General features: G+C 49.1%; 8 protein-coding genes and 1 pseudogene across 25 annotated transcripts in view; 3 read left to right on the top strand and 6 right to left on the bottom strand.

The window, feature by feature from the left end:
- Window positions 1-3824: 3824 nt before the first annotated feature.
- INHBC (inhibin subunit beta C) lies at window positions 3825-19315 on the bottom strand. Its single transcript, XM_075552798.1, has 2 exons — window positions 19003-19315; window positions 3825-4567 (listed from the first exon to the last, which is right to left on the bottom strand). The coding sequence occupies exons 1-2, from the start codon at window positions 19313-19315 to the stop codon at window positions 3825-3827; spliced, it is 1056 nt and encodes a 351-aa protein (XP_075408913.1).
- A 4821-nt stretch (window positions 19316-24136) lies between these two features.
- Window positions 24137-181100, top strand: R3HDM2 (R3H domain containing 2). Of its 18 annotated transcripts, none has more exons than XM_075551427.1 (27): window positions 24137-24367; window positions 55342-55440; window positions 63639-63706; window positions 135323-135519; window positions 139285-139308; window positions 141128-141169; window positions 144165-144251; window positions 144752-144878; window positions 145721-145799; window positions 146622-146681; window positions 147362-147502; window positions 147898-148006; window positions 150681-150776; window positions 153728-153759; window positions 153858-153914; window positions 158426-158658; window positions 161469-161626; window positions 168647-168889; window positions 169367-169493; window positions 169718-169878; window positions 170302-170456; window positions 171571-171671; window positions 177214-177383; window positions 177764-177911; window positions 178832-178929; window positions 179194-179278; window positions 180124-181100. In XM_075551427.1, the coding sequence occupies exons 4-27, from the start codon at window positions 135355-135357 to the stop codon at window positions 180462-180464; spliced, it is 3039 nt and encodes a 1012-aa protein (XP_075407542.1). In that variant the 5' UTR covers window positions 24137-24367; window positions 55342-55440; window positions 63639-63706; window positions 135323-135354; the 3' UTR covers window positions 180465-181100. The 18 variants fall into 18 exon arrangements, with proteins under 18 accessions (XP_075407542.1, XP_075407529.1, XP_075407543.1 ...); XM_075551414.1 differs by having other exon boundaries at window positions 63644-63706; XM_075551428.1 differs by lacking the exon at window positions 55342-55440 and adding an exon at window positions 113865-113931.
- Window positions 88693-88832, bottom strand: LOC142452230 (small Cajal body-specific RNA 4; annotated as a pseudogene).
- Window positions 117864-118240, bottom strand: LOC142450863 (large ribosomal subunit protein eL43-like). The gene has a single exon (XM_075552799.1). The coding sequence runs from the start codon at window positions 118217-118219 to the stop codon at window positions 117941-117943; it is 279 nt and encodes a 92-aa protein (XP_075408914.1). The 5' UTR covers window positions 118220-118240; the 3' UTR covers window positions 117864-117940.
- A 1844-nt stretch (window positions 181101-182944) lies between the features above and the next one.
- On the top strand, window positions 182945-189204 carry STAC3 (SH3 and cysteine rich domain 3). The gene is given in 11 exon segments (XM_075551433.1): window positions 182945-183484; window positions 183921-184191; window positions 184442-184539; window positions 184725-184797; window positions 185631-185728; window positions 187761-187827; window positions 187971-188020; window positions 188224-188309; window positions 188460-188511; window positions 188603-188740; window positions 188909-189204. Coding segments are annotated over 11 exon segments (1095 nt in total). The 5' UTR covers window positions 182945-183421; the 3' UTR covers window positions 189008-189204.
- A 5503-nt stretch (window positions 189205-194707) lies between these two features.
- COXFA4L2 (cytochrome c oxidase hypoxia associated subunit FA4L2) lies at window positions 194708-196780 on the top strand. Its single transcript, XM_075551435.1, has 4 exons — window positions 194708-194841; window positions 195199-195287; window positions 195917-195977; window positions 196078-196780. The coding sequence occupies exons 1-4, from the start codon at window positions 194785-194787 to the stop codon at window positions 196132-196134; spliced, it is 264 nt and encodes an 87-aa protein (XP_075407550.1). The 5' UTR covers window positions 194708-194784; the 3' UTR covers window positions 196135-196780.
- Window positions 196781-196950: 170 nt separating this feature from the next.
- Window positions 196951-201475, bottom strand: SHMT2 (serine hydroxymethyltransferase 2). Its single transcript, XM_075551434.1, has 12 exons — window positions 201354-201475; window positions 200260-200457; window positions 199752-199831; window positions 199373-199573; window positions 199017-199098; window positions 198785-198907; window positions 198532-198671; window positions 198181-198346; window positions 197941-198040; window positions 197696-197851; window positions 197507-197614; window positions 196951-197386 (listed from the first exon to the last, which is right to left on the bottom strand). The coding sequence occupies exons 1-12, from the start codon at window positions 201384-201386 to the stop codon at window positions 197259-197261; spliced, it is 1515 nt and encodes a 504-aa protein (XP_075407549.1). The 5' UTR covers window positions 201387-201475; the 3' UTR covers window positions 196951-197258.
- Window positions 201476-203305: 1830 nt separating this feature from the next.
- NXPH4 (neurexophilin 4) lies at window positions 203306-204853 on the bottom strand. The gene has a single exon (XM_075552800.1). It carries the CDS (start codon window positions 204842-204844, stop codon window positions 204002-204004), a length of 843 nt encoding a protein of 280 aa, XP_075408915.1. The 5' UTR covers window positions 204845-204853; the 3' UTR covers window positions 203306-204001.
- An 11771-nt stretch (window positions 204854-216624) lies between these two features.
- LRP1 (LDL receptor related protein 1) overlaps window positions 216625-280608 on the bottom strand; it is a 72651-nt gene continuing 8667 nt past the window's right edge. Inside the window, exons 2-89 of the mRNA XM_075551436.1 lie at window positions 280449-280571; window positions 277565-277702; window positions 275165-275284; window positions 274047-274175; window positions 273679-273942; window positions 264288-264450; window positions 263949-264171; window positions 262740-262929; window positions 262169-262312; window positions 260553-260789; window positions 259250-259430; window positions 258383-258605; window positions 257986-258187; window positions 257658-257783; window positions 254330-254470; window positions 254119-254244; window positions 253298-253414; window positions 252842-252922; window positions 251237-251404; window positions 247960-248142; window positions 247370-247570; window positions 246036-246281; window positions 245736-245933; window positions 244575-244779; window positions 244258-244422; window positions 243566-243810; window positions 243282-243413; window positions 242787-243014; window positions 242194-242368; window positions 242012-242106; window positions 241747-241896; window positions 241520-241660; window positions 241282-241416; window positions 239676-239807; window positions 239316-239450; window positions 239040-239169; window positions 238697-238823; window positions 238254-238405; window positions 238042-238166; window positions 237422-237799; window positions 236028-236217; window positions 234055-234259; window positions 233597-233789; window positions 232617-232742; window positions 232355-232483; window positions 232066-232185; window positions 231833-231946; window positions 231537-231686; window positions 231311-231433; window positions 230965-231081; window positions 230701-230829; window positions 230344-230466; window positions 230078-230218; window positions 229800-229990; window positions 229100-229283; window positions 228926-229011; window positions 228690-228809; window positions 228165-228352; window positions 227876-228081; window positions 227480-227668; window positions 226945-227093; window positions 226476-226569; window positions 226268-226384; window positions 226000-226119; window positions 225622-225744; window positions 225368-225493; window positions 224958-225074; window positions 224276-224382; window positions 224038-224170; window positions 223319-223438; window positions 223087-223209; window positions 222723-222863; window positions 222476-222610; window positions 222273-222392; window positions 221527-221795; window positions 220420-220598; window positions 220017-220123; window positions 219815-219931; window positions 219238-219414; window positions 218966-219106; window positions 218694-218867; window positions 218372-218533; window positions 217830-218004; window positions 217640-217741; window positions 217468-217532; window positions 217288-217378; window positions 217047-217191; window positions 216625-216915 (exon numbers count right to left, since the gene is read on the bottom strand). Of these exons, the coding sequence (XP_075407551.1) occupies window positions 216775-216915; window positions 217047-217191; window positions 217288-217378; window positions 217468-217532; window positions 217640-217741; window positions 217830-218004; window positions 218372-218533; window positions 218694-218867; window positions 218966-219106; window positions 219238-219414; window positions 219815-219931; window positions 220017-220123; window positions 220420-220598; window positions 221527-221795; window positions 222273-222392; window positions 222476-222610; window positions 222723-222863; window positions 223087-223209; window positions 223319-223438; window positions 224038-224170; window positions 224276-224382; window positions 224958-225074; window positions 225368-225493; window positions 225622-225744; window positions 226000-226119; window positions 226268-226384; window positions 226476-226569; window positions 226945-227093; window positions 227480-227668; window positions 227876-228081; window positions 228165-228352; window positions 228690-228809; window positions 228926-229011; window positions 229100-229283; window positions 229800-229990; window positions 230078-230218; window positions 230344-230466; window positions 230701-230829; window positions 230965-231081; window positions 231311-231433; window positions 231537-231686; window positions 231833-231946; window positions 232066-232185; window positions 232355-232483; window positions 232617-232742; window positions 233597-233789; window positions 234055-234259; window positions 236028-236217; window positions 237422-237799; window positions 238042-238166; window positions 238254-238405; window positions 238697-238823; window positions 239040-239169; window positions 239316-239450; window positions 239676-239807; window positions 241282-241416; window positions 241520-241660; window positions 241747-241896; window positions 242012-242106; window positions 242194-242368; window positions 242787-243014; window positions 243282-243413; window positions 243566-243810; window positions 244258-244422; window positions 244575-244779; window positions 245736-245933; window positions 246036-246281; window positions 247370-247570; window positions 247960-248142; window positions 251237-251404; window positions 252842-252922; window positions 253298-253414; window positions 254119-254244; window positions 254330-254470; window positions 257658-257783; window positions 257986-258187; window positions 258383-258605; window positions 259250-259430; window positions 260553-260789; window positions 262169-262312; window positions 262740-262929; window positions 263949-264171; window positions 264288-264450; window positions 273679-273942; window positions 274047-274175; window positions 275165-275284; window positions 277565-277702; window positions 280449-280571 (13568 nt within the window). The 3' untranslated portion in view covers window positions 216625-216774. The remainder of the gene's footprint in view (window positions 216916-217046; window positions 217192-217287; window positions 217379-217467; window positions 217533-217639; window positions 217742-217829; window positions 218005-218371; window positions 218534-218693; window positions 218868-218965; window positions 219107-219237; window positions 219415-219814; window positions 219932-220016; window positions 220124-220419; window positions 220599-221526; window positions 221796-222272; window positions 222393-222475; window positions 222611-222722; window positions 222864-223086; window positions 223210-223318; window positions 223439-224037; window positions 224171-224275; window positions 224383-224957; window positions 225075-225367; window positions 225494-225621; window positions 225745-225999; window positions 226120-226267; window positions 226385-226475; window positions 226570-226944; window positions 227094-227479; window positions 227669-227875; window positions 228082-228164; window positions 228353-228689; window positions 228810-228925; window positions 229012-229099; window positions 229284-229799; window positions 229991-230077; window positions 230219-230343; window positions 230467-230700; window positions 230830-230964; window positions 231082-231310; window positions 231434-231536; window positions 231687-231832; window positions 231947-232065; window positions 232186-232354; window positions 232484-232616; window positions 232743-233596; window positions 233790-234054; window positions 234260-236027; window positions 236218-237421; window positions 237800-238041; window positions 238167-238253; window positions 238406-238696; window positions 238824-239039; window positions 239170-239315; window positions 239451-239675; window positions 239808-241281; window positions 241417-241519; window positions 241661-241746; window positions 241897-242011; window positions 242107-242193; window positions 242369-242786; window positions 243015-243281; window positions 243414-243565; window positions 243811-244257; window positions 244423-244574; window positions 244780-245735; window positions 245934-246035; window positions 246282-247369; window positions 247571-247959; window positions 248143-251236; window positions 251405-252841; window positions 252923-253297; window positions 253415-254118; window positions 254245-254329; window positions 254471-257657; window positions 257784-257985; window positions 258188-258382; window positions 258606-259249; window positions 259431-260552; window positions 260790-262168; window positions 262313-262739; window positions 262930-263948; window positions 264172-264287; window positions 264451-273678; window positions 273943-274046; window positions 274176-275164; window positions 275285-277564; window positions 277703-280448; window positions 280572-280608) is intronic.

A 280608-nucleotide genomic window follows, 5' to 3' on the forward strand; every position in this document is an offset into this window, starting at 1 on the left:
GGCTATGGGTCCCCGGGGTGGATTCCTCTGGGGCCTCAGGACCAGACGATGAACCCTGCGAACCTTGTTTCTAGCAAGGAGGGTCAGACATAGGTGGGGGCTGGGCGAGTGGCACAGGGCACCCAAGTCACCCCCTGACCCTGCCTATGCTGGCTGCCCAGAGTCCACCTGGACTGGAGCACAGCGTGGAGGAAGGCCAGTGCCTGGGGTGGGGGAGGGGTGGAGTCCCTGGGATGTCTGGGGAAACCCAGAAGAGGTGGGGATGGCAGTAGGGCAGAGTCCACCAAGGCTGGCAGAAGGCCGTGAGACTTGTCTACATTTGGGGCATTCTAGAGGTAGTGCAGTTTCAGCCCTCTGTTAATACATATGTATATTATGGTGGTGGTGGTGGTGGTGGTGTCGTGTGTGACTGCCATTGAGTGGAGGCCTGTGGGTGGCTATCCATCTTCCTGAGAGCAGAAAGCCTCCAGGAAACTGCTCACGGACTGGACTGTGAGGTGCGCACCCCGGTCATTGCGCAGGGAACGCCCCGCAGCCCGGGTGGAGCTGGGGTTGGGCAGAAGGCTGTGCAGGACCCAGCAAGGAGCATGCAACCTGGCTTCAGTCCTGGCCACACTTCCTGACTGACTGAAAATGGGAGGCCCGAGGCCCCCACCTCGACTTCCTTGGGCTTGGCCTGGGGCTGGCATTTCTCCTTATACCCCTGGTGCTAGTTTTTGTTTTTTGGTCTTTTTATGAGAAACTGGAGGAAGAAGACTGCAGGGAGAGTCAATGTGCTATGGAAACGCGCTCCACTCCATTTGACCTGCCCGCTTCCCACCCCCACCATACCTTAGTCAACGGAGAGATTGCTAGCTGCTTCCAAGAGAGCTCCGTCTAAGGGGGTTCAGTACCGCCAGTGTCCACCATGTGGCAGTGCTGCGCCACTGGACAGCGACGGGCCCAGGCTGCCTAGGAGCCTCCCAGGAAAGGACGGGGAAGGGGCTGCTGGGCAAGGGGAGAGCCCAGAGCAGCAACCCATCCGCTCCCTTTGGGGACCTGCCTCCTCACCAGAAGAGGAGAGGAGCGTTTCTCCGGCTCCTCCCTCACCCACACTCACTGTCCCGAGGATCCACATCACTGCCACCTTTGCTTTTGGACCTCCTCCTGCTGACACGTGGCAGTGGAGCCTGGTGATGGTGCCAGGCTCTTCCTAGAAACTCCGGACATGACATGGGGAAGGTGGAGAAGGAACCATGAGACCATGCGCGCGCGCACACACACACACACACACACACACACACACACACATCCCTTGTCTCCCTGGGTCCTGAAGCAGATTCAAACACCTCTGTCCAGTGCTCTCCCCAGCTCCCAGCATCCTCTCTGCTGTTCCAGGCTGGCTGGAAGTGGAGGCTTGTAGGTTTGAGTGGCGGGGCCTGCCTTGCTTGTCAGTGTTCAGACAGAAGCAAAGGAAGCCGCAAGAAGCGACTGTAGGGACCGCTGACCCCACTTTCCCCCAACCCTCCCTCTGTCAGGTGCCCCCAATTTCCAGTTCTTCCCACCCTCTTGCTGCTGTGCCTGGCCTGGCCTTACCTCCCCACTGACACTTACGTCAGAACTCAGCTATAAATATGCTCTTCGCATCTTAGTCACTTTTCCCAAGAAGTGCTCCCGAGGTTATAAATACTCTAGCCATCTGCCTCGCGGCCTGCCCTACCACCAACCTGGTTGGGGACTGGGGGTAGTGACAAGTTTGGGGGTGGGTAAGGAAGTAGGAGAAGCTGAAGTGGCTGTCCTGCTCAGATGGGAAAAGCCTGAAGGGATGGAGAGTGAAGGGCCTGCGGGCTGTGGAGGAGGAGGTTTGGAAGAAGACAGGCCCATTCCCTTCCAACATGGCAGAGGGCAGAACTCACAAAGAATGCGACTAATACTGAGCTCCCGTTTATTTGATAAGTTGCCTATTCTGTTCACAATTCTGGTTTTGTGTCTTCTTTTTTATTTAAAAAAGTCTTGCATGACAACGTTCGTCATGGGGGCGGCTGATTTTTCTTGGTCTGGCTGGAAACATGTGGCCTGCGAGGTAAGGGCCTCATGTCACCTCTCCCTCATCATGGTCTTTGCCCTAGAGACGCAAGTGGGCATGGGAGGAAGGAGGTATGATTTGGGGGACCCGGGAGGCACTAGAAGGAAGGAGAGCAGGATGACGCCCGCAGATTGCATGCCACCCACAGCTCAGCCATGTGGCCCTCTGGCCCACGGAGGTCCCTTTCGGACTTTCTCCTTTGGGCTCCTCTTCTGGGGACCTTTTATCCTGGCTCAGAGAGGGTTTTGAGATAAGCAAACACAGACCGCACGTTCTCCAAAGGGCACATGGGCTTTGCGCAAACTCGGCCTTGGCTGCAGACAATATCGACCCCAGGGTTCAGGGCTGTCCAAGCCAGGGAGGAGACACTGGAGGAAGGAGGGCAAAGGTGAAAGAGAGCCGAGTCTCAGAGCACATGCCCCCTGACCTCATCTCAGGCCTTTCTCTTCTCCTCCCTTCCCCGTGCAAGTGCCCCTTGGTTAATTCCACTTTCCAGGCAGGAGTCTTGGCTGGAGGGTCAGATCGAAGCTCTGCCTCTGCCTCCCGCCAGGCACCGGCCCACGCGTTGTGGCCCTACTTGTGGAGGGGCCAGAGGTTTGTCTTATCACTTGGAGCAAGTGCTTAGGGAGGAGAGGAACAGCTAAAAACACCGTGTCTTATCAGCCACGAGAGAGTGGAGAGGGTCTAGGAACGAGGAGAGGCGGAGGCAGCGAGGAGGAGGAAGAAGCATGAAGTGTGAGGTGGGGAGATGCAATAGCTCAGCCTAGAGGCGAGCAAGTGGTCAGGGCAGGCGGGTGCTGTGTCACCTGGGTGTCAGGCAGGGTCCTGGCAGGAGACAGGGGACATGCTCAGCTGTTGATGTTTGCTTCATTAAGAGGACTTAGTGAAGGAACTATTTCCAGAGGGGTGATGAGAACCAACCAAGGATGTCGAAACACCCAGGGACAAGCAAGAGCGGAAAGCCGTTGTGACCCCTACCTCTGAAGGGGTGATAGCAGAACTTCTGCAGAGCTGGAGCCGTGGGAGAGGCAAGCCAGACAAGAGCCTCAGGACCACAGCCGCGGGCACCCAGAACTGTGATGCCTAGGCAGAGGGGGAAGGGAAGCAGGAACACCCTTACTTCTATCTCCCCTTACTCAAACACCAGGAAGCCAGAAGGCAAGGGAGCTCAGGTGATAGGTCTGGAGAGCCAGCTTTCAAGGGCATGAAACAGAGCAGAGGCGGGCCAAGAATGGTTGGAGGTATGCAGAGGGAGCATCCGTAGACCACCTGAAAAGAGGGGAGGGCTCAAGACACCTTGAGCAAGGAGAGGCTGGGTAAGCCGCACTTTGAAAAACAGTAATCTCATCTTCGGTGAGCCCCAGGAAGGGCCTCTCTGGAGATCCAGAAAACCCAGCTGGATCAAATTCATCCTTGAGCAGGGCAGAGTGGGCTATGGGGTTGGTTGATTGGGGAGGTCTCAGGCCATCTTTGTAGGAACCAGACAGCACTATTCAAGACTGGAAGTGCATCAGCATCCTTGGGGTGGGGGGGACACGTGGGCTTGATGGGTGGACTGTGCCCAGGAGAGAAGCTAGTGTACATGGAGATGCTATTCTTCTTAGATGAAGGTCGCCTTACATCGAAGGTGGGATCGTTTCCATGGGTTTCTCAGGAAGAGAGCATCTACCTTCTGGGGTCCCTCCTTCGTCTCCAGGAAAGGGATCTCTGTGAGGGCAGGTTTGTCCACCCTGTCCCGCCTGGGCGGTGCCAGCATAGACTAACTGCACCCACAGGCCTCTACCACCATGTCAGGTATGTCCGTCTTGACGATGTTACTGCCCCTGTCATAGTAGAGCAGAGACAGGGGGCGTCGGGCAGTGGGCACGCAGCACGAGCCCCCTCCAGCAGTGCCTGCGGCTGTGTTGGCCTTGAGCAGATTGAGCACTGCCGTGTGAAAGGAGGCAGCAATGCCAGGCATGCCTGCCACGTGCAGCGGGCACTGCCCGGTGCAGAAGTTCATCGCATAGCCCTCGGGCTGGATGATCCAGTCGTGCCAGCCAATCTCACGGAAATCCACAAAGAATTCTTGTCGACAACACATCCTGGACCCACCCTGGCAGTCGAGGCCCCGCCGCCGAACCCGGTGCTTGCCCCCAACTCTCACTCGGGCTGCCACGAAAGGCCTGTGGGCAGTTCCATCCAGAACAACCGATCCCTGAGCTGTCTGACCTTCAGGCACCAGTTCCAGGGTCAGGTGTCTCTGGCTGCAGGCAGCCTGGGCTTCAGGCCCCAAGAGAAGCTGGTACCAGCCAGTGGCATCCACCTCCAGCAGGTGTCGGGAAGCCAAAGTGAGGTTGGTGTTATGTAGACCTGGCACAAGGACTGTCACCTTCAAAGTTCCTGTGGCATTGGGAAGGAGCTGGACAAAGAATGTGAGGCTGGCCTGCTGGACCTCCATGACACCAGAAGTTCTATCAGAGAAGTGGAAATCAAGACGGGTCTGGTTCCTGTCGGAGAGGCCTGCGGACAGAAGAAGCCACAGTGATTCGGTGTGCCAGTTCCACCAGTCACTCTCTGTCCTCAGCACGTAGGGACTCTCTGTAGCACTTGACCTTTTTTTTTTTTTTTAATCTTTTCTCTTTGGACTTCCATGATACAACTTTCTTATGATTAATCTTTTTTTTTCCTTTTAACTCTACACTGAAGGCACCGCCTACTCACATGCATGGCCAGTCAACACAATCTTTTTTTGCTGATGATTCCAAAAGCTGCATGTCTAGACCAGAGTATTTTTGTATTTTTCACAGCTGGACACAACATATAGATTTGGGAGTTGCTAAGCTTCAGGTTTACGTTTCTGACTGCTTAATTTTGCCAGATGAATGTCCTGCAAGCACATTAAAATAAATTATTTTCCTTCCTTCCTAATATACCTGTCTTGCTATCTGAACTGGTGGCTTCCTTACCATACACACACCTCCTCCTTAGTATAGTGTTTGAATCTCCATGCCTTTCTTTCCATCCCCAAGACTACTGATTTCATTACCTCATCACTCTTCACCTGCCTATTGAAATTGCCGAATTGGAATCTTCTTCACATCACTGAGCTTGTTCTCGTTAACATCACCAACACTAACGTGGCCAAATCCCGTGGTTCCATCTCTTTAGCTCCATCTTACATGACCCTTCGGCCGTGTTTGACACAGTGAACCCTGTCTCCTTCTTGAGAGAGTTCCTTCTCTTGACTTTTGGGATACTGGCTTCCCATTGGTCTTGGCTGACAGCTCCTCTTCCACTGACTGACCTCTGAATGTGGAAGTCAAACCTTTTCTCTAGCGATGCTCTCCCTCAGAGGAATCTCATCAACTCCATGACTTCCAGTTCTGTCGGTATGCGGGTGACTCCCAAATAGATCTCTTTGACTCTAGCCTCTCCCCAAGCCCCAGATTTGTATATTCAGCTGCCTATTTGATATCCCATTTGGAAATCCATGACACCTTGTCAGCATCCCCAGGTGCCCAAATATCGGCTGCACCTCCTGAGTCTGCTGGCTCTTTAATTCAGCTCCTCTTAGTTAAGTGAGCCGATCTTTCAGTCTCCAAATTCCAGAATCCTGAAGAGGATTCTGATTGGCCGAACTATTTATTCTTTTCTTGCTAGGTCACTAAACACTCAACCGTTAGAACCCCTTAAGTTACTCTGGTTATAACATAACCAGCCGGAGCTGTGGTGGACGGTGACCCTTACCACACCTGAGCCTTTGTCATCTTGCAAGCCAACCATCGTGGTGTAAAGAAACCTGGACTTGACTACAGAGTGAAGAGGTCCTGATGAGAGGAAAAGACTCTGGAGAGTGGGTGACCTCTGCCTGATGTTCGCTCCCTATCCGAGCTCCCAACTGAAAGCAGTTGCAGTTAGCTGTACCATAGGGAGCCGAAGAGCTTTCCAGATGCCCAATCAAATTACAAGATGACGAGAAAGAACACAGGTGATATTTAAAGTGCCTCTGCTTTAGAGTGGTTTGTTATTGATCAACACAACTGCAAACCCACCTCCATCAGTTAAGTCCAACACACATGACCTGCATCCAAATGAAACTCATTGCTGTGGAGTCAAGGCTGACTTCTAGCGACCTGGACTACAACTGTTCACGGGAAAACAAAGCCCAACCTTTCTCCCTCGGCACAGCTGGTGGTTTCAAATGCTAACCGTGCAGATGACAGCCCAACCCGTGACCGTGACCACTCCCACTCCGCCAACAGGGCTCTGCGGGAACAGTACAGGACTGACTAAAACGGTTCCACTGGGCTTCCAAAGCTGTCAGTCGTGATGTCCACCACTTGTCTGTCAGTTTGCCACACTGGGGTGGCTGTGTGTTGCTGTGTTGCTGGAAGCTATGTCACTGGTGTTTCAAATGCCAGCAGGGTCACACACAGTGAACAGTTTCCACTTCGGGGAAAGAAGCCGCGGGCAACTTTATGGGAAACTTCAATTAACTGTCAAATACTGAAAGCCTAAACAAAGGAAACAGCACATTATCAGAGGACGGACCTTTCCGGTTGGAGTGCACTGCAAATCCGCCTGAAAAAGAGCTGATTTCTTAGCGGGGAGGCCACCATGGTGACCTGAGTTGGGTCAACCTATGGGGGTGGAGCCTTCCAGATCTTCGCTTGCTGACGGGGCACAACCCAAGGTCAAGAGAAACAGCTGCAAAATCTAATGATTGCCACTTGGCACGTGCGAAGTATGACTAGGAAAATTGGGAGTGGTCAAAAATGAAATGGAACACAAGAAAATTGAAACCTTAATCATCGGGAGTGAAATGGACTGGTGTTGGCCATTTGAATCAGAAAACCACATGATTTACTGTGCCTACTAGGTTGAGAAGAACAATCGAAAGGAATGGCATTCGTGATCTGAAAGGATCTTGCTATGCACATCATGAAATATAATGCTATCTTTGATCAAACTGTATCTGTCTGCCTTCAAGTAAATTCAATCAATACAACTAGAATTCAACTTTGTGCACCAGCCACAAATGCTAGTGATGAAGAAATTGAAGAATTCTGCCAACTGCTTCCACTGGAATGGATGGATCAAGCGTGCAGTCATTGGTCATTCTTGGCGATTGGATTGCAAAAGTTGGAAACAAAGAAGAAAGAACAATAGTTAGGAAAAAATGAACCCGGCGATCGAAATGAATCTGGTGGTGGATCACATGATAGAATTTTGCAAAACTAACGACCTGTTCATAGCAAATACTTTTTTTCAACAACACAAAAGGTGACTACACACATGGAGTTCCCCAGATGAAATACACAGAAATAGAATTAGCTGTCTCTGTGGGAAGATACAAAGAAGAAGCTCAATATCAGCAGTTAAAACCAGACCAACTGCCCACTGCAGAACAGACCATCCGTTGCTCCTCAATAAGTTCAGGATAAAGCTGAAGAAATGAAAACCAGTTCACAAGAGTCAAAATAGGTCCTTGAGCCTGTCCCACCTGAAGGTCAAGAACAGATCTGATGCAGTGAACACTAAGGACAGAAGACCCGATGAGCTGTGGGAGGACACCGAGAACATGAATCATGAAGGAAGCAAAAGGTCAGGAAAAAGACAGGAAAGCTATATATGAACTGTGAAAAGAATTGTATGAGCCCCAATAAATTGTTAAAATTAAAAAAAAAAAAAGAAAAAGACAGGAAAGCAAGAAAAGATCAGCGTGGATATCAGAAGAGACTCTTAAACGTGCTCTTACAGAGCAGCTACAGCGAACGGAAGAAAGGATGAATCCAAGGAGCTGAAGAGAAAATTTCAAAGGGCAGCTTAAGAAGACAAAGCCGACAATTTTAACGAAATGTGCAAGGACCTAGAATTAGAAAAACAAAAGGGAAGGACACGTTGGGCATGTATGAAATGGAAAGACCTCAAGAGAAGAGGCAAGTCTCACGTTGCAATTATGAAAGACTCTCGGCAAAATATTGACGATGCAGGAAGCATCAAGAGAAGATGGAAAGAACACAGAGTCGCTGCACCAGAAAGAACCAGTCGACAGTCCACTGCTTCAGGAGGGAGCATATGAGCAAGAGCCAAGGTTGCTGAAGGAAGAAGTTCAAGTGGCACTGAAAGCATTAGCCAAAACAAGGCTCTAAGAATTGACTTCAGTCCATTAGCAAGCCTGCTGCTGGAAGACACTCAGCTTCACTAGCTTCATGGGAAACCCTCTGTGTCATGAGTTGGCTCTTGGTTCTGCTGCTGCTCCTGCCCCACTCTTGCCACTCTGCTCCTTCTCTGGTGTCACAGGTTCATGGCCCTGGATTACAGAAGTCCAGTGTACAGAGATCTTGAGATATAAAGGACATACTCCAGATTACTAGCTCTTCTTTCCTGGTTGAAATGAAATCTCCACCTTCTTCTTTCTTCTGAGATGGCTTTTTTTTTTTTGAGATGGCTTATTTTATACCCATCCGGGAGGAAAAACTTATCAATCCCCATATTAGAGATCCAACTTAAAAAAATCATTTTATTGAGGGCTTATCACAATCCATCCATACATCCATTGTGTCAAGCACATTTGTACATTTGTTGCCATCGTCATTCTCAAAACATTTGCTTTCTACTTGAACCTGTGGTATCAGCCCCTCACTTTCCCCCTCCCTCCCCTCCCTCATGAACCCTTGATAATTTATAAATTATTATTATTTTTCCACGACTTACACTGCTTGATGTCTCCCTTCACCCACTTTTCTGTTGTCTGTTCCCCTGGGTGGGGTTATATGGAGATCATTGTGATTAGTTCCCCCTTTGTCCCCCATCTTCCCCTTACCCTCCTGGTATCGCTACTCTCATTACTGGTCCTGAGGGGTTTATCTGTCCTGCATTCCCTGTGTTTCCAGCTCTTATCTGTACCCATGTACGTGCTCTGGTTTAGCTGGATTTGTAAGGTAGAATTGGGGTTAAAATAGTGGTGGTGGGGAGGAAGCATTAAAGAACTAGAGGAAAATTATATGTTTCATCAGTGCTATAGTGCACACTGACTGGTTCGTCTCCTCCCCGCGACCCTTCTGTAAGGGGATGTCCAGTTGCCTACAGATGGGCTTTGGGTCTTCGCTCCACACTCCCCCTCATTCACAATGATATGATTTTTTGTTCTTTGATGCCTGATCCCTGATCCCTTTGACACCTCGTGATCACACAGGCTGGTGTGCTTCTTCCATGTGGTCTTTGTGGCTTCTCAGCTAGATGGTCGCTTGTTTATCTTCAAGTCTTTAAGATCCCAGATGCTCTATCTTTTATTATTTTTTTGATGCTGTATCTTTTGATAGCTGGGCACCATGAGCTTTCTTCACCACATTTGCTTATACACCCATTTGTCTTCAGCGATCGTGTTGGGGAGGTGATCATCATGGATGCCAGTTTAACAGAACAAAGTGTTCTTGCATTGAGAGAGTGCTTGAGTGGAGGTCCAATGTCCATCTGCTACCTTAATACTAAACCTATAAATGTATGCACATAGATTTATTTCCCCACTGTCATATATAAATATATTTACATATGTACATGCCTGTATTTAGACCTCTATAAATGCCCTTTACCTCCTAGTTTCTTCCTCTATTTCCTTTTACGTTCCTCTCATTCCACTATCATGTTCAGCCTTCATTTGAGTTTCAGTAATTCGTCTAGGTTACATTGCCCTTGATCAAGCCCTACAAGCCTCCTACACCCTCCTTGCCATTGATTTTTGATCACTTGTCGTTCTCTTGTCCCTTGGTTTGTTAACACCCACTTCCTTTCCCCTTCCTCTGCCTCTCCCATGTCCCCCCCAACTGTTGGTCCTGTTGTTTTCTCCTCCAGCTTGTTTATCCCACCTATCTTATCTAGATATACCTGTAGAGATAATAATATGCACACAAAAAAACCAAGACAGAGCAAAACAAACCAACAAAAGAAAACAACAACAACAAAACAAAGTCAAAAAAAAGAAAAGTCTGTAAATAGTTCAAGGTCTGTTTTTTGACCTTTAGCAGTGTTTTCCAGTTGAGTCTGATGGGGTGCCACACCCTGGCCCCAAAGGCATTTTTGCTATTCCCTGGGGACGTCATTGCTCTGTTCCCCTTGCTGTTCTGTTGCACACCCTTAGAATTTCGCCTCAGTGTGGTGGGATCAGACCAGGCGCAATTCCTGCACTATGTCTCCAGTGTTGTTCCCCGTAGCACTATGGGTCAATGAAGGATGTCGTGTCTCCTGGTGGCTGGTCCTATGGTCCTCTCTGCTTTGGCTGCTCTGAGAGGGAAAATCATCCTCAATGCTTGATGGGCCAGGATGTGTTCCACTCTCTCTTTCTCCCCCTTCATTTGCGCCCATATGCTCTGATTAGATATGTCCCTCTCCCTGAGCTGTAGCTTCAGTGCTGTCCTCTGGAGAGTTCCAACTTTTTAGAATAATAATTAACTATTAACAATCACTCACCACTGAATCATATAATCCTCAGAATTTTCCCTCACCTTGTCTTACACAGACCCATCAGAAAAGAGGAAATATCTCCAATCTGCATGGTCCTACTCAGTTGTGTGGTGGGTGTTACAAAGACAATGGCTAGAAAAGGTATATAAATTAATTCACAACACTACATTCTTTATATATGGTGGGTTTCAAAAAGTTCATGAAATTGTGTATTATGTAAAAACGTATATGGCTTTCAATTATTTTTACACCCAAATAAACGTGTACTAACTTAGAACATGTCTGAATAGGATTTAGTTTGAAGCATTTAGAAGGATAAGAAATTAATTTGAAAACAGCCTTATCAGAACAACATGAATTCTGCTAAAATGATGCAAACACCAAATTTATGGTGACGCATACATCGGAGAATGGTGAAATCATTGCTGTTTTATAAAACATTTATGGGGACAGTGACCCCAAGCAATCCGCCATTTACCAATAGATCATTCTTTTTCAGAGGGGAGAATATGATGCTGACAATGAAGCCATCAGTAGCAAGCCATTCCATGCCAACTGGCAATGAAAAAATTAATCTTGTTCATGTCCTCATTGAAGAAGACTGATGATAACAGAAGAAGTGGCCAACACCATAAATATCTCAATGGGTTCAGCATACATAATTATGACTGAAAAATTAAAGTTAGGCAAACTTTCAGCTTGATGGTCCCCAAACTATGATCGACTGCAGACAAGAGGAAAGGTTTCCAAGGAAATGCTAAACACGTGGGATCAAGGTCCTGGAACATTTCCCGGAAAAATTTTAACAGAAGGTAAACACAGCTTTATTGGTACAATCTTGAAGACAGAGCACAAAGCAATGGCTGGCATGAAGTAGAAGGGGCCCGGTCAAAGCAAAGCCGTCGGGCAAGGCATTTTGCTCTGACCTTCTGGAGGGCTGAAGAATGTTTCGAAAACCCCAACCCACTGCCATTGAGTCAATTATGACTCATAGTGATGCTATAAGGCAGAGTAGAATTGCCCCTATGGGTTTTTAAGGCATTAAATCTTTGTAGGAACAAACAGCTTCATCTTTCTCTAGAGCAGCGTTCTCAACCTCTTGGTCACGACCCCTTTGGGGGTTGAATGACCCTTTCACAGGGGTCGCTTAAGATCATCAGAAAACACCAATTTCCGATGGCTCTTAGGAACAGAGACTCTGCTCCTCTATCCGTCTCCAGGCGGGTCCACCCATGTGCAGATACACCAACTTATGAGTACCCAGTGGGAAGACTGTGATCCATGCCACACCATGCTTCAAGACAAAATTTCATTTATTTGTCATTAGAAATAATTATTTCACGATATATAATTACATATTGTTTTGTGATTAATCACTATGCTTTAATCATGTTCAACTTGTAACAATGAAAATACTTCCTGCATATCAGATATTTACGTGAGGATGCATAATAGTAACAAAATTACAGTTATGAAGTAGCCACGAAAATAACTTTATGGTTGGGGGTCACCACCACCTGAGGAACTGTGTGAAAGGCTGGCGGCATTCGGAAGGTTGAGAGCCCTGCTCTAGCGGAACAATTAGTGGCTCGGTGTGTAGCTCACTCTGCCACCAGGGCTCCTCTAAAGAATGATAGTAGGATTGGTTTACTGGGTTAAAAAAACTTAGAATCATAATCGCATAGGACAACTCAGTCAGTTGGTACAAGATAGTTCATACGGATAAAATTCTACATCCTAGATTGGTGAATAGTAGCTGGGGACGTAAAGCTTGTAAGTGGCCATTGAAGATACAACTATTGCTGTCTATCTGTCCGGAGCAAGAAAGAATGAGGGGAACCAAAGGCTCAAAGCAGAAAGTAGTCCACAGGACCATGTGGACAGAAAATTTAGATGGTGTCTGGCTTGGAGTTTTGGTAGCTTGGTGGTTTATGAGTTGCCCTGTTAACCCCAGGGTCAATAGTTCAAATCCACCGGCCGCTCTGGGATGGAGGAAGATACGGCCTTCTGTGCCTGTAAAGATATCAGAAACCCAGAGGGCGAGTTTATTCTGCTCTAAAGAATCACCATGAATTGGAATCAACTTATGTCAGTGATGTTGGTTTAGTTCCCAACCACTGGCTGTTCTGACCAGGGACATCATAGAAGGTCCTAGGGAGAATGAGAAAAAAAGAAAAGAAACGTGTAGAGCAAAATTCCAGTTTCTAAAAGAGGTCAGACTTACTGGACTCGTGGGACTGTCACCCTAAGATACCTTTTGAACTTGGAAATGCAGACACGCCTAAAGGCCACCTTTCATTCGAATAATAAATGGCTTAATCAATAGACAGTATCTCCATGAAGAGTGTATTCCCTTAAACCATCAAGTGTATGGAACAGTCAGTGTCTATCCAAACGCAAAGGCAAAGAAGGATAGGGAAGTGAGATAAATGGAAACAGAACAAACAGAATGGAACTCATTTGGATGTTGACACATTGTGAAATTTGTACTAGTGACATGGAACAATTTATGCCAAAAAAAAAAGTTTAATGGAAACTCCTAATGTGCTGTGTTAAGTTTCACCTAACACACACACACACACACACACACACACACACACACACACAGAGTACCATGTAAAGGGAAGAAAATAAATAAGTAAATAAGTCAGTTGCTGTCCTTATGTCATTAAGAAAGTGCATTGACTTTGGGACAGGATAAAGGGCAGTGAGAAAATTGCTTCTGGAAGCTTGAGACAGGGAACTGTGTTATATATTGGTCATTGTTGGCCATTGCCTGGGGTAACCTGGAAGATAGAAAAGATATCTCATGAAATGGTGAATTTAGTTGAGGATATTTCCAGGCAGAGAGCTGGAGGTGCTAATTGGTTTATTTTAGCTGCCTATGATAAAACATTTTAGGAGAGAGATGAACTAAAAAAGGAACGGTTCAATTTTCAAGCAGAATTTAGAAAAAAATGTTTCTATCCTTGGACTTGCTAGATGGAAATAGAAACCTTTTTCATCGCCTGCCTTTCCACCTGGCAAAAGGTTTACAAAGAAAGAAAATGGCCTTAGGGCAAACATCACATCCAAAGCCCTGCCCATAAAATAACTTCAGAGGGAAGAAGGAAACAAACACAGGGTCAGCTTCTCTAAGTTCCAAAATGTAAAGTGATACTTCTAGGCCCTCTCAACTGGATAAGGGGTTTTAAAGGCTCTAAGTGTTATACCCCCATACTGTAATTTATGGCTGGAAGTAGAACTGTATCTGTCTTGAGAGGACGGGGTGCCTTTTGTCTAATAACCACAAGGCCAGCGGTTCCAAACTGTCCACTGCTTCTCGGCTGGCAGAAAAGGCTTTCTACTCCTGTGAAGCGTTCCGGTCTCAGGCACTCACAAGGCAGTTCTACCCTGAATTAGAGTTTGATAATTTTATGAAGTCCGTAATAGACGGTCCATAGAGAATTGGTAATAGTGAAAGTATTAGAGGGCAGGGGCAGTTCAGAATGAAAAGGAATCTCTAGACTCCCAATTTCTTTGGGCTGGAAGCAGGCTGAGAAAACGACTCAGCCGAAAGCAGAGGCCGTTTTTTTTGAGATTGAAGGACATCTCAGACGACAGAGCCAGGAGTGAGAGGGTGGGCCCAGAAGCCAAGGAAGCAGCGGGAGAATCCATCAGTGAGCAGAACCAGGCTTTCACCAAGAGAATTTTCAAATTTTAGATTTGGGCCAGACTGAGACAGATATTTAGCTGGATACCAGAATTTCTGTGTCTCCCACTTCTCCGCCCACCCCACCCCCTAATTTGAACAGAGTGTCTATAATGGTTATCTGGTCTCTTTCTCAACATTGTATGCTAAATGTGTGGGAGGAAGATAAATGGTATTTTTAGGTCACAGGCAGTGGTGCGCTAGTAAATGTTTAACACCTGGTCGCGGGAAAGGAGAGAAGAAGGGGAAAAGAGTTCTGATGTGCAGTGTCTGCCAATTTGTGTAGTGTAAATATTGCCCCCATTTCAAGCTACCAATATGATGTCACCACATGAGGAGCTTGGAAGAGATTTGCATGATTGGTTCTCAGCAGCTGGCATGAGCACCACTGAGTGCCCCTGCCTCTGAAGAAATGTACCCTCAAACACATGAACACATGCACCTAATTCAGAGAAGGTGCCAAGTCTGATCCTGATGTCACAATGAGCTATTTGGGAGGCTTGCCAGCACGCGACAATTGTATTTCAAATGTGGGAGAGATTATTACTGTTGGTGTTATGTTGTCCTTAGAGGCTTTCATGTCGGTCCCTACGGAGAGTGAGTGAGTGGCCCTGTGCACAACAATTGGAAACACTGCGGGCCCTGCACCGTCCTCACAGTGTTGCTCTGTTATATTACTATGTTTGAGCCCATTGTTACAGCTACTGTATCAGCTCACCTAGCTATGGGTCTTCTTCCTTTTTTAAATTTTTTGCGGACCTCTGCTCTACCCAAGTATGATATGCTTTGCAAGAGTTGGATCATTCCTGATAACATGTGCAAAGAATTGAGATGAAGTTTCTCCATCTTCTCTTCTAAGGAGCATTCTCCAAGACAGAGATTATTAAAAAACCAAACCCACGGCTATCGAGTCAGTTCTGGATCTTTCTGGGAACAGACAGCCTCATCTTTCTTCCAAGGAGCTGCCCGTGGGTTTGAAACATCAACCTTGCAGTTAGCAATCCAGTGCTTACCTGACAGCTTCCCTGGTGCTCCCTTATTTATTAAAAGGAGCCCAGATGGCGCTGTCGGGTAAGCCTTGACTGACAACTGCAAGGTTGGTCTTTTAGACCCACCAGTAGTTCCATGAGACAGAGATGAGGCTGTCTGCCCCCAGAAAAATTTACAGCCTCGGAAACCCTATATGGGATCGTATGAGTCGGCATCAAATGGTTTGGGTTATTAATTGGTTAGTAATGCTTAATTATTAAAGAGCAGTCGGTCCTAGACAGTGACATTAATAGCTTCCAAAGAACAGTATCTTCTGATCTTCACAGCTTTGTGTAGTTCTCTCCCACCTTGGGCTTCAGCTTGGGCACGTGACTTTCTTTGTCAGTGGACTATGAGCTGGTAAATGCAAGCAGAAAGAAGCTTGTTCATTTATACCTCGAGACTTATGTTCTTGGAAGCCACACCCCACTTTAAAGAAGCATGGGTTAACTACGGAAGGACAGGCCAAATGGAGAGAGGCCCTGGAGCATGAACACCCCCCTCTGAGATGTTCCAGTTCCAGCTGCAGTCTCAGGGGAAGGCACAGCCGCAGGAATTCACTTAGTGGCCCACCTGGACCAGTCCAGTTACACCAAGCCAAACCACCAAGCAATGGTTAAACAATCAATCCTTGATGTTTCATGTCACTGCTCTTTGGGGATGGTTTGTTACTGAGCAACAGATAATGAAAGACAAAAACTGTGGGCAGTCACAGCCTCTCAGGAGGCTGGACAGACATATTGATTGACACTTTTAGGATGCTTCTTCCAGACAGAAACCTAATATAGTTGAACTGACCCTGGCAAAACGAGAGGCATGGGGTCCTTAATTCATAACTTCCAGAGTTCCCAGCACCCCTGGCCCTGCGGCTTCCACGCTTCCTTATTCTAGCTTCCTCAGAGCCTTGGGCTCTCTCTCTCTTCATATCTCCAGCAAGAATAATTCTCAGATCTTTCGTTCACACTGTGGTGTAGTTAATAGCTTAAATTGGAACGGAAAACTTCCAGCTAAAATATTTAAATGTAAAAGGTGGAATCCAGGCATCAGTCATTCTCACCTCCAAACTTCCTTTTAAACTTCATCTCAGATCAGTCCCCCTCTGGCCTGAATGTGGTATTTATTCATTAGCAAATATGTGGGAAATATATACAAGACTTTCAAGTCAGGAGAATGGTGTTTGTATCCTGCCACTTGCCAGCTGGATGAGCCTGACCATGTAAACTCTCTTCGCTGAGCCTCAGTTTCTACACTCATAAGAACATAAGTCTTCCAAGAACATAAGTCTCGAGGTGTAAATGAACAATAGTCAAATGTCGCTTCTGGGGAGGTTGTGCTAAATGAGATGAGGCAGGTACACACACACACACACACACACACACACACAAGCAGCAACCATCATTATCATCACAAAGTGCCAGGATGGGGCTAAGAACCAGGGATAGCTGAGAAGCAACAAAGCCCGAAGCAACACACCAGCCTGTGTGATCATGAGGTGCCGAAGGGATCAGTTATCAGGCATCAAAGAACAAAAATCTTATCATTGTGTGCTCATCTCTATGACACAATCACTGAAGACAAATGTGGTGCATAAGCAAATGTGGCAAAGAAAGCTGATGGTGGCCGGCTATCAAAAGATATAGCGTCTGGGGTCTTAAAGGCTTGAAGGTAAACATACGACCATCTAGCTCAGAAGCAACAAACCCCACATGGAAGAAGCACACCAGCCTCTGCGAGGTGTCGAAGGGATCAGGTATCAGGCATCATCAGAACAAAAAAATCTTACCATAGTGCATGAGGGGGGTAGTGCGGAGTGGAGACCCAAAGCCCACTTATAGGCCACTGGACATCCCCTTACAGAAGGGTTTCGGGGAGGAGATGAACCAGTCATGGTGCGATGTAGCAACGATGAAAAATACAACTTTCCTCTAGTTCCTAAATGCTTCCTCCCACCCACTATCATGATCCCAATTCTACCTTGCAAGTCTGGCTAGACAAGAGGATGTATACTGGTACAGATGGGAACTGGAAACAGGGAATCCAGGGCGGATGATCCCTTCAGGACCAGTGGTGTGAGTGGTGATACTGGGAACATAGAGAGAGGGTGGGCTGGAAAGGGGAAACCGATCACAAGGATCTACATGTGACCTCCTCCCTGGGGGAAAGACAACAGAAAAGTGGGTGAAGGGAGACGGTGGATAGGTCAAGATATGACAAAATAATAATTTATAAATTATCAAAAGTTCATGAGGGAGGGGGAAAATGAGGAGCTGATGCCAAGGGTTTAAGTGGAGAGCAAATGTTTTGAGAATGATGAGGGCAATGACTGTACAGATGTGCTTTACACAATTGATGTATGTATGGATTGTGATAAGAGTTGTATGAAAAAAAAAAGAGTTGTATGAGCCCCTAATAAAAACTATTAAAACAAAAAAAGAACCAGGCTAGAAAGGTCAAAGAAACTGAGAGTTTCAGTGTTCAAGCGAATCATGGTTCATCTGTCCATTGTATCTTCTCCATCTCAAGCTGTTTTTCAACTCCACATGCAGTCTGCTCCTTCACACCTGGGCTAGTTAGGTTTTAGGTTAACTTGGCTGGCCCAGGATTCTCAGTAGTGTGGCAGTCGAGGCCTCCCCCAGAATATAATTGTTGATGTGTGCCTGCGGCTGGCTGTGATGCTACAGGGCAGAGCCAACTGCTCTACTGGGCTTCCGACGCTGTAATCTTTATCTCCTTCCAAGAGGCTGGTGGGTTCCAGTCGCTGATCTTTTGGTTAGCAGCCAGACATGCACCTATTGTGACTCCAGGGCTCCTAAACATGCACATGTTAGCTGTTCCTGCCACACGGTAGCCTCTGCTAACACAGGAGGAAGAGAAGGCCATTTCTGACCTCAGGGGGTTGACATTCTGTCAGAAGGCAGATTTCCCAAAACTCGGCAACAGACAATTCTGCACCTGCAGGTGGTTTCGGGTGGGGGCCATTAGTAGAGGGAGCACCCACCTCAGCTCACGATGGCCTTTCCGGATGGGAGTGCTAGCTGTTGAGGGAGAGGGAGTAGGTGCTGACCAGGGAAAGGGCCCGGGAATGGGAAAGCTCTCCCAGGCCACGAAAGAACTTGCAAAAAACTTAGAGCCCCCAAAGGCCGGGGTTTGTTCTGTTTCTAAACTCCTGTCTTTGAATTCTTCATTTTTCTCTTTAGTTGCTCACTAAACTCGCCAATTGCTCATACTTCCGTCAAAGTAACACCCCCCTCACCCCATCTACTTTCTACCCACCTATCCGAGTCTGACCCTCTCTAATATGGTGACCTGAGGTATCAAAGCCAGAGGGGAGGGGGTAGGGTAGAGAGGAACTGAAAGATCAATGTTTGACCTTTCCATCTTTTATCCAGATTAGGCATCTGTGGAGTGGGGTGACCTCAGATCGGGGAAGGACTGGACCTTGAGGCTAGAGAATGGGCAGTTTCTTCAGCTGTCAGCCCCTGGGTGCAGGGCCCAGGAAGTGGATGGGCCCCACCAACCTCAGGAAGCTTATGGAGTCTGCAGAGAGAGAGGAGCCAGAGAAGAGGCGGCAGGCCTTCTCAAAAGAATGAAACCATTACCAACATACCAGTTGCTCATTCGCCTGAACTGCCAGCCAGAACCTGTGAAGTGGGTGCCCGGGATTAGGAGGGGAGAGGCTGTGGAAAGTTGGGAGCTGGATTGGTGAGGAAATTTTCCTTTCCTTCAGAGCTGAGGTCAGGTTTGGGGGACGATCTATAGACCTGGAACCCACCTGTCTCAGCAAAGCTGATGATCTCATATTCCTGGGCCCCGTTAGCCTCGGGGAGCACCCCCTGTGGGCGCCTCTGGAGGCTCTGCAGTGCCGTCCTCAGAGCAGCCTTGGACACGTGCCGGCTTAGTGTTGGTCGCTGGTTGAGGTGCAGCTTGTCCAAGATGCTCCTCTTAGCAAAGTCCAGCAGCAGCTCCCGTTGGCTCTCCAGGCCCAAGGTAGGGCCCCCACATGCTGGACACTGACTGCCAGCTCTGGGAGTGGTCACTGTGGTCAGAGCCAGGAACAAGAAGGCCAGGAGCAATGAGGAGGTCATTGCTGGGGGAAGCCCTTCTCGAGCAATAGCCCCAGGAAAGAGCTGTGAGCCTGGGGTTCAGGGGCTCAGCAGCTGTAGGGCCTAAGCTGCCAGGGACTCTGGAAGGGGTATCTGTCCAGCTGGCATGACTGTATTGCAGGGGATAGGGCAGCCAAACATCTGATTTGGGAAATGAAGCCAGTCCCAGGTAGAAGCTGGCAGCAGCTGCCAATGCAAAATCGGGGAAAGTACAGAGTGGGGGATGAAAGAGGAGGTTGTTTTGTTTGGGGAAAGAAATGTCCCTTGGCCAATTCAGACAGTTGCTACCCATGTGAGCTGTCAGGCCCGAGGACAAAGGTTATAGCTGCAATTCTTCCTCAGATTATCTGTAGCTCAGGAAGCTGGGGTGGGGGAGGGGGAGGCTTTGAGATTGAGTATTAAAAGATGATCTTTCTAGAGCAGCCTGTGAGTCGTGACCCCTTTGGGGGGTTGAACAATCCTTTCACAGGGGTTGCCTGATTCATTGCAGTAGCAAAATTACAGTTATGAAGTAACAACAAAAATAATTTTGTGGTTGGGGTCACCACAACATGAGGACCTATTCAAAGGTCATGGTATGATCTAGAGTATCATAAACAAATACAATCCTGGTGCACACCTGTCCTGATTATAAGTCATGCCGTACCCCCTTGTTCTGTTGGAAAGATTAGCTCTTGGTCTATGTACCTGGTCCTCACAAGCACAGTGAAGTGTTCTGGAGTTTCCATCCTTCTCCATGCTTTCCATTATATGAGCCACACAGTCGGATCTTGGTGTCATCAATAAAACACAGGTAGACATCTTTCTGATATTCTCCGGTTTCAGCCAAGATCTATCTGACCTCAGCAAAAATATCTCTCATCTCACCTCCTCTTCTGAATCTGGGTTGAACTTCTGAAAGTTTTCTGTGGATATACTGTTGTAACCATTTTAAAAATTATCATTAGGAAAATTTTGATTATGTGTGATATGAATGATATTGTTTGATAATTTTCCTATTCTGTTGGCTCGCCCTTCTTTGGAATGGGCACAAATATCCTCTCTACTAGTCAGCTGGTAGTGGCTGCCTTCCAAATTTCCTGGCATAGATGAGTGGCGCTTTATTAAAACATCTCGATAGGCTGTGTCATCCATTCTTAGAGCCTTGTTTTTCACCAGTGCTTTCCGTGCAGTTTGGACTTCTTCAGCAGCATTGGTTTTCCGACATTTGTTTCATCTTCTAAAATGATTGAATGTTGACCAGCTGGTGTTGGTGACTGAATCCCTACTATCTTCTTTTGATGATTCCTAAATCAGACATCATTTTGTCCAACGAGTCCTTTGATATTACAACTCAAGGCTTGAAGTTTTTCTTCAGTTCTACTAGCTTGAGAAATGCCAAGAAAGTGAACTATATAAAGAAGAATGTGGCGTCAGGATTGGAGGAAGGCATATTAGCAACCCGTTATATGCAGATGATACAATCTTGCTTTGATGACAGCAAAGAGGACTTGAACCTCTTAATGATGACTACAAAGACTACAGCCTTCAGTGCGGATTACATCTGGACACAAAGAAAACAAAGACCTTCACCGTTGACCCAATAAACAACATCACGATAAAGAGAGAAACTATTGAGATGATCAAGAGTTTCAATTTGCTTGAATCCACAGTCAATGCCCATGGAAGCATCAGTCAGGAATCAAATGACATAGTGCACCCGGAAAGTCTGCGACAAAAGCTCTCTCTAAAGCAGTGTTTCTCAACCTGTGGGTCGCTGACCCCTTTGGCGGTGTCAAATGACCCTTTCACAGGGGTCGCCCTACTCATAACAGTAGCAAAATTACAGTTATGAAGTAGCAACAAAAATAATTTTATGATTGGGGGTCACCAGAACATGAGGAACTGTATGAAAGGGTCCTGCCATTAGGAAGGTTGAGAAACCACTTCTTCTAAAGGGTTAAAAAGCAAAATTGTCACCTTGTAGACTAAGGTGCACATGACCCAAACCATGGTATTTTCAATCGCCTTATATGCATATGAAAGCTGGGCAATGATAAGACTGAAAAATAATTGATGTCTTTGAATTATGGTGTTGGCAAAGAATATGAAAGTATAGCTAAAAGAAGAAACACATCGGTGTTGGAAGAAGGACAGCCGAGTGCTCCTCAGAAGCTTGGATGGTGAGACTTCCTCTCACTCACGTACTACTGTGAACATGTCAGGTGGGACCAGTCCCTGGAGAAGGACATCATGCTTGGTGAAGGAAAGAAAGAGCAAAAAAGAAGAAGACCCTGCTTAGGGAAGGAAAAAAGAACCTAGATTCAAATATAGTTTCTAGACGCACAATCGTTAAGTGGGGAAAAGGCGAACCATCTGAAGGCAGGAGACCATGAGCAAGAGACTGTGACATGGAGAACAGGGGAAATTGTTGGTTGGTTGCGGCAGGCAGGACTGCAGAAGCAGGACAAGGACTGTGATTGGGAGAGCACCCTATTGCAGATTAGAAAAGTTTACAATATTGCTTCAGGGCCCTCTCGCCAAGGCAGGCAGGATATGACTCAGGACTATGTGACCCTAGTACCCCCATTTCCATAAGGGGAGGCTGCCACAGGGGAGGCTGCTCCTCCCTGGGCTGGCTAGGGGAGTAGTGGTAATCCACTTTCAAACACTCTGCTTGAGGCAAAGCTTTTTACTTTGCTGGTGAATAGTCAGCAATAATCCAATGGAGGCTGGACCTTTTTGGAGACTCAAAAGAGATTTAGGGCCCCATTCATAGGCTTCAGCAAACTTCTGGGAGGTGGATTGACACGTGGTTGCAATAATGGGCTCAAACTAAACAATAATTCTGAGATGGCTCAGGGCCTGGCAGGGTTTCGCTGTTGCACACATGGTCCACACACAGCACCTACCGACAGCAGCAGCTTCATTGCAGTGCACTTGTTTCCCCTTATTTATTAGAAGGAATTGCTTCATTTTGTGTTTCCATAGCACATAGAACACTTGTTGTTGTGCGGTGTCACTGAAGCCAGTTCTGACTCCTATTGACCAGAAGGAAAACACTGCCCGGTCCCGCACCATTCTTACCATCGTCCCTGTCTGAGCCCACTGTTGCAGCCACTGTGTCCATCCGTTTTATCCAGGGCTTCCTCTTTTTCTCTGCCCCTTCACTTTGTGAAGTATGATGTCCTTCTCTAGGGACTGGTCTCCTCCTGATAACATGCCCCAAGTACATGCGATGAAGTCTTGCCATCCTTGCTTCTAAGGAGCATTCTGATTGCTCTTCTTCCAAGACAGATCTATGTGTTCTTTTGGCAGTCTATGGTACTTTTGCTATTCTTCGCCAACATCATGGTTGCTTTTTCTTTGGTTTTCCTTACTCAATGGCCAACTTTTACATGCATATGAGCCAATTAAAAATACCATGGCTTGGGTCAGGTGTACCTTAGTCCTCAGAAAAACATCCTTGCTTTTCAACACTTTAAAGAGGTCTTGTACAACATACTTGCCTAATGCAATGCATTGTTTGATCTCTGGACTGCTGCCTCCATGAGAATTGATTGTGGATCCAAGTAAGATGCAATCCTCAACAACTTCAATTATATGAAGAAGAATGCAGTAGATATCAGGATTGGAGGAAGACTTACTAACCCTTGATAGGCAGAGGGTTGAATGCTTAGTATGGCATTAATATTGTACTATAATTATTTGTGTTTTTTTTCTGACAGCAATTCCTGTCACCTAATAAATATTAAATGGTTGAATTCTATTAATGCAAGAGTACATTGTTTCTTTGAACAGATGGTCCAAATACACATAATCAATAGCTAAACTGATTCTGCATAAAATGGACAGAATGAGGAAGATTAGAAATTTAAGTTAATGATTAAAAATCTGTATCTTATTGAGTGCACGGTGGCGTGAATATGATTTTAGTAGGCTGGACAGAGTTCCTTCCAGGTCAGTTTTTGTCATTTGTAGCGTGAACATTTACCTGCAGCAGTTTCTTTATCCATTTATACAACAAATATTTATTGAGTATATGCTGTTTTGGTGCTGGTTACTGTGCTAAGTGAAAGGTTGCTTTGAAGGTGCTCCAAAAATTGAAATTATAGTTCTTAATACTAGTATTATGCTTAAAGCTGGTTGTATCTGACAGTCTTGATGAACTATGCAGGGCCAAGGGTTCAAACCCACCAGCCACCACACAGGAGAAAGTCGAGGCCACAAGCTCCGGTAAAGATTTACAGCTTGGGAAACCTACAGAAGGTCACTATTGGGTTGGTATTGACTTGATGGTAGTGGGTAATGATGCCAAAAGGAATCCTCTGGGAGCAGTGGTTAAAGTGCGCGCCCAGCAGCTGCTCCGTGGGTGAAAGATGCGGCAGTTGGCTTCCACAAAGTTTTACAGCTTTGGGAGTCCTATGGGACAGTTCTCAGTCTTTTATAGGGTGCATGTGGGTTGACTTGATGGCAGTGGCTTGGTTCAGTTCTAGGGGATCCCAGTGGGTCTGGATAGGTGGCTGGCCATCCGGTTTCCAAGGTAACGGGAAGGTGGACCGGGAGGGAGGGATGGAGGGAGCGTGCACACGTGAAGGCCGGGTGGGTGGGTGGGTGGAGGAGGATGTGTGCGCGGGGGTGTGAGAGGGGCGAGTAGATGGGGGCGGTGTTTACCGAGCCGAGCAGGGCACGCCGGAAGCAGGGGCAGCAGCGCGCACGACGCGGTGACGACTACGCCGGACGTGGTGACGTAGCGCGCAGGCCGCAGCAGGGGGCGGACTCGGGGCCTTTCTTCCCCTTCTGATTTCCCCTCCCCCCTTTTCTCCCTTTCCGGGTTTGCGTCCCCCCTTTTTCTCCCCCTCTCCCCCGGGCCCCTCTCCCCCTCCCCACCCCGGTCCCCCTGCATCCCCGCCCTGGCCCGGGGGGACCCCCGCCGAGGAGAGCCCGCCCCCGGCAGCGCGCCGCCGCCGGCCGTCGGGGCCCAGCCGCAGGCGAGCGGCCGAGGGCCCAGGCGGCGGGCGGAGACGGCGCTCGCCCCGCTCGGGCCCGCGTGAGGTGAGCCACCTCGCGGCCGTGGGGAGGGGGCGTGGCGGCCCTGCAGGCGGGTGGGCGGGCTGCGGCCCCTGGGCCGGGGTCGCCGGGCCGGTGCTGCCCGCGAGGTGGGTCGGGACCCGAATGGGCTGGGCAGGACAGCGCCGAGGCCGAAGACACCCCGGTGGGCGCGGGGGGCGCAGGCGAGGACCTGGGCCGGGGGACCGCGGCCTGTGGCCACCTGTGGCCTGTGCGGCGGCACCCCAAACTGTTGCGCCCTTGTAGTGCCGGGAGGGGACTTGCTCCGTGCGTCTCTGCGGGCGCAGTGTCCCCCCTCGCAGCCCTGGCCCCTCGGGAAGGAGAGGTGCTGGGGTGTTCCAGAACCCGCCGGCGTCTGAGCTTATGACGGACTCGCCGATTGGAGTGGGCACGCACAGGGAGAGGCTTTTGGACTTGAAAAGTTGGGCCTCCGTTAGGTCGTAACTCACTCCCCAGCCCTTGAAAACGCTTTGATTTTGACTCCCCGTCGCGCCAGCCACATTTCTCTAACATTTTCAGCCATTATAAACGCCCCGGGATCTTTCTTCCCTCCAAGTAAATTTGTTCTTGGATAATAACGAAAAGTGACCGTCCCAGAGAATGTCCCTGGTGTTAAAGCCAGGCAGGGAAAGTGTGGGAGAATTTAAATTCCAGTTCCATTTGGATGTGTGTATCCTGATCCTTGTGTGATACGGATTGAGGAGCGAGTTGATTGGGTCCGCTTTAGGAAGGTCACATAATTTGTCGGGTTATCAAAGAGCCAAACTGAAACTTGGAATCAGGTGTTTGTGGACCCTCTAACTCACGCATTTTATATTTCTTTTTCTTCCTTCAATATTTCCTTTTTAAAAATTTTAATCCTTTGGTGACTTGTGAGAGTAAGATAACAACAAAAAAGGCTTAAGTAATGGTAGAAATGATAGGTTAGATTGATTCCGTTCACTTTTGAGTTGCAGATTTGCCTCTTCATGTTCTCCAGTAGGTTGAGAGGACAGAACTTTCTTGAAATGAAAGTCCGATGAGCTCTGACAGCATACGTCAAATTGCCAAGTTGCATTTCCAGCTCTTTTGGATGGATCTACATGGTCCAAAACCCAGGGCCATGTATTCCATTCTGAAGGTGTCCAGGACCTTAAATCTGCAGTGACTGGTGGGTTTGAACCACCGACCTTGCAGTTGGCAGTCCAGCACTCCACCGACAGTGCCACATGAGCACCTGATTTATATTGTAGAGCTTAGCGGTTTTTAAAAAGTGCCCATATCATAATTGTGTGCCTGATGATTTTTAATAGAAAGGTTTCAGAAGATGATGGCTTTTGTTCTCACAGAATAAAAACCAAAAATTTTCACAAGTGTCTGTGAAGGTCCTTGATCTGCAGCGTCCAGGTATAGCACCCATTCTCCGGGCTGTTCCCTGAGGGCCTGTGTGCTTGTTCCCTCTTCCTGGATAACTTTGTCCTCTTAAAGCTGCATGTCCTGTCTCCTCACCTCCTGCAGGTCTTTACTCCCATGTCAAACTAACGGACATTTCCCTGACTCACTAAACTGCAGCACTACCTCCCCATGTCACTTAATCTATTCCCTGTCCCACTTCTCTGCCTGATTTCCCCCTATCAACCTAACCTACTATCTGTTTTAGTCTTTTGTCCCATTAAAAAGTAAGCTTCTAGGGGGTAGAGGTTTTTGCTTTGTTAATTGATGTGTCCTCTACCCTTCGCACAACACTGGACAGTCAAGTCAGTCAGTGCGTCAGCAAATGTATTGACTGAATGTCTAAGAAGGCATCCTGGTGGTGCAGTGGGTTTTCATGGTGGGCTGCTACCTGCAAGGTCAGCAGTTTGAAACCACCAGCTTCTCTATAGGAGAAAGATGAGGCTTTTTAACCCCTTCAAGATGTATAGTCTTGGAAACTCCGGAGGGGCAGTTCTACTCTATCCTATAGGGTTGCTATGAGTTGGAATCGACTCAATGTTGAGGAATGAGATAGGTAAAACATATTTACTCGTGGACTCTATTAGTCATGTTTCTATTCGAAGAATGTGTTGTGTCCCCTTGGTGGTATAGCGTGTATGAAATCCTAGTGCTCTTTGGAAGTCTTTGAGATGTTTTTTTCTTGTCAGTTCTTGCTACTTGTCTTTTTGACAACGGTCTTGGGCTTTGATGTCATTAAATGAAAGCTTCTGAAGGCAGAGAGGAGGATGGCGTGTGAGCTGCAGTGCTGGTGTTCTAGAGGAAGATTATCTCAGATATCATGTGGCTAGAAGTTTCCCCACTCCTTCAGCCTGTTCCCTTGAGGTCTGGTCACATCTTTGGTCCCAGAGTGCTCATTTTACTCAGAATTTTTCAGTAGGCTGAAGATGTTGATAATTATAGTCTTGGCCCTCTGAGTTAGCTTCTCCTTTCTTCCCAACCGCATTTATGAAGAGACAGTTGAGTTAAAAACCGATAAGAATATTTCTCTAGCAATGATGGAGTGTCCAGTTCTGGTGAATATTTGATTTTTTTTTTAGAAGATCCACTTTTGGGGACATTTTTGAGCATTTAAAAAAACCAGTCATTTTATTGTGGGCTCTTACAGCTTCTATAACAATCCATACATCACTTGTATCAAGCACATTTGTACATATGTTGCCATCATCATTTTCAAAATCATATTTTCCCTCCTGCACCTCCCATCCTGGTGAACCCTTGATAAATTATACATTATTATTTTCATATCTTACACCATCCGCTGTCTCTTCACTCACATTTCTGTTGTTCGTCCACCTCAGGAGGGGGTGGTGGGTATGCGTCAGTCACTGCAATCGGTTCCCCCTTTCCCTCCCTTCCCCCTACCCTTATGGAATCCCTATTCCCATTATTGTTCCTGAGGGGTCATTTTTTGATTCTATCCATAATTACTCAAGGGTAAAAGGAGAGTCCTTGAATTTGGTGGGTTATCTCATATTTCTTTTTTTCTATTCTCTTTTCATGATTGGTGTCTTTGTTACCTCCCGTGACCTCTGGCTCTAGTGGCCTGGGTGAGACTTCTCTTTGGGGCAGTCCTTGACACTCTTTTCCAGCTTAGAAAGGCCAAGGGGGCGAGGTAGTGCTTTCTACATTGTAGGAATGCTGGTGGCAGTGTGAAGACTTTGGCGTAAGTCTTTGCCAGGACATTGAAAGCAGCCAGGCCTGTGAGGGAATGATTTGTGGAGGGGGTGGGAGAATTTATAAATCTGGTATGTATTGGGCTGGATCTGGTTCTGATATTAATGTAAAGAAATAACTGTACCAGACATATATTAGTAGTTCTAGTTTTATGAAAAATTTTGAATAAAATTTAGGCAGATCAGTAAAAAAGCTTTACCCCAACTTCTGTTGCCCCCTTTTAAGGCCTTTCAGAAAGCTTTTAAGTTTTTCTCAGGCTCCAGAGAGACTTAAACATTATTTAACCTCTCTGCCATCCCACCTCTGAGAGCTAAACACTTAAGAACTGACTTAAGATTTCAGTGGCGCTGTCTGTTTCTGATTGACTGGCAGCACTCCTATGCCAGGTCACTTTATAAACTCACAAAGAAAGGTTTCAGGAGAAAGTAGATTTTAGGGAGGACATAAAGAAAGTGTTAGGTTTTGATTATATATCCTCAGTAAATGCAGAGAAGAATTTTATGAAACTGTGTGTGTGTGTATAAGATTTTTTTTCTGTGCTTCTGTGTGTAAGGTTGGATCGGGGACTCTTGAAGTGCCCTTCTGTGGAATGTGCTGCCAACTTACAGGTCGGAAGAAGAGCTGATGCCTGACTTGAAGGAAGTGCGTAAATACAGTCGGTGGGTCTAATTTTAGAGACCTTCTTCCTACACAGTAGCCTCAGCATTCTCCTTACACTGTGTACCTCCTTCTCATGCTTTGAGAAAATGGTCCACTTAACCTCCTTTTAGTGACTATAACCTGTTCCAACTATGGTTGCTAACTTAGCAGGGTAACACCTGTTGAGACATTTTTCATTTCTTCTATTCCTGCCTCCAGGACTTGAGTTTGTTTGGAAAACACCCAGATAGGGAAGATTTCTTATACTTTGACCTGGTTCAACTCCTCTTTGAGTTCCATTAGATTTCTTTCAAGCCAGTTTCCATCAAGTTGACTCATGGCCACCCTGTGCATGTCAGATGAAACCGTGCTGCAGAGGTGGGTTTTCAGAGGTGCCTGGGTAGATAGATGGGCATCTCAACCTTTCATTTCGTAGCTGGGTGTCTTCTTCTCCACTTGCACTACCCAGGGACCCCAGCTTTCCTAGCTCAACAGTCTGTTATCTCTTGCATCTTTGTTGTTAGCAATGATGTCAAAAAACCTTGGTTACAATAATCTATAGTGATTTCATCATTTTTATTTGGGATGTATGAAAGGAAATATTCTGGGCTGCATCCTAAACCCACGTGTTCTCTTTGCTTTTCTGCAAGATCATTTGTGGGTTGTGCAGTCCTGTTTGCACCTATACTGGGAAAGTTGTTTCCACTTTGCAGTTTTGACTGGGGTACCTTCTAGGGAAATGCCTCCAACAATCATGTCTCCCAATAGACAAAACAATTTTGGTCTTTGTTTTTTAAATCGTTTTATTAGGGGCTCATACAACTCTTATCACAATCCATAATACATCAATTGTGTAAAGCACATTTGTACGTTCATTGCCCACATCATTCTCAAAGCATTTCCTCTCCACCTAAGCCCCTGGCATCAGCTACTCATTTTCCCCTCCCTCATGAGCCCTTGATAATTTATAAGTTATTATTTTGTCATATCTTGACCTATGCAACGTCTCCCTCAGCCACTTTGCTGTTGTCCATCCCCCAGGGAGGTCAAATGTAGGTCTTTGTAGGCGGTTCCCCCTTTCCAATCCACCCTCTCTGTGTTCCCAGTATCACCACTCACACCACTAGTCCTGTATGGATCATCCGCCCTGGATTCCTTGCGTTTCTAATTCCTATCTGTACCAGTGTACATCCTCTGGTCTAGCCAGACTTGCAAGGTATAATTGGGATCATGATAGTGGGATAGGAGGAAGCACTTAGGAAATAGAGGAAAGTTGTATGTTTCATTGTTGCTACATCGCACCCTGACTGTAAGACCCTTCTGTAAGGGGATATCCAGTGGCCTACAAATGGGCTTTTGGGTCTCTACTCCGCACTCCCTACCCCCATTCACTATGATTCGATTTCTGTTCTTTGATGCCTGATAACCGATCCCTTTGGCACCTCGTGATTGCACAGGCTGGTGTGCTTCTTCCATGTGGGCTTTGTTGCTTCTGAGCTAGATGGCTGCTTGTTTACCTTCAGGCTTTTAAAACCCCAGACACTATATCTTTTGATAGCCAGGCACCATCAGCTTTCTTCACCACATTTACTTATTCACCCACTTTGTCTTCAGCGGTTGTATCCGGAAGGTGAGCATCATAGAATGCCAATTTAATGGAAGAAAGTATTCTTGCATTGAGAGGGTACTTGAGTGGAGGCCCAATGTCCTTCTGCTACCTTAATACTAAATGTATAAATATATGCACATAGATCTGTTTCCCCATCATATGTAAATATATTTGCTTATATACATGCCTTTATTTAGACCTCTATAAATGCCCTTTACCGCCTAGCTCTTTCCTCTATTTCCTTTTACTTTTCTCTTGTCCCACTGTCATGCTCAGCCTTCATTTGGGTTTCAGTAATTCCTCCTGGTTACAGTACCTGTTATCACGCCGCACCAGGCCTCCTATACTCTCCTCACCAATGATTTGGATCACTTGTTGTTCCCTTGTCCTTTCTGGGTTTGTTAACACCACTACCTTTACCCCCACTTACCCCTCGCCCATGTCCCCCTGGAACTGAATTTTGTTTTTTTGTTGAATTATGGTAGTTTTAAAGGACTCATTTAATTCCATTCCTCCTTAGTTTGTTAACAAAAAATGCATCAAACACCTATTCATTCCCTTTAGTTCCTTTCGTCTTGTCACATGGTGACTTTGCTAAATTGTCTAAGATTCTTAAATTTTTCTTGAGAAACAAATGCCTTTCTGGGTATTTTCTGGTTGCGGGGTGGGTGGAGGAGGGGGAATGAAGCTGATGTCAAATGTTCTGTAAGATCTCTTCCCTAACTTAGATCAAGTGTCTTGATTCTTTGTTTCTCTATGTCCTCCTTGTTATTAGGTGTTGTTAAGTTGCTTCCAACTCACAGCAACCCTCTAACAAAGCACTACTGGATCTTGTGCCGGCCTCACATTGTTATAGTTGGGCTCCTTGTTGCATTTCTCTGTAGGTGGTAGAAAGTAGAACAAAACAAACCATTTGCCACTGAATTCATTCTGATTTGCACTGACCTCTTGTGTCAGAGTAGGACTGTGTTAGGTGGAGTTTTCAGGAGCCATGAAAGGGATCCCTGAGTGGTACAAAGGATTTGTACTTGACTACTGAGTTGAAAGGTGATGGTTTGACACCCCACCTAGCCCAGGAAGAAGGGAAGGGCCTGGCAATCTATTGCTATGAAGATTAAAACCAAGAAACACAGTTGGAATCTACCTGGTTTTTTTTGTGGGGTGTGTGTGTGTGTGTGTGTGTGTGTGTGTGTATGTGTAATCTTGCCATCATTGCTTCTGAGGTGTCTCTGAGTGTATTTGAATCTCTTATATCTGATGCTGTGGATGGAGGCAGCTCCCCAAAGCCATCAAAATCAATGTGGAGAACTGGAGACATTGTTGCCTCAATCTAAATCTAATTTTTGTGTTTATCTAATTTGAATTGTCTGCAGCATTTTAACTTTTGACCCTTCCTGAAATGCTTCAGTGACTCGTAATTTCTTGGTTTCCCACTGGTTGTCCTGACGCTTTCTCTTTGGCCCATTCTGTTTTTATTTTCTTGAAGGTTTTCATTCTATTTTCTTTCTACCGTGTATACTCAAATATAAGCCAACCTGAGTATAAGCCAAGGTATCTAATTATTACCTGGGAAACCAGAAAAACTAATTGACTCAAGTATAAGCCTAGGGTGGAAAATGCAGAAACTATTGGTGGGTTTCAATAATCAAAACAAATGAAAATAAAATTACTAAAAATTGAGACGTCAGTGGGGTAATGTATTTGAATAATTATTTTAAATAAAAAACATAAATAAAAGGACAAGTCATTTAACATTAGTAAACCAGCACAGTAAGTAGAAAATAGGTTCAACAAAAACAATAAGGTATCAACATTGATACTTTAAGAGTACTATTCCCTGAGCTCAATCAGCAACCAAGCTAAAATGTAAAGAGTTAAAATCCTTCAAAACTGGATTCCTCATCATCATCCGCATCACACTGCAGAGCTTCAGCTGGTGTGAGATCATCATAGACGCTGTCCTCACTGAGATCGCCGTCATCACCATCACTGCTGCCATTTTCATACAAAGCGCAGTCTTCACTGCCATCCATAGCATTACTAATACTACATTTCTGGAAGGCACGTCGCACCATGTCTTCTGGAATGTCTTCCCATGCATCTCGAACCCATTTTGCTATTAACTCTATGTCAGGCTTCATGAGATTTCCTCCTTTTGTTAGTCGGGCTTGACCAGATGACATCCATTCATGCCACATCCTTCGCACGCTGTCTTTAAAAGGCTTATTCAGAGATACACGTCATAGGACGGCTCTGATTGGTTAGATGTGAGTAAGCAAACATTCAAAGCCTGGTCTGTTACCTGGGGTGGGAGGGGCGGTGAGATGTTACACTTCACTGGGGTACCACTGACCCATGTATAAGCTGAACCCCAGTTTTTCAGCACATTGTTTTCTGCTGAAAAACTTGGCTTATACACGAGTATATATGGTAAGTCACTGGATCTTAAACTTAGTGGCCTAAGTTACTCCTGAGCACTTGTTAAAGAATGAGACTCATAACACCTTCATGGTGTGGCCTCTGCCAACTGCTCTGACCCACTAAGTATCACACTCTCAACTGTTCTTACATTGCTATGCTAATCTTAGTGTCCCCCCTCCCCACCCCAGGGCCTTTGCACTTCTAGTGTCTTTTCCTTGGAGCTCTGGACTCCTTTCATCACTCAGGTCTCAGTGCATATGATTCCTCTCTGTGAAAACAGTGAGGAGGTCACATGTGACCTTCGTTGGCCCTACACTAGAAAAAGAGAATCTGTCTCCACACCAGCCCCAGGTTGATTACCACAGGGCAGAAGTCAGACCTACCTCCCTGCCTCCAACTCTCTTGACCCTCTCCCGACACCAGCTGCTCCTCCTATAGCACTGCACTTTTTTGCTGCACTTGATAATTCAGTGCAATGACCACACAGAAACCCACAGATAGTACAATTATGTGGGTTTATTAGGGAAGTTAACAGGTTACTACAAGCCAGCATCAGAAAGCATTAAGGATACAGCAATAGCTCTCCTCAGCCAGCAGCCAAGTCTCTTTCTCTGGTCTAGCCTCCCACCCACATGGCCCCTTAGCCTCTGCCCCTGTGGGTCAGGAAGCCCACTTGTGGCTCTGCTTCACAGTCGCATAGTCTCCGGGTTGCGCTGTAGCATGGTTTCTTTGCCTCAGGCTCTGGTCTAGCCTGGGTCGCTTTAGACAGGAATCTCAAACTCCCTCTGTTGGTGCTCTTTTTCCTTGATGGGCCCCGGAGTTTTCTCTGTTCCTGCTTCTGGTTTCTGGTTCATATAGTCGGGAATAGCAAAACTGACCAATCCCCTCTATTAGTGTTTCACTACCTCCAAACTCCAAAGCATCTAGTAAATTGTGACTCATAGTGACTCTATAGGACAAAGTAGAACTGCCCCATAGAGTTTCCAAGGCTGGAATCTTTATGAAAGCAAGACTGTTCCATTTTTCTTCCATGTAGTGGCTGGTGGGCTTGAACCACTGACCTTTCAATTAGAAGCCAAACATTATGTGCCTCCAGGGCTCCTTTCCTTGACTTTCATCAGTCTGAAATTTTTGTGTCGGGGTAGGCTTCAGCTATAGACGGGATGACCTATTCTCTTAGCATCCCTTTTGGGCCACCTTACCGCCTTGGGAATACACTGTTGTTTCTCCAGAAACAGCTCTTCATCACAGAATAACAAGGAAAACTCACTGATCAGATGTTATTTTGATTCTCTGTTCCTAACCATACTTCCCTCCCTTTTTTCCATTCTGAGTGTCTGCTCACATGGAAGTTAAATTTGCTAAGATCGTGATATCGCCAGTGCCAAAAGAGCTCCCTAAAGCATGTGATTTTTGTCTCGTTCTTCTATCAGCTGTAAGGGAAAAAGGAAATAAAGAAGTTAAAGGGTTTGAAATATAGGGGTATGTTTTAAACTGACTGCCAGTTTTTTTGCCCCCTGACAAATGCTAGATCAGTCCATACATAACAATCAAGAGAGATCACACTACTTGATTCTTGATTTGGTCCATAGTTACACTGAAGCTTTGAATTGAGCTGAAACCTTGAATTAAGTTTTTGTCCCTGCTGGCCTGGCTATCCGTGTGCTTACCTTTTCTACTCTTGTGGTATCTTTAACCTCATCTTTCTTCTTTCGTTCTTTCTATCGTTGTATTAGGGGCTCATACAACTCATCACAATCCATACATACATCAATTGTGTAAAGCACATTTGTACATTCATTGTCCTCATCATTCTCACAACATTTGCTCTCCACTTAAGCCCCTAGCTTCAGGTTTTCATCTTTCCCCTCCCTCCCCACTCCCACCTCCCTCATGAGCCCTTGATAATTTATAAATTATTATTTTATCATATCTTGACCTATCCAACGTCTTCCTGCACCCACTTTTCTGTTGTCTAACCCCTAGGGAGGAGGTCACATGTAGATCCTTGTAATCAGTTCCCCCTTTCCAACCCACCCTCTCTCTACATTCCCAGTATCGCCACTCACACCACTGGTCCTGAAGGGATCGTCCGCCCTGGTTTCTGGTTTCTGGTTCCTATCTGTACCAGTGTACATCCTCTTGTCTAGCCAGACTTGCAAGGTATAATTGGGATCATGATAGTGGGTTGGGGTCGGGGAGGAAGCATTTAGGAACTAGAGGAAAGTTGTGTTTTTCATCGTTGCTACATAGCACCCTGTCTGGCTCGTCTTCTCCCAGAGACCCCTCTGCAAGGGAATATCCAGTGGCCTACAAATGGGCTTTTGGGTCTCCACTCTGCACTCCCCTCCTCATTCACTATGGTAAGATATTTTTGTTCTGATGATGCCTGGTACCTGATTCCTTCAACACCTTGTGATCATAGGCTGGTGTGCTTCTTCCATGTGGGCTTTGTTGCTTCTGAGCTAGATGGCTGCTTGTTTACCTTCAAGCCTTTAAGACCCCAGATGCTATATCTTTTGATGGCCAGGCACCATCAGCTTTCTTCGCCACATTTGCTTATGCACCCATTTGTATTCAGCGATTGTATCATGGAGGTGAGCACACAATGATATGATTTTTTGTTAACCTCATCTTATTGTCTTTAATTTCCCTTCTGAGTTTTTTCATTTAAACTTTACTCTTTGTATTTTACTTTCTATCTGATTCTTAGCAGCATTTTTAACTATGAGGAAATGGAAAAACGAGTTTTTTCCCCATGTGCTAACACAAGAAACCTTTTTCTTAACAGTTAATTTGATGGATCAAAAACCAGCAGATGTGACCAATGAGATAGGACGGCTAAAATAATACAAACCTGTTTGGTTTCTGGAGGGGCTTTGTGAGGGAGTAAAATTAAAGCCCAATGCTTAAAACTCTAAAATTTTTAACTCCATTTGAATTACTTGCTCTCATTAACCCAGCTGAATCGGTATCTTCACTGTAAAATGGAGTTGGCTGTTTTCCGTTAGCATAGAGGAAAACTAATTTTTGGAGATTATAAAGTGTACCTTAGGATTAAGTACAACTATCTATTTAAAGTGTGAACCCTTGAGACTGAAGCTGTACTTAATGGCGTCTTGGACTAGCTTCAATATTTTACTCTCCCATATTTAGTAGATGATACAGAAGAAGGAAAAACATTATAAAGCTATTAGTGAGCATACTTTCCATGTAACTGGGATGTGCTTACACTTGTTTTGTAGGCCCAGTCTGCAAGCCTAACCTACTTTATGTCATAAAACCAAACCCATTGCCATCAAGTCTATTCTGACTCAGGGTCCTGCCCTAAACTTGCTGCCGTCACGTTGATTCTGACTCAGGGACCCTCTATAATTGGGTTCCTGAAACTAAATGTGTATGGTTTGAACCGTCAAGGCTCTGGTTAGTAGCTCAGTGCCACCAGGGCTAGGCTTTACGAAGCACGGTCAAATAACTTGTCTTTAAACAAATTCTTAAGTACTTTTAAAGAAGGAGCCCTGGTGATGTAATGGTTACATGCTGGCTGCTAACAGCAAGGTCAACACTTGGAAAGGAGAAAGTTAAGTAGCTCTCCCAGGGAGAAAGATAAGACTTTCTACTCCCATAAAGAGTTACAGTCGTGGACACCCACAGAGGCAGGTCTGCCCTGTCCTCTCGGGTCTCTATGAGTCAGAATCGCCTCAGTGGCAGGTGAGGTGGGTTGGCTTTATGATCTAATATCTCAATATAAAGGTTGACAGTTTTGGATCAAGCAGTAGTCTGTTCCTGACAAGTTACTGGATGCTGATTTTTTTTTTTTGAAAAGGAGAAACTAGGTTTGACTACTTCACCATTGGACTTGTACATCAGAGTATGTTATCTCTGCTGTGTATGCTCATAGAAAACCTATTTTTATTGGTCCTTAGATAGTGTGGTAGTCCTGGTGGTTACACATTGGGCTGCTAACCGCAAGGTCCATAGTTCACAACCACCAGCCACTCCTGGAGAGAAGATGGGACTTCTACTCCTGTAAACAGTCTCAGTCTTTACCAAAAAAAAAGTGTCAGTTTTGGAAACTTACAGGGAAAAGTTTCAGTTTTGGAAACTTCTATGCTGCCCTGTAGAGTTGCTAGGAGTTGCCATGGACTCCGCGGCATGCAGTGTGGTGTGAGTTTGAGTTTAGATAGTTTGAATTTTAACTATTTTGTTTGAATGTGAATGAACAGGTGACCTTCTGCAGATGTAGAACCCTCAGATTCAACTAACTGAATGAAAACTATTTCAGGGGGGAAAAGGCAACCATATGGTCAAAGCAATCTCTCAAAGGCTAAGTGTTAGTTGTATAACATTGACATTGTAGGAAGGAAAGTCAAAAAGAATTGCTACAAAATCATAGAAACCTTTCTTTTTTATAAAAATAATTTTAACAATTTATTAGGGGCTCATACAATTCTTATCACAGTCCATACATATACATACATCAATTGTATAAAGCACATCTGTACAGTCTTTGCCCTAATCATTTTTTTCTCCTCTTTTCTTTTTTTTACATTTTATTAGGGACTCATACAACTCTTATCACCATCCATACATATACATACATCAATTGTATAAAGCACATCCATACATTCCCTGCCCCAATCATTCTCAAGGCATTTGCTCTCTACTTAAGCCCCTTGTATCAGGTCCTCTTTTTTTTTCCCCTCCCTCCCCTTTCCCCCCTCCCTCATGTGCCCTTGGTAATTTATACATCATTATTTTGTCATATCTTGCCCTATCCGGAGTCTCCCTTCCCCCCTTCTCTGCTGTCCCTCTCCCAGGGAAGAGGTCACATGTGGATCCTTGTAATCAGTTCCCCCTTTCCAACCCACTTACCCTCCACTCTCCCAGCATCGTCCCTCACACCCTTGGTCCTGAAGGTATCATCCACCCTGGATTCCCTGTACCTCCAGCCCTCATATGTACCAGTGTACAGCCTCTGTCCTATCCAGGCCTGCAAGGTAGAATTTGGATCATGGTAGTTGGGGGGAGGAAGCATCCAGGATCTGGGGGAAAGCTGTGTTCTTCATCGGTACTACCTCGCCCCCTAATTAACCCATCTCCTCTCCTAAACGCCTCTATGAGGGGATCTCCATTGGCCGACACTTGGGCCTTGGGTCTCCACTCTGCACTTCCCCCTTCATTTAATATGGTATATATATACATATACACATATATACACATACATACACACACTTATATTGTTGTTGTTTTTTTTTTTGCATGATGCCTTATACCTGGTCCCTTGCCACATCGTGATCGCACTGGCCGGTGTGCTTCTTCCATGTGGGTTTATTTGCTTCTGAGCTAGATGGCCGCTTGTTCACCTTCAAGCCTTTAAGACCCCAGACACTATCTCTTTTGATAGCCGGGCACCATCAGTTTTCTTCACCACATTTGCTTATGCACCCATTTGTCTTCAGCGATCCTATCATGGAGGTGTGCAGTCAATGAAATGATTTTTTGTTCTTTGATGCCTGGTAACTGATCCCTTTGGGACCACTCGATCACACAGGCTGGTGTGTTCTTCCATGTGGACTTTGTTGCTTCTGAGCTAGATGGCCGCTTGTTTATCTTCAAGCCTTTAAGACCCCAGTCACTATCTCTTTTGATAGCTGGTCACCATCAGCATTCTTCACCACATTTACTTGTTCACCCACTTTGGCTCCAGCCGTTGTGTCGGGAGAGTGAGCATCATAGAGTTCCAATTTAATAAAAGAAGGTATTCATGCATTGAGGGAGTGTTTGAGTAGAGGCCCAAGGTCCTTCCGCCACCTTAATACTTGACCTATAAATATAGACACATAGATCTATTTCCCCATCCTCCTATATATATTTGCATGTACATGTCTTTGTCTAGACCTCCATGAATGCCCTTTGACTCCTAGCTCTTTCCTCCATCTCCCTTGACTTTCCTCCTGCCCTACTACCATGCTTCATCGCCACCTGGGCTAGAGTATACCTCTTCTCTAAGCAACCTTACCCTTGATCATTTCCCACCAGGCCTGCCACTCCCCCTTCTCTGCCATCTGGGGTCCCGTTTTTCCCTTGTCCCTGGGTTTGTTAACACCACTTCATAGAAACCTTTCTTAAACAAAAATACTAAAATGTGAAGCTATTGCGTCATGACTTTTCCTCCATCTTCATCTGTGTAATTTTGATGGTGGTTTTTCCATCTTTCAATCCCCTCCTCAAAAAATTCTGTTCAATTTACCTCATTTCAAAGTGGCACTTTGAGCATTTACAAGGAATTCAAATTGTGTTATTTTTCAATGTTCTTTGAATTTGGAGAATAAAAAGTCTGTAGGGCCCAGATCAAGGCTGTAGTTGTTCCCAATGAAAGTCTCTTAGGACAGCCCTGTTAATTGAGCTTATGGAGTCAACAGGTGCATTGTTTTAATGGAACAAATTGCTGGGTGAAACTTTGCTGACCATTTTCTTACAAACGCAGTTTTTCGTTTTCTTAAAATGTGTTCCTGGTAAGTCCCCATGATCTATCCTGTGTCTTTTGAGAGGGCATCTTGATGAAGAAAAAGAAAGTTCCTGCTTTTCCAGATACCCATAAGAACAATCAAAGGAATCTGTAGAACTGAAGATCAAGCCCTTAAGAAGTTTGCCCAAAAAGATGCTTCAAAAGGCCAGAAGGAAGCTTAGTGTGAGAATGCTAAGCACTATCACAAGGAATATAGGCAAATGTACAGGAAAGAAATTCAAACAGCAATTCAAGAAAAGCTGGCAACTTCTGTGAACCTGGAGAACCCAAGTTGGTGTTTGTTATCAGGATCAGAGGTAATCAATAGTGTGCGCCCACAGGTTTGAAAAGTGTTGCAGCTTCGTCGTCTTTTCCAGATCCTCAATGGTACCTTTGCTAAGCTTAATAAGGCTTTCCGTTAACATGCTGAGGATTGTGGAACTATTCATTGCACGGGGGATACCCAAACCTGAAGTCAGTGAATGAACTGATTGCTGTACAAGCCTTGCGATGGCACAATCACTGAGAAGCATATTGCCCTAACAGCGTGTTGCATGATCTCTTGGTAAATATGGCGTCTGCATGGAAGAACTGATTCATGACATCTATATATACTGCTGGAACATGCTTCAAAGAAGCAAACACTTCCTGCGGTCCTTCAAATTATCATCTCTATGAGGTGGGATGAAGAAAAAGATCGCTCTTCATAGAAGGTGGAGATGTGGGCAACAGGGAAGACCAGATCAACAGGCTTATTAGAAGGATGAATTAAGTATCTGCCATGATTATTTTTGGAATCTGTTTAGTTAAGAAAACAGTAACCGCTTTCAAATTGGAGAAAAAAGAAAAGATTATCCCCTGGGAATCTCAAAAACCAACCGTTATCAACTTCAGAGCTGACCTCTCTACATATCCCCTAGGAAGCCACTGTTAGGATTGGACCTTGATCTCTGGATCCTATTGATAAATTCAAGACTTCATCCCCAGTTATAATCTGCTCCATAAATAATAGTCTTCATTAGCTTACATCTGGCTTAAAAAGCTGGTAGAAAGATCAACTCTTGGAGCTAGCTGTAAGCACAAGACCTTTGGTACCCATTGAGCTGAAAGCTTGCTGAGACCAGATTTGCTAAAATGGAAAACGTTGACCCATTTGAAATCCCAGTGGTAGTTCTATGGTCTTCTTTCACCCGTCTCTGGATTTCAGCTACCGTTTCTCCAATCACTGAAGTTGATAGTCTTGTCTCATTTAAAAAAATTTTTTGTTTTGTGTATTTATATTTTGAAGGGGAACTCTTGTTTTTTAACTAACCATTTATATTGCCATATGATTCACATTTCTTTTTAGTTGTCATTTGGGAAGTTTTATTTTAATTAAATTTCTGACTCACTCACTGCCATTGAGTCAATTCTGACTCCTGGTGAGCCTGTAAATCTTTCCAGGAGTGGAAAGTCTCCTCTCTCTCCTGTGAGCTGTCTATGAAGCAGCAGCACCCTTGTTACCCATCAGTACCCCCAGAGCTCTTTCTCCTCGGAAGAAAGGAGTTTGTGAATGAGGTTCAAGTTACCCACTTAAGCTATTTCAGCCTTGAGCCTTGAGAAACTGCTTTCTTAAACCATCTTTAAGTCAGACAATAGTTTAGCCTTGGGCATTGAGCTCTTTTGTGGAGTTATCCAAAGGAGTTGTTTTCCAGAAACAGCAGCTCTGGAGGTCAGGCTACAAGCTCTGTTTTAGGGTAAATCAGTAATTATTTCCTTTGCTTCTTAACACAATTTGGTATGGAATCTTGCAGGACCACAAGTTGTTTTTCTAGTGATAAGGTGGAATAAAATAATATATATGAAGGAATTCCCATCATGGTAAGGTCTTTGACTCTTTATAATTAGAAACGTTAAGTAAGGAGCCCTGGTGGTGTAGTGGTTAGGAGTTGGGCTGCTAACCTCCAGGTCAGTTGTTTGAAATCACCAGTTGCTCCATCTGCGACCCAGTACATAACTCACCGTATCATCAGGGTTTTTTAGAGTGTATAATCTCACTTTGCCCTATAATTGGTGATAGCAAGTCTGATCATTTGATTGATATCTATTAGATTTCCTCATTATAATGGTACCTTTAGAAAGTCTGTGAGATGATACTCTTAGGATTATGTGATTTGTCTGTGTTGCAACCTTTTATCCAATTGGTTTTAGCATTCATTGATGATCATTGCTTCAATTACATTGACTTTCATAGTCTCTTAAGTCTACATTTGCTAGGTAGCATTCTTCTATAGAGGAAAGCTTTTCTCCCCTTCTTAATTTTTTATTTTAAGGATCTCTATACATTCAATATTTTTAAAAACTTCAGTATACTGCAGCTCATTATAAAGTTGTCCCCAGTTGGTCAGTGAGAGCCCCTCCAGGGCAGCTGTTGTGCCCTTTTGTCCTATCCTCCTCGGTTTTTGAGCACCCCCTTACAGTCTGGTACAATCAGGCATTCTAGGTTCACTATGTATTTTCTTTTTTGGGGAGTGGTTCCTTTAAAGAGGAATTGCTTCTTGCTAGTTCCCTTATCATCTTTATGGGATCAGTTATTTCCTACAAAAACAAAACAGAACAAGTTTAAGATTTCCCTGTATCTTCCCAGATTTGTTTTCATACTAAAGTGTCTAAATTGGATTATTTAACGAATGAAAGGCTTCATAGGCAGGTGAGATGACTTTCCCGAGGAGACAGGGATTGTGCAGCTCCGCATTGTACATTTGTTTTTAATATGGGCGTGACAAGTGTAAGTCTTGCTCTCATGCAGTGCAGGCTTTCTCTCCTGAGTGTACAAGCAGACCTAGGAGACATTGCCTGTTTGGTTCCAGACCACTGTCATAAAGTGACTAGCACGAAAAGCGAAGTCATATGGATGTTTTTGTTTCCCATTGCATATTCGAAATTAGATTTACAGGTTTACCCTATTCCAGAGTCTTAAGTATACAATAGCATTATGAAAAGTTTTGAGATATTATTGAGAATGACCAACATGTGACATAGAGACACGAAGTAAGCACATGCAATTGGAAAAAAAATAGACTTGCTGAGTGTGGAGTTGTAGCAGATCTTAAATTTGTAAAAAAAAAAAAGCACAGCTATCTGTAAACTACAGTAAAAAAATATATATACGATAGTCACTCTCTTGTTCTCCATATTCTGTTTCTGCTGTCTGAATTTAAAGATCGGAAAATGTTTCATCCTGTTTTCATCTGTTTATGTATTTTCCTTATTAGCCTGTAAGTACAATCTAGGAAACTGACATGAAGTTAGAGTGTTTATCCAAGATCGATTAGCTTCAGAATTGAGATCTGGTCTTCCGGAATCAGTAATGGCTCCACAGCTTGAGACTGGATTGCTCTAGGATTCTGCATGAGAAGAGACATATACGTCTCTTCCCCCCAAAACATTGTACACTGAAGAGGAAACGCATTTACGCTATCAGTATATTCCTTTAACTTGGAAACATAAATTCTAAGGTGATGATATGCTACTAACATGTGTTGTTGAAATATTGAAAATATTATTTTCCAGGTGGAAAATGTAGAATTTTTTTGGAGGGGAGAAGTTGGTTATTTCCAGAAGTCTTAGATAGTGTTTTAATTAACATCATTACTAACCCATCAGTTGATTATATGGATTATATACTTAATCTTTTATTTTATCTGGATGACTGCTCTAATATTACTGAAGAAATTAGCTGCCTGGCAACATGAAAGTACAGAGATTAAAATGAATTTCATGCCTTCTAACTATTTCTATTACTTGGCTAAATATAGAACCATGTAGAGCTCCTGCAGAATTGAAATCTTTGGGGATCTTAATAGTCGAGACAGACAATATTCAGCTTTTCAGAATAACGAAGAAGAAAAGTAGCTTCAAATTAATTTTTGCACTGTCACCCAAATGACAGAGAGTCCAGTGAAAAGTCAGAACTGTTCTCAGAATTTTATTTGACTGTCATGGAAGCATTGTTAGAAACTGGGCTCAGGGTGGTGCAAGGGTAATCCCCCCCCCCCCATGAGTTGTTAGAGTCTGTCCACTGCCCTTTTCTTTCTAGTGTCTCCTCAAATTACACTTGATAAATACAGTTCTTATACTGTACCTAGATGGATATGGCAATACATCTGAACTAGAGATCAGGTGAGCTGGGTGTCTGTGCATGAATTTTATGACTCTGGAATTATTTTGATGTGTGTCAACTCAGACACATGATATATCAGCATATGATTTTTTTGAAAAGTTGTGTGTTATTTCGAAGACAGAGTTAGTTATTCGTGTACATTTAGCTATACATGGTATGTGAAGATCTGTTGATGTAGTTGGGTAGGATCTGAGTGCAAGAAATAGGGAAGTACCCAGAACAAAAAAATCCTATCAGTGTGAATGAAGGGAGTGCTGAGTGGAGACCCAGAGCTCATCTGTAGACAATTGGACATCCCCTCACAAAAGGGTCACAAGACAGAGATGAGCCAGATAGGGTGCAGTATAGCACTGATGAAGCATACAACTTTCCTCTAGTTCTTTAATGTTTTCTCCCCCCCCCACTATCATGACCCCAGTTCTACCTTGCAAATCCAGCTAGACCATAGCATGTACACAGACACAGAGAAGAGCTGGAAACACAAGGAATGCAAGACAGATAAACCCCTTAAGACCAATAATGACAGTAGAGATACCAGGAAGGTAAAGGGAAGGTGGGAGGAGAAAGGGGGAACCGATCACAATGATCTACATATAACCCCCTCCCAGGGGGACAGACAACAGAAAAGTGGGTAAAGGGAGACACCGGTCAGTGTAAGACATGAACAAATAATAATAATTTATAAATTACCAAGGGTTCATGAGGGTGGGAGGGAGGGAAAAGTGAGCTGATACTATGGGCTCCAGTAGAAAGAAAATGTTTTGAAAATAATGGCAACAAATGTACAAATGTGCTTGACACAATGGATATATGTATGGACTGTGATAAGAGTTGTACAAGCCCCCAATAAAATGATTTAAAAAAAAGAAAAGAAGAATAAAGCAAATGGTTAAGTTAAATATAAGCTAGAGTTTGATTTTATATGTAAAATGAATATAACAAGCTTACTACCTGATTTGGAACAAACATTTAATGTGCTTGCTCCACATGGAAAGGTTGGGGGTTCAAGTCTATCTAGATCAGTGGTTCTCAACCTTCCTAATGCCATGACCCTTTAATACAGATTCTCATGATGTGGTGACGCCCCCCCCCCAACATAAAATTATTTACATTGCTACTTCATAACTAATTTTGCTACTGTTATTAATCCGGCAATCCCTGTGAAAGGGTTATTTGACCCTGAAAGGGGTTGCAACCCATAGGTTGAGAACTGCTGCTCCAAGCGTTAATGGAATACTCATTGAAATGTTTCAACAAACTGATGAAGCACTGGTAGCAATCACTCTTCTATGCCAAGAAATTTGGAAGACAGCAACTTGGCCAATTGACTGGAAGAGATCCACATTTGTACCCGCTCCAAAGAAAGGTGACACAACAGGATGCTCAAATCTTGGAACAATATCATTTTTAGCACACACAAGTAAAAGTTTGCTGAAGATCACCCAACAACAGTTCCAGCAGTATATTGACAGGGAGCTGCTAGAAATTCAGGCTAGATTCAGAAGAGGACATAGAATAAGGGATATCATTGCTGATGTCAGCTGGATTTTATCCGAAAACAGAATACCAGAAAGATGTTTACTTATATTTTATTGACTCTGCAAAGGTGTTGGACTGTGCACACCCTAACAACTGTGTAGATCATAGATACTTTGGATACCTTGAGATGAATGGCATTCCAGAACACTTCATTGTGCGCGTGTGGAACTTGTATATGGATCAAGAGGCAGTTGTGCAAACACAATAAGGGAATACTGCATGGTTTAAAATCAGTGAAGAACAGGGTACATCCGGGTTGTATCCTTTCACCATACTTAGCCTGTATGCTGAGTGAAATCATCAGAAAAGCTGGATTATATGAAGACTAATGTGCTGTTAGGATTGAAGGAAGGCTTATTACAACCTTGGATATGCAGATGACACAACTTTGTTTTCTGAAAGTGAGAAAGACTTGAAAGATACTATTTTGAGGACTAAATTGCTCCTGAGCCAAGCCATGATACTTTCAATCATATGTATATGAAAATTGAACATTGGATAAAAAAAACTAAAGAAGAATCAATGCATTTGAGTTGTAGTGCCGGTGAAGAATATTAAAAATACCATGGCCTAACAAGAGAACAAACAAATTGTGTCTTGGAAGAAGTACAGCCAGAGTGCTGACTTCATCTCATGTACTCTGGACATGTTTTCAGGAGAAACCAGTTTCTGAAAAAGGATATTATGCTTGTAAAGTGGAGGGGCTGTAAAAAAAAGAACACCCTCGGGGAGATGGATTGACAAAGTGGCTGCAACAGCGGCCTCAGACCAATTGTGAGGCTGGTGTAGGACCAGGCAGTGTTTTCTTGTGTTCTGTTGCCCATGGGGCTGCTGTGAGTTGGAGCCATGTCAATGACACTTATCAGCAACAACTCATCTAGTTTCAGTAACCTTTTCTTTCTAGGAATTAGTGTATTTTATCTGTCACCTGATTTGCTAGCTTATGATTGTTTCTATAGATGTTTCTGCACTATTTTTATTTCTATCGGTTTGATTTGTAATGTCTTCTCCCGCATTTCTAATTCTAGTAATTAGGCTGGTATCTTCCTCGTTCAAGCCAGTTGAAGATGGTCAGTTTTTTAAAAATGTTTTTCAAGAATGTTTTTGGTTTTATGAATTTTTCTTTATTGTTTTCTGTTCTTTATTAATTTCCATTCTTGTGTGTGCTTTGGGTTTAGTTCTTTATCAGTATGAATATGATGACGGGTAAAATTGCCACTTGTAGATCTATTTTCCTTCCCAAGACAGGCATGTAAAGCTATGCACTTCCCTCTTAGCACTGCTGGAGTTGTTTCCTGTAGATTCAGTTTGATGTGTCTTCATTTCAGTCATCTAAAATTATTTTTTTATTTTCCATTTGATTTTTTTCCTTTGGCCGACTAGTTGTTTAAAAGTGTGTTGCTTAACTTCCACTTATTTGCAAGTTTCTTAAATTTTTCCTTGTTAGTGAATTTAATTTCATTCCATTTAGACTAGAACATGTGCTGTAATTTGTCCATTCGGTTGAATTTATTTAGTTTTTTTTTATGGCCCTGCTTATATTTGTCATGGAAAATGTCTTACTCTAAGGTATATTTCCTGTAGACAGCACATAATCGGATCATGTCTTTTAATCCATTCTGATATTCTTTTTTATTTGGGTACATAAATTTACAGTTAATGTTATTTATAAGCTTGAATTGATGGCAGCCATTTTACTTTTTGTTTTTTGTGTGTCTCATGTCATTGTTTCTCTAGTCCTCCTTGACTGCTTTATTTTTTATGGAGTGAACATGTTGTAATGTAGGATTTTAATTTCATTAATAAGGAGGATTGAAGGCTTGCAGGCAAACAAGCAGCCATCTAGCTCAGAAGCAACAAAGCCCACATGGAAGAACACACCAGCCTGTGTGACCACGAGGTGTAGAAGGGACCAGGTATCAGGCATCAAAGAACAAAAAATCATATTAGTGGGTGCCCACGTTCCTGATATGGTCACTGAAGACAAATGTATGCATAAGTTAAGGTGACCAGATTTTAACATTGGTAAAGCGGGACACCATTGACCGGGGGTGGTGTGGTGGGGTGGGACTGTGTGGGGTGGGGGTTCTTGATGAAAAATTTGGTCTGTATGGAGCAACAAAAATGTTCATAGAATGCAAAAATAGTATTGTAATATTTTAAAATTTCAACATAAGTACAATTTACAAATATAATACATTAAAATTATGTATAGTATTTTATTCTTTGGCATATTTCTCATTTGAGTGAATTTTTTTAGTAGATTGCTGTTGTTGTTTAAAAGGTCATGAAATTTTTCACAAGAATTTGTTAAATTATATTTCACACATAAAATGGCTTTCAAAGTCTCAACACTTAATTGTGATTTTTCTGATCTCCACACTTTATTTACTGTAGAAAAAACGTGAAGTTGCAGCATTAGTTCCTGGTAAGGACAGTGCATATTCCACAATTTTTAGTGCATTATTGTATGGAACATAGTTCGATTCAAAATGATGAAATATTTCTAACCATTTGTTCTCTATTTGTGATTTTTTTCTTTATCAATATGTATTTTTAATAATGGTACCTCATTAAAAAGATCATTTTTGGAAATATTACTATATGGTAAATTTTGAGTAATACGATAGAATGATTTTTGCACATCATTCCAATTAAGTTCATGTTTTAATGTAACCCTATGAAAATGTTCAATATCACTGTAATGTACTGTCCACTCTTCTAAATAATTTTTTTTTCTTTTTTTACATTTTATTAGGGACTCATACAACTCTTATCACAATCCATACATATACATACATCAATTGTACAAAGCACATCCACATATTCCCTGCCCCAATCATTCTCAAAGCATTTGCTTTCCACTTAAGCCCCTTATCTTCTAAATAATTTATGCAGTTACTATAGAACTTTTTAACGTGGTTCATGATATCTGCACGATTTTTTTGCACCTTGTTCTCCTAGCTGGCTTATACTATACGGATAGTTAATGGAAGAAAATTATTTTCTAACCGCTCTTGATGCTGAAATTTTAAATTATTCATTTGCTACTTTGATTACAGAAATTTTGTCACCTTCAATAAGTTTTATAGTATTTTGAAAAAGAGCTGCTTGATCGTGTATAAACTCTAACCAAATTTTTGAAGATTCTTTTTCAAAAACTCTTCTAAAATTCTAGGACATTTATCCTGTGATAGAAAGTAGGATTTCAAAGGATTGTATATTTTCAAAATTCTTCTGACAGCTGGCAAAAGAGCTAACCAGCGCATTTTACTGTATCCAAGTATTCTCTGATATTCGACTCATGCAGTTTCACAAAATTCTTTAAGCATTTCAACGTGCGCAGTGTATACATAGAAATAAGAATATATTTTAATAACAATATTTTCCACATCTACGGGCAACAAATCAGCAGCTGTTTGAATGGTGTTATGTATTATGTGCGCTACACAACCAACACCAATAATGTTTTGATTAAGGTTTTCGTTTACCTTATTAAAATATTATTTGTACCTATTCTCGCTTTTCCTCCAAAATTTGCATTCGTGTTGTGTGCACAATATGCAATCATTTTGTTTTAAATTTTCCCCCCAAAATATTAATAATGGAACTGAAAATTATTTCAGAAGTTTGCCAGGCACAGAAACGACAATCAATATTCTAATTTTTATTCTAGTTTGTGAATAAAAAAAATCTAATAATGGTTGGAAATAACTTTATATCCTTATGATTAGATGCATGAGGATATATGGATATAAAATTAATTTTTTCTAGATTTTTGTTTAAATCTGAAAGTGCATATGGGGAAAGCACATTACAGACAATTGCCTCGGATTTTGTTCTTGCGCAGGCAAATTTTCGGTTGAATAACTTTTTGACAACTTGTGATGTACAGTCCATAAATCTGAAGGGATGATTCTTATTAATAGCATGAAATGACATAAGTCCTTCTGCTAATGCTAATTTCTTCATCTCCATAAGTTGTTTTCTGAAAAAATTCCTGTGGTGGGTATACAACCTAATTTACCTAAATGAGCTTCAGATTTTATACTCGCTTAATTGCAGTAGTGTTTGGAAACATCACTCCTTTATAGCTGTCTCCCTTTCACTCCTTTTTGTGGTGTTACCCATATTATAGCTGTTAATATTAAAAACTGTATAAAACACTGCTTTCATTATTTACTTAGTAGTTAATTAAATATTCATTACATCGGTTGTTATTTCCTTAGCTATAACTTCATTTCCATCCTCCTCCTTTATTCTGTTATTGGCAAATATATTACACATACATTACTTTTCTAGTTGCTATAAGCCCAACAACATATTCTGTCCGTACTATTTTATGTACTTTTAAAGTCAGTTACGAGAAAGTAGAAAATAAACATTTATAATCTCCTATCTTCGCTTGATCACCAATGATCTTTGTGTTAATGTATGAATTTGAATTACTACCAAGGGTCACTTACTTTCATCTTGGAGGACTTCCTTTAGTATTTTCTTTACAAATTTTTTAAAATTGTGAATTGGGTGAAGGTTTACAGCTAGCAATTCATACACGTTCTGTTTCCTGTAGTATCTGTGGCAAGGCGCATCGTCCAGCAGTAAGGGCACTCAGTCTGTTACCTGTGAACCCTGATTCCTGCCTTCTCTTTTGAATAATAGCACTGCCGGCTCTAGGACTCTTGGGTGCAGGCTTTTTCCTTTGAGCACATTCAATATGCCATCTTACTGTCTTCTTGCTGGAGCCCTGGTGGCACAGTGGTTTAAGTGCTCAATGGCTAGCCAAAAGTCTGTGATTTGAACCTGCCAGCAGCTGTGAGGAAGAAAATGTTGTCTGCTTCCAGAGATTTATAGCAGTTCTCTGTTCGGTGGCTTTTCTGAGTCGGAATGGACTGAATGGCAGTGGATTTCTACTAAGAACTTAGTTGTGAAACTTACTGGTGATTCCTGTGTAAGAAATGATCTTTTTCACTTGCTTCCTTCATGTTTTTTCTGTCCACGATCTTCAAGTAGCCCTGGTGGGATGGTGGTTACTGATTGGGTTTAGCTCCTCAAGGTCTGCTGCTCTAAACCACCAGCTGCTCCTCAGGAGAAAGATGGGGCTTTATACTCCGGTAAACAGTTACAGCCTCAGAAACCCACTGGGGCAGTTCTGGTAGTGATGGGTTTTTTGTTTTGTTTTGTTTTTCTGCCCCTTTTGGATTTTTGTTCACGATGGTGTCCATTCTTGGGTCACTTTGTGTTTATCCTACTTGAAGGTTGGTGAGCTTCCTAGATGTTTAGGTTTTGATTTTTCAATAAATTTGAAAAATTCTCAGGTATTTCCTTGAATATCTTTGCTTTCTCTTTTCTGATTTTCCGTTATATGTATGTAGGTATATTTAACAATATCCTATCTTTTTAAAACAATCAATTTTGTACATTCTTTTTTCTCTCTTAATTTGCATAATATCTGGATTTATTTTCAAGCTCCCTAGTTCTTCTGTTAGCTTAAATCTACAGTTGAACTCATCTATTTAATTTAGCTTTTATACTTTACAGCTTCACAATTGCATTTAAAGTAATTTGATACTCTCTTGATGTAACATTGTTGGTATACTTTCTTTGACTTTAATCATGTTTTTTTTAGTTTGTGAACATTGAGGGGTTGCCCCCAAAAAACCAACTGGATTTTCCCCCCAAAGCTCTATATTAAAATAATTTTTAAAGAACAAAACAACCTTATCACCTTCAAAGTACTGTCCATTACACTTAATACATTTGTCAAATCTGTGATTCCATTCTTTGAAATATTTTTCAAACTCCTCTGGATGGTTGACAGTGTTTCTGTTTTTTCTTCACCTTTTTAAAGTCATCAAATTGCTGTCCTTTCATGGCCCTCTTCATTCATGGAAACAAAAAAGAAGTTGTAGGGAGCTAGGTCAGGTGAGTTAGGTTTGTGGGGCAAGAGAGGCATGCTGTTTTTTTGTCAAAAACCAGCACACTGAGAGGGCTGTGTGAGCAGACCCCTTTCTGCCACAAATCAGACCTTTTTTGTCATACACTGTTATGCAATTTTTTCTAGAACCCCTAAGTAGAAAGCTTCATTAACAGTGCATGTAACCTGGTGGAACGAACTCCAAATGCAGATGAGTAGCTATTTTCGTCTGTTTTGGAAGTTGACAAGAGTCCAGAATGAGGCTTGCCCTCAATCGACATTTCACCTTTTTTGAAGCGAGAAAATCACTCATACATTTTGAGTTTTTCCCATAGCTACCCTTGAAAGCTGTGTTCAACATTACAGCAGTTTCTGCAGCATTTCTCCTGAGCAGGAAACAAAATTTTACCGCCTCACGCTGTTCTCTTACTACACTTGATCTTAGCCAAAAGGCCGACAAGCGATACACGCTGTTCTCGTAAATTGGCCATCACTGAAACAAGGTTCCAGCTAAACTGCTTTAAAAAAAAATTCAGTGACCAGAGAGAACCTTGGTCTCTCTCACAGCCAGTTTTTGATGTTTATGTTACTCCCCCCATCCCTTTTCTTTTCCCCAATGTAATGGCTCTTACTTTTTGTCTCTTTATAAACCTCATAATTTTTTGTTGAATAATTCTTATCTGCTGCCCAGTTAGACCCCAACTCAAGGTGACACCATATACCAGGGGTCCTCAAACTTTTTAAACGGGGCCAGTTCACTGTCCCTCAGACCCGTTAGAGGGCCGAACTATAGTTTAAAAAAAATCTATGAACAAATTCCTATGCACACTGCACATAACTTATTTTGAAGTAAAAAACCAAACGGGGCTAAAACACCGGAGGGCCGGATAGATGTCCTCAGCAGGCCGCTTGTGGCCGCGGGCCGTTGTTTGAGGACGCCTGCCATATGCAGTAGAATGAACCAGAATGCTGCTTGGACCTGTGTCATCCTCATGATGGACTGGAGATCGGACCATTGCTACTCATAGGAATTTTAGTGATTAATTTCTGGAAGTAAATGCCATACCTTTATTCCTGGTTGGTCTAGTCTAGGTGCTTCTCTGAATTCTGGTTAGCATTGTAACACTAAGTAAGTTTCTGCTGACAGATGGGTGTGGCTATTTTAGGTAATGTTTGTAGCAACTTTCAATACTGGTTTCTCCCACTGGGACGTGATGTTGTTATATTGCTTATTATTCATATAACGACTGGCTGTATTACTTTAGGAATGTTTGATCTCCCACAGCCAAGTAAGCTTCTGATCTTTTCCGCAGAGTGGCACAATTTTGGTTATGCCAGTGATGTAGTATGGCTTGCTTCCTGATCACATCAGTTGTTTTACTGCACTAATTGCTGAATACAGATTGGCTCTATATTTTTAATGCCCTGGGGCACAGATCCTGTATAAACTAAATTGTAACTCCTTTGATGGAATATGTGTTGAGGTCAATGATTGATACTTTTTGTGACTTCAAAACAAACTCACTGCCCTGGAGTCATTCTGACTCATAGCAACCATATAGGATAGGGTAGAACTGCCTCTGTGGGGTTCTGAGACTGTAACTTTTTATGGGCGTAGAAAGCCTCAGCTTTCTCCAGAGGTGGTGCTACCCTTGTAAACTGGGTTCAACATCACAACAGTTTCTGCAGGATTTTTCCAGAGCAGGAAACAGAATTTCACAGCCACATACTGTTCACTTACTTAATCCATGATTACCACAAACGAGATTTGAGCAAAACCGCTGACCTTGTAGATAGCAGTCCAGTGCATGGGGAACCACTACGCCACCAGGACTCCCTATACTTCCATTCTCCTACAAGCCTAAAAAAAAAAGCCCTCCCATAGAAGAAAGGAGCTCCCAGAAAACCCAAATGCTGCTAGCATGAGCCCTCCTAAGGTCAGGGCACACTTCACCTGTCTTATTTGCTGGGAGCTACTGTATATATTGTGTATAAGCCAAGTTTCTCAGCACATTTTAAATGCAGTTTTTGTGGTACAATTGGGTGCCTCGCCTGATATTAGGGTTGGCTTATACTCGAGTATATATGGTACTTTCTTCCATAGGGGGAAAAAGTTTACAGGAAAATGGAATTAAAGATTAGTGAAGCCCCCTCAGATAGTTTTATTTAGTCAAATGAATCTTCTTCCTATTGCTGTTTACTATAATCTCTACTATTTTTGAGAGATCCTTGTGGTTTAAATGCTGTGCTAGAAATAAGGCCAGTTTCTTTGGGAAGAGTTAATCTTTTCTGGCCTGCTTCTTCCAAAGGCAGAATCCCTAAACCTCTGGGGGCTCTGGAGTTGATGGGGACAAAGGCAAATTTCTCTTGGAGTGACTGTCCTGCTCTGGATAGTAGTAAGTAGCCGGAGGTCCTTGTGGTTTCCTTCTCTTGGTGTGGAAGGACTCACACCAGTCTACCAGGTCCCAGGTAAAACCTCCATGACAGAAGCGAGGTTGTGCCTCTGGCCTGGCCTTGCCCAGGACCTGGCCTCATCACAGGCCAGGAAGGGTAAGGATGAAGAATGCTGCGGGCCCGCTCTCTGGGAGCTGGGTGTAGGGGCCTTGTGTTCTTGCTTGCTGTCACCCAGGAGCGGAGTTGGCCTCACTGAGCTGTGGGGGTTAGAGGGTGTGTGGAAAGGAGCAGTTTTGGTTAACTACCACCAATTCTTGCCTTTCTTACCCAGTTTCCATAGACTTCTTGAATAGATTTCTGTCATTTGTTGTTTGCTGTTAGGACTGTTTTCATAGTTTGAAAACTGTTTCGTCGTTGGGCAGTGTGTCATGGTGTGTTATGGGCCAGCACCACTGCTTTTGTATCATTGAATTTTGCTTCAGTTACAATACCTGATTTAGGCAGCTCTGAACCTAGAGTTCACAATTCAGGAGTGACATTTTTTTACTGCTAGAGAACAGAGATGAACTTAAAGGGATTTCTTTTTTTTTTAAAAGGGATTTCTTTTGTGAAGTGAGGATATGTATGTCAATTATTTGAATTGATATTACATAGTATATTTACTTCCTTTAAAATGCCAAGGACACAAAAGGTATAGAGTGAAGTTTTCTTCCTTCTTCTATACCCAGAACTGTTCAGTTCTGCTCTCTACAACTACAGTGACCACTGTTTGTTCATTGTATACATTCATAAGCATTCAAATATACATTTAAAAGTATATATAAGGGATGTTTAATATATATATATATATATATATATATAAGTATATATAAACAGATGGAAGCAGACTTCTTACCAGAAACGATCCTACAGAATCAGTCACTTTGCAATTGTGTAAGAGGCAGCCAAGGAAAAGAAAATATTGTTTCTTTTGTTTTTGAAATTGGTAGATTGTAATACTCCATAAAAGCTTAGCCAACATACAAATTTAAATAATATTTAAAGTGAAAAAAAGTATATATAAACATACAACAAATAATGGACATATATTTTCCCCATCTTACAAAACTAACTTTCTATTTTGCTCTTTTCACTTAAAATGTAACTTAAAAAAATTATTTTATTGGGGGCTCGTACAACTCATCACAATCTGTACATCCATCCATTGTGTCAAGCACATTTGTACATTTGTTTCCCCTGATCATTCTCAAAACACTTGTTTTCTACTTGAGCCCTTGGTATCTGCTCCTCATTTTTTCCTCTTCCCCCCCCCTTCCCCCATGAACCCTTTGATAATTTATAAATTATTATTATTTTGTCCCATCTCACACCAACCGATGTCTCCCTTCACCCACTTGTCCACTGTCCTTCCCCCATGGAGGAGGTTATATGTAGATCCTTGTAATCTGCTCCCCCTTTCTCCCTCATCTTCCCTCCACCCTCTCTGTATCGCCACTCTCACCACTGGTCCTGAAGGGTTCATCTAGCCTGGATTCCCTGTGTTTCCAATTCCTATCTGTACCAGTGTACATCCTCCGGTCCAGCCAGATTTGTAAGGTAGAATTGGGATCATGATAGTGGGGGGGGAGGAAGCATTCAAGAACTAGAGGAAAATTGATGTTTCATCATTGCTACACTGCACCCTGACTGGCTTATCTCCTCCCCGTAGAAAATATAACTTTTAAGTACATCTAGAATTTACTTATTTTTGTTTTTTGCCTGCAGAGTATTATGGGATGTAGAAAGACCTTTTATTATTCTATTAATAATAGTCTTTTTTACTTAACAAATAGTGTTACATGAATAACTTTGTCCATGTCATTTTACATCTTTGAGATAATATCTATTATGATAAAAATTTTAAAGATTGTATATCTTTATAATTTTCACATGTTGGAAAATGGACTTCCAAATGTATATTTGAATTATATTCCTACCACCAATTAATTGATCCAAGTTTTAAGAGAGGGGATTTGGGTGCAGATAAAACTAATTTGAAATATCTTCACCCACATGTGCTTAGAATAGAGCCCCCAGTATTGGCTTGCATTATAGCCATGTGTATTCAACACATCATTAATTAAGTGCTTGTTAAAGGGTGCATTGTTCCACTGTAAAAAAAAAGAAGAAGAAGAAGAAGATTATATTAACTTTACCTCCATGCTCATAGACCATTTCTGGAGGAGCAGAGCCTTGTTTGCCCCAAGTGTATTTGTGTGTGGAGGGCAGGGTGGTGGTGTTTAGATGAACAAGTCTTAAACTTTTTGTGATCTCTTACCTCCTTACTCTTTAAAAAAATGATTATGAAAAAACATTATGGATCCCCAAAGAGCTTTTATTTATGTGGGTTATATTTATATTGGTTACTGTATTAGAAACTAAGGAAAAAATGGTCTGTCATTAAAATACTAATTAAATTTTACATATTAAGATGCATAGATCACTTAAAATAGAATTAAGTACAGATTTTAAAATAAAGATTTAGTGAAAAGAAGGAGCAGCATTATTTACATTTTTAGGAATATCCTTAATATCTGACTTAATAAGACAGCAGGACTCTCAAATTTGTTTCTGCATTCAGTCTGCTGTGATATGTCATTTTGGCTGAAGTATATGAAGAAAATCCAGCTTCAAAGATACGTAGTTGGAAAAAAGTGGAGTATTTTGCTATCCTTTTCAGGTACGTGTAGACATTATTTTATATTATATCCAAACTCAACAAGTGGTAGTTTCTTCAAGGTTAGTTAAATTGTGGAATCTGAAATAGTTACAATGTGGAGTCATGAAATCAGATTAGTCAGCTTTTGTATTCAGTGACATTAAAATCCATTGGGATATCTTACACTTGAATGGATCTTTTACCCATACGTGATTTTAAAATATCATGAATCGGTCAATTGGAAACTATTGGTTCACTGAGTTACACAGATTTTCTAAATGTTTGACACATTTTATTACATAACATTTTAAAACTCACATTTGTTAATATTACTGATTTCATCAGGAAAATCTTTAAGTACTTAGAAGCTGTCAAGCACACAGTTGTAAAAATTCAGATTTTTGCATAAAAACTGTAATTTTATCACTGGCAACAAAAACTGCCATTAGTTTTTTGAAGTAACAGGTTCACTTTGTTTACTTTAGTGAAAAACATTGCCAGCTACCCACATCTGAAAAAACCATAGTTTGCCTGTCAGTTGTTTCCCCAAGTAATCACGGTGTTCCTTGACAGTGCGTGGATGTGCACACGGGCACAGCTCAGGTATACAAGTGCTTTTTCAGATGATGATCACTGTGGTATGCAACGTAAGCTATTTTGTACTTCCAGTTTTGTCCCAGAGAATATTAAAAAGATGCATTCACAAGTGGAAATTTAATACAAGCCTTAATTTTTACTGCTTCATCAAGGCTACTTTAACGGTTAGTGGTGAAGGGAGCAGTATCACTGGAGCTACTGGATGCTCGTGCCCTAACTGGAGGCACCAGCAGTTTCACCCCGTGTTGATTGCAACATAATAGAAGGGAAATAACATGGAAATGTCAGTGCGTTTTAGGGGAGAGTTTACATAGCATAGGAGGGCTCTCATTTAGCAATTTTTAGACAAATTGTTGTGTGACATTAGAAGCAACTTTCATGGTGTGTCAGCATTCTTTTAATTTCTACTCTGCTCATTCCATTTCCATTGATTTAGCTTCCCTGCACCTTGTTGCTTTTGGGTAGACCTTGACCCTTTGTCTCATGTATTTGATTGTTTAAAGGAGCACATTACTTATGGGTGATAGTACTCATTTTATTAACCAATCGTATTTAGTTGAAAGGTATACTCTGCTTTTGTCTTCAGTTCCCAGTTAAAAGGTATCTTAGTTTGGGTGATAGTCTCAAGGATTCATCTAGTCTCCTTTTTTTAAAAAATACTTTTATTGGGGGCTCTTACATCTCTTATCACAGTCCATATATTCCTCCAACGTGTCAAGTACATGTGCACATATGCCGCTGCCATAATTTTCTTTCTTTTTTTTTTTTAAATTTGAATTTTGTTCTGCATTTTTCTCTCATTCTAAGTGAGATCTTCTGTTTTGGCCCTGATCAGAATGGTTGGTAGTGGTAGCCAGGCACCATCTAAATCCTCTGGTTTCAGGTGGGAAGAGGCTGTGGTTCAAGCAGGCTGTTAGTCCTGTGGACTAGTTTATTCTTTGAATCTTTGGTTTCTTTCATCCCTTTTTGCACCAGACAACTAGAGATCAATAATTATATCCTAGATAGCCACTCACAGCTTTTAAGACTGCGGTTGCTATTCATCAAATTAGGATGTAGAACATTAGTTCTGTGAACTGTCTTATTATGCCAGTTAAGTGAGTATCCCTTAAGATTATGATTCTAGATCTTTTAACCCCATAAACCATCCTGCAAGGTATTTGGATGTTCTAGGCAGTCTCTGTAACTGAGCTGTATTAGGAATATATGTGCAGCACACACAAAACTGTGTGTGTGTATATACACACATACACACATCTGTTTAATAGCATGCTTATAAATGCATGTGTGTGGGCTCACATGTGCCTTCAGATACACATATATGCACACACCTTGGTTGTTAATACTGTTGCTACAGAATTATATATATTATAGCACTTAGCAAAAATGTTCTTTATTCTCATGTACTTCTTATTGCCTCTATTTGCTTTAATCAAATTGTGCACACTTCAACTATATTGAGTACTGCCCTTCTCATCACCCAAAATCAGAACGATTCCGCCTTCCTTCCTTCCTTCCTTCCTTCCTTCCTTCCTTCCTTCCTTCCTTCCTTCCTTCCTTCCTTCCTTCCGTCCCTCATAATCATCAAAGCATAGTGCTTTCTGTGTGCGTGCTTATCCTTGACTCCTTATAAAAGTGAGGCTATCTGATATTTGCCTTTTGTGAATGATCTGTGTCACTCAGAATAGTGTCCTCCAAATTCAGCAAATAACCTCATAGTGTTTTGAAAATAATTTGACCCCTTAGACCACCTAAAACCACACTTTGAGAACTGCTGTTCCAGATAGAAGATGTATTATATACCCAGGGTTGCAAAGGTGAGAAAAAGTATGTATCTTTGCAATAACTATAAGAAAGTAGTTATGACAAGAACTCAGGGTACTTGGTGAGAGAAGAAAGGTAGTTGGGCTAGATGATAAAGGGCCTTTAGGACCATGATGGACAGTGCAGTGTGGATGATGTAGCGTTTGTTATGTGGACACCTTTGAAGGATTTAAAGGAGAACTGTGTAGGTAAAACAGGAGGCGGGGTGAGTGATGTCACATTTGTACAATAAAACTTGTAAAAGCCAGAACCTGTGTAAGGAATAAACCTTTTTTAGAAAAAAAAACCCGAAATATTTTCCATTAAAATATGCTATAAAAATGGTAAAACTGCATGCACTTGTCAAAAGTGGAAAACTTAAGATACCTAGAGTTCTGGCTCTCAAAGGCTCCACTATAATTTTCCAAAGTAACCCTTTGTCACAGTGTGCCTGGTGGTAAGTAAGGAGGTCAGTGGAAAATGAAGAGGCCTAAACTAAGGCACTGGCCTTGTTCATGGAGTCGTGGACGTCCTAGCCATACCGACCAGTGCAGGGGTTGTTGCATGTCCTACTGAGAGCTGCCTTGAATATGGTAGACTTAGTCGATTAGCTGGCTGCATGGGGCACAAACTAGCTGCTTCCATCCTCACATCAGTCAGTTATAACTTGTCCCTTCAACTAGTCCTATGTAGGAAGTTTCCTCTGGAAGTAAGGCTAATCAAACATCAGAAATGGCCTAGTATCTCTTTTGCATAGATAACGTTCAAAGGTAACTAATTTACTACCATAACTTAGTTTTATCTTGGTTTTGAGTTTCATATTAATAAAATCATATTTTTGTGTGTCATTTTTTTCTTTGTTTAACTTGTGAGAGGCTTGAACCTAGTGGCATGTAACAGTGGCTTATTCTTTCTGATACATGTATAATAATCCATTTTCTGACCATAAAGCATAAACCATTAATCTATGCAACTAGATTATGACTAACATTGTTGCACAAAGAAAGACACAAAAGAGTGGTGGCTCAGTGGTTACACACTTGACTGCTAATCAAAAGAACCCGCTGCCTCCTGTGAGAAAGCTGTGGTGGTCAACTTCCCTAAACATACACAGCCTTAAGCAGTCTCTTCTGACTTTGCAACTTTTTCCAAACTACCCTGATGTTACTATTGTAGAAAAGATAAGTTCTTTCTTTTAAAATGAAAGACAGGTCCTTTCTTCCCAGGTGATTCCCTTCTCTACCCCACCGCGTTTTCTTTAGTTGGTAATAGCTAAGAGTTACCACTCTGGGCTTTGGGTCCAGTGCCCAGCTCTTTCACAACTTTGTAATCATCCAGCCTTAACTAATTTTGGCTTTGAATGAGGACTTATTTTACCAAGCACTCAGAGAAGCCAGGGAAGAAGACACCACAGCAGGGGCAGGTGTTTGGATGGCAGTTGTCTTGAGTGGACAGTGTTTTTGTATGTGAAAGGAATGAGAATTTAGGGCAAGGCACAGGTGTCAATGACCTGTCAGCTCATCAGGATGATGAATCAGCAGACATCTGAGGTGAGATGACAGTGTCGGCACAATGAGTCCCTTGCCCTGAATGTATTGGGTCTTTCATTAAGGTGGCTGTCACAGCCCTTCTTTCAGAGAACAGTCAGTCATTGTTCAAGATTCGGCTGACTTTAAAAATTATTTGTTTTGAAGAGGTAAGGTCGCTTTCCGTGTCAGTGTACCATTGGAAGTGGCATGTGGCTGTTTGTCAGATTACAGCCATTTTGCTATGTCCAAGTGTTAGACTAATTAGGATGTTTAAAACTTGTCTCTAGGTGACTAGAGATTATTCTGTCTGTTTCTCCATGGAAGTTTAATTAATTGCCTAGGTCCATTTGTACCCCAGAGAAGTGGATTTTGTTAACTGTAATTTCTGATTCATTGTTGACCAAACCAGTGATAATTTGGTGGGAATAGGAGCTCAGAGTTGGCATTTTATTGCAAAAGTTGGATGCTGCCTATCGAATACAGCTGATTAGAAGACTAGACAAAGTGTCTGTTTTTCTGGTGACAGAGTCATTACTAAAGTTTTATATAATGCCCCACAAGTCCCATTGCTGTCCTGATTCTTCCCGCTGTGGTGAGGTTAAGGCATTTAGAGTGCTTCACAGTACTGCTGTCAGCAGTGATTGTCTTGGGTCAAGTTAGCCAAGTCATCTTGGGGTGCACTCCTCAATATAATGACAGTAGTCAGACTTTCGGCAACTGCTGCCAGACAAGTGTAGATATGGGACCCACAGACTCAGAGGACAGTGCTGCCAGATAGGATGGTCATTTTGCTTTTAAAGGTATGTTAGTTTCAGAGAAGGGAACAGAGGTGTCTGAGAATTCAGGACAGATTGTAAGAATGAAGTTGAGAGCATGGGGTTTGACAGCTTGGCCAGTTTTTCTGGCCATACACACAAACTTAAAAAAATGCAAACTGTTTAGTGTGTCATTGAAGTACTTACCTTTTTGAATAAATCAGACAGAATATTATTTCAGTGCTCATGTGTTGTGGAAACAGATATAAACAAAGCATACAAAATCACTGCCCTCAGAGCTTGTGAGTATGCTGCAAAAGTTCTTGGAAAAATTCCATTGTCTTGTAATTCCATTTTTTTCATGAACTTTTTGAAGTTCCTTCTTTCCTTGAAAGAGGGATTATTTTTGAGTAAACAAATAAGACAAGTTATATAGTTTTTTTTTCTTTCAGTTATGTAGGTTTTATGAAATACTGTGAAGAACATAGATGTAGTGATGAGATAAGGAGTAAGGGGGAAGGGCTACTTTAGATCCGCTGTCAGGGAAGACCTTTCTGCTGAGTTGGGACTTAGGAACTGTCGAGGAAGGCAAAACTAGCACTTCCTTGAGGGGAGAGGAGTGATATAGGCAGAAAAGGACAAGTGGAGAGAATGGCCTCTGGAGAGGGTTTGTTTTTGTATGTTCAAGAGTAATCAGAGGTCAGCTCATATAGGATGCTGTAGGCCTTGGTTGGGATGGTGGGCAGGCGTTGGTGAAGACAACTTGTTGAGAAGGCAGTTAAGTAATCTGACTTTCATTTTTTTAAATTTAATTTTATTGGGGATTCATACAATTCTTATCACAATCCATACATACATTGTGTCAAGAACATATTTACATTTGTTGCCATCATCCTCAAAACATTTGCCTTCCACTTGAGCCCTTAATATCTGCTGCTTATTCTCTTAATTCATAAATTATTATTATTTTGTCATATATTACACTGTCTGACGTCTGCCCCCCGCCTTCTTCTCTGCTGTCCCTCCCTCAGGCAGGAGGCTATACGTAGATTCTTGTAATCAGTTTCCCCTTTCTACCCGACATTCTCTCCACCCTCCAGACATTGCCACTCTCACCACTGGTCCTGAAGGGGTCATCTGTCCTGGATTCCCTGTGTTTCCAGTTGCTCTTTCTACCTATGTACATCCTCTGGTCTAGCCCGATTTGTAAGGTAGAATTGAGATCATGATAGTAGGGGGGAGGAAACACTTAAGAACTAGAGGAAAGTTATATGTTTCATCGTTGCTTCCCTGCACCCTGACTGGTGGTTCATCTCCTGACTTTCATTTTTAAAAGATCCCTCAGGCTTCTCATGGGAGAGACAGGATTGCAGTGTCAAAACTGGAAGAAGAAATTTTATTTTAAAAACTATAAGCTGATTGGAGGCTATTGGATATGAATGACAGAAGGGAATAAGCCTTCTAAAAAAGTATTCTGTGTTTAATTATGGTAAAATTAGAAATAGGGTAATGTCTTAGTTATTTAGTGCTGTTATAACAGCTAAACCACAAGTGGTTGGCTTTAACAAACAAATGTATTCTTTTGCCGTTTAGGAGGTTGGAAGTGTGAATTTAGAGTGCCAGCTTTCAGGGAAGGGTATCACTCTGTTGGCTCTGGGACAAGCTGCTTTTCTCCTGTCAGTATCTCTGGGCCCATCATTCCATGCATCTCAGTCTCCCTACAGGTCTAAGAATTTCTCAGCACAGGGATCCAGGGTCCAAAAGACATACTCCCCTCCAGGTTCTTCTTTCTTGGTCACGAAGACCTTGCTTTTCTTGCTAAATCTCTTCTATATCCCAGAAAAGGAGCCCTGGTGCTACTGTAGGTTAGGCATCAGACTGCTGACTGCTAGGTTAGTGGTTCAAACTACACAGCGTCTTCTTGGGAGAAAGATGAGGCTGTTTATTCCCATAAATATTTCTAGTCTGGGAAACCCTACCATAGTGTCATGATGAGTTAGAATCCACTTGATAGCAGTGGATTTGGTTTTTATATTTCAAAAGAGATAGGCTCAAAATGCAACCTAATCCTGGAGATTGTATCCTGACTCATTGATGTAACTGCCACAGTTCCTGCCTCATTAACAAAATTTGGATTTATAATACATAGGATAATTACATCAGATCACAAAATGGAGAGTAGTTAATGTAATATTAAGAACTAGCCTAGACAAGGTGACATTAGTTTTTTGGGGGGCAGAATTAAGTCTGCAAAAGCAAGAAAATCATTACCACATTGAATACTACTGTGTGCTTTAAGTTATTTTGCCCATAATTCTCTGATTCAGAGGTGACAGCACCTCTTGATGTGGTTTGACTCTCATTGTGCCCAGTTTCAAATCAGACACATCAAGGTGTTGGCTTGAGGGCGAATGGGAGAGGACAACTAGAAATGTTGTTGCACAGATAAGAGCAAGGCATTTCTTAGGGAAACATTTGCCACAAAGGACAAAGGAGGAGCAAGGAAGATCAGTGTCATGTGTCTGGAGCTCCTAGCCATGTCTTTTTCAGCCCTTTCAGTCGTAAGCAAACTAACACACATTATTACACATCCTTAATGCCAACTCCCTCAGGTGCAGAGCTATAAAAACCTAGTTGAGCTTTTTCACAGAACATTTTGTAAAATGTTGTGAAGAAAGACTTTAGCAATGTGATATATATGAAAGAGAATTGACTTAGGGATACTCCTAACCAGCATAGAACACAGTGGGATTTAGTTGTGTGTGTATGTTTTACATAAATGACAGAATGTTAGACGTTCTGTTTTATATCTATGTTAACTTTTTATTACAATTTGGGTGAAAGTGTATAGATTGGTTTTTCTATTCTGTAAGTCATGGCATTTTGTTCGTAACATTAATTGCCAAGGGCTTAGCTATTTTGAGGGCTTCCACTGACACAGACTGGCTTGGACACATTGAGAGTTCCAGTCGAGGCATTCAGCACTCAAGGCCCCTGAGGCAGACTCAGGAGCCACCCACCCTCAGGATCCTATAAGAGTCTAAAATGAAAATGAGTAAATATTGCAGTTGAGGTGAGGTGATAATAAATTATACTTGCAGTATTTGCTTGCACTCAAAGGAGAAAATTCTGTCTCTGGCCTCTTGCTACTTCTGTGTGTCACCAACTAAGAGATTCTAGATCTGTTATTTCAGCTTCCAGACTTAGCTTCTGGAAAAGGATAATGGAGAATTTCAGCTGAAGAATTGCAAGGAGCTTGCTTGGATGATGAATGTATTAGTGAGGATGATGTGGCCTGTGTAAGGAGGAGGGAGATCATCAGAGGGACAAGAGCTCAAACAGTAGTTCTTCTAACAGTGTTGAGGGGAAGCGGACCCAGGGGATTCAGGACAGGTGCGGGGTTATTGGGAAAGCAGACATAAAGAAATGCTGCTGTAGATTTTGAATTGCGCCTCTTTATTTTTCTTTGAGAGTCTCACAAAAAGACTTAAATTGCTTTTAACTTTTGTTTCTTTTGTGTGTGTTTCTTTTTGAGGTTAGACTTGTTTCTTATATGTGATGCCATTCCAGCACTGGACTCATGGAGGCTGAACACTTATTCAGGTAATAATAGGTAACATTTGTGGAACATCAATGTGCCAAGAACCCTGTCAAATCAGCTGCTAACCAAAGGCTTGGCAGTTTATACCTACTAGCCACTCCGTGGAGAAAGCTGTGGTAGTCTGCCTTTTTAAAGATTGCAGCTTAGGGGAAGCCCTACCTATATGGCAGTTCTACTCTGTGTTACAGGGTTGCTATGGATCAGAATAGACCTGATAGCAGAGGGCTTGGGCATAGGAGTTTCTGTGTGCCAAGCAACACGATGTACCCGTACTCTCATTCAGTGCTCACAAAACCTCCACGGGGTTGGAAGTATTATTGGCCCTATGTAATACATGAAGAATTTGAAATTCAGAACACATCAGGATTGAATTACACCGAATTGAAGAATTTTAAAAGACTGCTGTGATAGTTGAAGTGAGAGATGGCAGTAGATTGGGTGGCTGTCATTGTTAGTGTAGTATAAATATCATGCATGTCAACTGGTTTTGATTGACCAAATTTCATCGGAAATTCAGTAGTTTTTCTTGTTACAGAATTCATCATACTTTGTCTTTGAAATTATAGGCATACCTATTGATAAAGAAAAATCAAGTGTAGGATTTTTTTTACCTTAAAGCTTTTTATAAGTTTTTAAGTAGGATAAATTTAATTTCATAAATGTCTGTAATTGTAAGGTAAATATTACTGAGAAATTTGCTTTTAAAAAGTGATTTAATATAGGTCAGGGGTAAATTTTTTTTCTTTCAAGGACTATTTGAATATTTATTACATCATTTGGCCACCATACTGATCAAATATTTAATTAACCTCACACCTAATATGGATGGCTAGGAGCCCTGGTGACATAGTAGTTGCAAATTGGACTGCTAATTGTTAGATTAGCAATCCAAAAACCATCCGCGCTCCTAGCAAGAACGATGGGGCGGGGCTATCTTCTGAGAGTTTGTACTCTCAGAAACTCACAGGGGCAATTCTACGTGGCCCTGTCACAGTGGCATTTCTATGCAGTCATTATAAGGCAGCACAGACTCAATGGCAGTGATGTGGTTTGGTTTTTTGGGGGGGATTTAATGTGATGGCTGGAATGGCTTCTCTGTGGTGAGGCATGCGATGTTAGCTGGTGTTGGTGATTTCACGAACCCTACATAACCCTCACGACTCGTCCCTGATACAGGTCATCGGAGAGGCTCCTGTGAGTTCCTCTCATTTGAGATACTCTTATTCACACAAGTGTTTTCAACTTGAAGGAAACCTATTGAGAGTTTCTTTCTTTCTTTTTTAAAAATTTCTTTTAAACTTGTCTGAGCCCTCTTTTTGCTCCTGTGCATCTAAATCCTTATTGACGGTCACATTAACTGCAGTACTTGCCAAAGCTAGAGGCAAGTATTTTTTTTAATATATCATTTTATTCTTATCACAATCCATACATAAATAAATTGTGTCAAGCACATTTGTACATTTGTTGCCAACATCGTTCACAAAACATTTGCCTTCTACTTGAACCCTTAATATCAGCTCCTCATTTCCCCCCTCCCTCCTCATTCCCCCCCCTCATGAACCCTTCATAATTAATAAATTATTATTTTCTCATATGTTATACTGTCCGACATCTCCCCTCACCCACTTCTCTGTTGTCAATCCCCCAGTAAACTGCACATAGTAAAAATGTGCATTTGATAAGTTTTGGCATACAGACACTCACAAACCAATAACCACCATCAAAAGAATAAACATATACATACATCATTGGCATGAGTTTCCATATTCTCATTTCTAATCCTTTCCCCTGACCTCTGTGGTCTCCAAGCAACCGTCCATATGCTCTCTGTCACTACAGAATAGTCTACATTGTTTCAAATTTTGTATCAGTGGAAATGCATGCACATGTTACTGCATGTTTCAAGAGCTCTGTTTAAAAATTTTAGTAGTAATTTATTATATATATGCCACAGTGTGGCCATTAGAAGGTGGACATTTGCGTTATGTCCAGTTTTCAGTAATTATAACTGTAGTTATGCTATGAATATTTATGTAAATGGTGTGTGGACTTATACTTTTATTTCTCGTGGCAAAATACGTTGAGGTGAAATGACCGGAACAAACAGTAAGTGTATTTTCAACTTTATAAGAAATTGACTGATTGCACAACTCTTTTTAATATGTTTAAGCTATTGAATTGTATGATATGTGTATTATATCTCAATAAAACTTTAAAAAACTTTTTAATTGACAAAAACTATTTTTATAAATGATGGTACCATTTTATATTCCAACCAGCATTGTATAAAATGTTTTTTTTTTTTTTTAGGTTTGCTGTTTTCTATTCTTTTTTTTATGTGTTTTCTATTCTTATAAGCACTTAATATTGTCCAATTTTTAGTTTTAGCCATTCATGTAGGTGTGTAAACATTTTATTGAAATTTTTATTTGTGTATTCATAAGAGTTACTGATCTCTAGCTTTCTTATAATGTTTTTGGTATCAGGGTAATACTGGCTTGATAGATAAATACTAATTTATTCTATAAGAATAAGTTAAGGAGGGGGGAGCGGGGAGGGAGGGGAAAAAAAGGGGACCTGATGCAAAGGGCTTAAGTGGAGAGCAAAATGCTTTGAAAATTATTAGGGCAAAGAATATACAGATGTGCTTTATACAATTGATGTATGTATATGTATGGATTGTGATAAGAGTTGTATGAGCCCCTAATAAAATGTTAAAAAATATTACACACAAAGCCACATACAAAAAAAAAAAAAGAATAAGTTAAGGAATGTTCCTTCTACCTCTGTTTTTTGGGAAGAATTTTTAAGAATTGGTATTAATTTTTCTTTGAATGTTAGATATGCTTCAGCAATGAAGCCACCTGGACCTGGGCTTTATTTTAGGATTGTTGGCTGATTATCTTTTAAAGATACTGAACTAATGAACAAAAATATTATTTGACCGTATAGTTATAATTTCAGTGGTCTTCGTTCTTCTGGCTAGGTTCAGATCATTGGTGTAATTTTCCTTCTATCTGGAGGACTAGTACAGGGCTACTTAAAAAATAAGCAAGTATTTATTTAACCACTTTGGGGGCATATAATTCATGTACAATACAATTCAGTGGTTTAAATGTATTAAAAAGAATCGTGCAAGTACAGGTCAGCTGTTGTTGTTTTAACTTTTGTACATCTAAAAATTAGTCTTTTTTCACCTTGGATTTTACAGTTTTGTTTATTTTCTGTTTATAATATTTTATTGTGCTATGGTGAAAGTTTATACAGCAAATTTTGTTTCCATTTAATAATCCATACAAAACAGTCCAGTGACATTGGTTATACTTTTCACAACATTCCCATGTGTCAGCATTCACCTTTTTCTGTTCTAATTAATCTTATTTCCAGCAATTTCATTTCCTATATGCCCTTCTGCCCCTATTTCCTATATGTCCCTCGTCCCCATTTACCACATTTCTCATCTTTGCTTTAGAGTAAATATTAACCTTTTGATCTCATATAGGTGATTTTTAAAAAGAGCCTAGTATTCACAGGTAATATTCTTTATTTTCGAGCCAATTGGTTTTTTAACTGAAGATGACCTCCAGGAACTGTTGGGCTCAAAATTTGAAGAGTATCTCAGGAAGGTCTCTAGTCTCAATCAGTTCAGCAAGTCTAGACTTTTTAAAAACGTGCGTTCTGGTCTTAGTTTTTCCCCCCTTTCTTTAGGATCCATCCACTGTGGCCCTGATCAGGAGTTAGTAGTGGTAGGTAGGCACCATCTAGTTCTAGTCTCAGGGTAGATGAGGCCATGGGTCATGGAGACTTTTAAGTCCTGCATACTAGTATCTTCTGAGGTTGTGGTTTCCTTTGTGTTATGCTCAAGATGAATAGAGATCAGTAGTCTCATCTTAGTTGGCTGTTCACCAGTTTTTAAGACTGTTCACTATCTTGGACTTAGAGCGTAGACTTTATGAACACTATCATGGCATTTGACCAAGTTGTCCCTTTACTTTGGTTTTTGAAAGACATTTTTTTGGTGACTAATTTTTGGTTTTTCAGTATTTTAAAGATGGTCTTCTGGCTTAAGTTGTTTCTAATGAAAATTCTCTTGTCATTTTTATCTTTGTTCTTGTGTAAACAAGGTGTCTTTCCCCCCTGGCTGCTTTTAAGCGTTCTTTATCACTGGGTTCAGCAGTTTGGTAGTGATGTGCTTTGTTATAGTTTTATACATGTTTCTTTTCCTGAGTTTCCTGGATCTGTATGTTTATCATTTTAATCCAGTTTGAAATTTTGAAGGTATTTTTAAAAATTTAAATCTTCTTTTCATTTCCTTTTCTCAGAAACACCATGGACATTGTATTCCTGTTGCCCACATGTTGATTCTGATTCACAGCACCCCTCTATGTCAGAGTAGAAGTGCTCCATAATGTTTCCCGGGTTTTAATTTTTACAGAAGCAGACTGCCACTGTCTTTCTACCAGGAGCACATGGTGTGTTCCCGCCGATGGCCTTTCGGTTAGCAGGCACGCCCTTAGCCGCTGAGCCATCAGAGCACCTTACCATGGATAGTAGGCCATTTGAGTTTATCCTACACCTTCTCTCCGTCCTCAGATCCACTGAGCTCATCTTTTTCAACAGCACTCTATTGATAATCCTATATTAAGATTTTTTAAAAATCTCTTCCATTTCAGAGATTTAAAAACTGTTTCCATTTCTCTGTCTACAACCTGTATATCATTTCTGAATCACTTAGCTTTTGATTTTGAAGTAAGTCTAGATTCACAGGAAGTTGCATACCCATTTCCTTGCTCCTCATTATCCAATCTCTATCTCCTGGCAAACTTGTTTTCCATCTCTGTAATTCTGCCTGGAATCATATGTATGCAAACTTTGTTAATTGCTTTTTTTACATTTAGCATAGTTTCTCTGAGGTTCACCCAAGTTATTGCATTCTCTAGAATGTTTTTAAACTCTTTGCCCCCTAAATGATTATTAAATATATTGGTTCTAGTTTGTGACGATGTGGCTTGGAAACAGTCTCTCAGTATTAAGCTTGCACAGTAGTAGGACTCCTCTGTCAGGAATCAGCCCACTGTTTCTTACATTTTGGATTGATTTTTCCTTGTTTTTGCCAGGAAGGTAAGTATGATCTCTGTCGCCCATGTAGCCAGAGTGAAATTCCTTTCTCTGCATGCCATATCATTTTCCAACCCATAATATTCTTATTAGGAATACCCATGGTTATTAACTGCTACTAGCTAATTAATGCCTTTTCTAAGTTATTTAAAATGGAAAATTACACCTCAAAAGATACCTCTGATGCTGTTCAGTGCCTATTGAAGCCTAGCTATTTTCAGAAGTTTGCAAATCAATCAGATATAGGCTTAGAGCTAGAAGTAGGTCAGCCATCCTAGTGCAATATGGTGGTGTGAACAGATTTTAGTGACAGCTTGTGTATTCTATCTTGTTCAGAATTCTCTTTGGATATAAGTTTAAATTCTGTGTGTTTTCATAAGCTTTCTCCGTTATTATCCTCTTAATTCGTCAGAAGAATGATTATCTTCATAAAATCACAACTTCTCCATTTGAAAGGTTGTTGTTAGATACTGTTGAGTCCGTCGGGCTCATAGTAATGCTGTGCGCAATTGAAGGAGCCTGCCTGATCCTGCATCGTTCTCACAAGTGTTCTTACTTGTAAGCCCATTGTCGCAGCCACGGTGTCAGTCCATCTCATCAGGGCCTTCCTCTTTCACTGCCCCTCTACTTCACCAAACACAGTGTCCTTTTTCAGGGACTGATTTCGCCTGACAATATGCCCAGAGGTCTGATATGAAGTCTCTCCATCCTTCCCTATACAGAGCTTTCTGCTTGTACGTCATCCAAGACAGGTTTAGCTGTCCTTTTTCTTTTTCTCCCCTCCCTCCCAGCTCTCTCCTCCCTCATGAACCCTTGATAATTTATAAATTATTATTATTTTGTAACATCTTACCCTGTCCAAAATCTCCCTTAACCCACTTTTCTGTTGTCCATCGCCAAAGGAGGAGGTTATATGTAGATCCTTGTAATCAGTCCCCCCTTTCTACTCCACCTTCACTGTACCCTCCAGGTATCGCCACTCTCACCACTGGTCCTGAAGGGGGGGGTCATCTGTCTTGGATTCCCTGTGTTTCCAGTTCCTATCCGTACCAAAGTACATCCTCAGGTCTAGCCAGATTTGTGAGGTAGAATTGAGATCATGATAGTGGGGGGAGGAAGCATTTAAGAACTAGAGAAAAGTTATTTGTTTCATCATTGCTACTCTGCACCCTGACTGACTCGTCTCCTCCCCACGACCCTTCTGTAAGGGGGTGTCCAGTTGCCTACAGATGGGCTTTGGATCTCTACTCTGCACTCACCCTCATTTACAATGATATGATTTTTGTTCTTTGATGCCTGATAACCTGATCCCTTTGACACCTCGTGGTCACACAGGCTGGTGTGCTTCTTCCATGTAGGCTTTGTTGCTTCTTAGCTAGATGGCTACTTGTTTACCTGCAAGCTTTGAAGACCCCAGACACTATATCTTTTGATAGCCGGGCACCATCAGCTTTCTTCACCACGTTTGCTTATGCACACATTTGTCCTTAGCTATCGTGTTGGGAAGGTGTACATCATGGAATGCCAATTTAATAGAACAGTGTTCTTCCATTGAGTAAGTACCTGAGTGGAGGTCTAATGTCCATATGCTGCCTTAATACTAAATATATAAATATATGCACATCCCCACCATCCTATATAAATTTATTTACATATGTACATGCCTGTATTTAGACCTCTAAAAATACCCTTTGCCTCCTAGTTCTTTCCTCTATTTCCTTTTACTTTCCTCTTGTCCCACTATCATGCTCAACCTTCATTTGTGGGTGATGTTAATGATAATTGTTCTATGACTTTCACATTCTGTTTGGTCACCTTGATTTGAAATTGATACAGATATGAGTCTCTTCCAGTCAGTTGGCCAAGTAGCTGTCTTCTAATTTTCTTCTCATAGACTAATGAGTATCTCCAGTGCTTCATCAACTTGTTGAAACATTTCAGTTGGTGTCCCATTAATTCCTGGAGCCTGGTTTGCAGAATAATGTTTTCAGTGTAACTTGAACTTCTTTCTTCCATTGGTTATAGCTCATGTGGTACCTCTTGTAATGATTGAATGCCCCCTAATTATTTTTGGTCTAAAGATTCTTTGTATTCTTTCTATCATCATTTGATGCTTCCTGCATCATTCAATATTTTTCCCTAGAATCTTTTAATATTGAAAGTTAAGGCTTGCATTTTTTGAGTTCTTTCAATTTAAGGTATACTGAGTGTTCTACCTTTTTGGTTTTCTGATTCTAGATCGTTGAACATTTCATTATAATATTTTACTCTGTCTTCTCCAGCTGCCATTTGATATTTTTCTCTTCAGCTCTTTCAGTTCAGAGTCTCCTCTGACATCCACTTTGATCTTCTCTTGTTTTTCTGTCTTTTAAATGACCTTCTGCTTTCATCATGTGTGAGGTTCTTGGTGTCCTCCCACAGCTGATCATTAGTGTCATTAGTGTTTGTTAGTCATTAGTGTTCATTGCATCAAATCTGGTCTTGAGATGGTCTCTAAAGTCAGGTAACATAGACTCAAGAGCGTATCTTGACTCTTAAGGATTTGCTTTCATTTTCTTCAGTTTCAACCTGAAATTACATAGGGGAAATTGATGGTCCGTTCTGTAGCCAGCCCCTGGCCTGATTTTAACTTCTGATACTGAGCTTCTTCATTGTTTCTTCCCACAGATGGAGTCAGTTTGATTTCTGTTCCATCTAGAGAAGTTCATGTGAAAGAAGGTATTTGCAGTGGAGAAGTCCTTGGTCTTTGAAAATTCAACCATGTGATCCCCATTCTGTTTCTGTTACTAATACGTGATTCTCATACTCTTCCTTCCTCTTTATTTCCAGCTTCTGTATTCCAGTCACCAATAATTATCAGCTCATCTGATCGCATGTTTGATCAATTTCAGGAAGACATTGGTTTAATTTCGTCATCACTAGCTTTAATGGTTGGTGTGTAAGTTTGAGTAACGGTTGTAGTTACTAGATTTCCATTTATGCAGATAGATTTTATTCTATCACAGACACCATTGTATTTCGAGATAGATTTTAGAGTGTCCTTTTTTTTTCTTTCTAATGTCTTTTTTGAGGATGATGTAATGCCACTATTCTCGAATCTGTCATTCCCACCATAGAAACCATATGGTTTTCTGATTCAAAATGACCAATACCAGTCCATTTCACTTAACACCTAGAATATTGATCTTTATGTGTTCCATTTCATTTTCACAATTTACAATTTTCCTATATTCATATTTTGTGCAGTCCATGTTCAGATTACTAATTGATGTTTGCAACTGTTTTTTCTCGTCTTGAATTGTGCCCCATTAGAAAATGAAAGCCCCCCCAAACTACTCCCATATAAATGTTAGACTCGATTTTGAGAAAGTACCTCTTTTGCAGTCCTATTTCAAGTGCTTCCCAACCTGAAGGGCTAATCTTCTATCATTGTCTCTGACAGTGTTTCCATGCTACCCTTTAGGTTTTCAATGGCTGATTCCTTTGAAGTGAACACCCTGTTCCTTTTTCATAGTCTGTGCTTAGTCTGGAAGCTCTGCTGGTTTAAGTTCACTTTGCGTGACTGGTATTTGAAATATCAGTGACATAGTTTACAGGATCACAGCAGCACCCCAAGCTGCCAGGGTGTGACAAATTGACTGAAAAGTGGTGACATTTAAAAGGAAGAGTTGATCAAGTAAAGCTGTCTCTACAGTGTAAGTCCATCTAGCTTGAAAATTCTCTTTTGACCTCTTATTAGTGTTGGAGCTTATATCAGAGTTGATGATGACTTTTTTAGTACACATACACACAGAGAGATAGATAGGTATTCTGTGGTTGTTAGCTGTTACTTGCTTTTGAGTTGGCAACCAAATCATGGTGGTTACTGCTATGGAATCATTTCCCCAGGCTTTTCTTCCATAGAGCCACCGGGGGTGTTAGAACTGCTGACCTTTACCTTTCCAGTCACTTGAGCCACAATAAGCTCCTTTATATATAAAGTAAGATTTGTTCAAGAATTTTCTCTGAAGTTCAAAGCCACAATTAACTACATTCAGAGAACTATGTCATTGACACAGAATCACATACCTGACACACATTTGAAGGAAACAAAGACATTTTGGTAATTAGATGACTTTGACTTCTTGGGATCTTCTGACAGAACCACTTTTGGAATAGAGCTGTCTCTGTGCCATTCTCATCCGAAAGTTGTATTTCTATTTTCAATCTATCATTTTGCTGATAAGGAAAGGACATCACTTGGCATATTATTCATTTGTTTTTCAGTAGTGCCTGTCACGAAGCCTAGATGAGAGTGATTACTCAGTAAGTATCTGGTGCGTCAGAACATTTGGATATGTATGGCCTTTGTAGCCATGGTCTTGTAACTCCCACCAAATGATTGGTTGGGATTATGGAAATAATGTACTGCGGCCAACCAGCGGTATTGAGTAGCTTGCTAATAATGCAGAGAGGGTGCATGGTACCCTTGTGAAGGTGAGCTTTTATAAGAAGGTATATGAAATCTTGATGTGTTGGTTAGTTTTGCCATCCATTAGACATAAAAGAGAAGCAATTCCATACAGAAGGAGACCTCGCAACCACTACTAAAGAAGAGCTAAGAGTAGAGCCCGTCCTTTGTGCCTGCCATTCCCATGAGGAAAATCTTGTAGACCCAAGAGACAGCAATGGAGAAGAGTGCACTCAGGTGAACCAGTGCACCACTGGGGAAGGCGAGAGGCGGCGAGACGCAGTGGCGTCAAAGGCAGCAGAGTGAGGAGGCTGTCAGGAGCATATGGTGCAGTGGGCTTCACTGAGTCACGGTGTCATGTAACTCTCTTCATAGATCTCATGTGGGATTTTCCTTTTTCTTTCCATTTGTAGTCCTTTGTGTAGCTTGTCCCCCTTGTTTGCATTTCCACCAGAGAGTGAGCAAAGAAGGCAAAAGAAATGAACCTGAAATTATTCTGTTGTTTAGGTATTGGTTTAGAAATAGGTCTGATTAAAAAAAATGAAATGAGATTGAGACAATTGGCTAAAATTTTAGATTTTAGAGTTAATGATTTTTATTTATCCATTTTTGTTTCTCCCTGTCATTACCATCAGTGGATTGGCTTTTTCTCTAGCTTCTAATTTTCTTCAAAGCCCTGACCGGCTTTCTCCCTTTAATTTATAACTAGTGATATGCTCTGTTAATTAATTCTATATATCCCTTCTGATAACATCATCTTTTCCTTTATCATTTAAATGTTGGTGTGTCTCGAGGCCTCTGTTCACACTCTAGCTTTTTCATTCTTGATCTGTCACTGTGTTCACCATAGCTTCATCTCTCAGAGTTGGATGATGTAGATATCTACAAATATAACTGCCTGTTGGACACTTTGATTTTGTGAGCCCATTGGTATAGTCTCACCATGAATAAAATAGAGCTCTATTTTTTTCTTATCAAAATGCTTTTGCCAGGGCAAGATATGACAAAATAACGAGGTATAAATTACCAAGGGCACATGAGGGGGGGGGGGGAAGAGGACCTGATGCAAGGGGCTTAAATGGAGAGCAAATGCCTTGAGAATGATTGGGGCAGGGAATGTATGGATGTGCTTTATACAATTGATGTATGTATATGTATGGATGGTGATAAGAGTTGTATGAGTCCCTAATAAAATGTAAAAAAAGAAAAGAGGAGAAAAAAATGATTGGGGCAAAGACTGTACAGATGTGCTTTATACAATTGATGTATGTATATGTATGAATTGTGATAAGAATTGTATGAGCCCCTAATAAATTGTTAAAATTAAAAAAAATGCTTTTGCCTTTTTTTTTTAAGATCACTTTATTGGGGGCTCTTACAGCTCTTAAAACAATCCATGCAGCATTTGTATCAAGCATATTTGTACATATCTTGCCATCATTTTCTAAACATTTACATCCTATCCTCTTTGTACCCTCCCTTCCCCCTCCCTCCTTATGACCCCTTGACAAATTATAAATTATTATTTTCATATCTTACGCTGACCGCTGTCTTCCTTCCTCTGTGGTTTCTGCACCCTACCTTCCCCACCTTCCCCCGACCCCTACCCTCCTGGTAGCACTACTCCCATTTCTGTTTCTGAGAGGATTATCTGACCGGGATTCGTGTGTCCTGAACTCTTATCTGTACCTGTGTACTTGCTCCAGCTTAGCCTTCAGTGAAAGACAGGACTGGGGTTATGATAGTGGGAGGTGAGGAAGCCTCAAGGAACCAGTGGAATTGTGTGTGGTTCATTGTTGCTATACTGTGCCCTGGTTGACTCATTCCTTCCTTGTGACCCTTCTGTGAGGGGTTATCCCATTGTCTACAGATGGATTTTGGGTCTCTGCTCTGACCCCCCCACCCTGTTTTCAACAATATGTTTGTTTGTTTGTTTGTTTTGGATCTTCTGAAGCCTGTTACCTGATCCTATTGACACCTCATGATCACACAGGCTGGTGTGCTGCTTCTTTTTTTTAAATCATTTTATTGGGAGCTCTTACAACTCTCGTTACAAACCATACATCAATGGTATCTGACATATTTGTACATGTATTTCATAGTTCTTTTCTAGACATTTACTTTGCATTGAGCCCTTGGGATCAGCTCCTTTTTTTCCATCCTCCCCCCACCCCCCAGCCCTCATGGTCCCCTGATAGATTGTGGATTAATTATCTTCAAATCTCACTCTGACCACCGTCTCCTTTCCCTTCTGGTTTCGGTTGTTCTTCCACCTGGCTAGGGGTGGGTGGTTATGTGTCATTCATTGCGATTGATGCCCCCGCCTTCCCCAGCTCTATTCCCCTACCCCTACCCTTTTGGTATCGATATTCCCATTCCTGTTCCTGGGTTCCATGTGCTGTGAGTTTTATCTCTTGCCTATACCTATGTACATGCTCCTGCCTAGTCTAGATTGGAAGGTTGCACTGAGGACGTGATAGTGGGGGGTGAGGAGGCCTCCAGGGAACAGAGGTATATTGCATGACCCATTAGTACTCTACTGCACCCTGATTGACTGACTCCTTCCCTGCCACACTTCTGTGGGGGGATGCTCCACTGTCCATAGATAGGCTTTGGGTCTCTGCTCCAAACCCCTTCCATTCTCAGCAATGTATTTTTGTTTCTTTACTGTTTGTTGTGAATCTTCTGATGCCCGTTGTCCAGTCTCGATGACACCTTCACAATCACAGCGGCTGGTGCATTTCTCCCATGTGGGCTTGTTGGCTTTACTGTTGGATGTGTGCTTCTTGCTTCACGGGTAGATGGCCCAAACGGTTTCCTTCTTTAGTATTTCCAACTCAGTGTATAATTATCTACCACATTGTTTCTGAAACTTTTGGGTATCAGAGCTCTTTACACATTTAAAAATTATTGAGGCCTATAAAGAGCTTTTAAAAATGTGGATACTTATTAATATACTAGAAATTAAACCCTTTGAAGACCAAATCATTTTTTTTGCTTTCTACTGAAACAATATATTTTTAGTAATAGAAGATATTTTGAATGGAATGGAAATTATTTTTGAGGCAATATGAATTTTCATAGATTTTATGGGACACAGATCTTGATTGGTTTCTGATGTTGGGGTTGGTAGATAGATTCATGAGGTTATATAGGTTTCCATACTGGTAGCACACAGTAAAGGTGGGATAGAAGATTCCCACTAACCCAAGAGGCAGAAAATATGTTTGCTATATGAGGATGCTTATAAAAGTTTGTGAAAAATGGAATTAAAGTATAATAGATAACTCCCACAAAATTTTAAAATTACCTTCATATGCATCATGGGTCGCAAAAGGGTTAAAACTGAAAAATGTAAAGTTTCATTCCTTTAAAGAAGGAACCCTGGTGGCTCAGTGGGTAAGTGCTTGGCTGCTAACCAAATGGTCAGTGATTTAAACCCACTAATTGCTACTTGAGAGGAAGATGTGACAGTCTGTATCCATAAAGACTACAGCCATCTGTGGCGAGGAGGTATTGCTGAAACCCAGGTGGGAAAGGAGCATGATAGTGGACAGGAGGAAGGTCGAGGGAAATGGAGGAAAGAGCTGGGAGGCAAAGGGCATTTATAGAGGTCTAGACAAAGACATGTACATATGCAAATATATATATGACAATGGGGAAATAGATCTATGTGCCTATATTTATAAATTTAGTATTAAGGTGGCAGAAGGACATTGGGCCTCCACTCAAGTACTTCCTCAATGCAAGAATACTTTCTTTTATTAAATTGACATTCTATGATGCTCACCCTCCCAACACAACCGCTGAAGACAAACGGGTGAATAAGCAAATGTGGTGAAGAAAGCTGAAGGTGCCCAGCTATCAAAAGATATAGCATATGGGGTCTTTAAAGGCTTGAAGATAAAAAAGCAGCCATCTAGTTCAGAAGCAACAAAGCCCACATGGAAGAACACATCAGCCTGTGTGATCACGAGGTGTCAAGGGGATCAGTTATCAGGCATCAAAGATAAAAAAAATCATATCATTGGGTGCACACCTCCATGATACGATCACTGCGGACAAACGGGTGCATAAGCAAATGTGGCAAAGGAAGCTGATGGGGCCCGGCTATCAACAGGTATAGCGTCTGGGGTCTTAAAGACTTGAAGGTAAACAAGTGACCATCTAGCTCAGAAGCAACAAAGCCCACATGGAAGAAGCACACCAACCTGTGTGATCACGAGGTGTCGAAGGGATCAGGTATAAGGCATCATCAGAACAAAAAAACCTTACCATAGTGAATGAAGGGGAAAGTGCAGAGTGGAGACCCAAAGCCCATTTGTCGGCCACTGGAGTTCCCCTTGCAGAGGGGTCTAGGGGAGGAGATGAGTCAGTCAGGATGTGATGTAGCACCAATGAAGAATACAGCTTTCCTCCAGTTCCTAAATGCTCCTACCCTCCCCTCCCCACTGTCACGATCCAAATTCTGCCTTGTAAGTGTGGCTAGACCAGAGGATGTACAGTGGTGCAGATAGGAGCTAAAGGCACAGGGAATCCAGGGTGGATGATACCTTCAGGACCAGGGGTGTGAGTGGCGATACTAGGGGCGGGGGTAGAGGGAGAGTGGGTTGGAAAGAGGGAACCGATTATAAGGATCTACATGTGACCTCCTCCCTGGGGGATGGACAGCAGAAAAGGGGGTAAAGGGAGACATCGGACAGGGCAAAATATGACAAAATAATAATTTATAAATTATCAAGGGCTCATGAAGGAAGGGGGAGCGGGGAGGGATGGGAAAAAAAGGAGGACCTGATGCCAAGGGTTAAGTGGAGAGCAAATGCTTTGAAAATGATGAGGGCAATGAATGTACAGATGTGCTTTACACAATTGATGTATGTATGGATTATGATGAGTTGTATGAGCCCCTAATAAAAGGTTTTAAAAAAAGATTACAGCCATCGAAACAATGGGGGCAGTTCTGCTCTGTCTTTGACAATCATTATGAGTTGACATCAATTCACTGGCAACAGATTTGGTTTGAACTTTTATTTGCTTAAAAATGATAAACTCATTTTATGTTAGTATAAACAGCATATTTTCATGAAAAATAACTTGTTCCAAAATAGCAATAACAAAAAACATGTGAGATGACCAACATTGTGTGTGCGCGCGTGAATCTTTTATGTTGGGGTTTTCGTTGGAGGCTCCAATAATTTGAAAAAGTGTAAAGGGGTTCTGAAATTACATGTCTATAGTTTCTATGTTACACCTGTAAAATAATAAGAGTAAAAGTGGCAAACAAGGTCTTGTTATTATTATATAAAAATTATTTGGCCATACAGGTCCCATGAAAACGTCTTTTAAAGAGCAGGAGTCCCAGCTGCACGTTGAGAGTCACTGTTCCATCCTCCCCCCTGGGTTTCCTCCTTGCCTTCTCTCTGAGTCTTCCCCTAATAGCATCTCATGTGCCACTAAACCAGAAAGATTCCATCTCGGTGCCTCTAGGATCAGAGTCCCTTTTTCTTTTTTTAATCATTTATTATTATTATAATGTGCATTTTCCCTTTAGCTTTCATTTTACAACCAGAGCCCTTACCTCATTATTTCCCCACTTGGTATCTGTGCTCTGGGGATGCAGTGGTTAAGCACTCAGCTGTTAACTGAAAGGTTGGAGGTTTGAACCCACCATGTGTGAGGAAAAGATGTAGCAATCTGTTCCATAAAAATTACAGCCCTGGACACCCTTCAGGGCACTTCTGCTCTGTCCTGCAGGGTGGTTGAGTCAGAATTGGGGTTTCGTGCCCAGTCTTCTATCTTTTTTTCTAAGTAATCCATGTTGTAACAGGTTTACTCTTTCTAAAATATATATCTGATGGTGTAATTCCTTTTTGAATTTTTTTTACAAATTTCTCATAGCTCTAGTTAGTATTCACACAATCTTATTCTATTTTCCAAACTTCTCTAGCCTCTTCTCCAGCCACCTCTCTGCTATAGTTTTCTTTATCCAGTACTTTCAGTTTTGAGAAATTGTCATGGTGACTCATACATTTGTGTTAATGATCTTTCTTGTTGAGTTCACACTATGTTCTTGGCACTGTTCTAAGTACTTTTTGTGTATTATCTCATTTAATCCTTTCCTGATCCATGGAACATACAACACCCACCTACATTTTTCTCCTCTGTGGTTTGTTGAGCAGGTACTTTCTCATTGACAGTGTATGCAACCCTCAGGAGGAGACATATAATTGTTTTCAATGGAAGCAATAGGCTTACATTTGTGTGTAAAATATTACTGTTTTTCCCCCAGGTATTGTATGAGGTGATGTAAACTGTGGATGTGATTTTCTAAAACTTTTATCTCTTTTGGCTTTTTTACTGTGATGATAAATCTTTTAAGTATATATCTGGAATGTATCAGTGAAAATAATTGGATCATTAAAGGGTTCATTTTCATCTCAATGTATCTCCTATCTAAGTGTACAAGGGGGTACCCCTCCCAAAACTGGAATTTTTTCAAAGCTATGTATTTAATTTTTTAACGAGACAACCTTATCACCCTCAAAGCAGTCCTCTCCACTATACTGACTACATCTGTCAGATCTGCGATTCCATTCTTGGAAACAAACCTTTTTCAAACCCATCTGTTTGGATGGCAGCCAACAGCACCTCCCACATTTTTTCCTTCACCTCTTCTATGTTGTCAAATCACTGTCCTTTCATGTCCCTCTTCATTCATAGAAACAAAAAGAAGTTGCTTGGAGCTAGGTCAGGTAAGTTAGGTGCATGAAGCAAGAGAGGCAAGCTGGTTTTTGACAAAAACTGGTGCAACGAGATGGCTGCGTGAGCAGGCGCATTGTCCTGGTGGCAAAACCAGTTCCTGCCTACCACAAATTAGGCCTTTTTTGTCGCACACTTGTTACACAGTCTTTTCAGAACTTCTAAATAGAAAGCTTGATTAAAAGTCTAACCTGATGGAGTGAACTCCAAATGCACTATGAGTAGACATTTTCATCCTTTCGGAAAGTTGACGGAAGTCCAAAATGAGGTCTGTCAGCTCCTTATTTTTTCCCCTCCTTTCCCCACTCTCCCTCCCTCGGTAACCCTTGATAATTTATAAATTATTATTTTTTCATGTCTTACACTGACCCATGTCTCCCTTCACCCACTTTTCTGTTGTCCGTCCCCTTGGGAAGGGGTTATATTGTGATTGATTTCCCCCTTCTTCCCCCACCCCTTCCCCTACCCCTCCTGGTATCACTACTCTCATTATTGGCCCTCAGAGGTTTATCTGTCTTGGATTCCCTGTGTTACCAGCTCTTCTCTGTACCCAGGTACATACTCTGGTCTAGCCAGATTTATAAAGTAGAATTGGGGTCATGATAGTGGGGGGAAGGAAGCATTAAAGAACTAGAGGAAAGTTGTTTATTTCATCAATGCTGTACTGCCCCTTGATTGGCTTGTCTCTACCTAGTGACCCTTCGGTAAGGGGATGTCCAATTGTCTACAAATGGGCTTTGGGTCTCCACTCTACACCCCCCCTCATTCACATTGATAGGATTTTTTATTCTGCGTCTTTGATACCTAATCCCATCAACACCTCATGATCACACAGGCTGTTGTGCATCTTTCATGTGGACATTGTTGCTTCTCAGCTATATGGCCACTTGTTTATTTTCAAGCCTTGAAGACCCCAGACACTACAACTTTTGCTAGCCGGGCAACATCTGCTTTCTTCAACACATTTGTTTATGTACCCATTTTGTCTTCAGCGGTTGTGTCAGGAAGGTGAGCATCACAGAATGCCAGGTTATTACAACAAAGTGTTCCTGGGTTGAAGGAGTACTTGAGTAGAGGCCTAATGTCCATCTGTTACTTTAATTCTTAACATGTAAATATATGTATATAGATTTATTTCTCTATTTTTATATATGAATATATTTGCATATGTACTTGCCTGTATTTTAGACCTCTGTAAATGTCCGTTGCTTCCTAGTTCTTTCCTCTATTTTCTTTTTTCTCTTGTCCCACTGTCATGTTTGGCCTTCGTTCCGGTTTCAGTAATTCCTCTTGGTTTCATTGCCCTTGATCAAACTCTACCAGGCATCCTATGTCCTCCTTACCATCAATTTTAGATCACTTGTTGATCCCTTTTCTTTGGGATTGTTAACAGCTACTTCTTTCCCCTGCCTCCTCCTCCCTGGTGTTCACCCGCGCCCCCCACCCCAACCATCAATCCCATTGTTTTCTCCTCCGGATTGTGTAATCCACCTATCTTATCTAGATAGACATGTAGAGACAATAATAAGCACATAAACAAGACAGAGCAAAACAAAACAGTAACAACAAACCATGGACAAAAAAAAAAAAAGCCTATAAATAGCTCCAGGTCTGTTTGTTGACTTTTAGGAGTGTTTCCCTGTTGAGTCTGATAGGGTGCTACACCCTGGCCCCCAAATCTGTTTTTGGTATTCCCTGGGGACTCCATTGCTTTGTTCTTCTTGCTGCTCTGTTGCACGCTCTTAGTGTTTTGCCTGGTGTGGTGGGGTCAGATGGGGCACAATTCCCACACTGTGCCTCCAGTGTTGTCCCTCATAGCGCTATGGATCAGTGGAGGGACATTGTGTCCCATGGTGGGACTGGCTCTATGGTCTTCTCTGTGCATTGGTTGCTCTGAGCAGGAATATCCTTCTCCGGGATTGGTGGACCAGGATGTGTTCCACTCTCCTTCCCTCTTCTTTTGCTCCTATGTGCTCTAAACAGATGCTTCCCTCTCCCCGAACTATAGCTTCAGTGCTGTTCTCTGATGTGAATTCTTCTGGGGGGGAGAGAGGTTGTCCACGTAATTGGGATTGGGGCCAGCCCCACAGACCTCTCTATTGGTTCCCTGCCAAAACGAGGTTTGTTATCAATCGATATTTCACCTTTTTTGGAAGGAGAAAACCACTCATTCACTTGAGTGTTTCCCATAGTGCTGTCATTGTAAGCTGTGTTCAATATCACAATAATTTCTGCGATATTTTTTCCTGAGCAAGAAATGAAATTTCACAGCCACACGCTGTTCTCTTAAATTGGCCATCACAAAAAAGGGTCCCAGCGAAACTGCTTTTACAAAATAATTCACTGTGACCAGAGAGAACCTTCCCAGTTGATACCTCTGGGTGTACTAACTCAGAGTAAGTGACTAGATGCTCGCCTAGTGGGAAAAAAATGCGTACTATGAAAACTCTGCCCTGCAGAGCTTTTTTACATTTTTGGGGGGGGGCAGGGGGGTATCCCCTCGTATGTACTCTTTTATTAAAAAGTTTTTTATTTTGAATTGGGTAAAGGCTTACAGAGAAAATTGTTTTCCATTTCAGTAATTCATGCACTATTTGGTTTATGTTCCTGCTTGCTACCCCACAGTGTAAACATCACTGACCCTCTTTCCTTGTGTTTCCCATTTATATTCCTCCTCCTTTCTTATTTCGCTCTGCCTTCTGAACTTTGTTCTTGCGCGAATGGTTTAGAATGCTTGATTGTTTTAGGGAGTGGATCCCTCCCTAATGTTATTGTTGACTACACAGACCCATTGTTTGGCTGGAAATTAAGCCATGGAGATGAGAGAAAGATGACTAAGGGCCAAAGTCCACCAACTTCCACTGTTCTCTATGCAACCAGTAAGTCTGGGCATTCGAATGATCTTGGGCTTTGTACCACTTTTTCTCCTACTCTATCTAGGGCCTTGTGATCCTTGTCAGAGTAGGACGTCTGAAGGTGGTTTTTTCATCTCTAACCCTTGTCCTATGGAACCCGGGTAGTGTAGTGATCTCTCTGCATTGAATCAAATGGAACCAACAAGTCCCCTCAGAAGCTATTGTTTCCATTGGACCTTTTTTCTGAAGGCACCCTAACAAGACTAAAACAAGTGTATTATTGAGAAAACGTTTGTAGTCATATACTGATTGCAGAGTCATGTTTTGTTTGGAATAAACTCATCTATACATGAGCTGGGACCCCAGCCTACCCTTGTAATTTTATATTATGTAAGTCCAGAATCTTGTTTTCCTCTTAATCAAATAGTTAGCACTGCATTTTAAATTTCCTTTTTTAATCTCTTCTCTTAGCCTTCCCCCACCTGTCATGGGAGCATTGCAGTACATGCTTGATTTTGAGGATACTAATTAGCTTCAATAATTATATGCCTCGAGGCATTTCTAGACATTTACATCTTTATATTTGTGGTCTAGAACATGATGCAATTGGATGAGTTGGCTTTTGTATGCCCCTCTTCCCTCAAGAAACTTTGAATTGTGTTTAAGTAAGATTTGCATTAATCTAAGTCCAGTTGTGGAATTTACGGCCATTGGGAGGTTGTTTATACTACTGTGTTAGACCAGGTTGACAGAGAAACGAATCCAGTGACACTCATCTATGTGTAAGGAAGAACTTTCTATCAAGAAGTAATTACTTAGCAAGAAGGCAGCTCAGCCCATTCCAACTTAAGTCCATGAGTCTGATACTAGTCCATGAATTCCTCTTCAGACTCACGTAGCCAGCCACATGCAATGACCCAGACTGCAGGAAGATCACGGATCATGGGTGCAGAGTTGTGTGGATCAAGGTTGGTGGAAACATGGCAGGGAACTGGCAGCTTTCAGGGTCAGTGGCCTAGTCCCAGTAAGCAGGAAGGGGAATGGCAGAGAGAGGGGACGGGGCTCCCAGGGTCCTCTTTATAAGAAGGCCATCCCCCCCCCCCCAAGAAGAAAGCATCAGGCTGTGACCTGATTGACAAGTTGGATTCCACCCTTAGCACTTTCATACGTCTCAAGTTAACATAAAATTGTCTAACTACCACAACAGCCAATGCTCAAGATTATTAAATTTGCCTTTTACTAATATTTTCTTGAGGTTATCAAGAGTAGTTTTCTTTAAGGTGATACCTTATATTGTGGATGAGTTTTATAAGCAGACCTGTATGGAGGATGAACTCTCTTTTTTTTTTTTTACATTTTATTAGGGGCTCATACAACTCTTATCACAATCCACACATATACACACATCAATTGTATAAAGCACATCTGTACATTCTTTGCCCTAATCATTTTCAAAGCATTTGCTCTCCACTTAGGCCCTTTGCATCAGGTCTTCTTTTTTTTCCCCTCCCTCCCCACTCCCCACTCCCTCACGAGCCCTTGACAATCCACAGATTGTTATTTTGTCATATCTTGTCCTATCCGGAGTTTCCCCTCCCCCCCTTCTCTGCTGTCCATCTCCCAGGGAGGAGGTCACATGAGGATCCTTGTGATCAGTTCCCCCTTTCCAACCCACTCACCCTCCACTCTCCCAGTATCGCCCCTTACACCCCTGGTCCTGAAGGTATCGTCCACCCTGGATTCCCTGTGCCTCCAGCTCCCATATGCACCAGTGTACAACCTCTGCTCTATCCAGTCCTGCAAGGTAGAATTCGGATCATGGTAGTTGGGGGGAGGAAGCATCCAGGATATGGGGAAAGCTGTGTTCTTCATCGGTACTACATCGCACCCTGACTGACCCATCTCCCCTCCTAAACCCCTCTATGAGGGCATCTCCAGTGGCCGACAAATGGACTTTGGGTCTCCACTCTGCACTTCCCCCTTCATTCACTATTTTTTTTTTTTGCATGGTGCCTTATACCTGGTCCCTTTGGCACCTCATGATCGCACAGGCTGGTGTGCTTCTTCCCTGTGGGTTTTATTGCTTCTGAGCTAGTTGGCCGCTTGTTCACCTTCAAGCCTTTAAGACCCCAGACACTATCTCTTTTGAAAGGGGGCACCATCAGCTTTCTTCGCCACATTTACTTATGCACCTGTTTGTCTTCGGCGATCGTATCATGGAGGTGTGCACCCAATGATATGATTTTTTGTTCTTTGATGCCTGATAACTCATCCCTTCGGGACTACGTGATCACACAGGCTGGTGTGTTCTTCCATGTGGGCTTTGTTGCTTCTGAGCTAGATGGCCGCTTGTTTATTTTCAAGCCTTTAAGACCCCAGACACTATCTCTTTTTTTTTCTTTTTTTTACATTTTATTAGGGACTCATACAACTCTTATCACAATCCATACATATACATACATCAATTGTATAAAGCACATCCATACATTCCCTGCCCCAATCATTCTCAAGGCATTTGCTCTCCACTTAAGCCCCTTGCATCAGGTCCTCTTTTTTTTCCCCCTCCCTCCCCTTACCCCCCTCCCTCATGTGCCCTTGGTAATTTATACATCATTATTTTGTCATATCTTGCCCTATCCGGAGTCTCCCCTCCCCCCTTCTCTGCTGTCCCTCTCCCAGGGAAGAGGTCACATGTGGATCCTTGTAATCAGTTCCCCCTTTCCAACCCACTCACCCTCCACTCTCCCAGCATCATCCCTCACACCCTTGGTCCTGAAGGTATCATCCGCCCTGGATTCCCTGTACCTCCAGCCCTCATATGTACCAGTGTACAGCCTCTGTCCTATCCAGCCCAGCAAGGTAGAATTCGGATCATGGTAGTTGGGGGGAGGAAGCATCCAGGATCTGGGGGAAAGCTGTGTTCTTCATCGGTACTACCTCGCACCCTAATTAACCCATCTCCTCTCCTAAACCCCTCTATGAGGGGATCTCCATTGGCCGACACTTGGGCCTTGGGTCTCCACTCTGCACTTCCCCCTTCATTTAATATGGTATATATATACATATACATATATACATATACACACATATACACATACATACACACACTTATATCTTTTTTTTTTTTTTGCATGATGCCTTAAAACTGGTCCCTTGGCACCTCGTGATCGCACTGGCTGGTGTGCTTCTTCCATGTGGGCTTTTTTGCTTCTGAGCTAGATGGCCGCTTGTTCACCTTCAAGCCTTTAAGACCCCAGACACTATCTCTTTTGATAGCCGGGCACCACAGCTTTCTTCACCACATTTACTTGTTCACCAGCTTTAGCTTCAGCAGTTGTGTCGGGAGGGTGAGCATCGTAGAGTGCCAGTTTAATAAAAGAAAGTATTCATGCACTGAGGGAGTGCTTGAGTAGAGGCCCAAGGTCCTTCCACCACCTTAATTCTAAACCTATAAATACAGATCTATTTCCCCAGAGGATGAACTCTTATTAAAATAAGTTCGTAGGTTAATTTGGGGATGTGTGTTCAAAAGAAAGTACCGTATAAGCCAAGTTTTTCAGCACATTTTTAATGCTGTTTTTGCGGTAAAATTAGGTGCCTCAGCTGATATTCAGGTTGGTTTATACTGGAGTATATATGGTAGATCTGCAACATGTCGTTCTTGACAGCATTTTAATTCTCAGTTATGCCTCCAACATGATGCTTTTAGTTGCTGTCGAATTGATTCTGACTCATGACAATATCATGTGTATGGATCAGAACTGCTCCAGGAGTTTTGCATTTTAAAAATTTTGATAGAGCAGTGTTTTAGTCACATAAAGAGGAGACAGACCAAGGTCACTTCCATGATGAGCATTGGTCTCTCAGGGCTAGGAAGCTCTTGCACCACAGCTGACTCTAGGAAATGGTCTGTACACATTATCTTGTGCTGCAGATGAAGGACTTCATTCCCTTCCTGCTGGAAATCGCACAAGTGGGGTTGGTCAGGTGCTATATAATACATATGCTAAGCAAAACTGTCCATCTCCTTGAGGACCTTCCTCTACTGTACCAAACATGCTGTCCTTCTCCAGCGACTGGTCTCTCCTGACCGTATGTCCAAAGTGTGTAAGACAAAGGCTCATTGTCTTTGCCCCTAAGGAACACTCTGGCTGTACTTCTTCCCACACAGATTGGTTTGTCCTTTTAGCTGTTCATGGTACTTTGAACATTCTTCTCCAGCACCACAATTCAAATGCATCGATTCTTCTTTGGTCTTCCTTATTCAGTGTCCAACTCTCTCGTGCATATGAAGTGGTAAAAATTACCGTGGCTTGGGTCAGGCGCTCTTCAGTCCTAAATGTAACATCCTTGCTTTTCAATACTCTAAAGAGGTTTTGCTTAGGATCTCTCTTTTATACAAAAGACCACCTCCCCAAGGAGATGGCATCAGGGTGTGACCTAATTGATATGTTGGGTGGAACCTACCTAATCTTCACCCTGGAGTGTCTAGTGGACATAAACCATAACCATCACAACTTATGTGAGTCTTTGGGTCTAGGATGTGTCTTTCATAGATAGTATAGTTAATATCTTTGCATTTGATTGAGTTTCTGTAGGGTTTTCAAGGTTCTCGTGTCCTTTCAGAAGTAGATTTCAAGATGTGCCTCTCAGTGGGTTCATGCTGCCAACTTTTCAGCTCGTAGTCAGTGCTTTAACTGCCAGTACCACCAGGAGACAGTCTTTGCAGTATGTACCACTTTTTACCTAACATCTTTCTGTCTGCCACGAAGTGTTCCTTATGTGATGTTGCCAGGTTCTTCCCCATCGGTTTCTGAATGGATATGGTTCCAGATGACCTACTTCTATAGTATTTTAACATTTAGTTTGGAAATGAACAGTCTAATATTAGAGAAATAAATGGATTAAGGAAATTTGAAAGCCACAATAAAAGGGGGTATTAAAAATTTTTGTGTAAAATGAGATGAAAAGATCATGGAATTTTTCTCAAACTTTTTGTTTTTGACAGTGTAATGGTGTACATAGGATATAATTTGTAAACTTGGCTTTGCGTTCTTAGGAATTGATAGGATTGGCCTTTGTATGACTCAAGAGGATTGAGAATAAAAGGATAAAAGACAGGGGAAGGCATTTTTTTTCTTCTGATTTGCTCTTTGGGCTTCTTTCTATGACATTCCACTGTACTTGGACCTTATTTCAGGGTTTCAGCACAATTTACCTAAGCGATTGAGCCTCGCAAACCCCTGAGGTAGAATTATGTGTGAATTGGGTTTCTGTGTAGACAGGCGATAAAGCTAAGTTGAAGAGAGCAGAATGTTCTCGTTTTAAAGCCATGCCTCAGTGTTTTCATTTTTAAGGAGACGGCCCTGAAAAGGAAGGCGCTCTGATCGGGCAGTGATTCGGTTCTCGGCTGCGAATTACGTCAGCAGTGTTAGCTGCCAGCCACTCCACGGGAGAAAGTTGTGGGACAGCTTTCTTGTGGTTGTTAGTTCTTTGAAATTGACTTTTCTCCCCTTTTTTGCCCATTTCAAAGAGCAGATGATGGAAAAAGATGAAGCTTTCCACAGTTGTAAAGAATTATAGTTTGTAAACCCACAGGGCCAGTGCTACCCTGTCCTTTAGGGTTGAGTCAGAATGAATTCAATGGCAGTGATGTTTTGGTTTTGTTTTGTTTTTCGTTGTGAGGGAGCAGAGATGGCAGAGCATGGAATACTAGCTTTAGTTTGTTAAAGATTTGCTATGGGCCAGACACCCTGCACATTTTTGAAAATTATTTAGCCACATGGAAATCTTTTTTTTTTTTCCCAAATGTTCGGTAGTACAGTCAGCCCTGTGATGCTCTCAATAAGGGCTGCTCTCTCCACCCCTTTTGTCTAGGAGGATTATATCAGCAGAGTCTCACATGGAAATCTTAGGAAAGAGTTTTTAACTTGCTTATTTTAAAGATAAGCAAAAAGGAAAAACAAATCTCTTTTGTTTTGTGTTTAGATGTATCTGTTTTCATAAAGACCTAGAATGCCAGGTTGAAATTAGAATTCTTGGATTCCTTAAGGTTCAGAGATGGGTGGTGTTGGCCTGTGTGCAAACAGAAAATGTATAGACTCCTCCCATCATCTGCAACAGTGGACTCAGCACAGCAACAATTGTGAGGATGGTGCGGGACCAGGCAGTGTTTCCTGTTGCTGTGCATGAAGTTATGGGTTGGAGCCGATTCGATGGCAGCAAACGACAAACCCACAGGGGCAGTTCTACTCTGTCCTATAGGGCTGCTGTGAGTCGGAACGGACCCAGTGGTGCAGAGAAAGCCACCCGATGGTGGCTGGCATGCCTGTGAGAGCAGCAGTACTAGATAGAAACCCACACCATCGACATGAACCCAAGATCTTGGACTATTCCTCTCTAATTATAAACTTATTACTTCTATTGGAGTGGTTTTTCATTAAATCTGGGAAGACCATATTCATGGCTTCTATTCAGTTTCTAAACAATCCCTCCTAATTGAAAGATAAGAATTATTTGTTTGCATGCTTGTGGCTAGTAGAGTTGGAAAATGAGTAGAAAAATATTGAGTAATAATGTACTTAATGTATTAGATATTACTAAAAACATAATTCGAGAATAAAAGCCTAAACTAAGTTATATCTAGAACTTTGTGGTGTAGATAATAGAATTGTGTAACCTCTTCTAATTTAAAAACAAACAAAAGCCATTTCTTACTCTGGCATTTGGATTTGTTTTCTCTATGATCCTTATTATTAAGTCTTACTATTATATATTAGCTCTCATGTTCATAAAATTGGCTCACCTCCTGAAAAATACTTGGTTATTTAAAAAGTACATTAGAATGCTGTCATCAGTTTTGAGTGGCAATTTCAGCAGCATCCTTTGCAGGGTTTGGGAAGTTGTTGACATAAATCCATTTTCTCCATGACTTCTGATTTCCCACCTAGGTTCACTAGCCTGTGGTCTATTTTTAAATCCTGCTGCTGCGTTCTGTATTGCGGCAGTTCTTTTCTTGAATTATTTATCATTGTTTGGAGTTGAATGGAGCAGTATGTATTTTTTCACCGCTGCTCATTAGAACCCACGTGTCTGTCTTCAACTTGGTTGACAGATTTGGTTCATGTTAAATCCCACTGGTCCAACCTGGAAAGGCTGCAAGGCAGTGTGGGAGCAGGCCACAGTCTGTGATACACTGTAAAATCATTCAGACGTTTATTGTTACTTTCTGTCAGCAGTGGCAGGAGAGAGAAACCATTCCATGTTTCTCCCCTGGACTGCCTTGAGATGGAGATTATGTTGCTAACTTTTATGAAGACTGTGTGCGTTTTTGTAGTTGTTGTATTGATGTTTCTTATTAAGAGAGAGAGAAAAGAGAATTCCTTGAGAAAAGTACTGTATTAAATCAGGGTTAATTTCGGGTATAAATAATACCTGAATATTTGGGATTACTCTGGAATTTTCTGATCTTGGGGTATTATAGAGATTGCTTTGTTTTGTTTGAGAATATTTTTATTGCCTGTTGTCTTACCTCCCTGTCTATAGGCTTGGAGGAAGGATAGCAACACTTCAGAGGCAATTATTGTAAGCTTTTATGTCTTTTCTTCTCTCTTTTCCAATGCTTCATAATTGAGATTTCCCTTTGTCTTCATTTTTTTTGTTTGAGTCCCATTTTTCCTGAAAACATGTTTCTCTCCCCTGGGACCTTTCCTTTTGTCTTTTTAATGTAAGGGCATACTACCACTTGAGTTTTCGCTATTTCTGTAGATATTTTTCCCTTTCCTAGGTAGAGAGGAGGTAGCTGCCCATCCTTTGCCCATACCAAATCTTCTTTTTTTTTAAGTGGTGCTATAGATTTGGTTCTTGCTTTTGGAGTGATGATGAAATATTTCTATATTTGGAGGCAGCACACGGTTTCGGCTTTCTGTCTGCTAATGCTCGGTGTTACTGGCTCGTGGTATTTCACAGCTCAGTTACTCCAGTTACTGCCATTTCTCTCCTTTGTGACACTCTTGCATAAATCCCACATTTCTCAGGAGGCTCTTAGGGCAGGGCAGCACACTGACTGTTCTAAGGTTTTATTAAATCCATTTCTTTGGATTGCATTAGCTAAGTTGAACCGAGGTTGTATCTGCCATCTTCCCTTGATACTTTTGTTCCCCAAGCCACTTTGGCCCTTTGTTCTCTATTACATTTTTACGATTATTTGAGAAATCTAGTTACATGTTCTAGGAAACTTTCCATGATTTAAACCACCCAACTTGTATAAGCCTTCCGTTGTAAAGATGCTGTTGAGAACACACGGGGCCATGGTTAGCACTTGGCTGCTGACTAGGACGTCAGGAGTTCAAACTTACCACCTGCCCCACGGGAGAAAGATGTGACAGTCTGCTTCTGTAAAGACTGACATCCTTAGAAACCTATGGAGCAGGTCTACTCTATCTTATAGAATAGCTATTATTTGGTTTGATCAAGTGCATTGTAGCCAAGAGGAAGTATGGAGATCCGAATTAAGACAGAAAGTGATAGGACAGGAGGAAAGTAAAAGGAAAGAAAAGAAAGAATTAGGAGGCAAAAGACATTTATAGAGATAAATATAGGCATGTATATACCGTATATACTCGTGTATAAGCTGGGTTTTCCAGCACATTTTTAATGCAGTTTTTGTGGTAAAATTAGGTGCCTCGACTGATAATCGGGTTGGCTTATACTCTAGTATATATGGTATGTAAATATATTAATATATAATGATAGGGATATAGGTCTAAGTATACATAAAAATATGTTAAGTATTAAGGTAGCAGACAAACTTTGGGCCTCTACTCAACCCCTCCCTCAATGCAAGAAATCTTTTTTTAATAACCTGTTATTCTGTGATGCTCACCTGCTGACACAATTGCTGAAGACAAAATGGATGCATAAGCAAGTGTGGTGAAGAAAACTGACGGTGCCCAGCTATTAGAAGATACAGTGTTTGGGATCTTAAAGGTTTGAAGTTAAACTCGTGACCATCTAGTAGGGAAGCAACAAAGCCCACATGGAAGAAGGACATGAGCCAGTGTGATCACTAGGTGTCCACGGGATCAGGTATCAGACATCAGAAGCGCCAAAACAATCAATCATATTGATGCAAACGAGGAGGGTCAGAGTGAAAACCCAAAGCCCTGTTTGGATTTGGAGACCCAAATCTGTAGACAATTGGACATCCCCTCACAGAAGGGTCCAAAGGAAGGGACGAGCCAACCAGGGTGCAGTATAGCACCGACAAAACATACAATATTCCTCTAGTTCTTAAATGCCCCCCCCACTATCATGACCATGTATTCTACCTTACAAATTTGACTAGACCAGAGCTTGTACATTGGTACAGATAAGAGCTCTTGATACACGGATTCCAGGACAGATCTAACCCTCAGGAACAGTAATGGGAGTAGTGCTACCATGAGGGTAGGGGGAATGTGGGGGGAGAAGGAGGAGAAAGGAGGAACCGATCGCAATGATCAACATATAAACCCCAGGGCAAAGAACAGCACAGTGTTGGTGAAGGGAGACAGCAGATGGTGTAAGATATGAAAATAATAATTTATAATTTATCAAGGGTTCATGAGGGTGGGGGAAGGAGGGAAAAAAGAGGAGCTGATATCAAGGGCTCAAGTAGAAAGAAAATACTTTGAAAATGATGGTGGCAACAATAGTACAATCATGCTTGATCTAATTCAACTATGGATTGGTATAATATCTATAGAGCTCCCAATAAAGTAGAAGAAAAAAGAGTCACATTTGTGCACTGAGTTTTGTTTTTTATTTATGTAAGACCAGAGGGACAGTTATTTTATTTTTTTTATATTGAAAAAGTTTATATTTAGCATTAGCCAGCTGGACTCAGTTTAGATGATTCCAATTTTGTTGGCAACATCTAAAGCGTCATAGTCAGGAGCCAGTCGAACATATGCCTTCTCACCGTCAGGCCTGATCAAGGTGTTGACCTTGGCTAGGTCCAGGTCATAGAGCTTCTTCACAGCCTGTGTGATCTGGTGTTTGTTGGCTTTGGCATCCACAATGAACACAAGTGTGTTGTTATCTTCAGTCTTCTTCATGGCAGACTCTGTGGTCAAGGGGAACTTGATGATGGCCTAATGGTCCAGCTTATTTCTCCTGGGGGTGCTCTTCCGAGGGTATTTGGGCTGCCTTCTTAGTGTCAGGGTTTTGGGCCACTGGAAAGTGGGTGATGTGCAGATCTTTTTTTGTGTGGCTGTGGACGCCTTTCGGCACGGCCTTCCTGGCTTTTCAAGCCTTTGTTTTGACTTCCATTTTGGGAGTGTGCTGGAGTTGGGAGAGAAAAGAAAATGAGAAAATGGGGCTCAGAAATCCCTCGTTAGGGACAACTATTTTAAGTCCTAGAGGAGAAGGTTGGGAGATGTAGTGTGTTTAAATAAATAGAAGTAAAACAACTAGAACAGAAATAATTAGAACTTTGATACAATGTACAGAATTTAACAAATTTCACTGGTCATTTTGTCTTGTCACTGTAGAGTGGGACTAGGTTTTGCTGTGTATATTTCCACCAAAAATATAGTTGAGTATTTAGAAAACATGAATGACAAACTTAAGTGTTATCTCCAAGAAACTGCCTTTAAATATATTTTAAAACAGTTTAAAAGGATGGGGATCATGTAAAAAATAATCTGGAGAAAGCAAGATTCACTATATTAATACCAGGCAGAGTAGATTTCAGAGAAAAAAATATTACCATGATAATACAACTCAATTTGTAATGAGAGAAGATCAGATCTTCAAGAGAACCTAGCAATCCTAAATGTTTTTGCACTTACTAGCAGAGCTTCAAAATACATAAAACAAAGAGTGATAGAGCTAGGAAAGCACAAATAAGCAAAATAACACTGTAACTGGAAGTTTCCACACAGCGCTCTGAGCAATTGATAGAGCAAGCAGACTGAAAGATTAAGTCAGAAACTAACTTCACCTTATTTGGCATTTATAGACAATTCCACCCAATAATAGCATGATATGTATTTTCTTTTTCAATGTTCATAGAATATTTACCAAGATATAGACCATATTCTAGGCCATAAAACAAATGTTAATAATTAAAAATTAAATTATACAAAGTATATATTTTAATCATGATAGTGGGGGGAGGAAATATTTAAGAACTAAAGGAAAGTTGTATGTTTCATCATTGCGAACCTGCACCCTGGCTGACTTGTCTCCTCCCAAAGACCCCTCTGTAAGGGGGTGTCCAGTTACGTACAAATGGGCTTTGGGGTCTCCAGTCTGCACTCACCCTCATTTACGATGATAAGGTTTTTTGTTCTTTGATGCCTGATAACAGATCCCTTCAACACCTCGTGGTCACACAGGCTGGTGTGCTTCTTCCATGTAGGCTTTGTTGCTTCTGAGCTAGATGGCTGCTTGTTTACCTGAAAGCCTTTAAGACCCCAGATGCTATGTCTTTTGATGGCTGGTCACCGTCAGCTTTCTAAACAACATTTGCTTATGCACCTGCTTTGTCTTCAGCGATTGTGTTGGGAAGGTGTGCATCATGGAATGCCAGTTTAATAGAACGAAGTGTTCTTGTATTGGTAAGTACTTGAGTGAAGGTCCTATGTCCATCTGCTGCCTTAATACTAAACCTATAAATATATGCACGTAGACCTATTTCCCCACCATCCTCTATAAGTATATTTACATATGTACATGCCTGTATTTAGACCTCTGTAAAGGCCCTTTGCCTCCTGGCTCTTTCCTCTATTTCCTTTTACTTTCCTCTTGTCCCACTATCATGCTCAGCCTTCATTTGGGTTTCAGTAATTTCTCTCGGTAACATTGCCCATTTTTTATGCAGTTTTGTGGTAAACTTAGGTGCCTCAGCTGATACTTGGGTCAGTTTATACTTGAGTATATACAGTATGTTTTCCAATAGAAAAAAAAACACTTGATAAAATTAAACTATTTTGTCAAAACTCTCAGAAATAAGAATAAAGGGGGACTACCTCAGGCTGTTAAAGTGTATCTATAAAGAATACATTAAACTGAATTCTTCTAAGGACAGGAAGAAGACATGGACAGGTGTTCTTAGCACTTCTTTCTAAACTGGGATTGAAGATTCTGGGCATTTTCACCAGAGCGGGAAAGGAAAGGAACAATGGCTTTATGAGCATTATACGAGAGTGACCCCAAAATAAACAACCCTGGACTTTTTTCAAAGCTGTGTATTTAAATTTTCTTTACAAAGCAGCCTTATCACCTTCAAAGTACTCTCCACTACACTTAATACATCTGTCAGATCTGCGCTTCCATTCTGGGAAACATTTCTCAAACTCATGTTTGGATGGCTGACAGCACCTCCCTCATTTTTTTCTTCACCTCTTCTGTGTTGTCAAATCACTGTCCTTTCATGTCCCTCTTCATTCGTGGACACAAAAACAAGTCTCATGGAGTGAGGTCAGGTGAGTAAGGTGTGTGGAGCAAGAGAGGCATGCTGGATTTTGACAAAAACTGGCACAGTGAGATGTCTGTGTGATTAGGTGCATTGACATGGTGGTAAAACCAGTCCCCAATCTGCCACAAATCAGGTCTTTTTTGTCACACACTGTCATGCATCTTTTCAGAACCTCTAAATAGAAAGCTTGATTAAAAGTCTGACCTGGTGGAGTGAACTCCAGATGCACTACAAGTCAACATTTTCGTCCATTCAGGAAGTTGACACAAGTCCAGAACGAGGTTTATTATTAATCAACATTTCACCTTTCTGGAAACAATAAAATTGCTCAAACACTTGAGTTTTCCCCATATCACTGTCCTTGTAAGTAAGTTCTATTCAGCATCACCACAGTTTCTGTAACATTTTTCCAGAGCAGGAAACAAAATTTCATAGCCGCACAGTTCTCTTAAATTGGCCATCACCAAAAACGAGGGTCGAGCAAAACTGCTTTTACAGAAAATATTCACTGTGACCAGAGAGAACCTTCCCAGGCGATGCCACTGGGTGCACTACTCAGAGCAAGTTGCTCACTGCTTGCCTATCGGGAAAAATGCATACAAAGTGCGTACATGGGAAAATGTGTACTATGAAAGCTCCACTTGGCCCAGTGCATTTCCAGCTTTTGGGGGGGGGGGGTACCGCCTCCTACATATGGGAGAGGGAGAGATACCATGACCCTCCTTATGGGAAGTCCATGGCCACCAGGAGGCCCCATCAGGCTGTGATCTGATTGAAAGGTTAGACTCCACCCATATCTTCTTTTTTTTTTCCTTTTGTTTTTTTTTCACCCATATCTTCTTAATGGTTGCCATATTGACATAAATAAACCTATCACAATTGCTTTTAACGCTTGTCCTCCCAGTGTCTTCCTTTGCCTTGATCATTTTATGCTGACCTCTCCCTTATTGTATATTGCCTTTCCCTTCACCCAAGTCACTATGTGTTTACTTCAAGTTAGTGATTTACACTCTCCTTCCATGCCTGATAACCTTCACAGAATGATCTCTTCTGCCTGTAAACCTTTTTTTGTCTTTAACAGTAGAGTCTCATACAATGTTCTTTTGTGATTGACCAATTTTACTTCGCATAATGTCTTCCAGGTTCACCCATGTTCTGAGGTATTTGGCAGATTCATATTATTCTTCAGTGTTACGTAGTAGTCTATTGAGTATATGTATCATAGTTTGGTTTTCCTTTTATTTTTCAATAGTCACAAGTTGTTTCCATCTTTTTGCTGTTATGAAGAATGCTAGTACCATTTTACAATTCCATTAGAGGTGGTGTATAGGGTCTTCTAGCATCCTTGCTTAGCATTTTGTGTTTTCTGTTTTTTCAATTAGTGAAATTTTAGCAGGAGTCAAATGGTAACTCACTGAAGTTTTAATTTGTATTTCTCTAGTGGTTAATGATTGTAAATCTCTGCATGTGTGTGTTTTTAGCTCGATCTCTTCTTTGGGTGAAGTGCTGTTCATATTCTTTGCCTATTTGTTAATCGATTGTTTATCTTTTTTTTTGTTTTCTATATATTTTAGAGATTTAGACTCTTATTGAATATCTCATTTCTGAAGATTTTCCCCCCAATCTATAGATTGTCTCTTTACTCTTTTGATGAGCATATGTATTTAATTTATATAAGGTCCTAGTTATTTAACTTCTTTTGTTTATACATTTGTAGTTGTTTGTATTTTTTTAATTAATAAATATTTTGGGGGGCTCTTACAGCTCTTAAAACAATTCATACATCAGTGATATCAAACACATTTGTACATATGTTGCCATTATCATTTTCAAAACATTTTCTTTCAGCTTGATGTCAGCTCCTTTTTTTTCCCTCCCTGCTCACAGTCCCACCTTCGTGGAGCCCTGATAAATAATACATTGTTATTATTTTCATATAATACATATTCTGCTTGTATTTTTTTTAGTTTTAATTAGAAGATGTCTTATTCATTATATAGCAGATTTTGCCTGTCAGAGTCACTAGCAGTTTTTTACTCTCTCTTTTATGGTTTAGACATTTGACATAATAATGTGTGCAGTCTGCATGTGGAAAAGTCTTAGACATTTGTCTGAAGCCTCACTTCTCCTCACTCATGTAAGATCCCTTTCTTACCTTTTTTGGTTATATGAGGAGGCTTCAAAAAGTTTGTCAGAAAGTTCCATTTTATCCATGAACTTTTTGAAGCCTGCTTATATGTTATCAATCCTTTTTAAAAATATTGATTTACAATAATGCAATGCTTATACCTTATACTTTTGCACATAGATTTGTTTCTAGAACACTGTACAAACACATCATTAGTATGATTTTATGCCATCACTTATTATTATTGTTGTTAGTTATTTAATATATTTCCTGATTTAAATAATGCTCGTGAACATTTTTTATGTAGAAATATTTATGTATGTTGTATTATTCAAGACGGTATCTCAATGAAAAGTATTTCCAAAGTGATTAGAACATGCCTAGACTTTGGTAAGTTCTCAAAAAATTTTGGCTAGTGCAACTTTTATCACTGTCTTAGAGATTATTCCATACTACATAGTGTTTAACAAATGACTGTATAAGAGAGGGAACATGAGTATTCAAATTAATTGCAATTTTCCCATCCTATAAAAACTTCTCTTTATCTTTACCTTATTCCAGTTACCACTGCCTCAGTTCTTTTTGTAGCAGACTTCTTTGTCTGTGCATGTATCAATTTCTTTTCCTTTTTCTTTCTTGAATCCATTCCAATTAGGCTTTCACTATAACCACTCCATGTTACTAAGTCTAGTAGTTAGTTTGAACTCATCTCATTTGACCTATCAGTATTTGACATAGTCTATCATATTCTCCTGCAAATAGCTTTTCACATGACTTCCAGAACACCCTAGTTTCACACCTCACTTGCCATTCTTTATTCCTTACTCAGTCTCCTTTGTTGTTGTCTTGAATTTTTTTAAATGTTTTATTAGGGGCTCATATAACCTCTTGACTTTTTTTAATGAAAAACTTAAGTATATAAAGGCAACAGAATATTATAAAGCATACCCCCTCTACCACATTTCTTTGAACAATTATCACCATTCCACCATTTTTATTGGAGCTAAACCCTTCATCCATAGCCTACTCCGAATTGGTTATTGTTTTTCTTAATATTTAAGGTATTTATTTTATTAAGTTATAATATACATAAACCAGCTATATCCTTTTTATGTGAGCCATTTTAGTTCTATAAATTATAACTTGCATCGTAATTCAGATATAGGATATTTCCATCATCTCAGTTTCCTTTGTCCCTGGAATCAGTTCTTTCCCTGTAGCCCTGAAACCTCACAAACACTAATTTGTTTATCATCTTTATATTTTGTCTCTTGTATAATGTCATACAAGTAGAATCACATAATATACAAGTTATTCAAGACGGATTTCTTCAAGTTGGCTTAATGTTTTTGAGAGTCATAAAAGTTGTTGCATATATCAATAGATCATTCCTCTTTATTGCTTGAACAAAAAATTTCAATGGATATATTATAGTTTGCTTATTCATTGACTGAATGAAGGAGATTTAGATTGCTTTCAGTTTTCAACAATTATGAGTAGAGATGCTATAGATACTCTTTTTTTGCTATAGATATTCTCTGTAGACTTTTTATGAATAGAACTTTTAAAGTAAATAGCTAGGAGTGTGATTACTGGGTCATTTAATAAGTGTATGTTTGTTTAACTTAAGAAACTATGACACACCAACGTGGCTGGGCCAATGTGTCAGGAAGGGTTCCAGTTGCTCCAGTAGCTTCCCTGTTACTTGGATTATCACTATTTTTATTTCAGGATTTTGTCCATTTTTACATCAGATTGTTGTGTTTTCTTACTGTTGAGTTTTAAGAGTTATTTATATATTTTGAATAGCAGTAATTTTTGATAGATAAAATATTTGCATATTTTTTCTCCCAGCTAGTCACCTGTCTTTTCATTTTCTTAACAGCTCATTAGCTCAGCAAAAGTTTTTCATTTTTAAAAGTCTAATTAGTCAGTTGAAAAATGGATTGTACTTTTGGTATCTTGTTAAAGGACTCTTTGCTTCATTCCAGGTCATAAAGATTTACTTTGTGTTTTCCTTTACATTTTTGAAGTTTCACATTTTACAATTGGATCAAGATTACATTTGAGTTAATATTTATTTAATGTATAAGGTTTTAAGTCAGTGTTCTTTTTTGCATATGGATATCCACTAACTTCTGTACAATTAGTTAAGACTGTCGTCCCTCCACTTAATTATCTTTGCACCTTTGTAAAAATCAGTTGGCGTGTTTGTATAGGTGTATTTCTGGACTCTGGTTCTTTTCTTTCTCCAGCACCTTACTGTCTTTTTTTTCTGCAAATCTACAGTAAGTTATAAAAATGGGTACTCTGATTTCTACAATTTCTTCTGCAGAATTTTGACTTTTGCTTTTCCATAGAAATATTAGTATTTAATTTTTTTCTTTTAAAAAAACATTTTATTGGGGCTCATACAACTCTTATCACAATCCATACGTACATCACTTGTGTAAAGCACATTTGTACACTCATTGCCCTCATCATTCTCAAAACATTTGCTCTCCACTTAAGCCCCTGGCATCATGTCCTCATTTTTCCCCTCCCTCCCCACTCCCCCGTCACTCATGAACCCTTGATAATTTATAAATTGTTATTTTGTCGTAGTTTGCTCTGTCCCACGTCTCCCTTCACCCACTTTTCTGTTGTCTGTCCCCCAGGGAGGAGGTCACATGTAGATCCTTGTAATCGGTTCCCCTTTCCAACCCACCTTCCCTCTACGCTCCCAGTATCACCACTCTCACCACTGGTCCTGAGGTGATCATCCGCCCTGGAGTCCCTGTGTTTCCAGTTCCCATCTCTTTCATGTGTTTATCCTTAGTATATCTCATTTATCAATTCCAGCTTCATCTCTGTCTGTATTCTTCCTTATTACAGTTAGCCTATGTATTCCCTGTGCCAGGGTTCTTAGGTTTGTCCCAGTTTCTTCACTGATGGTCCTGATAGTTTGGCCTTTTACTTCCAGGTCTGTGATCCACTTTGAGTTTGTTTTTGTGCATGGGGTGAACTGAGGGTCTTTTTCATTTTTCTATAGGTAGATATCCATTGTTTCTAGCACCACTTGTTAAAGAGGGCATCCATATCCCACTTCATACTTTTTGAGCCCTTGTCAAAGCTCAGTTGTCTATATGCTGATGGTTTTATTTCTGGTTTTTCTGTTCTTTTCCATTGGTCTGAGTATCTGTCATTATTCCAGTACCATGCTGTTTGACCACTGTGGCTGTGTAGTAGGTGTTGAAGGCAGGTAACGCGAGCCTTCCAACTTTGTCCTTCTTGAGGAGTTCTCTGCTAATTCTGGGCTTCTTCCTTCTCCCTATGAAACTGGTGGTCAGTTTTTCCAGTTCTTTGAAGAAGGTTGTTGGTATTTGAATCGGGATAACTTTAGACTTATATAGTGCCTTGGGTAAGATTGACATGTTTACTATATTGAGTCTTTTGATCCAAGATCATGGGATATTCTTCCATTTGCAGAGGTCGCTTTTGGTGTCCTGTAGTAGAGTTCTTTAGTTTTCCTTGTATAAGTCTTTTGGGTTTTTTTGGTTAGATATATCCTTAGATATTTCAGTTTGTTCTTGGGTGTTGTGAGGGTTACTGCTTTCTTGATCTCCTCTTCCATAGTCTTTCCCGATGTATATAGCAAATCAGTAGACTTTTGTTTGTTGATATTGTGTCCTGCCACTCTTCCATATTCCTTATTGCCAGTTCTCCTATTGTGGAGCTTTTGGGGTTTTCAATGTATAAAATGATGTCATCTGCAAATAGCGATAGTTTCACCTCCTCCTCCTCTCCCAGATGGATACCTTTAATGTGCTTCCACTACCTTATGTTGTTACCTAGGACCTCCAGGATGATATTGAATACAGTGGGGATAAGGGGCATCCTTGTCTAGTTCCCTTTTTCAGTGGGGTTGTTTTTGTCTTTTCTCTGTTAACTAAAAATAATCTTTCATGTGTTTAAAGTGAGAGTTTATATAAGTATTCAGCTTTAAGGAGTGATATTAGAAATGCTAACAACAGACTTATGCATAGCAATGTTTGTGAGACTGGTTCAGGACAAGGTAGTGTTTCACTCTGGTATATCTAAGGGTGCCATGAGTCAAACAAACTCAATGGTACCTAACAAGAGCAACTATTATAAATCACAGTTTGTAAATGTTTGATTTTCAGTGATTCATTGCTAATGTATGGAAATTTAATTGATTTGGAGTTACTGACTGTATCCTGTAACCTTACTAAACATATTTATTAGTTTTAAGAGATTTGTTGTGAATCCTTGATATTTTCTACTTATATAATCATTTTGTCTGTGAACAGGAACAGTTTTATTTCTTCCTTATATGCTTTATATGTTCCTTTTTCGTATTTTACGGCATGAGTTATGACTTCCCACAGTGAACAACTGTCCCTTGTTATTTCATCCTGGATGGAGAGCATTTGGCCTTTAGGTTGGTTCTAATTGCCCTTTGTCAGATTGAGAAATTCCCTTCTATTTCTAGTTTGCTGATAATATATATATATATATATATTTTAAATTATGAATGAATTTTATCAGATGCTTTTTCTGCAACAGTAGAAATAATTATGTAGTTTTTCTTCTTTGGATTTAATATAGTGGATTAATTTTATTTTGATTAATTTTCAAAAATAGAACTAACATTCTAATCTTAGGATAAACCTCACTAATAAAATATATTAACATATTTTTATCACTAGTTTTGATTTGCCAATATTTTATTGAATTACTTTATATCAGAGAAAATTGGTCTCTAATATTCGTATTATGCCTTTGCCTGGTTTTGATAGCAAGTTGGAAAATACTCCCAACTCTTCTATGTTCTGAGTAGTCTTTATAGAGTTGGTATTATTTCATCTTTAGATATATGTTTGAATTTTCATGTGGGAAACCTCATGTAGACTTCTTTACCAAGGAACCTTGGTAATGCAATGATTAATTACTTGGCTGCTAATTGAAAAGGTTGGCAGTTCAAACCCACCCAGCAGCTTCACTAGCCAAAAAAACCCAAAAGGTCAATTGTACTCAGTCACAAAGGGTTGCTGTTAGTTGGTAAAAAACTGAATAGCACCCAACACAAAAACCCAGGATAATCATGTTAACCTATTTCATCTTGATTTACTTTTGTAAGTTTTAGTGTTTTAAGGACTTGGTCAACTTCAACAAATTTGTCAAATCTACATGCATAGAATTGTTGGTAATACTCTCATTATCTTTTTAGTGTTTGTGGGCTCTATAGAGGTATCTTTTTTATCCTTTTGTTGGTAATTTGTATTTTTTAATTCCTTTTACTAGTAATATGTACTCCTCATTTAACAACATAGTTAGGTTCCAAAGACCAGGTCATTATCCAAAACTGGTATTATGCCAGGAGGAGAAGGACCCAGAAATGCTCTGAACCCTGGACCCTTTGAATTGCTGTGCCCCTGATATTCCTGTGCTCTGGACCCCAGATCCGTAATATTGGCCCAAGGAAGCTGTTGGTTGAGTGGGCCTGGGGACCAGAGTGACTAGACCAGAGGCATAGTTCTGGCCCGGACAACCAACAAAGAGACATGGCCTGGGGAGAGCATACTCAGTGCTTCCTTCAGCTGCCCCGTCTGCATTCCCAGCTACTTGCTACCACTCTCTAACCTACGAGTGACATGCTGCTTAGAATCCAAGATCTAGACCCTGGAGATTAATAGCTGCTTAGAATTAAAGCTCAACAGCCTGAACTATGAAGGGGAAGGAGGGGACAGCTGGCTTCTGCTGCAGCCACAAACTGCCCTCCACATTATGCACTGTCAGACTTGGTCACTCCAAGGTGTTTGAGTAGAGGAAGTGGTGGCAGCAACTGCCCTCTTCCCTGCCTCCTTCTGGATTGCGCCAGCCCTTTGGGGGACTCTTCTAAGAAGGTTCCTTCAAAATTCTACCTCATTCACCCGTTTCACATAAGAGCTTTAACTATAGCTCTCTCAGTGGAAATAAGACCAGCAAGAACTTGAAGCACTGGCCACTTCAGCTCTGAGCAAAACAGAGGTGGGTGGCTCTGCAGACTGGGAATTGGATGTCAGGAGGAAACCTAGGTTAAGCAGTCAGGTAGTAGATTTTTTATCATTGTCATCAATGCAAGATGTTGGATAACGAGATAGTTAGTATTGTGAGGAGTAGGTGTAATTGTTAGGATTGTGAGAGATTTATCAATTACATTGATCTTTTTTTAATTTAAAAAACAGCTTTAGGATTTTTAAATTTGTGTATTTTGGTTTTTTATTATTTCCTTTATTTTGATTGCCCTGCGGCTTTTTGTTTGTTGTTGTTTTTAGTATCTAGAAAAGTTTAGGGCATTAACTTAGATTATTCATAATTTCCCCTTTCCTAATATAACAATTTAATAGCATATATTTCCTAGTAGGCACATTGTTAGTTTGCGTTACACAAATTTTGATATGTTGCTTTTACATTTTCATTAAATTCAAAATATTTTCCTATTTCCCTTGAGACTTCCTCTCTTATCCATGAAATATTTTTAAGTATGTTGCTTAATGTCCAAAACATTTGGAGATTTTTATATTATCTATTATTGGTTCCTAGTTAGAGAATGTAGGCGGGGGGTCTTCAAAAGGTTTGTGGAAAAATTCCATTATATTTTAATTCAATTGTTCCACAAACTTTTTGAAACTCTCTTATACTTTGTATGTCTTCAATTCTTTAAAATTGTTTAAAAGAATTTTATAAGCCAAAATGCAGTCTGTTTTATTGCTTGATGAAAATTTGAAAAGAATGTGTATCTTGATTTTAGTTAGAGTGTTCTGTGACTGTCCACTACAACCTGTTGTTAATGTTGTTCGAGTTTTCTAAACTCTTGTTTTATTTTCTGTCTACTACTTGAGAGGAAGCTGTTGAAATCTCTAGCTGTGACTGTGTATTTTGTCATTCTCTATTTAGTTCTGATTTATTACTTGTGTGTTTTGAAAATCATTTGTTAGGTTCATATGCATTTAGAATTGCTGTGTGTCCTTTTAATCATTATGTAAAATTTCCTCTTTATCTCTGGTCATTTTCTTTGCTTTAAAGTGTACTTTTTCTAATATTTATAAAGGTAATCTGGTTTTCTATTAGTTGGTGGTTTTATGGTGTCTTTTTTATTTACTTTTAACCTGTCCATATCATTATATTTAAAGTAAGTTTCTTATAGGCAGCATTCTGTTATGTTTTTAATAGCGTCTGACAATCTGTCTTTTAACTAATGTTTTTAGACCAGTTACACTTAATGTAATTAGTAATATCTTTAGATTTAGAGCTCCCATTTGCTCTCTCCTTATTTCAGCTCCCTGCCGTGTGAGTCACTGGAACATTTTACATAGTATATTCCACTTGAATTCTTCTGTCAGATTTTTTGAGGAGCCTTGGTAGCATAGTGGGTAAGTGCTCGGCTGCTAACTAAAAGGGCAGCAGTTCAAATCCATCCTTGAAATCTACCATCTGCTCTGTGGGAAAATAGACAGCAGCCTGTTCCCCTGAAGACGACAGCCTTGGAGACCCTTGTTCTGTTAGGGCTGCTGTGTACTGGAATCTACTCAGGGACAAGTTTGGGTACAAATTTCCCCTGTTGTCTGAAAGTACTGTGTACCTAAGAAACATTTCAGAAACCAAAATGTCATCAAGTGAAGACGCAATTGCAATTAATTAATATTTTTATTTGCATTAATATAAGACTTATTTTTTCCTTTGTTTAAAAAATAACTGTTTAAAGTAAAACTTATAAAATTGTAATTGAGACTTTTAAAAGTCTACATAAGTGAAACAATGGCAATAGTGGCATGAAGATAGGGTGACATGAGTAGAAATGCTGTTGAAAAATTTTGTAACGTCTTTTTTTTTTTAACAAATTTTTATTTTGGTAGGGAAGGGGTTTGAATTTACCATGTACTTTTATAGGGAATTTTGTTTGTGCATTCCTGGGCCCCCAAAATAAGCAAACAAATAACGCTAAATAACATGTAAAGCCTAAAATATCACTAACATACAGTGCCCACAAATAAAGATCAAAACAAGGGCAGCTTGATGGTGAGATGCTGAATGTAGTTCCTTGGGAAGGAGGCAAGTGATGCCATCATTACTCAGGGTGTATACTGCCTTCTCAACAGCTTGCTGCAAAACAAATACTGAATGCCCATTTTGCTTTTTGTTGTTCCCCCCCCCCCCCACGCACACCTTTCTTTCTATAAAAGTGAAAATTCTCTTAGAATTTGTATGCTGACTCACAGTGACCCTAAAGGGCAGGGTAGAATTGCTCCTGTGAGTTTATGGGACTGTAACAGTTTATGGGAGTAGAAAACCTTTATTTTCTGGGGCTAGTGATTTTGAACTTCCTACCTTTCAAGTGGCAGCCCAATGCATAACCACTGCACCACCAAGGCTCCTACAAACTGTAATAAAGGGTACTTTAAAAAGTGGGGTACCCTCGTTTTAGGTTCTTTTACTATATCTGTATAGGGATATCTCTGTAGGTGTGTGTTTACACATACATATGTTGGTATATACACACTTAACTTTTAACTGACTACTTAGAATTAGTATTATATAATATTTATTGAATATTGAAACCATACCACCATATTGTTTCCTATTCCTTCTTCATGTTGTAATTGTCTTATGTATTATATATACAGAAATTAATATCAGATAATCTTATAAATTTTGCTCAAGGCTGTCAAATAGCTTAAAGAACTCAACAACAGAAAAACAATATATTTATATGTACGTATACACGTCAAAACCAGAGTAGAGCTGTCCCTTTGTATTGCCGAGGCTATAAATCTTTAGGGGAGCAGAAAGCTTCATCTCTCTCCTGTGGAGTGGCTGATGGATTTGAACTGCAGGCCTTGTGGTTAGTAGCCCATTATGTAACTCCTTACACCACCAGAGCTTACACCACACATGCAATTATCGTTCATGTTTTTCTTTCTTCATATCTGGTGTTATAAGTTTCATATGTTGCTGAAGAACTTTCTTTAGCTGTTCTTTTAGAGTATATCTATTGGTAATGAAGTCTTAGTTTTCCTTCCTCTGAGATGTCCTTATTCCTGTAGGATACTTTTTCATGTTACATAATTTTGTGTTTATAATTTATTTCCTTTCAGTGCTTTAAAATACAGTTTCATTTCCTTCTAATCTCCATGGTTTCTGTTACTAAATATAATATAAAGTGATCCAAGTCATTATTCTCGTATAAGTAAAATGTCATTTTTCTCTGGGTGTTTTCAAGATTATTTTTCTTTTTATGTTTAGATTTAAGGTATTTGATTATAATGAATCCATAAGTATATGTGGAACACTTGAAAGTTGTGAAATTTTCAGCCAGTATTTTGTAACGCTTCTGCACCGCTCTCTGTCCTCTCCTCTAGGACTCTGATGCCTGAGTGTTAGAATTTTTTTGTATTATCTTACCACTCCTTGATGAATTAGTCTATTTTTCCTAATATTTTTACTCCTCATTATTCATTCTATTAGTTTCTATTGTTCTGTCTTCAAAGTCAGACTCTGTTCTCTCCATCTGTTCTTGAACTCATCATGTGAGGGTTTTTATTTTGGTTGCTATGTTTTTCAGTCTTAAATTTCTGTTTGATTCTTCTTATGTGCTCTATGGAGACCTGGTAATACTGTCAGGTAAGCACTGGACCACTAACCTTAAGTTCAGAGTTCAAACCCACCAGCTGCTCCAAGGGAGACAGTTGAGGCTGTCCCATCAAGAAAACCTATATAGAGTTGTTGTGAGTTGGAATAGGCTTGATGGCAGCGGGTTTGGTTTGGTTTTGGCTCTAAATGCTGCATTTCTTTGCTGAGATATTTATCTTCCCATTAATTTCAAGATTGTTGGCCCTTACGTGCTGGAACATTTAAAGTTTTCCTTGTATTCTGCTGTTAATGATAGCACACACAGCAGAACTTACGCCAAAGCACAGTCCAATGACATCGGCTCCCTTCTTTGAGTTTGCACCCGTTTTCACTCTCCTTCCAACGTGGGAGCCCTGGTGGCCTCCGCGTTTCCATGGTGGGCTGCCAGCTCGGAGGTTAGCATTTCGTAACCACCGACTACTCCTGGGGAGGAAGAAGGGGCGTTCTACTCATGGAAAGAGTTACCGTTGTTTTTTAAAAAAGAGTTGTTATAGTCTCAGAAACTCACGTCCTACAGGATCTCTGTGAGTTGGCATTGACTCAATGGCAATGAGTTTGTTTTGGGTTTTCCTATTTGTTCCTGCCCCATTAACATAAACGGCTTGTTGGAACATTTTTAAATAGCTGCTTTAAGTTGTATGTCAGATAATTCCAATATTTGTGACAACTTGATTTTGGTGTTTGCTTATTATCTCTTTCTATGTGAATTGAAATTATCCTGGTTCTTTATATGTCAAGTAATTTCAGTTGTCTGGTGGAAAATTTAAATAAAATGAGTTTGCGTCTTGTTTAAAACTGAAGTGAACCCAGGACAGATAAACCCCTCAGGACCAATAATGAGAGTAGTAATACCAGGAGGATAAGGGAAAGGTGGGGGGGGGGGGAGAAAAGGGGAACTGATCACAATGATCTACATATAATGCCCTCCCTGGGGGATGGACAACAGAAAGTGGGTGAAGGGAGACATCAGTCAGTGTATGTGTATGACATGAAAAAATAATAACAATTTATAAATTATCAAGGGTTCGGGAGGGAGGGAGGGAGGGAGGGAGGGAGGGGAAAAAAATGACCTGATACCAAGGGCTAAAGTAGAAAGCAAATGTTTTGAGAATGAGGATGGCAACAAATGTACAAATGTGCTTGACACAATGATGGATGAATGGATTGTTGTAAGAGCTGTATAAACCCCAATAAAATGATTTTTAAAAAATAATAGTAAATCCTAGGTGAGTGTTGACTTGATTCAGTTGAGTTCAGACTGAAGACTCTGTAGAGCCTTATATATAGTTCCAAAGTCATTTTTTTTCTCAAATCCAGTAGTTCCTTTCACACATATATACTACCTACCCAGTGACCAGTCTGGGACTTAGCCAGTGGCTGTTTCTGTAGTTCAGAATTATCTTATTGTTAGGAGATTTGTGAGAGCTTCAGAAAGTTTGTGGAAATTTTTCATTCTTTTGGGGCATTATGGTTATATGCTTAAAAATGGTTAAAATTCTGAACCATTATAGGCCTGAAGAGTCATTGTGGTAATGCTATTGATGAACTTCTCAGATAGTTTGGGAAAATATTTGTATGCACGTACATGTATGCACACACATATATAAGTCTGGGATTATTAAGATAATTTTGTAAATTTCCTGTAGGTTAAAATTTTCTCAGGTGAAAATGTGAGGTGCAAAAAGAAATAGAGGTCCAAATAAGTCATTCCTCTGCTTCAAAACTTAAACTGGGTTGGGGGTGGGACCTTTTTGCTACCAAGAGCCATTTGGATATTTATAACCGCATTCTCAGGCCATGGTGGTCACACATTATTCACTCGCCCCTAATGTGATGGCTGAAACAGCTTTTCTTCGGTGTGGCATATGATGTGAAATGGTGTTGATGATTTCTCCGTCCGCATATGCCTGCACTAAAAGACACATTCTTTCAGTGATATAGCTGCCCCTCTGGGCCGACTTTCCATCTCTCAGTGACTTTAAAAAAAAATTTTTTTTAATTGGGGGCTCATACAACTCATCACAATCCATACAGACATTTATTGTGTCAAGCACATTTGTACATATGTTTCCCTTATCACTCTCAAAACATTTGCTTTCTACTTGAGCCCTTGGTATCCGCTCCTCATTTTGCCCCCTCCCTCCCCCATTCTCCTTCCATCACGAACACTTGATAATTTATAAATTATTATTATTTTGTCATGTCTTACTACACTTTCCGATTTCTACCTTTACCCACTTTTCTATTGTCTGTCCCCCAGGGAGGGGGTTATATGTAGACCATTGTGATTAGTTCCCCTTTTCTCCCCCACTTTCCCCTTCCCCTCCTGGTATCGCTGGGGTTTATCTTCCCTGGATTCCCTGTGTTTCCATTTGCTGTCTGTACCAGTTTACATCCTCTGATCTAGCCGGATTTGTAAGGTAGAATTGGGATCATGATAGTAGGCTGGGGCGGGGGCAAGGAAGCATTAAAGAACAAGAAGAAAGTTGTATGTTGCGTTGTTTCTATATTGCACCCTGACTAGCTCGTCTCCTCCCCACAATCCTTCTGTACAGGGATGTCCAGTTGCCTACATAGATGGGTTTTGGGTCTTCTCTCAGTGACTATTATCTCCAAGGAAGAACCAGACTCCCACCTTTTCTGTATGGCCCTGGAGCTTAAACAGTGCACACAGTATGTTGCATATTCATGTCACATAGATGTGTCTGTGTGACAGGTTTGACTGCTTTCTTCAGGGTCTAAACCCTGCTTGTGTGTTATTTTGTGCTATTGCAGCCATTGTGCCACCTGTTTGCAGTGTTTATCACCTTCTGTAACAATGGAGACCTTTCCTTGGACTCTCAAAAATTAGGACTTCGTGTTCAAATCTACGTGTACGGTCCTGGAACTATGCATGCTTTCTACAACTTTTACTCTTTCTTGGTCTCCTTTTTATTTAATCTAGTTAACCTCATCTCCATTCTTAAGCTCTCTGTTTTCACCCTTTTTTCATCCTTTGTCAGTAAGGTGCCTTCAGAGTTTCCATATTCCCTCATTTTATAACCAAACTATCTCATCTTTTTGGGGGGCAGTATGGAAGCTACTAGTATAGTGTGCTACCTACTTTCTTCCCCAGAATGGGATCTTGTTTTACTAAATATAGCTGGCCAGAAAGGAAATTATCTTTAACTGGGTTTTGTTTTATGTTTGTACAGTCTGGCCAGGTAGCTTTTAGACAAAGGCCTGGCTTTGGTAACTTTAAAGATGACAAAAGGCAAGGGTAATTAAAAAGTATGATTTTAATTCAGTACATATCCCCAACTCAGTATTCTTCACCAAGAAGACTGTTTTGGCATCTCAACATATGCAACGGAAAGGAGCTTGCTGCTGCTGTGTCTTTAAAAGCTATTCTTCAGAGCAGTGTGGAGGCACTGGCATGCAACTGAAGTACTTGAATGAGAGCAAGAAGAGGAGGTGGGAGGGAGTGCTTTTGCAGTGTGTGTGTGTGTGTGTGTGTGTGTGTGTGTGTGTGTGAGAGAGAGAGAGAGAGAGAGAGAGAGAGAGAGAGAGAGAGAGAGAGAGAGAGAGAGACTGACTGTTGGCAGAGCTCTAGATGGCATCTCTGAACAGCTGGGCCATGCTCTGCTTCAGAGCTGTTTGTCAGAGCAATTAGCTTGCTGGAGACGCTGCAGCAAGGATCAGTAGCATTTCATTCAAGGGTGAAGGGGGCGGGAGGTGACTGTGGGTGGGGGAAGAAAGACAGGTTTCCCAGAAGGAATTTCTTCCGGCAAAAATCCCAGCAGAACAGATCCTTATAATGAAGTTCCTATTAATAATGTGAGCTGGTTGTTGGTGTAAGTGCGGATCCATCGGGGTGAGTTTTGGATAATTTTCTTTCTTTATATAAACGTCCTTGAACTCCACAGACTGGGTATGGTAGAAGCGAGAACGCTAAATCGCCTTGTTGTTATTGTTAAATCTTGGATAATTAATTGTATATTACACATCAAAGGAATTAGAGGATCTTCAAGCGTTGTTTCGTCTGGCATTTTTGTTTTCTGTTTATTATTTCTAAAATATTTTAAAAATTAGATTTGCTAAGAACGCTCACCCTATTCAGCTTCTACCTCTGTGATGGCTGCTTCAATGATGCTTCATTCAGGGTTAGCTTCCGAGAATAGTGGTGTCTTGTGCTCTCTTTGGTGATGCTGTTGACGCACATTGCAGGAAGCAGGGAATTCCCTATAAATACCCTTCACTGGGTCATTTCACAGCTGTCTGCACCCGGCTGGTGACTGTGCCCTTCTCTCCTGTGTCTTTATGTAACTGTCCTCTAGGCTTGAAATGTCATAGGAAGAAATATGTCCCTTTTGCTGTGTTTAAGCAGATTTTGTAATATGAACGTCCTAGGGCAAATTCTGGAGGAGGAATTTGACCAACTTTTTTTACTGAGACATGCCTCTTGACATGTTCAGATTGGCATGTTGGGTTTGTCGCTTCTTATTTTGGCTTGTTTATTTCTTATCATTGGCTTGTTTTTGCTTGCTGGCCTTGGTATCTAAAGAGTGCAGAGCTGGGATTCCCCTACCTCCAGTGACGTAGTGGTTCTGTTTGCAGTCTTTTCTCCTGAAAGGGAGGGGACCGGAGAGAAGGAAGAAGAAAAATCCATCTGAAGTGGTGCGTTCTCCCATCTATGACTTGATGCTGATAAACTGGGCGTCAGTGTGAATGGAGCTGAAGCCAAAAGCGGAATGTTTTAATGATAGGATGCTGTTTTGTTTGTTTCCTTTTTGAATGGGAATGGCCAAAGTCTGGACCGCTGAAGCAAGGTGCCTGAATTAACCCTATATGTCCTGCTGCTAACGAATTTTGCCTAATTGCTTTTTCTAAATATGGACGGAATAAGCAGGTTTCTGCATGCATTAACAATTCTAGGTTGGGTTTTGGAATTTTCCTACCTTGTTTGCCCTGGTCCAGAGCTGCTTTTATGCTGTTTCTGAGATATCAAAAAGAGATGGTTACATAAAATTGTTTGCCACTATAGTTTGGAGTAAGACTCCAATTTTGAACGAATGTGGCTAATAAAAAGCTGGCGGAAGGCGTTGTTAGGTCTGTTCTGAGGTGATCCTACCAGCTGAGCTCTTTAGATTTGGGTCTGAGCAGTTAGGGTTCCAGTTCTTTTTATGCAGCTCCATTTTCACACCATTATCTCTAGACGGCTGCCTGCAGAGGTCAGTGTGGAGATCTCAGTCCCTGGAGCCGAGGAAAATGTGAGCTTTGGATGTGATTGAATAGCATATGTGGAGGAAAACTTACCCCTTTATTTTCTAGCGCCCCCCCCCTGCTTTAACCCTCTGTTGTGCTTTCATGTATGCCAAGTTTTTTATGGAAAGCTGAAAGAGGATGTCTGCTGTTCAGCTTATTGCATGCAGTTCTAGTTTTCCATTGTGGTTATTTAACATTTTCTATAAGCAAAGATACACCAAGCTAACAAAATTCAACCTTCATTAGGAACAAGTGGAGGAAAGAAAAAAGGAAGTCAATCGTAAGATACACGGAGAACATTCTAAAAGATTAACCTAATTAGAAGCTTGCAAGGGACTAGAGCTGTTAGGGTTAAGAGAAATTCCACCACATTCTTGCATCTTGATATTGCAGCAAATATGTGGATAATTTCTTGCTAGCTTTTCAGGAAACCCCCGTGGCGGACACCCCTCATTAATCGTTGCTGGGAGACTGCTCTGACGTCACTGGCAGCAGTTCCCTGTCTGCAACTGCAACGAGGACGACAGGAATAGCCTTTGAGGGGGAAGAAAACTGCTGTGAAATTTTAAAACATGATGATTTTGTTAACTTGGTTTTCCTTCTGTTCGGGGAGGGTGGGATAGACCTACAGCCTTTGTTAAGCATTTCATTCATTACTGGGGGGAGGGGATTACCCAGAGATCTCGTTATTTCAACTGAAAGCACTTTTTAAAAAAAACCTTTATTTTTCGACCATTAAGGTTTGGGAAAAGGTCAAGGAAGGGAAATTTGTCGAAAGATAGTAGGAAAGTAAGATTCTAGTTTCTTTATGTTGTTTTCATTTTCACTTTTTTTGTTTTTTAAGGATGAAGATCTGCTTTTGCAAAAAGGTGTTGTAGCATCACCCTCTTGGGGATAATTAAAAATGTGATGCATATTGGAAAGACTTCCTGGAAAAATTGATAGAGACCATTTCTGTGCCTAAAGTGACTATGCTTACTAAATTCTCTAATTTCATGTGCTCCTGTTTAACCCAGCCTCCCTCATCATTATTACAAAGAGGCTCCAACAAGTTCATGGAAAAATGAAATAAAAAGATAGGAAAATTTCCCACAAACATTTTGAAGCCCCTTCACATATTGCCAGTTAGAATCTTCTCTTTAGGAAAACATTGTGGTTAAATGTTTGGATTCGGGAACTAGGCCACATGACTTTAAATCTCAGCTTTGCCACAAGCTGGTTCTTTGACCTTGGCAACCCTTTGTTTCTTCTGTACCCTTAGATATAAAATGAGGACAATAACAGTACCCATATGTAAAGCCTTTAAGATGTTCTTGGACATAATAAAGGCATAATTAGCATTAGATAGTATTAATATTCAGAAATTAAAGAGGCATATACCATGTATGTCTTCAGATCCATGTAATTTTGGTGGAACCAGAAAATATTTTTCCATGTAGGATATTGAAGTTTCTTTGTTTTTGTTTTTCAGGTCTCTCTTCCTCTTCCTCTTTTTAATAAATGAATTTTCTTGTGAATTAAATAAGACCATCAACTCTGTAAGTTATTGAGTTTTAAAAATGAATGGAAATATTATCTAAATATTTATGTTTGAAATTGATACTGATGACTCTTTTAGGAAGTAACTTTTCTAATTTGAAGCTTCAGGGCCAAATGAAGAACATTATCCTTGAGAAGACTATCAGCTCTCTCTTTATTTAGTCATCACTGATTTCTTGACATGGTAGTGCTGGTGGGTGCTGGCTTTCACTTCCGGCCCTGGACTTTGATTTAGCTTTTATCATCTTAGGACACTTGTCTTTGGTACGAACCTTTGAAACAATTTCCTCTGCTCTTCTCTATGTGAGTTGATAAGGTTATGTCCTTTCTTCATATATTGGTAAGTTTTTTATGAAATACTCTGCCAAACTTTATGAAGATTTTTAAGATATATTGACTTTTAGAAACCTAGGATGGGGAGGGGAGGGACGAGAAAAAAAAAACCCTAGGATCTTAACTGAACGAAATATCAAATCCCCAAAATTCTAAAATATTCAAATCTCCATTCCTCTTTGATTTTATATAAACTTATAACAGTAATCTTTTGTGACTTTGTTGTTTGCATTCCTTATTATTAAACTACCTAGCTATATTAACAGGAACCAGTAAAGAGGTGTAACATTAATGGCAAAGAGAATATCTCCATGTGCAGCTTTTATCTCACTTGCCCACTTAATTTTCTTAAGACTAGTGAGTAAGAGGGTAGAGCTTCTCTAGAGGCATGTGTAGGAGAGGGAGAGTTACATTGTTAAAGTGGGAAAAAAGTGAAGAAGAATGAAAAGTGAAAAGCACTGTATAGATGAATGTTCATTAAAGTCCACGCACTGCCATAGGATGTGGTGTGGGAAAATGAAAGATTATGGAATTTTTCCATGACCTTTTTGAAGCTCCTTTGTATGTTAACCATTGAAAAATACTACTAAGTAGATAGTATAACTACCTTTGCTTCTAATAATCAGAGTAAACTGAGGGAGGCAGTTTTTTCTCCCAAATTCTTAAATACACTTATTCTTGGGACTTGATAAGAAATGTAAGTAATGTTTTAAGCACAAAGATGTTCATCACATTTTTGTTGTATTATAAAAATTAACCGCTGTCTGACTACCTTTGTCATTGTGTCAGTTCTGACTTACAGTGATGCATGTGTGTCAAAGTAGAATTGTGCTCCGGGGAGTCTTCAGTGTCTGATTTTTCAAATGTAAGTCAGCAGGCCCAAGTTGCTTCTGAATGAACTTGAACCTCCAGCCTTATAGTTAGCACATTAGCAGTTAATCACAGTAATCATTTGTGACACCCATTTGGTGGATCAAATGGATACCGTATGCCCTTGAATCAGTTCGAAGGGACAACAACTTCCTAAATGCCCAATAATGGGGAAATGTTTTAAGTAAATTATACGGATATTGATAGAATGTTAAGTAACTGTTAAAGTGGCTATGAAAAATGACTGTTTGAAAGTAACAGTAAAATTCACCATTTGTTAGTTTGCAGTACTATGATGGCTTGTGTGCTGTTGTGATGCTGAAAGCTATTTCACAAGTATTTCTAATGACAACAGGTTCACCTAAATCGTACAGGTTTCAGCAGAGGTTCCAGACTAAGAACAGACCTCCTAAGAAGGAATAGGCTGTCCACCTTTGAGGAATTAGTCACTGAAAACCTTAGGAAAAGAAGCAGAACGTTGTCAGATATTGAGAACCTCATGAAAAGCAGCAGCAGCACCAAAAGATGAGGCCCTCGGGTAAGAAGGCACTCAAAATATGACTGAAGAAGAGCTGCCCTCTCAAAGTAAAGCTGACCACAATGTCAACCATAAAGGAGTAAGGCCTACGGGACCTTCATTTGCTGCTGGGACAAGACTCAAAATCAGAAGAAACAGCTGCAACCATTAATTAATAATTAGAACCTAAAATGTACCAAGTATGAATCTAGGAAATTGGAAGTTGTAAAATTTGAAATGGACTACTTTAGGCCATTTTGAATCAGAAAATCCTATGGGAGGAGGGAGGGGAACAGGAAGACCTGATACCAAGGCCTCAAGTAGAAAGAAAATGTTATGAGAATGATGATGGCAATGTATGTACACATGTGCTGGACACACAGATGGATTGTGATAAGAGCTGTAAGAGCCCACACTGTTTTCTCCTCCGGATTGTTTATCCCACCTATGTTATCCAGATAGACATGCAGAGACAATAACAAGCACAAAAACAAGACATTGCAAAACAAAACAACCACAAAAGAAAAGCCTATAAATATAGTTCAAGGTCTATTTGTTGACTTTTACGAGGTATTTTCTTGTCAAGTCTGATGGGGTGCCATGTTCCCGCCCCAAAGTCTATTTTTGGTATTGCCCAGGGACTTTATTGCTGTGCTCCCCTTGCTGCTCTGTTGCACACCCTTAGTGTTTCACCCCGGTGTGGTGGGGTCACATTGGGCACAATTCCCACACTGTGCCTGCAGTGTTGTCCCCCATAGTCAGTGAGGGACATCTTGTCTTGTGGTGGAGCCATCAGCATATCTTAAACTGAAAGAACTCAAGAAAAAATTCAAGCTTGCAAATTGCAATATTGAAAGATATTAGGGGCACATTATTGAATGCTGCAGGAAGCAGCAAAAGGAGATGGAAAGAAGACACAGTCACTGCACCAACAAGACATTCAGCCATTCTATGAGGTTGCAGGTGAGCAAGAACCAGTTGCACTGAAGAAAGCAGCACAAGCTGCAATGAAAGCATTACCCAATCAAGGCTCCAGGAATTGACAGGAATACCCATGTTTCAATAAGCTGATGAAGCACGAGAAGCACTCACAAGTCTATGTCAGGAAATTTAGAAGAGAGCTACCTGGCCAACTGACTGGATTAGATCCCTATTTGTACCCATTCCAAAACAGGGTGACCCAACAGAATGTGCAAATTATTGAACAGTGTCATTGATATCACACACAAGTAAAAGCTTGCTGAATGTCATCCAACAATTGAATCTGTTTGTAGATTGCCAGAGGTTCAGGTCAGATTCAGAAGAGGACATCAAACAAGGGATAACATTGTTGATATCAGGTGGCTCTTGGTTGAATGTAGAGAATATCAGAAAGATGTTTACTTGTGTTCTATTGCCTATGCCAAGTGATTCGACTGTGTGGATTATAAACTATGGAAAGCCTTGAAAATAATGGGGATTCCAGAACATTCCATTGTGCTCTTTTGGAACACATACATGGATCAAGAGGCAGTTGTATGAACAGAACAAAGAATATTGTATGGTTTAAAATCAAGAAAGATGGGCATTAGCTTTGGATCCTATCCGAACTTATTCAGTCCATATGCTGAGCAAATAATCAGAAGCTGGATTATATGAAGAAGAATGTGTCATCAGGATTGGAGGGAGGTTTATTAACAGTCTGAGATATACAGGTGACATAACCTTCTTAGCTGAAGTGAGGAGGACTTAAAGCACTTGCTGATAAAGATCGAAGACTGATGGCTTCAGTATGTATAACAACTCTATGTGAAGAAAACCAAGATCCTCACAACTAGACCAATAAGTAAGATATTGATAAATAGAGAAATGGTTGAAGTCAAGGATTTTATCTTGTTTGGATCCACAGTCAGTGTTCATGGAAACAGCAGTCAAGAGATCAAAAGAAGCATTGCATTGGGTTTATCTGCTGCACAAGACCTCTATAAAGAGCTAAAAATCAAGGATGTTACTTTGAGGACTAAGGTTGTGCCTAACCCAAGCCCTGCTACTTTCAGTTGTCTCATATGCCTGTGAAAGTTGGATATTAAATAGGGAAGACTGAAGAAAGATGGATGGATTTGAACTATGGAGTTGGCGAATAATTTGAAAGTACCATGACTGCCAATAGAACAAACATCTGTCGTGGAAGAAGTATAACCAGAATGCTTCTTATAGGCAAGCATGCTGAGATTTTTCTTTTCTTTTTCTTTTTTTACATAAATTTACCCATTTATTACAGGCCAGAGAGGTTTCAGATAGTGGAGCTTCTACTGGTCTTTCAATTCCTTCAGTCTTCTGATGGCAGACTTTACTGTGACAGCAGAGGTGGTTTTGTAGGTCCAGGTCCCACCGGCAACTGTCTTCATGCAGGAACCGCAGTGCCAGATGCCCACGGCGCGTCTCTTCATCTTGGTTTTGCCGCAGAAGGAGCAAGTGTACTTGGCATGTTGGCTGATTTCAATTTTCTTCACCATTTTCCTGAGGGAGGCGCCATAACGGGTCCCATATTTGCCCACGATCCCGACCTTCTTGGTGCGTTTGGCCATCTTGCCGCAAACTAGTCCCGAGCCAGAGAGCGATGCTGAGATTTTTCTCACATACTTTGGACATTTTGAAGTGAAGGGGCAGCGAAAAAGAGGAAGGCCCCAGACAAGATGGCTGGACAAGATGGCTTCAGACTGCGCAGTGTTTTGTTTTGCTAAACATAGGGGCACTATGAGTCAGAACTGAGTGTACAGCACCTAGCAATACTACCAAGCCAGGCAAGCAGCTCCTTTATAGTAGTTCCACAGTTTATTCTGGTATTAGGTTTTTAGAGGTACCTTAACTTTAAAAAAAAATAATTTTCTTGGGGGCTTGTACAACTCTTATCACAATCTATACATACATTCATTGTGTCAAGCACATTTGTACAATTGTTGACCTCATCATTCTCAGAACATTTGCTTTCTACTTGAGCCCTTGATATCAGCTCCTCGTTTTTCCCTTCCCTCCCCTCCCCACTGCCCCCTCCCTCATGAACCCTTGATAATTTATAAATTATTATTTTGTCATGTCTTACACTGTACAACATCTCCCTTCACCCACTTTTCTGTTGTCTATCCCTCAGGGAGGAGTTTATATGTAGATCCTTGTAATCAGTTCTCCCTTTCTACCCCACCTACCCTCCACCCTCTCTGTATCACCACTCTCACCACTGGTCCTGAAGAGATCTGTCCTGGATACCCTGTGTTTCCAGTTCCTGTCTGTACCAGTGTACATCTTCTAGTCTAACTGGATTCGTAAGGTAGAATTGGGATCAAGATAGTGGCGGGGGGGCGGGGTCGGTGAGGGGGGAAAGCTTTTAAGAACTAGAGGAAAGTTGTATGTTTCATCATTGCTACATTGCACCCTGACTGGCTAGTCTGCTCCCTGTGACCTTTCTGTAAGGGGATGTCCAGTTGCCTACAGATGGGCTTTGGGTCCCCAATCTGCACTCCCCCTCATTTACTGACGTGATTTTTTTTTTTCTTTGATGTCTGATACCTGATCCTTTCGACACCTTGTGATCACAGAGGCTGGTGTGCTTCTTCTATGTGAGCTTTGTTGCTTCTGAGCGAAATGGCCGCTTATTTACCTTCAAGCCTTTAAGACCCCAGACGCTATATCTTTTGATAGCCAGGCACCATCAGCTTTCTTCACCACATTTGCTTATGCACCTGCTTTGTCTTCAGCAATCGTGTTGGGAAGGTGAGCATCATGGAATGCCAGTTCAATAGAACAAAGTGTTCTTGCATTGAGGGAATACATGAGTGGAGGCCCAATGTCCATCTGCTACCTTAATACTAAACCTATAAATGTATGCACATAGATCTATTGCCCCATCATCATATATAAAAATATTTACATATGCACATGTCTGTATTTAGACCTCTATATAAATGCCCCTTGCCTCCTGGCTCTTTCCTCTATTTCCTTTTACTTAACTCTTATTCCACTATCATGCTCAGCCTTCATTTAGGTTTCAGTAATTCCTCTTGATTACATTGCCCTTGACCAATCCCTACCAGGCCTCTTATACCTTCCTTGCTACTGATTTTGGATCACTCGTTCCCTTGTCTCTGGGTTGGTTAACACCACTTCCTTTCCTCCACTTCCCCCTCCCCCTCTCCCATGTCCCCCTAGAACCATCAGTCCCGTTGTATTTTTTCTTCCATATTGTTTATCCAGCCTATCTTATCTAGATAGACCTGCAGAGATAATAATATGCACAAAAAAACAAGACAGAGCAAAACAAAGTGATAAAAGAAAACAACGACAACAACCAAAAAAAGAGCAAAGCCTGTAAATAGTTCAAGGTCTATTTGTTGAGGTACCTTTAACTTTTACAATGAGATTAAAATAAGGAAAAAATCCTTGGACTCCCTTGTTATTTGCATAGATTCATTGTTATTGCTATTTTTTTTTATCATGGTGGTTCACTTTTAGTATACCACACTGGCAGTAGTTAACTTACATCTGTAGAGACTTTCCTGACCAATATTTGTAGCAGTTTTATGTGAAATGCTGTATTAAAAAAAAGAGAGATGTGGTGAGGCTTCTCATCTAGTACCTCTTAGTGACAGTGCCTGTTGCTGTGGAATCCTAGATTAGATTGGCTAGCTCAAGAGCCAATTAGCAGATAGAACATAAACACATCATCATTTAACCTTGTTGAATTTATTCAGTGATAAATGACAGTACCATATGTGTATATAGAGCTGTGAAATAAAATGTTTCAGGAATAGTGTAGGTTTTCTCTCTCGCTCTCTCTCTTTGTTTGTTTCTCTTCTCCTCCCAAATTTTCTATTTAGATAAACACTGTAGTGGCATATCAATGTGATTTGATGGGGAGAAAATATGGTGGGAGACACCTGTCCGGGGATTGAGATGCTGCTGCAGTCTGTCAGGCTTATGCCAAGTCTAGATCAAACTCTGACCTTCTAGACCACAGAACATTTGCTTTTATTTGTCAAACTAACTGCCTTCCTTAAACACACAGTCAGATGTTGGCCAGTGTTTCCTTGCTTCCTTTACTTCTTTTCTATTCCTGTGTGGTGGATCCCTGTCCAAGAGACAGGTGGAAGTAGCTTCATCTTCACGTCCCAGCTGGTTCATATTAATCGACTTATGTCTGGAAAATCTCACTGGATTCACATTGGTTCCTAGTCAGTAATTCCTCTCGATGGTACATAGCTTCTCCTACACCTTACTGCCCTAGAAATTAAGAATGATTTGTCCATACAAAGAAAATTCTCTCAATCCTATAAATGAAAGAAGTTAAGAATATTATATTCCTATTTTTATATGTCAGTGTTACTTGAGAAATTATTGTGGGTCTTGGTTTTGTCTTCCTACAACACTTCTGTGCTTGACTGTTTAACAAAACAAAAAAATGGAAAGATTCTCTAAAGGTCCTGTAGTTCATCTCCCTGTTTAGATACTGAGCTGCTAACTGCAAAGTCCGTGGTTGAAACCCACTGGTTTTTCTATGGGAGCAAGATGAGGCTGTCTACCCCCATAAAGATTTGAAAGCCTTGGAAACCCAAAGGGGGTCAGTTCTACCCTGTAAACAAGGTTCACTGTGAGTCAGACTGGAGTTATGGCAGTAAATTTGATTATTGGTTTGGATGAGATAAAAGTAAACATTTCACCATGCCATTACGTTCAATTTCAGATAAGGGGAGAAGGACAACTTCTGATTCATCTATTAAGCAAAGAGGAGGGGGAAATCTATGTTTAGTATCTGATTGAATAACTTTTTGTGGGAGGTGCCTCAGGATAGGAGAAAAGGATGCCGTATGGTACAAAGCAAGAGGGGAAAGTATCTGATTTTACCTGACAGACAGGTTCTAACCTTCAACCTCACTTAGCTCAAGATTTTCAGAAACAGGAGCCTCCTTCCTGGGCTTATTTTGCGTGGGATTTGTTGTTCCTTTAGGTTATCTACTAGATGAGAAGTGAGGAAAGCAGCAAGCCATTGTGAGAAAACAAATGTGATGTAAGAGAAAGAACAATAATTTGGAGCCAACCTTGAGTTGAATCCTAGTTCTGCCACTGACACTCTTGAATATTAAAGCATTTTACTTACTTTATTTTTAAAAAGTACTCATATGCTAGGCATTCTTCTAGAAGGAGCTTTGGTGCATACTGGGTTACATGTTAGGCTGCTAGCCATAGGTTAGCAGTTTGAAACCAGCAGCCCTGTGCATGGGAAAAAGGTGAAGCTTCTAACCTCATAACAATTTACAATCTCAGGCAGTTCTACTCTATCCTCCATGGGTTGCTGTGAGTTGGGACCGACTTGATGGCAGCGAGGGATGGTTGTAGACATGGGCACACAGCAGTGGACAAAACAAAAATCTGGCCCTCTTCAAGTTTACATTTTGAGTGTGTACGGTAAATTAGATACAGTGTTCAAAACCTACTCCCCTCCAATACCCCCAAAATACTCCAAAGCTAATTTCCATCAAGTTGATTACAACTTGTAGAGACCTTATACAACAGAGCAGAGCTGCCCCCACAGGACTTCCAAGGCTGCAATCTTTGTTTGTTTTAAGTGATTTTATTTTATGTACATATATTAATCATTTTATTGGGAGCTCTCACAACCCTCCATACATCAATTGTATCAAGCATATTTGTACATCATTTACAAAACATCTACTTGTGCCCTTGGTATAAGCTCCTCTTTTCCCCCCTCCCTTCCCCGCCCTCCCACCCTTGTGAATCCTTGAACAATTATATATAGTTATTATTATTTCATATCTTACACTGTCCGTTATCTCACTTCACCCACATTTCTGTTATTTGTCCCCTTTGGGGCGGGGGCTATATATCGAACCTTGTGATGGGTTCCCCTCTCTCCCCCTTCCCCCTCCCTGGCCATCCCCCTCAAGGCTGCAATCTTAACGGAAGAAGACTGCTACATCTTTTTCCCATGGAGTAGCTGGTGGAGTTGCACTACTGAACCTTTCAGTTTGTAAGCAAACTAAATCCCCTGCCCCATAAGGGATCCTTATATAGAGTTAATTAGATAGTGATACGTGCTGAAAAGTAAAGTCAAGGAAGTGGAGAAGAAGCATTGGAAGGGTTTTCCTTTTTTGGTGGTTATGGCTAGAGAAGTGTTCATTAAGAAGATGACATTTAAGGAACCGAGTAAACAAATCCTATAGTTTACCTGAGAGAAGACCAGACAAACAGAAGGAATAGTAAAAGGCATCTTTAAGGCACAGAAAGGAGCCAACATGACTGGAACCATTTAAGTAGGGAGAGCAGTAAGAGATGGGGTCAGAGGGCAAGCTAGTGGTCACGTCACTTAGGTGTGTTACAGGTCATTTCAAGCACTTGGACATTTGGCTTGAGTATAATAGGGAGCCGCTGGACGGTTTTGAGCAAAGGTAGCCTGTAATCTGACAGTGTTTTAACATGGTCTGCTCTGTTGGAAAGCTGCCATGGGAGAGGGAATGGAAGCAGGGAGACCAATTAGAAGGCTATTTCCCTCGTTCAGCTAAGAGCTTGGTGGCTTGAAACGGAGACGTATGACCCTTCCAGTGGCTATGAGGACCCCTAGTGGTATAGTAGTGACTTGCTTGAAACCACAAGCAGCTCCGTGAGAGAAGAGAGGCTTTCTACTTGGGGCAATTCTACCCTGTCCTGTAGGGTTACCAAGAGTCAGAAACGACGGAGTGGCATTGAGTTTGTTTGTTTTGCCCCAGTGGCCGCAATAATGAGCTCAGACATAACAATTGTGGGGATGGTGCCGGACCGGACAGTGTTTAGGTCTGTTGGAACTGACTGGACCGCATCTGAGAACAATAGCCGTAATTCCTTATGTGATGTATTATAATTCTGGACTCTTTGCCTGTGCCTATAATCTCATTTTAGAGATCAATCTTTGCTATGCTGGTGAACCAGGATTAGGGTGGGACAAAAATGGATTGACTAGAGGGTGTGAATCAAGCCACACCTTTTCTTTCCTTGAAGGCAGCTTTGGACTACTTGAGGATAATGAATTCTTTGTTTCCTGGAAAGGATATCTTCTTGACTGCTTTACTAGAGGTTGTGACTTAAGGCACCATCCATTGTTTCCTTGGGAGTGAACTCGACATCAGACAAAGCCACACCTCCATTAAAACCATTCCTCTCTGAGCTTTGGTAAAAGTGAGAAGACCTGCTTTGACCCTTAGATGTTTTCTGGCTTCTGGCTCAGGTCTCTGGCCGACCTTCAGATTTGGGAGTGACCAGCACCCATCACCGCAGGAGATGTTTCCTTCAAGTTTCGTGAGTTTCTGTGATGTTGAAGGGCATCTTGAACTTGGAGGTGCGAGGGAACATGCTCAGGGGAGGAGTGGGGGGCGGGAATGGAGCCGACTAGCGTTATTTGGAAGAGCTGGACATTTGGCACATCCTTAACCTCCAGCTCCTTGAAACTAGTCTGCTATTAATTCTAAAAAAAAGGAATTAATACCATGCAGAGAAATAGCAGCACAAGTAGTAGGAAATCATCAGATTTGGTGTATATTTTGAATTAGAGTTAACAGGGTTTTTTCCATGATTGCTTTGAGCTACAGTTCACTCAACTTAAAGTAAGACTAACAATGTCTACTTGTAACTTGTGTCTCTTTTCACAGAAAAGAGTGATAATGACAAAAAGTCTGCTAAAACTTCTGTAGCATCTGAACCCTCAAATGCTAAGTGTCCCTTAAGCATCTGATCAGCTAGCGTGGGTGGGTAACAGAATCAGAAGGGATCAGCTACTCTAGTGATTCATCTCTTGCTGTAGGCCTGAGCTTCTTATACCTATTAAACTTTGGAGTTGTTCTTTCTGGAAATAACTTTTTTTTTAAAGAAGCAATTCTCAAAATATCAAAGCACCAAGAAAGATAGGAATCCAAGTATAGGAAGACAGAAACAGAATCCCTATCTCTTTACCTCTTTGCTTTTGTTTACTAATTGCCATCAAGACAGTTGAAGCTCTTATGCATGATAATGTGGGTTTGGTACTTATTGGAAAAAGGGAATATACAAAATGTAATTCTGATCAGAAAACTGTTCATTCATAAGAAAAACCGGTCCCAATAAAAAGGGAAAAGAACCACTCAAATTTTCTTTTCCTCCTCATGTACTGTGGAATATGATTGTTGTTAGGTGCTGTCAAGTCCGTCTGACTCATTGTGATCCTGTGTACAGTAGAACAAAACATTGCTCGTCCTGTGCTTTCCTCACAATCGTTGCGGTAGACGTCATTGTTGCAGCCACTGAGTCAGTGTTGTTGTGGTCTTACTCTTTTTCTCTGCCCTTCTACTTTACCAAGCGTGAAGTCCTCCTCCAGGGACTGCTCTCTCCTGATCACATGTTCAAAGTATATGAGATAAAGTCTTAGCATCCTTTCTTCTAAGGAGTTTGTTTTGCAAGATAGAAGTTTATTTTCCTCTCACATTCAAGAGGTAGTCCAGAATTGGTGTAGTCAGGGACCCAGGTTCCTTCTATCTGCCACCATCAAAGGTTTTCAGTTGCAGCTGCATCTCACAGTAAAGGCTGCCAGAGCACCAGCCTTTACTTACATATTTAAGTCAGTAGAAAGTAGATATGAGTAAAGGGCCACATACTTCCTGTAAGATTAATTTATGGAAGTTGCATTCATTACTTATACTTAAATCCATTGACTAGACTTAGTCACATGCTTCTATCTAGCTCAAATGGAGTTTGAGGTTATTTTCCCAACAGTCTACGTATCAGAGCTCTGTTGCTGGTGAAGGGTGCCCTGGGGTGTGTGTGTGGTGATGCATTGAGCTGTGGCCCACGTGGTCAGCAGTCAAAACCACCAGCAGCTCCACAGAAGTAAACTGGGTTTCCTGCTCCCTTAAATGGTCACAGGCTTGGAAACCCACAGGGGTCGTTTTGAGTCAGCATGGACTTGAAGGCAGTGAATTCGGTTTAGTTTATTACTAGTGACGGAAAGGCAAGTTGGTATTGGAGAATAACTAGTAGTCTGTCTTCTCCAGAAAGGTTTAAGGCCCAATGATTATTGAAAGTTTCCAATTTCTTCCTGTGAAATTAGATTGCTTTATCTCATGGTCAATCTCACATTAAATTTTAGGTTTTGAAACATTCTTTCGATACTGAACTGTTGACTAAGGTGTCTTCTCCATTTGATAAGTGGGGATCATTGACCTGCAAAGCCATCACATTAGGGCAAGATAGAGGTTACATTAACAATGGAGGGCATGCCGAAAGTAAATTGTGATGTCCTGTCTGGTTTTAGTTAGAGTCGTTTTGCAGAGGTTGTGGGTGGCGGGAAGATAGGAACTTTCAATACCCTGTCCATCCCTAAGATTCTGAGGTAGTTTCTGCATAGTGAGTGGTGTAGCCTTGGAGAAGCTAAAGGGAATGGAAGTGGCTTAGAGAGGCCCCTCTGCTGCGCTTTCTTTGAGAGGAAATCTGACCTATCCTGTTTCGCTCGAGGAAGTATGTATACTGGGGAGTTTTGTTCAAGGCTTTAGAGACGCTGACAGAAATGGTAACCAGGTCCAAACACTTGTTAGTCCATTAATTAATGCGCCTACAGTCCTCATTTCCAGGCAAACACATGATAGCGGACAGGACACAAAGAAAGAGAGTTATGTCAGAACATTTTTATCTCATTTCTCTATTTATTTTGCCTAAGGAATTGCTTTGTACGCCAGCCAACGCCTGTGGACTTCTTACACACCAAGGAACCCATTTGCAGTTAGAGAGCAGCATGATTTTCATGCTTCCCTGATTTGTGAAATTGGCTCAATTGTTACTATTGTTGTCATTGTTGTTATTGGCCCAGTACTAGTGAAACCTCTGACAATTGACTTCTGCCATCCTTGTGGCCGTGGTGGCTGTCCCATATTATAGCTGTGTGTGTTCGATGGGCACGTTACATGTTACTCCTGGATACTCCTTCTACTTTCCCTCTTTGGGGAGAAGGGGAAGTCAGATCCGTGTCTCTCACTAGAGCCTTCTTGCCTGCCCTTTTCCCAAGCACTATTGAAGCATTCACCTTTCCAGAAACATGTAGTTAAACTGGTTTTGTATTTTCTTTTGGTACTGTAATGAAAAGAACATGGCATTTCAGAATCAAGACCTGGGTTTGAATCCTGATCCCTCACATATACCATGTGGCCTGAACAGTTCATTTGATATTTCTGACAGCTTTTTTCAGTACAGTAGTGGTGATATTTTTGCATTTAAAAGATCAAGAAAGATCTCTGATAAGAATGTCTTTAGAATAGAAAACACTGGGGTTCTGGGTGTTTCTGCCACTTTGTAATGGTATGACTTTGGGCAAGTTGCTTATTGATTTTGGTACATAAGTTAGAAGTGCAAAGAGTACATGGTTCTTAATTGTGCCCCATAAACAACACTTTTTTGTTTTCTCCTAATTCCAATGCCAACATACGTAAGAACCATGAACACCCAGGCTGTTTTGTTTTTAACTTGCCACATTAACCCTGGGTTATTCTATTCCTGCTGAATTGATTCCTAAGGAGTCCCCTTCCCTCCCTCGTTATGGTAAAATAACATAGACTAAATTGCAGAGATCTTAAGGATTCAGTTCATTAGTTTTGCCGGTCTAAATACCCATTCATACTGGGTTTTTGATAGCTATCTTCCCAAACAAGATAAAGAATATTTCCATTATTCCTGGAGAAGGTCCCTTCTCCTTTCCACTCATTATTCTCTCCCTAACCTGATCAGCTACTTTCTTTTTTTTTTTTTTAAGTCATTTGATTGGGGGCTCATACAACTCATCACAATCCATGCATCCATCCATTGTGTGAAGCACATTTGTACATTTGTTGCCATCATCATTCTCCAAACATTTGCTTTCTGTTTGAGCCCTTAGTATCAGCTCCTCATTTTCCCTCTCCCTCCTGGCTCCCCCCCTCCCTCATGAACCATTGATAATTTATAAATTATTATTATTTTGTCATATCTTACAATGTCCGACATCTCCCTTTACCCACTTTTCTGTTGTCCATCCCCTAGGGAGGAGGTTATATGTAGATCCTGGTCATCGGTTCTCCCTTTCGACCCCACCCTCCCTCCACCCTCGTTGGTATCACCACTCTCACCACTGCTCCTGAAGGGATGATCTGTCCTGGATTCCCTGTGATTCCAGTTCTTATCCGTACCTCTGGTCTAGCCAGATTTGTAAGGTATAAATGGGTACATCACAGTGGGGTGGGGAGGGGGGGAGCATTTAGGAACTAGAAGAAAGTTGAATGTTTCATCATTGCTACACTGCACCCTGACTGGCTTGTCTTCTCCCCGTGACCCTTCGTAAGCAGATGTCCAGTTGCTTCCAGGTGGATCTTTGGTCCCCAATCTGCACTCCCCCTCATTCACAATGATTTGATTCTTTGTTCTTTGATGCCTGATACCTGGTCCCTTCTACACCTTATAATCACACAGGCTGGTGCTTCTTCCATGTGGGCTTTGTTGCTTCTTGATCAGCTGCTTTCTGGTCTCTTTCACTATAGATATATATTGCCTATTCTTGAACTTAATATAAATAGGCTCAGATGGTGTGTGTTTTAATGGTTTTATTGGCATATGGTTCACATGTCATACAATTTAATTATTCAGTCATATTAAGAGTTATACAACCATCACCGCAATGAATTTCAGAACATTTTCTTCTCATACTCCATGTTGTTTGCTTCCCATTTTCCCCCAAACTCCTCTGTCATGCCCCTAAATAAATTATTGATCCTGTAGTAACAGGATCTGTTACTGGATTTCATATACAGAAAGTCATTCATATATTTTTTGCTGATTTTGAGGTACATTCATGTTTAATAAATAGAACCATCTAGCATAATGGTTTTACAGTCTATTCATGTTCTTGTTTTTTTTAATGGGGGCTCATACAACTCTTAACACAATCCATACATGCACCCATTATCAGCTCTTCATTTTCCCTCCTCCCTCCCCCACCTTCCTGTCCTCATGAATCCTTGATAATTTATAAATTATTATTATATTTTCATGTCTTACACTAACTGATGTCTCTTTTCACCCACTTTTCTGCCGTCCACCCCCCTGATCATTGTGATTGGTTGATTTTAAACATTTTTAATGTGAATATTCATTGGTAAAAATTTACTCCTGTTAGCACAAATTCGGAAAAGATTAAAAACCTTTTCAGGGAACTTGTCCCAGGGTAACTAAGAATTTTTCACACCTAGTCATTAGCTTTTTGCTGTAGTCTCTCTAGTTGGTCATTGATTAAAAGAGAGAAAATGAAACAGCCCTTCTCTGTCTGAAAGTCATCTATGTGATGTATTCCTTTTGGCTCAATGCCTAGAAAGTTGCTTACAGAGTTGATAGAAGAGTATATAATCTCACTCTTCTCTGAAAGGTACTTACCTCGGTAGTCAAAAATTTTATGGGGAATATGCAGTATTGTCCCCAAGGAGAAAAAATGCCAAATCTTGGCTCCCCATCACTCTTCTTGAATTGTATCATCTTCCCTCTCCACCCTCTTATGCCCCTACATGTGACCAGCCCTCTGTGCAGCCTTAGCCACTGACTGTCCTCAGGAGACATTCAGCCCTAGAAATTGTGCTGTTTGCTTGGATAAAATGTACAATGTGCACTAAATAGGTTGTAGGGAAGTGCACATCTAGGCTCTCCTGGGAGCTTAATGTCCTTGCTTTTGTTCTTGTCACAGAATACAAAATAGTTACTTCTTCCCACACCAAAAAAATCTTCCAAGCCTTTAATTTCCTCTCCATCCCAAATACACCATTAAAGATAAAAATTACCTCACTGCCTCTCAGCCTCATCCTACTGGCTTCATCCTCATTCTTTAAAAAAAAAAAAAATTAAAGATAGTAAATTGTCTTGCCTCAGCTGAAACTTTTAGTTTTGGCTTAGAAAAACATTGTATTCCATAGCTCTAATATTCCAAGAGATAAGGAGAGTCCTGTGCATGGGATTAAAAAATTGGAGAAAACCTTAGTTAAAGGCTCTTTGGGAGAACAGTAGAGAGCATCATTCCAAGAACTCTTGTTGCAAGCTCAGTGTATTTCCCAGTGAACTTTAGCTCTGGAGTAGTAACCTCTCATGCGATCCTCTCATCTACTTGAAGAAGACATTGTCTGTTGTCCTGGAAGCAAAGATTTTGAAGACCTAACCTAAAGTTGGAAATGTTTTAAGGAGATATAATAAAATTGGCTTCTGTAAGGGCCTGGCCATGAGCGATATTAAGCATGGTGTTTATGACTCTCCCACAGAGCTAATCTAGGGCCAGTGGGAGGAAATTGCAGGGAGATGAGATCTGCCTTTTTAGAAGAAGGAAGGCGTGTCGAAAGAAATGGACGACCTGTGGAGGTGAACATTTGTTTCGTCACTAGAGGCAAATCAGGGACAGGACAATTGTTTTTCAGATTTACTGTGAACCAAGAACCTGATGGTTGCAGGCTACAGATATAGTGCAGAATCAGAAAACTAAGTTCCCTTCCAATTAATGAGATGCCATCATTCCTTTGTATCTCTAGGCCTTTCATTGTCCTCCCGGGTCGTTAGAGGCAATGCTGCGTAAAGGTTAAAACCTGTGTGAGAGCAGACTTTCCTGTCCTGTTGTGACTGCCACATTTCAGTTCCTTGACCATAAACGAGTCATTTTTTCCCACTGTGCTCCACTTCAGTTACCCGCAAAAGTGGATGTGATGATAATATGATATATACCTAATTATAAAATTAAATGAGATACTTTGCTTCACGTCCTAGAAAGTTGATGAGTAGGGTCTGGGATTTTAAAAGGTTTACAATCATATTGATCTCTGATCCATAGCAAGAAGGAAACCAAAGATATAAAGAAGGAACTAGCTTGCAAAAGAAATAGTCTAAACTATGGAAGTGTATGATATGTAGATATTATATCAAGAAAGCAACTGAAAAGAAAGAAAAGAAACCAAACTTGAGCTATGGTTACCAAGGGTGAAAGAGGATGTGTTTTTGCTTAGGGTCATTGGGATCATTTTAATGGTGATAGAACAATTTGGAGAGGGATGACAAATAATAATGGTTGTACATTGTACAACACAGAGTATAATCAATAGCACTGGAGTATACATGAAGAAGTTGTTGAATTGGTGAGTGTTTTTTGTATAATTTTGCCAAAATGAAAAAAAAATTACATGAATAACAATGCGTATGGAGAAAAAGAAGATGTTCTAAAATTAATTGTAACGATTGTACAATTCTTCTTGAAATGATTGAACTATTGAATTGTATGATATATTGACAAAGTATCAATAAAACTTAAAAAAAAATAGTCTACCTTAAAACCTCATCTACCAGAAGCAATAGATGGTGCCCGGCTACAATGACCTACCTTTTTAAAAAAGGACTAGTTGAGACTGGAGAACTCTTGAAACTACTGTCCTGAGATAGTCTTCAAACCTTGAACTGAAAGTAGCCCTTGAGGCCACCTTAAAGCTTACTAACAAATTGGCTAAAAAAATAATATCTCCTAGGGAGGCAGGGAGGGAAAAAAAGAGGAGCTGATATCAAGGGCTCAAATACAAAGTAAATGTTTAGAAAATGATGATGGCAACATATGTAGAAATGTGGTTGATATATTTGATGTATGGATTGTTATAAGAGCTATAAGAGCCCCCAGTAAAATGATCTTTAAACTAATAATATCAACTGTAAGTATACTTTTTTAAAATCATTTATGATACCCACCAGTCAGCAATCACTTTGTTTATTTATTTATTTTTAGCAATTACTTTAAAGCAATGATGAGACTGTTAAGACTTGAGGAAACTAGATGAGTGGAACTAGCATAACCGGAGCGGAAAGAACATGACTATTATCAGTCACTGAACAACCTGCATGGGAAATGTGGCCTAGGAGCCTGGACTGCTGTATAAAACTTTGCCAAAAGCACCATAAAATATTGTGGGTTTTTTTTTAATTCAGTGAGCTATGCAAAGCACATTATTTAGAATAATGACCAGGAAAATAGTGACCAGCTTCAAAACTCAGCTGATGATTATCTTTCCTCACCCTTTCGGTTAGGTCTATATAAACTGCCTGATAGGACAGAGTAGAGCTGCCCCACAGGATTTCAAGGCTTGAATCTTTACAGAAGCAGACTGCCACATTTTTCTCACCCAGAGCAGCTGGTTGGTTCCAACTGCTGGCCTACCAGTGAGCAGCCAAGTACTTAGCCCCCATCCCACCAGAGAGTTGGATATTCCTAGTATCCAGATGATGTTGTGGTTGTTTAGATGCCATCAAGTCGGCTCTAACCCATAGCAACCGTACGCGCAACAGAATAAAACATTGCACGGTCCCACTTGCACCATCTTCACAACTGTCATTTTGCCTGAGCCCATTGATGCAACCACTGTATCAGTCTGTCTCATCGAAGGCCTTCCTTTCCCACCCCCTGCTACTCCACGGTACCAAACACAATGTGCTTCTCCCAGGACTGGTCTCTCCTGACAGTATGTCCAAAGTATGTAAGATTAAGTCTTGCCATCCTTGTCTCAGAGGAGCCCTCTGGCCTTGCTTCTTGCTGTACAGATTGGTCTGTCCTTTCAGCAGTGCATGGCAGTGCTGTTCTTCTCCAGCACCACAGTTCAGATGCATCAACTTTTCTACAGTCTTCTGTGTTCAGTGTTCATGTATCACAGGCATATGATGCAATAGAGCATACCATGGCTTGGGTCAGACACACCTTAGTTGTCAAATTAGCACCCTTGCTTTTCAACACTTAAAATGGGTCTTGTGCAGCAGATTTACCTAATACAATCCATCTTTTGATCTCTTGACTGCTACTTCCATGAGCATTGTTTGTGGATCCAAGAGAAAATCCTTGACAACTTCAACCTCTTCTCCATTTATGGTTCAGGGTGAGGCTTTGGGTCTTACTTACATTGAGTTATAATCCACACTGAAGGCTGCAATCCTTGATCTTCATCAACAGGTGCTTCAGGTCCTCCTCACTTTCGGCAAGTAGGGTTGTGTCATCTGCATACACAGGTTGTTAATTAGCCTTCCTCCCTTTCTGATGCAGCATTCTTCTTCATATAATCCAGCTTCTCTGATGATTTACTCAGCATATAAATTACAAGTATGGTGAGAGGATACAGCAAACCTTTCTTGATTTTAAACCATGGCATATTCCCTTGTTCTGTTCACACAATTGCCTCTTGATCCATGTACAAGTTCCAAATGAGCACAGTGAAGGGTTCTGGAATGCCCACTCATCTCAAGGTCATCCACAGTGTATTCTGGTCCACACAGTCGAATGCCTCTGCACAGTCAAGGAAACACAAGTGAACATCTTTCTGGCCTTCTCTACTTTGAGCCAAGATCCATCTGAGATCAGCAATGTTTTATTATTTATAAGTTTATATTTTTGTATATAGAAGCTTCCAATAAATAACATGCCTCCAACAAAACAAAACTATACATCTTTACTGGAGCAGACAGCATCCTTGTTTTCTCCCACAGAGCAGCTGCTAGTAGGTTTGACTTTGCAGTTAGCAACCCAAGACTTAACCAGAATGCCACCAGCTCCTTCAGTTACTGTTTAGTCCTCAATGAGGTGGATTGGTACAATAGTCACAAAAAATGGATATAAACCTGTGGAGATGGCATAGGACCAGCCAAAATTGTGTTTTATTGTACATAAGCTCTCCCTGAGTTGTGACTAACTCAACAGCAACTAACATCATCAAGCTACTGAATCAGGCTTTCCAGTCTCTGTATTTTTTTAATCATTTTATTAGGAGCTCATACAACTCTTACCACAATCCATACATACATCAATTGTGTAAAGCACATTTGTACATTCATTGCCCTCATCATTCTCTAAACATTGACTCTCCACTTAAACACCCTGGCATGAGCTCTTCATTTTTCCCTTCCCTCCCCTCTTCCCCCTCCCTCATGAACCCTTGATAATTAATAAATTATTATTTTTGTCATATCTTGCACTGTCCGATGTCTCCCTTCACCCACTTTTCTGTTGTCCATCCCCCAGGGAAGAGGTCACATGTACATCCTTGTAATCAGCTCCCCCTTTCCACCCCACCCTCCTGGTATCAGCACTCTCACCACTGGTCCTGAAGGGATCATGTGTAAGTCTGGATTCTCTGTAAGTCTCTGTCTTTTTAAAAAGGGCACAAGAGGATTCAGAATTAAAGTACAGTCAGTAGCCCATGTAAAGAGAAACCTCCACAAACTGTTTTTGAGCCAAGTACATTTGTTTGACTCTCAACAATTGCTTGTGGACATGAATCCTGAATAGAGAGTATCAATTTCTGTTTCTGAGTATGTGCTCGAAGACAGTGTTTGCTCCACTACGGGTGGTATCCGCAGTAAGTGATAGAGAGCCAGCCAGCCCCAACTGTATATGCTCTGTAATCTTGGGAGGTCGTAGATTGACTGAACCCAAATGGCTAACAGCAAAGTGAAGTTTCTCCAGTCCTCCAAGGAGAGAACCAGTCTTTCTGAATGACAGAGGATGCAAAATTCTCATCATACCTTTTCAGCTTGTTGAAGAAAAAGGGACGATTTTCCTTTAAGATTGTTTAAGCATCGTCTGATTTTGCTGTTTGTCATGGAGGAGCAGCTTGAAGTTGGCACTGTCTCCGTTTCCTGGTGCTGCTGTAACAAGTGTAACAGTTGGGGAGCCTCTTGAGTCCTCTATCAGAGTCTCAGCCATGCCAGTTCCTTCCTTTATGTAGTCCCAGACATTCCTTGGTCCCTTGGCTTGTAGGCAGTCCTCATGTGGCACCTACCATCCATGTGCCCTCCCCCTTAATCCCCATCCTGTATGTACAATTCTCTCTGTCTTATTCCAGAGTGGTTAGATTGATAGCCTATCCTCCTTTGGAATGATCAAATTCATATAATGAAGAAAATAAAATTGCCAGTATAGGGTTAGAATTCCAATACCTATTGAGGAAAGGGGCAAAATTGGATTCATAATATCAATATTGTATTTGTGGTAGTTGAGATAAAAAGGAGAATGTTCCTTTCCAGTGCTATGTAATATGTTTTTCTTTCTGGAGAGACTGTATTGAGTTTAACTCCATGGAATGATTTGAGCTGAAAACGTGGACAATCTCTCTATATGAAACAAAAGAGAATACATTTCCAAGTTTGTTCCAAGAGGACTCGTTCTGAATTGCTTTAGAACTGATTCCTGGTGGATCTCAAAGTGATTATACTGACTAAAAGAAGTCAGACAGCATGTGATTCCAATTATATCAGATTCTAGAAAAGAACAGACCAACCTGCAGGGATACAAAGCAGATCCGTGGTTGGCTCAGGTGGTGGCAAGGGCAGGGAGGGCTAACCGAAGGCCTGAGGAAACCCTGGGCTAATGGAGATGTCCACTGCCTTGATTGTGATGTGACTCCGTATCAAATGGTACATTTTAAATATGTGAGGTTTATTTGGTCAATTCTAGCTCAAGAAAGCTTTTAAGAAAAGAGAAGATGCAGGTGTAACGTTGGTCAGAGTGCTCGTTTCTGAAGTAGAGGAAGGCTGCTGAAGAAAAGATCCCTTAGGTGAAATTTCAGTCTGTACATTGAAAGCCGAAGGCGCTTGTTCTTTTCCTCCAGGAGTCCATAGAGCCTGCTGTATTCTACTGAAGATGTCTAACAGTAACACTACTCAGGAGACCCTGGAAATCATGAAAGAATCAGAAAAAAAACTGGTGGAAGAATCTGTAAACAAAAGCAAGTTTATATCGAAGGCTCCAAGTAAGGAAGACATTGAGAGAGAGGGTGAAGAGACCAGCCTGCGCCAGGAAACACAGGTAAGGATTAGAAGTGCATCATACGTGTGCACATTGCTTACCCTTGAATGGAAGCATGATAGGGTGGCATTGGAAATCCATAGAAAGCCAATTACTTACAGCAACACTCTTGATTCTCTCTATAAACTCCATCTTCAGCTTTCGAGAAACATTTCCCCTTACTGACTTCATTGAAGTCTAAAGAGGACAAAGTAAAACTTCTAATTTATTTGGGTCTTGCTCCACTGATTGTTGGCTATATTTCCTTTGCTTTGCTATTTTCAGGATATCAGAAAACAGTAAATATATACAAGCATATTTAACAAGTCTTAAAATGGCTCATACTTTTAAGTCTTGAAACTAGAGTTTCCTGACTTTACACACAGTGTTCTGTGTTCATGTCTTGGCTGTGTTAAAACAGTCAGTATTTTCTAGGTTAGAAATAGTCCCTTAACTTGTCACTTTCCATCTAAGTTCATATTGCTATACCAAAATGGTGGCAGTAGATGGCCAACCAAACTTCTCCCAAGGTTTCCTATGGATGCCCAGCCAGCCTGGTGTCTTCAGCCCCCTTTAACCAACTGTTTGTAGCCCTGTGGTCATCCTGGCTTCCTCTTTTACCCAAACCCAAACTGAATGCATCCTTTTCTTCATGCTCAGGGGTCTGATTGGCCCTTTTCATAATCTTGGGAGATAATTATTCTAGGTAATTAGTCATTTAAAAAGCAGGAACAACATTTTGAAAGGTTTAGAAAGCTGAAGCATGATTTCCCTGGATGTGACAGTTCACCTCGATCTTGTCATCTTTAAAGATGAAAGCCCTGAGCAAAAATTAGACAGCTCTCCAAAAATACTTTGTTTTCTATTTTTCTGCTGTCTTTCCTCTGGCTCTCTGTCCTGGCTGCTTTCTTTCCATTATCTTTTCACATATGAGTTATTGATTATCATGCTCCATTCATCTTTCCAGAGCTTTGGAGACAAGACTGTCTGCTACTGTTCTAACGATACCTCTAGGCTAACTATACCTCTGTACTGATACTACTAATGGATTTTCAGTCCGCAGCACAAATAAGTGTTAGATTCGGATCATGTGTTGTCATATTACGTGAAAGATAATCAAATGGACTTTTAGTTCCAAGTTGTTTTATTCTTAAAAGACTATATAAAATCTGCTCTGAATTTCTGTTATGTGTACTTCTTAAAGACAGGCAGGGGAAAAACGGACATCTATAGGTTTTATAAATGAGAGCTCTAGTAGCATATGAGATTACAAGTTGGGCTGCTAACTGCAAGGTCAGTCGTTCAAACTCACCAGCTGCTCCACAGAAAAAAGATGAAGCTTTCTGCTACTGTCAGGATTTACAGCCTTGGGATCCTAAAGGGGCAGTTCTGTTCTGTAAGGTCACTAAGTCAGAATTGATTCAGTGGCAGTGGATTTGGTTTGGTTGGTTCTGGATACTCACAAGGAACCGTGGTGGTAACGTTAGTGGGTAAGCATTGAATAAAAGGTCTGTGGTTCAAATCCACTAGGCACACCAAGGCAGAACAATGTCTGCTCCTGTAAAGATCCACAGCCTTGGAAACTTTATACAGGATCACTATGAGTCTGAATCTACTCATTGACTGTAGAGTTTAGGTACTTACTGATTTTAAAGTGTTTGAGCCTATATGTAGTAGGATGCTTCTAAAAGTCTGTGGGGGAATTCCAGTATCTTTTCTCTCTATTTTTCCATGAACTTTTTGAAGCCCCCTGGTACAAAAAGGTGTGGAGGCCGGGGCTTAGGGTGGGCTGCCTCCTCTCTGATATGCCTCCGGCTCCTGCTGTTCAAGTAGGTGGAGAGCTGCTGCTGCCATCTGCTGGAGCTTCTGAGCCTTCTGCAAAGTCTTTGGTCTTAATCCTTCCTCCTGTAGACCAGGACCTTAGGAAGCTCTGCCCGCCACTGTTTCCCAACCGCTCATGTAGCCTTTGAATGCCTATAAAAATTCTTTTTTTTTTTTTTTGCCTCTCCTACATACCCCAGACATCTCCTCAAAAACTTAACTGGCTGGAGCAGGGAGGGAGGGGAAAAAAAAAGAGGACCTGATGCAAAGGGCTTAAGTGGAGAGCAAATGCTTTGAGTATGATTGGGGCAGGGAATGTGCAAATGTGCTGCATACAATTGATGTATGTATATGTATGGATTGAGATAAGAGTTGTATGAGCCCCTAATAAAATGTAAAAAAAAGAAAAGAGAGAAAAAAAGAGAAAGAAAATGATTAGGGCAAAGAATGTACAGATGTGCTTTATACAATTGATGTATGTATATGTATGGATTGTGATAAGAGTTGTATGAACCCCTAATAAAATGTTTTTTAAAAAAACTTAACTGATGCTATCAGGGCGGCCCCTTTAGAACCAGGAGCTGGAAGGTATGGGGTAAGACAACTTGGGACTGTATGAAATGTATACCTGGATCAGTGATTGAAACTCAAAACTCCATTTCTGTAGAAGAGGGATGCAAAAGACAGGTTCTGAGATTTCTTTTAGGACAGCAAAGCAAGCCCCCGCGGAACACACAGTGCACTTGGGTGTGCCGTCTCAATACTGTTCATTCCCTTCAGATGCTGCCTGAGGCGGAACCCTAGATTTCTTAGCATGACAGGCTGTAACCTATTCCCTTGCCTGTCAAGCCATCCGCCTCTGATATCCTGTGCCTCAGCCTTGCTGGTTTCCTGGTCTTTTTTTTTTTTAATCATTTTATTGGGGGCTCATACGATTCTTATCACAATCCATACATACACCAATTGTGTAAAGCACATTTGTACATTCGTTGCTCTCATCATTCTAAAAACATTTGCTCTCTACTTAAGCCCTTGGCATCAGCTCCTCATATTTCCCCCTCCCTCCCCGCTCCCCAGTAAATACAATCCTTATGAGTTTACACCCTCGGCTCCATTCCTCGTAAAAACCAAACTCACCGCCATCGAGTCAGTGCTGACTCACAGGGATGCCCTGCGGGTTCCTGGAGCTGTAACTCTTTACGGGAGTAGAAAGCCCAGTCGGGCTCCCGATAAGGTAATGGTGGTTTCGAACTGCCTATCATGAGGATCACAGCCCAGCGAGTAACTACTACATCACCTGGAAGAGGTCCTTTTTCGCAGATGACTGTATTTAAAATGCTTTGGCCAATTCATTACAAGGACCCGGCCATGTGCGAAGCAATCTCGCGAGAATTTAAGAACATAAGGGGAATTCACCCATGTCTGCAGGGCTCTGATTGCCTGGAAGCTTTCACGGAGGGGGTCCTGGTCTTTTTTTTAAAGGGCAGCTAAAACCTTTGGGGAAAGCAAGCTTTTGTACATGCTTTCGCTGCCTAAAACACTTTTCCTTGGTTTCTTTCCCTGGATACATCTGAACCTCCAACTCCTCCCTCTACCTCTGATGCCTGTCTCGTGCATATTTATTCTTACAACTCAATTCAGATGTGATTTTCTCCAGCAAGTCTTCCTTGGCAACCTTATTATACCTCTCCTTCCAGGCCTTTACTCTTTCTCTCTGTCACAGAGCTACAGGCTCTTTCAGACCCAGTTGAGGTCACTTTGGGCTTCCCATTGTATCCCCAAGATGAAACAAAGTGTCTTGCACATAGCAAACACTATTAGTAGATGTGTGAATTTAGTATTTAGGACTGAGTTTGAGGTTTTGCTATCTGCTGTGTGCTCTTGGAGCAATTAATTCCCGTGCACCTCTGGAATGCATGTATTGTGCCATGTTGTAATTGTCTGTTTGTCTGTCTTCTTCAACAGGATTATGAGTTTCTTTTTGACAAGGTTTGTGCCTTTTATCTTTGTATTCCCCCAGTAGCTAGCATGATGCCTGTCACATGTTAGGCTTTCAATATATGTTTGATTTTCTGATAAATAAAAATCTATCCATTCTGAGAAGTAAACAGTCATGGGTTGTTGGTAAGGGTGTAAACTGGTACAACCCCTTTGAAAGACAATTTGATGATACTCTATACAGTGGTTCGCAACCTTCCTAATGCCGTGACCTTTTAATAGAGTTCCTCATGTGGTGGTGACCCCTCCAACCATAACATTATTTTTGTTGCTACTTCCTACCTGTCATTTTGCTACTGTTAGGAATTGGGCAGCCCCTGTGAAAGGATCGTTTGACCCCCCCAAAGGGGTCGCAACCCACAGGTTCAGAACCACTGCTCTTTACAAATGAAAACAGGACACTTCTAGAATTTTATCCAGCAGATATACAGTATTTGTAGACATATTCAAAGTTCATTTAAAGTAGCAAGAGAACATAAACCTCCTAAATGGTACAGTTTAAGAGACACATAACAAATAAGAAAAACATGGTATTTTCTATAGAATTATATCCATGGGGGCGGGGGGAGTTAAGCATAGTCCAATGCAACGTGTACAGCTTACTTCTACTTGTTAAAACAACAACAACAGCTGTGTGCATGCATGTGCTTATGAGTTTATATATGCATAAAAGATCTCTGGAAATATCAAGAAAAGTTAATAATGGTTGACACTTTAGGAGGGAGCCCAGTGCTGGGGTCAGATGTGAAAGGGCTATTTTTAATTATAGTATACCTCTTAAAGCTTTGTAATTTGAAATGGGTAGTGGCAAATACTGCTTCAAATTCCAGAACTTCTGCTCTCCCGGTTGCTGATAAAGACATGTCTGCTCTCCTGGTTCTCCAGGATAACTAGTAAGGAAGAGACGGGGAAGAGAAACCCTCTCCTGCCCCGTCCTTGCTGCTACTCTGCCTCTGTCTGGCTTCTTCTCCCCCAGGCTCCTGCCTCACTTCTTTGCGTCTCATTCCAGACATCTCATCACTGCTGCATGCATCATTATCCCACGTATAAGCCATCCCTTCTTCCCCAAAGCCTGAATTTTTACTTCAAAGCGATTTAGAAACCTTATCAATTAATTAGTCATGTCTTCCATCATGCCACCTAAGTCCTCAATCAAATTTCCTTCGCTTCCATTTTGTGCCTTGCACATCCTTGCTCCCATTTGCTCTAGATGTCTTATTTTTGTCTTTCCTCTTACCTGCCCCATCTTAGACCCCTGACCCAGGTAGGCTATAAGTACCACCACCACCAGGAGTTTAGAACTGGGAGAAAGAACCCTTGTTCAGAAAGGGGACCATTAGGAAGAAGAGTCTTCATTGTTTTCCTGCAGCCATAGGGATGTATCTTTGGGTATCTCGAGTTGAATTTCATGTTGTCCTACAAAGATGCTAGTGTAAGTTGTGGCTAAGGCTCAGAGGGTACTGTCTGTTGGGTTAGACGGGCTCTTGTGTTTCGGGAAAGTGCCCTCTTTTTTGCTACAGAAGCATCCTCATCAGGAGAGGAAACTATGGTTTGTCCACAAGTAATTTTTCTCAGCTTGTAAAATGGGCCAGCCTCCCTGTGCCCTGTTGCGTTGTGATTTGACTTTAGGTGGGCTGTGTCCCTTCTGTGTCACAGATGCTAGAAATGCATTATACAGAGAAAGCAACACTGGTTCTCCTCCTAGCTTGCCTACAGTACTGGCATTCACTGGGGATATTTTTGGTAAGATATATTGCTTTTCATTTAAGTTGACCTTTCTCCTGCTTATGTTCTAATCCTGTTCTGACAGAGGCGGACATCCAACCATGGTCATGCCAGGAAACGAGCCAAGGTGAGACCCTGCTGCTTCCTTTTTCTTTCCTTCCCTTCTGCTCTCTTTACTCGGGTCATTCATAATAATTTTCACACATGAATACACACATATGTCCTATTCATCTGGTTTTATTTTCTCCACTATCGTGTGGTCAGGCACAGTCTGATTCTGATGCTTGAAAGAATCCCCAGCTGGGGCCTCTGAGCAGAGCCCGGGGGCACTGGTCTTTATTCTCCTGTGAGGCCAGTTTCTCTGCTCACCTCAGATTTCTTTAGGAGGATGGCTGCCTACATCCATTTTGTTTTTGTAGGGTCTGGGGAGTGTGGTAGGGGGTAAAGGGGAAGAGGGGTGTTAGTCGTGTAAGTTTTTTTTTAAGATAAATCTTGCTCCATTTGAAATGACTCAACATTTTTGGATAGCCTAAAAATACAGGCATTTTTTGATGTTTTTACTTTTTAGGTTAGGGCAAGGAGGAGGGTTTTGTTTTGAATCATCGAATGATAAAATTAGTATAAGCACAGGTTATTTTAAGGAGAATTATCAGGAAAGACTATATGTGTTAGTGTGTGATAGCTTTTTAATTAGCTAGCGAACAGTAAAATATCAAACTTCTGGCCAGGGGGCGCATTGTCACCAGAAGGAATAATTATGGGTGCCAACCCCCTTCCACCAGAAAAATAATGGCAACATCTAGTGACAGAGCTGAAATGTAGCCTGGGTTTGAAGAAGACCAGACAGTCTGAGAAATGGGCTCTGCCCTGCCCTGCGTGGCCTAACCCACAGTGATGGGCCTAATGTTGAAGGGCAAACCCAAAGGGTGCCACTTTCTGCTACTTGGATTCTTCCCAGACTTTGGGGATAAATAAAATAGTTACTATCTTCATTTTACAGACGAGGAAGCATGGGCATGAGAGACTGAATAACCTGACAAAGGAGAGTCTGTAGCAAGTGGCAGAACTACCCTTGAAGTCAGGTCTTCACATTTGCATATTCTTTTCACTATCCTGCATTACCTGCCATGCACATGCCCTGCTTTCTATGTTAATTATAAACCTTGACCGTATTGAGGGAATTCTCAATAAATGTTAATAGATGTGTGGCATAGTGGTTACACACTGAGCTGCCGACCACAAGGCCAGCAGTTTGAAACCACCAGCCGCTCTAAGGGAGAAAGGCTGGACTTTCTACCCCCATGAAGGGTTGCAGTGTCAGAAACCCATGGGGCAGTTCTACACTGTCCTCTAGGGTCAACATGAGTCAGAGATGACTCAGTGGCAGTGACTTTGGGTTTTGGTTGTATCAGAGTAGTGATTGGTACAGTAGATTTCAGATCCTTTTCAAAGAGTGGGGGTAAGGGAGCAGATTCTGTAACCAACTGAAGTAATCCAAATGGATTAGGTTTTTATAGCTTTAAATCAGCAATACCCATTTGTCTTTTTTAGCCACTTCTTTCCATACCTTACCACTTCAGGTTTGGCATCACTTAACACTTATTGTCTAATATATACCAAGGAATGAGCCCTGATGCCAGAGTGCAGTAAATATTTGGCTACTAACCAAAAGATTGACGGTTCAAACCTACAAGGTGTTCCATGGGAGAAAGACGAGGTTGAGACTGTGAGTCTTATAGCTCCTACAGTGACAAAATTAGGAGTTGAAGTTGGACCTTCTGGCTCTCAGATCCACTGTTTTTTTCCTACCGTGTCATACTGCTGTGTAGTCACAGTAAACTTCTGAGTCTGAAATTTGGGCTAGACTGCTGTTACAGGATATAGCATCTGGGGTCTTAAAGGCTTGAAGTTAAACAAGCAGCCATCTAGCAGGGAAGCAATAAAGCCCACATGGAAGAAGCACAACAACCCATGTGATCACAAGGTGTCTATGGGATCAGGCATCAGGCATCAAAAGATTCAAACAACCATTTTGCTGTGAACGAGGGGGGTTGAAATGGAGACTCAAAGCCCATCTATGACAATTGGACATCTCCTCACAGCAGGGTCACAAGGAAAGGACAAGCCAGCCAGGTGCAGTATAGCACCGACAAAACACACAACATTCCCCTAGTTCAGTGGTTCTCAATCTTCCTAATGCTGTGACCCTTTAATACAGTTCCTCATATTGTGGTGACCCCCCCCCCCGAACCATAAAATTATTTTTGTTGTTACTTCATAACTAATTTTGCTACTGTTATGAATTTGGCGACCCCCATGAAATGATGTTCAACTCTCAAAGGGATCACGACCCACAGGTTGAGAACTGCTGCTCTGGTTTTTAATGCTTCCTCCCCTGCCACTATTAAGACCCCAGTTCTACCTTACAAATCTGGCTAAACCAGAGCAGGTACACTGGTACAGATAGGAGCTCTCGATGCACAGAACCCAGGACAGATCAACCCCTCAGGACCAATATTGAGAGTAACGATACCTTGAGGGTAGGGGAAGGTAAGGGGAGACATGGAAAGAATGGGGAACTGACCAAAATGATCAACGTACAACTACCCCCCAGGGGGGGCATGAACAACAGAAACGAGGGAGAAGGGAGACAGTGGATGGTAATATGAAAATAAAAGTAATCTATAAATTATCAAGGGTTCTCAAGGTGGTGGGGGGAGAGGAGCTGATACCAAAGGCTCAAGTAGAAAAAATGTTTTGGAAATGATGATGGCAACATGTGTACAAATGTGCTTGATACAATTGATGTATGGATTGTTATAAGAGCTGTAAGAGCTCCTAATAAAATGATTTATTAAAACTTTTTATTAAAGGAAAGAAATTTGGGCTAGAAAGAAAGAGGGTTGAATGAGGTAATTATCCAATCCTCTCTCCAAAATAGCCATTTTTGTTTGACACACCCACTGTTGCAAGCAAGTGCATAATTTTTCAAGTGAATCAGGAACTGATAGTAGGATCTATTTGGGGGAAGGGAAAAATGCTATTTAATGGAAATAGCAGCAGAGCCAAATGCTTTCGGAGTGCCCACCAAGAGAATGTTTATGTGTGTTTGGTTTTCCTAGTCTAATTCCAAGCTGAAGCTGGTGCGCAGCCTGGCAGTGTGTGAGGAGTCCTCCGCCCCATTTACTGATGGGCCACTGGAAACCCAGGTAGGTCCTGTACAGGACTTGGTGGGTTTTTTTGTTGCTTTGAGCTTGACCTTTGTTTGGTAAAATGCAGCATAACAACCAGCAGCCTCCACTATCAAGCTGCGGAATCAGGACAGGAGGAGCTATTACAGTAAAGGAGATGGGTGGAGCAATGAGGTCTTCACACCTAGGCCACCCACGATGATGCTGACCAGGGCTTCCGAGGGCTGAGTCTTCTTTTTCCATACTCTCGTCCTCTTTCCGTCTGAGAATTTATCCCAGCCAGGCAGTGTAACGGTGAGCTTTTCACAAAGTAGCCACGCTGGCTAACAGGGGAAGCATGACTAGCCTTTACCTTTTGATAGCACAAAAGCACCAACAAAAATTTCATTAACATAATACCTTTCTAAGAGGAAGTTGCCATCCCAAGATTTACCTTCTTTGAGATGCCAAGGGTACTTCAAGACAATTCAAGTCCCCTTTCCTCCTTTGGTTTATATTGCTCTTTCTCTTTGTCCAAGGATATAATTCAGTTGCATATCAGTTGCCCCTCTGACAAAGAGGAGGAAAAGTCTACAAAGGATGTCTCTGAAAAGGAAGACAAGGAAAAAAATAAAGAAAAAATCCCAAGGAAGATGCTGTCCAGAGGTGAGGACTTGTCCCCTCTCTCCTCTATCCCAGCACCCACTGCTCTTCACTGGCCCAGCGGCGGGCTGCAGTGCTGCCTGGGAAGTGCCTAACTTGCTTACTTTTAGTGCTTCTCTAACACCCTGTGCTGGGGCTCACTGGATGGACGCAGAGCAGAGAAGTCCTTTATCTGCATTGGTCTGCTCTTTGGAGTACATTGCAGTCTGATCGGATTTTATTTGTTTCTGGAATAAACAAGGACATGAATAATCACTGGTAGCAGGTCCTTCAGATACCATGTGCATTTTGGTTTGGGGATGGCTGGAATGATTATATTTTTAAATTCTGTGTATTTGTCTCTATTTATTAGGTTTTCTTTGGGTTTAAATTATTGGGCTCAAAGGAATGGTAGTTGGCAGCAAAAAGACAATCCTGGGATTAAATATTGAAGCGAATCATCCACCAAGTGAATGAGTCACCATAAATGATCAGCATGTTCAGTGAGATGCTGGAGAACACAGCCCTGACTCCCCTTACCTGGAATGTATTTTTGTTTGCTAAAATAAAATCTACTTTGTTTGGACCAGGGCATTCTGTAAATACTTACTATTAATGAGAAGGTGGCTTTTTAGTGTGGCATTGATACAACAGTGTGACCCAGAGTCCTCATTCTGTCATGCTTGTAGGGGATTTTGGTGGGGCTGGCAGATCAAAATCATTCTAGTTTTTAATGCTACGATCCCTGAAGTTTAATTTCACTTTCCTATTGTCCTGTCTTCTGGTCCCTTGTAGGCTTCTGTTTGTAGGCAGGTGTGCAAGGCAGTTTAATTTATTTTACATTTCTTTTGTTGTGGTGGTTCTAGACTCCAGCCAAGAGTATACGGACTCCACTGGAATAGACTTACATGAATTTCTTGTAAATACACTGAAAAAGAACCCAAGGTAATGACATGACTTGGTGGAAGGGAGGTGGGGCCAGAATACCTAAGGGGCCAAGCAGCTCCCCAGACTTCTCCTCTTATTCGAGTCTAGCTGTCCAGCCCTTATCTCCCCCTCTCTGTGTGCACTTCATATTCTGTGAAGGATTCAGAGTACCCTCAGATTGAGGTTTATGCTCTCTGGGGAGTTGAGGAAAATGTGATCAAAGAAGAAAACAGCGACAAAGAAATGTGAAAGCTTGCCAGTGTACTGTGACAAAAAATAAATGCAGAAGCAAAATAATGGCTTGTATATAGCATAGGCCCCCAAACTTAACTTGGCTGGCTGTTCCCTTTTCAGAAAAGCCAACAACGACAAAATTACTTAGCACCCCCTGGCAATGAAAAATGTTTGTAGCACCACCCTCCCCTACCCCCACCCCCAATCATTCCATTGCCTCCTAGGGGGCGGTATCACTCCCATTTGGGGAACACTGGCATGTAAGCTCAATTGTAATTGCTTAAGATTTCTGTAGCTAACCAGATGTATAAGAATGAACCACAAGAGAAGAGTTGCCAAACAGAATTAGATTTCTGATGGAAAGCAGATACACAGCCTGTTCGGAAGTAATTGCAAAAGGTTCACTTGAGTTACTGTAGCCAACAGTGGCATCGGCCAGTAAGGCTGAGTCATCTTTGCATTAAAGTCTACACTTGGCATTTAGCTATAACCCTCCCTTTGCCTTCTGTCATGAACAAGTTGTGTCACCTTCAACCCTTGCTCTCAAGTGCTATTGAATCCCGACCTTTTCTTTGGTTTACGTCTGTTTTCTCTCTCTTTAAACAGGGACAGAATGATGCTGCTAAAATTAGAACAGGAGATTCTGGACTTTATTAATGACAACAAGTAAGTTACTTGTGTGAAACACACATTTAGTGGTGGGAGGAGGCACTGGAAGGAGGAGATGTAGGTACAATTTTTCAAGTCTGAGTTTTGAGGTAATTACTCATTGAGAACCAAAAAGAATTGGGGGGAAAAAAGTCACAGTGGGACAAAACATAATGTGAGTGAAAAACACAGTGAGGTTTTCAGTTAGTTGTACAGATTTGAGTTGGAAAACAGTTTCCTCTTTTCAACACTCTAGTCTTCAACTGTTCCAGGTGTCTCGATGCTTAACTCTCCCTTTTCCTTAAAGCATCCTTTGGGTGGGGGATGTACAGCTTAAAGAGCCCTCCTAGGAGCTGATACCAAGGCTCAAGTAGTAAGAAAATGTCTTGGAAATGATGATGGCTACATATGTACAAATGCGCTTGATACAATTGATGTATGGATTGTTATAAGAGCCGTAAATAAAATGATGAAAAAAGAGCCTTCCTAATGAGAATAGTGGGTCAGAGGGCTTGGCAATGCTGTAGATAAAGAAGTTGAGGAAGTCTTTTTGACTCTCCTGGAGTAAATATCTTCTTGTAATGAATAGACTTTGTCTGCGGGTGTCTTTCTTTCACCTAAGACATTCCTCTTTTAGACGCCTGTCACTGCTGAGATTTGCCCTTACTTCATTTTCTTTTCCCCTGGGTTTCCTTTAGTAATCAGTTCAAGAAGTTCCCTCAGATGACCTCCTATCACCGGATGCTATTACACCGGGTAGCTGCCTATTTTGGGATGGACCACAATGTTGATCAAACTGGGAAAGCTGTTATCATCAACAAAACCAGTAACACAAGAATGTAAGGGACTGGGTGGATGAAGGTGCTGTGGGAGCGAGCACTCTCTTCTGGGGAGCGGGTGTTGTGGTTGGGCTATGTCATCAAGTCCCTCATGTACAGCAGCTACTTCATTCAAGGCCTAGGGGACAGATATTAGAGGTACTGATATTTTGTAAAGATTGGCATTAGCCTTTCTTTACCTTCACTAAGAGGACAAGATAACTTTGGAACAAGACAAATTATAGGTGCATAAAAGAACAGCCTATAGGTCCATTAAAAACTTGATGTAACTTTTTGTGTGCCCAACTCCAAAAAGCCCCGAATATTGAGTATTAGAGAACTGTACAAAGGAGATTTACTGTCTTAACAGAAGGTTCTTTCTCCTCCTTTTCTTCTGCATTTTTGTCCAATGCCAGTCCTGAACAGAGGTTCTCAGAACATATAAAGGATGAGAAGAACACAGAATTTCAACAGAGGTTCATTCTCAAGAGAGATGACGCCAGTATGGACCGAGATGATAACCAGGTGAAAAATTAAAAAGGGTGGACCTATAGAGAGTGATTGCAATAAGAGAAACTGGGAGGCGGGAAGAATGCTTGTGGGACAGAGAAAACGCAAACTCTTTGTTTGGAAAAAATCTGTATTGAGCTAGACTGAGTTGGCTTAATGTTGAGGACCAATTAAACTTGTTGAGCTGAATTGCCCCCCTCTTAGCCCCAGAGAGACATGGTGCTGAGGTTTGCTGGGTTTTCTCATTTGCCCTAGAACTCTCTGGCTTTGCCACTGACTTCTAACTCCAAGTCACTGTGGGACAAAGCAAGGTCCCTACCTGCTTCAGCTTTGATCCAGCTGATGGTTTTGTACTGTTTTTGGGTTTTTCTTTTTCCTTTAATGGTTAAGGATGTTTTTTTGGAGTCACCAAAAACTATTTCATTCCACTTCCCCTTTAACCTAGCTCAGGACTAGCCTTGACTGGCAAAGATGTAATCTAATTTATCCACTTAGAAAGGTGTTTCTAATTCCTTCCTGAGAACTCCTTAGTCTTTTCCTAACTCGTTCCACCAAGGTGAGTGAGTTAATTTGATTTTGATGGTGAAAATGTCAGGAAGTTGCCTATGTAATTCACTCTATGGGGATAAGATCGGCCCCATCCCTTCAGCTATCTTCCTGGGACTCTCGCAATCCTTTAGCTGGTAGGTTGGGGTAGTTTTCTTAGCTAAAAAGAACATTCTGATCCAACCTGCTTTTGCTTTAGCCTCTAAATGGGATTAGGTTGAGAATAGAATTAAAAATCTAGAGAACATGATTGGGTAGAGCCAATGTGATTCTTGCTAATTAATCATAATTATGATACTTTACCTCTGGAATCAAATTAGCTCACAGATACTGTCTGGTCTTGAGATCGAGACCTTCCCTGCTGCTTGCTGCTTGCGTGTTTGAGAGTCCTTTTGAGAAAGTGCCATAGTCAACGTGGACAAATGCACTGGGTCTGATTGAAAACAGGAACGTAACACAATTGTGATGACCAAGAAAGAGCCTTTCCATCCTGATGCCCTTCTCTCCATTTTCCAAAAACCCCTTTTCTGCGGATCAGGAGTTATGTAGGCCTACAGAGACACATTGTCAAGGAGTGAACTCTGCCCCTCTGTGACAGTTCTAGGGTAGGCTCTGTGTACTTTCTGTCTGTGGTGTGAATAATAAACATAGTCATTGCAACCTTTGCATGTCTTTCCCTCAACCAGGCTCTGTTCTAAACGCATTACCTGTATGATCTCTTTTGGTCCGTCCCACAACCCAACATAGACAGGAGTTATTTACCTTACTTTACATATCAGACAATTGAGGCTAAAATACATGAATTGTATGCTTGAAATCAGATTACTGTGAGCCAAAGCTGAGCTTCTGCCCCACCTCGAAGCTCCTTTATGATCTTCCGGCTCTGCCACTGGTTTACCAATACTAACAATTAAGGGGAGTATAGCTCCTCAAAGTCCTGTGTCATCTTGGAATGAGACATTTAGTAGAATTTGGGCTCTCAAGTGACATTCAGGTATTTCAGGCTGGCGAGAACTCAGTGTAGTCAACATTGATACTTTCAAAGTCATGGCTTTCTCCCGAGACTGAAGATCAAGGTGAGCTGAGAGCAGCACTCGTCTTCAGATTGCTTCATCTGAAGCTCTCAGAGCCTCTGCAGTGAAGATGAGACTCTTTTATGACCTGATGACATTCAGTCGTGTCATCTCTCTGAGAAGCTCCGGTGGGGGGAAGGGCACTCTGCCGCACCACCTCTAGGACAGTGGCCACGAACCGTGGGCCCAGAGAGGAAAGGAGAGCAATGAAGACGTAGCTGGTAGGCGAGCCAGAAGCGGAGCCCTGGTCAGCCCGGCCAGCCCTTGTAGTCACCACACTACATTTCTGAGACTGTAAGACTCTCTCTCTCTCTTCCTTCCCTTCTGTCTCTCCCTTCCCTCCACTGCACTTTATTTGTCTGTTCCTTTCTTTGTTTATCCTTCTTTCGGTTCTGATCTCCGTTTCTTTTTCCCTTTTTGTTGCTCTGTTCTTCGTCTCTATTTCTGTGTCCTTCCCACCAGTGGCAAAGCTAAGATGAGGGGGGAAATGCTTAGACTTTTGAGTTTAGCTTCGCCCTTGGAATTTCATTTCCAAGGCTCTCTTTGCTGAGCTGTGTGTGACTTGGCTCTTCGGGCCATGGCATTAGCAACTAAAGAAGGCAGACGATCGAGTGCAAGGTCTCTGGACCTCCTCCTCCTCCACAGCCAGCTCTGCTAAGCACCTAACTGGTCCTTCTCCCTCTCGGGCTTCCTTCTAGCCTTTGCTCTCCCTCAAAAGACATGTTGATTTTTCCAGGCTATTGTCTTGATCCTTACTGGAGAGCACCTGATTACAACAAGAAAGCAACTCAGTCCTTGTAAATAGATATTCTTGATGTTCTGGGGGGTGGGGTGATGGAGAGTCCCCAGCCATCCAGAAAACCTGATCTCCCAAACTGCATGGTCAGATGTACCCAGTGAAACCTGTCCAGGACTGGAAATTTTATTTCTTTTCTTCTTCTTTTTTCCCCCCGCCCCCCATTTTTTTGGATGGCAACTATAAACTCTCCCGGTTTCTCTTCCTTGCTGGTGTGCAGTGAGCTTGCAGTACGAGGAGAACTTAACTAGCTTAATTCTGCTCATCGATCTAGATCAGAGTTCCATTGCAGGATGGAAGGAGGAGCAAGTCAATAGAAGAGAGAGAGGAGGAATATCAAAGGGTCCGAGAGAGAATATTTGCCCGAGAGGTAAGTGTAGCTTCTGGGAGTCGTCAGCTCGTAGCTTTTAGCTCTTAAATCTTTGGAACTGTGAATGGAATGAACCCTCCGTAAATGTGGTTGGTTTTTTTTTTTTTGTCTTGTTTTGATTAACCAACATCAGCCAGCCCTTGTTTTAGTCTCTAAAATTAAAAGTAATTATTGGGAGCTACAGATTTTTAACTTGTGCATTCTGCTGTATAGCGCACAAAGAGACCAAAAACTTGGAGTGGCTGAATTTGGTAGGTATGACTAGACTGAATATAGAAAATGGTTTTGGTAGGATTTACGGAAGGGCCCTGGATCTTGCCTGCCAAAACCTCTTCCCGCTTACCCTCTTTCACTCCCACTGTCTATTTTAGGCATCTTTGCTTCTAAGTGGAAGACTCATTGTCCACACAGCCTAAACACTCATCTTATCTAGCCAGCTACATATCTAGGAGATTTGGAGAAATATTAGTGCACAGGTCTGACATCATCTTCTGTGAGCCCCACAGCCCATTGAGGGTACCACTGTCGTCTCCAGCCCCGCCCTGAGCAGGAAGTCTCTTTCTTCCTATGTTTCCTCCCTTGCTTCTTTATTTAGGACAGGAGAGGTGCTCTGAGCCCAAAGGCAACTTGAATCACTTTAGGCAACTTTATTCTTAGGAATTGTTGACCAAATCAAACGTGCTTCGTATTCCTGTATGTGGTTGCCTTTGCCTTCCAGGCTAAAGGTTACAGGCTAGCAGAAATTCAAGAACAGGTGTGGCATGGTAAAAGATGGAGGAATCTCCAGAAAGCCTGGGTCGGGAGAGCAGCCCCATCACACAGATTGGCAACAGAAGAAGAAAGACCAACCTCCCTTTGTTGTCTGTAGAGGGCCAGTTCTAGTCAAAATACTTGGATGGTCGCGCCTCTCCTCCCATTCCCCACTTAACTCGCCCTCATCAAAACCAAATCAATCAAATAAAGAAATACCTTTTTATCCTCACCTGGCTCAGAAAATCGTTATCTCCAACTCGACAATTTGAACATACTCCGCTGACTCAAGAGACCCAAGTGTCTCCAGGAATCCTCAGTGGAGACATCTAATGCACTAAAGTCCAAGGAGAGGGCGTCTTCTTGCACATTGCAGCTGAGTCAGAAAACGTGGTTCTTCCAAATTATCCAACCAATGTAGCTTTTTCTCTACCTGAAAATCACCTGGGTGGAATGAGAGGAGAGATGTCATTTTGTACACAGTGTCAGTGACGACATTAACCTTTAGACAGAACAGGTCAATGGAAAAGCTTTAACAACATTCATATAGTACTTATTGTCTTTCAGGTTTGAGGAGCCCTGGTGGCGTAGTGGTTACACAGTGGGCTGCTAACCACAAGGTCAGCAGTTTCAAACTACCAGCTGCTCCTTGGGAGAAAGACAAGACTTTCTACTCCCGTAAAAAGTTACCTAGTCTTAGTCTTCTAGGGTTGCTATGAGTCGGAATCGACTTCATGGCATTGCGTTAAATTTGAGGTCTTTGAAGCATGTTGAAGCCCTTTATGTAGGTCACTCATGTAATCCTTACACCAGGTTTCATTGTTTCCCCTGAGTTATAAATGAGGCACAGAGCGTGGAGTAAGCTCCTAAGGACACACCTAAGATTAGCAGAAGAACTAGTATTTCAATTCAGGCAGTCTACCTCTGGAATTACTGCTCTTAGCCCCTACACTAACCAAACCACCCGTCTCTAACTTTCCCTGCTCTGGGATCTTTAAATTAAATGCCGGTGGCATCATAGCCCAGCTGACTACCTGCTTCTCCTGCACATGGAAATGCCAGCCGTTAGCAGAGCCACAGGTGTTCTGAGAGAAAAGACAACTTGAAATAGAGTACTGAGACTGGTTCTCAACTGACATCCCTAACAAAGGCCTAGTGTCTCTTCTGCCCTTTTCCCTCCTGAGATCTAGTCTTATCAAATCTCTCTTGACATGTGTATCCTTTGTTCAGTCTCTGTAGATTTATCACCTTCGTTGCAGCACTCCCTGACTCTTGTCATAGCGGACGTATCAGCAGGTCTAGACAGGGAGGATGGCCAAAGCCCACTGTGCTCCAGAGGGGAGGCTGGCCAGCCAAAGGGAGCAGATTAAGGGTGGAGCTGCTGTTTCTAAGGGACCTGGAGGGGAGCAGAAAGCAGGCCCAAAATAATGAGAAGTGGAATGAAGGGTGTTTGGATGGAAACGCTGCTGCTGCACCCTCCTGGCGCCAGAGCCATGTGTTGGGACAGCTGTCCTACATGGGGGCCTGCTCTGCACAGCACCCCTGTGCTCAGCAGTAGACACTCTTGGTACTTTTGCCTGAGGCATGGGAGTCCACCTGGATGCTCACTTCACTCAGCTCAGTGACTTTGTCAGGAAATAATCCCCAAAGAGACTGTTTCCGGCGGAATGTTCCCATTTTTCTTAGGCCTCTACCCATTTCCTACCCTCCTTGGGTCTCAAGTGTGAAAGTCTTTCATTTCGGCTAGTGCAGAGGACAGAAATGGAATAGCCATGGAAACAGATTTTCCCAAACAACTCTGTTCCTTTCTTTTGTGACCTTCCCTTTGAAGACAGTCCTTAGGAGCAAGCATACCTGTTGTATTGTTCAGTTAACCATTCATGAGCATAAATGTAAGACTGCAAAGGAAGTATTAGGTTAAGACTTTCCCCCTTTCCATACTCCTTCCTACCTTTATCACCCTCTCTTTTTGAACACTGGGTGGAGAGGCTAAAATGCTGAATGCTCTTTTCTATGACAGGTGAGAGGTCACATTGGGTGTGTGGGGTGGGTCATCCTGTCCCTCCCTGCTCCCTCCCTCCCTATTGGTGGGTGAGCTCTGGTTTAAGGACCTTGGGTTTTCATAGCATCGTGGACACCCTTTTTGGTTATGCCATGCTGTTTTCTTATAAGTTATTTTCCGTTTTCTCCCCCTCACCTAGACTGGCCAGAACGGATATCTAAATGACATCAGGTTAGTACCACTTAGCATGTTCCCTGCTTTTCATTGAGCTTTTTTGTCAGTGAGGTTACTATAATCCTGTAATGATGCTTTTCTTTGATGTCAACCAGCAGACTCTCCAAAGAAGCCTTTTCTTCTAGTTCTCACAAGAGAAGGCAGATTTTTAGGTACCTCTGTGTGATCTCTATCTCTTCTCTCTTTTTTTTTTCTTTAAGTTTGTTTTGCTATAATCTTTTGAGCGGAGTAAGTTTGCTCCATGCATGGCTGCTTGTGGAATAATTCAACTAGTGGTTTTTGCAACACTGTATTTTTTTCCCATTTAAAAAAACATTGGCTCTTTCTCAATGACTTTATTTTTATTGATTCCATTTTGAGCCCTAGATCGGGTGGTAAAGGGGATCCAATAGCTGTGTCTGGGATAGGTCCTGCTCCCTCCCAGAGATTTGGTGGAGCTGGGCAAATTTTTAAAAAATATATAAATCATTTTATTGGGAGTGGGAGGAGCTGGGCAATTTTTTAAAAACTTGAACATATATTTATATAAAGATCAAAAGAGTAAGTATCTTCTAGTTGCCTTTTCTAAATGTGTGAAGAGATGAGGGAAATTTCTTTTTGACCCAACATAGTGTTTTGTACCTTTAAGAAAGAATAGTACACAGACACACACACACACACACATCGCTATCACACACTATGGATAGTTTTTTTTTTTGAGATAGTTTATAGGCAAGATGACCCTAGAAACTAGAAAGAACCCTTCTTTCTTAGAATAAGCTCCAAGCGTATTCTTTATATGATTATTCATAATTACTTGCTCTTGGTGCTGGTGAAGACTTGTATTTACTTACTTCCCCAGGCCTCATATTCTCCACTTTCTTTTTTCCCCCCACTTTCTCATTAATCTTGAAACTCTTCCTTGAATTCTCTTAGTCCCACCCCGGTGGATTAAACAGGGTACGGATGAGAGAAGAAGCACTGTTTCAGGGCCTTGTCCTGATGCCAAACTCCAAGTTGTGTAGTGAGTTATGTGTTGCATTGCCAACCATGAGGTCAGTAGTTTGAATCCAGCAGCTGCTCTGCAGGAGAACGAGTTGGCTTTCCACTCTGGTAAACAATTACATTCTTGGAACCCCATCAGAGCAGTTCTGCCCTTTCCTATAGGGTCACTAGCAGTTGGGATCAACTTGATGACAGTTAAGAGTGAGTCAGTCTTAAATGACAAATTAAAAAAAAAGAGTGAGTAAAGTGATGTCAACTCACTTTAAACATAGTTCTTTCCAGTGTTACTATCCCAGTAGAAGACCTGTAAAGTACAGAGAACTTGCTCGTTTAACTAGGATTCAAGTGTCCCCCTTTCCAACGGGTTTCTTTTTCACTCCTGAGCTAGAACAGGATTGACTTATTTAGATGAGTTAAACATTTCATTCTCAGTCTTTTCGTTGTCCTTTCCAAAGATGGGAGAAAGGCGTTCTACTCCCGGAGAGACATGCAGTCTTGGAGGAGGAAACTTGCAGGGGCAGTTCTGCGCTGCCCTATAGAGTCGCTGTGAGTTGGAATTGGCTTGAAGGCAGTGAGTTTAGGTTGGCTTTTGGTTTGCCAAAAAATATATAGTAAGACCATGTGGAACAAGGGATTTGGAGGGTAGGGGATTTTTTTATCTCCCCGTATCTCTGAACTCCACACTTCCCCCAAGACCATCCTGTGCCGAGGCCCATCTGCAAGCTCCATGCAGAGAGGGACTCCATGGTGCCAATGGTGGTAAGAGACAGAGCCATCACTTTTTGTTTTTAATTACTTGTGCTCTATGTTCTGTACTTTGGGACCACGGATCATTCCAAAATGCCTTTAATAAGCAGGAATTTTAAAGCTTTCTTGTGGACTCTTTGTGTGACTTAATACACAGAGCATTAGCAACTGCCTGAGTATACCTTACCGGATTCTGCACTCTCACCTCCTGGTTTGGTAGCTAGCTTACCGCTAAGAAAACAAAAGTGGGAGGATTAAGTGGCTAGCCCAAGGTTCCATGGCCATTAGTGGCAAAGCTGGGCTGGACCCCTGGTTCAGTGTTCATTTCACTGCACTGCTCCAGCTCTTGGCAGCATCCCCCTTTCCTCCCTGGGTTGAATTCTCTCCGGAGCCCTGATTCACACTCATGCTAAGAATGATGCGTTTATTAGTGCCATGGAGACTCAAACTACATCAACTGTGCAGACAGTAGCTTTAAGGACCCGGTAAGCAGATGCAGCCCTCTCGTCCCCATCCCTCTTCGTAAGCTCTTGTTTTTACACCGAGCATTGACTCAAAATCTAAGTTGTCAACAGTGCACGTTCAAGGATACTTAAGGGAGTTGCTTCTTTCCCCACGTGGGTTCTGGATGGGGAATTGGCTGATTAGAGACGGTCTTCTCTGGCTACTTTATATCTTTGTTTCCAAATCTGTGCTTATGAAGCTCTAGCACACAAAATAAAATTACCCAGATGGATGGTAACTATGGGACTTCCCAGTAGTTTGTAAGATTCTACCCCATAGTTAATGAGCCACAGTCAGACTTCCTGATTGGTATTACCACTTATTGCAGAGACCTCTCACTAGATCAGCACTAAACTAATGTGCTGGAACCGAATCCGCTCTCCTTTTCCAGGAGTATAACATGTAAAAGGGTGCTCTTGACTCCCTGATCACCAACACACACACAGTCTGATCTGGTGCCCAGAAATTAGTCTGAGTAGCCTTTCCTAGCTGCCTTATTTGTAATGAAGTGGAAACAAATGACTAGCGATTAGGCTTAATTTTGGAGAAGGAAAACTGACCTTGGCCAAGACTCGCCCCAGTTTCTCTAACCCTCTTGAGAGTGATATGCTAGGTCAGATTCATCAGAAGACGATCAGAGAGACCATCCTTTGAGCATTTGGCTCTCACCATCTTGGGGACAGTGGGTGATGAGTAAAGAAGTGCTGTCACTTTTCCCAGAGTTTTCCATGTAAAGTTGCCTCATTCACTGTGTGTCTCAGCTAGAAACAGTCAGTGGCAGGATTGCCCCAACAGAGCAAAAGTGGTGTAGGTGGAAAGGTTCACTAGGACTTTTGTTGGAGAGTTTAAGTTTTAACATCCTAAATTCAGGCAGCTTCATGTACTGCCACTAGTATATTTCTTTCCCCCCACAAACACAATTATTTATTGAATCCTGTCAGTAGACTTGCCTCCATGGAGGCAAAAAGCTATTGGCTCTCGTTTTGGGTCCAGTTCTATTTCTGGAGATTCTCTGATTTACAATTCTTTATTGTTTCCCGTTCCAGTTTTGACATCCCCAAGAGAAAGGGGAAAGTTTTGGGGACACGGGGATGTTGTGGAAAGAAACTTTGAGGCTGGATATAAACGTGCTTGGGCTTGCCTGGAAGAACTGGCATCTTCCGGACCAGCTGTGCACATGTGCTCTCAGCCTGTCGTGGCTGGCTTGGCTGACAGCTGCAACAGCTAACCATAGCACATACTTAGCCCACTTTCTCTACAGTTCCTTCTGAGCAAATGGGACAATACCTTATTTTTCTAGAATAACTCCGCGCCTAGTGTCTTTGGAGCTAAGGGAATTAGGCTGAGGTTTCCTGGTGGCTTTTGGTGGAATAGTACTGCAAGAAGGGGGAAGCCCAAGTTACTATTGTTTTTGCTTAATTGTTTCTAAGTATTCATACCAAACCCTTGTGGTTGCCATGTGATTTCCTTTGGTCCTTGGAGGAGGGTGGGAGTCGGGTTCCTGGATCTGGTTCCTTCACGATTGAGAAACTCTAAGACGGTTTTTAGGTCACACAAGCTCTCTTGAGAAGTACGGCTGCTCATAATCACAGGCAGTGATGATAAAATCAAGCAAGCTGCTGTTTCCAACATGACACAGTGCGGAAAGAACCCTTTGCTCAACAGCTTTATGCCCTGGCCTGGGCAGTAGCGGTATCATATCATATAATATCATATAATTTGGGTATCGTATCATGGGGGCAACCAGTCCATCCTGGATCCCAAAGACTTTTTTTTTTTTGCTTTTTCTTTGCTGGGTACTTGAGTCTTTAGAGCACATAGAAACCATTGTCCCCAGATACAGATGTGAAACTTGACAAAACAAGTTGGGTCAGTTCCCAACTCTGGGGCTGAGTTTTCCCAGGTGCTCCTTGCAGCCACTTACTCCTCTTCCCACCATGGAGTGGCCACCAGCAGCGCCTCTACTGGCTCAGACATGAGTTCTGTGATTTATCCACGCCCTGATCACCTCTGCCTTCCAGCACCACTACCTTCTAGGAGTCCTTGTGTTGAAGAACTCCCAGAAGGATCTGGTACCCCTCTGCTCTCCACTGTTTCCTGCATGTGTGGGATCCTGCAGGGGCTGGGGAAGAGACCATAGCCAATCTCAGCATCATGTATGTGGCTTCCGTCCACCTCTGGTCTGGTGTATGGAGTTAGTTGCCAGTGCACTGTCTTCCAGATTTGCCTCTGTGCTCTTTGTGGCTGTACTGGATCTCGTTCTGTCTGCTCCCATCAAGTCTCAGTTGGCCAGCCAACTTAACAAGAAGTCAGTGTCCATCTTCCCCCCTTCCCCTTCTTTGTTATTCAAAGAATAGAAATGAACTCTCTCCTAGCCCTGCTGCGAAGTGGGGGGTGGGGGGTGCTCTGACCATTGTGGTCTCTGCAGGGGGAACCGAGAGGGGCTGAGCCATACCTCAAGCAGCCGCCAGAGCAGCACAGACAGCGAACTCAAATCCCTGGAGCCACGACCTTGGAGCAGCACAGACTCAGACGGCTCTGTCCGGAGCATGCGGCCCCCTGTCACCAAAGCCAGCAGTTTCAGCGGCATCTCTATCCTTACCCGTGGCGACAGCATCGGGAGCAGTAAAGGTGGCAGTGCAGGAAGGCTCTCCCGGCCAGGTATAGCCTCTCTCCTTGCATACCCTGCCCTGTCTCTTCCTTCATGCTTGTCTTCTGCGAAGCATCATGTGGTTTGTAACTAACAGAACACTTGTCCCAATGCCTAACACAGCCCGCAACTCAGTGAGATCTTTGGTGTCATAGGGCTATCATCCATGTGCGTTTGCTCTCTAATTTCCTTTCAAGCCTCCTCGCTTGATTCAAAAACAGCCGATTGGGATGAAATTATTTTGACTGAGGCCCAGGTCCAGATTATGTACAAAGTTGAAAGGGATAGCTGCTTTCATTTGGTGGCCTGGGAGATTATAAGGTGTGTTTGTGGAACAGAAAACTCCAAAATCAATCTGACTGCCATCGAGTCAGTGCTCACTTATAGTGACCCCCTGTGGGTTTCCTAGAATAACTGTTCACAGGAGTAGAAAGCCTAGTTTTTCTCCCATGGAGCTTCTGGTGGTTTCAAACTGCCGGCCGGCTGGCCGGGGGCGTTGCACACAGCCCTTAATGAGTAGCAGTCAGTGGGCTAGAATTTCAAAAGATGCAGGAAGAACAGTAATGTCTGGTGCATACTCAGGTCCATATATAAGCTGAAGAGCCATGGCCGGTGTATGAGAGTGCATCCATAAGCATATACATACACACACTTGGCAGAGGCGATTTCTATATATGTATGTATGTGTGCTGCAAATGTATCCAGTATATACGTATAGAGAGAGCATGCAGGGGGAGGTTATGCAGATGTCTTAACAATGACCAAATACCTTAAGGGATTGGGGACCTGGGCTTGAGGGCTTTAGAACCTTAGTCTCGAGGGACATCTAGGTCAATTGACACAACAGTGCATGAAGACGATGTGCTGCATCCTACTTTGAGGGATAGCGACGGAGGTCTTAAAAGCTTGTGAGCGATGATCTGAGATACAGCTGTGGGTCCCTTTCCATCTGGAGTAGGGAAGACCAAAGACTCAAGGAAACAAGTAGTCTGAAGGAATAAGAGACCACATGAACCCGCCTCCACTAGCCTGAGACCAGAAGGTAACTGCATTGTGTCCAGCCACCACTAACTGCTGTGCTCAGATCATCATGAAAGAACGTGGGAGAATGGAGAGAAATCTACAACAAACCCATAACCTTAAAAAGGACAGACTTTCTGGTCTGACAGAGACCAGTGAAACACCTCTCCCTTCCCTCCCACCCGTACCCCCCAGACTATGGCCCTTAGACACCCTTGCAGCCTGGAACTGAACCTACTCCCAGGGGTTACTTTTTGGCCCACCACTACACAGATCTATTGAACAAACAGGCACACCCATGAAACATGTGCTCCTCAGAGCAGTCCAGCACACGAGACTGAAAGGCCTGCTTGGAAAGTTCCGAAGGCCGGAAGGGGGAATGGGAATGGGGAGCCCAAAGAGAAAGTGAGTTGAGTGAGGTGACATTGAGAGGATGGTAACTCTTGTCACAGTGCCAAATGCCTGTACATTGTTGAATGGGAAATGAATGAACCCTGTCAGTTTTGCCCACACCACAACACAATGTCTTTTAATAAAAGAAAACGGCTAAGAGATGTGCCTGTGTCCGTTCCCCTGTAGCCCAAACACTCGGATGTTCCGCGTGCAAGACCTCCAGCTCACCATGCCCCAGGGGATTGCGTTTCACCATCCTTCTGCCTCTAAAAATCTAAAAATGGCTAAGAGTCTCATCCCAGAAGCACTGTGAGTCTTGTAGACATGAGTGGTGGTGAAGATGTCACCTCTGACTGTCAGGTCTCTGCTGCCCGGCTGGTTACCTCATTGCTCACCCCCCTGTCTCTCATTGTGTAGTCAGCTGTCACACCGGCCCCCAAGCTGGTTCCCTTGCTCTGATACCAGCCTTTTCCAGAGCCAGTCCACCCTCTCAAGCAGATTGAGTCACATCAGTCCTCTCCTTGAGATGGCAGAATTCAAACTTCAAATTGGGAAATACTGAATCTGTGTTTTATCATTGTCTGTATAAGGAAAGTCCAAGCACGCTAGCATAGCTTGTCCTCACTTCCCAACTCTACTTTGCCGCCTCCGTCTCATTCCCAGACACTCCTCTAGAATGAACTCCGTCTGCCTTCAGCCTGGCAACCTTCTAGTTTATCGTTTCAGCCCAGCTCTTCTCCTTGGCCTGTTTAAATCTTTCCTAGCCCTTCCAGGAGTTCTTTCTTTCCTCATCTTGGCTTTCAACGAATGTTGGCCATGTCACTGGTGTAGCCTCTGTCAGATTGTAACAGCTGTGTGGCTGTCCAGCTCCAGGGGAAGATTCCATGCTGTGCCTGAAGCATAGCAGAGAGTCAGTTGAAGTATGCTATGTGAACACATACATGCCTTGGGAAGTCTGGAAATTAGAAAAAAATGTTGGATGGAGGTTATGTGTGTGCATGCATGCACTTGGAGAGGCACGGTTGCCTCCAACAATTTTTATATGATGACGCAAAGAGAGAAGAAACCAAAGAGAATATAGGCAGGCCCCTGAAGCGACCAGGAGTCTGGACCTTCCCAGGAAGTAAGCATTCATATTTTAGCTTTCTAATTATGATGGACAGATTCTAGGCACTTCAGAGGAGACACCTTAGCAGCCTGACATTTTGTTCAGTTCCAAAACCAAACTCTTGACAGTCACGTTGGTTCCTGCCCCTGGGGAGCAAGAGTCCGCTGAGATGAGGTTATGCCCACCCATGATGCTCACCCAGAGACAGTGGAGGCATGGGCAGGGAAAGCCGAGAGCCCCGCAGCTGCTGTCCTCACTGCCTGTGCTCACAACTCCTGGTGGGTCTTCTCTCTGCCATAGGTATGGCACTCGGTGCCCCAGAAGTGTGCAACCAGGTCACCTCCTCCCAGTCTATCCGGGGCCTTCTCCCCTGTGCTGCCCAGCCGCAGCAGCCGCTTCCTGCTCTTCCACCCACGCCGCAGCAACAACCACCCTTGAATAACCACATGCTCTCACAGGTGAGTCACTACTCGGTGTTGGAGCCCCTCCACTCGGAGTCAAGGAAGCTCTGGCAGTACAGTCATGTCTCTTATGCCGGGGTAGCAGGAAAGACTGGGTTTTGGAGACATGCCACTCTCCCCTCATCTATTTAGTAGTGGGGAAAGAAGAACAAGGGCAGAGGTTTGGCCAAAGAATCCAGAAGAATCATCCTGAGAGTTCTTTGCCTTGTATTTTTTCTTCTTCCTCCTCAGAAATGTCAGTGGAATCTTTGACCTATCTCCCCGTAGACTCTGTGTAGTTAACCAGGGGATTTTCCTGTACCCATATACATAAGGAACCCCAGTACATGTTCGGGTAAATGTTGTGCTGCTAGCCAGAAGGTTGGCAGTTCAAACCCACCAGCCACTCTATGAGAAAAAAATGAGGCTCTCTGGTCCCACGTCTAGGGTCACAGTGAGTCAGAATCAGCTCTATGGCAGCAGTTGGGTTTGGGGTCCATATGTGGAGCTTGAAATGATTACAGCTCCCGGCACAGACTGATGAATGTGTTTGTGTCTGATGTCTCACGGCACAGGTCTGTGTGTGACCATTTCCAGGGAAAGGGCGTAACACTCAAGACCTATGCCACAGGGTGCAGAGACCCCAGAGGTCATTCTGAACTTACATTCTATATATTGAAGGCTTGAGCAAATGAATAAATACTTTGAGGATGTTGGGAACAACATTTCTCACTGTCAAGGAAGTGAAATACAAATATGGAGTGGGAGAAGACTCAAGAATCTTGGGTCATTGGACTAACATTGGATGTAGTATGGATTTATGGTTTTTAGTATATAGAGATAGATATGTGTGTTATAATTACTGGTTTTTGTTTTTCTTAAAAGGTTGTGTCTTTCTCCTCTTGGGCTGATAGATTTGGCACCAACTAGAATTTGAATGAAGTTGTGTTTCTTTGGAGCCCATGCAAGTCCTCAGCCTAAGAGTCAGGTCCTGTTTGGAACTGGGACCTCAGTGTTCTTGACTGAAAAGTCACCTGAGTTCTCTGAGCAGAGCTGGGCTGAGGTCTTCACTCGTACTCCTTGTCCACAGACAGAGCTCCCTGGCCTTGCCCAGTAAGGTTGTGTGTAGGAGACGTCAGGCAGCTAGTGTGTCGAGGCAGCCTCCTTCCTGCTGCAGGTTAACTTTGAGCCTCTTCTCCCAGGGCCCTCCTTGCCCTGACAGCAGTACCGCTCTTTCCTGGGTACAGGAAGCGAGTCCCCGAAACCTTAGGAACTGGACAGCAGATTGGAAAGATCCCATTATGGGCCAGCACTGCCTCTTCTCAAATATGGGGAAAAGAAGGCTAAACATGGAGCTGAGGCGCCCGAGGAAATCCTGCTTTGTATCTTAACTGTGACACACATACATACAGATAGAGCGTATGTATCGTCTTTGTCCCTGACGCTGTCCTGATTATACCACCGACCCTTGTAGGTCTTGTTCACGCGCGCGCATGCGTGTGTGTGTGTGTGTGTGTGTGTGTTTCTCTGGTCTTGAGTCAAACATCTAAATGGGTACATACCCGGAACCACTCCCGCTGGCCCTCACCTGCTGTGTTTCTTTGTGTGTGTCATATGTCTCACTTGTCTGGTCCCAGGGTGTTGCCATTGTTCCTACAATGTGTGTATTTGATATAGCCTTGCTCCCTTTCCTCCCCCTTAGTTCTCCATCTGCTTCTACCTTCCATACCTAGAAGCAGAAAGCAGGAGGAAAGAGGAGATAAGAGAGAACAAGTGTTTGGGACTGGAAATGTTTTAGACAGGGTGTGCACATGGCCAGCCCTGTGCCCCAAGCTTCCGGTCAGATTCTGTGCTTGCTGCTAGAATTGTGAGTTTGAGGATCAGTAGGTAATCCTTTGGACTAGGAATGAGCTCCTTTTGCTGGGTCTGGATAATACAGTGGGGACAGGGCAGCGATGTTTGACACAGAGATCTCTGCATCCTCAGGAACATACGCTGGAGATGGCTCGTGACCACGAACTCCAGACTTGAAATGCTGACCCTGGCCTAAGCGTTTGAGGGCAGCACCTGCAGTAGTTGCAGATACTATGTAAACCCCACTGTGTTCGTGAGAAAGTTATGCCGTTTCCCAGTGGTACATAGCACGCGCCATGAAAGTGAAAACACACACACACTCCCACCACGCTGAGGGCTCTAAAGCTTTTTCCTTCAGAGGGAAACCTTGGGAACGGCTTCTAGAGGACAGCTCTGCAACAGGAGGTATTTGCACTGGGCCTAAGGACGGCCTCGGCTCTTCTGGGAAGAATTGCTTGTCTTACGGCTGTACTGCGTGTAAAACTAAGGGACGAGGCTACAGACCAGAGGATGAGTGGCTAGGCTACCTTTTGTGCAATTTGTGTAAAATGGAAGGAAGCTGCTCGACCACCTCTTGTGTCCTCAGGCATCTAAAAACTAGCTCACATTTCACCAGTAGGTGGCAGTCACATTCCTCAGGGTCAGCCTCTGACTTACGTGTGGTTTTTGCTGATTCCCTGAAGTGGGAAATTCTTCAAGGAGAGAATTGGAATTGAGGGTGATGGTGTCTACAGAAAAGACTTAACGTAGCCCTGAAACCCCCGACTTCAACACTGCACACCCCAGGTCAGTGGAGCTGAAACCCCCGACTTCAACACTGCACACACCCCAGGTCAGTGGAGACTTAAGAGAGGAGCATAATCCTTTGTGGGGCTTCTAATTGCAAGACACCTGTGCCTCCTGGACTGCGTCTCCCCGGTGACAACTTCTGCGGCAGGAAAGGATATTGATCCCTGCTCCGAGGGGCACACAGTCTCAATCAGAGAGGGCGGAAGATGCGCGAAGTATTTGGTCTGACTTCTTCCTTTGCCTCCTGCCCCTCCCAAGAGAGTTGAGGGGAAAGAATGTGGCAGGGAGAATTGTGTTTCATTCTCGGCTCCACTAGCTGTGTGATCCGAATGAGTGATTTCATTGCTCAGCCCTTTATTTGCATGGTGGTGCTTGAGAATAAACACGGCACAACATACACCCGTTCAACAGTGTGCACGTGCGACTCCGTGGCCTTGTCGTAGCCGTGCTCGTCTTCCATGTTAACACCTGCCCAGTGCCCCGGGGCCCCATCTGATCTTTTGAGTGACTGTTCTCAATGTGATCCGTATAGGTAGACACTTTTTACTAGTTAAGCTAATTTAAAGATTATCTCAGGGTAATAGTTTACCTTAAGGAGTTCATGTACCTTTTATAACAGCAGTTTTCAACCTGTGGGATGTGACCCCTTTGGGGTTCAAACGACACTTTCCCAGGGGCCGCCTAAGACCATCGGAAAACACTCATTTCCGATGGTCTTAGGAACAGAGACAGCACCGCTCCTCTTTCTGTCTCCAGGCGGGCCCGCCCACATACGAGTACCCGGTGTGAAGACTGTTACCCATGCACGTGAAGACTGTTACCCATGCCTCAAGACACAACTTCACTTATTTGTCATTAGAAATAAATATCTCACATATTGTTTTCATGATTGATCACTTTGCTTTAATTATGTTCAATTTGTAACAATGAAAATACATTCTGCACATCAGATATTTACATAATGATTCACAACAGTAGCAAAATGACAGCAGTGAAGTAGCAATGAAAATAATTTTATGGTTGTTGGGGGTGGGGGGTCACCACAACATGAGGAACTGTATTAAAGGGGCGAGGCATTAGGAAGGTTGAGAACCACTGCTCTAGAGTCATAAAGTGGTGTCCATGAGAATTTGAAATTTGGCTCTGCATAGCTTCCATTTTGATCAGGATTATTCAGTAGAATCTTTGTTCCAGATGCTCAGTAATGATAGGCACCAGCCAGTTCTGGTCTCCTGGCAAAGGAGGCAGTTGTTCATGGCCCAGTTGTCCTCCCCTATTCCTGTCTGTCTCTCCCTCTTTCTCTGTTGCTCCAGGCAACTGGAGACCAATTGTACCTTGGATTACTATGAATGAGTCTTAACTTTTGAACTGAAAAATGAGCCCCTTCATCTCCCTATAGGAATATTATTGTAGGCAAAACTGAGACAATGTCCATAAAATGCTGCCTCTTTCTCTGCGCACCCCCCGCCCCCGCCACTCCTCCCACCATCAGAAGGTGTAACTGTTGGTGAGGTGATCCACATGGCTGGAGCGAGGAGTGGGAAGTAAGGCGGAGAGAGGGAATAAAGTTTTCCTTGAGTTGGTTTAGAACACCTCATACGCCTCATGCAGAAACCCCCTGCTTGAGGCTGGAGAAGACGCTCACTGCCACGGAGTCAATACAGACCCTCAGCCACCCTACACGACAGGGCAGGACCACCGTGTGAGTTCCCAAGACCCTAAATGTTTCCCGGACTAGAAAACCCCTTTCTCCTTTGGAGCTGCTAGTGGTTTTGAATTTCAGACCTTTGTGGGTCTCCGCCAAGCATGAAGCTACTACACCTGAGACTCCTCCCTCCTTCCTTAGGGGGCTCATAGTGCCCTCACAGACCCAGAGGGGCTCTGGGCCAGTGGGAAGAAGTGGGTATATTTTTCCTTTTCTGCCCTCGGGAAGCTTGATGGTCCTTGTCAATGAGCGCTTCCTCCAGGAGCAGAGGTGGTGTGAAATCGGGATATGGTATGAGCCAGACCTTGGATGGCCCTTCCTACAGAGGCAATATTCCTAGTGCCCATAGGAATCCCTTCTCAAGGTTCTGTTTAAAGAGGGCCCCGAGAGTACTCCCCAGGAATCTTGTGCTCAGGAGGAGTGCTTTGGAAAAAACCCGGTTGGATTCAGGTTTGAGCTGCATAGCTGATCCTGAGCCCCAAGACTGTTTTCAGCAGCCGCAGAGTTCTGAGTGGCTACCAGGGTGGGGTGGGCAGGGCACACTGCGGGTCTTTCCTGATGGGGAATAAGGCGGTTTGTCAAAGAAATGTGACAGCCACCAGCTCTTCCCAGCCTTGGTCTCCAGCCAGCGCTAGCGCCTGCCTGCCCACAGCCTTGCTATTCATGTAACTTTTCTTTTTTGATTAACCTGTTGTTCCTCCCTCCCCATCTCTGCCCCACCCCAAACCCCCACCCTCCACCTCTTCCTGGACTTCCTTTTCTCTCCCTTTCCCCATGCCTCTGCTGGTCCACAGCCAGTCCCAGCTCTGCAGCCCTCTCCGCAGCCTGTTCAGTTCTCGCCAAGCTCCTGTCCCCAAGTCCTTCTGCCAGTCTCTCCGCCCCAGCAGTACAACATGGTATAAACTCCAGTCCTCTTTCTGTCCTTGTCCATGTGTGGCCTGTGTCTGTGGGTGTGACTGGGCCTGCCTGGGATGGCTTTGCAAGCTTGCTGTGCTCTGCGGGGGGAGGGGGAGGGGGAACCACTACTCGCAGGACTGAAGGAGACGGTCTTCTAAAGGCCTTGTCTCAGCCCGCTAGGCACCTACATGAAAGACAGGAGTGATGGGCTGCCCTGAGTCAGAAGAGGGGACACCATGGGGAGCTAGATTCACCCAGGCTCCTCCTCATCGCTATCACATACGCCCTTCCTCACAGTCGTGCCCTGAACATGTCTAAAGAGCCCAGTTTATTTTGTATAGGATGGCTTTCCATCCTTTACTTTAAAAGCAGCACAATTGTAGATGTTCCTGGTACCACTAGTAAAAACGTAAAATGTTCCCATTATCTTAGCATGTCATCTTATAGGAAAAAATACCCTCATTCCACTGCATCGTACCTGCCGTGTAAATTGGTTGACGCCTTAACCACACGCTCTTTTGAAGATCTGACTTACCTGGTGGTTGACAACATCCATCATGGCCAGTAGAGCCCTGATTTTCTATTTTTTAATTACATCTCTCTGGTTTTGTTTTCCTTTAATTTTTAAAATTAGAATGCCCTCTTTTCCTCTCCCATCTTTGATCTCTATTCTGAAAAGTCCAGAAGTTTGGACCTCCGAATAACCCTCACTACTTCCTTTGTGTCATCTTTTCCTGTCCGATAAGGCAGCAACACCGCCGACATGCTGATCAGAGGGAAAATTGATTGAAACTTTGGGGAAACATTTTCTTTTCGTTTCTATTAGTTTCCATATCTGCTCTGGTGTGGTAGGTAGGTAGGTAGGTAGGTAGGTAGGAAGGAAGGAAGGTAGGTAGGTAGGTGAGTAGAGAGAGAGAGAGAGAGAGAATGTATGTGTGTATGTATATATTACTGTCCGGAGAGTAGAGGGAGGAGGAAGCTAACAAACCCTCAGCTATCACTATGCCAAAGAGAGCAAGAACACCCTCACCTTTTCTGCCGAGGGGAGAGGCTGAGAAAGAAGGCAATTACAGACTGGCCAGTCGCTCACCCTCCAGCTCGGCCACTCACCCTGGGCCTCCTTCCGGAGGTGAGAATTGGAAGTGGTTTCTGATGGGCTGGAGAACTCTAGGCTAGTATGGGAGCACAGAGGTGGAAATGATCTGGAGAGGTTGGGAGGAGATTAGCAGCAGGAGTGGGGACCTAGCAGTTCCCTCCCATCCTGTGTAGTTGGAGCTAGGTAGCCATCTGAACTTCCCTACCCAGCCTTGGCTCCAGGTGTTATTTATTATAAAAACAAGACACAGTATTTTATAGGAAAAAACAGGTCCTTTATATGATTGGGGTCATGAAAAAGACAGGAAATGGAAAAACTCTTAAACATCTTTTTCTTTAACCTGATAGCCAATCCTGTTTTGCATAGCAATGGTGTTATTCCCATCTCCCATGGAGTAGCCCTAATAAAGATCCTAGTCAGTGCAGCATTGTGAGCCTGTAGGTGGTAGAGAGATTGGCTCTGCAGTGGGGCTTCAAACAGCTCTTCAGTGTGCAGTGGACAGCAATTTAAAGCACCACACGACAGGTTTATAACCAAAAGGCACCTCCTGGAGCACAGAGGCAAAACGATCCCCAGTTGGGGTAAGGATGGCTGTAGAGAACATAGTCATTATTGTCTGTGTGCCTGTCTGTGTGTGTTACGCTCCAAGAGATGAGGCTTGATATGGCATGACCTAAGTCTCCCCCTATATCAACAGGCAGATGACCTCAGCAACCCCTTTGGACAAATGAGCCTTAGCCGCCAAGGTTCTGCTGAAGCAGCTGACCCATCTTCAGCTCTGTTCCAGCCTCCACTGATATCCCAGCACCCTCAGCAGACTAGCTTCATCATGGCTTCCACGGGACAGCCCCTCTCCAATTCCAACTATTCCACCTCTAGCCATGCACCACCTACTCAGCAAGTCCTGCCACCCCAGGGTTACATGCAACCCCCTCAACAGGTGAGCAGCCCGAACCCCCAGGTGAGCGGGTGCAGTATTACTCTTCCTTTCTTCCCGTAAACCTAGACAGACAGAGGGGACACCTACCTCACCTGGGGCTTGAGAGTTGTCATGTTCCAGGGCTGCTTTCCAAAGAAACCAAGCCTTTCCCATTTGTTCTATTTTTAAAATCAGTCTTATAGTTAATATAATTCAATAGTTCAATCAACTCAAGAAGGGTTGTACAATCTTCAGCATAATGTTTTAGAACATTTTCTTGGTTCTTGTACTCATCATTATTAGCTCCCCGTTTTCTGCCAACCTCCCCTGCCTCACCCCCATCCTTTTCTCGTTTAAACTCGTATGCCAATTCTGCCATCTCAGGTCCACAATCTTTCCATGTACAGATCCCGGACCATCAGCTCTGATTCATTTAATGATCTGGAGTGTCGCAACTGAACTTGAGGGACCCTACATATCTCTCTTCTCTCACCCTAGATCCAGGTTTCTTACTATCCCCCTGGACAGTATCCTAACTCCAACCAGCAATACCGACCTCTTTCTCACTCGGTGGCCTACAGCCCCCAGCGTGGTCAACAGCTGCCTCAGCCATCCCAGCAGCCTGGTAAGAAAAACATGTGGTCTCAAAGAGGATGGCGGAGACTGGGGAACAAAGATTGCCTTCCTCTTCTTAAAAAAAAAAAACCACAAAAAATACAGAGATGGTTGGGTCCAAAAGAGAGACCAAGAATTTCCAAAGGAAAAAAAAAAAAAAGATAAAATGGAGGGAAATGGCGGATAAAGTTTTTTGAGCCCGTACTAATGCCTTTTCTACCTCGCCATCCCTAGGTTTACAGCCAATGATGCCTAGCCAGCAGCAGGCGGCTTACCAAGGCATGATTGGGGTCCAGCAGCCTCAGAACCAGAGCCTTCTCAGCAACCAGAGGAGCAGCATGGGAGGCCAAATGCAAGGCCTGGTGGTTCAGTACACTCCACTGCCTTCTTACCAAGTGGGTGCCTTTTGAGTAGGGGAAGATCACCCAGTCCCAGGGAGACAAAAAGGAAAGCAGCCTCCCTAAATCTTTCAGACTGACCAATGAAGATCTAAAATAGTGTCCACTTTTCCCCTCTGAGACAGAGCCTGGAGAGTCTGAGAAGAGTCTTCATGTTACTTGGCCTTTATAGAGCCATACAAATGCTTAATCCCCGGGAAAGTAGAGTCTACAGGAACCTCAGGCTCCTTCCTCTACGTCAGAGGCCCAAGGGTTGTGTTTGGAGAAGGTGGGAACGGAAACTGCTCTGAAAGCATTTCCTTTACACAGATGGGGAGACCAAGCGGAAGTTGTAGTGCTCCGTCTAGTGATGCCCGAGCTGTTCGTTTGCTGTGCTCGGGGGAGTGGGGGGGTAGCATTTCCTTCTTGTCTCTACACCAGGTCCCAGTGGCTAATGACTCGCAAAACGTGGTCCAGCAGCCGTTCCAGCAACCCATGCTGGTCCCAGTGAGCCAGTCTGTGCAAGGGGGCCTGCCAGCAGGGGGCGTGCCAGTGTACTATAGCATGATCCCGCCCGCTCAGCAGAACGGTACGAGGTGAGGACTCCCGGAGTGGGGACTTGATGACTGTCTCTCATAGACCTAGACCCGCTGCTGCTGCTGCTGCTGCTGCTGCTGCTGCTGCTGCTGCTGCTGCTGTGGCCCAGGGTGGGGTTTGGTTTATGCTGCCCTGATCGGGGAGTGGGTGGTGAGGGTGGGGGTCCTAAAGCAGGTAGACTGTGAGAGGCTTTCTCCTTTCTTCCTCTTTGGTTTCTGTGTAATTAGACCTTGTCAGCAGGAAGTTACTCTGTCTTCACAGACAGGTTTTTTCAAACTAATGGGACTCTGACTGGGAGAGGCAGGCTCGGAGTATCTAGTTGTTTATCTTCCTGTATGCCTTTGTATCTAGAAGTGCATCTCAGATGGTATGTGTTTCCATGTGTTTGTTTATGTCTGAGTATAGGTCACAGCTAATAGAATTTTAGAGAGAGAAGGAACCATAGAAATAAATCTAATCAACTCCCCTTATTTCTTTCTCATGTTTTGTAAATGAATACATTTCAGTTAGGGAGAGTAAGAAGTTTACCCATATTTTTTTAGCTAGATGGGAGCAGAACTGGAACTAAAACTCAAGTCTGGGTCCGTCTGGGTCTGTGTGTCTGTCCCTCAGTGTATGTATCTTTATGCATATGCCCAGGGCTTTGTGGGTTTATCTCTGTCTTTACGTGGCTGTCAGTCATCATTACAGATCTAAAACCACCAAACTCCTTAGCTCTTTTTACTCATCTGTTTCTGTAGCACTGTAGATCTGTCACTGACACGCTGTGTTTCATTTGTATTTCCCAGAATTTGTGTGTGTGTGTGTGCGCGTGTGTACGCACACGTGCGCATGTCTGCACATGTGTCTGGTATTTGGGAAGAGCATGTGTCTCTCCATTCCATCTGTAGCACTGATTAGCAGCTTCCTAATTGAAAGATGATCAAGTACAAATATATATAATTAACTTTGAACTGATGAGTGATTTTAGAAATTGCATGGCAAATTGGTCTGGGAATGGCTTGGAGCTGCCTCAGCTTCCCAGGGGGGAGGCCCAGGAAGCAGCAGCTGTTTGCCAGGAGCTGTGTTCCTCCCTCTACCACTTCCCCACTCCTCTCTTCTCCATCTCCCCAGTCCTTCTGTGGGGTTTCTACAGCCTCCCGGCTCTGAGCAGTACCAGATGCCTCAGTCGCCCTCTCCCTGCAGTCCGCCTCAAATGCCACAGCAGTACTCAGGTAAGAGGAGAAAGGAAAGGGGGGGGGCGGTATGTGCGTGTGCGTGTGCGCACCTGCATGTCCAGGGATACGAAGTCGAGACCATGGGTAAGAGGAAAATGCTGCAGAAAGAAGGCTGATACTCTAGAGCAGGAGAGGACAGAGAGACTTCCTGAACCCCGATACTGACCCCATCACCCACACCAAAAGCCAAACTCACTGCCCTCCAGTGGCTGCCAACTCCTAGTGATGCTATGCACGTAACCAGGGCTCCTGACCCCATCACGAGAGAGAGCAGAGTCACTGGTCTTTTCCAGGGGCTGAGGCTGACCTCGGAAGAAATGTGAGGTGGCTTGCCTCATCCCAGGGAAGCGACACCTCTGTTTGACTTCCTCATTTCCGTGGTGTAACTGACTCCATCATCAGCTTCTGCTGCCCTTGGGAAAGGAAGTATGCCCCCGTCCCCTGTACCCAGTCTTCCCAGTGGACAGCTCTTCCTTTCCCTTGGGGCAGTGAAATGGCTTTCCTAAGTCATAGCTTTCTGAAGTTGATGTAGCGGGGGTAGGGGGAAGGGAGGGTGTTCGGGTAGGCTGTGCCATCATCTTCACCACGAGCACGGGCGCACAGAGGCAATTTCAGCAGGGAGCTTGACTTGCCTGAGGTCGCAGCCCCCGCACTTTGTTCCTGTGGTCTTTCGACTTTCTGCATTCCACACCACCTCCTCAGCACTGCATCTTCCGCTTGCTTCTGTGCTCTCTGCTTTTCACTCAGAGGAAGCAGCTTAAAGGCTCTCTTCGGAGTGGCCCGCCACCCCTAGTAAATAGGTCTGTGCCATGTAGCCCCTGACTTCTGCTTTTGCCGAGCACTCCCCACCAGACCAGGGACAGCTGCCCCTGTTCTTGCCCCACCCAGCCCATCCTGCTAGAGCCCCCACCACACTGCAGCTGAAGTCTCTCGGGGGTTCTGGTCAGGGAAGGAAGCCTTCATTTGGCCACTCTTCTTGAAGGATGTCCGACTGCCCTCTTCTGGCGAGAGGGAGGCGTTTTGCCAGTTCTTCCCACTTGGAAACAGACTTTTCCACCTAAAGCAGCGGTTCTTATGGGAATAGAGATCCACAAGGGTAGGGGAGCCGGGCAGAGGTGGGGAGGGGGAGGGGCATCGAACACAATGAGTGGCACTTAACCACCCACACCCCAGCCAGGAGGAAGAACAACAGAAACCAGAGGGGAAGCGAGATGGTGGTCGGAGTGAGATTGGAATATCATTAAAAATCTACAATCTATTGGGGCCATGAGGGCTGGGGAGGGGGTGACTAGGAGGGAGGCTAAAAAGGATCCCAGGGGACCAATGGAAAGTAAATGTCTAGGAAAGAAAGATGGGATACCTGTACAAATATATTGGATACAGTGATGTATGGTTTGTAACGAGTTATAAGAGCCCCCAATAAAATGATTTAAAATAATAATAAAAATAATAAAGCAGCGGTTCTCAACCTGTGGATCGAGACCCCTTTGGGAGCCGAACAACCCTTTCACAGGGGTTGCCCAATTCATAACAGTAGCAAAATGACAGTGATGAAGTGGCAGCGAAAACAATTTTATGGTTGGGGGAATCACTACAACATGAGGAACTGTATTAAAGGTTTGCGACATTTTTAAGGTTGAGAACCACTGATTTAAAGTTTTTTGCACTTTAAAGTTGTTGGGTGCTGTGGAGGAAATTCCAAAATTAACCTTGTTCATTCACATGACATGATCAGTTCTTACTGCCTTCACCAGGCCCAGTGAGGCTCCTTCCTGGGCCGAGAGCGCTTCATTTCGGCAGCCCTCACCTTTGAGTGCAGGCTTGGTCTGGCCGGCAATTTCTGCTGTTGTCCGCCAGGGGCAGCTGGTCTGGAAATTCCCAATGGAGTATGGAAGTTGTAGAAGCCAGCTGCCAGACCCGCTGCAGCCTGTGGTGGTGCTGGGGACCTACTGCAGCTCGTTTTCTCCTATGCTTGTTAAAATGGGCGTGCCTGGGCGTAGGGGTATACTTGCTTATCCATCTCTGTGTGTATTCTCAGTGGTGAGTCAGTATACACCCACTAGGTCTTTCCATGGTTGTCTGTTCATCTTAAAAAACAAGGCCTTTGAATGAGCAACAAACCAAGTGGAAAAGATTCTGTGTTCCCTATTCGGACCGAGTACTGGGACCGTGAACTGACAGCTATTGTTTGTGTGGAGCAGTAAGCCACTGCAGAGAGCTGGGCTGACTGTTAGGAGAAGGAGAGCGATCCAGATTCTTTGCAAATCAGCAGAAGTGGAGGCGATCCTCTCTTTTGTCCATGCTTCTCTGCAATCGGCTCAGGTAGAGCTCCTTGATTTGTAGCTACCCTGACGGGTCCTTGGCTTCTGACTGGCCCCCTTGTTCTTTTCTGCGCATGTGGACTAAGAGGCTAGCTTCAGCAGCCGCTGACTGAGAAGTCTTCACTCCCTGCTTGCAGAAATCTAAGACGAGGGAGTGCTGTTCCTGCCTCCTTCCCACTCAGCCTGCAGTGGGAAGGTTGAAGGCAGGCGTCGCCCACAAGGACGCCTCTGTCACCTTCAGAGGATAGCTTACCGCCCTCCTCCCATGTAGCAGCATGGTCACTTTTCCAAAAATAAAGGCAGGGATTAGAATTGGCTGTTCCTGGAACAACTGTTCTGGCTTATTAATACATTTTTCTAGTTGCCCAGTCCCAGACATTCATTCCTCCGCTATGACATGAGACATAACTATAGCCCCAGGAAGCACTGTGCGGTCCCCTCTGGGGTGCCTGTTCCGAGGAGAGGCACACAGGCAGGAGGTGGCAGTGACACAGTAGCACAGAGGGAGAGGCCTGTTCTCCCATCCCCTGAAAATACCCGGCACCCCAGCCCACACCACCCCTCTCCCAACAAGGCATTAGTGGAGTCTTTCCTGCCCTTTGGGCAAGGTAAGATGCCGATGGATTTGCTTTCCTGGACATTCCTCTTCTAGATTTGATCCCTGGTGGTGAGCACGAAGCCTATCAGTCTTCTCCATTCGTGATTAAGAAAATAAGAAGTAAGAAAAACGAAAAACAATCCTGCCAGACATAAATGTCATCTGTTTGTATTTATGCGGTTTGCTCTGCCCAATCGACCTTTCTGCCCAGGTTTAATGATGCCACTTAAAAAGCCATTCACACGGCCTCACTCCTTCCAGAGCTTTCAAGCTGAAATTGATTTCCGCCTTCAGCCCCTTTCTCCCCCTTCCCAGCTGGACCCCAGCCCCAGCTCCTTCCCCAGCCTGCTTATATGTAAGTGCTGTCACTGGGCAGTGGGCTGTTGGTTTGTTGGGGGTTTTTTATTGCCACATCCATTAAGAAGTAGCGACAGTTCCGATGCTAACGGATGCCACCTGCTTTTGGCTAGAGGAAGAGAAGCATAAAAATCAGCTCATCAGCCGAGGCGAGCGCTGTGTCCTCGGCTGAGTGAAGGAACAGCGCTCCAGGCCAGCGGGGGAGGACTCGCTCCGGTGGGGGCAGCAGGACAGGCGAGGCTGCCTTTGTTTGTGTTAGGATGGTAGAAAATAGCAGGGACTCGCTTCTTGCCTGCCACTGAGCCCCCTGATCACCTCTTGCAGTGGCATGATGGTATCTGGGAGAGCTCCCACTTCCTTGTTTATGCCCACCCCCGACACACTCCCACAGAAAGCCTTGCTCTCCCCACCCTGCCTCTTCTGGCCCAGGGCACAAAGCTCGGATTATGAGCTGCCTTCTGGGAAAACTGGATTTGCTTATTTTTGCCTTGGCCCCTCAGGTGGCAGCAAGGTATTAGAAGCAGCTCGGTTGCAGTGGTGTTGGTAGAGACTGTGGAGCCAGTTGGGCTTCTTGAGTGGATTGGGGAATAAAAGGCCCAGAAGGGTTGTGAGCAGGCCGGGACTGTCCTTCAGTGTGTGACGCCACCCAGCTGCCATTTCCCCAGGGCCCGCCACAGGCCGCTGATGAATGCCCTGTCCCTCTCGCCAGGGGATAGGGAGATGCGAACATGTCTCTCTGACTATTTGTGCTCTCTGATTAGATGAACCCTGGAGGGTGGGGGTCACAAATTGACTGTTGGCTGGGATATGATAGATGCTTTGTCTGCTAAGCAACTCTCTCAGGCCTCTGCCATTTCTCTTCCTCTGCTTTGACCGATGCTACCTGAGAAAAGTAATCATGCTCCCTTCCCAGCATGACTGGTGCCCAGGGCAGAGGCGGTGACATTTCCCTTCATAGGAAGCAACATCATGGTGGCTGCAGCCACCCCAGAGTGTCGGCCATGAAAGGAAACAGCAGCCCCGCAGTGGCTGGGCCCCTTCCTTTCCCTCACATGAGCCAGCCCGCCAGCCCTGGGGCTGTAGCCTGGAGGTGGAGAGCAGACCCCCTCCCTCTGGACTGTGTGTGTGTGTGTGTGTGTGTGTGTGTGTGTGTGTGTGTGAGAGAGAGAGAGAGAGAGAGAGAGAGAGAGAGAGACTGCCTCTCCCTACTGCTGGCTTTTCCCCCCAAGAGAAAGACTGAATCCTCCTCTTCATTGCTCCCTGCCCTCCTCCTCTGCTGTGAGGAGATCCAGCAGTCCTGGCTGACCATCTATAACGTCGGGGACATGCACAGTCCGCTGGCCTTCAGAGTAGAGGGCCCAACTCTTCCACTCCATTCCTGCCATCACTCACTGCCCTGGCTCAGAACCTGGGTTTCATTCTGTCTGTCTCAGCAGCTTCCTCGCCAGCCTCCTTCCAGTTAGTTCCTCCCTCCCTTTGCCTATCCTGTATTTGGCCACTTGAGTTAGCTCTCCAAAGCACAAGCCCCCTTGCCAACACCTACAGGATGAAGTCCAAACTCCTCAGCAGGGCCTGCTTCAAACTGTGACACACACGCACCTCTACTGTTTGTTTAATTAATCTGTCTCCCTAATAGACTGTCCAGTCCATGAGGACAAGGACCAAGTTTGTTTGTTGGACACCCAGTGCCCAGCATAATAACTAGCACGTAGTAAATGTTCAGTAAATGCTTGTCAAATGGGCAAATAATGCTTCTGATCTCCGACTGCTTTCCCTGCATAGCCTCTAGGTGTTAGCACCGTGAATTGTAACTTCTTAAACATGACACATTCCCATACCATCTTTGCCGCTTGGGCTCCATCCTAATCCACTCCATCCTGGCCCAAGAAATATTCTGATGGCCCAGTGACATCCAGAACCCCAGAGATGACTGACTTACCTGCAGCCATTACCAAAAAAAGCCCAGACTGGGGCCTGTGCCCACTCAACATTTGAGCAATCTGACCGAGACCATGGCAAGACCCATCTCACACAGAAGGGGGAGGAGTGTTTGCTCCAGCACACCGAAGGACCCTTCCCCCACCAGGAAGACCAGAGAAGATCGGCAAGTAGCACTCTGGTGCTCTGGGAAAGGGGTCCAGAGCTAGATTTGCCCCGCCTCAGATTCCTGGCTTTCCCCTCAGGACTGGCCGAGCCTTTTGGAAGAAGGAAGGCCCAAAGAGAGTTGGAATTCACAACCAACTGCTCTCTTCCCATTCCTCAGGAGTGTCACCTTCTGGACCAGGTGTAGTGGTCATGCAGCTGAATGTCCCTAATGGACCCCAAGCTCCCCAGAACCCATCCATGGTCCAGTGGAGTCACTGTAAATATTACAGTGTGGACCAGCGGGGGCAGAAGCCTGGAGACCTATACAACCCTGAAAGCAGCCCCCAGGTGAGTATTACAGCCCAGTCCCATCTTGGCAAGGAGGCAGCTAGATTCTTCCCAGAGAGCAATCTTTGTGCCCTTGACTGTGTCACACCTCTCTCCCTGGGCACCTGAGGAGGCATAAGGGTATAGAGGAGGGCGCCGCCTCTTTTAGGGAGCCTAAAATCTGAGGTGGCAGATGGGGCAGGGTGCACGTGAAGTGGCTCAGAGAATACTTACAACCGGCCATCAACAGCACACGGGAAAAGGGTTTCAGCTGATTGCCGAGGGCCACAGGGGCAGCCTGGCTTTGGCAGAGGGATGGTTTTCCTGCGGGAGGTGAGTTTTCAGCTGAGCCACAGGGTAAGGTTTACTATCTGTGTGATACGGATAACTCTCTTCCACAGGCCAGCACGCAAATGAGCAGCAGCCCTGTCCCGTCTCCTACCCAGTCCCCAGCACCGTCTCCTGTCACCAGCCTCAGCAGCGTCTGCCCAGGACTCAGTCCTCTGCCCGTCCTCCCACAGTTCCCCCGGCCAGGGGGTGCAGCCCAGGGTAAGGAGCTGGGTTGGAGCGGACTGTGGAAGGAGTGAAGTTCAGGGAGGAGATCTCGAGGACAGTGACAGGCGGGAGCCCAGGTGGCTGGTCCAGTTCCAGGACAGAGTCTTCTTTTCAACTTAGAAAACTTCTGGAAAATTGCATTCTACTTTGGGCGAAGGATACCCACCCCTCTAGTGCCGCCCCACAGTTAACTTACTACCAGGTGTTCACCACCAAGTACAGTTGGTGGCTGTGGGTCCTGGAAAAGCAGCTCATGGGACTTTGTAGTGATCATCAGTTTAACCCAGCATCTGGGGAAGTGGACTGTGCTGAAAGCAGTAGGGTTTCCGAAGAGGGAACACTGCATTGGAGTTCAGAGAGATTGGGTTCAAGTTGTTTCCACCATTCAGTGATAGGATGGGAATATGGTTTTAAATCCCATTAAAAGGCCTTTGAATTGGACTTGTGTCCGTAATAACAGCTAGTGCTTACAGAGCTTAAAATGTGCCAGCCATTACTGAAAGTGCCCATAGATGGTGTTCATTACTACTGAGGGAGCCCTCTGCCCAACCTCACTTTCCCACTTCCAGAGTTAGGATTGACCCCAAGTTAGTCTGCGCCCTCGTTCCCTGACGCTCACTGCTCACTTGGTCAGGAATGTGAGCCCCAGTTAGAGAAAACATTGACTGGGAAGGGCCCGTAGCTTTGCTCCCTGATCCCTTCCCCCGGGCCTTTTGTCTGCTATGGGCAGAGCCTTTCTCCAGGGGGTTGAGGAAGAGACACAACTCTTAAATTGGTCACATCAGCACTCCCATCAAAGAAATGCAGGAGTAGGGTGCACTGTTGCCGTCCATCCCCAAGCCTCTTGAAGTCTCATGCATGTCATCAGGCCTCGAAGCTCAGACTCCCAGCTCACCACCTGCTCTTCCTCCTAGGGGATGGCCGCTACTCCCTACTGGGCCAGCCATTGCAGTACAATCTGTCCATCTGCCCACCCTTGCTCCGTGGTCAGTCAGCATACACCGTGCATCAGGTAAGGGTGTCCACCTTCCCTCCCCCTCAGCCCACCTCCTCGTTTGTAGCCTAGTTCTGAACATCCTGCCGTAACCTGTGTGCTAGACAAGGCAATCACCACAGAGATGTTTCCTAGTGCCAAGAGGAAAGGGCTCTTTGCGTGTCCATGGTCACTGCCTGGCCAGTCTGTCTGGTGGGCTGGGGGCCATCACTGAAGTAAACGTTGGGATGGATTGCACTCAATGTTGTTGGCTTGCGATGAGGGTTCTCTTGACTGTTGAAGGGACAGAGTGGACTGAAGCATGGAAACCGAGCCAAAAGACAAGCACTCAAGTCTGCTTCCACTGATCTGGGGACTGCAGATGTGGGTGAGTGACAGGGAGCCCAGTAGTGCCACCCCTGGGAAGGTCAGAAAAGCCAGCTTGGGATGGGGCGTGGGAATGAAGTATTTTGTGCTCAAGAGCGAAGAGAATCGGAATCAGGGGAAAGTCTCAGTTCTCTTTACCACGCTATCCCTGGCCCAGGGAAGGAAATGGTAACTATCGGAAGCACACCCTGAGGGGCCCCCTGAGCCTGTTTACTAACTAGCCCAGAGTCCTCCAGAAGCGGTCCTGACCCTAGCCTCGGATCTTGCCTTTTGCTCGCCAATTCCAGAGGAGACTGACAGAGAATAGGGGCGGGTGCCTGCCTTCCTGAGGGCCGTCCATTCCGGCCATGCAAGATCTGAGATTTCAAATCTCTGTTGGAACCGCTTTGCTAAACAAGGAAAAAAATGACTCCTATCGATAAGAACTAGCCTCAGTTTGACACCTTGAATTGGTTCAGGGAGGGGGCAGCAAAACCCACAGTGGCTGTTGGCAGCCTGAGAGGGAGCTGAAGGACCAGGGGGCGTCACAAAGTTTATTATGATTTCAACCCATTTTTCCATTAGCTTTCTGGAGCCCCCTTTTAGAAGTCCCCAGAGGGCAAGCCTGGGATTCGGATTCCCATCCCCTCCTTGCCTGGTCTCCGGGCTACAAGAAAAGGGAAGCTTCCTCCTGTTGTCCGGTTGCCCTGCTGGAAGTGTAGGGGGAGGGCATGGTGCTGGCTGGGGGAGGCTGAGCTTTGGAGGATAGTATCTACAGACGTGATCAGCTAGATATGCCTCTGCCAGGGTGCCATCCAGTCCCCTGCCCCCCTGGTGTCTCACGGTTCTGTCCTCCTCCTCTTCTAGTCCTGGGGCGGGTGCTGGAGGTGACGGATCTCCCTGAGGGCATCACGCGGACGGAGGCCGACAAGCTCTTCACTCAGCTCGCCCTGTCCGGCGCCAAGATCCAGTGGCTCAAGGATGCACAGGGGCTGCCCGGCGGGGGCGGGGGAGACCGCGGGGGGACTGCTGAGAATGGCCGCCACACAGACCTCGCTGCCCTGTACACCATCGTGGCTGTGTTCCCCAGCCCCCTGGCCGCCCAGAATGCCTCCCTTCGCCTCAACAACTCCGTGAGTCGCTTCAAACTTCGAGTGGCCAAAAAGAACTATGACCTGAGGATCCTGGAGCGAGCCAGCTCCCAGTGAGCGGAGATGGGAAGGACCAGGGCAGGCGGGCGGGGGCAAGGACCCAGACAGACTGTGGGCCCAGGCAGGAAGTAGGGAGACACACGCCGAACTGGAGCCTAAGACCATAGGGACAACGATGGGATCAGACGCTGCACACTGGCCGTCTCGTCGCCGCCGTGGCCCTGGCCAGCTCCTCTCGCCTCCCTCTCCTTCCCATCCTCTTCTATCATTTTGTATCTCCTCTCCCACCATCAAATTACGTTCTTTCTCCCTTTTTTGGCCAGGTAGAATTTGGAGGGTCCCACACTCCCTATTCTCCTATTTCCTTATCATCCCAAGCTCCCTTTTCTTTTTTGGTCTTTATGAATATATTTATATGGACAGAATTAAGAAAAACGAAATTGATTTCCCCTCCCTCTTACTTCCCCCATCTTGTCCCCTGACACCCACAGAGTTTCCGCGGGCCTCCTCCTGCCCCTGAACACGTGTCTATTGTTTGTTTGAGGTTTGTGCCACAGTATCAGACACAGTATTTAATTGCTCATACAGATGTTTGCTGGGTATAGTCACTGTACATTTTATTTAATCTGGTTTTTTTGTTTGTTTGGGGGGAGGTTGGTTTTGTTTTTAAATATAAAAAAATCTGTCACTGGACATCAGTCCCGTTTTTCTGTCGGGGCCCTGTTGAGGAGGGTTGGGCTGGAGGGCCTGGGAAGTGCAGCCCACAGCTGTTGGAGGGGCCCGCTATGCTCTGGGTGGCTTTCTCATACACACACATACACACACACAACCCCCACTATGGGTTCCCCGGCCTACAGTTCTAATGGATGGCTAGGGCACTGGTGAAGCTTTGGTTCTGGGTCTTTCCAGCTTGACCTTGGACCACTGTGTACAATTCACAGGGGACCTGAGGTTCATTCTGCAGTGGGCACTGAAGGCCCCGTGCCTGAGTCGTTCAGTCCAGAACTGAATTGGTGTGTTGGTGGCATATCCTGCCCATCTAATCTTGTGAAAGCCCTTCGGGGTGGAGCACTTGGGCCTTTCTTTCATCCTAAAGCCAGACGCTTGGGTTCTACAGAAAGGGGTGCTTCTTGGAATACTCACTGCATTGGCTGAGCTGGTAGCAAAAGACCATGTGCTACCTGGGTGCACGCAGTGTCCATGTCACCTGAAGAAAGAAGAGCAGAAGTTCCCTGCCTGCCTAATGGAGCTCCTCCCATATCTGGAGCTGTGCAACGTTCTGCCGTTCTGTGGGGTCGGGGCCGTTTAAGAGCTCAGCCCATAGCCTCAGAACCAGTGAAATGCAACCGCTCTGAGAGCGAGGAAGCTGCAGTGGGTGGGAGGGCAGAGCACAAAGCCCTGGAGGTCCCTGCTTCTCACAGCACAGGGATGGGGCAGCGCCGCTCAACCACCTGTCCGTGTGCTCTCCGAGATGGCGCTGTGTCATTGTCAAGCCACGTCACAGCCCAGAGACCAGGAGTAGCTGCACCCCCTCACTCGTTGCCACATCAGGACATATGCTGGGGTACCCAGGGAGGGAGTGGGAGAAGTCCAGTTGATTTCTAAAGTGTCAGGTGTGGCCACCTTACGTCCAAGAGTTGACAATTGGCAGGAGAAAAGAGCCTATCTAGAGATGAGAACCTCTGTGGGCCAGACGTTAAGGAGACCTTCCCCTACCTGGGTGTCAGCCCCTCCTCCTCAGCTGTGCTTGCCCCTGGGGAGAGGGTTTTCGGGGGAAGAGAAGAGGGGAGTGGCTGCAAGCACACAGCAGGAACAGGCAGTCCTACAGCCCTTACTGGGAGGGGAGCTCCGATGACCCAAAGGCTATACACATCTATGCTCCCCAGAAGACGACGGAGAAGTTACTGTCTGTAGTTCCTGAGGTAGATCCAGAGGGTGGGATTGGGGAGGAATTTGGACCGTGGGAAGTGGGATGGGGGTCCACTCAGTAATGCCTCCAGACTCCGCCTTCAGTGCTCTACAACCCCTCGAAGGTGTGTGTGTGCCCCATGAACCGAAATGGCCCCTTTCTGCCAGAATGGAGCAGGACAGACCTGCTCACCAGAGAACCGACAGCAGCTGGGGGGATGGGAGGGGTTCTGGTCCAGCCCTGCCCCAGCCCTCCTCCCCGTGTCTGATTTCTCTGTGTCAGCTGTGTTGCCAGCTGTCCCCTTCCCTCCAGCCCTGTCATTTCAGCGCTGACGCCAAGGAGAGAGGCTAGGAGGCCTACAGACACTGCCTGGGTAGCCGGTGTGAGTACCACGCGGAGGGTTCTGGGGGGTCCCAGCCCCCAGGAGAGAGAACCGGTCCTCCCCCAGCACCAAGGCCCCCGGCATCGCGGCCCTGAGACTGTAGACTGGCTGAGGGAATCCCACCCGGAAGTCGAGTCCCCGCTTCTCCTTTCCCTTTCCAGGACCGCTGCTCACCAGCATCCCCAGGCCTTGGCCTCTTCGCCCTCTTTATTTCTCTCCCGTTCTGTGAGCAGTTTCTGAGAAGATCTCCAGCTGGGACTGGAGGGTGGGTGGGGTGAGGTCACGGGGATGGAGCAGTGAGGGAAGTAAAGGCTCGTATTACCTTGAAAACTTAAAATAGCTGAGGCCTGAGGCAGGCTGGGAGGGATCTAGGTGAGAGGCTCCCAGAGCTTGGAAAGGAGGTGGGGGCAGTGGCCCCAGCCCCGCTCTCCACACATGCAGGTGGACAGACAGTGGCAGCCCGTCTCTTGTCCAGAGAAGCACGGCACCTGTAGGAGAGCCCTTGGACACACTCTGAGCTGGAAATGCTGGGGCTGGCCCTCACGGTGGAGGGCTGGGGACCGGCCCGTTTGGGTTGGGAAGTTCTCAGGTCTCTGGTCATCCATGGAGTGCTTGGTTCATAAGACCAATGCCTCTCAGCCTTCCGTTCAGGGGACAGGAACCAGGGCGGGAAGAGTGGCAGGCAGGAATTAGCTTTCATTGTGGGGTCCCACCTCTTGCAGGATGACAGAAAAGGAGGTGCTGGAGCCCCCTAAGCCCTCCTCCCCTGCAGAGTGAGGTGAGTCTGTGTCTTGTGAGCATCACAATTCTGGGGACCAGGGGAATCAGGACAGCCCCTGAGGAAGTCCCTAAATTGGTCTCATTTATATGTGACTCATTGCTTGTCAGAATGCCAGCCAGGCCATGCGGCCCCCCAGAACCTCTGGTCCTAGGAGTGGGCATGAGAAAAGTACCCAGTTGGCTTCAGCTTCACCTCCTCTAGAGGAGCAGTTCTCAACCTGGGCGTCGAACGACCCTCTCACAGGGGTCACCCAATTCATCACAGTAGCAAAATGACAGTGATGAAGTAGCGACGAAATCAGTTTTATGGCTGGGGTGACACGACACGAGGAACTGTATGACAGGGTCGAGGCCTTAGGAAGGTGGAGAACCACTCACTGCTCTAGAGAGTGACAACTATGGTCACATCAGACTTCCTTCACCTCCACCTTCCCTCCCTCAGCTACAGCGACTAAAGCACGTGTTCAGGAAGGGGTCTATGGAGGCAAAGGAAGCGGAGGAGCTTCCCCCTGAGCCCCAGTCCAATGGGGAGGCAGTGGGGGCTGGGGGTGGGCCCATCTACTACATCTACGAGGAAGAGGAAGAGGAGGAAGAAGAGGAAGAAGAGTCCCCTCCAGAACCTCCTAAGCTTGTCAATGATAAGCCCCACAAATTCAAGGATCATTTCTTCAAGAAGCCCAAGTTCTGTGATGTCTGTGCCCGGATGATTGTGCGTGAGTCACCAAGGGGAGTGGAGAGGGTGACGTTGGGCAGGCTGGAGGTGGCGGGTGGCTTAAGAGATGAGCATTTGTGTAGCAAACAGGCTGTGCTGGTATTTGACCTCAAGAAAATTCTATCATGAAAAAACAAGAAACACCAAAAACTGGGAGAATGTGAGGTTCCAGACAGAAAGGGGACCCGGGAGCTAGAGTAGCAGCCCAGGGCAATCGGGAACCTCACCTGAATGTTCTCCCCTTTCCCAAGTCAACAACAAATTTGGGCTTCGCTGTAAGAACTGTAAAACCAACATCCACGACCACTGCCAGTCCTACGTGGAGATGCAGAGATGCTTCGGCAAGATTGTGAGTAGGCCAGTGGGGCAGGGACAGGGGAGGGGCATGTGGCCAGCCCTCTCCAGAGGCATCCCATTGATGTTCCTTTCTCAGCCCATCTCTTAACTGGTAAGAAGGGGTGACCACATACTTGAAGAGAAGGGGCCCTGGGTCCCCTTGCTATCACTAATGTTCCCTCCCATCCCATCCTACAGCCCCCTGGTTTCCGTCGGGCCTATAGTTCCCCGCTCTACAGCAACCAGCAGTACGCTTGTGTCCAAGATCGTTGTAAGTGCCCCATGTGGGACCTGAGGGAGTGGGCAGGCCTGGAGGTGGCTTAGTAGCACTCTAGCTTTGGAAGCCAGACTCCTAAACAAACGGTTCCCCATGCTTCTCTCTGAACCGCCTATTCTTAGCCATTGTGGGGAGAGTCCATTTGATAGCTGAAGAAGATGGGATTGAGCTAGGGCTACGCACCCAGCAAGAAGCCACCGAGGGTGCTTGATGTCAAGATCTGCTCTTTGTTCGTAGAGCCATTTCTAAGTAAGAGCAAAGATTCCAGACTAGTCTCAACCCCGTCACAGAGCCCCGTCACAGAGCCCTGCCAGACCAAGAGCAGTCGGCCTCCTGGACACATCCGTAGTTTGGCAGCCTTTGAAAACGTATTCATTGATGCTTTGCTGAGCTCTTACTTGGAGTGAAGGCAGAAGACGATGAGAAAGAAGCTCCTCTGGGTAGTAGCGCCCCCCCCCCCCCTCGCACGACTCTCTAAGCAGGGCAAAAGCCAGCTGTGAAAGGAGCCACGTGTCTCAGGAGGAGCGTGGTTATCCAAGCATGCCCAGCTTCCAAGCAATTTGTCAACCTCTCTGAGGCTCTGCCTGGAAGAAATCCTGGTAAATACAGTTTCCCCGTTACGTTACCAGCAACCAGTGATGTAGTTTAGAGTCCTTTCTGCATCAGTGACCCAGGTACGGCCCAGCGAATAGCCTCTCATGATCCTCCTTGGCTTGCCCATGGGTATCTGGTGCAGTCCACTTCTCCTTACACGGCGGCTCTTTCCTCCAAGCCTTCTTTTGCTGCCGCAGTAATGTCTGCCTTCTCTCTTCTCCCACCTGCCCTAGCTGCTGCTAATCGCAACGACCCTGTGTTTGAAACGCTGCGCACGGGGGTGATCATGGCGAACAAGGAACGGAAGAAGGGACAGGCAGATAAGAAAAATGTGAGCGCACAAAACCTGTCCACTGGGGTTCTTCACAGACACCGCACAGGGGCAGAGCATGTCCCGCCTCTGGAGAGCTCACTGGGTCCTTTAGGGGCTCTTCTTCCCCTGCAAGCGCCCAGTCTTGTGTGTGATTGTGGAGCGGCTGGGGCTATGGTGAAGAACTCATGTCACAGAGGGTGGTTTTGTCTGAAGGACCTCCCTTCCGAAGGTGTAGCTTAACCACCATCGCCCCCTGTAGGCCAGGCCTTGTACCCCAGCTCTGCCCACCGATGACAGGCCTGAGCCCAGCTACTAGACTGGGGGGGGAGACTATGCCAAGCAAATGAGGAACTCGAGTGGCATGGTGGTGATGTACTGAGCTGCTAACTGCAAGGTCAGCAGTTCAAAACCACTAGCCTCTCTATGGGAGAAAAATGAAGCGTCCTACTCCTGGAAAGTGCTCCAGTCTCGGAAACCCACAGGGACAGTTCTACCCTGCCCTTTGGGGTCGCTGTGAGTCAAAATCAACTCAATGGAAGTGAGTTATGGAGGGTTGTGGGGTTGTTGGTTGGGTTGTTTTATACCAAGCAGTCAGGATTCTAGAGCTGTGCACGAACCAATGGAGGTCATCTGGGCTGACCCCTTCATGTTCTCGATGAGGAAAACCCAGAACGCAGGCCCGTGGCCTTGATTCAGTTCCAACTCAGCTCAGCCCTACAGACGAAAGAGTAGAACTCCCCCTTTGGGGGTCAGAGCCTGCACTGACTCGAGCCCTCGTCTTCCTCTCCTTGGAACGCACAGTGGGTTTAAACTGCCAGCCTCGCTCCACCAGGCTCCTTCTCTGTGAGGAAACGGACACAGCACTAGGGTCAAAGGCCACCTGCCTTTCCTTTTGGAATAGGGTTGCAGGATTAGTAGTCCACAGACACACCCTGCAGCAAGGATTCTGACAGTACCGTTCTTTGTGCCGGTCCGAGTGGACTCGTGGCTGAAGGTTGGGCAGAATGGTTCCTGTAACTGATTAAGTGATGGTGTCCAGGGGTCCTGGTCCTTGCGGGTGTGTCCAGCTAAAGGGAGATTTGCAGTACCATGTAACGTGATTTGTCCTTGTCCTCCCTGTGGACAGTCTCCTCTCCAGCACAGATGTAAGTGGTGTATTCATTAAGCCTGTGGGAACAGGAGCGCTAGGGGAGGGAACTTACACAAAGAATGATAGACTCCAAACCATGTAGACCAGAAGAAGGGCCAGAAGTTTGAAGCTTTGTAAGGAGAAATGCAGAGGTCTGTTCTCGGATCTTTTTACATCATTTTCTTGGGGGCTCATTTGTTTTCCCTTGGGGACTCTTACAGCTCCTGTAACATTCTACACATCAGTGGTATTACGCAAATGTGTGCTTATGTCGCCATCTTTGAGCCCTTTGTATCAGCTCCCCCCCCCTTCCCTCTTTTTTTTCCCTTAAATCAACTGCATAAAGCACAATTAAAAGTGTGAGTTCAGAGTGGTTGGTTGGTGGAAGGTTGGGCAGATGAAGGATTCCCTAGCAGGGACTGTGTACCTTATTAGGCACTAGCAGTATGATTCGGCTGCTTCTAGAAAGGCTGGCACGCTCTTGGGTTCTTTCTCCTCGGGGAACTAGAAAAATGGTGCTGTCCTTTGTCTTGTATACCCTCAAGTATTTTTAAGGGGAGACTACATCGTGAGGGATCTGGATCCAGGGGGTAATTTGAAGGGTCATATCAGCTGCCCTCAGGTCTTTTTAGGGACCATATCTGTCCTGTATTTCTCTAGAAGTCAAATCAGGACCAGTATCAGTCCCGGGGAGAATGGCATAGGGTTATTGTAGAGACTTGCCCTCATCGCTTGGGGTTGCTTTGTGAGGTGGGGAGCTCCTTGTCCTTACCGACATTCAGGCACAGTGTGAGGGACCCACCTGCCACTACAGTCTCCTCCCAACCCTGAGCTCCTGTTCTGTGTTCCCTGGCTTGCCTGGAGAGCCAGGGTACCAAGGGCTTCCCAAGGCCCTTTCTCCCTAACTCGTGCCCCCTCCAGCCTATAGCAGCCATGATGGAGGAGGAGCCAGAGTCAGCCCGGCCAGAGGAAGGAAAGCCCCAAGCTGGTGAGTGTCACCCACCTCTCTCCATCGGAGTGGGCAGGGCCTCACCTATGGCCTGGGATGGAGGGCAAAGGGCAGGGCAGTCATGGACACAAGCAGGTGAGAGGATGAGGCAGCCAGAAACAATCTCATGTTTCCCATCCCAGGAAACCCCGAGGGGAATAAGAAGGCCGAGAAGAAGTCACCAGATGACAAAGTGAGAACCCTCCCTCCCCGCAAGGACCCCACCTTAGGTCTGATGCTACTCGGGTCCTTGGCAGAAGCTCACATATATCCCCGGGCCCCCTTCTCTCTGGACACACGGAGAACTGTGATGTAATGTGTCTGGAAAACGCCTGGATTCATCCCCCTCTCCGTGTGAGCTGAAGCCCGCTCATTATCCTGCACCCCTCTCCCTAGCACAAGCAGCCCGGTTTCCAGCAGTCTCACTACTTTGTGGCTCTGTATCGGTTCAAAGCCCTGGAGAAGGACGATCTGGATTTCCCGTGAGCCTCTTTGAGAGAAGCAGGGTACCCGGAGGGAGGGAGGGAGGGAAGAGTTGGGCTACCAGTGGGAAGGGGTGAGGGTGAGGGTTTTGGGCCTGTTGGGAGTGGAGGGGGATTGCATGTGAGTGAGGCCCTGCCCTCTGCCCCCAGGCCTGGAGAGAAGATCACTGTGGTTGATGACTCCAACGAGGAGTGGTGGCGGGTAAGACAGGCCGCTGGGGCTAGGGAAGGACCTGGGCTGAGTGCTTAGAAGCTAGGACCTGAGAGATTGGGTCTCCCACCATCTCCCCTAGGGGAAAATCGGGGAGAAGATCGGATTTTTCCCACCAAACTTCATCATTCGGGTCCGTGCTGGGGAGCGTGTGCACCGTGTGACGAGATCTTTTGTGGGGAACCGTGAGATAGGGCAGATCACTCTCAAGAAGGACCAGGTATCCCCAGGTCCAATTGCCCCACCTAATATTTCTGGGGGGGGGGTCGTAGCCCATCAGGGGACTAAGACGTCCCTGTGACCCTGGTTTTCTCCCTTATTGTCCACCCAGCCCCCCAACCCTCATCCTGACTGATTCCTTTTCACGGGCTCCCTTTAATCCCCCCAGATCGTGGTGCAGAAAGGAGACGAAGCCGGTGGCTACGTCAAGGTCTACACCGGCCGCAAGGTGGGGCTGTTCCCCACCGACTTCCTGGAGGAGATTTAGGGGTGCTGGTGCCCATTCTGGGCAGGCCTAGTTGGGGCGGGAAGGAAAGGAACAAAGGCAGCTGGACTCCTGGCAGACCAGGGGGTGGGGAGGCCGTCAGCACAGCGGGGCTTCTGGGAAAGAATTGATTCCCGGGCCCTACCCTCAGACCTCTGCCCAGTGCAGCCTGCATCCCTACCGGCCAGTCAGCCGCGAACTCTGGAAAAGGGAGAATGGTCTCCACTAAGAGGGCGCGCGGGGGTGGGGCGGGATTGTGGCTACTGTCCATTTATTAAAGTTTTTGGAAAAACTTGGAACTAAGTTTGATCTTTACCTGGGGGTCTGAGGTAGGAGGGGTGGAGCGCCCTACCCAGCGGTCGCACTGCCATCCAGTAACCCGGGACCCACCCACCTGGAGAGGCTTGTAGGAAGTGGGGAGACAGGGGCGCTGCTTGGCGTGCCCTCTGGTCTTTCAAGAAGAGATCGCGGGATGGGGACATTACCGCGCCCTCGCGCTGAGGCTCGCAGCCGCAGCCGCGGATAAGGCGATTCAGCTGACGGCAACTTCCGTTTGGAGCCTGGCTCCGCGCCGGCTGACCACCAGGGGGCGATGCAAGATCTCGGTTGGAGAGCCAGGGACCTAAGGGGAGAACCAGACACCAAGCCCAAGACCCTAGGCTTAGGAGGGGGTGGGGTGCGTGCCGTCTCCATGGCAACACTTCCTCTAGTCCTCGTGGAATTGAGCGAGCAAAGCGGGGGGGGGGGAGAAGGGTGATGCCCCATCTCACAAAGCCCCCTCCTCAGCCCTTTCCGACAGGTAGCGAGTGAGAGGGCGCGGGGCCGACAGCTCCCCAGCTCTCACGGAGACCCCCTGCGGCGCGCCACATGCAAATGTTATTATTTGCATATGCAAATATGTAAATGTGCCGGCCCTGGTCAAGGGCGGCAGGTGGCGGGGAGCCGGAAAGTGTAGGGAAGGGAGCAGAAGGAGACGTGGAGTGTGGGGACCTGGAAGCAGACCAGGGAGAGGCAGCCTGGGGTGGTCTCTGGAGTGGGGCAGGCGGAGAGTCTTAAGCTTGATGGCGGTGGGGGAGGGTCTGGGTGGCCAGCCGGGAGCTCGGCTCCTCTTCCGGTTGTCTGCCAGGCCTGAGGTTGGCTGCCTAGCAAGGTTGGCAGCGGGAGCCCGGGCACCATCTGCTGCTGGCGGGGGGGCGAGGGGGGCAGAGGCTCAGCTGGGCTGGGAAGAAGGGGGCCGGGACGGACGCGCCCCCTTTCCTTCCAGACGGCTGAGGCGTGGAGGGGGTAGGGAAGAGCACTGAAGATTAGTTGCCCAACTGGCTTCGGTCTACAACCTTCTCTTTGCCCTTGACTGTGCGGACGCCTGGGGCCGGCGCAGGGCTCATAGAGGAAGATCAGGTAGCCCACCTTTCAACACGCTGGGCTGTAATAGGAACACCCCCGCCGCCCCCCCAATCACACAGATCACACTCCTTGCCCCCACCACCTTCATCAACTGGTCCGAGGGGCTCAAAGCTGGAGCACTCCCTCCCCCCGCCCTGATCCTCGGGAGCGCCCCCCCCCCCCGTAATGCTGAAGCAAAACCAATTTACTGGCTCATTGGGCGGCAGTGCTGGTGGGGGGTGCCAGAGGAGCAGGGAGAACGGCTGTTCTCCCCCTGCACTCGGGGGGCGCCCCGCTTCCCCGCCTCGCGGAGCCGGCAGCTGTCCCTAATTAGAGCGGCGGTTTAATTGGATTTATCAGCAGTTAATAGGAAATTAAGCAAAGGGCCCGAGAGGCGGGGGGCAGGAGGAGCGGGGAAGCGGGTTGTGGTGAGCTTAAAAAGCGGGTGCTGAGGTGCCCAGGGTGGTGTTGGAAGGTCGGGCGTCCAGATCAAGTCCATGGCCACGCCCCGGCCCCGCCCACCAGTTGAGCCCGCGCGGGCGGCGGGGAAAGCGGGTCCCAGGAGAGGCTGACGGGCCTGCCCGCGACCCCGCGTGCGGCCCCCAGCGCCCCGCCCCGTGCAGCAGCCGCCCAGGTGATGGATGGTGGTGCCGCACGCGGCAAAGGTCAGAAGTCTGGGCCAAGAGCGGGCTGAATTGAAAACAGAAGGAGCCGAGTCCAAGACGTAATTCCCACCCCATCCCTTGCCGCCACTGCCCCTTCACTCTGAGCCAAAGGAAAAATGTGCCCTTTGAAATCGGGAGATTGGAGGAGCCACGACGGGGAGGCCTCGGTTTGAGCCTCTCTTCACCCCCGCCTCCCTCGGGGCCCGTGTGGGGCGTCCAACCTCGGTCCCCCTGTGGCTTCGCGTTTGTGTGGAAGGAGGCCAGGCAGGCCGCCCCGGGGGCGAGGGAAGCTGGCTAGCCTGCTGCGGGGCCCACGGGCGGCGGCGCGCGAACTCGGGGCGCCCCAGTCGCGGCGACCTCAATGTGCAGGGCTAGGCTGACGAGGCCGGCGCGGGACCTCGCGGGCCACCTCGCTGCCGCCCGCTCCCCGCCAGAGCCTGGCGGCGGCTCCCGGGTGCGCCCGCGTTCCAGAGCCCCGCACGTGCGGAGGTGGGCGGCAGCGCGGCCCGGCGCCGGGAGGGTGGCCGCGCCGGGGGCGTGCGGGGGTTTCCCCGCGCCCCGGCGTTAGGCTGCCGGCTTTGTCGCCGGTCCACACCCCCGGTGTCTGGTGTGTGTTTATGCGCCTGGGTGTGCCCACGTGCGGGCGTTTCCGTGGACCCGTCTCCGAGGCAGTGTGCGCGCGGCCGGCGAGTGTGCCTCCGCCCGCAGGTGCGTGTGTGCCGGTGACAGTGCGTGGGCGGACGCCGGGGTGTGAGCCGCGCGGCGGCGGGCACCCGAATGACAAGTGACGCGCGCGAGTGTGTGCTTGGGTGCGTCTCCCGCCCCCGTCCCTCCTCTCCCCATTTCTATTCCTCTCTCCTCCCGCGGCCCGCTCGGCTCCGCCGTCCGCATCGTCTCCATCCATTATTGAAGAAACAGCCGCGTCCGCTCCAATCACATCAACACCCCCGCCCGCCGCCCGCCCGCGGCCCCTCCGGCGCTGGGGAGAGCGGGAGCCGTGGCGCGGCCGGGCGCCCATCGGAGCCAGACTCGTGACCCCGTGCCCCAGCCCGCCCAGGCGCCGGGACACCGGGGTCCCCGGCGGAGGGCGCTTTGCATAAACAGATGGCGCGGGTGTCTTTGTCTCGCCCGCCGCGCGGCTCCCGGCTCCCGGCTCCGCGGCTGTCTGGCTGATGCAATCAGGATCATCGCGGAGCCTCGGGACCCAGCGCCCTTAATCGCTGCAGAGCGGGGTCCGGGGCAACGGGGCTCTCCAACAGATGCGGGGCACTGTGTCTTCCCTCCCGGGCGTCCCCACAGATGCAGTGGGAAGATGGGGGCCGGGAGGGGGATCCCCGAGGTGAACTGCCGCTGCCCCCAGGGGCAGCAAGTCGGAATGCTAATAGAGGGGGGGCGGGGAGAGACAGGCAAAAAGAGACAGAGATGAGCTCTGGTGGCGAAAGAGAAGGCACGGAAACGGGAAACAGGTGTGGAGGGTGGACCAAGCCAGGGAGCGAGACCTAGCCAGAGTGACAAGGGACAGGGGGACACAGACACTCGCAGAGGTAAGGCCTGAAGAGAGGCCGTCAGAGGCCGGGGCTAGCGGAATCAGGGGCGAGGACTGTCTGGGCAGAGCAGAGCAGAGAGTGCCCCGACGTCCGTCGCGGGCAGCTCAGGACCCCCGGAGGAACAAGCCAGAAGCCAGGGAGTGTGGCAGGCACTTCCGAGTGCCCTCTCCGCCCCACGTTCTCACCTCCCGCCCGAAGAGCTTAGCCGGGGATCTGGCGGCGGGAGTGGCGGGAAACGACCAGCGGAGCTGCGCGCTGCGGCTGGCGGAGGACTAACTCGCGAGAGCGCCGTGGCCGGCGTGTGGTGTTGTCGCTTCCCGGCAGGGGGCGCCCGAGGCCGCTCCCTCGAGGGGTTAGCCGCTGCTTGGCCTCCAGGGGGCGCCCGCGCCCACAGCCCCTGCGGTGCCCAGTGGGAGGTTGGGGGGCGGGGGGAGAGTTTGGCCCCCGGTCAGGCTAAGGACTCCTGTTGACCAGACCTGAACGTGGCCTGAGCCTCTCTAGTGGGCAAGTGCGGAGATGGGGCTGGAGTGGGAACAGGAACCCACAAAGTGGTAAATCCATGCCGGACCCCACGCACACCAGCGATGGGGGCGGGGGATGGAGTCCCAGACAGAGGTCAGAGGCAGGAATTAGAAGCTAGCAACCGGTGGAGGAGTCTTGGGGAGGCGGGCGCGGGAGAAAGAAGGCCTGCCTTGAGGAGCTGGCTGCTAGAGGGGGAACCGCCCGGCTTTAGAAAGAGGCGGCATCTAGGCCGCGTCAGGCCCGGGCCACGGAACGCAGAGGGAAGGGCACAGGGCACAGGACTGGGGCCCGGCGATCCCCCCAGTGTCGCGGCCACCTAGCTGAGCCCCACACAGCCAGCTGTGCGGCCGTTCCAAGTCTCGCTCGAGCTTGGTTGATTGTTAGTCCCGGAGACTGGAGGGGGTTGAGGGGCGCGGGTGACAGGGCGCCCCCTCTCCAGCCTGGAGGCTTGGGCGCTCGGAAAGGACCAGGCTCAGCGCAGCCCGCGGCTCTGACATCCCGTCAGCTTCCTCTCCCAACCCCCGCCCCCCCCCCCCACCCCCGGGCCCCATCGCTGTGAGTCTCTGTCTCTTTGTTCTTGCCGTGTCTCTGACACTTTATCTCATTATCCGCCGGAGGGAGGCGGAGAGCCTGGGACCCCGCAGCCTAATTACAGCCGCGCTTGTCAGCCTGGGAAGGGGAGAGGGCTGCTCCCAGGCAGGATCCCCTCCCTTCTTACAGCAGCGCAGGGGGGGTGGGGTGTTACAGCTGACCCCAGTCCCCAAGGGGCTAAGTGGGGGAGCTGGGCAGGATGTGTACTCAGGAATGGCTGGCATGGGAGTGGAGGCAGTTAGCTCCCTCTTGGGTGCCTAGGACCCCAGTTCCCTAAAGATGGGGGCGGTGAGCCAGCCCATCCTGGCAAAACAGCATACACCTGAGTTGGCAGCTTCCACATAAGCAGTTATGTCTCTCATTTGTCAACAATTTTCTTTTTCCCTCCCCCATTCTTCCTCTTCTCACAACTAGAGTTGGAGGGCAGGCTCTTTCGAGGGCTCCCCCTTACCCTTACTGGAAGTGGGCAGGTTAAGGAAATCCCAAGCCCCTCAACTGCACCTACTGGGCCCAGAGCTGGGTTTCAGTTGACCGGGCACCTCAGGCCTGGCCAATCTGTGGATAAACATCCTTCAGGATGACAGACAAGACAGACTGCTGTCAGTCTGTCTCACACTTCTTCCCACTACAGGGCCTCCGGGACCAAGCCAGCCTCCGGCAACTCAGGGAAGTGCTTCAGATGCATTCTTGGCCCCTGGGCCCTCCAGGTCCCATTTGTGAACCCACCCCACTGCTGTGTTCACGTTGGCGGATATCTACCTGCCTGTCCCAGGATGTGTCCCTCTCCTACTTTTGGGTGGATCCGTTTCTGGGTCCTGAAGCCCAGAACTCACAGGTGTGGTGCTGCCTTGGGGGTTGGCATAGGCATCTAGGAGCCCAACACCACCTCCCCCGCCCCACCCCACCCCACCACTGCTTTGAGCCTGGAAAAAAAGTGAACAAGAGAGGGTGGTGTTCATCTCAAGAGGCTGGCCCAAAGGGGTAGGGCTGGGCTGAGCCCTCCCCAGTGGGGCGGGACCCTAGGCTGGAGGACAGTAGTGTCTCTGGAGAGGCCCACACACACAGAAGAGACATGGCAGGGACCAGTCTGGGGGCTAGCCTCTACCGGCAGATCAAGAGACATCCAGCGGTGAGTTCTAGTCCCAGAGGCCCGGGTTTGAACACCTAATTCTCATGTCCCCAAGACCCCACAGAGCCTCTTGCTCCTAAGCTCCTCAGGGTATCCTCAAACCGTCTCTCTAAGACCCAGTATAGACAAATCGACTTCAGACTCTCGTGTGTGTGTGTGTGTGTGTGTGTGTGTGAGAGAGAGAGAGAGAGAGAGAGAGAGAAACCACCCAAGGGGTTGTAGAAGGTTCCAGGTGCCCTCTCCCAAAAGGAAGGAATGGCAGACCAGGAGGTGGGTGACTGGGCAGAAAGGCTGGGAGAGGGGTTGAGAACCTCAGTAGGGGTCTGGCCCTGAAGGTACCCTCTTTTCTCCCCGCAGCTCATCCCCATGATTGGCTTCATCGGCCTGGGCCTGGGCAGCGCTGCGCTCTACCTGCTTCGCCTCGCTGTGCGCAGCCCAGACGTCTGGTAAAGGCCCAACGGAGGTCGCAGGCCGCGGTCTAGGCTGGGAATGCTGGGACCTCACAGGGGAGGTGGGAATGAGTGGCCCTAGCGGGGATCCCCGTGCCTCTCAGCGCTGGAGATGGCTCCCAACCCAGAGATCCCACCTCCCTGCGGCCTAGCTGGCCGCTTTTTCCAGCGCGGCTCCCAACTGGACCCGCTCCGGGCGGCGGAGCCTGCGCGGCTGCCGCTCCCGGCCCGGTTGCCATGGCGACGTCGCTCTGCCCGCCGGCCTTTGGGTTCCGCTATATTGGCGCCTAGCGCCTGGAGGTGTGGTCGGGTGAACCACAGCTGGGGGACCCGTAGGGGTCGGTGGTGTCCCGAGATCACTGCTGGGTCGACGTGGGAAGTAGGGCCCCCAAGGAAATCCTAGCTGATGGCCCCGACCCTGCTCGGCAGGCTGCGTTCCGGTCGTGCCCGCGGCCCGGCACAATTGATGCTGACAGGCGCTGTCACTGTCAGCACCTGCTAAGGTGACCTCCCGGTTGAGAAATTGTCCTCCAGGGAAGGCGGTGTGGGAGAAGCTGAGACCCTGACTAGACTGAGGGGTCAGGTCCAGGATCCCAGAGAGACCCTCTCCCTCTCCCCCTCTGCAGCTGGGACAGAAAGAACAACCCGGAGCCCTGGAACCGCCTGAGCCCCAATGACCAGTACAAGGTACTTCCTGGTAGCCCCACACAGTCCCCACTTGTCACTCATCCCAGGGCTCATTGCGCAGTGCCCTGCCACGCTAAGTCCCCCTTCCTTCTCTTCCTAGTTTCTGGCAGTTTCCACTGACTATAAGAAGCTGAAGAAGGACAGGCCGGATTTCTGAGGCGGTGTGGTCTGCTCTGGGGGTGAACTGCTGCCCCTGGCGTCCCAATTCCCTCAGCTTGCCTTGGCCCCCACGCTCATGGTACCCCCAGCCACCCCTTCCAGCTCTGCTCCCACAGGCAGGGTTCCCACGCAGAAGGGAGCCACTCCAATGTGCCCTCCTCCCTTGTTCCAGTAGCGGAAGCGCCTCTGACCCCAGGCTTGAGTCCCACGGGTGGGGGATGGAAGGGGGGGCAGTCACAGCAGCCCAAAGGCTCACTCAGCCCTGTCACTCCCCCCACGGCTGTGCCTCACAGGGTGTGGTGGTGTACGTGAGAAGCGTGGCCAACGTGAGTCAGGAGAGTAGGGGCCTCAGGGTGCCAAGCTACGTGGCAGATCCCATGCCAGCCCAGCTCTGGGCGCTGGCCCAGGGGAGACTCGGCACGTACTGGGCTTGCCAGGGGCCGCCCATACACTGTTGGATGAGGTACCTAGCCTTGGGAGGGGCAGCCTGCTGCTCTGCTTGGTACCTCAGCCTGCAGGACAGCCTCCTTCACAGACAGACACCCCCTCCCACCTGCCCTCCCTCCCCACTCCTCCCTTGCTCCCCTTGTCCCCAGGGATCAAACAGAAGCAGCCGTGGGCAAAATACAATTTCATTTAACAAATTGAATTTGCTGCGCCTGCTAATCACGTCTGGTGTCGGCTCTGATCAGAGACAGGGAGAGGAGGCTGCAGCCCCCGGGGTCCTAGTGGTGGGAGGGGAGAGAGGAACACACCAAGGAGAGAGAACACCACCTGGCCCAGGGGACCCCTCCCTCAGTAATAGAAACTCAGGGCAGCTTAGCATTTTATTAGATAAAAACAGGAAGGCGGGCACCGTGCCCAGCCCCCCTCTGGCTCAGAAAGGTAACTCTCCCTCTCCAAGAAAGAGCGGGAGCCTTTAACACTGAGATCATGGTGCAGAGAGTTAAGGCAAAAAGGCCCAGACCCCCTTTCTAAGTCTTGTTACAAAAGGACATCTGCTATGGATTCTGGGAAGGCTCTTCCCCTAAGTCAGGGGCCTTTTTGCTCCCCGCTCCACTGGCCCAGCAGTGGGGAGAAGCACGTCCAGTCTACAGGGAGGGGCCTCGGGGCCCAGGGTCTTCAGCGCTCATCAAAGCCAGGCATGGGGAAGCTTCTGGCAAACTGCTCCACCCGTTGCCTGAGGTCAGTTAGCTGCTGCCTGGTTTCTGGGTCCTTGAGCAGGAAGGATTTGAAGTCCTGGAGCTTGGCTAGGAAGGAGTGACAAAAAGAGCAGTCTGACCCCACCCAAGGGAAGGTGGCTAGGCAGCGGAGGGCGGGATCAGTGGGTTCCGGTACAGTGGCCGGTTCTGGGGCTTGTGCCCACTCACCAGTCTTCCTCTTCACTTCCAAGCCGATGTTGACCCCTTCATCTATGAAGCTCACCACTCGCCGGAAGTCTTCCTCCCGGAACTGTCGAGAGGTCAATGCAGGGGCTCCTGGACGGGGGAGAGGAGGCGCTTAAGGAGGGTCAAGCTGCCCCTGCCCCAGCAGCCCCAAGTCACCTCAAACCCACTCACCAAGCCGCAGGCCCCCAGGTGTGACAGCACTTCGGTCCCCGGGGCAGGTGTTCTTATTTGCAGTGATTGACACAAGCTCCAACACCCGCTCGGCACGTGCTCCATCCAGACCCTTAGGCCTCAGGTCCACCAGCACCAGGTGGTTGTCGGTGCCACCTAAGGTAGGGGCAGTCAGGGAGCAGTGAGTCCTGGGTCTCTGCCTGAAGCAGGGAGGCCGATGCCAGCCACCCCCGCCGCTGCCTCACCAGACACCAGGGAGTAGCCTCGCTCCAGCAGGGCATCGGCCATGGCCCGAGCGTTCCTCAGAACCTGCAGGGAGTACTCTCGGAACATGGGCGTGCACACCTGCAGTTGGAACAGCAGCACCTGTGACCCCCACCCCAAGCCTGTTCCTCCCTCCCACCAGCCTGACTCCAATTAGCACAATGCAGAGCCTCACCCTCCAGGCCAGTATCCATGCCCCGACCCTCCCCTGCCCCCCTAACCTGCTTTAGGGCCACAGCAACAGCCCCAATGGCATGGTTATGGGGGCCGCCCTGTAGTGAAGGGAACACGGCAAAGTTGATTCGGTCTTCAAACGTGTAAGGGATCTCCCGGCCAGACTTGGGGTCCACAGCCCGCACCCCTCTCCGGTAGAAGATGAGGCCTGACCTGTGTGCGAGGGGTGGTCAGAAGGCTTAGTCAGGCAAAGCCTTCAGCAGTGTCCTGAGTTCAGTGATGGGGGGAGGGGCCCACCCTGGAGGGGGGTGGGAGAGGTCCACCCGGGAGGGGTCCCGGGTCACCAGCTAGGGAATGGCCAGTGTAGCCAGGGGCTGCAGGTGGGAGCAGGGTCTGACCTGGCCCCTCGAAGAGTCTTGTGAGTGGTGGTGGTGACAACATCCGCGTGCTCAAAAGGCGAGGGGATCACCTTGGCAGCCACCAGGCCACTGATGTGGGCCATGTCTGCCAGCAGGTGTGCCTTGACATCGTCACACACCTGGGGCCAGTGAGGAGACAGTGTTGGAGAAGTGGGCCCAGACAAGCCTGTAGCGGCATCTCCTCCTCCTAAGCCTCTCTCCGCCTGGGGGAGTGCCCCCGTCCCCCACCAACCTCTCGCATTCGGGCATAGTCAATGAGGCGAGCGTAGGCACTGGTCCCGGCAATGATGAGCCGTGGTCGGAAGAGACGGGCAGTCAGGGCCAGCTGGTCATAGTCAATGAGGCCAGTCTGGGGCTGGACAGACAAGACAGCTCAAATCACCAGAAGGAAGCAGCGAACTCCCGTCCCTCGTACTCTGAGGGCTGCCCAGTACACCAGCCCCTGCCCCACACTCAGCACTCACGTTCAGCTTATAGGGCATGGACTCAAAGAAGATGGACGTGGCTGAGACCCGCTTGACATCAGACATGTAGCCATGCGTGAGACTGGAAGGGGGTGGGGAAGGGGGCTCAGAATGGAATGATCCTCAGGCTTGCCCATCTCCTTCCTGCCTAGCTCCAAAGCCCCCATCTCCCAAAGCACTGCTCCCAGCGTGCACCCCCACACTGCTCTGCCTATTGTGTAATGGGCACTGATGTTACTGGGGCCCAAGCTTCCACAGAGACTGAGCCGGCTCAGATGCAGGCTCCATCTGCAGGCCATGCAGCAGGTGTTCACTGACTCCCCTCCCACGCCCAGCAGCCCCCCAAACACACTCACTGGCCCCCATCGGGCAGGTCCAACCCCATGATCCGGTCGTGAGGCTGCAGAAGGGCAGTGTAGGCGGCCAGATTGGCTGGGGACCCTGAATAGGGCTGGACATTGACCCCCCACTTCGCAGGATCCAGGTCGAAGGCCTCCAAGGCTCGGCGCTGACACAGCAGCTCGATCTCATCCACGACCTCTGCTCCCCCATAGTACCTGCCATGGGAGGGGGCAGGTGAGGGCACAGAGAGGGCTCCACTATGCCCATCGAGCACCAGCCGAGGGCTGGGAGAGCCACTTCTCTAGACACCACGTTGGCAGGGGGCAGGAAGGTTTCCCGAGCTGGGAGCACCATGCCTGAGGCTCCCTGCAGCCCTCTGGGCCTCACCCTCACCTCTTGCCAGGGTAACCCTCCGAGTACTTGTTGTTCAGACAGGACCCCAGGACCTCCAGGGCAGCTCGGCTGCAGAAGTTCTGGGGGGTGGGGGGCAGTGTCAGCGTTCTTGGTCAGACAGCACAGAGCCCCTGCCCCTGGGCCCCAGCACGCCTGCCCTGCCAGAGCCCCAAACTGAAAGGGCACTGGGCTCCGCGATGTTCTCTCCACTCAGGGTCCTGCCCAGGCCTGCTGGGAGAGCTTCAGAAACCCAGGCTGCCATGGTGGGGGTGTTTCCCACAAAGCCCCTGGTCCTTAGACATCTCCTCTGGAGGGAGGGGCCAGACCAGATGGCTAAGGAACCTCCCTATTGGCCCAACTCCCCAAACCGGGCAACTAAGAGAGGGAGATAAGGCCTAGAATCTCACAAGGGGATTTGGAGAAACATCTGAAAACACCCAAAGGACCAGCTACGTCCCCCCTTCCCCTCCAGGATGGCCCACCCTTTGCCACCTCCCCCAGGCCCCACCTCTGAGGCAATGAGCTCCAGGCCTCGACACTGCCTGTCCTTCTCCCTCTGCAGCAACTCCCACATCTCAGGGTCACTGTCCGACAGGCTCTCCTGGCCTGTCCAGCCGCTGGCTGTGTCCCCAGTCTGTGCCTGGACCGTTCTGCTGTGCTGTGTCCGCACAACCATCCTGCCGAGGGGGCTGCATCTCTGAAGGGGCTGGCGGCAGAAGAGACCCGGGTCAGCTAACTGATTGCAAGGCACCCTCGCCGCCGGAAGCCTCCGCCTCCAAGGCCCTCCCTCAGCAGGCCTCTGCGTCCCCGTCCCCGTCCCCGTCCCCATAGCCACCCTCAGAGGCCAGTTCTGGCGCCAGGGTTGAGATCAATGTCCAGGGGGCGGTTCCGATCCGGTCCATTTACCTCATCCCCAGCCTCCCCCCACCAGGCACTGTGAGAGGTTTGGGGGCAAAGTTTGGCTTCTAGAAGAAGCTGGTATCTCTGGAACTCGCTAAAGGGGTATTAGGGTTCCAGAATAGAGGGGGTTTCCGGCAGGTCCCCCATAAACTGACACCCAATCCGGTGGGAAGTGGCAGAGTTGGCTGTGGAGATGGGAGAACAGGACTTTAGGTCCCTGGGGAGGGAGGGAGGGAATGCTCGCCGAAGGGAATTCAAAACCCACATCCCGCCTTTTGCAGCGCCAGCGCCCCCACCCTGCAGGGCGCACACAGCTGCGGGGGGGCCCCCAGATGCAAACCCTGGGGTCCAACTGCATCAGAGGCAGCCCTCAGAGATGGCGCGGAGGCTCGGTCCGGGTCGGGCACTCCTCGCTCCCCACAACAGGGTGCAAAACAACACTCGGCGGTCCTCTCCAGTTTTGCCACGTGTAATGGCCGTCCCGTGGCAGGGCTGGGGGGAGGGGCCCCAGTTCACCCTGAGCGCGCCCCCCAGGAGGTCCCAGGGATTCTTTAGTTTCTGCTCCACTCTCCGAGGCCCCAGAACACGTGCAAGGCAACGCCGGGGGAACCCCTGATTTTGTGAATGGAAACTACGGCAGGAGAGGAGGAGGGGTTCCTTCCTGTCTACCCCTCGCCCAGCCCCCAGAGCCCCGGGTCTTACCAGGGCCGCCCGCAGGAAAGAAAAGGGTAGCATCGCAGCCGGGGTCGCCAGAGGTCCAACCGTCAACTCCAGTCGGGAGCAGCCCGGGTCTTGAAAGACCGAAGCAACAGCGCATGCGTCTAGAGCCGGGCCCTGGGGGAGAAAGCCACGCATGCGTGAGGTGACTTTCGGGAATTGTAGTTCTTTGCCCTCGCTTCTTCCTGAGTAGCCTTAGGGGCCAGAGGCCCTGCCCAGTGAGAGACCCAGCGAACAGCATGGGCTCACTTTTCTGCAGCTCCCCCTCCACCACACACCCCTCCTTCTTTCTTCCTTTCTTCTGTTGACTGCCGAGATGATAAGGATTTATTGAGTGCCTACTGAATTTCCAGCATTATTAGGTGCTCTGGGAGAGAGGTGCACAATGATTACCAGACAAGACAGAGTTCCGGTGTACTTGCCGCCGTCTGATGTGGAAGAACAAGAGAGCCGAATTTAAGTCTTTCTCTGGACTAACTAGCGTGTTCGCCTACCTAGGCCTCAGTTTTCTCACTGGTAAAGCGATATTTTTTTTAAAAAGCACCTCCTGGGGCTTGATGTGGTTCTTTGCATATGGACATGCTGTGTGATGAAGTATTCGTCCCCTCTCCTGTTTCCTCTTCCACTTCCACATCTCTTAGGCCAGAGAGGTGCCTGGTTGGCACTTGTTGCAATTTGTCACCTGGTCCAGCTCACTAACTTGCAAGTTCGAGTCAGCCAGGCCTCAGAAGTAACTCCATCCCTGTTTCGAACCTCCCGGTCACTCCAGCCTCTGCCTGTGTTAGAATCCTCTCCTGCGTCCAATCGCTGGTCCGGAACACTTCCCACCTCTCTTCTATCCCGTTGATCTGGTCGATCATGCGTTCATCCATTCAGAAAATACTTATTTTCTGCTTATCCGAACTTTCATTCTCAGGGATATCTGGGTCAGACCTACTCTGACTCAGTTTCCCAAGGAAGCCAGGGTGCAACCCCCTGGAGAACAGGACCCGCCTCGGAATCTGCAGCCGGGACTCAGGGCAGGAAGGCGAGGCATTGCTCGGTGCCTCAGCTTGTCCGAACCCCCCCCCTCTCCGCCCCAACGAGGGGTCCCGAGGGGAGGGGGGGCGGCTGAGCTTGAGAACTGCTAATGAAGCCGCAGCCAATTAACGCCCGGGCCAGGGCTAGGGGCGGATAAAATTAGCAGCCGCGGCTGCAGGAGGGAACTGGAGGCGGAGGTGGGGAGGGTGGGCAGCTGGCTGAAGCCCCCCTCTCCCCCTCCCCCCCCCCCCCCCCGCCTTTGCCAGCAGCAAGCGGCAGCGACGCGGCCCCGCCCTTCAAACCCGAACTTGTCCCTTCCCCCACCCCGTCATCCCGAGCCTCCCTCCCTTTCTCCCTCATCTGTCTGCAAACTCAGCGCCCACGAAATTAGGAAGGAAAAGGAAGATCGATGACTCCAGATGCCGCTCACACTGTCCTCCGCGCCCCACCCCGCCCCGCCGCCAACGGCCGCCCCACGGAGCTTAGCAGGTTGTCAGCGCTCTGCCTACGCTGTCCCCGCATCTCCATCCCATTCAAGGCCTCACTCCTCTAGACTGCATCCTTCCAGTTCCTCCTTCTGCTGCTGCTGGCAGTCCCTTCTTAGGTCTAACCCTCATTCTATCTGCTGTAGCTTCACTTCTGCACCTCAGAAGAGAAGAGCCGCCCCCACCCCCGCCGCTCCAGCCCTCAGACCCCAGGAACCTCTCTTCTCAAGCTTAGTCCGTCCTGGACGACCTCCAAGATCATAGCTCCGTCCATCTTTGCTCAATTTCCCAACGAAAGGCCGAAGCGGCCAGAGGAGGTCCTGCCTGGGTTTCTGCCAAACGGAAGCGCTTCTGGGGCTCCCCTCCCTCCTTTCCCTGAAAAGGTCTTACACGGACGCATATTGGATGTTACTTAATTTTATTCCCTTTCCCGACTGTTCTGGCGTAGAAAACGTATCTCCAAGAGGGGGCAGCTGGAGATGGACAGTCGGAACTGCGCTGCTGCAGGACGAGGACAGGAGAGAGGAGGACAGAGGGCAAGGCCTCGGCGCCGACAGGGCATGGGTGGCATGGAGGACAGGAATACAGCTGGCCATGCCCGTACAGCCAGGCAGGCAGAAGGGGTGGGTGTAGGCCGGGGTTTATAAACGGCCTGTCTTTACGGAGGGGTGTGTGGCTGGGTGAAGCGGGCGGGTGGAGAAGCGCCACGCAGGAGGGTAAGAAAGGGGTACGGGGGTGCCAGGCCAAGCATTATTAGGTTATTAGAGCTGAGGGAGAAAGAAACGCCAAGCCCAGCTCCAGGGGCGCAAAGGGTGCCACGGATTGAAGAAGACCTAGACCACCTCATTCCTGCCACTCTACTTTGGGGTGTACCTAAGGCAGCTGGCCTCAGCTTTGTGAGCACTCTCGAAAAGAATATGGGGGTGCATGCCAGCTGATGTTTCCCAGGAGGCAGGAGGGCTGTTCCCCTCAGCCCCTCAAAAGAATGAGGTCCACACAGCCACTGGAGAGGGCGAGGGTGGGGCGCAGGCTGGGGAGGGGGTGCGGAGGGGTGGGGTGGGCCCACCAGGCAAGGCTGGGATTTGGCCGGAAGCTCAGGGCCACAATGGGGGACAGGGGTGGAGAGGGCTACCCAAAGTAGGGGTGCTCGCTCTGGAAATTATAATCTGGGCACACTTTCTGCACCAGTTTGTAGTCGAAGCTGAGGAAAGAGACGAAGATGCAGATGACTTTGAAGGGCTTGGCACAGAGCCAGGCGGCCTGGCTCTGCGTGTGCTCCGTGAAGCACACCTGCGAGGGGTCGTACAGGCACGGGCGGTGCTTGCGCGCGCGGTTTGTCTTCTCGTACTCTACGTGGCAATTGAAAGTGCGGGACTCTTTGGGACCCGGGACTCCCAGCGCGCCCCCAAGGGGGCCCGCCAGCGCGCCCCCGAGGGTGCCCCCTAACCCCGATGCCGCCGCCATCCCCAGTGGGGGCCCCAGCCCCGGGAGCACCCCCTCTAGGGCCAGTGTAGACTGTAAAGGGTGGGGGGCGGGCCCCGGCAGCCAGACACCCCCGAACTCCACACGCTTGGAGGGAGGCACGATGCTGACGCTGAGGTTGCCCAGACTGGACGAGTTGTGGCGGAAGTACACGCTGAAGGTACCGTTCACATGGTCCACGATCTTGCCGGTCACCAGCAGCGAGAACTTGAGGGTGTGCACCCGGAAGTAGAAGTCCCCCCAGCCGAAGATCTTCTTGGTGCGGGCCGCTTTGATGGACGGCTTCCGCTTACTGCGCGGGGCCGGCAGCGCCCCCGCCCCCGCGGCCCGCGACAGCGCCCCCGTGTGGTTGGCAGGCCAGGCCCAGCTCCAAGCGCGGGCCGAGGCCAAGCCGTCGGGCGAGCTGGGCGCGGGGAGCTGCTGACCAGTGGCGCCCCCTCGGGCGGCGGGGCGCAGCTCCAGGTACTGCGGCCTCCGGGACTCCGGCATCTGGGCACTGACGGCCTGCGGATGAGAAAGAGGGAGGCAGACACTGGCCATCATCCCCCCACAGCCGGGTCACCCAGTTGCTGTCCCAGCGTGACCTCCTTCGCAGCGGAAGGTGCCCGGAGGGAGCGTGCTGTGAAAGGGGTGCGGCTTCAGTGCCTTCCAAACGGCACCTCGCCAGGGCCCTCGGGAGCTATGGTGGCGCAGCAGTCACACGTTGAGGTGCGCACTGCGAGGTCAGCGGTTCGAGACCACCAGCTGCCCCGCGGGAGAAAGCCGAGGCGCTCTACGCCGGTGGAGTTGCAGTCTTGGAAACCCGCGGCGGAGTGCTACACTGTCTCCTAGGGTGGCAGAAAGTAGGGATGGGTGCCTTTTTTGTTTTTTTAGGGGGGTGGGAGGAACCAGGCCCCTTAGTTTCGGCATCTGGGAAATGAGGCAGAGAATCCGTGCCTCCCGCCAGAGCGCCCGTGTGAGCCAAGAAAGCTAAGCCGTCGTGGCGGTGAGGCGGGCGCGGGGACTGGGGACTCCGGGCGGCTCGCTCTCCCCGGCGGCCCAGGGAGGATCGGGACCCCAGCGAGCGAGGTCACGCAGCTGTGGCGGCGGCAATAGCGTGCATTGGGTGACCGTTACTGTGGATTGATAGAAGAGCCCCCAAGAAAAAGATTTTAAAAAGAAAAGAATGACCGTTCGCTGGGTACCCACCCTCCAGCGCTTTTCACAAAATTACAGAATCTCCGACAGGGATTCCAGTGTAGGAGACCAGTTCAGTCTGGATGCTGCGCAGGCAACCCCATCCTGCCCCGCCAGGGGTGCCAGGCACCGGGTGGGGCCCCCCTGGGCTCCGAGGGGGCTGGAGGAGCCGCCCCTGCCCGCCCCTGCCCTTCTCCGCGGTGTGTCTCAGGTGGCAGCCGATCCGGAGACAGCGCGGGCGCGAGTACAAGATGGATCGAGAGGCGGGAGCGGCCGGGCCAGACCCGGGCCATCAATTATCCGCGGGTGGGGGGTGCAGGGAAAGGAGGAGACAGGAGAAGAGAGCAAGTGGAAGAAATATGGAGACGCCGTTCTAGCAAGGGGAGCGGGAGGGAGGCAGTGCTGTGCGCCAGAGTGTCAGTCAGAGGGTGCTGTATAGGGTGGCCCTGACTGCCTGTGGGTCCCGCACATGCTGCGGGGAGGGCTGGCTGTGTCCATCTTCGGGTGGTGTGTGTCTGTCAGCTGGGATAGCTGGATGAGCCTGTCTACCTGGAATGACAGGGTCTGTGGATCCACTGGAGTAGCTATGCTCCCTGTGTGTATGTATGTGTGTATCTTCAGTAGTCTTGGAAGGCTGTGTGTGTGTGTGCCCGCGCGCACGCCCATGCTGATTTTGTGTGTCCCTCTGCCCGTGAAGGCTGCATGTCAGTCGGCGGTGGCTGTGTGTCCCTGCGTCTGTCTGTGGTCACTGAGGCTGGTCGGCTGGAGGAGTACGCTGGTCTGGGCTGAGGGTAACTGGGTGTGACTGTCTGGAACCATTACTTCTCCTGTGGGAGCTGTCATCCTCTGTCCACGTGTCAAGCTCTTTCTAACAAGTCTGGTCTCTGGTCTCCCTGGGTTCCCACCAGGAGGTGGGTATGGATATGAGTGCTACATTATTAGCCGCTGGCTGGCGGGGAGGGGGTTCCACACTAGCCTGTACCCTGAGCAGCGGTGTGTAGGTAAGGAGGCCTGGCAGATGGGTGCCCCTCTGTTTGCACACACTAGTGTGTACACATCGTGTAGCCACCGGGGAAAGGCGCAGCAGAGCCAAGCTGCCGAGCTAGAATCTCCACCACCGCCTGGTCCCCATCCCTGCAGCGCCGAGATCCCGGGTTATTAATGCCGCCGCCACCCGCTCATCATACATATTTATCGCCCCCTTCATTCCTCCTCCGTCCCTCCCTCCTCCCGACCCAGGTGAGGGGGCTGCGGGAGGGGGGCTGTAAGAGTGATTGACACAGACAGGTCAAGGCTAGCAGCTGTGCCTGGAGGGTGGGGCTTTGGTGGGGCTGAGGGGGTGGGAGAAAGGGTCCTAAGCCACAGGGGAAGGGAGGAGGGGCCTCCTCAGCCAGGTCCCCTCCAAGGTGAGCTGGGGCAGACAGAGCGTGAATTCTGCAGAAGGACCGAGGTGGAGGGAATGGGTGAGGCTGGCAGGGCAAGGCTGAAAGGGGGGTGTGGGGTTTGAACTGATTTGTCATCTCCGCCCTCTGGGCCCCACTGCTGCTTTTTTTCCCCTGAGAGAGCCCAGTCATTAGTCCCCACTACCTGCTGCTGTGACCCCCAGTGCCCATGTGCTCCCCCCTTCAGCACACCCCCTGTCCTACACCTGGTTTGGACCTCCATGTAGGGAGGGCCTGGGGGAGGGGAAAGCAACGTTTGGCAGGGCTGCAAGGGCTACAGGGGGCATCCTCCCCTCTGATCCCAGACAAATTGCTGTCTCCGATTCTCTGATCCCCTCACATCCCACAGCTGTGGGCACATGCAGTCCCCACCCCCCACGGATGACAAGACAACCAAGATGAAAGAGTTGGGAGGGGCAAGATGTGACCTTGGGGGGGAGCTCGGACTAGGAGGGGCAAGAGTCCAAGAGGAAACGAGCCGAGAAATGGGAACATGGAATAAAATAAAATCCTCCCCCTGGCTTCCTTGCTCTTGTGTGCGCACTCTCTCTCCTCTCTCCCTCTCGCTCTTTCACTGTTTCTACAGCTCTCTCTCTCTCTTCCTTTCTCTCCCTCTTCCCCCCCTCCACTCTTCTCTCAGTCTCTTTTTGTCTCTCAGTCTCTTCTGAACTCCATCTCTAATTTCTTCCATCTGTGATTGGATTTTTCTACCTGTCTCTCTTTGTAACTGTGGTTTGCTCCTCTAACCTCCAGGTTGTCTGTCCCTCTCAAATCGTGGGGTGGGGGTGGGGAGTGGGAGTGACTGGCAGCCAGGGTGGTAAGGAAACCCCTCTTTGCCGTCCCTCCCCTCCCCAGCTTGGAGCAGGAAGAGGGTGTTGTCCAACGCGGGGTCCCCACACTCTGGAACTGGTTTAATTAAGCTAATTGGGTGCGGTGACATTTGCAGAGGGGAGAGGCTAGTGCAGTGCGGCTGTCTGTGTGCGGAGCTCAGAGGTGCTTGGTGCTGGGAGGGGCTGGGGGGGTGCTCCTCCAGCCCAGGCCGGTGGGAGTGGAGCCAGGAGCGCTTGGTCCCCGAGGCGGTCTGGCCCACGCACCAAAAGGGAGTTGAGGCCACCTCTTTCTGCTAGATCAACTCCACAGGGAGGGGGCTCACTTGGGATGAGACTGCTGGGAATGGGGGAGTGGAGGAAGAGGCTGTCAGCCCCCAGCCAGCCGCATTGCAGGGTGCACCTCCCTGGGGCCTTGAGGCTTGTCTGCCCCTTCTCTCCTGTCACTTGGGTCAGGCAGGTGGGACAGGATGGGGTAGGGGTAGGGGGCAGCACCCTGTGTTTGGGGAAGGAACTGGGCTGGCTGGCCAGGAGAGCACCCACACCATCCATGCCACACCACGGGAGCCCAGGCACCTGGAGTGAAGGAGGGGCACTGCAGTTGGTCTGATGGAGCAGGCCAGAGTCTGGCTGAACCTGGGGCAGAGATGGGGGGTGAGGACCTGGGCAGGCTTGTTGGGGACTGGGCCAGAGAGGGAGCAGGGCTGGGACTGGGGACTGGGGACTGGGCAGGCACAGGGATGAGAACAGGTGAGGATGGAGCAAAGGCTGGTATGGCATGGATGGCCAGTGAGGAGGAGGAGTTTGGCTAAGGCCCATCACTGGGTGGCACTGGGCAGACAGGGATGAGGAGGGACAGGAAAGAATGGCCCCCAAGGAGTGGGACTGGGTGTGGATGGGCACTAGGGCAGGCCAGAGGGTGGGGTGGTGACTGGTGGGTGGGAATAGGGCCCTGACTTGGCGATGGGGTTGGGGTCAGGGAGCAAGAAAGAAAATGGGGGTTAGGGCAGAAATGGGTTCCCCTTGGGTGCCAAGCTTGGGTAGTGGGGGACAGGAATGGGGTCAGATCGAGAAATGGGGGGCCAGGAAGGAGATGGAAGGCACCTGGAGACAGGCGCTGAGGGCAGAACCAGCCTGCATGGAAGACAGAGACATGGCAAGATTGAGCTTGGGGGGGGGGGCAGGCAGGTGTAAATCCCCCTGTGGCGCCAGGGGGTGGGGCCCCACTGACAGACGGACTCTGCCCTTGGGCCAGGCAGTCCCTCCCCCTCAGCCCCTCCTGCCCGCCTGCTTGCTTGCGGCCTGCAGCGCTAGGCTCACCGTTATCTGAATTTTGATTTTATTTTATTTTATTTCCCTGCTTCCTAGAGCCGGCGCGGTCCCCCGGGGAACGGCCGCCCCCCCGGCCCCCCCAACCCCCCGCTCCGCGCCTCACTTTATTATTGCAATAAATGTGCCTATAAAGGCGCCGGCTCTGGGGCGCGGTGGGGGGGAGGGGGCCTCAGAGCCTGGATGTAATTTCCCTAAGCGGAGCAGGAGGGGGGAGTGGGAGGGGAGGTGGAGGAGGGGCTGGCGGTGTGTGTTGTGGGGGGGGTGATAGAGAGGGGGATACGCGCCAATTTCCAGCACCGCAGGCCCGATCCCTGCTTTCCATCTCAGTCCCCACAACTATGCAAACCCCTTGCCCCGAAGCTGAAGCTCGGTCCCCAGCACCCAGCAATGCCCTGCTCCTGGGACCCTTTTGCCCATGACCTTGACCCTCTCCATCACCCTGCCTGTACTTGGTTACCCAAGTTCTCATAGACCCCCGCTGATCTTGGGGTGGCCCACCCCAGAGTTCTCCATCTCCTGGTCAATGACCCCACTAATTCTGGTTACCCATCTCCCCTTACCTGGTCTCTTTCTGTTGGATAAAGACTACCTGGTCTAAGGACCCACTGACCCCTACCTTGTTTTTGTGCCCGCCCCCCTCACCTGACCTTAGTCTGGGATCCTTCTCTAACCTAAGCCTGTGACTCTCTGCTTTTCCCTTCCCAAGGTGCCCCTCCCATTGACAGCTGGGGAGTCTATTGACTTGCAGGTTCTGTCTCACAGGGACACTCCCCCTTCCACCCTCTGCCCAGCTGCGGCCCCTGATTACCCCCAAATCCCCTCCAGCAGCTCAGGGCCCTAGCCCAGGCTGCACGTGCCTAAGTGGCCCAGCCAGAGATTAGCTGGGGGGCTGAGACAGGGTGTGGAGGCAAGAGAGGTGGTAGGCCAGCCAACACGGGAGACTGGCTGCCGGCCTAATCCTTCCCCTAGGTGGGATAGAGTTAGATGGTCCCACAGGGTCCCACCCCTGGCCTCCCCCAGCTAATTAGTAATTAGTGGTTAGTGATTAGTGGCTATTGATCGCCTGCCGATTCTCCCAGAAGGCAGCTGCTTCGGCAAGGGGTTGGGGAGGCAGAGGCAGAGAAAGAGAAGGAGTTAGAGATGATATTAGAAAGACACCCCCACCCCACCCCCAGGAGCTCCTGTGGAGAACCTGGGCCCTGGGGCTGGGGAAGTCTGCCCTCTCCAGCTCTGGCAGGGGATAGGGAGCCTGAGAGCAAGAGTGGTAAGCTGTGGAGGAGGCGGGTAGAAGGCAGGCTTGTTGGTATTACAAGATCAGAACTTCCCAAACAGCTGCCCTGTGCAGGGTCTCCAGCCTTTCCCCAGCGTCAGCCTCACCCCCCCCCCCCCCCCCGGCCAGCCCCAGCCCCAGCCCCACACCCAGGGCACTGAGACACCCCTGAGTGCACACACACACACACACACACACACACACACACACACACACCCCTCCCCAAGCATCCTGAGCCTGGCAATGCCATGCCCACATTCAAACCCACTCAAAATCACAATCACAAGCTCCAAAGCCTCACACACAGATGTACAACACATGTGCTCCAGCACACAGACAGATGCACCTGAGGAGAGCCACCCTGGGGTACCCACCCTCAGGCACACACCATGTACAAGAACACAGTGGGTGCATCTAAACACTCACTTGGGTGGTGTGCGGACACATAGGAACCCTTCTCTAGCCCAACGCAGTTCTACATCTTCACACACCCATTGTGTGTACACACACCAACCCTCCCATGCACACCAGATGGAGCACACCCTTTCCACTGGCTCCACCCCAGGCCCCACAGCTGCAGATGCCTCCCCTCCACTCAGAGATCCCACCACTCACAGCCTCCTGCTTACTCTCCCTCCAGTCTCAGCCAGATGTTCCCTTCCCCTGCAAAGGAAATCAAGCCTGGTCTGTCCACAGGGGAGTTTAGTTGATGGGGAGCTTGGGGAGGCAGTAAAAGGGGGTGTGTATGTGTGAGAAATCTCTACCACCCCTTGGCCTCAGGCTGACATACAAGGGTATTTGTGGGGCACAGCCCCCCACCAACTCCCCAAGTCATCTAAGTGCAGAGCTGGATAGCAAGTCCAAAGAGCTCCTGCCAGTGGAAGCAGTTTGTGTGTGTGTGTGTGGGGGGGGTGCCTTTGCCCACCTTCCAGTCCCTCAAGGTCACCAGGAGGCTTTGGGGGATACTCTGAAAGAGTGCCACCAGCATAGTCCCTGGGGCAGCCCCTAGCTTTCTGGGGTGTGGCGTGCTTTAGTGGAATGCATGTTCAGGTGCTGGGGGAATCCTCCCTCTAGATTCTGCAGGTGCTGGGGACTGGGTGCAGGGAGTGAAGGGTTAGGGAGCCATCCGACTGGGTTACAGTTGGGGTGACAGGAAGGCCAGGGGCAGTAGAGACTGTTGGAAGGACCAGGACTAGGCCCCCACTGTGGGGCACAGATGGTTGCAAAGGAGGCAGGTATTTGCACTCACTCGTGCAAACCCACTGCCACCATCATCTCAGCTTACACAGCACCCAAGCCTGGCTTCCTGGGCCTCAGGCGCCCTCCCTTCCTCCCTGCACGCCACACCAGCACAAACCCGCACAGCCTGTGCACACAGGCTAGCGCCAGCGCCGCCATGCGGGGGTGAGGGGACAGGCCAGGTCTGGTGTCCTTAGCGTCTGGGTCCTTGTTCAGCGCCTTCGGGGAAAGAAGTAGCTGAGGAGGGTAGGGAAAGGAGAGACCCCCTTCTAGACACACCCCACCTCCATCAGCTAGGCGCCTGAGGGGGTGTGTCTGTGAGGTTGTGCAGGGGAGAGGGTGTCTCGGCGGGAAATGTGATGAGAGACTGGAGCCAAGTTCGGGCCGTGTCTGTGTGAGTCCGTGTGTGCGTGTGCTGACACAGTGCCCACCTGGCATTGTGACATGTGTCCTGGCGAGAAATCGGAAGATCAGGGGGTGGTGAGGGGGAGGCGGAGGGACAGACAGACAGAACGCGAGGACGGCGGCGAGCGAGGTTGGCGCGGAACGAAGGCAAGGCTGACACCCTGCTGGCTTGTCTGTCGCTCTGTCTGGCGCACTCGCGGGCCGGGCTTGGTCCCCTCCCCCGCCGCCCTGGAGCCGGATCCCGGCCGGTCCTCTACCCCTGGCGCCCCCACCCCCAAACCCTCAGCCAACTTGCGCTGGGAGAGCGCCAGTCTGGAATTGGGGGGTCTGTCTGTGTCCCCAGTGAGGGGCAAAGTTGGGACTGGTCGAGCTGGGGGGCGGAGGGCAGGCGCACTGAACCCCCTGCACTCGCGGGACCAGCGCGCCCTGGGACCCCGAGCTCCCGCTGCAGCCCCCGCCGCGCTTACCTTCCGCAGGAGCCACGGGCCAGAGAGCAGGAGAAACCATTCCAGCAGCAGCCGCATCTTCCCGGGCGGCGGGCGCGGCGGGTCCCGGGCGGGCGGGCGGGCAGCGGGCAGCGGGCAGCGGGCACGGCGGCGGCGGCGGCGGCGGCAGGTGGTGGCCGAGCGGGCGGGAGCGGCGGCGCGGCCCGCGGACTGAGCGCCAGGAGCGGGCCGGCTCGGCGCTGGGGGCGGGGCGGGGCGCGGGCGGGGGAGAAAGTTGGTCTGACTCCGGCGGGCGGGGAGGCGGGGCTCCGCCGCTCGCCAATCCGGGCCGCACCCCGCGCGCCCCTCCCGCCCGACTGGGGCCACCGAAGGTGACTTTCACCCCGGCACGCCCCGGACACGCCCCCGGCCCAGGTGCGAAGCGGAGGGCCGCCAAGGGTTCACGGACTCGGCCCCCGGGGGGACGGGTCTGCGCCCCGAAGGCAGAGGGCAGGGCGTGGGGCTCGGAACCCAGGACCGTACGCCCGCGGAGCGCCCCGGCAGGGGCGGCCGGGCCGGGCGAGGCCTTCCACGAAGCTGGGGTCCCTCGATCGATTCCCCGGGCTCCGGTGGGGCCTGGGGCCGGAGCGGGGAAGGGCCTCGGGGAGGGCGGGCGGGGCCTCGGGCGGCTGCCGCCGCGCGGCGCTGACGGGGATGGATGGGCGCCCCGCGGCTCGTTCGGCCCCGGAGATGAGAATCATTGATCACGGACGGAAACCCCATCACGTCTGTCAATAGGGCTGACGAACGGCTCCCAGCGCTCCCGCCCCCGCCCCCTGCACCTTCGTGGTCTCAGGACCCCTCTGTGAGATGGTAGCCCACCTCTATTCCCCCGTGCCCGCCTCCCTGTCCGACACAGCGCGCCCCTGGGAACAGGGTGGGGAGGAGGTCGGGCAGAAAGTCCTCCTCAGCGGTGCAGTCTCTACTGTCCCATCTCTCACCATCAGTCCCTCTCTCCTTGTCCCCTGCCCTGTCTCTGTCCTTGTCTCTAACCCTTCCCGGGTCCTGTCTGCCCCCATCCTCTACTCCATTTGTTCTTTGCTCCCCCACTCCCAGTCTCCTCCCCCGCCCCGCCCCCAGTCTTCACCTGTAAGCTGTTGCTACCCGCTGAGGCTGAGGCTGAGGCTGTGGTCCTACCAACACCTAGACAGAGGCAGGGACCAGCGAAGAGGGGGAGACGGAAACACACACCAGCGCACACCTACTTGGAGGTGAGCCCACACTTGCACGCGGGCAGAGTGAAGTGGTCTCAGACACAGGCAGGCGGATGCACAACTGGGGGTACCCAGACACCTTGGTTTACACATACATAGAAGCGCACCACGCAGAGACAGACAAATGCACATTTGCACCACAAGTGACTCCCTCCAGCCAGGTACTCAGAGAGCTCCTGCCCCCGAATTTGCAGGGAGGCAAACACCCATAGACAGAGAAGGACACACATGGGCACACACAGGTGTGTGCTGGATGACAGTCCAGAAGACAAGCTGAGTGAGGCAGACATATACAGGGAAGCACATACAAAGAAACAGACAGACAGGCATGTAACAGGAAAGGGAAGGGTCAGAGAAAGAACAAGTCTGCTGAGGTTGAGGCGGACAGGAGGCAGGAACCTGGGTGCAGGTGGCAGAAATGGCCAAGCCCAACACAAAGAGGCCCCAGTCAGCATCCTGAGCCCAGAGCTCAAGTCCAAGGGCTGCTGAGGCAGTGGGTGGGGGCAGTGGGCATGCCAAGTCCACAGCAGAAGCCCTTCTCTGGGGTCCTGACCTTCTGTAATCCAGACCCATCCCATGCCTTCTCTTTTTGCTATCGCCTCAGGTCACCCCTTTCTGTCTCCAGACAGACAGACAGACAGACAGACACACACACACACACACACACACACACACGCACCCCCCTCTTTGCCCTCTAGTATCTTCATCTCTGTGTGTTTCGGTCTCTGCCGTCCCTGGTCCTTCCCTTGTCTCTACTCCATCTGTCTCCAGCACCCTTTCTTAGCAGGTGGGGTGGAGAGTGTTGGAGTACTGCCTCCTGGTGGAACCTCTCCCAGTGGGTCCTTGGCAGAGGGAGAATGCTGATGGGAGGGGCTTGTTTCAAGCCACACCTGGGAGCCCTCTCCTCTGTCCAGAATCTCGAGGCGACAGGCACAGAACCAGCGGCTCCCATGGGGCGCCAGATGCGTGTCTGGCCAAGGGGGGTGGGTGTGAGTGGGTGGGGCTGGTGGGGAGCTGAGCGTGCAGACATTGGGGGAGGGACAGGAGCCAGCTGGTACTGGGTGAGGAGGGTGTGGCATGATCATCCGAGGGGGGTGGGGATGAGGGGCTGGGCTGAGGTCGGCCAGCAGGTGCATAAGTAGTCTCTGTTGGGGTGGGGGCTCTTGCTGGGCTTGGAGATGCTCAGTGAAGCAGGAGTGCGGATGCCACCTGGTGGCCGAAGTGGGTCAGGAGCCTCTTTCTCAGTGATCCAGGAGGACGCCTCATTCCCAACAGGCTTGCTCTGGGGAGTCTTGGAGACTGAGATGGGAGATGGGGGTCTCAGGGCTAAGAGGGCTCTTGTTTGGGGTGCTGCTTTGACCCACGACTTTCCCAAGGAAGGAGGACATCAGCAAAGAAGAATTGGCTTGGGGAGCTAAACCAGCAAAGATGGTGGGGGGAGAGGCAGGCTTCCCTTTAGGGTTTGGATGCAGGTTCTTCAGCCTCTGCGGGGCTCACGAGCTCATGTTTACTGTTGAAGCACCAGTGAGTGGCCACTCGTGCCTGTTGTCCTTCAGTCCTGGCCACCGTAAAGCTGTGTGACCTTCTGCGAGATGTTTCCTTCTCTGGGCTCTGCCCTTCCCTGTCAATCCTGGGTCTGTTGCTGGCGTGTGTGTGTGTGTGTGTGTGTGTGTGTGTGTGTGTGTGTGTGTGTAGCTGTCAGGTCTTCTTAGGACTCTCCCCACCCCCCAGACCCCCCCCTTCACGCGACTCCAGGATTCCGAGGTCGGCAGTGCGGTGACAGAGTGCAGCAGGAACCAACACCGCAGAGCTGTGTGCCACCACCTTGATGGGTCACAAAGCCTTCAGGACGCTCTGTGTTAATTTCCCCCCCTTTTTTTTTTTACCGTGGGTGGGACTTCTCAACGTGGGAGACAGTTTTGTGTGGGCAGCGAGTGGTGTCCCCAGGGAAATGGCAATACAAAAGAACGCATCTTGGAGCCAGAGGTGAAGTCGCCAGCTCAAGGTCACACCACCCGGAGAAACAAGTCTTCACCAAGTCCAGTGTCCACCCCCCTTTCCGGGCGACGGCAAGACGGGGAGGGAGGGAAGGAGCGTGGGTGCAGGGAGGGCCGCGGAGCCCAGCCTGGCAGGCGCGCCTCCAGCCCACAGCAGGGCACCCTCTGGTGGCTGAAATGGGCAAGCACAGCCCCAGCTCTCAAGCAGGCTAGCTCACAGGCAGACACAAATGGCTTTTTGTGTGGTGGTGTGTGTGTGTTTTTTTTAACAATTTTATTTATAACAATATCTGTGTTATTTAGTTGTAAAGGAATTCAGCAAAAATTATTAAAACGTTCATGTCCCCAAAACGGGGCTGCCCACTTGCCCTTCCTTGCAGTGTCCCAGGCGGCTTCCTCCACAGTCCCCGGGGAAGGGGAAGTTGGAACCATTCTCCAAAGAAAGTCTTCAGCTGGCCCCAGGCTAGCGGTGGGTGGGGGCACCACCGGGATGGGGAGAACCTCTCTGGCAGGGGGTAGTGGGGTGGCCATCTCAGAGGCGCCCCTCAAGCGGGGACGGGGGCTTCCCCCAAGAAGAACTAAAAAATGCCCTCCTTCCTACCACAGTCAGAGCCCAGTCGTCCAGCCAGCATGGGGCAGTGGGCCAGCTGGGCCTGGGGAGGGACCCACCGGCCTGGGCGGGGAGAGCCTTGACAAAGTGTCTCGTACAGGGAGGGGGAGGCTGCACCACCAGCTCTCCCAGTGGGGGTGCATTTTGGTGGGAAGGTGGGAGGAGGGTCCCCTCCCACAGCAAAGAGCCTCCCCTGCCCCTCCCCAAGGCAGCAGCCTGGAGCAGCAGGCAGGAAGGAGGAGAACGGAAAGATAATACTGTGTGCTACGCGCTTGCTCCTCACATATAAAAAGTAATTCCTTCATTTTTACATTTATACATCCGGCACGGCCAGCTGGAGGGGCTGGAGGATGGGGGCTCACTGAAGGACTTCTCTGGCAGGGGCAAGAGGATCTCTGGGGGAAGCCCAGTAGTGCAGGGCCCTATGCCAAGGGGTCCCCTAGCTCGTCCTCGGGGCCCCGGCCCAGGAGCTCTCTCTTCTCATCCGTGCTGGCCAGAGAGTGGCGGCTGCCGTGGCCACCCATGTAGAGCGTGGCGTACACGGGGTTGGTGAAGTTGGTGGGCTGCAGGGCAACAGAGGGTTCCGGTGGAGCTCAGGGTTATCGGACTTCCGCCCCATCACTCAGCCCAACAAACACCCCGAGGCCTACTCCCTCCCTTGCCTGGGACCCTCCCCTCTTCCATCCCAGCTCACCTTGTCAGGGTCCAGGGCGAAATCGGCCTCCAGAAGGCCCCCCACGTCATCGGGCTCGCCGCCCTCATACATCTTGTAGGTAGGGTTTCCGATCTCCACGTTCATGGCTCCATTGGTCATCCGCTGGTGTTGGAAGCCCTTAGCCCTGGGAGAAGAAGGCGTGTGAGGGAGGCCGGGCTATAGGAGGAGAAGTCTGGGGTGTCACTGTGGTGACTAGAATGTTCCAAACCCCATGACTCACCCTCGGACTCGCCGTTTGTACCAGAGTACCGCTCCGGCCACCACCACCACCAGGAGCAGCAGCAGCAGCGGGATGAGGATGGAGACCATGTCTGGAAGGGGAGGAGGGAAACGAGTCAGAAAGGCCTGGTAAACCAGAGGTGGCAGGCCTGGTTGCCCCAGACGGGCTAGAGTTACTTACGTCCCGCCTGTGGTTGGCTGACAACCTGTTCCTCACACCGGGGGCCTGTCATGTGGGGCGGGCACCTGCAACAGGAGGGGCAGAGCAGAGATGAGTGGGCGGGGGGCACCCCAGGTGCCCTGCACAGAGGGAGGGAGGGGTGGTGGCACCCAGCCAGGCTCAGGCAACTCACTGGCACTCCGGCATCATTTTTCTGTTCATGGTGCAAGAGCCACCATTGCTGCAGTGGCCAGCACAGGTCAGACAGCTAGGTGCCACTCGGCCGTCAGAGCAGCTGCGGGAAGAAGGAGACAGGTGGGGCTCGGGCTCGGGGAGGCAGGGTGCCTGTGGGGCAGGGCGGGTGGGCTGGCCCCAGCACTCACTTGCAGGTGACGTCCCCACTCTGCTTGTTGACAGTGCAGGTGCCCTCCAGGCAGCGGCTGCACTTGTTGACCTCACACCGGGGCCCTTCGAAGTAGCCAGTGCAGCGGCACTGCCGGGAGCCATCCACAGCCATCTGGCACGTGCCCAGGTTCTCGCAGTAGCCGGAGCACTGCCCTGGGGGTGCGGGACAAGGTGGGTGGAGGGGTGAGAGCAGGTCCCTCAGGCCCCACCCTCAGGAAGGTACTCCACAGGTGGTGGGGGGGCTGGGTATCAGAGGGTATCCGGGTCCTGGAGCCCCCTTGCTGCCCCCAGCCCATCCCCACTCAAGCTTCAGGGAGAGGGCTTCCCAGGCCTGCAGACAGGGCACTGCCATGCCTCTCTTACGCCCTGCTCTTTCTTGAGTCCTCCTAGTGCCAGAAGGCTCCCTCCAGGTGGCCTGCCACTGGCGGCTTCCCCTCCCTGACCTTGCCCTGGGTGTAAGAGTAGGGGTGGGGCGAGGGTTCCTGCAGCCCGTGCCGCCCTGGGCTGGGGTGTCACTCACGGAACTGGCAGCGGTCCCCTAGGAAGCCAGGGAGGCATCGGCACTGGGGCTGGTTGCCCTGGTTGACGGTGCAGGTGCTGTTGTTGACACAGTAGCCCGCACACACCTGCTGGGTGCATTTGGGGCCCGTGAAGCCCGTGGGGCACCGGCACGTGGGCATGCCTGGCGGGAGAGGACGTGTGAGTGGAGCCACAGCCCCGAGGCATCCAGCCTGCGGCAGAGGCTGAGGGCCGGGGCACCTGGTCTGGAGGGCAGAGGTGAGGTGAGGCAGGGGAGAGTTGCCCTGCCCGGGGAGGCTGGGCGGGGCTGGCAGGAGGCCTACCAGAAGGGGAGGCCGCGCAGGTGCCCCCGTTTCGGCAGTGCTCCCAGCACTGGTCCAGCTCGCACTTGTCGCCGGTGTAGCGGGGCTGGCAGCGGCACTTGGGTTGCCGCCGGGCGTTGAGGAAGCAGCTGCCTCCATTGAAGCACTGCAGGTTGCAGGTTCCGGGCAGGGGAGCTGCAGGAAGGACCATCAGGGTTGAGAGAGGCTCAGGAGGCCCGGGGCGGGGCGGGGCGGAGGGTGGGGCTTGCGGGCGGGGCGGGGCGGGGCTGTACCGTCGGGTGAGGGTGTGGGCAAGGGAATGGCCACGCAGGTGCCATTGTCCAGGCGCTTTCCGTTGGGGCAGGTGCAGACGGGCCCGCTGGGGCTCAGCAGACACAGCCACTCACACTTCTTGCGGTCACAGGGGTTGGTCACTGCGGGCAGTGGAGGGAGGGAGGGTGGGTCTCAGGACAGCCTCCCCCTCCCCCCCCCTCCTCCCCAGCAGGACTCTGAGGACACTCCCCCACCAGCCCCTGTCCCGAGCCTGCCCTCTGCCCTGCAGTACCTTCAGGCTGCTTGTGCTGATGGTACAAGACCACGTCCGAGGCGTGGCTCAGGCCCCCCGTTAGGTTGACCAAGGGGCTGTGTCCAAACTTATGGATCTTGAAGACACGGTTATTGATGTAGGTGACGCCATAGATGTAATCCTCAAAGACATCGATGCTGAAGGGGTGGCTTAGGCCTGTGGAGGAGGTCAAGTCAGAGGGGAAGGTGGGAGTGCCCTGTGGCCCGCAGGTACCCCAAACTCAACATGTCCCACACCAAACTCCCCACTCTTCCTGCTCCGGTACTTACTGCCCATGGAAAGTTCTATGCCCCTCCCCTCCCCAGGGTCAGAAGGGCCTCTGCTTCCCCTTCCGCATCTGGTGAGACCTTACTGCTGCCTCTGGGCAGCGCAGCACTGCTGGTACAGTACATGGACGGGCCGAGGTTCAGAGGATCAGGGTGGGGTCCAGTTGGGGGAGGCCTAGGAGGCATTGTAACACTGCTGCGCTGTCCGATGAGCGAGGAGCCAGGGCTCTGGGGCTTGGTGGGGGGGGCGGCAGGAACCTGAAGGGAGGGCCAGGGGCCGTGGCGCTGACCTCGTTTGCTGTCAGCAGCCACGATGGGGTCTGTGCCATTGAGCCGGATGCTGCCGATGACGGAGAGCTTGGCGTCCGCCCAGTACAGCCGCTCATTGTGGTAGTCCACTGCGAGGCCTGGGGAGGTGGGGGTGCACCGACATGGTCTGGAGACAGTCTCTGCAAGCCGCCTGCACCCCAGCATACCCTTGTCGCCACCGACCTGTGGGCCATTGGATGTTGTCCTGAACCAGCGTCTCCCGAAGGGTCCCGTCCATGGCTGCTGTCTCAATCTTGGGGTGGTTCCCCCAGTCTGACCAGTACATGGTGCTGGGGAGAGAGGCAGACATGCCTGTCAGTGGGACCTGTAGCCCACAAAGGGAGCACCCGGGCCTGGGCACAGGCTCTGCAGAGAACCGAGGGACGCCAGCTCCGACCAGGTTCAGCCTCTTTCACGACAAAGCCCTGGAGTGGCTGTAGGGGGCAGCACATGAGCCGTCCCTCAGGGGGAGGGGGGGTACCTGGACAAGATGAAAAGGCCCAAGAGGACCCTGCCTCACGCTAGTCTGGGTGGGGAAGGGCAGGCCACCCTCCTCCCCATGGAGAAGGCGCAGGCCAGCACGCACCCCCTCAGCGGGTCCACCACGATGGCATGGGGCTCATCGATCATGCCCGAGATGAGCGTCTTGCGGTTCTCGCCTTTCATCTGCGCCACCTCGATCACATCCCGGCCCGAGTCTGTCCAGTACACGTTCCCGGCCACCCAGTCGATGGCAATGCCCCTGGGCATCTTGAGGCCTGAAATCTGAAAGCAAGTGGGGCACAGGTTCAAGGACCACCACCTTGCATTTCCCTATCCGTCAGCCCGCTCTCCTCCCTCCCGACACCCACTGTGCTAAGCCTGGCCCTGCTGAAAAGCCCCCGTGGACTGACAACCAGTTTCCTGGCTTCCAGAAGAGTCGACAGAGGCGCTGTGGCTCAGGTGCTAAGGCGCAGCAGGTGAGCTGTGTAGGCCCAGGCGGCCCTGTGGGCTAGGCTCTGGGCTAACTAAGTGTGGGATCAGTGGTTCAAACTGCTATGGAGATGAGGCCTGCAGCCTCGGAAACCCTGCACAGAGGCTAGACTTGACGGCAGTAGTTTCGTATGTCTAGGAAGCGGGTGTGATGAACCTGTTTTACTAATAAAGCCAGGCTAAAAAAACTCATGGCCGGTGAGTCGATTTCAACTCGTGTAGACCTTGTAGGGTAGGATGGAACCGCCCCTGTGTGTTTCCAAGACTGTTAACTCTTCCTAGGAGGAGAAAGCCCCACCTTTCTCCCGAGGAGCAGCTGGTGGGTTTGAATTGCTGACCTTGAGGTTAGCAGCCTAACGTGTAACCAGGCTGCCAAAGCAAGGCCAAGTAAGAGGTAAATAGGTTTCCTAAGATAAGCATAGAGGGTGTGAGAGGAGGTTTAGACTTGACCTGACTGAGGCCAACAGGACTGGAGGTGGGGCTGAGGCAGGAGGCACAGCACCCCATCCCCTCACCCCAGCCCGGGGAACTGAGAGTGCTCGCTTCCCAATCTGGTTGGTGGCTGAGCCTCCTGGTAGCCTTTAAAACCTGCCCATCGCCCTCCAAAGTCTCCCCTGCCACCCTCTCCTGCTGCGCTTCTCACTTTTCCCCACCATCTGCTTTCTGGACTCCTCCCACCTGCCCTGGTCTGCAGGGGAGCTGCCTCGGGGCAGAGGCTCACACTGAGGTGCGTGACACTGCGGTCCATCTGACGCCGGTGGCGGTTGGAGGTGGTTGGCGGTGCAGCCGGGGGCAGGCTTCGGTAGGAAATGGTGCCCGTGTGCCAGTTGGTCCAGTAGACCCGGCCCGCCTTGACGTGGACATCCATGGCATCGATGCGAACGCTCTCATCACCCTGGAAGGCCTGCTCATAGGCCGAGTGTGGGTGTCCAGGGAAGAGGCTGCGGATCTCATTGTCATCAGCGATGTACAAGACCTGGTACTCGGAGCCTGCAGTGGGGAGGGGCCGCAGGTCACATGTAAGCACCAGCTTCAGCCAGAAGCTGGGGTATATCCACCTCAGGGTTCTGGCCCCTGGCCCGGGCCCCCTCCCTCCTCACCACCCTTGAGCTGACCTAGTGTAGGGACCCCTCCAGCCCAGCCCCATGGGCTCTCTGCCACATTCCAACATGTGTGGTGTGTGTGTGCACAGGCATGTGTACTTGTGTCAGATATGTGTCGGAGCACATGAAGAATGAGTCCTGAGTACCTGCAACTGTGTGTGTGGCGAGACATGGGATGGCTGAGTGCTGAGCCTCACGGTGCCCCCCTCCCCGTTGGATGGCCCCAGCTGTGTTGAGGCGTGCCTCCACAGGAGGCTGGAGGCCTGGGGCTCCAGGCTGGGCAGGCGGTGTGGTGTGGAGGAGAACAAACTACTTCCCCTCATGGGTGTTGCCTGCCACCCTCCTGGCCTGTGTGCGTGCGCACCCTCAGCCTTGCAGGTGTTGTGCGTCTTCATGAAGTTCCGGGCGCAGCTGCAGAGGTGGCCGCCCTTGGTGTTGTTGCAGAGCTGGGAGCAGGTGCCGAAGCGCAGGCACTCGTTGATGTCTGGGGGGCGGAGAGGGGGATGGTTCGTGGGGTGGCCTGAGGCTGGGCTTCCCGCCTGTCCCCTCCAGGCCCTGCCTCCCTACCCTGGCATCCGGGCTGGCCTGGCACAGTGTGGAAGCCGGGGCGGCAGGCACAGTACGCAGTTTTCTCCGTGCGCACGCAGCGGGCCTCGTCCCCACAGATGCTGGCGTTGACCACGCAGCTGGTCAGCTTGGGGTCTGTGGGTGACAGAGGGGGCCCCTTAGCCATGCTCGGCCTGGCTTTGGCTTTCCCAGAACCACCCCCCCCCACACACACACACACTTCCCCCAGGCCAGCGGCCGGCTTTACCGATGCTGCAGCCCTCCTCGTCCGAGCCGTCCCCACAGTCATCGAACATGTTGCAGCGCAGCGCGGAGGAGAGGCAGCGCTGGTTCCCGCACAGGAACTCCTTCTTGTCCTTGCAGTGGGGCGTCTGGGCCGTTGGGGGCTCTGGAGTGGGTTGCCTGGAGCTCAGATACTGACCACCCTCCAAGCCACTTCCCCCTTCTCCCCACCCCACCCAGTCAGCCACAAATACTAGGGTGTGTGTGTGTGCTGGTTGAACTTGTAGGGGAACATTGAGATTCCCAGCCCCTCATCTCAGGAAGCTGGGTCACCTTCCCTCTGGCCGAGCCCCCCACATGCTCAGCGCCCCCTCACTGGCCCTGCTCACCACAGTCCTCCTCATCCGTCCCATCCCCGCAGTTGTCGGTGCCGTCACACTGGCGCCCGATCCACAGGCAGACACGGTCGTTCTTGCAACGGAAAGGCCGGTTGGGAGGGCACAGGAACTGCGCTGTGAGTGGCAGGGCCCAGTGCCAGTCAGCTTGATGGGGCTAGCTGCCCGCGGGGGGCTGCAGGGAGCCCCGCCCCAGGGGCCCCGCCCCCAAGAACCCCTCCCTCACCGCACTCCTCCGGGTTCTCGTCCGAGTTGTCTCCACAGTCGTCCTCGCCATCGCACTTCCAGGCCAGCGGCTTGCACAGCGTGTTGTTGCACTGGAACTCGTCCAAGGGGCACGTCCGCACTGAGTGGGGGGCACAGAGATGGCGGCAGGGGACATTGGTGGGCACGCAGGGCGGGGGGGGGGAGCGAGGGAGGGAGGCGGGGCCCCAGGGCCAGGTCTAAGTCTCCATCAGGAGGCGGGCGGTGAGGCAGAACTGCCTTCCTTGGATGGTGTTTAGGGGCGCAGAGGCATTTGGGAGGAAGAACGTGCCACGGTTCTGAGGACCTGTGACTGACTGCGGGCATTGGGGGCCGGTGACAGTCAGAGGAGGGCAGCCTCTGCGGACAGGTCAGCCAGGCCCAGGCCGGCTTCACTGTCCCAGAAAGGCGCGCGTGAGCAGTGAGCAGGAACGCTGCTCCCAGCCGCTCACCGCCTGCTGGCCAAGGCCCCTGGCTGCCCCTGGATGAGGCGCCCTTGTGCCAGGCGCAGCCTGCACAGACACATCCGTGCCCCCACAGAGACCCTAGCGGCCCTAGACCTGTTCAATGCCACAACCCCGAGGCCTCGTGTGTTGCCAGGCACCGGGTGGGTGCTTAGTACATATGTGTTGAGGGATTGTGTGCGCCGGCCTCGAGAGGAAGGGGCAGGGAGGGTCGCGCGCACGCCACACAGGCACTCACCACCAGTGCTGCAGGCCTCCTCATCACTGCCGTCCATGCAGTCGGCGTCCGCGTCACAGCGCCAGCGCAGGGGGATGCAGTGACCACTCTTGCACTGGAACTGGTCCATGTCGCAGCGCGGGGAGCAGTCTTTCTGTGGGTACGGAGACAGGCGGGCAATTGGGTCAGATGGCGGCACCCCTGGGGCCCTGCCCTCTCTTCCAGGGCTCCCCCGTAGCCTGCTGGGTGCGTTGCCCACCTCGTCTGAGCCATCCGCACAGTCGTGATCCCCATCGCATTTCCACCTCCCGGCAATGCAGCGGCCATTGGCGCAGGAGAACTCGCTCTCGGAGCAGGGGCGTGGGGCTGGGGAGAGAGGGCCCCAGGAGGGGGGCGTCAGGGTCAGCCCTATGGGGCACCTCAGCCAGGGGCGGAGCGATGCTCACGCCCAGGGCCCAGTCCCTGGGGACCATGGCTGAGGGGCCTGGGACCAGGATGCCCAAGTTATCCTGGGCGGAGCCGACACACTTAGCCTTCTGGAGACAGATGCAGAGAGAGGGCGCGGGTCCTGCAGCCCTGCCCTGGGGACAGACTGTGTGGGGAGGGAGGCTGGGCGGGAGCACTTAGAGGAGCATCAGGGGCCGGGGCCGGCGAGGGATGAGGCACAGCACGGGGTGGAGACTCTGGGGCATAGGTGGGGGTCAGGGGGAGCAGGGGCACATCAGAGACACCTACCTCTGCGACCCCAAGAGGACAGTGTGAAAATGGAGAGAAACGTGAGATGCGGTGAAATGGCACAAACTCAGATACACAACATGGAGGGAGGGGCCGGCGAGAAGGGAGGGGCCTGACCCCCTGCCCTAGCGCATCTGATGGTGGGAGGGGCAGGGGCCCAGGAGGAAGGGGCGGGTGCCCGTGGGCGGAGTGGGGACCAGACGTACTGCAGCTCTCCTCGTCTGAGTTGTCGCCACAGTCGTTGTCGTAGTCGCACTGCCAGCGGCCTGGCACACAGCGGTTGTTCTTGCAGCGGAACTGGTAGGGCTCGCAGGTGCGCTCATCTGCGTAGACAAGGGCGGTGGGCATCAGGGTAGGAGCGGGGCACACACAGGGTGTCTGTCAACAGGCTTGGGCATCTGGATCAGCAGGGTCAGCCCCAGAGAGCCCAGGAGGTTCTGAGGCATGGGGGCTCCAGGGGGCGAGGGGCTGCAGCTGCGTGGAAGCCCAGAAGATTCGGCACAGAGCAAGCTGCTAAGGCTCGGGCAGGAAGTGCTTGTCGCCTGTGGACGCTCCTGTCTTCCTTCCCCCTCCCCCCACCCCAAGCAGCACACCCTCCCAGGGCAGCCCGACTCACCACACTCCTCCTTGGGCTCATCTGAGCCGTCCCCACAGTCGTCCTCCCCGTCACACTTCCAGCGCGCTGGGATGCAGCGGCCGGAGTCCTTGCAGCGGAACTCGTCCACCCCACAGGTCATCTGGGCTGCAGGGGGCGGCACGGGGTGAGGGCCTATGCTTCCCACGCAGGCCCCAGGCCCAGCAGGGACACGCAGCAGGCTCTACTGTATGTATGTGGGGGTGGGGTGGGAGTGGAGGTGGGTGGCAACTCACTGCAGTTGGCAGGTTCATCACTGCCATCCACGCAATCATTGTCCCTGTCACAGACCCAGACTCGGGGAATGCAGCGCTTGGTGATGGAGCACTGGAACTGGTTCGGGGCACAGGTCACCTCAGCTGCGGGGCGTGGGGAGAGAATGAGGACATAGCCAGGCCCCTCCCGCCCCAGCTCAGCCATGGTCTCCTACCCCAGCCCTCTCAGCTTCCTCCCAGGGTCAGGTCTGCCTTTCCTGGATATGCACACACACCTCTTGGGCAAGTGTGGGGACTCTGTGAGCCAAGTGCCGCCTATGCTGCCCACCTGGCACTGCTGCTGGAGGGCAGCAGAGCCTCCCCTCCTCTCAGCAGCCCCACCCTCTGGCCGGCACTCACGGCAGTCCCGCTCATCCTCCCCATCTCCACAGTTGTCCTGTCCGTTGCAGCGGAAGATGCCAGGAATGCAGCGGTTGGTGTTGGTGCACTTGAACTGGCTGGGCAGGCAGACGTGGATGTCTGTGGGCAGGGAGGAAGCTGGGCAACTAAGGCGAAGGGGCATGGAGGGATGGGGGCTCCCAGCAGCAGGGGGTCAGCCTGGCTGGCATTCCCCTTGCAATGAGACACTCCCAGACGCTGGGAGGAGTGTGAGGTGGGGCGCCCTTACCACAGTTGGCCTCGTCACTGTTGTCCTGGCAGTCATTGTCCCCATCGCAGATGAAGGCAGGGTTGGTGCAGATGCCTGTCGAGCACTGGAACTGCCCTGGACGGCACTTGAACTCAGCTGGGGAGGGGGATGGGGGGAGCGGAGGCGTCAGAGTCCAGGTGGGCAGTGCCAGGTTTCCACCCCAGCACCACAGCCGCTGGGCACTCACGGCAGTCTGGGGGCTCATCCGAGTGGTCCCCGCAGTCATCCTCGGTGTCACACTTCCACCAGAAGGGGATGCACTTGTCGTTCTTGCATACAAACTGGGGGCAGGTGGGGGCAAGATGGGTTGGTGGGGGTTCTGGGGGCCTCTGAAGGCTTTCTTTTGAGGGGCTGGCATGTTTCAGAGGTGAGGTCCGGATAGAAGGCTGGGACACGATGGGGTATGGGAGAAAGGGCTGGGCATACTGGTAAGGAAGGGGCAGGGTGTGGGGGTGTCTGTGTGAGGGGACAGATGTAAAAGCCTTGCTGTGGGGAGACAAGAGGTAGGCAAGAAATGTGGGGGTGTTAGCATGGGAAAAGCAGATGTGTGTGGCTCTTTGAGCAGGTGCAGGGCTCTGAGGAGGAAGTGGGGCAGTGGTGTGGCAGGCAGGGGGGAGGGGGTCAGGGACCCGGGGCAGGGGCAGGAGAGCCCTCACCTGGCTTGCTGTGCAGTTGGACACACAGGTGCGCCCATCGCCGCCCAAGTAGAAGTTGGTGGGGCAGGCACATTTGTGGCCACCCCCAGGGGACAGCAAACACAGGTTGCTGCAGCCGCCATTGTCCACCTTGCAGGGGTGATTGGGTACTGCCAGAAGAGAGGCAGTTGAAGGGCAGTCGGCCGGGGAAACAGTGTCTGGACGGCTCTCTGCCGAGCCACCAGCCTGATGCCAGGTGGCTCAAATGCTGCCTCTTTTAGGAGGGAGCTAAGCCAGGCAAGGGCCCCCATCAAGGCCACACGGTCAGGGCCAGCCAGACCTATGAGGACCACCCCAGGCCCCACCCACATCTGTCCCCCCCCCCCATTCAGGCCTGCTTGAAGGGCCCCAGGGTGTCACTGCTCCAGGTGGGGCTGTTGTGTCCAGCCCAGCTCGAGTCACCCAGTGCTGGGGAAAGGGTGGGATAAGGTCCCCTGTTGGGTGTCTTGCCCTTGGGGCCCCTCGCCATCACTGCTGGCTGCTCAGGTGTACTTACCATCTGGCTGGCGCAGGGCGTGGAAGACGTGCAGGTCCATGGGTCGGTGCAGGGTGCTGATGAGGAGCGTTTTGTTGGTGCCAGTGGTCTTGTGGGCGCGGTTGATGGACTTGGTCTCCCAGTCAGTCCAGTACACGTAGTCCTCAAACAGGGTCAGTGCGAAGATGTGTGGGATGTCCTGGCTCAGCACTGTGGGGATGGCTGGCGGTCAGCGCCTGGGGCCTGCCTGCTGGGGCCCCCAATCCCACAGGTCCCCCGGGTCCCCACTCCCAGCATTCAGACCCAGGCCAGTCCAGCAGAGGGTCTCACAGCTCCCAAGCCAGGCCCTCCATCCCCATCGTTCTTGGCCACAGACCACTCATACGAAGGGTACGAAGGCCTGAAGCTGGCACTGACCGACGTGGCGATTGGAGCCATCCAGGCTGGCAAACTCAATGTAGTCCTCCCGGGCGTCGGCCCAGTAGATGCGCTCGGTGACGTAGTCCAGGGTCAGCCCATTGGGCCACGTGATCTTTGTATCCACGATGACACTGCGGCTGGACCCGTCCATGCCGATCCGGCCAATCAGGGAGTGATCACCCCAATCTGTCCAGTACAGGTACCTGGAAAATGCGTGGGCAGTGAGCCCCAAGAGTAGACCGCTTACTCTCAGGGGCTCTGCCTGTGTTCCTGTCCATGTACATACCCGTTCTGCACGTCGACCACTAGTGCCCTGGGCTCTCGGAGGCCAGAGCTGACCAGCACCGTCCGATAGGCCCCGTTGAGCTTGGACACTTCGATGGTGTCCCGGCCTTTGTCGCACCAGTACAGGTTGCCGCCCACCCAGTCCACGGCCAGCCCGTCAGGGTTGCTAAGGCCTGTGCGGTGCAGCACCTATGGTGGGGCGGGAGGTAAGGGTGCTGTGTGTCTGGAGGAGAGCACCCAGCGTCCCCAGTGTGAGGTGGAATCGGGCTGTTGGGAGGACAGTGGACCAGGAGTCCAGTCCGTGCCTCAGGGTTAAAGAGTGCTCGGAGAGGCCCCCTCCCCGCCAGCAGAGCAGCCCACAAGAGCTCGGAGCCCCGTGTAAAGGACCAGGGGGTAGTGTGAGGGAGGCAGGAGGAAGTGCTTAGTCTCCTCTGGTCCTGGAGGGATGTGGGCCAGTGGCAGCAGGCTGAGCAGTCACTCTGTGGGGAGGGGCTGGGGGTTGGGGTGGTCTGGCTCACGGCATCACCTGCACGTCGCTTCCGTTGAGGTGCATCCTGCGGATCATGCTGCCTTGGGTTGTCACGTCCGTCCAGTATATCATCTGCTCACGGTAGTCAAAGTCCAGGGCGACAGCGTTGTTCAGGCCCTGAGTTTTGGGGGTAGATGCTGGGTGTAGCAGCCAGGAGATCGACCGGGTGCCTCTGGGCCCATGGCGAGACTGGGCCAGGAGGTGCTGGGCTGCGGAGGGCCTGGCTTGGGTACCTGCTTCAGCAGCGTGTAGTTGGAACCATCCAGGTTGAGCTTGCGCAGGTAGTACCGGTTGGCGAAGATCAGAAAGGGTTCCTCGTCTGGAGACAGAGGGTGCTGAGCTCAGCGCCTGGCTGGGCAACATGGTTCTCCCCGCCTGCTCCCCAGGGCTCGCGGGTCGGGTCGTACCAGTCACAGCCTTGCAGCTGTTGGGGTGGCCACCCCGTGGGGCGTAGGCCTCGACACACAGGCACTTGTAGCTGCCGTGGGTGTTGATGCAGCGCTGGCTGCAGGGGAAGGTGGTGCTGCACTCGTCCACGTCAGCGCACGTCCGGCCGTCGTCCTTTAGCCGGAAGCCAGGTCGGCAGCGGCACTGAGGACAGAGGGAGCGCAGGGCTGGGACCGTGCCAGGGGCTGGAGCACCATTTCCCCAAAGCTCGGGACCCTTCTCCAGAGCCGAGCCCGCTTCTCTGGCTGCTTCACTTGCCATTTGCCTCCCACCTCGGCAGCGGCTCCTCTACCGGAGCAGCCCCCACAGCCCTGGCCTCGCGGTACGGGTGAGGCCCAGGGCCCTCTCTGCTTGACTTACTGCTTGGGGACCTTATCCAGGCTCATGCCCATGGGCAGCAGCTGGACAGTGATGGTGGCCAGATATCTCTCTGCAGTCCCTTGAACTCCCTGATGTATGTCTGGAGCCTGCTGGACATGGACGGCCCCCTTTCCCTCTCACCCCATGGGCCCCACCGCCCTCGGGGAGGCAGCAGCCCACCCAGCGGAGGTTCCTGCTCCCTGCCAGGGGGTGCACTTGGTGCTGTGAAGGAGCACTCGCTAGAGGAGTGGATGCATGTGGGCAGGGGAGGGGCCGGGCGTTCCTGGGAGGCAGGCCCACCTTGAAGCCAATCTTCAGGTCTTCACAGTCCTGGCTGCAGCCACTGAGCTTGTGGCTGAGACACTCGTTGACATGGCAGCCGCGCTCGTCGGAGCCGTCCCCGCAGTCGTCCTGCCCGTTGCAAAGCAGCGCCTCGGCCACGCAGCGCCCGCTGCTGCACAGGAACTGCGAGGAGGCGTTGCACTTGTGCTCTGCGGGACAGAGGCAGGCGGCAGGTCAACGGGCGGCGCGGCGGGCCGCCCAAGGGGTGGGGGCAGGCGGGAGCAGCCAGGGCCAACCTGAGCTGGTGCAGTGTGGGTTCTTGGGCGCCTCATCACTCTGGTCGTGGCAGTCGTTTTCCCCATCACACTCCCACTGGCGGGAGCTCAGACAGCGCCCGTTGGCACAGCGGAACTCACTGGGGCCGCAGGTCGGGTACTCTGGGGGTGGAAGGGCTGGTGAGGCGGGCACGCTGGGCACAGTGTACAGGCTGGTGAAGGGGGCACGTCCCGGGCTCTGTGTACAGGCTGGGGGAGGGGCATATCAGGCACATCCCAGGGCTTACCACACTCAGGGGACTCATCGGAGCCGTCTGCACAGTCCCGGTCATGGTCACACACGAAGTGCTTGGGGATGCACTGGCGGTTCTGGCACATGAACTCGCGGGCATCACAGGTGCTATTGTACACTGGGGGCACAGGCCGACATGGCCCTCAGTGTGGCCCCGGGCCCCCACCTTCACCTCTTCCAGCCCGCAGCTGCTAAGCGGCCACCCCCACCCTGGTCAGACTGGGAGGGGCCCTGGATGGGGGTTGGACGCCTGAGCTCTAGATGTGGCTCTGCCACCAGCTATGTAACTCCCACTCACGCCACCGCCTCTCCTTCAACCTGCTTCCCATTTGCTGCCCACCCAGCCACTCACGGCAGCCCGCCGCGACGCTCTCGTCCGCGCCATCAGCACAATCCTTGTCCCCATCGCAGAGCCAGCGCTCCGGGACGCACACGTGGGTGCCGGGGCAGGAGAAGGAAGAGGGCCCACACGTCTTCCCTTCTGTAGGGGGCAGAGGAGCAGGTTCCTGGCTGCCCACCTTCCCCGCGCCAGCCGGGTTAGGCCGGCTGAGATGCTGGCTGCCCTGCATGGGTCTGTGCGTGTCTGCGGGGTGCTACCCACTCCGGCCCCTCTCACCGCAGTGTGCCGCTTCATCCGAGCCGTCCCCGCAGTCGTCACTGCCGTCACACAGCCACTGCTTGGAGATGCAGCGATGGTTCTGACACTCGAACTGGGCCTCCGAGCAGAACTTGTCTGGGGCAGCAGGGCACCATTGTTAGAGGGGAGGGGCATGGCGGACACTGGGCCAGGCAGGCAGATGCCAGGCCTCCCAACCCCCGCAGACCGCGGGGCTCCTATTTGGCAATGCTCAGCAGGAGCTGGGCAGTGGTCTCCTTCCAGAGAAGGGGGTCTGGAGTGTGACGCCCTAGGAAGGGGCCCGAAGCGGGTCTGCAAGGGTGCCCGGGGGTCTGGCCACACTCACTGCAGTGGGTCTCGTCCTCGCCATGTTCACAGTCGTCCTCCTTGTCACAGGTCCAGCTCATGGGGATGCAGCGCCCGCTGGGGCAGGCGAAGTAATTCAGGGGGCACCGTGGGCGCTTTATGCCTGCAAGGAGGGAGGTTGTAAGGGCGCTGGCCTCCCACCCATCCTGCCCACTGGCCCTGCCTCATTACCTGCCCCCCCCGCCCCGCGCTCTTGTGCCATGCACCTGGGCAGTCCTGTTCATCGCTATAGTCTCCGCAGTCGTTGGCACCGTCGCACACCCAACTTGGGGCGTAGCAGAGTGAGGTGTGCTCACAGGGCTGGAAGAGTACACCCTTCACCCCCAGCCGGAAGTAGCTGCTGCAGTCTGTAGCACCTAGGGGTGACGAGGGGCAATGCTTAGTGCCCTCAAACCCACCTCCAGGCGTGGCTGGCCCGCTTCAGAAGAAGGTGGGGCGCCGTGGAGGGCGGCACCTCCGCGGTGGTGGTGGTGGGGAGGCAGGGGCGGGCAGCCTCACTCACTGCAGTTCATCTCATCGGAGGCGTCCTCACAGTCCACGAACTGGTTGCAGCGGCTGGAGTTGCCAATGCAGGTCCCATCTCGGCAGCGGAATTCGCCCACACTGCAGGCCGTCTCTGCAACAGCACACGCAGGACTCTCAGCCAGAGGCCGCCCTGGGGCCCGGCGCCTGCCCTGGGCCGGATATCAAGGGACGGGGCCTAACGCGCTTGGTGGCGGGATGGGCAGCACTCACTGTTGCAGGGAATCTCGTCGGAGCCGTCGCCACAGTCGTCTGCTCCATTGCACCAGAGCACGTTGGACACGCAGCGCCCGTTGTTGCACTGGCGGAAAGTCTTCTTGCAGCGGCGAGAGTCTGGGGTGGGGGAGTGGGCAGGTGAGACGCCATTAGATACGGGCCTGGCCCGGCTAATGGGCCACCCATAGGGCTGAGCCCAACCAGAGGGTGCGAGGCTGGTAGTGGACCAGGGGCTCTGTGTGAGTGGCAGGGGCCGGGCGGGGGTGGTGGCGGTGGTGTGCCTTACTGCAGTAGGAGGGCTTCTCGTCGGACTTGTCCTTGCAGTGGGAGACGCCGTCGCAGGTCAGGCTGAAGTTGATGCACTCCCCGTTGGCACACTCGAACTCGTCTTGGACTCGGCATGAGGAATTCACCGCTGGGAGAGGGCAGTGTGTCATGAGCCAGCGTGCTGGGCTCTTGGGGGCCTTCCCGGAGGTGACCCTTTCTCCTCAGTAAAAGGCTCGGGGGTGGGGTGCTGAGCTGGGGGAGGACTCCACAGGCCCCCTCACCTCGGCAGGTGAGATCGTCCTGCAGGATTCGGCCCCCTCTGCAGGAGCAGTTGACGTGGCCTTGGTGGGTCAGTAGACACAGGTCCTGGCAGTTCCCGTTATTGATGCGGCAGGGGGAGAGTTCACCTGAAGCAGGGGTGGGCGACCGTCGGGCTCCTGTGCCTCTGGCCACACACATGCCCCCACCTGCACGTGGCCTCCCTGCCTGCCCCCCCCCCGCCCATGTCGGCAAAGAGGTGTGTGGCGGAGCCCTGGGAGGGACTGGCCGCATGCAGAGGGCTGGGGGTGGCTGTCGGTGGGCTGTAGTTGAGGACATGTCTTGCGGGGTGGGGGTGGCATGGGCTTTGGGTATGTGTCAGGGAGGTTCTAGTTTAAGGAGCGGGAGATCCTGAGTGTAGATCCTGGGGGTACAGGGTGTGTTGGGGGAGGGGCCGTGAGGCTGGGGGAGCTGCAGGCAGGTCTGCGAGTTGGCAGGTCTGTGTGGTCACACCTAAGGGTGGGATGGGCAGAGCCTTGGGTGTGAGTGGGTGGCCCTAGGTGGGGGACACTAGGACTCATGTATTTGAGTGTGTGGGGGGGGGGCAGGCTTCACAGGAGAAGGGCCTGGGGTATCCAAGTCCCTGTGTGAGGGCACTGGTGTTTTGGGGGCATGACACTATCAATGGGCACTGTTATTATCTGCCAACGAGTTGCCCCTCGGTGCAGGGCGACCCACACACAATGGGACCGACCGCTGTGCTCTGTAGAGCGCTCGGCTGCGTTTCAGAAGTAGACCGCTAGGCCTTTCTTCCTAGCCACCCATTTAGCATCACGGCCAGGCGCTGTGATGACCGATGGTGGCGGCTGTGCCGGAGGAAGGAAGGAAGACCTGCTGCTCCTGAGCAAGCTTGGCAGGCGGAGGCCTTGAGCCACAGGTGGACACTGTGCCTGCACCCGGGAGCCCTGGGCATGGGCCGGCACGCACAGGCGGCTGCACTCACAGCTGTTGGTGTCGTTGGCCACGGCGATGATGCCCATGGGCTGCTGGGGGATGTCCACTCTGAGCAGCTTCATGTGGCTGCCTACATACTTGTTGGCTCGCTGCACCGCACGCCGTACCCAGTCGGTCCAGAAGATGTGCTCCCCGTACACGGCCAGCCCGAATGGGTGGACGGGCTCCGACTTCAGGATCACCTGCGGACACGGACAGCACCGTCACTGGGGCTGCTTGGGCCTCTCACCTGGCATGCTCCAGGGGGGAGGGGTGTCTCCCAGTGGACTCTCACCATCTTCCTCCTAAGGGCAGGTGGGGGCTGCCCGAGGCGGCACAGCTTAGTGGAAGAGCCAGGCCTCGCCCGGCTCCCCCCGCCCCCCCGACACCATGCTGCCCGCTTTGGGCTCCTCTGTGCCTGGCCGGCCCTCCGCTGCCCTCCCACCGCCTGGCCCCTCGAAGACTCACGTAGCGGTGGGAGCCGTCGTACTCGCAGCGCTCGATCTTGTCCAGGGTGGCGTCGGAGAAGTAGAGCTTCTCGGCCCGGTGGTCAATGGCCAGGCCGTTGGGTGTGCGGATGTCCTTCTCGATGAGCGTCAGGACGTTGGCTCCTGACAGGGCCGCCCGCATGATGCTGGGGTGCTGCTCATTCCAGTTGGTCCAGAACATCAGACTGGGGGAGGAGAGGGCCCAGGGGCCCGGGGTTTAAGTCAGGGAATCCGCTGGGCACCCATGTCAAACCCAGGGGTCAGCTGGGATGGAAGCCAGGCACCAAGACTGCAGCCCACCTCGGAGTCTGTCGAGGTGAACACAGCCTGGTGCCCAGGCAGGGCTGGGCTGCCATGCACACGGTGAGTGCACAGTGCACGTGAGCCTGTGGGTGACACACCCATCCGTGTCCTGAGATGGTGGAACGGAGTCAGGCTCTGGCCTCCAAACTTGCCCCTCTGCTTCCCCACACTCGCCAGCCTTCGGCAGGTTACCCTGCTGTGCCCCAGCTCCCTCCTCTGTGAAGTGGGGCTATGACCACCACCTGCCTCAGAGGAGGGTAAACGCTGGGTGAGCCTCCTCTGTTCTGTTTTTCACTCTTCTCTGCCCTCCCTGTGCAGTGAGCCTGGTTCTTTCCCAAGTCACCCGGTGAGCGTGTGTGGCCTCAGTCTGGGGGGGGGACACAGATTCTACTGGAGCTTGCACCCCAGTTCTGGTCTCAGGAGAGCCCTTCCCCTCTGAGATGGGAGGACCAGGGAGGTCCAGGCACTACGCTGTCTGGTGCCTTCGGCCCTCAGACCCCTGGTCCCTCAACCCCAGAGATTCTCAGATGGGTCTGGACAGAGGTCAAGGAGACCCTCTACTGTGGCTCCCTGGTCTACGTTCATACAGCTCCTCTGGCCAGGGACGCATTCTCCCAGGCAGCCTGGCTCTTTCTTTCACAGACACAGGCCCCATGACTGCCCGGTCCAGAGGAAAGGAAGCTGGGGGCAGGCGTGAGGGGTTTCTGAGCCACGAATATATCCGGTGTGTCCAGGATGGGGGTGGGAGTGAGGCAGGCGAGGCCCCCCGTGGTGGGTCATGGCCGGCAGTGGGAGAACAGAGAGCTCTTGTGCTGGGTCAGCTGCGCCGGGCTGGGCTCGAGTTACCCCTGGGCGGCATCTGGGCTCGGCACACTCACCGTTTCTATGTGGTTGCCCTTGGGTTTTGTTTGTCTCTGTTTCCTAGTAGAGCTTTTTGAAAACATTCCAAGTGCTGCTGAATCCAGGGGAAAGGAGTTTTGTTCACATGTGGGTCAGGACTGCGAAGGGGTGGGTGGCTTCCCACCCCCACCGAGGGGGCAGGGCGGCTTCAGCCAGAGGGAGGACATAGCAGGCACCGGTTGTGTGTATGGGAGAGTCAGTAGCACCCACCTGGCAAGCACCCCCCAGCTCTTCCTGGCTTGTGCCCTGGTGGGAGCCATTTGCAATGGGCGGGGGGGTGGGTGGGTAAGGGATCGTTTACTGGACTGCCGTTGCCCAGCTTGGTCACCCAGAGCCAGGGCTGGTTTCCCTCCTGATCACCACCCTGCTCCAGCACCCAGCTTCCCATGAGTGGGATCTGCCTCCCCCGCCTGGGGACAGGGCTGGGATCAGCCACACCTTCCACACAATGGTGTGCCCAAGGCTTCTTGAGCCAGAGGTCCTGTGGTGCACATGCCCATTTCCACATAGGTGGGGCATCCTTAGGCACCAAGTAGCATTACTCTCACCTAGCTGAGGGGACTGATGCTCAGAGAGGTCACACAGCACAGAAGGGCCAGGGCCCTAATGAGAGCCTGCCTCTCCTACCCATCCACCCTGGGCCTGGGTCTGTCTGCTGTGCCCCCTTCCAACTCCTCATGCATTGCTCCCGCCACCCACCCTGGGTCCACTTGGCCCGCATCTGTGTCCCCACCAGGGCCCGCTGCTCACTTCTGGCACTCATCCAGCACGAAGGCCCGAGGGTGGTCGTCCCCAGACATGGTGATCACCGTCTCCCGCTCGAAGGCCCCTGGGCGGGTCTGGTCCACGGTGTGGCGGGTGATGGTGGACGTGGTGTAACTCGTCCAGTAGAGGGTGTCCCAGGCACGGTGGTACGCCAGCCCTTCCACAGAGCCCACGTCTGAGGGGGGACAGGGGTGGCAGTGGGTCAGGAGGGCAGGGTGTCGGGGCTGAGGGGGCAGCCGAAGCAGTGTTGACGCCTGCTCCCCAGTACTCTCGCAGCAGGCTGGGAAGGGGCAGTGAGACTTAGAATGTGTTGGGGGAGGGCTGTGACCCCTTCAGTCATCTCTGTACCCCACCAAATCACCGAGGCCCATCTCCCCCACCCAGGCAGGTCTGGCTTTCCGCGCTGGTCACAGGAGTAGAGTTCTGCCAAGCTGCATGGGAACTAGATTTCGGCAAGTTGAATCCCCTTGGGGTGGTTCTGGGGAACAGCCTGCTTGGAGACCCTCCACTGGATGGTTTAACGGAAGCCATCGTAAGCTTGGGATATGGAACTACATGCACAGTGAGCGCCCCCAGCTGGACAGTAGGTCAAGAGAAAAAGACTTGGTGCGTGTGTGTGTGTGTGTGTGTGTGTGTCTCCCTGAACTGGGTGACTGAATCCGTGGGCAGCAAGAGAGGGAGGGGGCAACTGTTGAGGGGTGCCGAGTGGGCTCAGTCTCACAGCGACCTAGCAAGGTGCAGTTGGCCTGCTCCCCGGGGCTCCTGGCGGCCTCTTTAGAACAGGCTGTGGGCTCCCCCACAGAGCAGCGGGGCGGGTTTAAGCTGGCAGCCTTGGGGGCTAGCAGACCAGTGCTTGGCTGTTGTGTGCCACCAGGCAGAGCTGCCAGGCTGTCCCGTGGGTGACGGTGCACACTCTGCATGCCCTGTGCTGAGCTAGGTCCTCGAGAGACTCCTGGACTCGCCTGTCCCTACGGGGATGGGGTGGAGGGAGGCAGGGGGCCAGGCGGGGCATATACGTGACAGCCATCCCCACATCTGGGTTTGAACCCCAGCCTTGTCTGCAGCCTGAGTTTATAACCCGGATATGTGCTGTGTGGGCTGAGAGGCAGAACGACGGACGAGGGAGCCCAAACACTGGAAACCAAACCCATGGTGAGTCCATCCCAGGGCCCAGCAGCCCCCCACCCGGCAGACAGCCGTGTCTTTTTTGCGCAGAGCAGTTTGCCTCCCCCTCTCCCCCTGGAAGGAGGGGGAGGCCGACTCCCACTCCACATGGAGACACCGAGGAAGGGTGCGGTCGCAGGTGGACCTCAACCCCAGGCTGGGGGCCCCCGTGCGCCCCGCCCCCGCCCCCCCCAGCTCAGGGAGCCGGTGCTCACTATCCACGATGGTGGTCCTCCCCGAGCCATCATCATTGATCTGCTGGATGTTCCCAAAGTGGATGTCGCTGAAGAAGATGCGGTTGGGCGTGCCCGGGGAGGTGCCCGCGCGGTAGTCGAAGGCCAGGGCGATGACGTTCTTCATGTGCTCAGGGTCCTCGAAGGGCTGCACAGGCGCGTTGAGGTTGCGCTCGTCCGACAGGTGGATGCTCTTGAGGATGGTGCGCTCTGAGTAGAGCAGGTAGCCGGCGTACTCGCGGCACGAGGCGCCGTCCTCGGCCAGCATCCCGTGCGCGCAGGCGCAGGCCCGCCGCCCGCCGCCCCGGTACAAGCACAGCTGCTGGCACCCACCATTGGCCACGGCACACACGTTGGTGCCTAGAGGGGCGGCGGGGAAAGAGGAGGTGACCGGGAAGCCAAAGCCCTGCCCCCTCTCCTCGAGGCGCCCCGGAATCCCCACTTCAGACAAGCAACACCCCGTGGACAGCCCAGAGTCCCCCAGCCTCTCCTCCCCACGCCCAGGTCTTTGTGGGCCTAGCGTCTCTCACAGCCTCTCTCTCTTGGGGCCCTGGGGAGAGAGCACGCCAAGAGTCCCCTGAACGCCCAGCCCTGGGTTGCACCTTTCTGCCGGTCCCGGTTGAAGACTTTGATGTCCTTGAGCTGGACGCCGATGCCCGTCCGCAGGGGCACGGAGTCCGTGGCGTTGTCTTTGCTGCCTCGCTTGATGGAGCCATTGGCGTGCGTCCTGGGTGAGGGAGGGTGCCTGTGAGAGCCAGCCGGCAGGAGGGGCCCCGGCAGGGCGCGCACCGGCTGCGGCTGTCGGAAGCCTCACCTGTCGCTCCAGTAGATGAACTCCTCGAACACTGACACCGAGAACATGTCCATGTTGTTGCTGGCCAGGACCACCTCGCGGTTTGCACCTGTCTCCAGGTCCATCCGCTCAATCTTGTCTGTCCGGGCGTCGCACCAGTACAGCTTCCCGTCCTGCCAGCCAGTGCACCGCCTCAGCGACAGGCCACGCACCCAAGGTCCCAGTGACTGGGGACATGCCGACCTGTGCCCAGAGCCCTCCGCCAAGCCTTCCCCACTCCCTCCCTCTGCTCTCTTCCTCATGCTCTCTGCCTGAGTGAGGCCCTGTCATCTCTGGGTAGCAGGGTCAAGGTCAGGAGGTCCATGACTCCCCCTGGTCTCAGCCTGTCCACTCTCAAGGGGCGGGGTCCAAGCAAAGGGGGCTTCCGGGGGAAGGGACACTCAGGGCTGGGTCTGTGTCCACACCTCATAGTCCACAGAGATGCCATTTGGCCAGCTGATGCTGACGTTGACCAGTACCACGCGCTCTGTGCCGTCTAGTCGAGACCGTTCGATGCGTGGATACTGGCCCCACTCAGTCCAGAACAAATACCTGGGGAGGTGGGGGCAGGTGGCTCAGGCTCCAGGCCTCCTGGGCAGAGCCTCCCGGGAAGGGCCGCCCTTTCTACCCCCCTGAGCGGCAGCCAAGGATGGACAGGATTGAGCTGGGCTTTGCCACCTCCCAGGGGCCTCTCCTGGACAGGGGAGAGCCTCCCGGGTAGGCTGTGGCCCAGTGCCTGGGTTGTGGCCAGCCTGGCCAGCTCCTCACCCCTTCTCCGGGTGGACAGTAATGGCCCGGGGTTTGTCCAGACCCTGGGAGATGACCACATATCGGAAAGAGCCATTGAGCCGGGCGACCTCGATGACGTCAAATCCCTGGTCTGTCCAGTAGATGTTGCCTGAGGAGGGAGTGACCAGCTGAGGAGGTGGGACGGACAGTGCCCTTGGTCCCTTCTCAGCCTGGCACTCCTAGGGCTCTGCCATTAGCTCCTGATGCGCCCTTTTCCTCAGCACCCTCCTCCCGAGACCACACCCTCTTGCCTACCTGCAATCCAGTCCACTGCGATGCCCTCCACGCGGCCGATGCCATTGGTCACCACATCCTCGCGCCACGTCTGGTCCCGTTTGGCCCGGCTGATGGTGCTTAAGCCCATGTCCACCCAGTAGATGGTATCATTTTCTAGAGGCGGTGGGGGTGGGGACAGACTTGGGGATGTCCACAGGTACCCATGAGCTTGGGTTGCTGGGTGGTTGGGTGGTGTAGGGTGTCCGAAAGCGGAGATGGGGTGGGGGATGGGTCCGTGGTGTCTCCACACCCCCACAAGCCAGCAGCCTCTTGTGGACCTCAGAGCACCCACCCCCACACCCTCTCGTGTCCCACTCCCTCCCGCCCCAGATGGCTCACCTGCATGGAAGTCGATGCCCACGGCCAGAGAGGTGCCCGAGACTGGGACCAGGGCGTCTGACTTGTCGTTGGGATCCAGAGGAATTCCCCGGATGCCCTCGTGCACGGAGTACAGGAGGAAGGAGCCCACACCTGAAGCACAAAGACACTCATTTAGCTCTGCTTCTGCTACCCTCAAACTGCTCTTTCAGGGTCTTCCCCGATTTCTTCCCCAGGGAAGTCCCCGCCCAAGAGGGGAAGCCGCGGGCACACTGGGGAACCCCTGCAAGACCAGAAGCTGCCACTAGAGGACAGCAAAGGCAGCAATCTCTAGTGGCCTGGCCCTTCAGCCCTGGTCAGCGCACAGTCCCGGCACCCCAGAGCCAGGCAGGGAAGTCTGTGGGCAGAGTCTGCACCGCTGTGGGACGAACGGACGGACGGGATGACTCCCAGAGCAGGAGGTCGTGGTGCCCATTGTTGGGTCTGTGCCACACTCTCTCCAACACCTAACCCCCACCCTCCCCCCAGCTCGCTCTCCCAGTCCTTCCAGGAACCTGGCCCTTTCCCCCCCTTTGCCCCTTCCACATGGGCTGCTCAGGCTCTGTGAAGACCCACCCACCCCCGGCACCCATGAGAAGTTTGCGCTGAGAAGTTCCGCGTCCAACCTTGCCAGACCCAGGGCTTCCTTCTGCAGCCCCTACCTACACTCAGCCCAGGACGGACGGGCTTCTGCCTGGTGCAGAGCTCAGAGACGGTGCCCTCTCTGAAGGAGCCTCTCAGGCCTGTTTGCGCCCTCCACCTCCGGGGGCTCTGCTGCCCTGGGACCAGCTGGTAAATCAGCCAGCTAGTTCTCAGGAAAGGCCACTGAGTTTCACCCCTTCTCTGCGGTAGGCTGTACATTGAGCAAGGGCAGTGGTCCCAATGGCTGTCAGTTCCCGTAAAGATGGAAGCTTCTCCTCTGTCCTCTGGGTGTCCCCGGAAGCCCTCTCCAGTCACTGCTGAGAGGGTGCAACCTGCCCCTTCCCCACCCCTGCTATCGCCACTCCCCTGGCCTTGCAAGTCACCTGTCTGGGAGCCACACATCCGAATCCCACATCGCCTATAAGACCCAGTCCACAACACGCCTCTTGCATGGGGCTGGCCCAGCCAGCCTGTCTGCCGGCAACTCAAGCCCACTGCTGTCAAGTCCACTCCATGGTGGGCTGGCAGAGACCCTACAGGCCGGAGTAGGATAGCCCCTAGGGCGTTCCAAGGCTGTAGACCTCTCCGGAAGCAGACTGGCTGGTGGGTTCAATGCTCCAGCCCTTTTGATTAGTAGCCAGTGTTTAACCACTGCCTTGCCAGACCTCCTCCTGGGCTGGATAAGTCTGCCTGCTGCTTAGTCACTCCAGAGTCACTCCCAGGGCCCCTGGTGCTTAAGCACCTCACCACCCACCCCTCCCCGCCTGCGGGGCACAGGGCCTCCCTCAGGTCGGCCCATCTGCTTGAGGCTGCAGAGCTCTGGAGGGCAAGCACAAGACTGGCCCTGCCCCCCCCCCCCCCCCCCCCGGCAGCCCTGGTTCAGTGGAGGCCCACCCACGAGGCGTGAAGCAATGGGCGGGCAGAGGGAGGGTCAGGGGGCACGTACCCTCACAGGCCTGCTGGCCACTTCGGAGGCTGTAGCCGGCCGTGCACATGCAGGAGCGGGTCGTCTCAGACGTGGGCAGGCAGAGCTGGGAGCAGTCGCCGTTGCTGATGCTGCAGGGGTTGGTGCCCTCGTGGTCTGGGTGGGCGGGCAGGAGAGGGATGGGTCAGGTCCACTTCTTTCTGGGCTTGCTCCACGCCACCCCCTCCGCCCCCTGATCCTTGGTCCCCCGGCTGCTCACCCAGCTGGGTGCTCTCGTCGTAGACCTTCATGTGCATCACCAGGGTGGTGCTGTTCCTCAGGACCACGGCGCCCGAGCCGTCTGCCTTGTTGCATGTACCCATCTTCTCCGACACCTGATCCGCCCACCACAGCTTGTCCCCTGGGGAGGCGGGAGAGGATGAGGCTCTTGGGCAGGTCCCCCCACCAACAGGTCTGCCCCCTGCTGCCCCACCCAGCGGCCCTCACCCATGATGGCCAGGGCGGTGGCCTTGCCCAGCTGGCTGCGCATGGCATCCAGGATCTCCAGCTCACTGCCGTCCAGGTTACAGCGGTTGATCGTGTGGTTGCCGGCGCTGACCCAGTAGAGCTTGCTTTCGGGGAAGTCGATTGCCAGGCCTGGAAGAGGGGGAGTCACTGCTAGGGGCGCTGGACAGATCTGGGGGTGGGAGCCTGACCACGTGGTCTCAGAGCCCGGGAATGGCTGCAGGGCAGGCGGGGGGCACTCTCGTACCCACAGGGCCCTTCTGGCCACTGAAGAGCAGGGTGCGGTTGCTGCCGTCCATGTTGGCCATGCTGATGTTATCACCGTCGGTCCAGTAGAGCTTCCTGGGGGCGGGGGAGGGTCAGAGTCCTCTTCTCCCTCAGCCCACAGCCTTCTCCTCCCCGTCACGAGCCCTGCCCGACCCAACTGACCCGCGCAGGGGGTGCACCACCAGGCTGTGGGGCTGCTCCAGGCCCTGGACCACGGCGTTCTTGAAGGACCCGTCCAGCCGGGCCACGTTGATCTGCTTCTTGTTGGTGTCGTAGCTCGTCCAGAACAGGTTGCGTGACACCCAGTCCACGGCCAGCCCGTGGGCATTTGGCAAGTCTGGGGGGCACAAGGGGGAGCCGGGTGGTTGGGTGCTATCTGGCTCAGAGCAGGGGTGGGGAACATCTGGCCCGAGAGTCTATAAGGCCCGTGAAATGATCATTACCAGCTAACATCACTAAAGAGAAGCGGTACCAGCTGGCACACTGGGGTGCATTAATTAGCTATTTGACCAAATGTAGCAAGCTGTTATCTGAGGGCTCACACGGTTGTAAGGCACGAAAGTGATGTGACATGTATCTAAATGGCCCTTGGCAGAAGAAAGGTCCCCTACTCATGGCTCAGAAGCTGGGAGTCTAGGGGTGGAAGCCCAGCCCTATTTGTGGGGGAACCCTGTGAGAATAAAAGATCAGGGGTCCTGTGAGGCCAAAGGCTTTGGGGAGGAGCGGCAGGCCTGAGCACTAGTGTGGGGCCAGACCTGCCGAGACGACCGTCTCCACCCCAGTGCCGTTGATGAAGGCTCTCTTGATGGCCTGCGTGCGCACGTCGGACCAGTACACACGCTGCTCGCGCGCGTCGTAGTCGAGCACGGTGACGTTGTCAATGTCGGGCACGGTGAAGGAGATGATGTAGTTGTAGTATGGGGCGTCCAGGTCCACGCCCCGGATCTCCATCTGACGCGCGTACAGCAGGAACTTCTTAAACTCTGTGGGGCACAGCGCAGGTCACGGGGGCAGTTCCCTGTCTCTGTGTTTGCCACCCACCCAGATTACGGCTCCCTCCTCCTGGTTCTGTTTGTCGCCAACCCCTGGCCATCAAGAAGTCCCCACCTTATACATGACCACCTCCATCTGGATCCTGGCTACCTGCAGTTTCAGCTGGGAACCCGGGACCCCCTCACCCCATAGCCTGGTCCCCACCATCCCCAGTCTCGGCACCCCCCCCTTGGCTGCAGGTCGGGCAGCCTCCCTACCGTAGCAGGTCCTGTTGTCCTTGTGCAGCTTCATGAGGTGGGGACAGGCACAGGACACGGTCCGGTTGTAGTTGATGAGACACAGGTGGGAGCAGGGGCCCCGGCCCCCATTGGCCTCACAGGGATTGGGAGCTGGGCACCAGGGAGGGGGCAGAGAGCAAGGCATCCCGTGACTACTCAGTGACCTTTCTCATGGGGCCCACCACCCTGTCCCCACCTGTCCCAGCACCCTGTGCTGCTAGCACCCCGCCCTCACCAGCCTGTGCACCCCAGGGGCCCCTTACCCATGGGCTGCCGGGAGGGGTGGTACACTTGCAGGTCGAAGGGCTGGGTGTTGGTCCTCTGCACCACGGTGACGTTGTGGCCGGTCCACTTGTTGGCCTTGGCCAGAGTGTTTGTCCGCCAGTCTGTCCAGTACACCTCCCCCCCGTACAGCGTCACTGCAAACGGGTGTGACAGGAACTCGTGTCCCCGGAGCACCTCCATGTGGCCGGAGCCGTCGTAACACGCCGAGTAAATGGCATCTGACCTGGGAGCGTGGTCGGGCAGAGTGAGGGGGCGGCCTGGGCATGCAACCTGTGAGCACCTCGCCCGGGGTGAGGGCGGCGCTGGACCTGGCCCCCAGCTCTCCCAGCCTCAGCACGGCCAAGCCTGCCCCCCTACTCGACCCTGTAGGCCAGATTGCCTGGGAGAACCCAGCTGGTCATAGACCCCAACGCCCAGCACTGGAAGCAGTTGGCACCCTTCTAGAGAGACGACCCAAGAGAGCCTTTCCTACCCTGGGGCAGACACAGTCCCATACCTCTGACTGGAGATCAGAGGGCACTGGGGCCCTCGCCGACTCTCCAACTTCGGTGAGCTCAGGCAACAGCTCTGCTTTCGCCTGCTTCCACCCAACTCTTCCTGGGATGCCCCTCTCCCCCTGAGCCTTTGGCCACCCCTGCCCTGGCAGGGCCCTGGGAGCGGGGGGGCTGACCTAGCATCGATCCAGAGGATGCGCTTCTCCAGGTAGTCCACGGTGAGCCCATTGGGCCAGCCCCCCGAACCAGTCTCCCGATGGATGGTGCGGCGCCCGGCCCCGCTCATGGAGGCAGCCTCGATGCGGGGCAGGCTGGCATCCCAATCTGTCCAAAACAGGATCCTGGGGGGGGTGGGGATGGGGGTGTCAGGAGGGCCATGTTGGGGAGCTGGGGAAGGTCTAGGGGAGGAGCCCGGGCAAGGGGCAGGAGGTGGGTGGACAACCCTGAAGGAGACAGTGGCCAGGCCAAGTGGGCTACTGGGAGCATCACTCACCCATCCCTGGGGTCCAGCGCAATCGCCCTTGGGTGCTCAATGTCACCAGCCAGCAGGGTGGTCCGAAGGGTCCCATCCAGCTTGGCCACCTCAATTTGGTCCAGGTTACTCTCCACCCAGTAGATGTTGCCCGCAATCCAGTCCACAGCCAGGCCCTCAGGTGTGGCTAGCCCGTACTGAATCACCACCTCAAAGCTGGTCAGGGCTGGCGGGGAGAGGAGGGTGGGAGGTTACAGTGCTGGGCTGAGGTGGAATGGGCGTGCTATGATCTCAGGCCCTTGATGACCTACTGTCAACCCCAGCACCCCTGCTGGTGTCTCTCATGTGCCCCAGATCGCCTTTGTTCTGGCCTGGCCTCCCCGGTCCCTCGTCCAGAAGCTGAGGAGGCAAGGCACTGCCTGGTTGGCTTTCGGCTCTCTGAAGGGCTGACAGACCCATAGAGAAAAGAGGCCAGGGTCGAGGGGCACATATCTAGACCACTCTAAGGAGGGCAGAGCTTTCTAGAAGTCACTCCAGAGTGTCCTTCTGTCCGTGTGAATCTCTGCCCTGTGAGTTAAACGGCAGCGAGGTCTGCCTGGCCTGTTGGCTAAGGGAGCCTCACCCTGTGGCCCCTGCCTTCCTCACTCTGTTCCCTGTCCTGACTGATGGCCCTTCCTACCCCCCCCACCCCCCCGTCACATTCCACGTCTCCTTTCTCTCTGCTACAACCCGATGTCGCCCCACGGGAACCTATGCCCCTTTGGGCCTCTTTTGATCATGGCTGCCCCTCCCCTCCGCACCCTCAGTGTATACAGGAGGTGCTCAGATAGATACGTGATGAACTGAGCAGTCTGTGACAGGGCAGCCTGCTTTGGGGCAGGAGAGCAGGTCTGGGTACACCCCCCCTCCCACAGTGGTGCTTCCTTTCAAGCCGGCAGTCAGACGTAAGGTTTGGGGAGCAGAGTGCCAGGCTGCTCCTAGGAGAGGCTGATCATCTGGTTAATTATCAGGCTGGCAGCTCTGCTGACGATAATTATGGGGCGCCAGGCTCGGAGACCCACAGCAAAATCTAACCCAATTAACGAGAGGTCGGTGTGGGGGAGGCTGCAGGGACTGGGCCGGTCGCTGAGTGCCTGGTCTCCCCACCCCGGTCTGTGGGTGCTGGCCCGGGCAGGCGGTCACCTCCATTGTCCAGCAGCTTCCCGCGGTAGATCTTGTCCTCCACCACGTCGGTCCAGTAGAGGGCACTCTGGCTGAGGTGGAAGTCCAGGGCAATGGTGTTGCGTAGACCGGGCACCAGGACGCTGTAGTCCCCTTTGTGGAGGTCGATGCGGCGGATCTCATGGCGGTTGGAGAAGATGATGAAGGGCTTGAAGGGGTCTGGGGTGGGGGACAGGAGGGGGACAGGTCAGCCAGGGGCCTGCCATGCCCCTGCGTGTTCTCTGTCCAGGCAAGCTCTCCAGGCCCAGCCCAGCACCTCACCCAGGCTGCGGCAGCTCTCCCCGTCGGGCTCCAGAATCCAGCCCTCGTAGCAGGAGCACTTGACACTGAACTTGCTCTGGTCACACTTCTGGCTGCACTTGAGGTGCTTGGCACAGTAGCTCTGGATCTGGCAGGTGTGGTTGTCGGGGCTCAGCTCCATGCCCAGAGGGCATGAACACACAATGCCTTCGCCAGGTGCCACCGAGCAGTTGTGACTGCAGCCGCCGTTATTCAGGGAGCACTGGTCTGGAGGGGCGGGGAGGGGGGAGAGACAGGCCTGACTTTAAGATCCAGGAAGTGGTGGTGGACCCCGGGTGCGGGCAGCTGAGTCAGAACTCTGGCACCTGGCCCTCAGCCTCAGCTCCACTCTTTGCCAAGCTTCCTGCCCTCCCCAGCTGAACACAGCAACAAACAAACCCAAACGCACTGCCATCAAGTGATTCCGACTCACAGCGACCCCAGAGGACGGCAGGGCGCTGCCCTTGGGTTTCCCAGGCGTTAACTCTTTACAGGAGTAGAAACCTCGTCTTGCACCCGAGGAGCAGCTGGTGGTTTTGAACTGCTGCTCTTGCACTGGGGTCCCAGCACCTGCCCCGTAGGACCACTCCTTCCCTCCCTCCAGGAGCACCGCCTGGATCAAAGGTGCCTCGCTCCTCGGTCCCCACTTCCTGCCCCCTGCTTGGCCCATGGTATAGGCCCAGGTCTGGGCCCAGTCTCCTGGGACCTCTTCTGATTGGGCTGGGAGCAAGGCCCGGCTGGGGTGGGGAATGTGTTCTCAGACACACCCTGGAATCTGCTAGTCTGCCTGGTGACCTATCAGCGGTTCTCCCAGGCCGGTCCCAGTCCGCCTGTCTCCCCTCCTTCGAAGGGACCTGTTGATGTGCTGCCTGGGCTCGCTCCGTGTCCCCAAGACACGCCCGTGGTCCCCGCAGCCCCATGAGCCTGGCTGCTGTGGATCTTGAAGGCACACCTGACTGCCAGGCCTTGCCCTGCTGCTCATTCTGCTATCCTTGGGAACCCAGTTAAGTCCCCGCCTCCTCCGGGAAGACAGCCCCAACTGCATCGACACCCAGCCCGGTGCCCCCATCTCGGGAGCCACCCCATCACTGCTCTGTGGTCTGAGTCGGGGTAAGGGTATGTGCCTCCGGTGCTTCGGGAGTGGTGTGACTTTGGACCGGCTGTTTCACCTCTCTGAGCCTTCGTCCTCTCCAGAGGGTAAAGGGGCTGCCCTGCCGGGTGCTGCCCAGCACGGTGTCTAGACCAGGGCATCCTGGCGGTCACTGTCCTGGGTGCTGCTTCCCGGCCTGCCCAGCTCCCGCCCCCGGGGGCCTCACCGCAGAGCTCGCCCTCGTCCGAGCTGTCCTCGCAGTCGTCCTTGCCGTCGCATAGCTTGTCAGGGGGCAGGCAGACCGAGGTGTTGTTGGCACAGGGGTGTGAGGGCGGCCTGCAGGCCAGGGACTCGCAGTTCTCCTCGTCCGAGTTATCCTCGCAGTCGCTGTCACCGTCACACACCCACGCTTTGCTGATGCAGCGCGCTGAGGGAGGAGGGACGGACGAGCGCGGTATGAGAGGCCCGGCCTGGGCAGGGAGCTCCCCCCACCTTCCTCCCCACCCCCAGCAGGCTTCTTGAGCTCGCCCCGACTGCACGGCCTGGGGGGTCCGCTAGCACCTCGGGCCCTGATGCCGTCACATTCACAGAGGTAAACAGCGTAGGCAGGAGTCTGCAGGAGGGGCTGCAGCTCAGCTCTGGTGAGGGTTGGGTTCCCAGGGTCTGCCGGGACGGCCCTGGCCCCTTCTCGGTGCCCAGCCCATGCACCCTAGACACAGATGTGCTCTGCGCTGCTGGCTGCCTCCCACGGTGTCCCCTCTGACCGCCTGCAGCATTCCCTCCCTGGTCAGCTTCCTGCCCTGTCCTCCTTTTTACCAGAGTCCTTGCAGCCAAACTTGACATTGGGGTCGCAGACGTGGGTGACCCCCTCGCAGCTCTTCTCGTCACTGGAGTCCATGCAGTCAGTGTCCCCGTCACAGCGCCACCGCAGGGGGATGCACAGCCCGTCCAGGCGGCACTGGAACTCATCCGCGTGGCAGCCGCCGGGCGGCCTGGTGGCTGCAGGCGACAGGGAGACATCAGCTCATCTCGCCCAAGCGGCACACAGCCTGTCTCTGACTGAGGCAGGGGCGAGCAGTTGAAGCCTGCTGCCACCCCTGGAGGCACCTGGCAGCAGGGTCCCACCCCCAAGTCTGTCATTTGCAGCGGCCTTTGCACTGACGCTGGCGCAGTTAGGTATGGTTTTCATCTGCCGTCAATTTGTATATAATATACCGCATGCCTTTCTGTGCCGGAAACAAACCACCTCCAGAGACACTACAGCATCTTTAACATCATCATCATCGACTGTCATCAAGTGGATGCTGACTCACAGCGACCCTACAGGACAGAGTAGAACTGCCCCTGTGGGTTTCCCAGACTGTCACTCTCACAGAGAAGGCTGGCGGTTTCGAACCGCTAACCTTGCAGTTCACAAACCACGCCACCTGGGCTTCCTTCCATAATAATGCAGCTAGAATGGTGTTTCGGTGCGTGTCTCAGGGCAGCACCAGTCCTACAGTATAAGACTCTACACAATACAGTGTAACACCAGTCCTGCTGGGCAGGGCCGCCCTATGGCTTTGTGCTGCCATCCTTGATCTGCAGCTCCGGTATGGAAGAGAGCGGGTTCGATGGGGGCTGCCTGTGCTAGTCGGGGCTGGTACCCCTTCAAGGACCCCGGGATCCTTTCACTCAGCCTCCCTGTTCGGTTTCACACGGGAACTCCTCCCTGCTAAATAACAAGCTAGGCCAGAGCTTGCCTGCCCCGTCGCCATCCAGCATCCTTTCACCTCCTAAGAAACACAAGCACTGGTTGAGCCCCGTGCACCGGGGACTATTCCAGAGGCCAGCAGTGACTAAGACCAAGTCTCCACCTTGATTCTAGTGGGGTCACTCAGTGCCACCAAATCTATTTTGTCTCAGAGTGGCCCTATAGGGACAGGGTAAAACTGCCCCTGTGGACTTCCTGGATGGTAGGTAACTCTTTACGGGAGTAGGAAGTCTCATCTTTCTCCCTGGGAGCATCTGCTGGTTTCGAACTGCTGACAATGAGGTTAGCAGCTCAATGATACAGCCACTGTGCTGACAGGGCTCCTTCCAGTGGGAAGAGGATGGAAGGAAGGGGGAACTGATCACGATGATCAACACAGAACCACACATCCCCCACCAGGGGGACGGACAACAGACACTGTGGGGGAAGGGAGACAGTGGTTGGTGTAAGATATGAAAATAATGATGATTTATAATTTATCAAGGAGTCAAGAGGATTGGGGCGGAAGAGAAACTTATATCAAGGACTCAATAGATAGTAAATGTTTAGAAAATGATGATGACAACTTATGTACAAATACGCTCGATACAATTGATGTGTGGGTTGTTATAAAAGCTGTAAGCACGCCAATAAAATTATTTTTAATAATAATAATAAAGATAGCAGATCCTGAATATACTTGTAGGTGCTGACAAATGCTACTGAGAAAAGCCAGGAAAAGGCTGTGGGGAGGTGGTGTTAATACTCAGATAAGAGGTCTGGGAAGGCCTCAGGCCGTGACCTCCCCGTCCTTTCTGGTGAGTGCCTGACTCAGTAAGCTGCTCCACGTGACCTGCCTAGGAGCCTGGGTGTCACCCCAGTGGGCGAGACATGCTGTGCTATCCCTGAGGTTGCTGGCTCAGACACCCCAGCCACTCCCTATGAGAAAGATGAGGCCGTCTGCCCTGCGAAGGTTCACAGGCTTAGGGACAAGCAAGGTTACCACGAGTTGATGTGGACTTGGCAGTGGGTTTGGGTTTAATCTTCCTAGGCATGCTCTACCCTCATCCAATGCCTCCTGACTTTCCTGCCTCTGGGCTCCTATCTTCCCAAAGCATCCCCTACATCCCAATGCCTGCTGGCCTCCAATCCCAGAGTGTCTTTGCCGAAACTGCCACTTGGGTCCTTACCCCCACCTTCCAGGACCCTAGCCCCCGACTGTTCCCACATGAGACCATCCTCCAATCCGCCTGCAGGCCTGCTCGGCCACCTTCTCAAGTAGCTATCAGTCTGAGGACCCTCGCTCCTGCCCGAGTACCTGGTCTAATCCCTCATCGGGCCCAGCTTAAAGCCCATCTCTCTTCCTGAATGTCCCAGAACGCTCCGGCTCCTGGCCACAGTTAACAGTTGCTCCCTGCTCCCTCTGCAGGTCCCTCCCGTAGCTCTCCCCACTCCTGGAGGAGGAATGGAGGTGCCCAGGTTTGCCCCGAAGGGAGGGGAAGGGCGGGAAGTTCTTCCCACCACACTGCACGGCACACAGGCACCATCACCAGTCCCTGCTCAGAGTGGGCCTCGGCAGGGCCACTGTCACTGTTTGCTGAGCCTCAGCGACCTCCCTCTGGGGCTGGGCTCACAGTGAGTGCTGCATGCTATTCCGCACCCCCCCCCCACGCACACACTGTGCACCTCAATTCCAAAGGGCAGAAAGGGTAAACGGGTGACCTCTAGGTCAAACGAGGCCCACAGAAAGATGTTAGGCTGCCGTTTTCATCATTTTAAAATCAGCTGTCGGTGTCTAAACATGGATAGAATTCATCAAAGGATCTGCACTGCTGACCCCACTTTTAGCCAGCCACCCCTGGGTCTGCAGTCCTCCTTGGTGACAAGCGGCCAGAGCTGAGAAACCAAACGTCCCCCAGACAGGGTCTGTGCTGAGTGACTCAGCCCCCACTGGTCCCCTGGCTGGCCCCACCCTCCTCCGTGCTCAGACCTGGGGGCTTGGGCCTCGGCTCACGCTCACCACCTGCTAGCATCCTGCTCTCAGGCTGCTGGTCACCAAACCCAGGCGGGCTCACTGAGGCCCCACGAAGGCGATGAGCTGGCTGCTGTCCTCACCCCCCTCTGCAGGTGACACTCACAGAGGCTCCTGAAGCTGAAGGTGCATGCTCGTGGCCGCCCACATAGCCAGCTGCGAAGCTGGAGCTGGAGCCCAAGGCCACAGAGCCCACCACCCTGACCGCGCGGGGCTGTGATTGTTGGCAACCCCCCCTCCCACAGGACTGCGGCCTCTGGAAGCAGGGCAGCTACCACTGCGTCCGTTCCTCTGGTTCCCAGATGGGGACCCCTGGCCCGAGCGCCCACCCTGGTTGGTGCAGTTGGCGTGCGTCTCGTCGCTGTAGTCCCCGCAGTCGTTGTCCCCGTCGCAGGTCCAGTGCTCGGGGATGCAGCGCCCGCTGTTACACTTGAACTGGGTGTTCGAGCAGGAGTGGCTGCAGCCGGCCTCGTCGCTGTTGTCCCCGCAGTCGTTGTCTGAAGGGCAGGGAGAAGCAGAGGGGAGGGGGAGGCGGCTCAGCTGAGTGGCCTGTGACCCTGGCTTAGCTTAGGGCCCCCACACGGACTGCCCATCTCCACCCCAAACCCCCGCTGAGAAAATAACAAACAGAAAAGACACAGAAACTGCATAGACTGCAACATGCACCATGGCCCATGGGGCGGATGGGGGAGACGGGGCCAGGGGGCTTCCAGGGGACCCTCCCTGAGTCAGTCTGCAGAGGCCAGGGAGCTGGCACCCAGGAAACATTGCTTTCCCTGTCTAGGCAGGGGTGGGAGCAGGGGTGAGCTGGCTTCTGGGCAAGGCAGGGACCTCTCTCTAGTGTCAGAGGGGAAGCCACAGTGAGGGCCTCTTTTCTCTGGGTCACCCTGCACTGGGGCTCTGGGGGCTGTCTGCTCCTACTGCCTGAGCCCTGAGAGGCTGGGCCGGCAGCTGGGGAGGCCAGGGCTACTTCTGGACTAACTGGGTCTGAAGCGGACTGCTTTCTGGACTTGGGCTGGGGCCACCCATTGGTGCCCCATCACTGATGGGATACCCGCTAAGGCTGTGCTCAGCTGTCTCCGTGGGGTACACCTGACCTCTCCCCAACAGACTGTGCTTCTTCCCTGAATGAACGGATGCTTCCTCCCGGCATCCTGGTCTCCTCATCCTGCCTATCTGCCATCTTCCTTCTGCACATTCTCCCACCCACTGCTTTCTCCCTCCCTGGCCCCCCTCTCTGCTCCTCGCAGGTGGGCGGGGCAGCCTGGGCTCTGGGTGATGGTGCATGTGCTTCTATGCACTGACCGGCAGGCTCAGGACAGGTCTGTTCGTCAGAGCCGTCCCCACAATCCTTCTCTGAAACACAGAAACCGCCGGGGCGACCATTGGCACGCAGACAAGGCAGGGACAGTGGGACACCGTGGTGCTGGCCCACAGCATCCTCTCACCCTCCAGCCGTGGCTCGGACCACGGCCACAACACATGACAACACAACACCAGATCCAGTTCAGGACGGCACTTGGAAACCACTGGCCCACACGCTTGCAAGCGCAGCGACCCCCGTGTGGGGCTGCCAGCATCTGGTCCCTGCTGGCTGCTAGGTGGGCCCCTTCTTGGGGACTCTAGGAGGTGGGGCTGTGGGCCCAGTCTCACTCTGCTCTGCCCCAACTCTCCCAGCCCACCTGCCCCTGCTCTGGGGCCCTGCAGGGATGGCAGACGAGCATGGCCAGGTGGGAAGGGCCGCTGGACTCCCTTCAGTCCATCTGAGCTCCCCCAGGGCATGTCTGGCTCCTCTTCTTCTCTCTCAGGCAACATAGAGGCTTCACTGTACGTGCGGTGAGGTGGCGGGGGGGCATAGCTGGGCTCCACAGCCTCCCTCCCACCAGGGCCTGGAGACAGCTTCTGGCTGTCTTCACACTCAGGCAGGTTCTCACCATTGTCACACCGCCAGTTGATGTTGATACACCTGCCGTTGTTGCACGTGAACTGAGTCAGCGGGAAGCAGGTGGGATAGGCTGTTGGGGGCGAAAGAAAGGAGCTGTCAGGACCACACCGGGCAGCATGCGGGGAGCCGGGCTCCGCCTGGACCCTGGTGCATGCACACCCATCCGTTAGCATCCCGATGTCAAGCTGCTGGTCACCAAACCACAGAGCGGGCTTGGGGCTTCTCCTGACTATCCCACTGAGGCCGCCTATCCAGACTGTGAGCTGGCCGCGGCCCTCGCCCCCTTTGCAGGGGAACCTTACAGAGGCTCTGGGAGCTGAAAGAGCTACCCAAGCAGGTAATGCTGCAGGGGCCTTTCCGGCAACCCTGTTGCCTGGGTGTGTTCCCACAGGTTCCCCCTCCAGCCTGGTCTTCCTGCCGCCCACCACATGAGGCAGACTCTTACCACATGAGGCAGACTCATCGGAGCGGTCCCCGCAGTCATCGTCCAGGTCACATGTCCAGGAGATAGGGATGCAGCGGCCGCTGGCGCAGGAAAACTGGTTGGGTGGGCAGGTGCGAGCTGGGGACGGAGGGGCAGCCAGGCTGTGATTCTCAGAGATTCGTGGTTCTGTGTCCTCCTCTCCCTTGCTTGTTCCTCTCTGCCTGTCTGGTGGGTGGCCTCTATTCTCCCTCACCAGAGAGCCTCCAAGGAGAGGCGCCCCCCTTTTTTGGTAAACATTTTATTTGTACTTAAAATAAATCGTTTTACTGGGTGCCCTTACAGCTCTTACCACAATCCATACATCCATTCATTGTGTAAAGCACATTTGTACATATGTTGTCATCATCATTAGAAAACATTTCCTCTGTACTTGAGCCCTTGGTATGTGCTCATTTTCCCTCCCTTCCCCATCCTCCCTCTGTATTATTGTTTTCATACCTTACACTGTCTGCCGTCTCCCTTCACCCACTTTTCTGTTGTCTGTGCCCCTGGGAGGGGGTTATATGTAGATCATTGTGATTGGTTCCTTCTGTCTCCCCCCACCTTCCCCTTCCCCTCCTGGCATCACTACTCTCATTATTGGTCCTGAGGGGTCTATCTGTCCTGGAGCCAGGAGAGCTGTCTTTCCACACCCTCACTGTGAGTCCAGGCCTGGGACTGGCCCTTCTCGATGTTCCTCAGCTCCCCTTCGCCCTTGGTGCCCTGAGCTTGCTCTCTCTCCCTCTCTCCTCCCCATGCTCCTGGGACCCCCTCCCTGCCCGCCCGCCTGCCTGGGTGGCTACCTGAGCAGGTGGCGTTGGATTCATCCTCACTGCTCCCGCAGTCGTTGTCCCCGTCACACAGCCAGCGGTTGGGGATGCACCGGTTGTTCTCGCACTTGAACCGGTCTGAAGGGCAGGTGTGCTGATCTGAGGAGGGGCGGGTCTAGGTCAAGGAGAGCGCGGTCGGGCCCCCTGCCCGGTGTGTCATGGGGCGGGGGGGGGGGCGACTTACGGCAGAGGGCAGGGGCCTCGTCACTGTTGTCCAAGCAGTCATTGTCCCCGTCGCACTTCCAGCGCTCCTGGATGCAGCGGCTGTTGGCGCAGGCGAACTCACCCGGCTGGCACTGGGGCGGGGGCACGTAGGACGGGTTCGCTGTGGGCACCACAGAGGATGGGGAGGGGGGTGGAGTCAGAGCCAGGACACGGCTCCATCACCCCGTATTGTTGTTACCGAGCTGACCTCTCTGGAGCCTCCCTTGGTTCTTGGGAGACGTATCTGTGACCCCCAAGGACCCACCCTGACGCCTGGCTTCTTTCTTTCACAGAAGCATCCCCTCTGCATGAGAGAGGGGCCCCGGTGCTCTGCAGGCACCCGGTCCGTCCCCCAACATCATGCCCGTGGCAACCTGTCTGCCAGGCAGCAGCAGCACAGTTAGGTCCGCAGCATCCGCCCAGGACACCTCCCCACCGCACTTCCCCTTAGAGGCCTGCCTGCCCCGTAGTCCCTGGGTCTCCACACTCCACATTGACGGACATTGACGTTGACGTTAGCAGACTGGCTGCAGCTGTTGTTCCCCCTATTCTGATTCATAGTGGCCTCGAGACTACAGCACAACTGCCCCAGGGCTCCCAGGGCTGGGTCCCTGACGAAGACCACCAGCCATTCCTCCAGGCGGCCTGGGGCCAGCAGAAGAGAGCTCACCACTGAGCCACTGGGGCTCCGGTCTCAGCTGATACCAACCTCCCACTGCGGGCCCGGCCACTCGCCATCGCTGCTGCTGCTGCTGTTGAACCATTGGGCCATTTGAATGTTCTGCTTTTCTTGTAACGTAACGCGTCCTCTTGCTGACTAAGGACATGTACACTGTGGGCTGGGACTCCAACACGGGGTAGTGGTGGTTTTCCTGATAGCTTTATTGCCCTCACAAATCCTTGTACGAACCAGCAAGCCTGCAGTGTGCAGGCCTCCAGCATTCCCGGGGCCGCTGGTAACCTGGACCTGTTTCCACAGTCGCCTCTTCTCCTTGTCTCGTGGCACCTTTGGGAATGTGCCTGGTGGCGCTGCAATAGTGGGCACGGGGGTCCTTGCTAGTGCTGGTAGGCAAAAGCTGGCTGTGAGTTCTGGGTGCGTTGAAGGCACCGCACCTTCTGGCAGTGTAAGCCCCTTGGCCTGGTGACTCCTTCATGTCCCGGTGGTTTCTCTGCAGAGCCGGCTCCAACAGAGCTGGCTCTAGTCACCCTCTGTTCCCACGCCTTCTTTGCTCTTTCCTGTCCAAATAACACTTGGTTTTCCCCTGCACCGACTTTGGACAGAGGGACTTCCCATTTTCCCACTTTCTGTGTTTTTGTGTGATCGTGTTGGGAAGCGCTTCAGCTCGGGGCTGCCCCTCTCCATCCATCCTTCCAACCTTCGTCCTTCCAACCCACGGGCAGACAGGCAGGCCCTGCTCCCTGTGGAGTCTCCTCCTCTTCCCTTTTCAGCCACCTCAATCATCTTTTCCTAGCAGGACGCCAAGTAGGGTAGAGCGTGGCCTTCAGACCAATCATCTTCTTTCGCCTTCATCTTCTTTCATCTTCTTCCCGAGCCTCCAGACCACTTCCTTCCTTTCTTCTTTTCCTCACAGCAATCCAAACGAGACCCGAAGTGTTTACAGGGAGCCTGTGTGCTCGTTGTGAGGGCCAGTGACGGCAGCAACACCACAGGATGGACGCAGTCTCTGGGGCACGGTGGGCCACTTGGCTTTCTGGTCCCTGAAAATCCTGAGCTGACATCAAGCCACCTGAGATAGGAAGCTCTCCGTTTGCTCCTGGATGGTTTGAAGCACTTGGCTCGAAGTAACCCACTCCCATATCATCCCTAATTTTTAGTGCTCTCAGCACCCAGAAGAGGAGCCCTCCAGGACCCTGGACCCCAGCTCCTGGCCCTCACCACTCCCCAAGTTCTAGCCCTCTGCCTGCCCTCCATCGCTCGCCCTTAGGGGCCCCACTGTCCCCCTTTGAGCTCCGTGACTGCACTCTAAGGAAGCCATCCGTCCAGGATACGGGCAGCCATGAGTCCGGAAAATGGCACAGGGGGCAGGGAAGCAGCCCTCGCTGAGCCAGACTTCCGGGGTTCAAGTCCCTGAGCTGCTTTTGGGCCTCCACGTTTTCCTCGGTAAAGTGATGGAAAGACTTCCCGACAGGGTTGCCACAGGAAGTAAATGAAGTTCCTGCCCAGGAAGTGCCAGGGACAGCACCCAGCACAGTCTGTGTGTGATTAGAACAGACGCCGGGAACAACCCAGGTGCCCACCCACGGAGAGAGGGTGGGGTAGACTCCCAAGCGTTCATCAAACGAACTCTATTTCAGTCTTCAAAATGCCACCTGTGCCCCCGTGCAGGAGGCAGGATGGCCGGTGTGGCCTGGTCTCTTCCAGGCAGGATGAGCCGCACAGACCGAGGTCAGCAAGGCTGCTCCCCAAACCAAGAGCAGGGGCTACACCTGGATTTCCACATACTAGGGGGCTACAAAAGGCTATGGGGAAACCCCACTCTCTTCTCAGTTTCGTTTTTCCACGAAAGGGGTGACATCCTCCGGCACCCTCCCCCGCCACTATTAATACACTCGGGCACCACACGCACAGCGAGCTAAGCTAGTACCAGGGCAGGGTCTGCAAAGAGACAAACGGCTGGTTGTTTGTGCAGGAACACTGTGTCTAGGCGCGGTGGGGTTTGCAGTGATTTGTACGTTCTACTTTTCTGCACTGTTTTTAAATGTTTGTGGGTTTTTTTTGGTTTTTTTAAATGAGACTGTGGGAGATGCTGAGGTTACACAGGGCATCTAAGGAAAGAGCTGGTGTGGGAATGACCACCCACACCAGAACCCACGGCCTTTGAGTAGCTTCTGACTCACAGGACGACCTGGGGCAAGGTGGAACCGCCCCTGTGGGGGGCCTAGGCCATTGCTGTGAGCCGGAGCAGAAAGCCCGTCTTTCTCCCTTGGAGGGAGGGGCTGGTGGTTTTGAACTGCTGCCCTGGTGCACTGCAGCCCAGTGCGTAACGACCACTCAGCCCTCGCAACAGGGTGTTCACTAGTGGGCTGGGGGGCGGGGCTCTTCTCCCACTTCCGATATTGCTGCAGCACCGCAACACGAAGAGAGGTGGGGACTGTCTCCACCCTGGATGGCCGCCCTGTCCTGTCCTTGCTCACTCCCTCTACCCTCCATGCTTTCATAGGTCCTCCAGGCCCAGCCTTCTCTCATGCCCGTCCATCGCAGGGCCTGCTTCACCCGTCAGCCTCTGGCTGGGACCCTGGGGTGTCTCCTGCCCACCCATGGCCTCCTCCCCCTGAGCCCCTCCTACCTAGGCAAGTGACGCCATCTGTGTCCAGCACTTGATCCTCCGCGCAGGCACACTGGCGGCTCCCGGGGGTGGCCAGGCACAGGCTGCTGCAGCCGCCGTTGTTCACCCGGCATTTGTTGGTTCCCCCTGAGGGAGGGGCCGCAGAGAGGTGAGGGGAAGGGAAGGAGATATGAACGGAGGACAGAAAGGGAGAGAGACGGGGGAAGACGGGCATGCTGATGAAGGGTCGTCATAGATGCGGGGCCACTCGAGTCCCGTTGGGTTGCAGGGGAGGCCAGGCCCCACCCTGCCTGCAGCCCCAGTCCCAGGGGTGGGAGTGGGGGTGTACCTTGCTGCTGCTGAGCATCATACATGCGGATCTCAAAGATGGGGGGCCGCTCGCTGCGGAGGAGAGTCACGGAGGGGGCGGTGCCCCCTGCGCCCCGATCCAGACGGTAGACGCTGCCACTGCGGTACTCGGTCCAGAAGAGGTAGTTGCCATGGTGACACAGGCCAAAGGCGTGGTTCAGTTCAGGACCCTCATACACAATCTGGGGATGGAGGGAATGCTCCTGAGGATCTGGGGGCCTCCGGGGGTACCTGGGCGAGGCCCGGGCCCTGTGTCTGTCGAGGGCCTGTTCAGCCAGCTGGAGCCCCAAGAGCAATGGCTCCACACACAGTGAGACACTCCCTCGTGCCGGGAATGAGCCGCTCAAGTCCCCCAACCCCAACCCCCGCCAACCCACCTTCCTATCCGTGCCGTTGAGCAGGATGGTCTCAATGCGGTCGTAGAAGGCGTCCACCCAGTAGAGGCGCCCAGCGGGGATGTCCAGGCTCAGCCCATTGGGCCACAGCACCGTCTTGGAGGTAACAAAGACATCCCGGTGGGAGCCGTCCATCCAGGCCCTCTCCAACCGCCCCCGCCTGCTGTCCTTGGGGTCCTCTTCCCAGTCTGTCCAGTACATCCACCTGTGGGGTGCAGAGGGGCAGCAGTGTGACCTCAGTCATGCGCCAACCATGTGACCTCAGCCCATCGCAGCGCCTCGTTGCAGGGTCCTCCCACGCTGCTATCCCCAGACCTCACAATGCCTCCACCCAACAACAGACGCTCATCGAGGGCTTACTGAGACCATGTCGCCCATGGGGCTGAACCCACCCACAGGGAAGGCGGACAAAGAACAGCCAACAGGGTCATGCCTGCAAGTGACAAAGGCCATGAAAGACAGGGTGATGGCCCAGAACAGGCTGGGCAGCAGGGGGATGTCCGTTACAGAGGGCAGTCAGGGAGGGCTTCCCTGCAGAGGGGGCATTTGAGGGGAGGCCTGAATTCCAAGCAGGAGCCAGACCTACAAATATATGGAAGCGAAGTTCAGGGCAGAGGAGCTCCAAGTACCAAGCTCTGAGGCGGGAAGCCCTGGGAGCGCCTGTCTGAGGAACAAAGGGTGGCCCAGGGCACTGGAATCTCGAGAGATGAGACGCTGCAGGCCATGTGGGTCCTGGGAGGACCCTGCGTTCTGATCTAAAGGCAGGGCGCGCTGGACCATTCTCCATGGTCCAGAGGCACGGACATTGCCTGCCCTGGTCGTTCTCTGAGGCAGCCCTGGAGGACTCACCCATTGAGGGGGTCCACCACGATGGCCCTGGGGTGCGTCATCTTGCCCTCGATCAGGGTCTTGCGGGTCTGAGCGGCCTTCTCCAGCCTGGCCACGCTGATGGTCTTCTTGGGCCCATCGTCTGTCCAGTAGAGGTTGTCTCCCATCCAATCCACGGCCACACCTTCCACATTGTGGATGCCTGTGGGTTGTGGGGGGTGGGGGCAGTGATGGAGGGGAGCGAGGAGCTTCCTGTGGGTGCGGACAGGGACGGTGGCTGGAGGCATGGACGAGGAAGGCCATTCGCATTGCGGCAGCCACGTGAGGCGCCGTCTTTCGAAACCGCGCCCGGCCTCCCAAGTGTGCTGGTGCGGGGTGGGCCTGGTACACGCTGAGGCGGGCAGCCTGAGATTGGGCATGTGGCTCTGGGCACAAGTGTGATGCCACTTCCGGAGCCTAGAACTCCTGAGTTAGCAGAATGGATAAATTAGGAAGTGTGCCTTTTCACTGAGCACAGGCTTTGTTGCCACGTCCTTGAAATAGCAGTTCCTCTGCCCTAGGGAACCCTGAGCTGCTCCATGAGGAGTTACTTCGAATTTCCTCAAAGTCTTTGGATCGCTGACGGGCACGATTCGCAAGGCTGCCATGGGGGGTGGGGGTGTGCAGACAGGATGGCAAAGAGGGCCACTGACAGTGGCCAGTCCTGGGAGGCCTCACAACCAGGCTGTGACCCTGAGGCCTGTGACAGGATAGGGGCAGCATCCCCAGGCTCAGGAGCCAAGATTGGGCCCGCTGGCTGCCCCTGAGCCCCAGCAGGGGTACAGCAGGGGTTCTATGCACAAGCCACAGTTCCCATGGGGCGTGAACACGTAGCTCCTGATGGGTCTACCTATAGAGATCCCATGTGTGTATGTGTGTGCAAGCTTGCACACCCATATGCTCCCGCTCCCTCCCTTGGCCGGCCCACTCCCATTCCAGGCCTTGGCGTCTCTGGGCCGTGGGCTGTGTAACGTTCCAGGGCTCGGAGCCAGTGGCTGAGAGACCCTGTGTATCCCCAAGGCCTGGCAGGCACAGCCCACCCGGCCCGCCCGCCCCATCCATCCTCCTGCCTCTTTCAGCGTAGCCAAGAAGGGGGTCACACAGGGGTCAGTCTGTCCATCCCCTCATCTCCATGCCAACCGGCCGGGCAGCCAGGCTGCAGGGGACTCTCCGTGCTGGGAGGACATCGAGAAAGTGGTGCCCAGCTCCCAGATGGCTCTGTGGCCAGGGTGGCCTCGGGGTCCCGCCCCCGCCCCCTGCCCCCACCCCAGGGGGCCATCATTACCGTCCTTCAGGATGGTCTCCCGCTCCGTGCCGTCGATCTTCTGCCGGCCAATGAGGTAGCTGGTGGTGTCGGCAAAGTAGATGAAGCCTGACTCGGCGTGGAAGTCCAGGGCCCGGGGGTTCATGAGGTTCTCAATGGGGATCATGTGCTCATCGGGGACCTTGGCCCCCATGTCCATGCCTCGTATGATGCCAGGGCGGCCCTTGCCATACACCAGGAACAGTTCGTGTTCTGGCTCTGGGCGGGCACAAGCAGGAGCACAGTCAGACTCGGACACAGCCCAGTGCCCACCCCCTGGGCTGTGGCCGGACCACACACAGGCAGGCAAAGGGCCACTGCTGTGCCGACCACACGCTCTGGGGTGGGCCTGCAAGACAGGGTGGGGAATGGTGGGTGGGTGGGTTCTATTAGAGCCCACAGCTCAGGGGCCAAGGGCAGAGGCCCAGAGGGAGCACCTGGGCCAGACATGGAATCTGCTCAGAGTGCTGCCCTCTGGGATCAGAGCCTTTTGCTGAATCCCCGAAAGAGCCTCAAGCCACTTGCTTAAGCTCCACTCAGCAGCCACTGAGAAATTTAAAATGAATATGAGTCAGAAACATGCTACATCTTGGCTCCTGTCCGCCTCCTGTGAGAATAAAGCCTAAACCCCTCCTTCCTCATCTCTCACTGCCACCTCTTCAGTCCTGCTGGCCTCTGTGTGCTGCTCATGCGGCCCCAGGGCCTTTGCACAGCCGGGTCTTTCTGCCGGAGGCTCCTCCCCCAGGCAGCCACGTGGCTCCCTTCCTTGCTTCACTGGGAGCTCGGGTCGAATGCCCTCCGCCTCCTGAGGGAAGGCTTCCCTGCCCACCCTCTCTGAAACGAAATCCTCATGTCCTCAGGCCTCTGTTCTGTTTTCTACCTGAAGTTTGTGTGGTTATCTGCATCTCCGCTCCCACCCTTATCAGAATATAGGCTCCAGGAGGGCAGGGGCAACATCAGTCTTGTGCACTCCTGAGTGTCCCCTGGCAGATCTGCCAGGCACATTAAAAAACCCCAAGCCCACCGAGCTGATTCCAAAGTAAGACTGTGTTCCGTGGGGTTCTCTATGGCTGGTTGTGGGGGCAGATCACCAGGCTTTCCTTCTGGGTGCGTGCACACTACGAACCTTTTGGGAACTCCAGACACTTAAAGCCAAACTCGTTACCGTCGAGTCGATTCCTACCTGCAGCGGTCCTACAGGACAGAGTAGAACTGCCCCTGTGGGTTCCCGAGACTGTTTACAGGAATAGAGAGCCGCATGTTTCTGCCGTGGAGCGGCTGGTGGTTTCAAACTGCTGACCTTGTGGTTCGCAGCCCACCTGGGAACCACTACACCAGACCCTTACTGCATGCTTTAAGGAGCACTTGTTGAGTGAATGAATGCAGGGTCTTCTGTGACGCCTGAGTGGGATAGTGAGAACAGCTTTGTTTCCAGGTGTGGGTTCAAATCCTGCCTGGTCCTCACTAGTGGTTTGAAAGTGGGCACGTGCTTTCATCTCTCCACATCTTGGGCTGAAGAGGCTGGGCAGTGGAGAGATGGGTGAGGCTCCCTCCCGTGTATCCCAGCAGGCATGCGGACCCCTCCCTTTTCAACTCACTCTTGCACGACTTTCCATCACTGCCCAGGCTGAAGCCGGAGCGGCAGCGGCAGGTCCGCGCTTTGTGGCTGTTGGCTAGTAGGCAGATGTCGGAGCAGCCGCCCGGCTTCCCGTACTGGTCATTTTCACAGGCGTGACTCCTCACTGGGGGCAGACGGGGGTTGGGTCAGCCTAGAGAAGGCTTCCTTCAAGGCGGCCACGCCCCTTTTGGCAGTGGTCTTTGGCCCGTTTATTCCACGTGGATACCATAGGACTGGAATTCACCTGCCTCCACAGCTCTGCCTCTAGACTTTCTTGGGCAGGGGCTTCAGTGGCGGGGGTGGGGTCGGGTGGGGATGGGGAGCAGGGGGGAGAGGCACCTGTGCCCCAGCCAGGAGCCTGGCACGGGAACTGAAAGAGGTGCAGAGCAGAAAGAGAGGGGTCCAAGGTAGGGGGCTCTGGAGGGCAAGGGGTGGGCTAGGGGGGCGTGAGGGAGTGGAGGGTCCAGGGTAGACAGCCAAGCTGAGGCTCCAAGGTCTTGGGGTGGTTTGGGGTGACGTGTCCTTTGGAGGGGCTGTGGAGGCCGGCTCACCTCGGGGCTGCCGTCGCTGGTGATAGATGTGGAGGGCACCCCCCTTGTCCACACGGGTGACCACCTGGTACTCGGTGCTATTGAAGCGGTTCACCCGGATCACGCTGGTCTTCTGCTGGGCGTTGGCGTTGTCCGAGTTGGTGGCATAGAGATAGTTCTCGAACACGGTCAGGCCGTACAGATGCTCAATCTGAGTCGGGCAGGTGGCCGTGGCCCAGTGAGAGGAGGAGAAAACGCAGGGGAGGCTCCTTAGCTTCTTACCCAGGCGCCATGTCCCCACGCTCACTCACTTCAGACCCTTAAACCCCAGGCTCTCCTGTTTCCCCTTCTGCTCGGGCTGCCCTGCCCCTGGAGGTCTTTGCTTGCCCAAGTCCCTCACAGAGCCTCCTTCAGCTCTTTGAGGGGCTTCTGGAAGCTTCTGAACAGAGAGGGTCGCTCTTTCCTCGCCTCGCCTCCAAGGGCCATCACATACTGTGTGTGACATGGAGACCAGGAGGCTTAACCTCCCCCCTCGGTGCTCACCCCTCCTGGATGAGGAACCGCGGCCTCACCAAACCGGTGTGCAGGAGACGCAGCCCTGATTGTAGACTGAGGCAGAACCAGGTCCTGCACTCTGCCCCTAGGAAATCTTCTTAGCCCGCATTAGTCCCCAGCGTGAGGGAAAGATGTACAGACTCTAAGATTCCCAGGCTTCTTGGGTAAGTCTTGGTGACTTAGCGCTATGGTTTGCCCAAGACCAAGGGGTTTGCTGGATGATGGGATGGTCAGCACCAAACCCAGACAGTATGGGACGCATAGCCAGTCACCCTCATTATCCTCAAGTGGCCCCTCAGAGCGGGCGCTGAGCCGGCAGGTTTCTGGGATAGGTTTAAGTACTGGTTGGCAACTGTGTTGCCTCAGGCAAATCACCGAAGCCCTTTGAACCTGGCTTTTTTTCATCTGCCAGGAGGAGACTAAGTCACACGCCTGCTCCTCTGCTAGGTACGGTCTGAGGATCAAACGAAAGAAGTAAAAAGGCTTCTTCTCTCTAACGTGAATGTGATGACACCTCCCGGAGAGCATGGGCCCACCCACTCTCACACAGTCCTGGGGCAACCCTGCCCACGGTGCCTTCCCCTACCAAGATCCTCAGGAGAAGGGTCCCCTGAAAGGTGTCTCCCGCCACCGGGGGCCGGTCTCCCCACAAGCAGCTGACAACAGCTCTCTCACCAGGATGCCCTGGATGATGGTCTGCCGGCCCTTGCCTTCGTAGTCCACCACCTCGATGTAGTCCAGGTAGGCATCAGCCCAGTACACCAGGCGGCTGACCAGGTCCAGCGTGATGCCATGGGGGAACACGATCTTGCTGTCGACCAGCTTGGTGCGGTTCTGCCCATCCATGTCACAGCGTTCCACCTTTGGGATCTGCCCGTAGTCGGTGAAAAACACCTTCCTGCAGACAGGGGGCTCGCTCAGTGGGGCCTGGCCATGGGATCCCCTTAGTTCCGCTCCAGCCCCTGCCTTCCCCCTCTCCGGGGTCAGACCTTCCCTCTTGCCTGCCACACTCACCCCATGGCGGGGTCCAAGGCAATGCCTTTGGGGTTGTAGAGCTCCAGGTCGAGCAAGGTGACACACGTGTCCCCGTTTCGGTTGCAGACAAAGATCCTGTCGTCGATGTCATCCACAAAGTAGAAGTTGCCTGTCAGCCAGTCGATGGCCATCTGCTCCACGTCTGGAGAGTGTGCACGGGAAGAGCTCTGGGACAGGCCCTCACCAGACAAGCCCACGCCCACCCACTAATGAGAAGCCCAGAGGGAAAACCCACTTCCTCTGGAGGGGGGGAGCTCAGCGGCACCAGTCAGGCTATGGTTAGCCCACCCCCCACCCCCCAAGCTCCCGTGGGAGTTACCATGGTGCCACGTTTTGCCTTCTACATATCTGAGTCTCTCCAAAGAGACGTCTCTGAGGTTACTTGCACGGCCTCCTACTTTCCATGCTGAGCTAGGGCCACGGTGCAGAGGGAGCCACGCGAGCCACGCACTGATGGAGCCACACACCCATCTTTAACCCGGGACCACCTGGGAGTACCAAAAGGGAGTGGGGACTGGTCCACGAGCAATTTTGGTTTATTTGTTGCCAATCTGCCCTTTCTCTCGATAAGAGCCCTGGGGGAGCAGTGGTTATAGGCTCATCTGCTAACTGAAAGGGCAGTCGTTCAAAAATCACCAAAGGAGAAAGAGGAGGCTCTCTGATCCCACAGGAAGTTCCTGTCTCGGAAACCCACAGGGCGGTTCTCCCCTGTCCTGTAGGGCTGCCCTGAGTCGGTACGGACGCGACGCGACGGCAGGGAGTGCGGTTTTGGTTACTTCAGGCAAGACACACGGCTGAAATGTTATGCATGTTTTGCATTTTGGCTGGACTTTTCATCAACTTTATGTGGTAATTCAAGTTACCTCATATGAACCAGGAGCCCTGACTGGAAACTGCGCCTGCTGATGCGTTTTGAAACTGAAAAAGCAGGGTAGTCATCAATGAATTCAGTTTGAGAAAAGAGTCTTTCAAAATATGGGGCTAATGAAGACTCAGAAGAGAAGGTCCGCGGTGGCCAATGACCAGGGACAAGTGTCACGGGGCCAGACGTCCTCGGCTCACTCCCATCCCCCCATTTCTCCAGTGTCTTCTCCCATTGCTCAATTTCCTCCCATCCTCAGGAGGGTGTGAAGAGAGAGGGCAAGGTAACACACAGGGGGAGGGCCAGCCAGGGACCATGGAGGTAAACTGAGGCACAGCTCAGTGGGGGTGAGGTGGAGGAGGATGGAGGCCAGAGGGCCACACTCTGTCTAGGCCAAGGGGAAGGGCCAGGGCAGCAGGAAGTGGAGGTGGCAGAGGGGCCACAAAGAGGTTCCCCTCCTGGTCTCCTCCAACACTGCCAATCAAGAACCTATTGGCTTCTTTCCACCCATGGTTCCCCTGGCTGCCACCTTAGGGACTGGGATGTTCCTCTGGGCCCTTGGCCTTGCACTCGACTGCCTTTCCCAACAATAGAGAAGTCTTGGGTTGACCTGCCTTGCTAAAAGCAATCTCCTAATTCCCACACGCAGTCCGGGGTGGGGGGAGGGGAGGGGGTTCCGCTCTCACAAGCAAAGCATAGGGATAACAACTTGTTCCTCTCGGCCCTCCCCTGTCCCTCCCCGTGACCCCACACCCAGGGACTCAGGGGCTGTTTCCTAATTCAGGGAGGTTGGGCAGGGCGGGGAGCGGGAGGCAAAGGGAACAGAAGCATGGTTCCCAAGGAACTTGGCTGGGCCCCGACACTGACTCACAGTCACAGGACTTGGGGCTGTGAGGAGGGAGGGAGAGTCCAGTTGAGGCCCCTCATCAAATCCATTTCCTTCTCAGGTCCCCTCGGTCAACCTTCAGCCCCAAGGTGACTGGAGAACGAGGTCACAGGGATGAGGTGGTACCCCCATTAATGCAGAGGCAGCCCCAATCCCAGCCATGCTCTCCCAGCCCCTCCCAGGCTCCCAGCACTGTCCCATGCTGACAAAGCCAGAGAGGAGGGCAGAGTGGCCATGCAGGAGGAGGGCCCTGGTCATTGGAGGTGGGAAGTGATCAAATTCTCTGACCCTCTACACACACACACACACACACACACACACACACACACACACACACACACACAAACTATGATGACGACTGACTGATGACTGGCACAGAAAAAACAGATGCAAATGAATGCCTCTGGGCCACCTCCCAAGGAAACCAGAGCCTCCGAGGGGGCGGACGGACAAACGGCTGTGGCCCTGCCTCGGTGGGCACAGTGGAGGTCGGGGACTGCAGCAGGTCCACTAGCCCCATCATCTGAAGCTGTTTTCCCAGCACCAGCTGGCACAGCTACGTCCTCCTCTCCAACTTTCTGAGTCACTGCCCAGCTCAGGACTGGCAACACCCTGATGGCTAGCTAGTTCCCCGGCCACCCTCCCCTTGGCAAGAGGGAAGGAGGCAGAGGGCTGTAGAGAGCAGCCTCCTCCCCGCCCCCATCCCCCCAGTGCAGCTCCACAGACGGCCCCCAGCCCTAGGAGGTGGCCAGCCTGAGGGCCTCCCTCCTGGCCTGGTGGCTCTCAATTCTGGGAAGGAGGCAGCGGAGCGTCCTGAGCTCCAGTATTTACTTTGGGCTGGGAGCTGGGGGAGCCCAAGTGACCTCCCCCTCTTCCCTCCCAAAGGCCAGGCAGGGGCCCGCTCAGCAGGCCGGTGAAGAGTTGGCAAGAATCAGAGTCCCTGGGCCGGCCCGACTCCCCTTTGGTATTTTTGCAGCTGGAGACTATTAGTTGCAAGCAAAATCCTTTGTTATCCAACCCCCTCCACCGCATGATTTCCCTCTTTCCTAAAGTTCAGATTCCTTGGCCTGCCCCCCCCACATGCCTGCACACGCATACACACACAAGCACACACACGTATGCATGCACACATGCACACACCTGTACTCACACACACATGTACCCACATGCACGTGCACTCACAATGCATGCACATTCATGCGCACACACATGTGCTCACATGCACACACTCACGTACACACATGTGCACTCACACGCATGCATATACACTCAAGTGCACACATGCACATGCTTGGCCACCACTCCAGGGCCAGCCTAGAGAGCTGGGCTCAAGTGGAAGGGAGCACTCCCACCAAGCTCCACACAGGCTGTCTGGCCTATCCTCTGTGTCCCATGGCATGGGGACCAGAAAGGGGCCATCAGGCAGGTGGAGTCCCAGGCTATGATCCAGATGGCATGGCTCCATAGGCCCAGCCCAGAGGGACCTGATCTCCTTGGGGTTCAGCTGACCCAGCATGGAGTACCCTCTGGAGGGGCGGAGTCCCTCAGGCCCGAGGAAGGAGAAGCCCAGTTGCAAAGGGCGTTGGGCAGGGTGGGGTGGGGGGTGGGGTGAGGCAATATCTTCTGAGGACTGGGGACTGAGGCTTCGGCAGAGAGGAGATTAGGAAGCCAGGGGCTGGGGGTTAGGGAGTAAGAGTGGGGACCACAGCCTGTCTGTGATGACTCAAAGGACTTTCAGTTCCAGGACCCAGAATAGACCTGGGGTGTGTGTGTGTGTGGGTAACTGCAGAGCCTCCCCACTCCACCGCTCAGCACTCCCCACCACTCCAATCCTTCTCAACTTCTCCATCACTCAGGGCTCAACTGGCATTTCCCTAAATGCTGGCCCGGCCCACCTCCAAGAAGACCCTGGCTTCATCTCTGGACCCCAGCCCCTCTGGGGAAGACAGGGCCCAGAACACCCCCAAGACTATAGGTCTGGAGACGGGGGTGGGGGGGGGAAGCGAATCCCCTGAAGACGCTCTCGGCTCCCTCCCACCCCTCCCTTTGTTCTGCTCAACCCTGCCAGGCTTCAGACACAGAGAGCCTGGTTTAAAGCTGGTTCTGCCACGCTCTGGCTCTGGCCTCAGCACCTGCATCTATCTGCACAGTGGCTGGTCCATCCACAGCGCTGAGCAGAGCTGCCACCTAACAGGTCCTCCGCAGACAAGGGCACCGCTCTTCCTCACCCTAGTCCCACACTTCCTCTCCAAGCCCTTGGCCAGAGCCCTCCTGACAGCTACCCTCCAGGTGGGCATGTGGGGGTGATCAACTGTCCTTCAAGACACAGCTCAGGCCCCCAGGAGGCAGGCTTCCCTGCCAGGCTTGTGTGGCCCGTTCTGGTTCACCTGATTGCAGAGATGGCGAGGGCTGGGTTATCGCTTTCATCTGACCCCAGCACCTGACAAATATGTATTGATTCACTCAACAAATATTTGTTGAATTCTGAGCCTTTCCGTTGTGGTCCGAGAGCCGGGACAGTATTTTCCTTTTCCTTCGCCTGCTGGTATGCTCCTACTCTGGCAGGGACGTCCCCACTGTGACCCATGCTGCTGTCAGAGCCCTCCAGGGACAGCTGTGCAGGGCAGGGCTGACAGAGCAGAGGGACTTGGGATGGAGGAGACTTCCCAAAGGCTGGGCAGTAACTTCTTTAAGTAACTGCCCTTCTGGGTCCTACAGGTCCTGCCTTCAGATCCAGCATGTCCTGGAGCTCAGCCACACTGTCAACCCCCCCTCCCTCTGCCCCCCATTCCCCATGTCCTCTGTCTGTCTGGCCCAGGACCCCAGGGCTCCGGGCCCCCAAGGATGAGATGTCTGAGGTCTGTAGTGTCAGGGTCTCTCTGCTATTGAGAAATCCACTCCAGGCTCTAAAACGCATTTTTCTTGCTTAAGTTACTTCCTTTGGCTTGGAAATAGGGAGGGGGTGTTGGGAGCAGGCTGGATGGAAAGGCAACTTCAAGGAGACAGCGGGGGAGGCGAGGCCAGGGCTGGATGGGCGCCAGGAGACACAGGGCTGGCCCTGGCCTGGGTGAGCAGCAGGGACGGACGGGGCTGTTCAACAATTGGGAAACTCAGACCGGGAATGGGAAGCAAGAGAGCCAGAATACAGGGGCCCAAGGCAAACAGTGGGGGTGGCCAGTGCCTGCCCCCCTCCCCCAGGTCCTGAGCCCCTGTGGGTGGAAAGGCCAAGAAAGGGGGTAGCTGGCGCTCACATGGAGGGCTCTAAAATAGAGGTGGGCAGCCTGGAGGACCTGGGGGGCCCGGTCAAGAGAGCTCCCCTTCCAGCTGGGGGAGCCAGTGCCTAGACACAGAGGAGCTGCTGCATGTCCCCCTCTTCTGCTGCTGCACCCCCCCACCCCATGAATGGATTGCTTCCCACTTCCTGTTGTGATTTTACAACAAAAACAAAGAGGGTGGGAGGGAGAGAGGGAGGGAGGGAAGGAAGGAGGGAAAGTGAAGCTGGCCAGCTGGACTAGGGGATCTATTTTGCAACCCTGTCGCCTGTAGCCTGGGGGTGCCTTTTCTGAGCCTCCCTGTTCTCCCTGGCACTACCCTTCCCGGCACGGTGTGCTGCAGGGAGGGGCACCCTACAGCCATCCCCTGGCACATCTGCTGAGTGGCTTCGACAAGCCTATCTCTTGCAAGGCCGAGGCAGGCAGCACCTCCAGCGCTTCCTGCCCACACACCTGGCCGGACTGGGTGGCAGTTCCTTTCCACTCTGGCCTGCGGGAGTACCAAGGCGGAAGAGAGGTCTGGGCAGAGACCCTTAGCCCAGGGAGTGCGGGGTTGAGGGAAGGTGGGGTCAGCAGGCGTGACCAGCCGGGAGGCCCAGGGGCAGCCCTGCAGGGGGCGAGGGGGGCCTGGTTCCTTGATGGGTGTCCAGGTCCTGGCTCTGCTGTGTTGATGAACAGCCGGCGGGCATGGTTCCTTCACATCAGCTCACTTTTCTAATTTTGCAGCATCCCAAGCTGCTAACCACAAGGTCAGCAGTTCAAAACTACCAGCCACAGGACAAAGATGGGGTTTTCTATTCCTGTAAAGAGTAGCAGTCTCGGAAACACACTCTCTCTCTTTGTGAGAGGAACCTTGTCGTTAGAGACGCCAACTTCTAGAAACTTGAGAAACTCAGCAGGGCAGTTCTACCCTCTCCTATAGGGTTGCTATGAGGCAGAAATGACTCAACGGCAGTGAGTTCATTTATGTTTTAAGCCATCTGTGAAATCACAGGTCTGATATGCTAGTTACGGAAGTTTCCTAGTGAACAGCCAACAAGTCATGACCATGCTAATAAAAATGAGTCCCTGGCGTGTAGTGGTGAAGGGCTTGACCCACCAGCCACTTCGAAGGAGAAACACAACACGGGGCCCTCGGCTCCCATCCCGGTCACAACCTGAGAAACCCCACAGGGCAGCTCTCTTCAGATCTCCAGGGCAGCCAGGGGGTCTAACGGGCTGCAAGGCAACGAGGGTGTGTGGTGGCCCAGACGGTGACGTTCCCAATCACCAGCGGGAAGGTTGGTGGTTCAAACCCATCCAAGCCCATCAATCTGCTCCTAAAAGATCACAGCCTTAAAATAAAAACTCTAGGGAGCACTTCCACGCTGTACACATGCCACGGCAGCCCACAACCAGCAACAACACTACCACCAGAAATCTTTGTCTGTGTACAAGCTAAAGTCCCGAGGGCCCCACTTTGCAAAACCCAGTACAGTACTGAAAACCCACGAGTGCATGTCTCTCAGTGCTCTTGGGGCTCTTGGCCACTTCCTCTGCAGTCGTGGGCTGGGAAGCCTCCCTGACCTTGACCTTGGCCCTTGCTGGGGCAGCAGCAGAGGGGAGGCTGGTCCCTGGGATGTCCTCCCAGGAGGGCAGAGGAGACACAAGGACTGAGTCTCCAAGACCTGGCGCAAACCTAGCTGTGCCATCCCCCACCCAGGGAAATGTCAGGTCTGTGGGTCTCCCTGTGTCCTTGTGGATGGAAGGGAAGGAGAACTGAGCCTTCAAGCCCGAGCCTGGTTCTAAGGAGCATGGCCTGGACACCTTGACCTCCAGAGGGCCTCTGAGGGCACAGGACTGAGAGCAGTTCTAGCACACATACGTGCCTGGGACTCAAGTGAAACAGGCTCACTTCCTGGCCTCCTTCCTTCTTTCTAGTCTATTTCTGCTTCCAGTTTTCTGTGGGGCAGGCTCCCCTTTTCCCACACTGGCAGGGTAGCCACTGCTCAGCCGTCAGAGCCTGGAGGAGGTGGGATGAGTGCAGAGAGGGATGCCCCCAGGGGCAGAGGGAAAGCAGGAGAGGGCTGCAAGCCTTGCTTCCTCCTCCCCTTCCCCCTTGGGGAGGTAATTACAGGGCAGCAGCCCACAGTGCAGGTGAGCACCTGGATGGCCAGTTTCTCCTGGGAAGAGGGATGAACAGGGCTGGGGGAGGGGATGCTGGGGACAGACACTTCCGACATCCTCTGCTGGGGCCCATAATTAGTTTGTGGGATGAGAGCAAAACAACCTTCCTCAGGGTGACAAGCCAGACATTCAGGCAGCACAGACGTGGGTGGGGCAGAAAGGGGGCAGCAGGCAGGCAAGAGGAACCTCCTCATCTACCCACTCGCATTTCCCCAGCACCGTGGGCTCTTCCAGCCTCCTGGACTCTGCCCCAGAGGGGGCCCAGCCTGTCTCCAGACTGGAAGGCCAGACTGTTTGCCAAGGGAGGGATACACGCCTGAGCTTATTTCCTGCTTCTCCAGGGGAAGAAGGCAGGAGAGCAGAGCAGCGCACAAGCAGTGAGGATTCCCACCAGGGCGCCCCAGCTGCCTACCAGCACAAGCTCACTGTCTGGCTCTGAGGCGCTGGCAGTCAGTCCAGAGGGACGGGGTAGGAGAAGGGGAGTAGGGGCAAAGCAGGTATCTCCAGGGGGCTTGTCCTAATCCTTCCTTGTCTACACAGCTTCCCTGAGCAGCTCACCTCCAGATCTCAGCCAACGGGGCCTGGCAGCCCCCAGCAAACCCAGCCCAGGACACCGCCATCCCGATGCTCTGGAGCCCAAGGAGTGGACCGACCATATGACCAGGTTCCAGAGTGAGGCTCTGAGGACACCCCCCCACCCCCCCCCCCCCCCGCTGTCTGCCATCCCCAAAGAACCCTTTCCCTGACCCCCTGCCTCAAGCTAATCCTTGCCCTCCCCTGCTAGGACCTTTATCTTTGGTGGGGACTTTTGGTGAAAGAAGGAGCTTAAAGGACCTCCCAGAGAAGCCCAAGGTCTCCTCCTCCCTCCCAACCCCAAGCCTCCTTGTGGGTGCTGTCCTTCAGCTGCCAGGGACGCCATCAGGGCAAAAAGGAGGGGGCTTGGGGAAGTTCAAAGGAGCTCAGGCGGTATAGCAGCGATGTGTTGGGCTGCGATCTACAAAGTCAGCAGTTCCAAACCACCAGCCGCTCCTTGAGATAAAGAAGGGGCTTTCTACTCCAGTAAAGAGTTATAGTCGGAAAAAAAAAAAAAGAGCTAACACCAAGGGCTCAAGGAGAAAGAAAATGTTTTGAAAATGATGATGGCAACATAAGTACAAACGTGCTGGACACAATGGATAGACGGCTGGATTGTGATAAGAGCTGTACAAGCCCCAATAAAATGATTAAAAAAAATATTTACAGCTTCGCAAAGTCACAGGGGCAGTTCTGCCTCTGTCCTACAGGGTCGGCATGAGCCGGCGTCACCTCGGGGAGAGTGGGTGTGGAGTTCTCCACCCTCTCTTCCCTGCATTTCGCCCTCGTGTGGGTGAGGACGCCAAGACCAGGGATCAGGTTTGCACAAGGTTAGGGGCCCAGGTGCTCTCCCAGGGGGTCTGAGCAACAGCAGATCACAGATCCTTGCCCTCAGCAGCCCCTGTGGGGTGTCCGTGGAGAAGTGACCATGCCAGATGCTGGCTTTTGTTTATTTAGACAGCAGCAGCTCATGTGGGGGAGGCCCTATCCTGAGACACTCCCCCTTCCACTCCCAAACAGCCAAGGAGAGGAGCCGGAATGGGAGCCCAGGCTATCTAACCATGCTCAGTGACTCTGGCCCTCACTGCTCCTCCTCTAGCCTCATTCACCACCACAAAGCCATGCACCCACATAGCCAAAAGGGGTGGGGGTGTCCATTCTAGGGATGACCCTGAGGCCAACCCAGGCCTACTCCTTGGTCCTCAGCCACGGGCACCAGCCCTGCCCAGAAAGGCCACTCTGTTCTCCCAGCCGTCACGACTGGCCCCATCCCTGGTCTCTGGGACTGGTACCACTGCTCCTTCTGCAGCCAGAGGCAGGAGGCACGCAGAGACTTAGATCCGAGAGAAAGAGGGGGCAGGGGCCACGCCAAGAACACCATGAATAGCCCCTTGCCTCAGGGCCCGATAGGGGCATCTTACTTACGTTCTTACTTCCCACAGGGACCATCCTATCTAACTTCCCACCTCTGCCCCAGACAGGGGTCCTCCTGCTGACTGACTTCCCATCCCAACCCCATTCAGCACCACCTGCAGAGCCCCAGCCTTGGCCCCAGGCAGGGTCCACCTTGCCCCTCTCCCCAGCCCTCCATGCTGGGGGCAGGCAACTCACGGTGCAGGCTGAGGGAGATGTTGATGGTGTGTTCATCCACAAAGCCCTTCAGGCCAGGCATTCGGGCACACTTGAGCTGAGTCTGGGCGGCGCTGTCCCCGACGTGCACCCAGCACACGGTCTCGTTGGCGTAGCTGAAGTCCATGGCTGTGGTCTGCCGCGTGCTGGTGGGCATGATGGTCGACACCTGGGCCCCATTCAGGTACGTCGCCAGGATGTTCTGGGAGTTGGCAATCAGCAGCACAGGGGGCCGGTCTACTGGTTCTGGAGGCAGAGTAGGGCAGGGTCAGTGCAGCCAGGGGATGGCAGGCCTCCTAGCGGCCCGCCACCTCAGAGAGCAGCACTGAGGCCCCGGTGGTCCCACCCACCGTTCTTGGCTTTGCAGGAGCGGTTGTCTGGCTGCAGCAGGTATCCTTCCACACAGCCACAGGTGAAGGAGCCATCCGTGTTGGTGCAGAGCTGGCTGCAGGTGCCATACACCGTGCACTCGTCGAAGTCTGCGTAGACAGGGCAAGATGGCGATGCGGTCAGGGAAGAGGGTGCCCTCCAACACCATGGGGCAAGCGCCTGTTCTTCCAGCTACAATCTACAGCACTTGACAGCTGCACACTTTACGACCCAGCATGTCATTCCCGGGCTCTATGCGCTGATCCCGGCGCATGCGCACACCCACTTATTCATTCGGCTCCTATCTCGAGTTCTACTCTCTGCGGGGGCGCTGCTCTACACTCCGGGAGACAACAAAGATGAAAAGAGACCCCCGTCTCTGCCCCTGTGAGATTTACAGCCGTATAGCCAGGGACGGGATAAATCATACTCTCGTGGGGCTGATGGAAGGGACAAGTGCTGGCGCTATGGGAGGGGGGAAATTTGACAGAGAAAAGGGGACAGGGAATGGTAGGGGTGCGGGGTAGCCTCAGAGTGTGGCCAAGAGCCGAGGGAGGCAAATTCGAAACAGCAAAGTTCGCATTGTGTGGAACGGAGAGAATTGGGAACGCATGACTCATCCACAGGGGACTGACGGAGTTAGCTGTGGTCCCGGGCGGGCGGGCGGGCGGACGTCACAGCGGTTTTTTAAAGAATGCAGCAGAACTGCACAGTCCAATGTGGAAAGCCCTCTGGTACACCCTGATGACTGGAAATCACTGGACATGCGCTTGCGGCAGGGCTGTAACCGGGACCCGTGCACACACAAAACTCCCACAGAGATGGGAAAGGGACAGGAGTCAAAGATGAGTCAAGGGGGGGTGGCGGGGAGGGCCCTGGGTTTCACCTGTCTACTGTAATGTTTTTAACAAGGAAACAATCACCCAGGGCCTATCATTTTAAAGATGGATTTTGTAAAGTCTGGCTCACAGGCACGTAATCTAGGGGCTGTAGCACCCCACCCCTGTTGATTGTATCTCCTGCCACCTCTTCTCCTGTCCCAGTCTGGCGCCATGTCCCCAGCATGCCTGAGGCTGGCTTAGCTCACTGTCTTACATACCTTTGCAGGTCTTGCCATCGGCCTGCAGCTGGAAGGTGTTGTTACAGTAGCAGGTGGGTCCAGAGAGGGTGGGGACACAGTGGTGCTGGCAGCCCAGCCTGGAGCAGTTGTCTCGGAGCTCTGTGTGTTAGCCGGAGACACAGAATCAGGCCCCTTGAGCTGGCTGCCACACCCATCCCGCTCCGGACCCCAACTCCCAACCCCCACGGGCTCCTCAGAAACTACTCCCACGGGCTGCCATGTCAGAGACAGAATGGGCTTAGGAAGCCGAGCATGTAGAAGACTCAGGAGGACACAGCCCCCCATGACAGAGTGAGCCTAGAAGCCCGAATTCCCTCTCAGGTTACTCTGGACTCCCATGAGCAAGGGGACAGACAGTGAGTCTTATCAGTCGCTCTGCCTGGGGACTTCAGCGTTGGCATCAGGGCTGATCCCGGAGCACGCAGCGCCCCCGCCGCCTCTGCTCTGGATGCACCCCTCCCACCCATGCCTCAGAGAGAGGGCTAGAGGTCTAGGTGGAGGACGGGAAGGAGGAACAGAACGGCTTCCCTCAGGAGCCTCTGCTAATCTTCCTTCTGCACTGACCCACTTCCACTGGGGAGACAGAGGGAGTGAGCTGGGAGTGGGGAGAGGTGGGAGAGCAGCTGACCCCCCCACCAGACCAGCGACCCAATTAATGGTTCTTGCGTGGGGCCAGGCGGCCTGACCACAAAGACCCCTTTGTCCAGCTGCCTTACAGCCCCACTGGCCCCGCCCCCACCTAGCAGCACGAGCCACCCAAAGGGCTAAGATGTTTAGCTTAGCGACACTGAGCCTGCCTGGGTGGGGGGACCTGGGATGGGGGGAACCTGGGGAGCCAGACCCCTGTTACTTTCTCCTGCCTACTTCCACCGAGAGACCCACTGTCCTGTCCACCCCACGCAGGGCCAAATGCTGCCTATGTGACAAACCCAGAAAAGACCATCTCTTCTGCATTCGGAGTGAGTGGGTTTGAAAGCCTCCCTTTCTGTGCTATCAGAGAAGGAAGTTCAAATCCTTGGTTTTCCACGTTCTTTGTGGTCTTTAAAGCTGATAAGATATTCCAAAGGAAGCAATCTGTAGCAGGCCTCCCCTGATAAGGCAGCCCCCAGGCTCCTAGTCTGCCTCTCATCTCAAACACCCTCAAGTCAAAACTTTGTGGCCATTAAGTCAATGCTGACTCACAGTGACTCTCTGTGGGTTTCTGAGACGGACAGCCAAGTCTTTCTTTCATGGAGTTGCTGGTGGTTTCGAACCGCCGACCATGCAACCCAACCACTACATCCCTAGGGCTCATCCCAAACACCAACATGCAAAATAGACCGAGGGAAAGGGGAAAAAAATCTTCCACAGACTGCCTTGCTCCACACATCCCCTTTCCCTCTGAACAGGATCCAGATGTGCCTTCTCCCACAGGCAGATGCTTTCTGACACGCACACAGGCTCAGGAAGCCACCCCCACACCCGGGAAGGCCATCCTACCCCAGGGGCTTGCTCAGAGCCCCATAGTGCTCCCCTTGCCCACCCACCCCCCACCATAAGCCTTAATCTCAGGTGCAGGCTGAGGCCTTGAGGGTAGCAGAAGGGAGACGTTACTCCTGACAAGCAGGCCCGAGGCCCTTCTCTGACCCATGGGAAACTCCCATTGCTCACACAGTGACCCTGACACTCCCTGGGCCACAAGGATCGCAGAGCTTGGAGCAGGAGCTGCAGGTGGGAAGGAATTCTGACTTCTTGTCCTTCAGTTCCTTCCTCAGCCTAGGTGACTTTCCCATCACCCACTGCGGGGGTCACAAGAGGCCTGAGCAGCTGGTGAGGGGCCGGGAAAGGCTGCAGCTTCTGGGGAAGCCCAGAGAGCAAGGCTCCAGTCTCCTCTGCTCCCATCTCAGCAGCTCCGCTCTTCTCACGGTTCCTGATCAGCTTTTTCATAAGAAACCACGTGAAGAAAAACCACACCAAAACACCTCACTGCCACGGAGTGGATGGATGCCAAGTCCTAGTGACCCCAGGTCAGGTACTGAGACTGTAAGTCTTGATGGGAGTTTGACAGCCTCTCTTTCTTCCACAGAGTGGCTGGTGGATTTAAACCACCAACCTGTGGTTGGTTAGTAGCCCACCACTAACCCACAGCACCACCAGAGCATCCTGTTTGGAGAAAGCACCACAGGCCTGCCGAGCTCCAAGCACAGGGGCCAGCCAGGTTTGACTACTGCTCGGTGGCAAATCTGTGCGGGGGAGCAGGACAAGACCTGCTACTCACAGAAGGGAGGAGGGAAGTCCTTGGATGGCAGTGCCCCAAAGCCAAGGGCCTGCTGAGAACTCCCTGCAGCCACCCGTGTGGCGAGGCCAGGTTGGGTTGGGAGAGGGTAGAGGAGCTCTTACCTCGGCAGTGGGAGCCCTCGTCCGAGCCATCCATGCAGTCCTGGACCCCGTTGCAGAGGCGGGACATGGTGATGCAAAGCTCTGTGCCCAGGCAATTGTGCTCGTTGGGCTGACATCGCTGGACCTTGCTCTGCGGACCTGGGGCAAATGGAACGAACGGTTAGCAGAACGAAGCTGGTTACAGTGGCCATCTGTCCAAGGAGGGAGGGGGTAAATCGAGGCTGGGGTTTCAGACACACAGACCTTTTTTCACCTCAGGAAGCCTCAGGGGCTGGTACTCTTCCACCTCGCCCTATCTCACACTGCATGGAGTCATGCCCACTCAGAGTGACCCTAGGGACAGGGCAGGGCAGACCTGCCCCTGTGGGTTTCCAAGACTGTAACTGTATGGGAGTAGAAAGACCTGTCTTTCTCTTCAACGTATTCCCACCAGTAATCAGGTGGTGGTGGCCGTGGGTGGGTGGGTAGATTGTGGGGGTTGGGAGTGGGACTAGGTTTTCAGTAGACTCCACTTCCCAATGGCCCCAATGTTTTATGTTGAGGAGACAGTGATGTCAGAGGTCAAAAGTTTCGATGGACCAAATCTATATTGGAGAAACTTCCACAGTGGCCAAACCTCTGCCCAGAACGGCAAGTCCAGCCCATAGCCACCATTCGTGAGCAGTACAAGCACTGGGAATGTGACAGCCTCCAATGGCAAGTATAAAATACATACTAGATTTTGAAGGTTTCATGGGGGGGTCAGGGGGAGGCCGTTAATTGTTGTACAGTATTATACATTAATATCACCTTATGGTAATTATCTTTATATTTCAATATTGATATAGGAGGAGACTTCAGAAAGTCAGTGGGAAATGGAATGAAAAGAGAGCCAAAGCATGTCCAGGAACTTTAAGAAGCAAGCCCCCCCCACAATCCTGCAAGATGTTTTGTTTAAAAAAACCATGGTTGCAAAAAAAAAACCATGGTTGTATTATTGAAATGCATTTGATCTGTTTCTCTCTCTTTTAAATTTTAGTGTGGTAAAAAGACACAAAACACAGGTCAGCTCCCTAATTTCTGCACGCACAATTCGGTGACCTTGATCATGTTCTTCAAGCTGGGCCACCCTTCTTGCGCCATCCTTGTCCAGATCATTTCTCCACCACCGTTAGCGTTAGCTCAGCAGTCGCTCCAGCGTTTCTCAAGCAGCTACTGAGAATATGTTAAACAGCCCATGCGCCTCCGATAATATTTCTTCTGGGCAGTGCTAGTCTAGACTTGCAGTCTCAGAGCAGGATTTGGGAAAGCTCAAAGCTCATGGTAACCTGGTTGTGTCAGTGGTGCTTCCTTGGTTGCAGAAGGTGGGTGGAATGCCCACCTCCCTACCCCCTAAGACCTCTCCCCAGAGAGGTCCACAGTCCAGGATCCCAGGGGGCCCACAAGCTGGAAACAGGTTGCTGCCTTGTGGCCGCCCAGGGTCTGGCTCCGGCTCCGGGGCAGGGTGTGCAAAGGAGGCAATGCCTGTGGGTGAAGGGTTGGGATGGGGGCGTGCCTCTGGTCTCAGAATGAGGGTTCCTGTGCCCTGTGGGGGTGGGTTTGTTTTGTGACTGCTCCTCTGCCCACGTGTGTCCTGAGCAGGTTGTGGATCTGAACCATTCCCGAAGGGGCTGGCAGTGTGCCTGCAGTGGGCCGTGGGAGCAGACGCCCAGGAAGGAGGCTGATGAATGCCCAGGACCCAGGAATGTGTGTGAGTGGACAGCTTCATTGGGGCCCATCACGTCGGTCCCCACAACTACAGAGCCCTGCCGCTCCTGCACTGTCCTCGCTACTATGGTGTTGGAGTCCAGTGTGGTGGCCATCTCCTTGACTACCTGGTCTCACAAGCCCCCTGGCTTTTTCCAGGGGCGGGGCTTACCAGATGTGACAGTGGGGGGCTGTGTATAAGATGGAAGACTGAGCAAAAGGAGCCACCTATGGCCCCTCTGCCTGCCTTTCCTTAACCCTAACACCATGCATCGAGGTCCCAGATGTGGGGGTGAGGGGGCCTCAAACAAGCAAAGGTTCCTGACTGCCCCACCCACCCACCCCTGACACAGAGGCACTGCGGCATACCCCTGGCCCCACCCCTCCAGGGCAGGGAGTGGGGTGAGTCTGAGAACTGGAGGCTCCCTTTCCAGTCCTAAAATTACCCCTGATAATTATGGGTGGGCATGTGGGATGAGGACAGGGTTGGACCTGGAATAAGATAAAGCCCAGAAGAGACCAGTCGGACCCGGGCAGCCAGGGCTCACCTAGACCCTGGCCCAGATTAGCCAATGTGGGTGAAGTTGGAGACCCCAAGACTCCACCAGCTAGCTGCCCAGGACTCTGGGGAGCAGCCAGCAAGTCCTCCACCCGCCATTGGTGGGGTAAGGTTGGGCGGGGACCTTTCTCCCAGTTAAACAGCTGCCTCTGATTACACCACTTACTGGGGGCAGGGAAACTGCGCACAGGGGCAGGCCTCCTGGTGGAGGCCCAGCCATAGTCTGGCCTTTGGCCTGGGAGTCTGAGGGCAGGAAGGAGTTCTGGCAGACCTGGGGGCACTCATCCAGGGCCAGGCCAGAGGAAGAAAGCGCTGATCAAGGGAGGCTGGGCCACTACAATTGTCTGGGCAGGCTCCAGAGTGGCAGCCGAGGGGAGAGCTGGGGAAGGGGTGCAGGGAGTCCCCTTCTGAGCACACCAGGCAACCTGTGGGGTGCTTTGATGAGGGAGCAGGGGCCAGTTTTAGCCATGTCACGGACAAACACAAGCACAGAGCAAGGTCCATGTCAGGCCAACTGTTCTCAGCCTAACCAGTGACCTCTAGACAAAAGGAGATGAGCCCAGGACTGACTTGGGGGAAGGGTCCCAGGAAAGTACTTACAGATCTCAGGGGCCTCGTCTGAGCCATCTGGACAGTCCCTCTCACCATCACACCGCCAGCCCTTGGAGATGCAGGTGACCTGGTCTCTGCAGGCAAACTGCTTGGGGCTGCAGGTCTTGGGAACTAGGGGAGGGAAAGGAGAGGGAATCCGGAATGAGGG

The sequence above is a fragment of the Tenrec ecaudatus genome, chromosome 6, assembly GCF_050624435.1.
Source record: "Tenrec ecaudatus isolate mTenEca1 chromosome 6, mTenEca1.hap1, whole genome shotgun sequence".
Taxonomy (NCBI): Eukaryota; Metazoa; Chordata; class Mammalia; order Afrosoricida; family Tenrecidae; genus Tenrec; species Tenrec ecaudatus.

Coding starts and splice junctions, on each gene's coding strand:
- INHBC (XM_075552798.1), bottom strand. CDS start 19,315: ATGACCTCCTCATTGCTCCTGGCCTTCTTGTTCCTGGCTCTGACCACA. Junction 4,568..19,002: donor CATCAGCTTTGCTGAGACAG/GTGGGTTCCAGG, acceptor TTCTGTCCGCAG/GCCTCTCCGACAGGAACCAG.
- R3HDM2 (XM_075551414.1), top strand. CDS start 55,353: ATGTCATTTTGGCTGAAGTATATGAAGAAAATCCAGCTTCAAAGATAC. Junction 153,760..153,857: donor GGATATCTAAATGACATCAG/GTTAGTACCACT, acceptor GATGTCAACCAG/CAGACTCTCCAAAGAAGCCT. Junction 177,912..178,831: donor GCCAGGGGGTGCAGCCCAGG/GTAAGGAGCTGG, acceptor TCTTCCTCCTAG/GGGATGGCCGCTACTCCCTA.
- LOC142450863 (XM_075552799.1), bottom strand. CDS start 118,219: ATGGCCAAACGCACCAAGAAGGTCGGGATCGTGGGCAAATATGGGACC.
- COXFA4L2 (XM_075551435.1), top strand. CDS start 194,785: ATGGCAGGGACCAGTCTGGGGGCTAGCCTCTACCGGCAGATCAAGAGA. Junction 194,842..195,198: donor AGATCAAGAGACATCCAGCG/GTGAGTTCTAGT, acceptor TTCTCCCCGCAG/CTCATCCCCATGATTGGCTT. Junction 195,978..196,077: donor GCCCCAATGACCAGTACAAG/GTACTTCCTGGT, acceptor TTCTCTTCCTAG/TTTCTGGCAGTTTCCACTGA.
- SHMT2 (XM_075551434.1), bottom strand. CDS start 201,386: ATGCTACCCTTTTCTTTCCTGCGGGCGGCCCTG. Junction 199,099..199,372: donor GACCTGCCCGATGGGGGCCA/GTGAGTGTGTTT, acceptor ACCCCCTTCCAG/TCTCACGCATGGCTACATGT. Junction 198,041..198,180: donor TTGCTGTGGCCCTAAAGCAG/GTTAGGGGGGCA, acceptor TTCCAACTGCAG/GTGTGCACGCCCATGTTCCG.
- NXPH4 (XM_075552800.1), bottom strand. CDS start 204,844: ATGCCGGAGTCCCGGAGGCCGCAGTACCTGGAGCTGCGCCCCGCCGCC.